The 288,358-nt window shown below is 44.6% G+C and overlaps 1 protein-coding gene across 2 annotated transcripts; it reads right to left on the bottom strand.

The window, feature by feature from the left end:
• Positions 1 to 103,728: 103,728 nt before the first annotated feature.
• On the bottom strand, positions 103,729 to 262,527 carry CACNA1I (calcium voltage-gated channel subunit alpha1 I). 2 transcript variants are annotated; one of them, XM_086469345.1, is made up of 36 exons: positions 262,247 to 262,527; positions 194,027 to 194,138; positions 192,921 to 193,054; positions 175,733 to 175,830; positions 159,492 to 159,651; positions 156,936 to 157,251; positions 156,144 to 156,236; positions 147,536 to 147,842; positions 145,730 to 146,133; positions 137,392 to 137,543; positions 136,574 to 136,759; positions 135,778 to 135,895; positions 135,131 to 135,286; positions 134,581 to 134,671; positions 132,475 to 132,677; positions 130,889 to 131,305; positions 129,821 to 129,921; positions 128,629 to 128,752; positions 127,731 to 127,799; positions 126,608 to 126,792; positions 126,144 to 126,270; positions 124,932 to 125,057; positions 124,355 to 124,444; positions 123,200 to 123,419; positions 121,976 to 122,127; positions 120,194 to 120,303; positions 119,457 to 119,590; positions 118,638 to 118,708; positions 114,871 to 114,949; positions 114,176 to 114,297; positions 113,091 to 113,429; positions 112,304 to 112,450; positions 107,955 to 108,071; positions 107,401 to 107,569; positions 106,313 to 106,509; positions 103,729 to 104,430 (listed from the first exon to the last, which is right to left on the bottom strand). In XM_086469345.1, the coding sequence occupies exons 1-36, from the start codon at positions 262,525 to 262,527 to the stop codon at positions 103,729 to 103,731; spliced, it is 6,609 nt and encodes a 2,202-aa protein (XP_086325471.1). The 2 variants fall into 2 exon arrangements, with proteins under 2 accessions (XP_086325471.1, XP_086325477.1); XM_086469351.1 differs by having other exon boundaries at positions 123,227 to 123,419.
• Positions 262,528 to 288,358: the final 25,831 nt, after the last annotated feature.

Genomic DNA, 288,358 nt, shown 5'->3' with positions numbered 1-288,358 from the left:
TCAAGCCTGACCTGAGAACTGTCATCTGTTCTTGAACCGACATTTTTGGAGCTTCAGTCTATAACCTCCCACAGCCAGTGTGAGCCCCTTGCGTGCTAACAGAGCATATAGATATTAAATTAGAAGAGAATTAACCATTGAAGGAACTAGTTAAACAATGATACTCTTTCATGGAAAAGAACTGAAGAAAAAGAGTAAAGGAGTATTATTTTAATAAGGGGTGTTTTTTTGTGTTTTATCTTGCAGTGGTGGGCTGCTGCAGAGAGATCAGAGCCAACAGTGCAGATGAATCCTGGAACTCCTAAGTGCAGAGCATTAATCCTAGCTTGAGAAAAAAACCACACACTTAAAAACAATAAACAGTTTAAATACAAATCCTGTCTTTGATTTTTGCCCCTTAGTCACAGAAGAGACCGTGGGAGTTCTCTCTGCAGTGGGCAAGAGGGGAGAGAGCCTTTCATTTTTCAATATCCCAGACGTTAAAGATGCTATTGGAGATGTGACCCGCTCAAAAGGAGAAGGGTTTGTGAAAGAGTTAAAATCTCCTCTCTCACCTCCTTTTCAATTTCAGAAATCCCAACCTTGGGGAGAGACAAGGAGACAGATACCTCTTCAAACAATCTAACACATGGATTAAATGTGCTTTTCATTGCCAGCGGCTGGATTTAGAAGTGACTCAAATACCATACACAGTGTTGGCTGTGTTGATAAATCAGCAATGCAGTAATTCTGTGGCCTTAAGCTCTTCCTCCACCAACTACTAAAGCAACAGTAGCCAATAATCCTGTCTTTGAACTCCAGCCTACCACTTTTCATCACCTGAACTTCAAACCAGTTCTGTTTTTCTGATCCTGTTCCTTCCTCCATCTGTAACTCGAGAATCCTGACCCCGCATGGGTCAGTGCTGGGCCCTCATGAAAACTCCCCTACCAGGGGCCCATTCTTTCCCTCTCTGCATGCGCGTGACTTCGAGCACCACCCCATGACACAGAAAGATAGGAATTTTTTAGTTATTGTCGTAACTTACATTTCTCAGGCACCTTTAATCCCAAAGGACAGCACTGCAGTTTGCAGACGGAGAGCCAGATTCTGCTTTTAACTGCCTGGTGCAACTCCTTTAAGCTTTCGAGTAACCAAGGACAATTTTAGACTGTGCCGTAATGTTCTGTGTGAAAATCACCTTTGTACAGAGTTCAGCATGAAATCTATGCAAAGTTCAAAGGAGGATTTTTCAGTTCTGAGTGTGAGTTGACCAGTACCCTCCATTTTGTGCTGGCTCTCTGCATGGAGGTGAATTTTCTCTGTGGTTCCCCATTGTAATGAGGTGAATCCAAAGGGCATAAGGCTACTGCAATTCTGTGGGACTAGTGCAGCAGAAGATTCATAGAAGGACAAGTGAAAAGTAACGTGGCTTTGAGAGCAGTAGGTGGGTATTTTAGTTGGGCAGAATGCCATTCCCTGAGCAAGAACATCAGCATCTCTGTGTTGATGAAAAAACCCAAGGCCTAAATCATGTCAGCAAGCAACATAGCCTGACAGCAGCATCCCAAAGAATTCAACACTGTTAGCTGGGTCAAAATTCAATAATAACAATGCCAGGGAAGGTCACCACCTATGAAGAGTTTACTATTCAGGGACTGCCCAGGCTCAGCCCTGCTCAGTCTCACATATTAACATCACAGAAGGAGGGCATAGTTGCAACAATATGCCTGCTTAAAAGAGCCATAAGAACAAAAGTTTTTATTTTTATGCCTGCGGCACGCACGTCTCCAGCCTGCAGCTCCATTCAGTGAGCTTTTGCACTGAGATACACAGCGCGAGCTACTGTGTCTTTGTTCGGATCTGCAAGAACAACCTATCGAACTGATGAGTAACCAGGGACAGAATTTATCCCTGAACATCTGTACAGAAACTACAGATAACATTTCAGCAGAAACAATGGAGAAGGGACCCGTTATCTAGAAGAGCTGTGATAGATAAAAGCTTTGTTTTCACCAGCTAAGCCACATATAAGTGGCATGGGAATATTTCGTTCCAAAACCACAAACCTCTTGCTATGGAGTTAACGGTGCAGCTCCACTGACTGTCAGCGATAAGAGGGTAAAATTTATAAGGGAGAACAAGTCACTAAAACACTCAGCACTGTTGCATTTAGGTCTTCACTATCCTGCCATCCAGAGCAATGCATAGCACTTGGGCTGACCCTCTGCAAGCAAACAAAATAAGTCTCCTAGGAACCGGATTCACAGAACAAACAAACTTTCAGGACTCTGTAACCAACACCAAGAAACACCCCAGATGAGGTTGGTGCTTAATCTCCCTAGGGAACCTGGGCCTTCTGTGCTACTTCCAGTCATGCAAAATGGAGCTGTGCAGCACCATGGGAACCCTGTGCAAAAAGCAGCCCCAAAGAGCGTAGCACAAATACCGCACAATATTATGAGAGTTTAGAATCATGAATCTTTGCTGTGCTGGAAGGGTTGATGTGGAGGACTAGGGTGTGAGGAAGCACCTGCTTCTGTTTGCCCACCTCCTCCCTCAGTTTCCACTAGTCAGATTTGGCTGAGGCGCAGGGATTTGACCTGCAAAAGCACTGCCCTGTTGTGGAAGCTGGTAAACAAGATGGCACTGGGATCCCATGCTCTTCCCCTACCACGCAGTACTTGACCTCTCCTTCCAAAACCCCCCTTTCCTCCTTGGTACCTTTCCCGCACAGCTCCCCCCACTCAAGTCTCAGAACCACACTTGCCCCATACCTTGTAGCAGCTCTCCTCTCCTCTGGCGCTTTGCTAGAAAGCAGGAGGTGTGTCACAATCTAAGGGAAGGAAGAGAAGGAGAGCTCAGCCTGTATCAGGCTCCTCCCTGCAGCGACAGCGTGCCACATCAGTAACGGGTCCACGTGTGTGGACGAGGACAGTCAGGAGTGGGCATGGGGGAAAGAATCAGAGGCACAGGATAGTGTCTGTCACAGGACAGACCGGAGCACATATGTTTATCAGTCTCTAATGTTGGAAACATTTGGTACACTGCATATTTAAAATGATGTCAAAAGTTCAAAAGGACCTGCCCTTTGCTGCTGCCTCAGCCCAGGCTGGTTTAACAGCTGAATAGAGGAGGGTTACTGTCCCTCAAAAAGTGTAAGTTCTACCCAAATAAGGAAAATAGAAAAGAGCACAGATCTGGTAAGCTAAATGAGAAACCATAATAAGTCCGTTGAAAAGCATATCCTGAGGAACAAGTAGCTGAAGATATAAAAACATGTAATAAAATTATTTCAAAGACAACAGAAGCCAGAAGCCTGCCAGCATGTCTGTAGGGCTGACAGATGATTGAGATGTAAAAAGAGTGCTCAAAGAAGATAAGGATGAAGCATAAAAGCTAAATGAATTCTCCGTATCCATGTGTCTTCCGTAGGGATGTAAGGAGGTCCCCACGCTGGGGTTTTCTTTGCAGAGAAGAGCCAGGGAACTGTCTCAAGCTGAAGAATTGGAAGAAATGGTTATAGGACAGATCAGTAAATGAACAAGAGTAAAACCAAGGATTTGATATGTTAGAAATCTTGACTGACATCTAAACTGAATGTGAAATAATAAAGGCTGAATACAATGTAAGACCTAACCCAGCCTTAGTAGTAGGAGAAAAAGAAGCAAACACAATGCCAATGTTTGAAAAGTGTTTTGAGGGGATGCAAGGGGCAGGACGTCTAACTTCTGTATGCCTGAAATTGGTAGAAATAATAAGGAAGAAATGAACTACTGGGCATAAGAGAGAAATTATATGGGAATCGCCTTTCACAGAGCTTTTGTAGAAGGAAGTCATACTGCACAAATCTGATTGAGTTCTTTGAAGGAGCTGATGAACGTGTGAATATGGGTGATCATTTGATATAAAACTTGCATTTCTAAATCCTTTTTGATGAAGTTTCTCACTGAAGACTCTTAAAAAACATCCTAAACTCTCAAGGAATAAGAGGGAAGGTCCTATACAGGATTAACAACTGATTAAAAGCTAGGAAACAACTTGAATGAGGCGTTCAACATATTCAATCTGATCTGGAAAAAGTGAAGTGAAAAAGCTTACTGATGAGAAAAAAAATATCAGGGTAATACAAATTAAATCTGATCACAAAGACTTGCAGATGGTTTTCAAAATACTGTTGAAATGCAAGATGAATCTCAGTGCTGATGACTGCAAGGTAGTGCACAAGAGAACAAACAACTGTAACTATGAAGACAGCAATGAACTTAAAATTAGAATTACCACTCAAGAAAGATATGTTTGAGTTGCTGTGAGTAGTTTATCAAAGTGTCAGCTCAGTGGAAGTCAAAAGGCAGGTTAGGAAATGTCAGGAAAACGACAGAGAACAAAACAGAAAGCAATATCATGTCACTGTACAAATCCCTGGGTCACCTGTTTGAATATTTGTAAATTGAATATGGCAGCTAGTTCTCATCCCTCCACCTCAAAAACGGAGATGGTAGCATTAGAAATAGTAGAGAGAAAATAAATAAGGATGACCAAAAGAATGGAAAGTTTCTTAACAAGGAAGGACCAACTTAAGCAGACCAGTATCCTTCACCCTAGAAAAAATGTTGACAGAGGAATAAATGCAGAAGAAATGTAGAAAATAATCAGGATCATGAAAAAAGGCAAACAGGAAATTTTTACCTATCATTTCTCATAACATAAGCTCTAGGAGCTCATTCTCAAGAGTGTCGGGACCTGGGAGGCCCTAATGAAAGAAGCTTCATTGTGTACTTGCCCCGTTCTTACCCTCCTTCCCTGAACTGCTGTTGCTGGGCACAGCATCATGGGCTGTGTGGAACTGTAACCTGACCTGATTCATCCTTTCTTATGAGCCACGGTACTTCACAAAAAACCACCACATATGCTAGTCTAAGACAACCGGTCCAGCAGCAGGCAATGGCAGTCCCCCCACACACCACCCTTTGGAGAGGCAATAATCTCCCTGGAATATCTGTTAGATAAAACAGAGGTAGGCTGTAAATTATGAAATACTCAAATCAGTGAGGGGCAGAAACAATGAGAATTCCTTCTGAAGATAATAAGCCCCAATATACTTTGCTGAAAAAATATACAGGTGCAGAAAGCAGGGGGCCATAAGAAGCGTACAGCAGCCAGCTCTTGTCATGTCGTGAAAAGGTTTACATGTGACTATCGCTGTACACATCAGGAATATAAACTCCTGTAGAGGCAGGTGGGGCACCAATCCTCACAGTCTTCTTGGTTTTAAGCTATGTTCATTCTCATGCCTGACAGATTACATTACATTACACATTAGAACGACCTATTTTCTCTGTTTCTACAATGATGTGATCTAATGGGCCCCCCAGCAACAGCGCTGCTGTCAGCTGTCAGTCATGCTTGCTGCCTGTCAATGTCACAAAACACTGTCTGGATTCCTGTTAGGTGTCCAGAATTATTCCATGATAACACTAAATCTATTTAATGTCAAACCATAAAAGACATGGCGTTCTGTACCATAAACAAAATACTCAGTAGTGGCAAGCCTCCAACAATGAGGAAGTATAGGAAATAGGACAGGATAGGAAATAACTCTCTTTTCTTTCTTCTCCATTTCTATATACTCCTCCTCTGTCACAGTTATGGTAGCATGTTAACCTCTTCACCATGTGGAATACATACATCACAGCTGTGCTGAAAAATATGAAGAAACATCCAGATATTTCAGCCACGATTAATGGAAACAAACCTTATGGGAAGGGCGTTAGACTCCATGCTTCCATATTTTAGCCAGTCTCTATTAGACAACTGGGTAAAGCCCAACCCAGGCAGACAGGTTATTCCACAACTACCTGCCGCAGACTTCTTATGTCATCATCTACCACAGGCACAATCCAGATGGGATAGCTGAACCATGGCTATGATACAGTCTGGGAAGACCTGGATTTAAAAAGCTTGGTGCAGATAAAATAAACACCTGCTTTTACACTTAGGTGAATGACGCAAAAAAAGATGTGTCTGCAACCATGTCAGAAAACTACCTAAGAACATTGTTCCATAAAAATTTAAGTAACTTCTTGCTGGGCTGGAATTTTCAAGAGAAAAAAACTTTTTCCAAGGCATTTTATTCACTTTAGTTTCTATCTGGGAAGCACAGGAGCAGCCAGAAAGAAAAGAAAACAAAAGGGAAAAGAAAAAAAAAGGAATAAAAGAAATGGAAGAAAAGGTTATTTCCAATAAAACACGTAAATAAAAGATTTTGCCTACTCTGAATTGTTTGGGTTGATAATATATGAAAGATTAAGTGGCTACTTTTGTTTGTCCTCAATGTAAACTACTTCCCCATGTTCTTAAATAGTTTGCCTCCAGAAAGTAACATTGCCAACAAGGGAAACAGAAGTCAAAGTGTAAAAACAAGGGAGATTTCAATTGCTATATTTTGTTGTAAGTAATAACTCAACATCTGTGGATTCAGGAGCATCAGGGCTGTACATAGACATAAAGCTGAATGGTACGAATGGAAGCTGTCTGATCTTTCCCTGTCTCCCATCTGTTCCTGTCCCCACATTCAGATAGGCTCCACACAGAGCAATTCATCCTCTTTCGCCGCTTTGCTTTCTGCGAACAGCTGCTCAGGCTGTCCACAGTGACAGGTCATTAGTGGGCAGTTATTTTTTTCAGGACTGGGTGCACAGGAGTGGCAGTGCTATAAAAGCTTCTCTGCAGAGTTCCATGAACTGATCTGGGCAGAGCTCTGTCCCTATTTGCTATGCTTCCTGTTAGCAAAGATTGTCTTGAAAACTCTGCACCTTGTTGCTCACCTGCAGTGACCCTTTTGACCATGTCCTAGGATTTTCAAACAGCTCAGCCAACTGCAGCATCAGCTGCATAGCTATTGCTATTCTAGTGCTGGTCTTGTCACCCCACCCTCATAAACTACATTCAGTTTAGCTGGTATCACTCCAGCCTACTGTGCTTGCACATGTGGTAAAACTATTTCAGTTAAAGGTGTGAAGCCCTTTCTTTTACAAGAATAAGCTTTAGCTGTAGGAGAGTTGGTCTAATTCTGCAGTTGTGCATGCACTAGAAGAGTGTACATCTTTAACAGTCTGGTACCATCAGTGTAGCATCATTTACTGCAAGGAGATGTGGTTTTAATCCCAAACAACAGTGTTAATTTGCTATTCGATTCATGCAATCCTTCCCTTCATTTTGCTAATTCATCTCCAAAGATCACAGGATCACAGAATGGCAGGAGTTGGAAGGGACCTCTGCAGACCACCTAGTCCAACCCCCCTGCTAAAAGCAGGATCACCCAGAGCAGGTTACTCAGGACGGCATCCAGATGGGTTTTGAATATCTCCAGAGCAGGAGACTCCACAGCCTCCCTGGGCAGCCTGTTCCAGTGCTCTGCCACCCTCAGAGTAAAGAAATTTTTCCTCACGTTCAGGTGGAACTTCCTGTGCTCCAGTTTGTGCCCGTTGCCCCTTGTCCTGTTGCTGAGCACCACTGAAAAGAGCCTGGCCCCATCCTCTTGACACTCGCCCTTTAAATACTTGTAAGTGTTGATAAGGTCCCCTCTCCAAAGATACCCCCTACTGTTCCAGCTGACGAGCATCTCTGCACTTCTGAGAGATTTTTCTGTGGGAACATATTGCTGTGATCCTCTAGGTTCCTATTCTAAAGAAGTACTGGCAAACTTGATGATATTAAACATTTTCTTCAAATCCCTCCAAACCTGCCAACTTTCTCTTCTGCATTCTCCACCCGTAACTCCGATTACTGAATCGTTAGTGTCTCACTAGCAGCTTTTTGTATCTAATCAGTCAGGTTCTCTACCTTCTGCATTTGTAGGGTGATTACACTGAGCCATGCCTGTGACATCCCAGATTATCGTCTTGACAGCAATTACAAGATCACAAGAACTGAACTGTCACAGAACTGACTGGATTAGCAGAGGCGGAAGGAGCAAATTACAGCAGAGAAAGGAATGTTTTGACTTATTTTTCTTTACTACCAAACATTTCTTCTGGATTTCCATAATTTCCTTTAACTGCTGCATTGCTGCCCAAGAGTCCAGACAGACCAACTGCCTTACAGCTTCTGTGTTGCCAGCTGCTCTCAGTACATGTAGCCAAAGCATGCCTGTTGTGTTGTACAGTGTTCTGCATCAGAGATTTTCACCTTGGGCCCATGAACTACTTTTTAAGGACTGGGAAATGAGACCAAAGAAGATCCATCTCACCATTGAGGAAGCCTCTGTCCACCACAAAGCAATTTGTGCCTTCACTGGGAAATCTGGGTGAATCCGCAAGCCCAAAGAAGGTTGGAGACCACAGGAAAAGATGAACAGAATATGCTTGTCATAACAGCACTTTTTCCAAACCTGTCCTACATTTATCTCACCTAAGAGCTAAAGAGGAGAGTTACTCAGGGCAAGAAACCACAGATCCTTCAGCCTGACCTCTGCCCTGGAGCCTTCCCACAGCAGGACTAGTTTCTGATCACCCTCAGCACTGAGATAGACAGATGTAAGAAACCCTCCTCCTCTTGGGAGCCAACACCACCTCTTTCAGAGACTCTTATGTGTTAATCAGTTGATTTCCACCATCATCTGTGAACTATACCAAGTTACACCAGCAGCAAATTTGACACATCTGACTTCATAATACATCTGGCTAATGCTTCTTTACAGTGTTCATATCCAAAAAACCAGCCAGATGAAGACAGGGAGAGAAGTGCTGCTACTAATAGAAAAAGGAGGCTCTTCCCAGTCTTTACAATTTGTTTATTACCATCCCTTCTGAACACTAACAAGTAGCAAAATAAGTCCAAGAGGCTGTTGCAATGGTACCTTGTGCATCCCTGAAAGATAAACATGACAAAAACACAGAAGTCAGACATCTAGGCCATTATGACGATACTAATTTTGTCATCACGTTATTAGGGTTTGAACTACAGATAAGCTAAGCAGGGGCTGCATGCCTATCAAGCCAAAATCAACATGGGTTACATGAGCTGCTGATTTTCTTCTTTGCTGTATGCAAGCGGTAGAGAGAGAAATGAAACGAGAGAAAGAAAAAGATACTCTTATTCAGTGATTTGAATCCAGTGCTGGAGCATTCAACAAAACATTCCTTTCCAGGATCTAAATTCTCCCTTTGATGAACACCTAGTGACTCAGTGGGATTTGCTAAGCTTCCATTTGAAGCTAGAAAAATGTAATCTCTCTTTATTTCTTCCCCCTCCCTGTGCTATACTCCTCTAATCATGATAAATATATCTAAACATGCCTGATTAAGCCAGACAGACAATGCACCACTCATCTGAACTGATCAGGGCTCTGGAGCTGCCAAAGTGAACCTGCTGTCTCGCTATCAGACAGAGCAATAAGGGGTCGGTAATGCAGCTCCATTAACTGCTTCCCACAGAATGAATTTTCCTTGACTGCTCCTAAAGAGCAGACACTTGAGGAATGCCACCTGATGGGAAGTTGCTTCAAACGGTGTCTTTTGGCACAATTGTCGAGCAGCTCCTTCTCAAGCCCTCCAGACAAACAACTAAAGTACGAAAAATGTAGCTACTTTCTTCTATGCTACTTTTTAAAAATCTCCTTATCTAGCTAACTGCCTCTCAATTTTTCTCATCTTTTCTTGGTAAGCTTCAGCACTGGCTGATATGTTTTGTACTGCAAGTGTGTGGTTATCAGAATAATGTGTGATTATCAGAATAACAATCCTGTTCCCTCTGCGCATGTGCACACGGTTGCAAGGGATCTGCTTTTGTGGACAGCTGGAGCTTACACTTTGTGAATTCACAGAATTTAGGGCCATGACAGACCACTGTGTCACTATACCATACCAATATATCAACATACCATGTGCATTTAGCATATTTGCACTAATGTTGAAGGTTCTTTGGTGGATAAATGGATATAGATCAGAACAAGTGGAAGAACGTACACCTCTGAATTTGTTCCGGAAGCCACGCAGATGTATATACACCTGCTTTTGCGCAGATGCAATCCTTTATGATCTTTACCCTCTGAGAAGTTCTACTCCCAGTAAAAGGCTGCAGCTGAGAGGATCAAGGGGGTGTCAGACCATGTTTGGGCTCTGTGAAATCCTAGGACTACTTATCCTAAAACTGGTCTTTGGTATAATTACAAGTACCTTCAAAGCCTCTCTCAATCACACCAGCTGTGAACAGCTCCAGGGAACCATTCTGCTAGCAGCAAGGTGGATGGAGGATTATACTTCTCAAATTGATCATACAAGAGACTGGAATGAGGAGTGGTGTTATATTTCAGACATGTTTCGTATCAGGAAGGACTTTCTAAAAGTCACTTCCAAAGTAAAGGAGTCAGAGTCAAAAAAATCAAGAATCTGGTACTACGAGACTTCATTACGAACAACCAACCAACAACCACAGACAATAAAATACACCTGCAATTACATCTAGATACTCCAAGGTATCTAGATTTGAGTATCTAAATATAGGAAAGAATATTCAAATTCATTATCTCCCGCTTTGACCATCAGAGAGAGATTTCCAAAAAACGTACAGTATCCAACACGCTGTTCTGTAAATCTGAGCTCTTGTACTGTATCTAAGAGCAGAGCAATTCTGGTGCTCATGCAGGTCTGCATATCAAGACACACTGGATGTGCACATGAACGGCAAATTCCCTTTGTCTGTGCGTGGTCATGCTTTTTGCAATGTGAAATGGAAATCTAGAAAAAAAAATCTGTAAATATTTGTGCTAAAGTAGGAGTAAGTTCACCTTACGTCTTTGGTTCATTTCCACTGCAGTTAAGAAACTCTTCTTCTTTTCTTATATAAAAGATGAAGGATGCAACAGAAAGCTACAATTTCTTTATTTCTGGGCATAGCACAACCTAGAGAATTCATTACATTAAGGCATTAATCCAATCTGTTAAAAATAGTTTTTAATTTTATATTGGACTCTACTATACAGCAGAAAAGGTAATGGTTCTTTGTCCTTTTAACCATAAATCCATTTTCGTACAAAATCACATCTGACTGCATAAGTTGTGATTTTTATTGAAAAGTTGGCCTCACCTCTTTTCCCTTATATATTTTTCCTCTCCCCTTGTGCTGTTATGAAAGAATGAAATATAAAAGTCTAGTTCAATGTATGTTTAGGTATGATAATCTGAACACAAACATAGGAAATCTGATAATTAGGTTCTCGGAGCCCTCTTATCTTGGACATGTTATAAATAATTTCAGCTCACAGCCGTCTCTTTTTCTGAGAAGAAGATCTGATAGGCTTCGTATACAAATCTTCACATTTAAGTGAAATTGAAATGCTACTAATGGTATCTGCCATGTGGTATAATGAGCACTACTGTGGTACCTTCATTGTGTAATGTCATCACTTGCACGTCTTCCTTCTGAGACCATGGGTTGTATTAACTATGTTTTTTCTGCTTAATGGATCTTCACAGCTCAAGTTCCATTTAAACACAGAACCCCTTTTACAAGGCCTAAGTGCTGATAAACCAGCCTTTCTATAAATTAAAGTCAGCCCATGTGCGTCTGCGTTTGAGAATGCTTCTTAAAGGCTTTAAAGTAATCAGTTACAATAATTCATACATTTAAAGATGCCACTCCAACAGTCAATCCAAGTTTTCTTCTCATTATAAGGTAAATGTGAATGCCAGCTTGTTACTATTCCTGGGGTTTGTCTCTGCACAGCAATCATACCATTTTGAGTAGAAGCGTGGAACATATTTCATGTTTGTCTATGCATTTTTTAGTTCACTTGGATTACGATACCTTTGAAATTAAAGTGCAGCAGCAGTTCCTGAATGATTTAACATGTAGACATTTTTACTCTGCAGTAGGAACAACTTGTTCTTGTTTGTCTTAATCCAAAATTGAGTTATATTGAATTGGAGTAGGTTCTCATCATCTGGAATAAAAATACCCAGGTCATACCCTGATGTAGGAGTATCAGTTACTGAACTAATGTTCAGACTAAGACTTAATTAAACACATAAATTTCTTTATAGGTAGATCAGACCTGACATCCTACATTTCCCGTTCCTACAGCACAGGCACCTTCATGGCAGTGAGCTTAACTGGAACCTCACTGTATAACCCCTGTACACCCTGCAAAAATAATCATGGTTCCACTCCTTGAGTGAGCAAGTGATCGATTTCTGCTCTGCAGCAGGGAACCGCACAACCTTCAGACTATTCAATAGATTGCATGTGGCAAAAAGGGAAGGCTGCGCAAAGGGTGTGAATGAGTCATTCGACATTTCAGGTTGACTGAAGTCATTCTGCTACATTTATTTCTAATCTTGATGTGCTATCCACATTTGCATGTTAAGCAGGATGGGAAGAAAGAGATTTAAATTCTTTGGTACAATACACACGTGGAAAGCAGTGGCTTCTGCATGTGTGTGAGAATGTGGGATTACATGCATGACTGGGTGAACACAGCATCATGTGACACACCTGTCAGGTGCAGGCATTCTATATGCAAGCCTGAACACATCTAAGCAAAAGTATGTTTGAACGTGTGTATCTCTAGGGGTCTAGACAGATGTTCATTCGTAGTATGCCTGAACGGAGGAACAGAGGTCCCATGAGCATACTTCAGGTGAAGTATGTGCGTTGTGTTTTCTTTGGCAAATTTAAATCTGTGTATAAATATAATATACAATATATAAAATATAAATTCATATATTTTAAATACAAATATATACATAAATAAAACTGTGAATGAACTGGTCTGTGTACACTTAGAGGGCAGGTACAAGTGTTGTGTGCATGTGGGTGACAAGGAGTACCCATGAGCAGGTGTCAGCTGAAGCTGGAATTCAAACATTAGTCAGACATCACCAGCAGTGAACCACCTGCTTAAAGATTTCAATGGAAAGAATACACAGCAACCTCTCAAAGTGTGATCCGGCCTAACACTATGCTTCTTCACTCCTGATCATACTTCCAGTGTAAAGCACAAGTTTGCAGAGAGTCTGACTTCTTACAGCTCACCCTGAAGTCTGTTTGATTCACACATATTTAGCAGCTTCAAGCATCAAGCCATTTCAAAGTACACACTCCCTTAGGAGCCTCGGTTCAAGCACTTGGGTTTGAATCTCTGGACAAAGACACTGACTTAGCTCTCATTTAAGAAAGAAGATAGCTATCAGCATGGAGACAAAGATCCTGGTGAAATGCCTCAAGGGAAATATTTTCTGAGGATGAAGAGGCGAACATAAGATACTTCACGAGATACTCAAGGCTATGTCACAAGGACTCAGTGCTTTAAACTGAAGATGGTGAACCTCACTGTGAATATGGAATCAGTGGGCCACCCACAAACTGATTCTTGAGGAGCTGAAATATCAGCTGGGTGGGGCAAGCAGAGCACTGGTATCTCGCCTCAAGCTAAAACCGGTCAGGTTTGGTTTTGCACAGAGCTAACAACGCATTTGCATCCAAAGCAAAGAGACTCGCAGGATGTCGCGTAAGTAAGGGCACTGACAATATCTACATTATTATTTTTATTTTTTTAGTAATGTTCAAATCATTGTGTCCTTTAAATTATTAAGATCTGCTTACTACACAAAGCACTGCAGATCCTCCCCCGACCTCTATTCTGCAAGTTATTGATACCACACTCCGTTAACCTTGGTGAGTGAATATAGGATGGACATTGTCTGTCTCAGTTTCAGTCATTTTTGCTCAGTGCCACAGTTTGCATACAAACCACTGAGTGGCGGTTTAAAATCTCCAAGTAAAATTGCTTTAATGGGAACAAAAGTGCACATTCATGACGTCTGTATTCATATTAAGTCTCTCCATGCTTCATTATCTGAAAGCCTAAACACTGGGCCTAGTCTGCGGACATTCTGTCCTATTAAAGAACTGAGTGCAATTCTGGTTCAAAAAAGTTTAGAGAAAATGTATTCTTACATTTGTTTGGGTGGCAACTGCAGGCATATTATTGCAATTCCAACTTACTCACTGTGCTTGTATAGGCTTTGTACAGAAGATAGAAAGGAATGAGACAGAAATCCAATTTTTATTAGTAAGTCCACGCCAAGGCACGCTTATTGAGGTACATAAATCAGCCACTAGAATTGGTGATGAAATGAGGGGAGACTCCACACAAAGCAACGCTGTATATCCCAAGAGAGTTTTGAGTAGCAGTGGGAGCTCTGGGTGTGCTAAGGATACCGTAGCACAGGTAATCAGGGCAGAGGCACAACATGATCTACAACAGCTAGAAACCAGTTCACAGGTCCCCTGAGAATTGGCTTTGATCCCTGCAGCTCACTTAACCGTGAGAGCACCATCGTTTTACCTCGACGTTGTTCCCAGGCTGAGAAATGGGTGTGCACATATTTAAAGAAGCCAGCTGTTGCATTCAACACTACATTATGGTTTGTGAGAGCAGGACAACATGCTGTTTTTTCCGCAACACAATAAAACATCATGCATGTTGTTCATAGAGTTATGCTCCAGTTGTTCATACAGTTATGCTGACAACAGTGTTGCAATCTAAGAATCACCTCATGAAAGAGGGTTGAAAGCAAAAAAAAAAAAAAAAAAAAAAATCAATCAGGAGATTGATATCATATTGACAGCCTGTTAGATCAGTTATTGTGTTTCTATGTCACATCTCTTTCCCTTACCCTTTCACTCTCTTTCCTATTCATAAAGCAAACTACTAGAAGCAAGTGGTATTCTTCCATATGGTGCAACTTAACAAAAACCAATAGGTCTGAGCTGTTTATAGAATCATAGCATAATTAGATTAAAAGGGATCTGTGGAGATCATCCAGTTCAAGCTCCTGCTCACAGCAGGGTGAACTTTGAAATTAAACAAGATGAGAATGTTACCTGACTTTTCTACAGTGACTACTCTAATGGAACACCAGTCTCATTCAGGCAATGATATTTAGGAAGCAAGGAAATTATGTGCATGTCTAGATCAAAGACATATGGAAAAATGGAACATCATTTAGGTAGAAGATCTGCACGAAATGATTTGAGATTTCCTTTTAATATGCATTCATAAGATGTATTGACTTCAGTGCTAGACTCCAATTATACAGCTGCATATTATCAAAACACAGACTAAAATGAGGCTAGCATTACAATCATTATTTCCTGACTTTTTTGTGCTTAACACCCTCATTATGCAACTTTAAAAAATGATTATTTGTAGGTAAAATTCAGAGAATAAGACAAAAGAGGAAAGAAGGAGAAAATTCAAGAATGGAAAAAAAATTACTTGGCTAGGCAACAAACGCTGTATGTTACGCACCTCATACAGCCTTCAAGAAGGTGCTCCTCTTCTACATAGCTTAGAAACTCTGCAGAAGAAAGTTTTGAGAGCTGCAAACTGTAGGAACTGTGCAGCTCTCACCCTTCAAGATGTGTCGTGAATGTGGTAAATGCTCTGCAGTGAGAAACCTCCCAGTAGCAAGAACTACTTGCCACAAGACTTAAAACAAGGCCTGTGTGCTGCTACAAGGAGATTTAACCCCTCAAAATAGGGATTAGTGTGATTACCTCTATGATGAATGGGGTAAATTTTATCCAAATTTAATACATCTAAAAACATTATCAACGCTGCAATTTTGCTTCCATATGAAAACCTCAAAACCCTAGGATGCTCACTGCACTTCCATTTTCTATTCTGTTCTTTATCAGTTTCTTCTACTCGTGTCTACTTTACTTGCTATCAGATTTAGGGAACTGCAATGTTCTGATTCATTGCTATTGCATATCTTACTATATTTGATTGCGGTAGGCTGTCTTTGCTGTCTTGAAGATGAGCCTTGCTTTTTAGTTCAGCTTTACAAAAATAGTTGCATTTAATAAAGTGATCATCTTTGTAAAAGAAGCGAATCCCCAAATATGCCCAAAGCGTTCACTGATTCTTGGGATACTGTTTTCTTGATTGCTCTGTCTGAAAGTGGTTGGACTTTGCTCATCCCTGTAGCTGGTCAAGGGAAGCGGTAGATGCTCAGCCTTTCCAAAGCTAAAATCAATTCGGCATCTGAGATTGCATAGCAGAATTTGATGCATTCAAAACCACCCCCTTAAAAATGTCGTGCCAGGATCATTTAGAGTGAGCAGGAGAACAACATTTCAAAAGAACATCCTGCTCAAAAGCTAAAAACCATTTCAAACAGAAAAGTAAAACTAAACATACCGAACAGAAGCTGTTCAAAACAGCAGTAATTCATTAAGAAAACAGTTACTGATCACCCCAAGAGACGTCCAATGCATTTCACAAATCAGGAATTAAATCCAGACTCACTTTGTATTTTTGGTGTCCTGATAGGCTTCATCGGAGGGGGATGCAGCAGTGCTGGGCAGGGGCCACTCACTGCTGTAGTTTCTCCCTGGTGTGTTTTAAAGGATTTCAGCTGCTCCTTTGGCTTCTCTTGCTAAAACTACCCAGCACTTTAATTAAGAAGCCCTATTATGAGCTCTTTTTTTGCCGCAGCCTCACTGAGCATAATACTTCTCTGGACACCTCTGGTATGGGTTAGCTGAGCTGGTAAGCCTGAATGTTAAAATATGATGACTGTGTCCTTTGACCCCAGCTTTACCCTGGAGAGTACCTTGTTTGGCTGCTGCTTTCCCTGACTCTGTATCTATCCCTTCACCTAACAATGAAATCCATCCTCCAGTGCTTTTCAGCGGTCCACAGCAGGTTAGGAGCATAAGCAATAACTGCCCAATTAAAATCAAAATGTCAGATGTGCAGAAGGCAAACTGAAATCTGCTTCAGCTATCAGGGCAAACACCTTCAGACTTATGCAATTAGCTGAAGGATAATTGATGACCACAGGCCATCAACCTACAGTTGCGGGTCTCAAGTGCAAGAAATGTGCTAGGGCTTATCATTCAGTATTGACTTAGAGGAAAGAGCTTGAATTTCTGTGAGCCACTAACACCATCTCCTGAAGTGCTGAGGGTTTCCTCAGAAATCTTCCCTAAATTACCGCATGAAGTCACAAAGTGCTTAGAAGACTCAAAGCAGTGGCTAGAAGTATGCTACCATTCCTAGTGTCTCTGTAAGTTACAGTGATGATTTATTACAGCAAGACAGTAATAATACAGGCAAAAGCAGGTGTGGGAAGCTTTGAGTCACTACCAAAGAAATACAAATCAAGCCAGAAAAAAGGAACTCTATTCTAAAGTACCAATGGCTACCCAAAGAGCTGCCCTGAGACAACTGTCCGGGTACAACAACACTGGGGGAGCTCCTCATTCAAACAAGCCCTTCATCTTTCCTCTCTTCCACTCTTCATTTACCTTTCTCTTTAGAATGAGAGCTTGCTGAGGCCTGGGTTTTATTCTGCTATAACTTTGCCTGCACCTCAAGAATGGATGTGTTTAGTTGTTTTTGTTTTTAATCAAGACAGCTACTGCACAGTAAATTCCCAATGGAATTATTACATTGGTGTAGCTGTTTGAGGTTCTTTCCAGGCAGATGTATTTTATTGACCACATTCAGCCACGTTGCCATAGAATCATCCATGCTTTGTCTCCCCTGGGATTCCACACCGGGGAATATACCTGGAGTACTTGAATATTAAAGTACTGCTTGTTTTTGGCAATGAAGACATAACCTCTGTCACTGCAGACCATCCAGTGTCAACAGTGTCTGAAAGTCAGTTGAAGAGTTTCTGTAAAAGAACTAATTAATAATAAAGCTCAGGATGCTTAAAGAGCTGACCCTCAGAAGCCCTGGAGGTGTAAGAAAATATTTCTAAACCCATTCTGCAGTTGCAATTATTAATGAATTATTAATTTCTACAAACATCATCTTGTGGTTGCTTCAACCCCATTTCCCACAGTGACCTCAACAGTCAAGGGGAGCAAATCAGAGCAGTGTGAAAAGACAGTTAAGAAAATAAAAATGAAATTAATTAGTATGTACTATAGAGGTACTTGTCATGTCTGTGTACTTGCAGATGACCTGAGTTTTGCATTTAAAATAAGGATTTGGTGGTTTTGCTATGTATGAGAAGCATGGCATACATTAAGAATTACAGCACTAACTGTAACAGCATATAATGAGTTTCCTGAGAAGTTACAAGTAAACCTGTTAACTAATTTATTAAGTAAAATAATTCTTAAATATGGGTTCTTTAAGAAACTTGACACTTTGGGTTTGATCTTTTGTTTTATTCTATAGCCTCAATAATTGATTGATTAATCCAGATTCTTATTCTACTTAAAGATCACAAAAACCTTGCGTTGAAAGCATATGAAGATTTTTCCAAGATTTTTTTTTACCTCTACGATACCTCTTATAAAAAATTTTCCCTTTAAAAAAAGCCCAGTGTTTTTTCCTTCAGATGATGCTACAAATGGAACTTTCAAGATACCTGAGCTGCCTACGGCAAGAATGGCCCTTTCAAGATGTTCATCACTTCACACCGGGATACTCAGCAGACAACAGAGCCTCCAGCATCTTTCAACAGGGACACTTGGCTTCACTTCTTTGGAAACAGAGGGAAGCAGCTGCTGCTCTGAATGATGAAACTCTAACTGTGAGCAGCGGTATCAGCCCCACAGAGAACTGCCTTGTTGTGATGTTGTGGGAAAGGAAAAATATTTTCCTGAACATTTAAAGCTAATCTGACAACACAAACATTCAGAGGCTTTGATTATTGAATGGGCTCATTACAGCAAAAGGAGAAGATAGCAGTAAACCATTTAGGCATGTAGTACAGGTGTAATTACTTGGGATACAGGAGATATCAATATACATTATATCAAATCAGTAGGCAAAGGAGACAAGTGTCGTACGTGGCCTCTGCTGAAGGTAAGGACGTGATTATGACAGTGCCTATGTAACTTTCAGCAATGTAATACTGCGTGTCTATTCATCCCCTTCTACGAAGAATGTCAAAGTACTTGATGACTTCAATGAATTAAGTTTCACCTTCTGTTCAAGATTGGAAAGTGTTTTCAACTAGATTCAGTTCTCTTTGACAGTAAATTGAGAGAAATTTTGTTTGCTTTGATGGATTTAATCTGAGATCTGTTGCACTATTAGGATTAAGAGAAAGGAGAATCCAAGCACATAATGGTTCAACGATGGCATTATTTCTGTCGGTGTAATGATAATATAGCTTGAAACTAGATAATACAACTTGAAACTGAGAACTAATCCCCCTGTTAGAATTAGAAAGTGTTTGTTCATCCCTGTGAAGACCTCCACACACTTGATTGATAGAGGGTTTGATCACCTTTCTCAGAACCACTATGTTTTGTCCACTATTTGGGTAGCATACTGGATGTGACAGATGAATAGTCTGATCTGGTACAGAAAATGCCATGTACAAGCCGTCAGACAGAATGCTTCCAGTCTCCCATCTTTATACTTTGTATGCTTCTGCATGAAAAACAATTAACAGGGCACATTCACGCACAGAGACAGTTTTAGAAGCTTGTCTACTTCCTAAGATAATCCCTGCTTAGATTTCAGGGTTATGGAGTGTTTCTCTTGTGCCAGAATGCAGCTGTAGCTTGGAGTGTCTACAACCTGGAAACACGATGTTATTTATGTAACTAGTTTTTCAAAAATAAAAAAGGAATGTCAGAGCCCTGAGGGTTAAAGTTTGTACTCTAAGGGGTACTGGTGGATTTGTCATGATGAGATAATAACAAAATAATTGGGGAACTAGAAAGGAAAGTCTAGAGAACGTAAGGTATACAGTGCCTTAGGGAAAAAAATGGCATGTAATTAGTACAGTACACTGCTCTGAAAAGATAAAGCCATATGTAAAAAAGGTTATAGAGTCAGGGAGAGGGAGGAAGGATGGATCTTGGAGCTCAAAGAGAGGAGAAAAAAAGAGTTTCATCATGTATTGGCGCATACTGTTCATTTAGACATTCAAGTAATTTTCTTTCATCTCATAATATTTTGCAGTACAGACCTGTGATCTTAGTGCCAGGATAATGTGTCCATTCTTAGCAAGCTTGTTCCTCAAAGGTTAGTCTCCCCTGCTTAGATGTTATTTAAATTGTACTTTAGCACAGTTCCTTAATCGGCGGAACAGTTAAAAAACTTTAAGGCTACAGGAAGAACTCAGACCCTTCCAAGATCACCTTTTTTCATTCTCATCTATTTGAAATCCTTGTAGAAACAGTATTGACAGCAACTAAGCTTTAGAGATAACATTCTGGTTAAAGCCAAAAGAAAAGAAAGATGCCTTTCCTCTCGCCCAGATTACCCAGCTGGGTGAGTCTGACATCCATGGGACAGTAGTGACCAAACATCAGAAGCATTTGAATAAAGCATCAACCCGCTAGAATGGCTATATCACGGGAATCAGCTTGTACCTTGAAGCATGAAGACTACAGTACATACGCTTGTTAGCCTAGCTAATATCACTACCAATTCTGCTCACGTTTGTGCAAGTCTCTTTCTCCCCTCTCTCTCTTTTAAAAAAGTGCTTATTTGAAATAGTATTTAAAATTAAACTGTCACTGTAAAATGCAGAAACAAACCAGCCTTGTCTAGTAATGAAGAAAGAAGATCAAGAATCCGTTTTCCAAGCCCATCTCAGCTAAAACTTTGCTGTGCATCCCTGTGTAAGTCACTCCTCTCTGTACTGTAGGACACTTATAAAAAGTACAGTGTAGCCATACATGGAGATATTTAAATGGAATGGGGTGCCGAAAGCCATAAAGCTGCCTTCTCAGGAGGCCAGTTCGTTTTCGCAGGTTGTCAAGTTAGTTAAGCTAGTACAGCTTTAGTGCTCCTGTCATCTCAATGTCATTACATTAATGTACGTGGGCCTGATTATAGTTATAAAGCCAGAGCATTCATACTCACTTGTCTTAAGGGCAAATGGGCAAAATGCCCAACAGTAGACAAAAACATGTGTAGACATTAAGATAAAAGGTTTGTACAGGAAAGGCAAAGTTACTGCCATATAACCCCTGATGGTAATATATTTCTTTTGCTGCTGCCCAAACATGCAGAGAATGGTGGAAAACTAAGCTGAAAAGACTAAGAGGTCTCCTTCAAGGGAGCTGCAAATAAAGAATTTTGAAACATACTGAAGGATTTATGGATACCATTTGCGCTGACTGGAATATGGCTTGCAGCCAGCCCTGAGCTTCCGATCAAGTGTGTGACAATCATTATATTGTGTCTAACAATTTGAGGAACTGAAAGAAGACTGAATAGCTACATTCCTCTTAAACCAAAACCTGACTGGAGAGAAGGGGGAAAGGTAGGGGAAGATGGGGCCTTATTACATTGTGAAAACTAAAGAAGCTAAAGTGAGCCCCAAAGACATAGGCATATCAACTGTTGGTATCAATACTTCATTATTGGTAAAATGTATGGCATTTTCTCAGTCAGTGGGTAGGCCCTTCTGACTAATATCAGAGGCTGAACTTGCCAGTGAGTATATTTTATGGTATATGTCTTACAGCTCCATTAAGAGGAGAATTTCAAGTGAAAATACTGTCGAGGGAAGAAACATAGTCAAAGGAATGAAGACCATTTTCGTTATGTCAGGCAGTAAAAATAAACGAAAAAAGGCTGCCTACAGCAGTAGTTCCAGACCTGTGGCTTAATAGCAACCTCTTGCCTGCCAAACTTTTAGATATTGCTTGTGGCCATGGAGAGCTGCTGTCAAGCTTCAAATTGATGGGGAGGGCAAAGTATGACTTTGTATAGAGGACATTACATCCTCACTGCTGTTGCCGTTGAAACAGCAAAAATGGAGGGCACCGGCATACGGTTGCAAGGGTAGAAGGTAAGTGTGGGGGAAAAAAATAAATTCTGTATGGTTAGGTAAAAGAAGACAAAGTGTGAAGAGAAAAGTGACGTCTTTTATTAGAGTAATGGCTACAACTTATAAAAAGCAGACAAGCTTGCAGACACGCTACACTTTCTGCAAACTAATGTAAGAAGGTGTAAGAGATCAGGATAGACAGCTAACTTGAGCTGCAGAGCCCTGGTTCTCTGAGGGTTGTACAAAATTATATCTTGTGAAAGACTAATTTTTGTTTTGCCCAGATAGATCCCTCAGTCTTAACAATTTTAGGAGATGTGTGTGGAAGGGAGTGGTAGAGATGAAAACAACTTCAAAAATCCAGACAACAAAACTAAGTTAAGTTTAATCGTGTATGTTTCATATTGCCTGTCCATTCATCTCCAGGTTATTCTGCTTTCTTGATAAAAATGGGAATGACATGCAGCAGAATTTTGTGTTTAATCTCTTATCTATGAGATTGTCAAGTTTGGATGCAAGAAAGAAACAGAAGTAAATATCAGTAGATAGGAAAGTAAGGAATCGCTTCACTGGGACACCAATAGTGTTTTTTCACCAAGCCACCGCTAAGGGAACATGTTTTCTCCATACTTTTCCACAACTCGTTTCACCATCACGTCATAGCCAGGGTTTATGTCCTATCCAGAAACCTGGGAGCAGAGGCTAAAGCACGGGCCTCTCTCTCCTTCCATTTACAAGTGGATGACTGGCATTGCTAGCTGCATCAGCTACAGTCTTCCATGCCAAAACATGGTGGTGGACAACTCTTTCTCATCCCAAACCCCTTCTCCTCCTGCCATGCCTGTTTGCTAAAAACTCAGTCATTATAAAACCTTTCTTCTCCAGACAAATATAAACGTGACAGCTTTTCCTGCTGCTGCTGCTGCTGAAGAGAGTTTAGAGTATTTTTTTTTTCTAAAAAAATTTTGTGCTGATGGGGTGCTACTAAGTCATGTCTTGGAGATTGATACCCTTTTGCTCACAGATTAACTACAACATAAGTCAAGTATTATGAACTTTCTCTATGCACACAAACACACAGGAAACACACACAAACATTGCCATACAGCTCTGTGGCACTCCGTTCTAAAGAAATGTCCTGTAAAAATACTGCGTATTATTCTTACAATGCAAAAAGCTTTACGAGAGCATTAAAAAGCAATTGAGGAGAAATTGCATTCATGACTGGCCCTTCGAGACCCCACCACATTCCACAGGAGATGCCACAAGGAGAGTCAATGATGCCAGATCTACAGTTGCCAGAAGCATTTTTCTTTCTAGGCATCTTGCCCCAGTCGGTATGATCACGCTGGGTGTCTGAGAGACACAATAGTCTGATCTCTGTCAGAGCAACCTCAAAGTTTCTGGGAAATCTGGGTATCTCTTTTCTTTGTGCTTCTGACTGGGGAAAAAAAAAAGAAATTCTCCATGTATTATTTTCTTTGTTCTGTTCCAATAAATACCCTCCTTCTGAGCATAGTCCTGATCCCCCACTGACAAGGAGAAAAACTTGATGCACCTGCAGTGGAAATGAAAACACACTAAATCTTGAGCCTTGCAGCTAAGACGTTGCTTGTTTAACTCTGCAGAAAATGTGATGGTAATTTAGCGAATGCATCTACCCTTGAAACTTCAGAGTGAAAGAAGCAAGCAGCCGAGCAGATCTGTACCTTTGAGGCAAGTGGTTGCACTTCGCTGTTTCAGGATCTGCATTGAGACAAAGAAGTGGGGAATGGCACGAGTCTTGTAACAAGATAACTAACTCACCTCCTGTCTTCAGCACAAGTGCTTAGCAAGGACTGAAGTCTGTGTGTGGAGCCGTGTGGGACACACAAGTCTTCACCATGGCATCTTCACCTCTCCCTCATGAAGCTCAGCCAATCAAGCTGTCAGGATGCAAACCACAAACCACGCAGGAACTCGCAGGCACAGTAGCTTACCGAGCTGGGTGTGGGACTCAGCTTAGTGTGGTTTTATTCTCTTACTGCAAGGGTTACAGCTGCTCTAGAGCAGTTTCTCTGAATGCCACGGCTCCAGCTGCATGTCATGTGTTTGGCACCCCATAACTTGCCCAATGCCTGGTTATTTAATGCATCTGTCTGGAAGGCACCGGTGCCTTTGGATGCAAGTAGTGATCCCTAGGAGCAAGCCATCAGAGATCTCCTAAAATGTGCCCTCTTCTCTAATGTGGGGTGACAGTGGTGGCCATAAACTATCGGCATTTGAACTTGTGGAACACCTCTCTTGCCACTTATCCCATTTGACATGACAGAGTCCACGGGTGCATACACACTGTGCACCCACACGTGAAGATGTGCTTCTATCTCTGTAAGCAAACACAGGGAAATACAAAGGCCATCTTGTGCCTATGTAGGCACAGGCCAAGAGGGAGTTGATATAAGAGAGAGTCCAGGATTTCATCAGATTCTGTGATCAGTGCAAACCGGGGGGGGGCTGTCTTCAAGCTGTGAGAAAAGAGGTATGAAGATCTGATCCTTATAAGAACACAGAAAAGGCACATTTTCCTATTTAGTTGTTGCATTGGTTTAGTCACTAGCAGGGAGGCTGGTGGCCTGGACAGAGTCACTGTGAGGTACCCAAAGCAGTGATGATTTGTCTGGCCAACACCTGTACTATGGCTCTTTCACAAGGCAAAATATGTATGGACCACATAAATGCCATAAAAATAAAAATAAGGCTTTTTCTCAGGTGAGCAAAGGCTGAAAAGACCTTGCTGGATTACTGCACCCCTCACAGCTCTGTCAGTTCCTCTTCCCGCCACCCCTTACAGAAAATGTCAGGGGTCTCCTGTCCCTCACAGCAGGGGCTGGCAGCCAGGGAGGGGTGGGGCTTGAGGAGTGATTGACAGCCCCTCTGAATGCAAGGACCCTATGGGGTACCTGCCCTCAGAGCTCGAGTCACTCCTCCTGCCTGAGGGCTGCCAGGGGCCAGCAGGGCCCCTGTGAGAGAAGGGACATGGGTGACTTGGAAAACTGGGTGCTGCTGGAGAGCGGAAAGGCCCCTTAGGAAATGCAGCCCTTGCCCTGGCCCATGGGCTGCCTGGTACTGTGCCTGCAGCCATTAGCACCAGGCATTTCAGAGGAAAGTAAAAAGGAATTGACGTCAAGTGAAATTTCTCCCTGCAGCCATCACTCTAAGACTGCTTAAAATCATAGCCTAAAAGCTTAATCTAAATTCTATCTGGTAGACTGGAAAAGGCCATTTGCTGCAGCTGAAATGGATTCATGAATTACTGAGTTCTTGAGTCAGTGAGATCCACAAGCCCTGATTTCTTGAAGCCACTTTTCTTGACTTTGTACCTGCTCGAGGATCTGGATGGGATTCCACTTCCTTGAGTATGGTTCAGAGCCTGCCAAATGGTCTGTGCTTCTTCCAGCCTGCTGCTCAAAAGCAGCAGAAAAGAATGTTTTAACTCCTAATTATTGCTGACTTTGAAGAAGTAGCAACCAGATTGCTCACGTTCCATCTGTGTCCCTCAAGAAAGCACAGGTGTGACAAACAGAAATGAGCAAAATTTTATTTAATTTTAATATTGAAATATCTAATATTGAAAAAAGTATTCTTAACAGTATCTTTCATCCAAAAAGTTACAGAGAAGGTTTAACCTGTTTTGTGAATTTCTATTAAATTACTCTTTTGCTATTTCTAATGGTTTAAGTACTCCCAATATGAAATGTTCTGATTTTACAGCTTAAAAACACCTCTTTATCCCAAAATTTACTTTGATTTGAATAAAGAGGTAAACCTACATTTAAGACAATAATAAATATTTTCGGGCAAAACACAACTTTCCATTTGACCTATGATAAAACATTCTGAACTATTCAGCCAAAAATATTTTGTTTTGTATTAAAGACATCAATCTTGCAAGCAAACTAAAAATCAGTTATATATGCAGCATTGTAGCACTAATCACATAGAGCTGGCTCAAGAACAGAGGTACAGAATGCATAATCAAATGTTGATGTCTTGTCTACTAACACTAAGACCCAAACAGTGTTCAGCTTTATTTATATGACATGATTTGTCTGACATTAACTGGCAAACAAAAGCAAAAATGGGAAATTAATGCATGGTTGTATCTACGCTTCAGGCCTCTATAGTCTCAGTGGCTCAGTTTTGACATTATTTTAATATGAACATCTACCGAATTTTGTATTTCAGGGTTTGTTTTTTTTTTTTTTTTTTTTTTTGTCAGAGGAAGATCTTTTAGGCTAATACCTTGGTTTAGTTATGATTCAACTATTTTCACATATTTTTATCCCTAGCACATCCTACCCATTTAAGCGTCTTAGAGTACTGGATAAATAACTACATCTGAGCATTAAGAGTGTATGATTTGTCGATGTAGAAGTCCTGTGTGGTATTGCCCTCAAAATACTTGTAATGTAATGCCATGCCACCGTAGTACATTCTTTTTACACCTCTGAAACATTTCTGAGCCCCTGAAGCGATGGGAAGTATATTCTGGCATTGTTCATGTTGCGCATTTTGTATGTGTATAGAACTTCCAGCTGTCACTTTTTAACTTTTCACCATTTACTAGAAACAAAGAAACAGAAGAAAGCATAGCATACCCATCAAAATCCTCAATCTACAAAAATCAAACCGAGTAGGGAAAACATGGGTACTAAATTTTCTGTTAAAGCAAGTTATGATTGCAGGAGGATTATCTAATCGACTTGTAAAACAAAGCAAATCAATGTATGCTGCCATATAACCAATGTCACAGTGCAACTTGGAGAGAGAGAGAGAGAGAAACATACAAAGGCAAAAGAGGAATCTCATGATTGAAGTTTTCAATAGCTTCATTGAAACACATGATGAAATCAGTTTCTCTCAGCAGGAGAGAGACAGATAAAAATGGACTCCATTTGAAGCGCAAACAACAAAGAGACACAGGGAGTTGTAAAACATACAGCACCTTCCTCATAAAGATCCCACTTTCTCTCAGTTCCAAGTGTTTGCAACTGTCTCTCCCTGTGAAATCTTAATTAAACCAATATATTTCCCATCTAAGTAAGTTGAAGATGTGCGTAGTTTGATAAAAAGGTTAATTAGCTGTATTCTTTAAAAAATTAAAGAGGTACCATTTTGATCTTTTGCTTGAAATTCATGCCTATCCTTGCATTAAAAATATCCCTCAATCTGGACTGTGGTAGCCAGCAGACAGGAGAAGCATACTTATAAGTGGGGCTGTGGGCAGTGGACTCAGATGGAAAACAAACATTTACTATGAATTTTAATATTTTTACCTTTTGTTTTCATAAACTGTATTACAGATTGTTTCCCTTCTTGAGGCTGGGTGTGTGTCAGGGCTTGAAATTAAATTGATACATGACAAAGATGATGGACCCTTCTCTGGTAACTCAGCTGGGAGTTGCACAAAAATATGCCCGGCCTGACACTAACTAATAAAAGGAAGGAATGGGGACAGGAACAGCTCATAAAGCTATGAAATGACAATACCATTCACAAGCATCATTTAAATATTTTCTATGATTCTATTTGGGGGCTGCATTCCCTTTTCATGCTATTACTGCATTGACTAAAATGTACCTCCTATTGTGTATACCAGCTGTGAAAGCTGACAGATCCAAGACGATCGGTCTAGAAACACTGTTGTTACAGCCTAGCAGAGCAATTTACAGACAAATGGAAGCTCTTGTTTTAATTCCTTCACCTCTCTGCTCTTGGTTGGAGCCCTTCAGCAATCCTGTAGACAGAAGGGTTGCAACAGATTGGCATGAGACATTTCCTTCCCTTTTCTCTAGTTGCAGATATTGTCCTTTTGCCGTAATGTAACTTTCACTGGATCTGACATTTGCATTTGGATCTTGTTATAGCTGTGATCAAAATGCTAGCTACGGTAGCACCATAAGTCAACTGAAGCTATGGTTTAATAGTTGAAGGTGTTAGGCTACATTTAAACAAGCCTACTGGAAAATAAAATTATCCATTCCTTCTTTTGCTTGCTAGTGCTCTCCATGTTCTTTGTAGACTTTTCATTGTGAAACGTCTGAATATGGTGTTTTCAACCTATAAATGTCAAAGCACTTAATTATTATGGTGTATGATATTGAGTAGAACTAAGCCACTTTCCTTCTAGTTTGGTGTCAAACTGTAGTCTCGCCAAAAGGGGAGACTAGGTATATTCTCTCTATTTTCTATTTGGGTCTGTCATGGTTCCTGTATTTGCTGGTTAAGGACAGTTGAATGGGACCAAAAGGTTATTGCAGAAAGCAGTCTCTTCTGTCTTCCTGTTCATTAATTTTGCTCCCGTGGAATCCCAATGTTGGCTGTCTTACTCTGATCAGAGAAATGGAGAATGAAATTATTTCTGTCTCTGCTTCTTTCTCCAGAATTTTAAGTGAATGATACCATGTTTGAGCTGTTACATTTGCAGAACCATGTTGAGTTTTCTGATTTAGAGAATAGAATAAGCACCACGAGAAATGTCTGGCATCACTTACTGACTCTAGATGCAAAATAAGTTTTTACCTATGGCACTCAGGAAGCACATGAAGAACTTTATGAAAAATTATTCTGAAGCCAAAGTAAAAGTCAGAGAACCAACCTCTAATGAACTTCGGAGCACCTCATGTTCACTAATGTGAGAGATCAGTGAACTAACAGTGCAGTTTCTCTTTCTGAGATTATGGACATGATATGCCACAGGATGAATGACTGCAGAAAAAATTGAAAGTGTGTCTGTAAGTGCCTCACACGGTTGGATTATTTTATAAATAATGGATCAGAGAAAGTCAGACACCGTTGTCAACAGGGCTTCTTCAACACTGAGACACCGAAGAATTTTCATTATACGGATAACACTGGAAAGAATGAAGGATGACTTGAGAAGGCCTGTCAATTAAAATTAGGAAGTTTGGGGGGGATTATTTAAGCTAATTGCTCAAATAATTACAGCTGCAAAAAGAAATGAGAAAAAGGGCAAGGAAAACCAACTTTCCGTGTTATTTTCAGAAAAAAATACTTAAAAATAGCAAGGCCTATACAAGTAACAACTTAGGAAAAATGACATCACTGCTGACTTTAGCCTTACGTATCAGTGGAATATAAAGTTGAATGTAAAGACAGATGACCTGAAATGCTGAAAACTGAAAAGAAATTAGCATTCATTTGGCATTTCTGAAAATTAGTGGCTTGAAAATAAGTAAGGCAAAGTAATATTTCCTGGCTCTAAAACATATATTAAAATAGATTGGAGTTTATATTGCTCTCTCATAGCTATATTTTCCTAGATTAATGAAGGGAATTGCACTGGAGAAGACAGGTAGACAGAATCTGTGTATACAAATTCCTAGTTATAAGAGTAGTAATATGACAATAGGGTAATTAACGTGGTTGCTCGGTGCGATGATTGCCCAGACAACTTAAGGTACTAAGCAGCACCCCAGCTGCATGTTAGTTAAGAAGCAACTGCTGAAGCAGTTTCAGCCAGCAGGTTTGCTCATTCTGCAGTTCTGGCAGGTACTACTGGTAAAAACAAGTTGATTTTGAAGCAAATGTAATTTTGCCAAGAAATCATACTAAAGATGTTGTCGTGCATATAAGAGCACTACAGTTATGTACAGGGTCAGGCAAAAGGCACCTCTGGCCCAGTGTCCTCTAGCTGACAGTGCCAATAAGATCTAGTTAGAGAAAATGGGCAGGAAGAAAAGAAACAAAGTCAGCCTTCTCTTGACATTCCTTCCAGGAGTTGATCCCTGCAACAATCTAAGGACTTGTTGAGCCAGAGACCATATTTGAACAGCTATATTTAGGAGCCACTTGTTTTTTCTAAATTTGTCTCTTTATGTTTTTGCCCTTCACTACACTCTGTGGCAATAAATGCCACAATTTACTTAATGTACAGTATGGAAGAATACTTCCTTCTTTTTGTTCAAAACTACTACCTGGTAATTTCAGTAATGTAGGTTTGTTCCTCCTGGAGAAATCAGGCCACGCTAACTTGATGGAGTTCAAGTCAGTAGTCCAATGAAGTTTATATTTAAAGGCAAGATGCAGCATTTACCACTCAAACATCTTTACCATTGACATTTAAGTAACTTTTTCTAGTTCATAATTAATTAAATTGGCCAAGAAGCTTTGTAGTTTAGGAAATCCGTAAGAGCTTATAAAAACTGTTATCTTTATTTTCTATATCATCTCTAGGCATTGTTTTTAGCTCTGAACCTGCAAGAAGTTCTTGATAATTACTGTTTAACATCTTTACAGTGAAAAGAAATGGAAATGCCCATCACTTCATAGTAGAAACGACGTACTACTCAGACACACACTACAAAGACGATTATCCAGTTCATACAAATTATTCTACCTGCTGGCAATCGCAGCGGAAAATCTGAACATAAGGGGGACCATGGAAAGTGAAATTCCTGTTGTTCATCCTATTGTAGAGTGTTTCTTCTTGCACATTACCGACACACTGATGGAGGATCAAGAGTCATGTTCTATTCTTGCCTATACGATAACTGGTATCAACTAGATAGAGGAATTGTGTATTTTATATATTGTTATCCAGCATATTCCATGAGAATCCAAATTTTGAAACCTACTTTTTCTAAGGAAAAGAAAGAATGCAGCACAAACAGAGCACCAGAGTTTTCATTCAAAAAGAAATCAAGGCAGCTGTTGCCTATATTTTCTGTATGATAGGCTTTTTAAAATTTAAATGAAATATTCTGGAACAATTATCAGAAAGTCAAAGCCAGAGAAACAATCTTCTATTCTCCCCCCTCCAACCTCTTCACTGAAAATACAGCACTCTCAATTAGAACTAGGGTTATTTACATAGGACGCAGAATTGCTCATCAAGTCAATTTGTATTCTGGGGAACAAATAGATGGATTACAGTATTACGTATAAAACTTATTCCTGCTGTAGTGATCCATGAAATTGCAGTTAATTTTGCTGAAATGGACCATTATATTTTTAAGTAGAAGTGAAAGAAAATGAGAAAGAGGAGGTGAACTGCTAGGAACTGAACTTCAAATACAAGATTAAATTATTAGTGGGAAGGTAGCACTGCTGGGAACAGCATGAGCTGCTAGATGAAGCCACTGACCTGTTGACTTTCAGACACAACCGAGTATCCGCTTTGCCATAGTAAATTAGATGAATTATTGGTAGTGATAGGCCTGTCACATTGCACATTCATGTCCCCAAGTGATGTATGTGAAAGTGAATTCCCACTGATATAATCTTCATGCAGCTCCTGCTGGCTCTGAGGTGCCAACAGCATGCATCTGTTCTCTGTGATGAAATAATTGCATTGTGATGCTTCTATAGTACAGCTGTGCATAATGATTTTGCTTGATTTTATACTGACAGATGAGATTAATTCAAGACTGTTTAATGATTGTACAAAAATCTGAGACCTATGAGATTAGACTGAGGAAAACTCTAACTGTACTATGAGAATTTGTATTTCAATACCTTTTTTTCCTCTCTCAGCAAAAGAGATGGCATGTGCTTCCACCTCATCACTGCTTAACTTGAAAGTAGTATGTGGTTTAATGTGGTTTCAGAACAAGTCAGAAAAACCAAATAACATTTGGTCACTCAGTTCTAAAAGGTGTGTCACTGTTTTAACTAGCTGTTGCCCAGTCTTGCTTCATCCCATTTGTGAAGTAAAACATCCCAACTTCAAAAACCCTCTGAAAAGCAATTTGAAAGCCCTGTACCCATCAATGATGAGAAGTAACCATCTGAACTACCAGTTGCAACTCCAATTAATCTGTCCATCCAAGGTCAGTCTATTTAGGACACCCCAGACCAGAATTCATCAGTGTGACACTACAAGGAGACTCAGGGCATTATCAGATTCACTGCTTGAAAAATGTATCAACAATAGAAACAAGGAATGAAAGAAAAAAAGTAATACACAGAGAAGGAGAACTTAGTACTGAATTTTCAGGTTTATAATTCTAAGAGAGGAGGAAGCCAGAGGTCTTTCAGTGTCTGCAACCTGTCTCTTAAGGCATTCTGTAACATATGTTAATGTTTCTGCTCAGCATGCCAAAACCATGAAAAATCTGCCTTGTCTTCTCTTTCCTATAGTTCCTGACAGCATCAGAAGAAGTAATATGACAAACATGCATCAAGATAACTAAAACATAACTAGATGTTGTATCTCTTATTTATGCTGCCCCCTAAGAGGGCTACTATCAAAGGCTGTTCACCAACATTGTATTTCTCTCAGTGCCTACCAGAATTTCTTGGTTCAGACAACTTCAACCTAAACAGTTCAAGCTTAAATTTTAAGAATATATCTGCTAAAACTTTAGTGGATTAAAAAAGATAATGTTCTCCATGCTAAAAAAAGTTCTATCTGTTAAAAAAATGTTGAAAATCCATACAATGCAAAAAGTAAAAACTATAGGTCAATGGTTTTAGAAAAAGGGTGAAATGGAAGCATTCGGGAATGAAGTAATGGGTCTGTTATAGTACTCACTTGTGCAGTCACTAAAAGAGTTGTGTTGTGGGTGTTTAAGTCTAGCAAACATTTCTCTGTCTCAGTCTGTTTGTCTATTGTCTTAGCCACTATTTGGTACAGCTTGGTTTGACCAAAAGATTTAATTCAAAAGTGTAATAGCAGGGTCTATTGATAGTTAATCTTAAAATAGCTTGACAGAAAGTGCATTGGGATCCCACAACCAGAAAAACAAAGAATTGCTTTGAGTCAAGACTGAGGTGCCTGTGTAGAACTAGGAAGAGAACATCAGTAGGGGAACAAAAAGTAACCATTTTAATGGACTGTTGTTCAAACCATGCGATAGCATTGGGACTGAAAAGTACGGAGACCAATACCAGAAGAACAGGCTGTAGAAACTGTAGATTAAATGCTCTGAAAAGGCAGGTAGAGATCAATAGAGTAGTTACAGTAGATTTGTAACACAGCTTGCTTTATGCTTCATCCCAGCTACAGATGTCTTGAATAATTTAGAAACTACTGGTATTCACGCAAACTATATAGGATATATAGGTAAAAGGAGAAATTAAGTCTTTGGGTTTTAGGCAGGATTCAAAGAAGCCCTTCACTTTCCAGGGGGATCACTACTTTCAGAATAAAATGTCAGATGATATTCACTCTGGAAATAACATGGGAATAAGATGACTGTATGCTAGTGTTAACTAAACCAGGATGGCTCTGTGCCACATAACAAAGAGAGATTGCCCACTGGTAGCATATTTTCAGTTATTTTTGTACAGCTTTTACGTATATCAGATATAACAGAGGTCTAAAAACATCAAGGCTGTTTATTCATGAGTAAATAATTCTACATAATATTTAAACTATAAAATGAACAGAGGGGAAACTTGTGAATAATTAATATTGCCAGGAGTTAATTTTTTTCAGATAATCTTCTAAAATGCTGTAAATTTCATGTGAGCTGAAGTTGCAGTAGGAAACTTCACTAAAGAAGCCAGTGTTTAATATCAGAAAAAATCTAGTCAGATTTCTTGGCTTGTTTTTCTAAGACTCAAATGCCAGATATTGAATACAAAGTTACAGGACATGACTATTCAAGTTGACATACCGTCCAAACCAACCAAAGTCACTGTGTACAGCATTTAGTCTGTTGCTGCACCTTCCACCCTGACCCATCAGTCCTGTTTCTGCGTTTTAGATGCAGTCAGTATAACATAAAGGATATAATGTTGTCTAGTTTCACCAAGAGAAAAATGGAAGTGCTGCAATTTTTGGACAGGGTGACAACAGATGTTGTGTGATGTGACAAACTCATTTCAAACAGACAGAAGATTACATCTGCTTTTATTGGTGGGGATGTATGGTCTACTTGCTGCAGCTATTGTGGAGAGAAAGTATTTGAAGTCCTTGCTAGGCCTTCCTCTGCAGTAACATCTAAAATTTATCTGTGTAGCAAATCCAGGTGCGGGATAGCAGGAGGCAACTCTGTGTTTATGTCAGCTATAGCGTATGGTCAACAGTTGCCAGGCATGCTGTGTTTAGGTGTTGTGAGGTCTCAAACATGGCTTAATGTTTCCATACCATATGTACTGTAATATCTAATCACCATGGGAGTGGAGTCTAATGTTTCAGCACAATTTATTTGTTAGCTGATAAAAAAATCAGCTGAGACTTGAAACACTATACTAGTTGTTTGTTTGTTTGTTTGTTTGTTTTTAACTAAGACAGAGAAAACCACTATAATCTGCAGCTTTTCTGCTTTCCACCTCCCAAGCTTACTTTCTCCTTCTCAGCAGACAAGAGCCATAGCCTTCTCCCTCTTCCAGAAAAATCAAGCATTTTCAGACAAATATTTTTGCCTGGTCTATTTGCAACACTGTGTAGCTCCTAAGAGAAGAAACTTCAAAAATAATTTTCTGTGAGAGATTAAATCACCCTGATATAAAAGAAATTCCTAACAACTCGTGTTCTTTTTTTTTTTTTCCACGTTTCAATAGTTCCATATTACAATGTTAGCTTCAAAGGGACTTGCATAGGAATCACCAGAATCTTTGATATGATTAGATTTTTTTACATGCTAAATTCTGTTTACAGCTAACTGGGGAAAAAAAGTAATCATACCAAAACTAAGAAACTGAAGAATCAAGGTGCCTCCAGTGTGCTCCACAATGCCTTAAAGAATATATATCTCTCACTCATAGCCCCGTAACTTTTTCTTTTCAAAGCAAATTGATGCTGAAAAATACGCCTATGTAAGCTCTTCACAACACAGCAAAGGAAGTTACTCTTTTTTCATTATGATTCCTATGACTATATGCAATAATCCGAATACATTCACATTTCCAAAGGGAATTATCCCATTCCTTCCTCCCAGCTCGAGCTATGCACTTGTGCAGGAAGTTGTACTCATGTAACCCCAGTGGAGAATCTAATAATTTTTAGAAAGATGAATTGTTTTTTTCCAGTGTAGCTCCCTTAATCTCATGGTTGAAGCTCTAGGGAAAAGTGGGCAGGAATCCATGCTGAGGAAGAGGAGAGGAGAAGGAAAGTTGTGAGATTGCTCACTACAACAACTGCCAACCATTGGATGCATTTTGCTGTAGTACAGAATCACACCCTTTACACAACTCTGACAATGATGAAACACTTTAAAGCGTGTGTAAATAGCACTGCATTTGCATCCATTCTTAAGAACACCTTACATTGCCAGGACTATGTGAAAAACCATAGTGCAAATAAAAAGTAAACCGAATACATGCACTGTTGAGTTCAGTTACCTGTAGCTTCCTTTGATCAACTGTATCTATGGAAAATGTGCTGGATAAGGGCAATTTTATTCTATTTACTAGGAAGTCCTAGAAGGCAGTGAATTTTAACCTTTTTGATCAGTGGAGCCCTAAAGATTGTACAGCTAAGTTGCAGTTTTCTGCACAGAAAAAGTAAGCATAATGATAGTAGTCTCACTTTTCTGAGCTCTCAGATCCCTTAGGAGCAGATGATGCAATTGTTATATGTCCCTTAAAAATTTGGATGAAAGCCTAAGAACTCTTTATGGCAAATAAGTTAATATAGCTAATAAAAGTTGCATCAGCTTTCTTCAATGTTCCACAGCAGTTACAATATGGATGTGCAAGTCCTAGCTCAAAAATCCCACTTAACCAGATTGAATGTGGTTACAAAGACGTTCTCACTGGCAGTAACATAAATAATGAAATATGCTCAGATAATAGTGCATGACAACTGTCCCCTTAGGAGTCAGGCAAAAAATGTGATCAGCTCACCCAGCAATCCCAATGAGTAAAAGTTTTAACATAGATAACACTTTTAGTTACACAATCTTAACAATGTATGCATAAAAGCTGAAGGAAAACAAAAAGTGTGAAAACTTTGTTTAAGTAACATGGTTTTTGTTGTTCTTCATTTTTAAATATTAGAAATTCCACTTTAAACTTGCCTTGGAGCAATAAAGAGGACATTTTTTCCTTTTGTATGTCAGCTATACTTCTATTTTATCAATATAAAAGGCTTTAACTTCCTGTAACATAGGCGTTACCATCTTAACCAGCATACAAGTCTTCTAACTTTTCATCAAATGACCACGTGTGAACAAAGCTCAAAACACAGTCTCAGATTCTATTACAAGTAAGGGTCCTGACGTTTTCAGACTGACTCACCATCAGAGATGTCCAAGCAAGGCTTAGCTGAAAATACATTTATAGCATTCCATATGCCTTTAGCCAAATCCCAAGAATAAAGGTAGATTTTTCTCCACCGTAATCAGAACGATATAGCCCTCTCCATCTGTTCGGGGGGGGGTCTCTCATCAGCTTCTCTCCTTTGGCCGTACCAACAGCCCTCCCTTATTGCCTTCTTACTCTGATAGAAGATTGGATGGTTTCATGGTTGAGTCACTGCTCTTGGTACAGGCCTACATTATTTGTCACACATTTCTTGTGTAGTCTTGGACAAATAATCTCTTTATTCCTGCGCTGGTAAAATGAGGCTGAAACATCTCAAACTCATAAGGATATTCTGAAAATCAGTTGATTAGTCTTTGTGAGATACTCTGATATTAGAGAACAGATGCTTCAAAAAAGCCAGTAAATATGCAGCGATCTTTGATTTCTGGTCTTCCACAGCTTTTTTAAAAAAAAGCTTTCCACTTAATAAATCCCAGCTGGATGACTGTTCTTTTTTACTCAGCAGCTCTCACATTAGTTTTTTTAAGGTGGACCCAATTTTCTCCCCTTCTCCTTTTTGGAGCTCTTTACCCTTTGCTGATTTAGTGCAACATATTCTTTCCAAACATATTTATTTGCTGCTTTTTATCTTCACATTCCCAAGTGCCTTATAAATGCATGTGTATAAAAAACTTCAAACAAAGAAATAAGACTGCTGCAGGGATACCACATAGCAGACAGATAAACAAGATATTAAATATTTAGCTATATGGTCCCTTCATGATCATATTGGAACACTCACCATGGGAGGTATGGGGGAAATACCATATATTCTATAGAAACTGCAGGGAGGAGCTTTTAATTGTGCATAATGTAATATGATCAGGACATTAAAATTAACCTCCTATTCTTTTGAGTGTAATTTGTGAAAATTAACCATTCCAAGTAATAAGGATTTTGGGGTTTATGTCTCATCCATAGCTGGTTGCAAGGTCAGCATCTTCTATGGATGTTGATGTAATAGAAACTCAAGAGTATTCTGTGTACTAAATTGTCATGATCCATTTCAACAAAGTTCTTCCTGGAGACTCCTGACTGAGAACTGACAAGGCGTGGTCCTAACAGTCTAAGTGAGATATGCAGGTAAGAATCCAAAGTGGGTGCACGTATAACCTATGCCAATTTAAGGAATGCTCTACACTGCTTATACACCCCTCTGCTGAACTGGGTTCTGCAATGAAGAGGTCTACGAGGGCTTGCTACCCACTCTAGGAAAGACGTTACGATTCAGGACACTGTCTATATGGAAAAACCTGTTAAAATCTTTCACACAGTGTAATTTGAAGTAGCTAATGAAAGAAGACACATGCGCTAAATGACAGCAACACCTTTTAATTTTCCTTCTATATTTTTTCACATTTGTCTCAGGAACAAAGATTTCTCAGGAAATTGCAATCTTAAAATTAGTTTTTCCACTGCTCCCTACTCTACTGTTTTGCTTCATGTGTTATGGGGCACGTGTCTGACATAACGCCGCAATAATGTTCCTTTTAAAGTAGTAACTAGGATTGGGGGCGGGGATGCTGATCCTGTTTTGCCGGGTGTTCACTCATCTGTATAATTTTTGCATAAATGAGCAAAACAACCCAGCTTCTTATATTCATGTCTCCCCTGTTAAAAAAGGGAACGTGTTTCAGACACAGGATATAAACACAGAAGGCAGCAGGTAAGAACAGGAGGGCCATGGTGAACTCTGAATCTGTCTGGCTTTGTCAATTATCATAAAGAGTTATAAAATCTGTTAGTATTCAACTCCAGCCATTGGCAGTTGGCATTGCAGTTAATGGACCGAATGATGCCTCAGAGGCATTTTTCTACCCGATTAACTCCAGGAAATTTAACACCTGTGTAAAAAGTATCACCCCTTCCCCCTACCCAATAATTTAAAAAAAATTTCTCAGCAGAACATTTTTCCAAGGCAGCATCCGTGTCACATCAAAACCAGCTTTCTCCAGCACCCAGGCAAGCAGCAGTGGCCCAAGAAAGACAAGTTCTTTTAAAATGTGAAATCACCAGAGGCCTATTTTATAGGTAACAGTGATGTATTTAGAAGTGTAGAGTTGATGGGTATCTAACAGATTTATTTTTAATCATAGTTCCATTCCCCCACCTTCAAAGTAACTAACAAATAGCAAACAGATGGTGTTAGCAGTCAAATACTCCAAATGAGGATGTTACCTCAGGGGCAGAGTTGTGGGACCCAGTCAACTGAAATGAAGGTAGTGATTTTATCTATCATCTTTTCCCTCTGGTATAAATGCAGTAAGAACTTGGACTTAACCATATCATGCCGAGCACCTACCATATTCCCAAATGCAAGGGGCCATGGTAGTTTCTTGCCTGGCTTCCACAGACAGGAATCAAACATCTATTGCAATAAATGTACAAGCTGGCATTTTAAAATCACATTAGGTATAAAAATCCACAGTTTGAGCATCAAAGCTTTCTCTGGGTCCTCTGTTGCTCTGTTGGATCTGGAATGATGGGCAGCTTGGAAAACTTCAGGATAGTTTTTACTGGGACATTGTGCTATCTTGGGGTAGAGGTAATTTTATTTCAGGTTGTGAAACTGCACTCTGAGATCCCAGTGAGACACACAGTTTGAATTGTACCATGTACTCACTTACTGTCTTACATCATGGGTAATCCTGTTAAATCTGTCAGGTGCTGCCTAACATGAATAAAAATATCACAATTTGACTCAGCAACATAGACAGGGGATTAGGCTAGTTGACTAAATGGGTCTGGCACTGGCCTACCAGTCAGCAGAAATGAAGCCCCCTAGAATGTAAAATACTGTGTAATTTGTAGGACTACATTTATTAATAGAGAATAAATGTATAATAATGTATATCTATAAAACTGTGTGGGTATTCCAGGGCAAAACTCTTTACCCCTTAATGTTGTATTGGATGCCTGGCTGCTAGTTTCTGCACAAAAGGACTATTTTTAAACTAGTTAATTAGTATCTGGTTGTCTTACATCTGCCAAGTGTAAGAAATAGTTCACCTAGGTAGTTAAAATGTTCAATTTGGAAGCTGCTTTATATGTAAATATACCATCCATATTACTCAAGGAATGTGTATAATGACAGAGTGCTGAAAGATTTCAAAGCATTGAAAAACCAATGATCTTCAAGGTAAGGCAAATATGCCTGCACTCTTCTCTTAATATCAGAAATAGGGAAGAGCACTCGTATGAACTATATTGAAACTTGAAAACTGAACCCCCTCCCCAACTATGAAATTATCAAGCAGCTCCTCATTCCTTAGAGTTTACAGTAGAGAATACAGACCATGGCTGGATCTGAATTCAGCTGCTGGGTAAATGAGATTTTCAGCAATCGAATTGCAGAGCAGCAGGAGAAAAGAGGAATAAAAAATGGAAGAAAATTCAAACCCAAAAGATTTTATCTGTCCTCAGCGAAGCACTTTTTAAACAAATTGTAACCAGTTATAACTCTATACTGTATGACTCTGAGGACATATTCTCCAGCCAAGGCAACTAATTCTTTGTGCACTCAGGCAGAGAAGAATATGCCCCAAATACTTTATGACATCTTATGAGGAAATGGAGGGGAGCCGATCTCTGTCTTATTCCTACCTGCCTATGATGATTATTTCAGTGGGCTCTGTGAAGATCTGCTGTAACTGGTTTGCCACCTTCTTGAATACAAGTAATTTCCTATAAATTGTCTTCCCTGCTTTTAAAAGAGGTTTGAAAATTTTTGTTTTAAAAACATTATTATATTATGGCGATATTCCACCATATTCTTGCCAAGTTTCTTATAAGTATCAGCAGCATCCACCACAATCCAACTCTTCCCTCTGCTCAGCAAGCTGCCTTCTCAGAGGATGATGAAACTTGGCATGGATAAACAGTAAATCTTATTAGCGGTGCCCACACGTGCTGTGCAAGGGCTTGTACGTGATCTACAGTGCTGAAGGAAGACATGCAGTCTGATTACAAAAGGGGATTTTGTAAAGGATTCATCTCTATGGTTGCTCAGTCAGCACAGGCAAAGCCTGCACATGTCTTTTTTTAAATGGTTTGAGATAAAATCTGCTTCAGTCCATTCTGATTTCCATGCATAGCCCACAGGAATTTAGGAAAGTAGGGCTTTCCTTTTCCTACTTTTTCATGCTTTGTAATACTAATATTTAGCATTTAGAAAGCACTTTACTGTTTCAACTCACTGTCTAATTAAATATCACTGTAAGATACTAGCTGCCCTAAAAAGGTGACAGTTATTCAGGTGTAGTACTGCACAATGACATCTGATATTTTGCATTTCTGTTCTAAAAATAAGGAACTGCTCTCGTTTCTAACAATATGATAGCAGCAGGGAAACACTGACTTTTTAACAGTAATGACATTAGGAGGTACTCTTCCTGACATTAGGGGCCTAATTCTTATTGATGGGAGCACTACTGTAAGGCAGTGTAAAGAAGTTTTTAGGTGTTTGAATACTACCAGGTAGTTTCATTCCCAGTTTTGCATCCTGTGCCATGTTCTCCAGTTGCCTAACCTGCATGCTAGAATGCTCCCGAACTCCAGCTGGAACCAAATCCAGAAGTTCTCTGTGTAAGAAAGTCTGAGCACGCTTCAGATGTGATTGTGGATCATGCTTAGAGCAGCCTTTTCTAATGCGTCCAGACAGGCCATCCTGGCTCAGAGTATGTGTGAAATACTGTCAGCAATGGACTATAAAAACACAATACTGGCAAACTAAATATCAGCCTTAATGTTGTATGGTCATCAATCACAGTCTCACAAAACTGTTGAGATTGGAAGGGACCTCTGGGTACCATCTGGTTCAAACCTATGCTCAGGCAGGGCCACTTAGAGCTGATTGCCCAGGATCACGTCCAGATGGCTTTTGATTATCTCCAAGGTGGAGACTGCACAACCTCTCTGGGCAACCTGTGCCAGTGCTTGGTCATCCTCACAGTAAAGAAGTGTTCTCTGATGTTCAGATGGAGCCTCCTGTGTTTCAGTTTGTGCCCATTGCCTCTAGTCCTGTCAGTTAAAGGGAATGGAATAGCCTGCAGTGAGCCAAGCAGATGGAAGCTAATCCACGTATTTCATTCCTGTTTCCAACTAAAGTGTGTAGCATAGGACTATTCCTCACAAAATCGTAGAATCACAGAATGGTTTGGGTTGGAAGGGACCTTAAAGATCATCTAGTTCCACCCCTCTGCCATGGGCAGGGACACCTCCCACTAGACCAGGTTGCTCAAAACCCCATCCAGCCTGGCCTTGGACACTGACAGGGAGGGGGCAGCCACAGCTTCTCTAGGAAACCTCTGCCAGTGCCTCACCACTCTCATAGTAAAGAATTTCTTCCTAATAGCTAATCTAAATCCACCCTCTTTCAGTTTGATATTTAGTTCATTTCAGGGTAAAAAAGATGCAAGTCTTGTGGCTCACACTGAAATGTCAAAGGCATTGAACACGTGTCTTATTCCAAAGGTCTAAAGTATTACCTTTGGTCAACTTGACAGGCATTTTTCTTCCAAAATTTAGCCTTCAAACCCACAAATCTCATCAGCAAGTATCACACAAATCTTTAAAACTAGGCAGTAGCTAGGACCTGCTGGTTTTAACTCTCTTTTAACTTTTGGTGAGCTGCTGTTCTTTAAATGGCTGCTACAGCTAATTTATTGCCCTTCCTTTATTTTTATTATTATTTTTAAATTATTTTTTTAAATATAATTATTTGCTCTTTCTTGAATGGTGGAAGTTAATAGTCATGTCATGGTGATGCAGCACTAACTCTGGGAACCAGCCCTGGTGGTGTCATGACTGTGTCACGGCTGACAGAATGTTAGCAGTGGCCATGGAACAGAGTTGTCATTGATGCAGCAGCCCAGGATGGGTTTAAAAAGGCCTGCACCAGGCCAGTTGGGTTGGTGAGGAGGCAGAGGATAGCAAAGGCTGAGATGGGACGTCAGAGATGGAAGGGCAGGGACAACAGTGGCTACCTGTGGTGGTAGTGGGGTGGGGAATTAACTTTTCTTGCTTCTCCAGACACCATAAAGGCATGTGACCAAATCATAGCATACTGCTGTCCTCTCTCTCCCTGGCCACTAAGTTGGAGAGCCTGTCAATGTGCTGCAGGATAGATAGAATAGCCCCTACTTATACTCCATCGTGGTCTTACGGGGAGCTGGAAGGTCCCCACAGCCCTGGGCAAAGGGGACATATTTTCTGCCTGGTTTGCTGAGGGCTGGGTCCCATGCAAGATCCTGGCCCAAATCACTGTGGGGCTGGTGACAAGGTGGGCGTAGGACAGGTGCCTCCTGGCTGTCAGGGAGAAGTGGGATTGACAGCCTTGGTGTGAGACTGTGAAAGCCCTGGGCAGGGAGGCAGGGGCTGTCCCTGGTGACAAAGGGTTTGTTGATTCTCCTGTCTACTACAACATCAGCCTTGGTCAGGGTTACAATAAGATCATGGTATGCTCCTGTCATCTCCCTCCCCTTCCCGCAAGCTGGAGAGTGTCGTGGCTTCCTACAAGGACATCTACCTAAGGGCTATGGAAACACATATAGCCTCTGTCTCTACCCTGTCATCATCCCACAAGCAGCTGGATGGTGCCTGCAGTCATTGAGAAAAGGAGCTCCGCACCACCCACCTTCTCTGTCTTAAACTTACCCCAAAATAAATTCTCTGATTCATGTACCCATTGGCTGTTTTTTGCTGTCTTTTTTTGGAAACCCTTTGGGGCTTTTCCTTTTGCATAAGGATTGCACAAGCCTCAATTTCTTAGGAAGCTGGGCTAAAAAAAATTCAGAGCGTATTAAGTGTCACATCTAAGATTAGAGTCTGCAAGCATGGATATGTAAACCAGCTTGCTGCCTTTTTTGAGCAATGTAGCAAACGTGTACCATAAAGGAAAGATCAGGTCCTTCAGCAGTGTAACTGAACCCAACTGGCTCCTTGAGAGCTTGTGAGAATCCCTTTCACATCTAGACTTCAAACCTCTGATGGGCTTTCTAGGATGCAGGAATGAACAAATCTTAGGTTTAGCATCAGAAGAGACAGACCCTCAGCACAGCAGAAAAGATGAAGGACTCAGTTTGATTTACAGGTGCCAACCGTTACACCCTATAATAATTAGGTAGGTTTTATTGGTAGGGCTAGGATCAGTTTCTCCTTACAAAAAAGTGGAAGGAAAAGCTTCAAGTGAAACAGCAGAAAATGCTCTCATTATGAGCCTACAACACCTGAAAGACTGAAAAAGTTTTCCCTACAATCCTGGTAGGACTGCTACTGTCACAAGAGCAGCTGAACCACTGTACTCTAGCAAAATAAGCTTTCTTACAAGATTCACAAGTACAATATACTGTGAAGTCGCATGTGAGGACCTGTGGTTTTAAGGACAGGGAACTTACTGCATGGCAGCCACCTGACCTATGTTTATGGCTGAAGATGTAAAGCTGACCCACAGCTAACCTATAACACAGGAGTGCTAGTTAAGCAGACTGTGTCTTTTAAATTTATACACTGAGCAGGAGCAGCAGCATGGGGACAGGTTTGTTCCGCTGCCATATGTAAGAAGCAAACCTGTTTGATACAGCATGATGAGCCACTGCTGGCAGGGAAACACAACTCAGAGTAACTCCTACCTCCTCAATATGCTGTGCTGTGGGGACGAAAGCACACTCTTGGTATGTGGAGGCAAACCCAGGCTTGGGAGTGCTCCCAGCAGCAAACGAGATGGCAGCGTGGGCTGAGCTGGGGAAACCAGGCGAGTGCTGGGGCCCTGATGCAGACAGTAAGGCTGCAGCAAAACCAGTGCTGCTGTGCTTTCACTGCCGCCAAGCCCACGGCATCAAAGCTCACACAAGGAGCGACACCCCAGCTTCAAACACAGCTTGCCACGTGAGCATGGATAACCTTCAAAAAAAGAAAGGGGATGAACAGTGCATTTGTAGGGTTGCTAGGCCATAAAGAGAGGAGAGGAAGAGACAGAAGCAAAACCTTCCTCGGGTGCAGTGGTGATAGTTGCATCAGCATAAGGAGAGAATTTTGCACACATGGGACCAGAGTTTTAACCCCCACCAGACAAAGCAGCTCTGTTGAGATCAGCACAGTGCTGCTTCACACTGCATGAGGATCTCCCTGTTGCCATAAATCAGCCTTTAGAAAAATAGGCTCCCATTTAGTTTGCTGAGTCCTGCCCCAAATTCACTGACTTTTTTTAGCAGAGGCTTCTCTGTCCCTCTGTGGAGCTGCATGGTCATATGACCACTAAAGAGCACATGAGCAATTACTGCTACAGTGGAAAAGGAAAGATATAAAAGAAAAATTGAAAGTTGTTACAAAACAAAAATGCATATCCTAAACCTGCCTACTAAAGACAAACTATAACTGTTAATTAAGCCACCTTGCCTATAGTTAAAAAATATCACACAAACGTTTCATCCCTGGCAAGCATGAGTGACAGTTCTACACTTTGGAGTTTTATAAGACAAAACCAGAGCAAGGAAAATAGCTCTGTTGTGCTCAATAAATGTATGCAAATAACAACAGCAGGAAACTATCATTAATAAAATCCAGTTAGAAAGACATCTCCCAGACCTTGCTGAAGACTGATGTGTCTGGTCTGGTGAGACCAAATAGTGTCAAGGAAGATGAAGTCCAAATCTCCATGAGATAAATCGTTTACTACACTTCGACATAGGAGCAGGTGTCTGACTTTACTGTCAAAATGACATCATTCAGAGAGTTTAAGAATAATTGTACAAAATCAGACCAAGGGTTCCCCTAGTTCAGTATCCTCTGTTCAGCAATAGGAGAACGTAAGTACTATCTTGGGGAGGACTACATGAAGCAGGATAAATTCTGGATGATCTCTTCCTGAAACCACCTTCTAGCTTCAAGTCATGTAATAGCTTGAAGAAACTGACATTAAGGGCATATGTAAAGCATCATGTTCAGTAGCCACAAATGTATCTGTCCTTTGAATTTGTTCAGTCTGGTTTTGAACCCATTTCTGCTCTTGGCCTCCTCAAAACCCTGTGGTGCTGAGTTTCACTATTACATGCTGTGGGGAAAGGTGTTGCTTTCAGTTTGTATTAAAGCTAAGTTATTATAGCTTAAAAATTCACTGGGTGCCCCTTAGTTCTTGTGTTGCGAGAAACAAGTACTCATTTCCCACTCACTTTCTCTGCTCCGCATGTCTTCTATAGATCTGCATATCTCCTGCTTTTTTTTCCAAACTAATGAAACCATTTACTACTTCCTCCTGTATAAACCACTTTATACCTTAAATCACACTTGCTGTCTTTCTCTGTAATCTTTCTAGTTCTTTGCAATAGTCAAGGTTGAAAATGCACCAGGAATTTATACAGTAGTACAATGGTGCTTTCTGTCTTATTCTATTCTTTTCTCAGTAACTCTTAACATTCCCTTTGCCTTTTTCACCTCTGTGCAACACTGAGCTGATGCTTTCATAGATCTATACAAGACAATTGTAAGATGTCTTTTGCAAGCACTAATAACTAATTTAGAACCTGTCACAGAATTGCGAAGATAAAGATACTTAGGGTCTGAAAAGAGGACGATTGCGACAATTCTAGCAGATTCAGTGAAAAGTAGCAATGTGGTAATTGTGCAGTAAGCTGGACTGATTTCTTGTGAGTCACTTTCCTACGTAGTCTTAAGTGCTATAGTGTAACAGGAGATTTCCCCTGTTGTGGCACAATGGTAAGGGGAAGGGTGAGCACAGGATCTGAATTGGGTGGATCAGTCAAACATTGATTCAACTAAGTGGTTTTGAGTATGTGTTTAAGACCGCAGGGCCTAGAAGTAGAGATGGAAACCACATCCTCATCAGTTTTAAAGGGTTGGACTTGGGAATCTGGGGGCATATGACCATTTTTACAGTAGGTATACAGTTTTGTATTGTAAGATGGGCCACTGGAGACTAATGTTCCAGACTATCTATGATTGGACTAAAAATTATGAACAAAGGAAGAGGTGGAAAATTAGAGAAGAAAAAGAAATCACGGTGGGAAAGGTTTCAAGAGAAGAGATTATTACAAGAAAAAACACAGAGGACATTTTGGATAAATTGTTTGCAAGACATTGTATCTTTAAATATATGCACCAGGTAGGGTGCCTAATTAACTGTTCTTACTTCCTTAACACAATTTAAATTTTTCTTCATGCTTAACGCATGAAAAGAAGTCCAAAGCATATATTACTGGAAAAGTGATATGCAGGTGATGCAGAGTGTAAGTGAACGAAATCATAATGTGGCCTAAACTACCAACACCAAGCCATGAATTACACATTTTCTAATATCTTGGAGATGCTCATTGATTTAGCATAAAATCCTCCACTTCACCCCACACAATGGAGATCTCAGAAGACAAGTTGGGAGAGAAAGGAAAATAAAAAGCACATGCAAAACAAATCAATCAGCCTAACCATTAAGTTTTGAAGCACACATTTCATCCACACAGTGCCAGATCTCCAACACCACCCATGCAGATGCTGAATTTTGAAGCAGGTCAGGCCTTTTCCTTACTCTGTTGAAAATGCCTTTGCTTTCTTGCTGGAACATTCAGAAGTAAATGGCTTGGGAATCTCTCTGTTGATCAGGACCAGCACTCACATTTTTCTCATGTGAATCTAGTACTCTCATTCACCTTTGTGTTTTGTATAAATTCTAATACATCTCCTTAGTAACTCTGACTGAAGATGGCCTTCACGCTGAACGGGAACACTAGACCAGAAGAGAAGGTTATTTTGACATATATGCTGAAATAACATTTACAGGCTCATAGTTATTTTAGTGGTAGTGGACAATCCAACAGACATGTGTGTGCCACCTAGATTTAGAGGGAACACAGATATGTGCAGAAACATGAGTATGGTCTTTGTCTTCTCAAGGCCGAAGGGTATGAGATAAGCCATAGTGGACAAATAGAAAGACTTCAGGCAGAAGAACAGAAAGAATGCAAGGGAAGTTTTGGAATAAGAAAGAAATGCAAACAGTGACCAGGCAGCTCCAAAACCAGACTTTCAGACACATACAAGTTTAACCAAAACAAACTACAGTGTTGAAGTCAAACAGTTCAATTGCTGCCAAATGCATTCGTCTGAATGAAGGCAATGCTACTTAATGGACAACAGTGCATTCCACACCTCTTGACAACCATTTCACGCCTTGACAAGATCTTGGAAAGGAGAACTGAAATTGCAGGAAGATGCCCTTCTGAACATGGGAGATAGCATTGCTATTGATCTTCAGTGTTTACTTTTGTAGCTGGCTCTGCAGGTTCTGCATACTTAAAAAGCTCTAAGGATCCCTTTGCTGGCTTCTGAGAATTCATCAGGCCAGAGGGAAGAGTCGGAAGTACGGATTTAAGATCTAGAGAATTAAGCAACTCATACATGCCACAAATGAAAAATTAAGACATTGGGCAAAATATCAGTTTAAAATGTCTATTATCCATCACTTCATTATTACATCAGTTCTTTTGATCAGTTTAACTACAACTGCTCTGCACTAAGACCCTAAAATGCAATGCTATTTAGATCCCAAACTGTTAATTTACCTTCTTTAGCCTTTCATAAAAGTTGCAGTCTCCTCTGGCTTTTTTTCTTCCAGCTAGTCCTGACATGATCAGGCATGGTTATTGGAATAATATGTCTATCAAATGGAGATTGATTCTCATCTAGAAACAAAACAAAACAGCAAGCCATTGTCTTAATTTGGAATTGAACCTAAACAAATAGTTTTAGTGACTCAAGAATGGTCTGTCAGTTTTTCCAGTCATTTTTCTTTTCAAAGTTCTCTATTTTCTTTTCAACGTGAAATAAAACACAGAAATGCTGAAAGGATTCCCTCTGCCCTCCCCTGATGCCCAAAAATTCTGGTCTAGTTTTTCCACGTCTAAGAGGAGGGGAGAAAACAAATTGGATTCTTACATGAATTAAACTACCGAGACTTTAAAGTTGTACCAGCTCTAAGCAGTGTAAAAGGATTTGGACTTCTCTGATATGCTTTTTCTTTGTTATGAGAAATAGGAGCAAACATGGATGTGGGCTATACTTTTTTTTTTGTCTACTTTTCTTATTGTTGTTATAATTGTCTTGAGAAAGATAAACAAAGACAAGAGAAGTACAAATTTCAGGGTGCCTTCTGAAAAGCTTTGTGTTCAAACTTTCATCCTGTGCATCATCAAGCAACTGTTTTCCACTTCTACATGTCTGCGTCTGTTAACCCACCCACACTGCAATCCTATAAGATGATACACATTTATGTCACCCACAGTTACTGCTTCCAGTCATATGTCAATCACAGTTACTCCCTGTCTACCCTGAGTGGCTGTCAATCTGTTATCAGGGCAAAATCACTTTAACCTTCTCTAAGAATTTATGCCTTTCATTATGAGTGTAGTACAGAAATATCCTCTGCTAATAACAGGTGTTAGCAGTATAGAATCATAGAATGGTTTGGGTTGGAAGGAACCTTGTCCTGACATACTTGGATATTATTCAGCATTGTTGCAACTGTATTTCTTCTCATCATCCTCCTTTAAGCAAGTTACTTTTATTCTAGTATAGAAAAAAGTCTTATTTACCTGTTCAGCTGCTTTCAGCAGTGCACTGACCCAACCTATTTAAACAAGTGTTCTGCTGTAGTTTTAAAGCCTTTTCTGTAAAGAGAGATAAACATCTCAAATATTACATGCTTGGATACTAGTTTTGAGTGTTATCACTCACCCAGTATGCCTGTTAATAATTTCTGATTTCTGCTTAAAAAAATCAAACCAACTTCAAGGGGAAGTCAACTAGAATTTCACCTTATGAAAACAGACATGAATTGATTGACTTCACTGGGGCAACACCCACTCATTTCACACGAAGTCCTGGCCTACTACTTGGACAGAGTTAAGAGATGTAAGACCTCTCTCCACATGACCTCAGATGTATTTCACCAGTGCCAATGTTTCTGTAATTAGGAAGACATATCAGGTATGAATTTCCTAGTGAGGGCTGTGTCCAAACAGGTTGTATTCCTTTTTTTGGGTACTTGGGATGCTCTGGGTATGGTTGCACAGTGCCTTCTCCTGTTCCAGATGTTTTTAGCCCTTTTATAGCCTATTGCACAATAGTGCCATGCAGCTCATTAATTTAATCCTCAGGTGCTTTAACACAAAGGATATGATAAAATATAAAGTATTAGAAGCACTATCAACAGAAGTAAAACTGTCAACCGGATAAAAGAGAGCCCTTCTTAAAACATACCTTTTCAATAACAGCTATGGAAATGCAGTACAAAGATTTTAATTTATTTTTTAAAGCAAAGTTTGGTCTAAGCATGAAAGTTGCCCTTTAGTAGATCAAGTCTACTAAATAGGTCCTCTGCTGTTTTAAAGGCGATCGGAGAAGCCTGTGAGTGCTCACTGAAGGGTGCTGTCTTCTTGCTGTGACAACACAAAGGAGGAGCACCTCTAGTTGCAGTAGAGGCACTGGGGGTATTACTACCTGCAGCAGGGGAAATATTCTACTCTCCCCTAGCCCCTGTTGCAAAGGAGAGAAACAGACATGCAATTATTTTTGGTGTTAAATATCTGGTTCTAATAATCTGAATTTCTGATGTTACATGTGCAATTATCTGCTGTCTTAAGCATTTTAAAAATACTGGCACTCAAGCCAACAGGTTCATTACACACCAGTACCAGTCAAATAGGTTGCGATTTGTAACCACTTTGCCCTTCTACCTCCTCCTCCATCTTCAAATGAGCAGAAAAAAAATCATCCTTGGAACGATCAGAGTCTATGTGAACATTCACTCTTTCATTTATCATTTCTGTATTTCTTTTTCATTGTGACTTGATTGTGTTCAGTGAAGATGAGCTGATCCCCTCCACTGCCACTTTATCATCATCCTGTTTTGCCAGAAGCTCTGCAGATGAATGGCCACCAGTGGTTAACAATGCTGTCAGTGATGCCTAGAGCAAAAGTATGATGTTTAAAATGTGCACAGCTTGAACAGTGCGTATATCCTGGTTAACACAGGATCTTCAGCTTCCTGAAGTTTATCAAAATAAGTATGTTTTGAAAGTTATTGCTTAATGAAGTTTCAGTACAGATAGCAACACTGGTCCTACCCCGTATATTATGATATCTATTTAAAAGTAAATCCAGTCCACAGGGATTTCAGATGTTTGGTTTGATTCAGGCAACAAGTGCAGATGCTTCTTGCATCTGCCCACGTTAACTCCTTGTTCTTGAAATATCTGCCCTGTGGTGTTAAAGTCCTACATCAGCCCTGTTGCATACAGATTATTAGCCTCCAAGATCCTCATGTTCAGAAGCATATCATGACATTACATATTACAAAATAGAGAACAATGCGGTAGAGTACCAAGCTCAGCCTCTAGAGACACTCAGTACACCAAGAAGGGCATTTTCAAAAGATACTGAAGAGTGGTTTGGGAAGGGTACGTAGCAGGGGAACTTTTTCAGAAGCAGACAGTCATAGGGAAAGAGGAAGACAGGGCAGATGAATAGAAACAAGGGTCAGAGCCAACTGACGTAAAAGCCTGAAATGAAAATTCTTAGGTTTATTGAGAAAAAGTTTTTAATATTCTTAAGATCCATTTTGCATAGTGCTAGTGTAATGGAAGCAGTCCCTGAAATGGAGTTTTCTGTATATGGATTTCTAACAGCTGACATGAGCTTAAAATATCTTTTTATGTAGGAGAATTTCAACTTCCCCCCAATATGTTCTGTGCTTTCCTTCCTTCTATTTCACTGGGACTAAAATCAGCTTCTTTGAGGACAGTCCACCTCTTCCCTCCTGCACCTCCAATGAGAGTCCTCTATAACGTCACCATTGATGTCACTAGCAGAGGGCTAAGATGGTAAATATAAGGCATGGGGTAAAAGAAGAATCAGTAGTGGGAACAAGCGAACTATCAAGAAACGAAGAGACTATTTTCATGGCAATGCTCGTCTCCTTAGAGATAAAAACTGAGGAGGAGTCAGATGAAGAAAAACTCAGTGATTAGAAAGTGAGTTGGGTTTAGATATTTCATGTATTCAGTGAGATTCCAGTAACTCTTTACATTCATAATGAAGACATGAAACTGAAGACAGCCTAGCTGTAAAATTGTATTTAGGTATGCATATAGGAAATGCATATAGAAGAAAAAATCCTATTGAATTTTATTCCTTGCCTTTGACTATAAAAACGTTGGAGAATTTGTTACTATTAATTGTGCATATAAAACAGGCCATAAATTTATTTCTAAAAGACCTGTGAAAAAGACTGGGGGTGGTGATGATGGTAATGCAATGACAAGAAGGTTCATTTTTACGCCTGTTAATGCAATAGGTCACCACAAAAACTGCTGCAGTAAAAACCAATTAAAGAGCCAAAAGAATGGAAAAAGCTTAACTATACCTAGGCAGTCTCCTTGCATTTATCCTGAAGAGAAAAATAATAATTGTATCGTATTAGAAAGCCTCAAATAAATTTGAGAGTCTTGTCCTACGAATATAGGCTCTGTCCCACAAACCTTGGAGTAATGGACACAAACATTGTAACATGGTCTTTGCAAACACTTATCTTAAAATGCAGTAATTTAATGCAGGAAATTTCCACTCTGTTTTCTGTATTGTTGCTTATCTCAGTTATTGTTGATTTGACTGTATCATATACACATTCTCGCTCTCACCACACATGTGAAAAGCACAGAATAGAATCTAGCCGGAGGAAGGAATTCAACATAAATAATCTAACCAAATAATAAAAAGCAAAGCAGTAATAGAGCATCTGCATTAATTATACTTTTCCTCATACCTCTCATACATCCCAAATTCTACATGTTGCCACCATTTGGTATTAATTGAACAACATATGATCAATCTCATATACTATCAGTTAGATTATCAGCATCTAGAAAACAAACAGCTCTGTACCTAACTGCTAGGTACATATTCACTTGGCAATAATCTTGATTACACCAAGACATTATCTTCTCTAAACGGGTTGTTACTGGTTTTTTTTGGTGGAGATTGTGATGTGTACATTGGAACCTTGTAAAACAAAATATATCAATACTTTTCATGTGCTTCAGCGGAGCCAGCTCTTTAGCTTAAGTAGATGATGGTGTTTTGAGGCAACTTATCTGGCTTTTGAACATCCACACTTGGCCTGTGAAAAGGTATTTTTGTGTTCCTGGCAATAGGGAGGTTTCAAGGTTGTTTTTGGTTTTGTTTTTGTTTGTTTGTTTTGTTTTGTTTGTTGTTTTGTGTTTTTTTTTTTTTAATGTAAAATCTTGTATTTTAGCAGGTTATTATAAATTAGGCTGTTGGTCTTGGCTTTCTATCCTGATCTTCAGTAAACCTTTTTTCTATACATTTGGTTGATGATTACCGTTACAGTAGGAGAAAACCAACTGTAGGAAAAAGGCCAGTGATGAGAAAATGCATTTATTTAAATAATTACCTGTACCATGGTAGCACCTAGAGACTCCTATGAGTTCTTCGTTTTGCTTCGTTCTGTGATTTAAAAAACAGTCTTTGAAGAGCTTAATTTTGTTTTGTGAGAAGGCAACAGGCAAATCATGAGTGGGGGAAGGGAGCAAGTGACACAATTTTTATTAGCTTAATAAGCAGAAGAATTGTGTCTGGCTGCCTGAACTGTACTTGCCTGAGTTGCAGCTTACCGTACTTAATTTCATTTCTAGGAACGAGAACAATACAAACAAGAATACTTTTTTTTCAGTCAGGCTTTTCCTGCTGTCAAAAAGGTGGAAAACTACCAGTGCTCTCTGTTAAAGTCATTCTAGCTTTGCAAAAGCAGCCCCCCTGACGCTAGTCTTACTTGTGCAGTCTAGTAATTGCCATGTGTATTTCCTACTTACAAACTCAATTTCAGGGCTGCTCAGAACCTCAGCTATATCCCTAAAGAACAGAGAAAAGGTATAGTTCAATTTTTAATAAGCAGCAGCAACCTGAAATTGGTGCAAGCTGCTTAGCTCTAGATAAAGCTACGGCAGTTAAACCACAGTTCAAACCCCAAAGAAAGAATGACGGAGAATCAGGAACGCATCCAAAAAACCTACAGCATTTAATTGACTCTCGTGACACACTGTAAGCAAGGTATGACTACAGTCACATGAAACTTAAGAAATCTTCATTTAGTTTTCTCAATCTCCCTTTTCTGCGAAAACAAAACTAATTTTGTTGTTCACATTTCCTATGCTGGAGGCTTGGCTACCTGCAGTGCATTGCAGTAAAATTGGAGGCTAAGCTCTTTAATGAAACAGAAGACGGGTTATACCTGAGACCATCCTATTTCCCTGTGGTAAATTTTGAAATGGATCTAGCATCTCACCCTTGCCTTTCTCTGGCACCAGCTGCAGCCAAAAAGTGCTCCAGAGCTCAGGTTCTCCTGCCTTAATACTAAAAGAGCCACAGCAAAGCACTTGAATTTTACTTTTTTTTTAAACTGCCCTGCCCCGCAAAAAAAGACCATGGGCACCAGAGTCAGCACACAGGCATGGTACAGAGATGGCACTTTTTGACTGGTAATGTCTAAAGAGGAGACCTCTCTGCCTCTAATTTTTTTTTTCAGCGTCTTCAGTGATTGCTTTGTGAAAATATCCCCAAGTTTGTCAGTAGGCATCTCTTTGAAAGGAGGAATAGACTTGAAGCATGGGCCTTGGAATAGAGTTGCAGTGCAAAGTCATTTTCTCAGTTGCATTTATAGATGCAGTTTTTTCACTTACCAGTTCACTAAAGAAGCAATTCTATGTTTGAGTATCAGATTTCTACCCACTGCAAGTGGGAGCCAGTCAGATCCACAGCCTTTCCTGTAACATTCTGCTCAGATTTAGCACAGATGAATTATGGTAGTCAGACCACTGGCCTGATCTTCCAAGCTTTCTCCAAGAGTAGGCAAGTTTGATGCTTAAGTGCTGTTCTCTTCAAGGTAGGCAGTGACAGTAAGATTTTGTTCATCTCTGAGATGTCTAGAGAAACTTGACTTCTCTCTGGTTTACACGAGATTTGGCTGCTGAAATTTGTAGTCTAAAAAAATAAACCTGCTGTTCTACCATTCTCCTTGACCTGGTTATGCTCTGGTTTACTGTTCTTTTAAACGTTGTTGGGGATTTGTTAAACATTTTGGCTTTATTGTGACAATCTGTGAGACAGGAGTACAAAATTTTTTCTTAATTAATTTTCCCAGCTCATGAGACATTAAGGATGCTGAGGTCTCTTATGATGATGAGTATCAAGTTCATTGTCCCTTGTCTAAGATGTACCAAAGCTGATCATGGATTTAGGAGCAAGAAAAAAAACAGTTTGAGACACTCAGGCCCTAACTAGCAGGCTTTACTGCAGTAGTGCAGCAATAAGAGAAGTGCATAAAGCTAAATTATATTGCTTTTAGCTTCCCTATGTTCCCTTGCTGGCATCGAGTCTGTTTCTAAGCTATGTCAGAACAATTTCTATGGGTTAGTTTTCCTTGATGTCAGAGTAGCAGCTGAGCAATTAATTATTTTTTATTTCATTTTGAAAATGAAAAAAGGCAAGTAAGAATCCTTTCGACTACATTGACGGCAGTTTTTGCAAGTGAAGTAGTCAGATCTATTTCTGTTTAGATAAAACAGAGTATATTTCTTCTGAGGTATAACAATGAAAGCAGAAAATAAGTGATTTTAAAACATTAACTGCCTGAAGTGTAAGCGCAATGAGCTGCTCTGCAACTTGCACTATGAAGCTTTTAGAATAATTTCCAGGTAACTTTGAGAGACAGAACTGAGAACAACTTGTCTAAACAGCCAAACGTTTCCGTCCTCAGTGTTGGGGCCAATTTTCAGATCACATCCACAGCACTGTGCTTCTCTGAGAAACATTCTCCTCAGATAACCTTTTTGGTAACCCATTTGTCTTTTTTTTTTTTTTAAAAAAAAAAAAAAGTCTAAAATGACTGTTAGGAAACACTTCATAGCCAAAGACTGAGCCAAGTCTTCTTTTAGTGTTAACAGATCTGTTAAATGCACAGATCTGGTCCGCTGAAAGCATTTATTTGGCCTGCTAACTTCCTGTGTGTATCTGCATCAGTGTGTGATGCAGAGAGCCCTGAACTGCTGCCAAGGAAGGGCAAGTTTGCTGAGCCCAATATTGCACTGCGCAGATGAGCTAGTTAGGATCCAGAAGCAGCACCACCACAGCCACAGCAAGCTGTCCCAGGGCTAAAGAGCCCAACTTTTTCATTTCAATCTCCTATGCGCAGCTCTGCCTCTTCTGGTTGTGATGTGGCTCACGCAGCATGGGGTGTGAGGAAGCTATTAGAACAGTAAATAAAATCCAAATGTAAGTACCAGTGAGATTTGTCTCTATAATCTCTGTCCCTGCTTTAATGAATTTTTGCTAGACAAATGGAAAGCCATCGGAACAGGCCTGACTCCTGAAATATTATTTGACACCATGGATTGTGCCAAGTCACCACTAAGAAGCTAAGGATCTTACAGTCACAGGGGCTTTAGATCATTGAACATGGATAAATCCTATTCTCCTCTTTTTTTTTTTCCCCCTAGTGGGCTGGCATTAGGGTTGTATGAAAAATTCCCCCCAGCTGTGTTTCAGCATACAGAACAAAAGTACTTTTCTTTCTCTGATCCAAACCAAGCTTTTTCAATTAAAAAAAATGTTCAATCCAAACCAAAATATTTTCCCCTTGTTTCAGGCATCTTTAACCAAAAATAAAGCTAAGGAAGTGAATGACTATGGACCTTACCAAACACATATAAAGCAGCAACTTGCCAAAAAAATGTGAGATGCAGTAGTTTTAAATCTATTGTCAAAAAGTACCTATTTTTTTAAAAGAACGCTTTAATTATTCATTTAGAGAACATAACTCTTTTATCACTGTTAACTCTGATCACTTGGAATTAAACACTTAAATGTTCACAACTACAACACAGGTATCCCACTTCCCAGATGAATGCCTAGCAATTTGTCCCCAGTCTTCGGCTCAATGAATATTTCAATTGTCCCACGCAAAGCAGAAAATCTAGAACAGGTAATTTCTGAGAGGTATTTGTGTGCCAGTTTCATAGACCCTCTCCCTTGCATCTAGGATTTCCTTGTGGGTCTGGTAGATAGGAAAGTAGGTTTAGGTCTTCTCAGGTGGAAAAGGAATTTTTAATTTCTTCAGTGATTCTGGGTGAAAATGGAAGAAACTAATTCCTTCAAATTCCCTCCCCAGCAAATTCAATATTAATTCTTGAGTTATTTTGAAAAGACTAAATAAATTACTGAACAGGAAGCCACCAAACCTTTATCCCCATACTAACTAGACAGCAAGAAAAGTTACCAAAGAGTAAAAATATCCAGGAGACAACATCGGTAGTGTATAATGTTGGTAAGAGTAATTTCACTACCTGTGTGAAAAATAGCAATTTATGCCAGCAGACATCCAGCTTTGTGTTCAAACCATACGAGTATTGTAAAAAGTATCTTTTATTCCTGGTCATGGATAGGTAGGTCGTGGCAGGCTTCCCTTGCCCATCACAATACCAGCCACACTTTGTGGTTGGTTTCAGTTAGTGCTCATCTCTCAGACAAAAATGACCTTTTCTTACTCCTGTGGATTATGGTCAATGACTTCTGCTTTATTTGAACACATGGCCACTCAGGGTTTTTTAGTGTCTGTGATGTGGACCACCTGTCTCCAACATTAACCACACTGTTACAAAGACTATGCTTCTGTTTAGCAGAGAGGTGTGAACAAACTGATTTTTCACTTATTACCTCAGAACTGGAGCCTCCTTATCATGGTTTCTAACCCTCTGCCCATTAGACAGCTTTGCACAGTCAGGTTGCTGATTTGAGCAGGTAATTTAAGCAGAAAGCTACTTAGTTCAACAGTCCAGGGAGCCTTGCCTTCCCTCCTTGTTTGTAAGTAAAGACAAATTGACAATGACTTTGATTTTTTTGTTACCGCAAAGCGTATTGCTGAAGAACTTCAGCTATACTGCAATGCGGACAGCTTATGTCCTCATTTGTTGAGACCAAGGCAGGTGACTCTGAGCAATTCAGAGGTTGCCAGGAGTCTCTACTGAAGACCCACTAGCGTTTGTACCTGTAACAACTACAAGGGGCGTTTGAGTGCGGTGCCTGCTTTCAGGGCCTACGTGGGGAGCGGCGCTAAAGCACTAGGTAATGGCAATATAGCAGTTAGAGGGAAGGAGGCAACACTGGAGAGGTCCTTGCCCAGAGAAGGGGGGGCCCCTGTGTGGGCAAGATGGTAGAGTGCTATTTACAAGCACTTTCACACTACCAGCTTGTGATAAACAAATGAACCTGTATTTCTTACAAGCAGGGAGCATGTGAATGTACTTGAAAATAGCATCAGGAGGCTGACAGTGATTGCCCCAAAGCCTTACACAAGCACTCAGTAAGGCTCTGATAACCACTGTTCTGTTCGCACTCCTGTTTGCTGCACAGCTCACAGAGTAGCAGGTCTACCCAGGTCCTCCTGAAGCCTCCTGCTTAGGAGACCTTTTCTAAGGAAATGGGCAAAAGATGTTTCTTCAGAGGGAGCTCTTGCATTCCTTTGAAACAACTTCATATTCTCCCTCAGTTATTTGCTTCTTGTTCCCAGAAAAGGATATTGCTTGCAGGACCAATGCCTGAATATCTTCAGATCATTAGATATTTTTTCCTGATACTACAAAATACACCTCTCTCCCACTTCGTTATATACCCCACATTCTGTTAAAAAGGACATGCTCACTGTTACAAACACAATTTTCTTTTGTTTTCTCTGCCTATGGTTGTTTTCAAATGCCCCATTTTGCTGGCTTATGTGCCTGCCTTTAACTGAAAACAAACAAACTTCAATCTGATAGCCCAGTAATCTTCCACTGCAGCACTGTCCACTGAGTCCTAGAGAGATAACAGTACTTCTCGCATTTTTTGTTTATGCTGAGTACACTTTGCCAAAATTAAACTCCTGCCAAACCGTGGAATTTGTAAGAACCATGGCTGTTCTTGTAAATGGAAGCAATTGTCTTGGCTTATTTTGTTTTTCACAACATAAATAGCTTTGCATGTGGAGTTTTTTTGGTGTAGACTTTGCCTTTTACATTCTCTCTGATTCTTTCTTACAGCATTTTGAATTTTCTAGAAGAGGAATGCCCAACCTTTTTTCAGTAATGAGACATTAATTTTGTGACTACCTATTGCACACATAAAGAGAGTAACAGAGCAGTTTCTGCTACAGTGCTCCATAGATGTATGCTTGAACCTGTCTAGGTCCCTCTCAAACCACATGAAATCAGTATCTCAGGTGTATTGTCCACAAGCTGCTGTATGGACTGCCAAACCTTTATTTGGCAAATTCTTCTGTTTCTAACCATTAGTTTTGGTTCTCTAGTGGCATTCTTCTTCTTGGCCTTGAAACTTTGTTACTGCCTGATTTTTCATGAAGGACATCAGGAGACAGCAAGAAGTGGGTGAAAGCGTGGTTTGCCTCTTCAAACCATTTGTAACCTATCCTAGGATCTCCCAGACTATCCACGTATAAATAAATGTAATACCTTTCAAATTTGTTAAATGGTTTCACAACTGAGTTTTACTATTTGAGTTAACAAAACTACTTAATACACCTAGTGCTTCAAACCCAGTTATTGTCAGAAAATAAAGGTTTGTTCTGATTGCCTTCCTTTTTCTGGCACCCATTCCTTGCAGCAACAAAGTTCTGTTTAAATCCTTTCCAAGTGTCTTCCATAATTCCAGAAAAAAAAAAAAATCATCTCAGATGAGGGTTTTAACTGTACTATTTTTCCATTTGGGATATTTTTAAATTTCACTTAACTCCCAGAACTATTGTTGCTCAGCTATCATTTGAAGTCTAATACAGGTCTGCTTCATTGAGTCTCTGATTAGAATTGCATACTCTGGGCTGCCGCACAAGAAAAGCGACCTAATTGTTTCAGGTGGCTGAGCCAGAGCTTCTTAACTCACTACAAAATCAGGGTTAGAGGGCATCAGAAAGAATTGCAGAATAGCCTGCCATTCCTCTACCTACTATCTAAATTTTGAATCACCCAAGTCAAATGCACCAAGCCGTAATACTTCCAGCTTTTCGCACTGGTTAAAACACACCTTTTATTCTTTTTGAGAAGATCTGCAGGAAAACAAACTGAGCAGTAGTTAAACTCGAAGTGCCCCCCGCCCCCAAAACCCCAGACCTGGGAGTCCAAAACTAGAGGCCTAAGTGTTTATATAAAACCAGGAATAAAAGGCCCCTGACTTTGAGAGCAGTCTGCAACGAGCTGCTCACCCTGGCGCAGTGTGGGTGCCGCGGTCATTTCTTCAGTGCAGGTCTCAGGCTGTCTCCCAGTGGTGAGGATGGTGCAACCTGTAGTGTCCTGCACAAACTGGTCCCTCAGATGTCAAGATCAGAGCACACCCTGGCTCCCTCCCTGCTCATACAAAAGAACTGTGCACACTAGTTCTCATCCAAACACATAGCTGGGGCGCTGGTCTGGCCACACAAAGCAGGCTTACAAACTATGCTGTGGAGCCCACTTGCTTCAGCTTTGACAAAAATGCGGAATTTGAGCACTACCAGCACTCTTGAAAACCACATAGTCTCTTGAAAATCCACGTAAGAATTTAGCACCCCAACTTTAAAACATTTAATTTTTTAAAATCTTTGTATTTTCAGATCAGTCCTGCTCTCCTGCTTGTAGAAGGTGACAGCTGCCACCTTCTTTTGAGGACAAAGTTCAGGAGGGCCCTGCACAGAAGCTGTAACCAGCCCTTCACACACAATTTGGTTTTCTTTCAGGGGGTTTATAGAGCTTCTTGGAATGGTAGAAGCTTGGCTGATGGCATATTTGCCTGCTTAACTGTCTCTGCTGTTCTCTGATATCAAAGGAAATGAGTGTTTGGGGGGTGAGAGAGGAAGGAGATGAGTTAAGTGAAAGTGAGTGATAAAAGCAGCATTTCCTGGTATCAGATCTTCTGTGGGAGAGTTTTGGGTGGGTAGGCCAGCATGTACATTACAGTGATAAAGTACTAGCATAAGAATTAGAGTCCAGTGAAGAATGAGAGCCACCCAAACCATACAAGAGGAAAAGGATCTGCACCCATGACATTTCTCAGATGGAGCTCTGCTTTACAGAGGTTAGACTCATCAGCTTCACAACGGGTTCCAATGTGAGAAAGACAGAAGGCATCAGCTAGCGTATACGTATTGTTACCTAGCTGGAAGACTTGTGGATGTGTATTCTGCTGAAGCTGTAGCATGAGGGTCCTGATCAAAAATGCCTACCCAAATTTAAGATGCTTAAAGCTTTTTCAAAATGCATAGGTTTGTACAGACATTTTATATCTTTCCATTACTGGAAGGATATTATTGCCTCATCTTTGTATAAATGGTGGAGGAAAGAGGAGAAGAGAGAATTAAAAACCTATCTCAGATGGGGTGTCTGGTAGAACATACACAGTCACTGTCAAAGGACACAACATTATCCACCTTTGAGTCTGTTCATTAAGTGATTCAAATTCCCCACTGTATCAACTGTTTAGTACTACGAGCAATTACTACACTGGCCTTTCTATTATCTCTGAGCTCTATTTCTTTCAGCAACATAATTACTGAAGGCAAAATTTTTTTTTCACTTGCACATTCTCAAATCAAGAGATAAATTTAAACTTTTTTTTTTTTAAATCCCTTGTCGTGCTTGCGGACTCTGCCTTGTAATCTCTAATGGGATACGACATATCAGGCTACTGGAGAAATTACTTATAGAGACAATCTCTGAAAATAATCTAGCTTTCTCAAAGAAAGCTCCAGTTAGCAGTGCATGAAGAACAGCACAGTATATGCCTACAATGAGAAGCTGAAGTAAATCCACAGTCAAGAAGGAAATGGTAGTATAAAGATCTGTCTAAACCGCAGGCACAGGGACTCACATGATACCACCTTGTGCAGCCCAGAACCACATTGAAGCTATTAGAAGAAGCTGCACTCTATCACCTGGAGGAGTCTCTCACATGACAGGAAAAGCTATCTCCCGATATGGACTTCTTTCTTGTACTACTAAAGTGGCCTTAATTTGAAGTCACATGCAAATCTGCATTTTGTACTTCAGTAGCCAGAGTACCTCATGAACCCAACCAAATTGCACTACAGAAGATGCAGTTTTGCTATTGTAGTTGTGCATACACTGAAAGGGAACGGCCCAGGTTCAGAGCTGCCAATGGAAGGTCTGAGAAACTCCTTAAACTGGAGTCTTCTGCACCTCAGTCATGATAAGTAACTTGTATTTCTTAGGATAGCTTTGTGTCAGAAATCCACCACGAAAAAGTGACCAGGAGAAACTAGTAAGGGAGAAGAGCCATGTTAACAGACTGTTCTTACCATTTAAAGAAAAGAAGGAAAAAATATTACCATATGCTATATGGCTCTTGGATTTCTGCAGATGGTACCTTCTGTTGCACAGTTGAGAGAAAAATGGATTTTACTCAATTTTTACACTGGTCCTATGAAATTTGTGCACATCTCCTGTATGCCAAGTAGGTATGCCTACTCCTCTTTTTAATTTACCATGCTTTCTCTGCATACCTACCAGCTGTGCATTGTGTTTTATACTCTAGCACAGTGAGACAGCATGATGCTGTGGGGCAGCCTCTGGATAGATGTATGGCTCCTTAGTGTTTTTATGCAAGCAGCTTCCAATAGCTCTTGCTTTGGGAGAGCTTTCCATGCAGGCTGGAAATCTCTACCTTTCCTTCTCTACATGGCTCTGAGTTTGCTAATGATCACATTTAAGACCATTTGGTGCCAGCAGCTAACTTTTAGGGCTGCTCAGTGAATATGCTAAACCAATGTGGGATGAGTGGGTGGAATGTTTTCCACTGTTTTACTTTTATGGGAAAATAGAACCAAACTGGTGGTTTTAACAGTTGTGCTGTCACTGGTATGGCCACAGTCATAAAGAATAAATTGTTCAATCTTGACAAGATCTTCATCAGCAACAGCAAGATTGCTTGTTAGATTACACAGCATACACACTTCAACTATATTCTGTGCATCTGTGGTACTGTCAACAGTTTAGGTTATTTTATACATATATACATACACACATTTTCTTTGACTTTAAGCTTTGATGCTTGTGGCTTAGTTTATAAACAAATAAGATCCTGAATCTTGACATTTTACTTCATTGCTAATGCATAATCCTCAGTACTCTGACTGGGACCTAGTGCGCTGATGAAAGTCACTCCATTAAGAACCACAGTATCATCATCAGAATGACTTCTTTGCAAGAGTCTGCGTAAAATCAATTTTGCTGGTTGATTTTAGCTCATTATTTTCAGACTAAAATGGGCATTTGTTTTCATGCCAAATGTTTCTGTAAATCACCTGTATTATGATGTATTAAAGCATTTATAATTTGATAGTCAGCATTGAGAGCAGCCAGATAACCAATAAAATGTTTCCATGTCAGTTCACAGTGCATTATATTAATTAGCAAGAAAATGTATTTTGCATTTTTCAGTAGCAACGGGTCGATTAAGCCTACGAGAAAGTTTCCATATTAATTCTGGGTGTTCTGCCTCCAGACTTTTCTCAAGCCACATGTGCAATTGCAGCCAATGTTCACAGCTAACTGTGAATGCACAAATAAATATGTCGTTTTACAAATGCTTTCAGTGAGGCCCTTGGAATTACCTTCTCAAAGGACAGAACAAACATGAGAGGCATGATATCTTCCTCTCGTGTAATGAGTCAGAACTTAACATTGAAATATTTTCTCAAAAAAGCTTTCAAGGCTATTGCCTAGAGGAGCAGCAGAAAATTTTTTCTTCAGGAAATAATATAAAGCATATTCTGTGATCCCATGGATGCATACAAATCTTATCATGAGTGTTTTCAGGGGAAAAAAACAGCTTTCAATGACTTTCACCTTCTCCTGGGATTCAGTTGTTCTATTCTCTTTAAGCCAGTTACAAACACGTGACATAAGTGCCACTAAACTTTACAAGAGAGTTATTTTTCCTAAAGTTTCTGGACAGGTTCATCTCTTTCTGATATAAAAAAAGATTTGAAACAGCTGTCATCCCTGTCTAACTAAGACTAACTCATTTGTTTGTTTCACAAGATCACAGGTTGATGAATCATGAAGAGATGCGAGGCCTGTGTTTAGAAGCTGCAGATTAATTTGCAATAATTTGATAATTTCAGCTCACTTCCTACAGCATTGATCATAAAATCCCAAAGAACTGATGTCATGCAAGTACTTATTCTTATTTTTCTCATACTGAGGTCTTTGCTGATTTAGATCTTCTTTGGAGTTACAAGAGGAAATCCTTTTTTCAGCAAATCAGGCCCTATTTTAAAACACCATAATGGAAATACTGGTTTGACAGCTAATGAAAAACAAGGCAACATGATTTTATGGTATGGATACTAGCTTGTCAGCCCTATGGAAAGCACCTATTCTATTGCTGAATTTGGGTTAAAATTTCATTTTTTTGCCAGATGCCATTGCAAGTAAACTTCTTCATAGTTTTGTTGGTCAGGAACTTTTACTGTCAAACCATCTGCTGACGCTATCAAAAAGATTGTCTAAGAACATCTTAATCCATCATGAATGGATAAAGAGTTTTCCTTATCTTGACAGTGGCATACTGATCATATAAAATTATAAGATCAACTTCAACAGTTATAGGGTATTAAAAAAAAAAGCAATCAAAATATAAACCAAACATGTTTTCAGAAGTGTTCTACCACTCATGATTTGTACTTGTGTTTGCTTTATTTATTACCGTTTTTACTGAGCTACTGAGAGTTAGGTAAAATTGGTAAGAATTTCCTATCTTCTCAACTATATTTACAATTTTCTTGTGACAAAGAGACCTTCATTGTCCTCCTGGACAAAAGCTTTGCACAGTGTTATCCTGTCTCAAAAGAATGAAGCCACCAGGATCCTCCTGACTGTAAGTTGCAAGAGAGAAGTCTTCATTCTCTGTAAACAGTTCATTTAGCAGTAGAATAAGACATCCTAATCAATGAGAATTTAGTTATCTTAAATACAGCTGGTTTATCATATTTTTTTTATTCAGTAATAAAAGAAAATCTCAGGAGTGCTAAGTCATTCTCAGCTTCATCAGAATTCACTGAAAATAGCCTTTTGCTGTAGTGCCTTGTTTCAGAATGAATCAAGAATGCTGGTGTGATATACTGCTCCTATTGCCTTCGTGTCACCAGCACTTAATTTTGCCAAATTGATTTATCTTGAGAAACTGTAACAATTACCTGAACACAATGTTTCCCATATTGTTACGGATCGCCACGGCAGGTTGGAAAGTGATGTGTCCCAGCGCTGCGCTATTTTTAATTTATTTATTTTTTTAGTTTACTCTTTCATCAATATTACTCCTTCAGGTAACTTTTTGACCACAGGGCTCTTCTTTAGATCTTACAGCAGTCTGAATACATTTCAAGCCTTTTTAACTTTGCTGAATCGTACTGTAACTGACAAGACTGACATGATTTCCCTTTATTGGGCAAGGAGATGGCTTTCAAGTAACTGCTCTAGTCAAGCCAAAAGTTCAGTGTCCTAAATTATTGAACATGTGGAGGTTTACTGCAACATCTCGTTCTGATGTCAGACAACAATACTCATGTACCTGCTTATTTTCACAAAATTGCATAAGATTCTCTGTTGATACTACTGGGATTAGAACAAGACAGTAATAATTATTAAATTTCATAATTTAACATATTTTACTTTTCCCCCATGGGGTCAGTGTCTCTAGCTGACAGTCTTGCAGTTTTATTCCAGTCACACATTTCACACCACATAAACATCTAAGTGATTTTAACAGGCATCAGCAAAGACCAAGGAGGAGACTTGGGTCACTCACAATGCCACCTGGGTTTCCTTAGTACTAAGAAATGAATGCTTAACAAACACTGTGTGTATAGGGGGGAATGACATCATTATAACATAATACAATACCATATGGCTTATCAGCAGGTCAAACTTTATCCTCTGATCATCCCATTCACGGTTCAACAACATATTTTTTTTATCACAGTGATCATATTAGTGAGGAAATGAGACTCCTCCAAGTTTAAGATCCTAGAATGCAGAGCCATTCTGAATGCACGCAGTAAGCACAAAGTTAAGACTATAGCTGTGTAAACTCCATATTCACCATCAGTTAAAGTAGTTCAGCAGTTAGTATTTACAGATAAGCCACCGCCTCTCCCCATGTAAGTAATGAGAAGGACTGTCCTACAAATTCTAATACAGAATCTCATTTTCCTTGGCCAGCACTACAGTAACAAGACTGAAACTTCCTTTTTGATTGTTGTTCTATTGACAGAAAATAAATTTACATTTAGCAACTTACACTTATGTGTAATTTGCTATAGTGATTGCAATTTGATATTGATCACAGTTTCCCTTAAATTATTCTAAAGAACTGCTTGATAGCAGTCAGTTCTTCCCCAGTTATTGCATGGCACAGCTGGAGCAGTCACTCTCTGTGGGAATCTCAAGCCTTCCTTCTCTATAAATACAAAGGTATTCAACAAGATCTTCAGCTAAGATTCTTAAAGAAACTAACCTGCCATGGGATAATGGTCCTCAAATGATCATGTAACAGGTAAACGGTAAGAAAAAAAACAGGAGTTTGTAGTAGGAGGTGGTCACCAAAAACATCCCTTAGGAATGTGCACTGGGATGTGTCCCGTTCAACGTGCTCAGAAACGATCTAGAAGAACACACCATGTGTCAACTTTGGTGAGAAGCCTAAATTGATCAGAATATTAAAGACAAAGATCAAGCATAAATAGTTGCCAAAATACTGGACAGAAGTGTTATAAAAACGCAGAAAAGCATTACAAAAAGGCAGAGGGGGTACAGTGCAGGTAAAGCACCACCCATAGGGAAAACCAGCAACTTTACATACACTGTGATTAGTTTTGAAATGACAATCACCACTTTGAAGCAAGATTTTAGCATTGTAAAATAACCATGAAAATGTTGGTTCATGGCTCATCAGTGGCCAAAAAGCAAGTGGAATGGTATGATCAAATAGGAAAGGAATAGAGACCGAAGTGGATCATAATTATGCCACTGTACACATTTATGGCGTGCCCATATTTTGCATGTTGCATTGTGTTCTGGTCCCTGTCCCCCCCCAACCTATCCCCAGAACGATATAACAGATCTGTGAAAGTTAGAGACGGGCATCAGATCCCTAAAAATCCCAGATAAAATAGAGAGTGAATAGGGAAGGATTTGAATACAAAAGCAAAGAAACAAAGGTGACAGATAAAAAAATAAACGAAACAGAAGCCCTTTAAGTAAGGCATAATTGAACCATGGAACTCCTTGCCAAGGGATGTTATGAACATGAGAAGTTTACCTAGATGCAAAAAGTGACTGAATACATTCATGTGAAAGAATCTATTCAGTATCACCATATCTGAAAGCACCACCTCTAGCTGAGGAAGTCCCTGAGCACTGATCAGACTGGCTGGCCTGTCTGGTTTGTCAGTTCAGATGTTCTTGTAGCACATACCCATTTATAGAGTACATTGAAAAGCATGATCATATTTATGCTGAACCATTTACACTCCAACCAACATGATTACAACATCCTCCCCTCCCATCTGTGATACATTTCTTTCCTGTGACATTATTTTCATCTGCTGCCTTGCAGGTGTTGCTTCCTGCCTTTCAGAGACAAACCAAGCTACTTCACAAACAGGGGGCTTAAACAGGAAAGGAGATAACATTGCCTCAAACCCTGCTTCCTGTGTCACCCTGAAACCTCCTTCCAAGAAACAGTTAGGTGCGAGCGCTCTGAAAGACACAAACCCCATCTTGATTGATCCTTGATTGCCTGTCCCAAAAAATGTCACAAGACACCATCAAAATCCAAAGTCAGATCTTCTTCCATCCAGTAGCAAAGCTTCTGTGAAGATGATCTACCTTACTTCTACATTCAATGCCTTTGGGAAACGCTACAGGGAGCAACACAATGCTGAAGCCAACACCTTCCTCTCAGGATAGCTTGCAGGCAGCTGGCAAGTCTATCCTTCTCCAAGACAGGTGAATTTACACCGTCCATGCTACATGTGTTCAGATTTCTTCATTCTCTCCACTCCCAGTCTGCTTCCTAGTGCTTGCTGGATGAGAATTCCCTGGTAGCTCAGCTAAGCATGTCAGCCCCTCACAGTTTAGAGCATGTTATCAGTATCACCTTTTGTGTTGGAGGCAATTCTTACCATTACCCCAGATGAGTACAATTTTGAATATGCCAAACTGCTTCAACAGAGTTCAAGTTGTCCATTATAATTTAATCATCATTATTCAACAGTAGATCTTCTTAGTAAAGGCTGAAATCTAATAATGAAACCCAGTAACAATCATTTTTAACAGAGCATTTCAAAATCAGGCAACACATTTATGCGTATTCACTTAAACGGTTTTAAGTCCAGGCGGAGGCTCTGGCTTACTAATCACAAACCCAAAACTCTTTAGTTACTCATACAGCACAGCAGCTTCATCAGGGATACAGCAAGCTTTTCCCTGACCCAGTCCCCTCTCTCTGTCCCTTGACCTTGAGAGAATTCATACCTTATGGTTATTAATAGGTAGATTTAGATTGGATATCAGGAAGAAGTTCTTTACCATAAGGGTGGTAAAGCACTGGAACAGTTTGCCCAGAGAGGTGTTGGAGGCCCCATCCCTGGAGACATACAAGATCAGGCTTGATGGGGCTCTGTGCAACCTGATCCAGCTAAAGATGTCCCTGCTCACTGCAGGGGGGGTTGGACTAGATGACCTTTGGGGGTCCCTTCCAGCCCAATGCATTCTATGATTCTATGATTTCTGGACATTAAACAATTGCTAAGTTAAAAACCATAATTTTTAACATATTCTAGGCAGGTCCATGATCAGAGAGATGTCCTTAGATCCACATGAATACAAAAATGTGTGTGTTTTGTAGCTGAGCTGAAGAAGCAACTCTTGCTTTTGCCTTGCCACACCATAGCATCATTCACTACTGGGGAATGGCAGTGGCATTCAGAGCACCCATGCTGCTGGAGATGTCACTCTGCCAGCTAAACTTTTGCATCCTGCACATAGCTGTTCTTTAGCATGTAGAAATTGGTTTCAGAGCGTCCTAGGACAAGTGACCACTGAAGAAGCTGGAAGATGCACTTTATTCCAATAGAAGGACATTAATGCCAACAAGAAAATACTAAGCATTTCCAGAATAAAAGAGAAGCCACTACCACAGAAGTGCAGAGAAGATTTTGTCTCAAACAGACTATTTAAAAAAAAAAATGCATCCTGCATGGTTACTGGTGCTTGGAAGTATACAGTCAGAAAGCTGATATCGCTTGCTGCAAAAAGCTGATATACAACAGTTCAAATCTCCATAGCTCTAAAATATTTTTGAAATTAATAAATTGATTTCTATTTAGTTAAAATATTAATGTTATTCTCATAAACATAATATAATTTAAAAATACTTAATATAACGCAACAAATGATTGCATCTTATCTGCGTTGTCATGTGACTTGGACCAGTGCCCAGTTATGCACCAGTATCTCACATCAGCATGTTACCATCTGACAAGTAAACAGCAGATCATTGCCCACAAAGACTCTTTGCCATGTCTCCTAGCAAAAAGAAACCATAAAACTTTTCTAAAAGAGACATCATTACATTCCTTCACAGATGGGGAATTATGCCAGTTCCAGACACACTCCTGCATCCCAAAGAAGGAATACACCAAACAGTAACAAATGGCTGCAGGGTTATTTCAAACCAGCCTAATTAATTAGCTCAGAGGCTGAACACATCCCCAGCTGGCCCTAGGAAGCAGAGGAAGGATATAAAGGTGGCATTCCCACTTGCGTAGTTAGTCCTCAGTGTAATCTTATTGTTGGGCTGCAAGGCGGTGCTCACGGGAACGGTGTAGAAGATAAAACTCACAGGTGGAGAGGGAGAGAAAAGCGTACATGAATCTTTAAACCGGCAGCTGCTCTGCCTGTAAATCTACACCTAGATATGCTACTATTTTGTATGCTGTGGCTGGGTAAGTGCTTTCTGGTGTGTAGATCAGGCCAACATCAAGCCTGGGGCTGTGCCAAGGACAGTGTGGCACTCTGTGTGACAGGTAAGACTGCCTTGCACTTAGACTTTCTGAGGATGCTTTTTTCTGTAGGTGAATGGCTGTTCTGAGAAAAAGAAACCAAATACGCATTAAATCTGTAGGCACTTGCACTGACAGCATCTCTCATTTAACTCTCATCCCTCTTTCCCTACTCTGATACCCGCAGGGTCTCCTTCTTAAGATCTGCAGGTTTCATTGCTCTCCAGTGGCAGTCCCTCAATCCCACAGATGTCACTGGTCAGCAGAGCAGCTCCACCTCTCTCAAATTGCTTACTCCACCCTGCAGGTTACAAAAATTGGTGTAAAGGAGCCTGTGAAGTGCAGAACTAGTTCAAGCTTCATTTTTCCAGAAGAGGTGTTATACAGTTGGCTGCTGTTTACTGCAGACTATCATTTTCCTCCTTCCCTTTCCTTAGCTGAGGCCTGAAAAGTGCAGTAGTGGCAACTGCTGTTACTAGTTTTTGCAGAATGAAGTGATTGCTTCCGAAAAAAAGGCAGACTCCATAAATTTATTCTTCATGTCAAAACCTAAACTTTGGTTTAGACAAGTTTCTAGTCAATAATTTAAACACATTTTCCCCTTGGACAGGGGAAAACAGCTTACAAACTGTCATTACAGAAGGAACACATGGAGTGAATTAAACAAATATCTTTTCTTATTTGTAAAGCTTCAATTGAAACTTCAATTCTATTTTTAAATATTCTTGTGAAGCAGTGTTTCTCAGTATTTTCTCTTGGAGAACTAAATATGATTTTCCTACTGTCCCTTTTGACTTCTCATTTGGTGGTCTGGGCCTTGCCACAGCTTCCCACTGTACGCTTTGAGAAAGCTGCATGACAAAATGTGTGGAATATTTTCTGTCTCCATCTGTAGACTTGACTGATCCTACAACAATGTTACAGATAAATGAGCAGCACTTGTGGGGAAAGTTTATGGCTTTTAAAAGATCTTCTTAGTCTAAAATAAATACAGCAGTGGTCAATCTCATACTGGCCAGAGAACATGACAGCCTTACACAATAGCAGTACCTGGAGATTTGAGGTTTGGTACCCAGCCCAGTGGGGTATGATTCCTTGTTAATTTTAAATTAAGCTTTTACACTTCTGCTGCAGTATGCAAAGACCTCTCATAAAAGCATCAAGCAGCCTCATTATTTCCTTATTTTTGTTCCCACATCTCCTGTCCCTGCTGTTGTCTGTTTAAACTGGTCAAACTTTTAAAATTCACTCATTTCAGTAGGAATCAGGTCAACAAGTTTTTGCATCAGATACATGTTAGCATACCCATTAGCAAATACCCAATGCAAATAACCGCATTCTCATTTCAGAATGACTGTTTCTAGCAGAGTTTTTGACGGTTAAGACATGCAGAGTTTTAGATGAAGAGTTGTTTACCTTTGTGCAGTTTTCTACCAGCTCTGTCGATTCTTAAATCAGGCCCAAACTGAAAGGGTTCAGGACAATTTTCTAACTGCCTGGTCTTCTGCAAAATACAACTGCATTTAAACTGGGGCCTTGAGGAGCTATTTTAATGTGGCTAATTTATTCTATCCTCACTGCTAATGAGGACTCACAGATTAAACTCTCATTTTATGAAAATCTGGTATAATGTTGATTTCTATTTCTCTCTCATGTGTATTTTAGATTCAATCATCCCCATAGTATCAACTTGTTTTTACATCTTTGTCTCATCTCCCAATTCAGTTTGTTCCAGAAGGCAAATCATCCTTCCCTTACTCATCCCACAAGGTCTTTGTGTTTGCCTTCATCTCAGGGGTTCTACTCTTCCATTTCATTCAAAGAGCTCAAGGACAAGGTCATAACCTCCAGTTCTTAGCAGAACTTTTCACGTTTCCAGTGGCAGTTGGAGGAAACTTCCTCTGCAGAACAGTACTCGTGCGCCCTGTGCAGCCTTCTGCTGGGGACCCATTCTTTATGGATACTACGCTGAACACCGTGGTCTTGGAGATGAAAAATGCAGTTCTGAGGCTTCAAGACAATATAGATATTATTGTCCAGGAGCTACAAGTTATTAAGAGGCAGGTGGCGATCATGGTTAATGCCATTCAGCATTTGATCAGATGCTGCACAATGTCCTCCAAGCATTAAGGATGCCTCACTTCTGGTTCTCAGGATGACTACACCAGCTCCCTTTCCTGCTTTGTGCCATCATTCTCTCGCAATACGTGTCACACAGGCCGTCAGATTTCATAAATAGTGTTCAAGTAATTACGATCAGAAACACAGAGCTGTTCAGTTCTCTTCTTGAAAATAAACTTCTTGCATCTTGTCCTTTGTGCTTCGTTGCTACCAAAACTAATATTATGTCCCTGTTGTTCAAGAGTTTGACCCTCAAGAACTCGCTGTGTGTACAAGACAAATATTTGTGCAGTCATATCCACCTGGGCGTTACTTAGCTATCTGCACATTCCTATGTATTTGCATCTGTGGGTTGTCCCTGCATTTCCCAATAATCTAATCTTCACACAAACAGAAAAATAAAGATGTTTTATCAGCTAAGCTTCGGGATAGTGGTGGGGAAATACATAAAGGGATAGTGTGAAGGATGCCCATAGGCAGTTATAGGAAATAGCAGGCAAGAGGTGCAAGATTTAGGATCACAAGCTAAAAAGGATGCAAGTGAAATATCTACGAAAATGTTTATTGCATCAAGAGGGAAACCGCTACCCTAAACTTGGAAATATTCTATGCAATACAAAACCTGATTTATAACAACTCTAAACAAGTCTCTACTTTTCTAAGTGATGGACTTCTTAAAGCATTATTTTACAATTTGTTTTTCATACAACAGACTAAATAGATTCTGAAGCACTGTGTTTTACAATCTGCAGCCTCACTGTCCTTCTACAGCAACCAGAATTTTTCCTCCTGGCAGCTTTCCAGTGTATGTTTTGCATACCTTTAGGAAACAGCTGGCAGCTTCTTCCCTGGCTACAAAACCAAAACAGAATAGATGAATTTTCCATTATCCTCAGAGTAAACCTGTTGCAAGGGCAAAAGACTGATGCAGGAGTCAGTCTAGGAATTGCACAGTACCCAATGAACCATGCAACTGACCCAAACAGATTTTGCTACCCTATCTATCACAGAAATGATGAACTAAACTAACTCAATAATAATTAAACTAGACAGTTTAGTTTAACCCTGCCAGCACAGTTCAGATACATTCATGTATTTTTAACAATCCTGCGAACTGCAGAAACAACTCTGCCTTAAATTTCTGGAGATGTTCTCACTCTTAGAATACCTCCCAAGCAGACACTTATGACATGGTCTCTGTAGAGTCTTACCCAGAACTTAAGACATTCTCAGGCAGGTCCCTAAACACATACAAGCAATCTGACCTTCAGTAAAACATGCATCCATTGGCACAATGGTGTGCCAAACCACCTAAACCCTTCTTTCTGAAACAGGGAGTCTGCAGCAGAGAAGGAATTGAATCCTTCCAGCAAAGGGTGCCACCAATATGATTCATTCAGGCTGGACTCAAAGACCTCTGAAAATACCCGTGCACTGAAGAAAACAGAGGTTGTAATTCATACATGACATCCTTCCTTTTAAGCTAATATTTAGCTGATCAACAAGATGTAGAGGAAACAAGGGCTTCTGTACACTGCAGCGGAGGTGGCACAGGACAGAAATTCTGAATGCTTGATTCTTTTTTTTTTTCAGTAACCTTGTCTGTGGCAAATCTTCACAAGTAAAAAGCCCTCCCTGCATTTCAACCACAACTCCAGCATATTTCACTTAACCTAAAAGTCCTCCTTGCGATTCTGCTGAAAATATATTTCATTCCCTGTTGTGAGCTGTCATATAATATTGCTGAGAGTCAACTGAATTTAACCTCAGAAGTAGCAAAGTTTCAGCTATGGCTCAAGCACATTTGTATAGCTGTAAGCACTTTAGCATCTGTTAGGAGAAGGAGTATCGATGTGTAACAAAGAACATTACAGAAACACATGACCTTTATAGAGAAGATCCTGTCTCCCACCCTCTCAAAATTTTGTACTAATTTCAACCTCAGAGTGTCCTTTCAGATAAATAACTTTTGTATTACATAAAGGTGCCAGCTATGCTTAATACAAAACATAATTTGTCAGTGTTTTATATTATCAGTGGACCAATTACACGTTATTCTGTACCGAATGAATGACCTTCTTTGCTAAAGCATGTCCAATATGCCAAGGCAGACAACTGCTTTTGCTGTGCCCCTTCCAAAACAGCCTTGGAGGCAGAGCGTGGTGCTTCACCTGTGCACATGGTGCTGTGGGGTCTGCAGTCATTTACCTGCAGCAGCTCTGAGATGAAGACAAGCCTGGACAACTCAGACTCTGTGGCTTATGTTGTCTGCCCCACAGCACTGCCTGCTCCCTTGAAAGGCAAAATGGAGCCTTGAGCAGAAGGGGAGAGAGAGAACAAGGGGTTAATAGTTTCATGTGCCAATACAAAGAGAATCAGCTGATGGTGTTGAGGGTGCTGAAGGATACACATGATGATAGCAGAAGTTCATCAATTGTAGAAGCTGAGAACTGGAAATAGGAGTGGGTACGCCAATAATAGACTCAACGTGGCTGATTTCAAGTGGCAGTTTAAACACCGTCTGGTAAAGGACTAATGGGACAATAAGTGACTGGTGAGGTTTGTTTGGAAGGCAGCAGGCAATGAGAGAGAGAGGATGGATGGGCCCTGATCGTCATGCTTCGGTGAAAGAGAAAACTGCTGTTAATCAGAATCTGTCTGGCACTGATGAATATATTAAAATCCACTATGGGCACATTGCCTTCCTCCCTTCTTCCACCCAGAGGAGCAGCTAGAAGGTTTGTGCTGTGGCTGCTGCTAGCGAGCTGTCTAAAGCTTTTTGCATTTATAAGATATGACCCCTATGGAAGGTTTATCTGACAAGAACTTGGCCTTGCCTCCTCCTAACCATAAAGATGCCAAAAATAAGTAAGTAACCCCCATCAAAAGGGCATGACATAGGGATCTGATGACGTATAAAAGATGAAGAACAAATGAGCACAAAGAAAATTACCCTGATGCTAGCCCCCTCTTTTCATTCTCTGTTAAAGTAATGAGCCAGTCATGGCTCTGCAATAAAAATCAGACAGCCTGTTCTGCAGCACACAGTTTTCCCTTTCTCATCTTAAATCACTGGCAAATATTTTTGTTCAACGTTAATCTTCTCCATGACCCAATTTCCACTTCCTCCACAATTTAGGATATTTTGGCAGATGCCTCTAATTTTTATGAATTAAAGTAAATGTCAGAAAGAAAGCTGCTCCTCCCATCATTCCTGAAGAGCTGGAAATAAAACCTCACGTGTAAGGTTATAAAGCTCAATGCTCCATTTTGGAAAATCGCTAAAACAAGTTCACTTAGCAGCTCCACATTAAAAAAATGTTTCCAGAAGAGCTTCTGAATTCCCTTAAACCAAATCAAAGAACAACACAAGCTATATCCCAATATCATTTTTACAAATGCTTTTCCCATAACAGCTTCAGTCTGTGCACTCATTTTAGACCAATCCCTTAATGTTTTATACTTTTTCATATAGATTTGTAACTGTAGAAGTCTTGAAACAGAATTTTTAAAGTCAAGCTGGTTGCAAGCTGAACCAACTGTAAGGAACTGATCCCAAACCCCAAGACTGGGTGAGAAAAGAAAAATATTTCATGATTGGAGGTACAAATCTACAGAAACAGGTGCAACTTCATACCCGTACTTAGGAGTCTGATAGGGTAGAGATGAACTTTTTCTCGTTAGTCCCACTTTTTTCTTTTTCTAGATGGTCCTCCAAGCCAGTTACTGCTCCACAAAATGCAAGGAAAATGGCTTTCTCCAACTGGGCAAGAACCTTGTAATCCTTAACTACTTGTCCTCTTAAGGCAGCAGTTTTCTCATAATGAATACTTTCTGAGATCAATAGCAGCGATGCCTGAAAATGACTCAGGCTTGAGTTCAGGTCCTTTTCGATATGAGGGAGGAGAAAAGACGTGGCAACAGGGAAAACAGGAAAAGCTAGAAGACAGAAGTGTTCCCCCAGATAGTGCAATGGGACAGAAGAGTGCACACACACAAGCAAGGATTCCAGCTCTGACTTATTTGGGGCTTTCCTTCCCTTCTGCCCCTTAGCATAGTAAACCTTATATGCAGCCCTTGATTTGAAGCTCACATAGGAACAGACCACTTTAGGATCCTTCAAGACACTATAGAGGAACAAATTATTACAGCAATGAGATATTACCTTTCTTCTACGTATCTATTGCTTCTATATGCTTTCAAAGAACAGATATTGCATTTTTAAAGAAAACATGTATTTTGAAACTCTCATTTAATAGTGTTTGACTACAATTTCTGAAAAACTCCAGTGGGTCTGCAATACTGAATGAACATTTCTAGTCTCAAGATTAATTATGTTAATGGTCTAAGCAAAACTAATCTCCTCTAACTCAGACAAATTAGTGTTTCCATGTGGCTCATTAATCCTTGCCTCTTCATCTGAAGAGGCCATACTTCATAGGACCAATGTATGCAAAAGAGTAGCATGGCAGGATATTTCAGACTGGAAGTGCTGAGAACAGAAAAAGCACTGCCTGATTTTATCTAGACATTTAAGGCAGCGTTTCGTGCTCTGTCCACCTTTTGTTTACCTTCCCCACTTTAAAGAAGCCCAAGGTATACCACCAAATGCCATGACCTGCTGCAATCCCATTAAGACTAGAATTTGAAATTTAAGGAACAACAATGTATTGTCACACAGTTTGTCAGAGAAAGCTTCTGCCACCTGGACAAAGGAGGAAGGAACTAAAGAGTCTGCAAGTGTAACAACCTTGCCACTGATATCCATTCATTCATTAATAATAGTTGAAAATCATCTTGCTGACAGAGCTTCACATACGGTTTCAGTAAAATGGGACAACTGAAGAAATTTTTTCCCAGCCCTTCCAGTCTTTCTTCAGAGGTTGGTCTGTCCCCTCCCTGTCAGCTCACCCAAGTACAGCTCCCTGAGAAATGAGCAGCCCAGCACCAAGCTCAGGTCCACCTCCAAACAACCACTGCCTATGTTTTACCTTTTTACACTAAGGATGTGCCTTGGTTATAATCCTCAGCTGTCAGTACCAATGCAAGCAATAAGCACAGACCAGTCACAGTGCTGGTTTGGATAGCGCAAAATTTACAGTACAGTTAAGTTACACTTGTGATAACATATATGACTATACACAAAATTTATGACAAAGCAAGGAATTGATTTGTTCATTGTATTAGGCTTCAGGATCTAACTTGGATATCATCTCCCTTTCTCTCATAATCCCTCCTGATTTAAAATGACTTTACCTCTCTCAAGGTGTTTGATCCCTGAGGTCTGAAATCCTCAGTGTGGGTGCCACTGCTCACAAATCAATTGCTACTGTCACATATGATATTGATTCCTGCAGTGCAGTGCCTAGGAGCAGCAGATGCAAAAATGCCAATTGCAATTACTAAGCAAAACAGAAAATTTATTTGTGATTAGATGGCAAGAGGAAGACCCTCACTAGCTACATTCTGGGGAAAAAAAATAAATCAAATGTCCTCACTTTGCAAAAGATACAGAAAACTATATAGGTACTAGATATATTCAGCTACATTATTTCTTTTTCCATGCTGTTAAAGTAATTGATATATATACATATAGATAGATAAAAATACACACACAGTTGTGCCACAACAATATACTCCTCTGAATGCAATTTAGAGTAATGAGTGAGAAGTGGGACAAGGCGATTTTCACATGCATTCCCTTGAACTCCCCTGTGCTACGCAAATTTTGGTGAATTTTAAACCAGATCCTTTAATGCCCTCCATCATTGCTGTTTCTGGGCACCTCATTGGCATCAACGAATTTAGCCTGAGAAAACACTCCCATGTGGGAAGTATATCTCATAATAAACACAGGGAGATGACTGGAGCTGAAAGAATAGGTCCAAGAACTATGGCAGGGGGTGTCCCTTGGCAAATTGAAGAACCTTGTCTAGAAATCCAGGCCCCTGGCACCACCCTCTCCTGAAGGGCAACTCACACACGAAGGACCACATCTTCACCTGGCAAAGAAGTGAAGAGCAATTTCTTTTCTTTTCCATGTTTTGGCCACTGTCCCACTGGCATTTTTTTCAGCCCTAGGTCTGCCAGAAACAATGACCTTCCCTTTGGAGCCTTGTTTCCTGATGCTATCCTTTGATCCGGGGGCTCGAAGAACCATCTTATGCCGTGCATCACATTCACTGCTGCAATGAGAAATCAGTGATCAGCCGACCTGCGGTGACAATGCCTCTCCAGAGAGGGTGACAGCAGCAGCACAGAGGAGAATGAAGCCTCTCTGCCTTTGGTCCAGCCAACACTATTTTCATTAACATCTGCAGATGTAGCACAGGGCTGTTCACCTTCCTATTCCTCCCAATCTGCCAGACCTGCAGCAGGAGATGTGACTGCAGCCCACGCAGGCTAGCTTCAACAGAGGTAACATTTGCAGGCAGGCAGGGTGTGCAGACATCGGATTGTGTGGCCAGCTAATGGTCTGACACCTGCAGAGACGGCTGCGCCTCCGTATTCTCAGTATAGATATTTCCTATCTGTGGTTCAATCTACCTGTGGTATGTCTGTATGGGCTGCAGCTTGGCTTCCTCATATTGTGTAGAGAAATCTCAGTTATGTTGCAGTGAGCAAATTGACACAGCATGAGATGACAATGCTAGAGACACCAGTGACTTCCTGACATCAGTGCACCAACCACTTCCACCAGCAGCAATGCGTGGGCAAGAAGCACTAAGAACTGGCCAGCACAGACACTGCCTGCTAGGATGACCTCTTGGTTCTTAAGCCAGTGACATCTGCAGTGCCCATCTTTGGCTCACATGTCATACTGAAAGCTTTTTTCTATGATCTCCTATTTCTTGGGGGGAGGGGAAACTGTTCTTGCATCTGAACTGCAGTACTGGGATGTGGGTGAAACAGTTCAATCCATGGAGGCTGCAGGGCAGTGCAGACCCACTCAGTTTCATTTTTCCTCTCTTCTGCTGGAAGGGGTGGTAGGGAAAGCAAGAGAAAAGCATGCTATATATGCTTCAGTAAGAGAAAGTGTACTCCAGACAGCTTTCACATAGCTTCTGATCCAGCTCAGGGCACAACTGCAGGGGATGCAATGCAATGCTGTGAAGGGCAACACCTGAGGCACAAGAGATATAGAATATAATCTGCACACCCTTATACTTTCCCTTCCTCTACACTTCCCTAACCCTCTGTCTCTTCATGTTAACCAATATATTTCTGGCTAGAAGCTGATACATGAGAGGAAAAGGAGACTGATTTCCTGCAGTATAGCTTCTTTTTTAAAAATAACATTGCTTTTTTGGACTAACATCAACAAGGTACACCTGTCAATCACACTTAGGAAAGGACACTATTTTCATGTCATTGCAGATCCTTTTGCTGGCCCTTGAACTGCAACATGAGTTGAAGTTATTTCTTAGACTTTTAAGGTACAAGGAACATTTTCCTGAATCCATTTTGCCGGAAAATTATGTGCACGACATTACTTTAGAGATCTAGAGAAGTCTGCATTTAGACTTCCATTTTTTCCTTTTAAGATATCACTGATATTAATTAAGACTGAATCTTATGTGCAGAAAGGATGTGATTTACAATTGGAATAGGCCAGATGCTGCTCCCAGTGACACCATCAAAAATATTCCCACTACAGCCTTGGTGCAAAGGACAGATCAAACCCTTGACTTGAGTCACTACCCCAGGTCAAGCTCTGCAAGGGGTAACTGATCTTGCTTTTAGAAGGATAATTCCCACCTTTCTGTAGCTTGAAGTGACTTCAGTAAAAAAAGCTAAATTGCATCTTCTTACGTATGTGTTTTGTTGGGGTTTATTCTACCGTATAAGAGTGTCAGGTTCCCACGTCAGCTGGTGACATTGCAAAGATGCAGAGAGCAGGTTAAGAAGGGGTGCAGTCTTGCCACAGGGGGTCTGGATCCATGGTTCATGGAGTGTGACAGATGGGCTCTCATAGATGGCTTTGACTCAGACCTTCTGCATTAAGTATGCCACAGGCCCAAGGCAGTTCCATCAAGCTCTGGGTCAGTTTTCAGCAATTTAAGATTCCTGATGGAACTCCATATCATCCCTTAATACTCTTCCTCTGTATGCCTTTACTTCAAAACTAAAGCTTGTAACTAGTTTTAATTGGCAGAAAGGGCAAGTTGAGTTTGCCTTTCTGGAATTAATCACACCTCAGGTCACAAAGAACACTTGAAAACACCCTCATGGACTTCAGATCAGAATATCCAAGGCAAGCAGGCTAGAAGAGAAGAGAGAAGGCTCCTTGATTTTGCAGGAATCAGCATAAGAAATCCCAGCTGTTGACTGACTGAGCACTTCTATCCTTAAGCTAATGTGAATCCTAAGAAGTGCATAAAATACGCACCAAAAGTTAAAGAAATTCCACAGTAAAAGCTTCTTAAATAAGTACGTCATCTTGCCAGGACTGTTTTGGCACGGTGCAATCAACAGGAGCACAGGCTGGGTCAGAAGGCAATTTCTTGAATGTAAAATTGAACAGCTTGGCTAAGAGAATTTACAAACTCCACTGGCTTCTTGGGCAGAGCTGATCAGTCCCCTCTCAAGGGAGAAGGGCTCAGCCAGAGCTTACCAAATTCACAGGCAGTGCTAGCAGAGTACATAACCAGTTTGGAACAGAGTGGTTCAGCTAGTGGAATTTAACATTAACTATCTGCAAGAGTGCAGTCCAAACAACTGCCAGCTCTCTCAACCAAAGCAGTGGGGCCTATGCAGTTTGGGAACCTTAGTCCTTCTTCCACAGCCCAGCACCACCAGCCTCTGGTGCACTTTTTGGGTAGGATCTTCAAGTGGGCTTTGCTGTTGTCCAGCCTTTGCTCTGCAGGAGTCCAGCAGGCATGGATCAGAAAAGTTAGATAAGTGCTGGATGCTCTGGAAAATTCTACCTTTACAATCTGCAGCCAGTGAGTATTGCAAAAATTCAGAAAGGCCTTGCCAAATACTTAAAAAAATTTCCTGATTTGATCCATTGCCACACTTTATGTCATCATATCATCGAAGATTCTTGCAAAATGTTTCTAGGCCAAGTCACTTTTGAGATAGAGCCTGAGAAAGAAGCATTTACAAAAAGCGAACAGCACAGTTGATATTAGCATTTCATTCCATCAAAACAGCTTTAAATCACCAGAAATATGGTTTATTGGCCACACATCACACAAAAACAATCAAGAGAACGGACTTTGTTACTGAAGGGATTTAGAAGGCTTCAAAATTGGATGTAAAGCTAGTTAAAATCGTTACCATGCAGACATTGCCAATTCTCCATGCCGTATGCACACGTACTCAAATTGTGTAGTCACAGGGGCTAACTTGCTGAGCAGAAGTATAAGAAAATATTCCACTTCTGCAGAAATGTTTACTTCAGAGGCACAATATGTTCTTCTGACAAGGAGGGGTTATACTATACATGATTAGGAATCTCTTATTATACCAAAATTCAGATATTGCAGCTCTTAAAAATTGGTTTCTGACAACAACCATTATTTAATAGCACTTAGCATATTAGTATTAGCGAGAGTGTGACAGTCATTGCTAAATAATCTGTGTAGCTTTATCAACAAGCAAACATTGCAGATGCACGGCAGCAAAATCTTTATACAACATGCTTCACATATGTGAGTGTGAATAATATTATTTTCAAATCCTCCTTCTCTCAGCTGTGTTATCTCCTTATGAGATGGACCTGCCTAATATTGGTGGAAAATGCTTTTGCTAAAGGAAAAGGCTCCTTTTCTGATAAGCTTTATTTTAACAGGGTGAGCAATCCTCATTCATAACACAGTCTGCAGTTGTCCCCATCTATACAAATTCAACCATTAGACAGAAATTAAACAGAATGTTTTAAGGAACTCCCACTTTCAAGGTCATACGGCTTCAAGCAAAGTCCATTAGGGAGACATTTGCAAGGCTGAGTGAAGCAGGATTCTTGCCTAAAGACCTGCACATTATCTGTTTGACATACATGCATTGGTAGGTTCAAGACACACATGATATAGAGGCAATGTAGTCCACTCTTTGCTTTCCCAATGTCATGGGGAAATGCTCCATTTAGCAAGACTTGAATCTATTTCCTTTAGCCTAAGGACAGCCTGAAGCCTGTGTCTACCCTAGAATATCTCAGTGGCTGTTTTGTAGCACAAGCTATCTGATGGTGAGCTGCCCTTGGATCATCACAGGACATGTACTGGCCCATCATTGGCTTAGTGACACCTTAGGTTACACCAGAGCTTTATACCTGATCTACCTGGGCAAGTCAGTCAATGCCCTTATACAGAAGATCAACGGCCCTTTGAAGAATTACTTTGCACACTGGAAGACACACTGATACTACCATGTGCAGTTGGCTGAGCTTATGCAAGGCTGGAATAAGGCAAGAAAAACTCCACCGCGATGGTTGGATGTGTGTCTGAGCCTGCTCCTAGCGAGCCAGGCTGGAAGTCCCAGCACTGCACTCCATGGTGCTACCAGTGTGGGGAAGCCCTTCCATCTCAGACCCCCAAGCCACAAGAAAAGAGAGTGCTGGAGTCCGGAGAGTGAAACGCTTCTGTATTTGTGAGAAGCATTACCCACAGGGAGCACAATCTGCCCACCAGGTGACAGAGCACTGCCTGTGCAGTGTCACAGAAGCAAGGGCAATGGCATGTTCCCCTCTGTGTCCACCAGCTAAGCAGCACTGTGGCCCTCATTCAGGAGCTCCAGTCCATTTGGTGTACTGAATGCCAGCCTGCAGACAGTGAAATGAAATATTCAGCTTCTCTTTAGCCTTGCCCTGCTGGCCTCCTTGCCCCCTCCCACAGTAATGCAGCAAGACACTCTCTGAAAGCCAGTGATGTGATTTACATTTCCATGGCACATTTCACATTAATAGATGCCAAAGGACACTTCAAACCATCTTTTGTAGAGAAAGTCTTAGGTCTGAGTTATGATAAAACACTGCAGCACCTAAGTATCACACAGTAGCCTTATGACAAGCTGCAAAGATAAGTATCAAAGGTAGCTACAAAGGGAATTTTGGTGGGGTGAATGTAGTTTCTCACATTGGTTCTGGCCAGAAGATCAGAACCAATATTATTCCAGTTCTTACAAAGGATGGCAGAGAGGTCTTAGTAGCTACAAGTTTTTCTGTCTCAGAAGATAATGTGTCCTGGAGCCAAAGTCATACAGAGAAACTGGAATTAGTAATAAATCAAAAATAAATGAATTCCACTTACTGGGTCAGTCCTCACTATAACCTATCATAACCTATGTCTTCCCTTCAGCACTCTGTCATCAGGCTTGTAATGATTTATGATGAGATCCCAACCCAGCTCAAGGCAACATGTCTGGATGCAGAAGACTAATCCTCTGCTGATGTACACTGACAAGATGCAGCTGAATTTGATGAAGTGGTATCAATTTACAACAGCTGAGGATATGTCACATAAGGTAATCAGACTTCAAAAGAAATGTGATGGCAAGAGTCCTAAACATTTTCAAAACACTGTTGTCAGGACAAATCTCAGAGTACAAAATGCTTCTTTGAGAAGTTGTCAGAGACCCATATGGGTTTTTGGTTTATTTTATCCTGCCTGGAACAGCGTGCACCCATCTCTCCCCCTTTCCAGTGATTGTTACTGCTGTACCCTAAAACCTTACAGGCAGGAGTCTCTGGTATCACATCAGCCCCAAAGGTTGGCTTAAAATTGACCAAACATTTTGCTGAGCTTTCTCCTCGCCCCCCCTTAGGCTGCTAAAACTTTAGCTAAAATATTTATTTTTCGTTATGTCTGTGAAATGGGGAGTTTCAAAAGAGGCAGAAAAACAACCTGTAAAAAGCAATTAATAAAATAAGCCAGCACTCCCAAAACTGTTCAGAACACCTCATTCAACAAGGCGTTGAGACAGAACAACAGCAAAGTTGCTAAATAAATTGCGACAAAACAAAATCCAGGGAAAGGGAAAATAATAGCCTGCATTTCCTAGCATCTTTTATCCGAAGTGCTTTGCAAACATATATGCATATTATTTAGGGATCATTCATCTAACTCTAAAATATAGCTGGTTTCACATCGGAACTAAGTTACATAACAGCACATAATAAAACTATATAGCAGACTCAGAATAAGGGAAATGAAGAGTAACTGTTCCAGTTGAATTACAGAACAAATGCCAAGTCAGCAGAACACTACTTTCTCTAGGTGAAATGTAGTGGAACATTGAGGATTGCATTCAAGCTTGTGTTATGGCATCACTAACGACTAAGCCTTCGGGTTTATCTCTAGATGAAAATATAGTACCTCTGGCAGCAGAATGCCTCTATCAGAGTCCTAGAGAGGGCCCAGGTGTTACCTAGTAAGTCATCAACATCCGTTTCTGAATCACTTGCATTTCCTCAAAGGTCTCCCCGCTGACCTCCCATCAGTCGGTGAAGTCCATCGAAGATGAATATTTCTTAAGAGCCAGTATGATCACAGCCCAGGCACAAAACTGCTTCTAACACATTTGTTAGCCCAGGAGCACTAGTACGATTTCTGGGAGAGGTCAGACAGGTCACAGGATGCACTTGCTTACTCTAAAGGCTCTGGTTAACAGCGTGATGGAAATTAAGTCGTTCATATGCCAGTGTGATTGCATGTAATGGGGAGGGATTGTATTTCTGGCTGTGGACCACACTACCTAATTAAGGTGCATGATCTCCCCTAGCTACTGGAGATTGAAGATGTGCATGGGGGTTGCTGGCAGGCCACCACGCTCATCCAGGAACTACAATTTTAATTGTTATTATTCATATAGAAGCTCATTGTTGCATTCTACATCACAAAAGGCATGTTACAAGCAGGAGCCTTGCTGTTAGGTGGCTCTTCTTTTTCCTCACTGCCCAGCTCTCACTTGTTTGCATCATAACAAATTTCACATGTTCAAATGATCAGCATGAAACTTATTCACAAGTTACCAGTGACAGATGCCTGGGGGAGTCAGCTCTGCTCGAAAGCCTCAATTCTTGTATTTTCTGTTTCAAGCGTCAAAGGGCATGAAGTTGTGATTGGTTCATACATGGAAGTTTTCCTTTACAAATAAAGGCTAGAAACATTAGTGTAACACCATCTTTAGTACTGTAGAGCCTAAACCTATTCCACAGACCAAGGGGAATACCCCTGCAACAGGGATTTCCTTTCTTTATCTTACAATACACAGCACTTAATGGTCCATCCCAGCACTTGAACCAGAACTTAACTTGTAGGTAGCCCCTTTACAGTTCCAGCAGGCTCAGAAGGTGGCAGAAACATAGGACAGTAGAAATGCAAAGTGTAATTCACTCTTCTTCACAACTAAAGGATGACCAGGCAAACCAGTTTGTGTGTCCTTTTCCCAGAGAAAGCTGCACAAAAATCTTTAGTGGTGAGAAGCGAATGGGATACCTGGGCTGGTGGTTCATCCAAAACCTGGGATCACCACACTCATGGCTGATGAGGAACTGCTGCTGTCTCAAAGCAAGGTGCATCACCTGCTGAAGCAATATCACTTTCTGCCCCCTTTGTCTCTGTCCTTGCCTCCTCTAACCTCATAGCAAAACTAAATGAAGGCTGCAGGCCTACTTGCCCTCTTTTCTTTTCACAATCTGTTTTTCTTCCTCATTCAAACACATATATATGAATAAAATGACTGTTTTATATGGTTAAAATTATATCCCCAGACATTTTAGACCTGTAGCCAAAACAGATTTGACTAGTCTGAATTCACTTTTGAAGAATAAATAGGAACATGGAAAGGTGTTGGAATCAAAGCTATCACAATCAAAGGCTGGAAACCTCCAGCTATGTCTTGAGAGACTTGATCTGGAGATAAGAGAGCCCTTCCAATTTAAGGAAGAAAAAGGAGAGTATTGAGCAACTAATGTGTGACTCTTTCACCACGAAGTCCTCCTACAGTTTCTCATCTCCATGTGGCTTTTTTGTTCCTAAAAGCCATCTCTTTCCAAGCTATTTGCTGTGGCATACCTGCCTGAACACAGAAAATACCCTCCCAAACCAGGGAGCTTACTGGGACAGACCAAGTCAGTCAGCACCAGCTGATAAGAAATAATTCAATACAGCCTATTCTGCAGTCTCTGGCCCTGGGACACTAATCCAGGAGCTAATAAAGCAGTAATCCCTCGCTAATCCACAGGCTCTGTTTCCCCTGCTCAGCCCCACATCATTACTCTGGGTTATATCTGCTTTTGCCACCTTCAATCTCCCCTCTCTCCCTGCTCCCCCACCTTGCACCGTCCTCACCAGTGCAAGACCATTACAGCCACCTTTCAGGACTCACATAACAGAGCCATTAATATTTAGTTATTTCAGCCTTGCCTCCTGAATTATTGCTATCCCTCTTGATTTTCTGAGTCACTTCTTACGTCTAGCCCAAATGAATCTTGCAGAGATGCTGCTTTTGGGACGGAGTCAGTTTTACGGAGTGCTTTCATTTAACAACGATCTGGAGCTTAGTTGCAAACTTGCCATCTTTGAATTCAATCAGACGTCCCTTGAATAAGGTGCTGTATTTTAGGCAACCCAAAGAAGCTGATATAGGGAGAGCTGAAGTGCTGTTTCTTCCCCACCTTTGAAAAAGAACACCTGTGGCCTACTGCTGGAGTTTGGCCCAAGACACAAAAGCCAAACAGAAAAGGGAAAGGGAGCCTTAAGAGGATATGAGAAAATATACCAAATGCTCCCAACACCCATCAATTTGTAAGCACAAATTATTTACTTTCAGCAGATGTCTCAGGATGTCAAACACTTTTACTACTAATGAGTATAAGGGTTGAAGGGTACTATACCGGGTAGGCTGTCAAAGTCATGAGCTCTCTCCCTTGATTTATGAAACAAGAAAGGCTCCTCATCATCCACATCGATTTAACTTCACCCAGTTTTTAAAAACAAAGCAGCACTTGGATCTGTGTGCTTCAAATCACAAACAGATTCATGAAACATAGTAGAGCCACAGTGGTCACCCCACCTGGTAAAGTGCTATTTAAAGAGGACTAAGAAGCTGACTACAGTCCTCATTTTCTATCTGTCCCTCCTACATTCCTTTCATCTTCCCCATTCTCCAGATGACAAGGAAAATGGACGCACTATAAAGATCAACAAGTTGGGGTGTTTCAGCTGCTTCTTTCGTGCTGGCTAAGAAGGAACAGAAATGAAAAGCAAGTATACAAGTCACAAGCAACAGGACTGCCTTAAAGATGTGCGAGACCTCTCTAATGCCACATCCACAGCAGCTATGTCGAAAAATGACTGTAACAATAAAACCTCATGTCAAAAAGGCCTCCATCCCTCGGTAAGGCTTTTCAGAGCTGTCCATTAGAGCTCACTAGCAGTCAACCACAGCAGGAGCCTGGCTCCTGCAGATGAAATCCCAGGCTCCAGACCTCCAGTCAAAAAACTTCACCCTCAGCCAAAGAGAAGAACCTAACAAAAACCACACCATTCTTCACCCTATTGAACATGAGAAGAAAACCCTAGTGGGGAAAATGGAGCTTATAAAAATAGGTGCCTATGCCTTTGCCACAGGTTTGTAGGAGGAAACCGGGGGGGACCACCAGTTGCAGGGCAAGCAAACATTCCCTTGTAGTGACCAGAGCAGCCTCATCGAGGACTCTCAGCAGCCAGCTCAGAGAATTCATGACTTAGACAAAGGCAAAGATTTAGACAGGCAAGCTATGCCCTAGGTATTAAAAACTGCCAGGCCATTTGGGGTTTGATTTCAGCTGCCAACAGACAAACTGCAGAAGAGAAGCAGACTGCCAGCCAGGGCATGTGATCTGGACACTGCCTCTGCTCCCCTCAGAGATCCACGTATCTGCTGCGCCCACACATCTGCCCTCCACTCCCCTCCTGCAGGAGAGAGCGCTCCCACCGCAGCCTGTGTCTGACACCAGGAGACAATAACCATGCTGTGACACTGCAATACAATGCAGCAGTGTCCACCCATCATCACCAAAGACCCACTGCAGCTCTCAAGCAAAGCCCATTCCCCCACCATCCCATGAGGTTGAGGACACAACACATCCCTGCTGGCCCAGAGTTGAGTCTAGGAGGAAACTTCGTGACCTGGATCAACCTGGGAGCACAGGCACCTGATGTAAAAGGACATCACATCTCATGGCTCTTGAGAAAAACAAAACAAAACTGCCAAAATTCCCCCACCCCACAAGTTCCTGCCTATTTGCTGTGCTCCATGGCCAATAATGTGCCCATAAACACTGCAATTACATTGGCTATCAAAGCAGGTGGGCAATTCATCAGCCAGCTGCATCCCTCCTACGCACCGCCATTTCCTTCTGTCCTGAAACAAGGAGAATTTGTCACCTCTCTTATTTCCCTGCCAAGCACCCAGGACCTTCACGGCTACCTGTTGGCCCACTAGATGACATGCCTGTAATTTGATGGCACTCTTGTGGACAGGACACAAGGGCTGCAATGGAGCCACACTGCTGCATCAATGTCTGAAGATGCTGTGACCTCTTCTGACCCCATTGCCCACTCTCCCTCTGAGACACCAAATCATAGCAAACAGCCCCTGCACATGGCCATCTTGCATCTGTCCAACTGCTCCTATCCTGGTAGTAGCTTCTGTCCTTAAGTACCTGACTAGTTCATTTGAGATTATGGTCACGGGCACAGCATGTGTTTGCTGCATCCCTGTCTATATGCTCTTTATGAACCCCTGGCAGCATGAAGATGCAGTGCACAGAGGCGACAGGGGGCCAGAGAGAGGGGAAGGATATTTGAGTGCTGACTGGGCTGTCCTCCTGATGAAGGAAAATGACAAGCCAGGATTCATCATCCACAGCTGCTCCCTTTTAACTGCTTATGATTAATATTTACAGAAGGGGAATGAGGAAATCAAGACATGTTATTTTTTTTTGCAGCAGGTTTTCTTCCAGAGAAGAGGCCAGTCTAACAGCCACCCAGGCTGCTTCCAGCCTCTGTTTATCCCCAGCTGGCAGAGGCGCTGTGAGTTTGTATGTACACACGCACACATTATCTCTCTCACCTCCCCAACTTCTGAGCTAGAAAAGCCTTAGCCCCAGGAATGTTTTCTCTCCCATGAGAGGGCAGCAACAACTCTTCAACAGGCTGAAATACTGCTCCTTCAAGCTCCCACCCTTACCTTAAGACTGACAAGCAACTACCCCTGCTCTCTGGTCACCACTAGGCATCGCCCATCAGCTTTTTCCACCTTCTCCCCCAGATATAGAGTCCTCTATGAACAAAGACATTTTGTGCACCCATTGATGGATTCTGAAGGTTGCAGGTGGGAAGGTGGCTGAACATGAAGAGGACCCCTTCTCAGAGGCTCAGTGGCTTGGAAGAGTTTTCCTTAAGGGCAGAGAGCACTATAAGCACAGGATTGTCCCTGTCAGCCAGCTCATTTGCCTTACCCGTGTGCAAGTGAGTGGGAGAGGACTGTCTACTTGCATTAAAGCAGTTACACTCTTAATAAGCTGCAAGCAGACAATGAGTTGACTTGGGGAAAACCACAAAGCATGGCAGGGCAGGAGTGGAGAGACTCTACTAAAACACTTTTGGTTTTGACAATCACAGTAACAAGACCTCTGGTCTATACCTAAAAAGATAGTTTAACAAGTCCGAGGAGGTATTCAAGGCTACTAAGACCAATTGGCAGGAGCCTGAGACTAACTCACTGGCCCTCAATATGTTAATTCACAATATACCTGAGAGAAGAACACGACCCAGAGCTCCATAGAGTTACGAGAGCATTGCTGCTGGGAGGATCAAGCGAAAATTTTTTATGCTGGTGGTGGTAGCAGCCATTGTTCTTTCAGGACTGTCTACATTTAGCCTGTACCCAGGGCTAAACTATAACAGTCGCTCTATCACCTGACAACCCCTCACCAGCCAGGAAGGGGAATCAGGAAAAAAGGAGAGCAGACCTGTGAGTGGAAGTGAGAACAGATTTTAATGAAATAACACCAATACCAACTGAGACATACAGAGTTATGCTCAGCCAAATGAATATCCAGTTGTCACAATCAACCAGAGAGAAGTCCTCAGGATCAGGGAGAAGCCAGAGGAGCAGGAGGAACCCCAGGATGAACCCCACAGGACCTCCCCTTCCTCAGCTAACCTTCCCCCTTTACAATGACCATGACATTATGGTATGGGCTACACCTGTGGCTAACTCAGGTCAGCTGCCCTGGCTGACTCGAAACTGCTAATGGCCTGCCTAACATGGCTGGGCTGTGATTCCAACCCAGCCAAACCAGGACACAGAAAGAAAGAGAGAGAAGCTGTTCAGCTACTTTGGAATAGGCAATTGCAAAAAAATCTGCTTGAATCAGTCTTGCAATCACCAAGGCCGGTCAGTCTGAGTTTCCCTAGTAAATGCTTCCACCAGGAGCTTAAGACAAATGGCGAGGACAGTTATGGTGGAGGGGTGCAGAGAAAGACAGGGACAGCAGCATGGTAGAGGCAAACAGGAAACCAGGGAAGCAGCTCCTGCACAACACAGAGCAAGCTAAGGGAGAGCTTTGGCTGCAGAGCATTGGGCAGCTGTGTTCAGGGAAACAGGACCTTGGATATGTTCCTTGTCAATAAGGCAAGCTGCATCAAAGACAGACCTTCCTCCACTATCAATTACTTACCAAACAACCCCTGCACTCCTGAACTAGTTGCTCAGGTCTGGAGGTAGCACTGGCTGCCTCTCCTGCAGCAAGAACCATGGAGCAAACCCCAGCAGAAGGTCTGGTAATGTAACTCAGGGTACAGGGGAGATGGAGCTGCCACTTGTGCTCAGCATCTCCAGCTCTGAATCCAAGGCACACAGGTCAACAAACACATAAGAGTAGTCAGAAGGTTTTACTCTGGGCCCCACTAGCTCAGGCATCCCCACCTCTAAACTCCTCTAAGGCCATTGGCATAGAGAGGCAAGCAGGGGATCAATCTCCCACCCCACTGAAAAAAAGTCCCAGAACAGCAATCCCATGGCCTGGTCACACACACATACCGCTAGGGGAAAAAAACAAACAAACAAACAAACCAAAAAACCCATCCCCGAGCTACTTCAAAAATACCATAGCCTGTGCACTAGTGCTTTTCAGTCCCAGCAATAGCAGGAGGCAGATGCAGCACAGGGCAAGGAGACTGCCAGTCCCCCCGCCACCCCCACCACACAGGCAAATATACAAACTTACCTTTCACTCCTTCTTTCACTAACTGTCTTATCGCCATAGCAACTGTAATCCTAGGTCATACAACTAGGAAAAAAAAAATACAGCACAAATGAAGACATACAGTATCGCCAAACACAGACTCAGTGGTAGAATCTAATTTTGATTAGAATCATAACAGTGGTTTTGCATAATTATACATATATTAATGCCCAACATGCCCATCTTCAGTTAAAATTCATGAATTAATTTCTAAATAAAAAGCATTGCTCATTGCACATTAACTTTAATTATTTTTTTTTAAAAGAGAAAATATTTCTAAAAGCTCAAGTCATACTTGCAGAGCTTTTTCTTAATCCTGAGATTAACAGGGAGAGGAAAATGCAAAGATTAAGTCAGCTCTGAAGTAGAAACATGGCACAAAACATAACAGGAAACTTTGCTACTTCTCCAATATGAGGAGAGTAAGTAATAAAAAATATTTGCCATATACTAGAGCGTACCTGGAATTGAGACCCAAAGGAAAGCATCTCGTAGCCTTTCCCTTTGGTGCTTAGCAGTGGAAGCAATACAGCAGCATCATACTGAGAAGCAACGTACAGCTGTGAGTGACTGAGCACAGGTTTGTCTGGCACCAGAATTTACTACATAGCTTGAGGTCAGCATTTACAAGCGGACGTTTATTTACTCTGATGGCACAGATATGAGATAGCAGCATCAAGGGACAGCCCCAGCCAAGAAAGCCCTGTAAAGTAAAGGAACCTTTCCTTTGTGTCCTTCCTTTTTTTATTTGCTCCTACTACCTTCAGGTTCCTTTATTAACCACTAAATGCAAATGCCATGAAAGTGGTACCCTATACGCCTCTTTATAACTAAGTTTCCAGGTGGGCCTCATGTGAGTGGTGGGGAACCCTTGGTGCTGATCAGACCCCACCTTCCCTGGTACTGCGTGTGGGGTAGTGCCTGGAGGATGGTTATTGCTACTTCAGGCAGCAGGGACCTGGGTATGTAGGGGCTTCGCAGTGAGCTCTTGCATTTCAAGCATTCATACAGCTCTAAGGATGCTTGCAAAACCCTGACCTGGTGTATGCTGGACTTGATGTTAAAATAAATGCAGCATTCTTAGGAGGTGCCTCTTCTTTAATTGTAATCATATCATAGCCAAGGAATAAAGGGAGAAGCTACTACCTGGGTTTGTCTCCACAGAGGCTTATTTAATTCCTCACTTACAGAAAAGGCAAGGATGACTAGGACAAAAGAGAGAGGAGGGCTGAGCTTGAGGGAAGCCTTTGGAGCTGGAGAATGGATGGAAGAAGGGAAAAGAGGGAGATGGCAAAATAAATGGAAAGACAGAAGAAGAGATGGAGAGAGGTCTGTCCTAAACAGCAATGGAAATCCCTCACAGCTGTCAATCTCCAGCTCCTCTCCTCTTTGCACTGCCGTTAGTGCATAGTGGAGGGAAGAGAGGCTGAGCACAAAGCACAGCCAGCATGGGGAAGAAAGCTCCCTTCTCACCCATGTTTCTGAAGGAGGGAAAGGAAATTCACTGCCTCTATGTCCAAGCCTGTGTCCATGCTGACCAGTGTCTCCCTTGACCTCCCCTCCACAGCAGGGAGCTCTGGCTGACAAGGACCTTTGGAATGCGCAGCAGGACCAAATGTGCCCCCTTCACTCCACCTTGCAAGAATCTCCTGCCCCTGCCCACATACCTGAGCCCTGGAAGCCCACCTATTCATGACAAAAAGAGAAATAACAGGTGCTGCTGGTCACAAACAGATTAAAAAATGAACATACAGCTCTGGCTCACTTGTGCTTACTCTGTCTGTCCTCCCTTCTCAAATGCTGGCTCAGACAGAAAAGATGCTTTTTAGAGAGGTCAGATGGGGTCAGAGGGTCCTGCTGGGCAGGAGCTGTGAGCTCAATGGAAGGAAGAACTCACCTCCTTTCCAACTCATTCCTCCTCCAGCTTGTCCTTCAGGTTGGTCCCTGGCTGGGAAGCAGAAGTTCAAAAAGATGTATATATGTATCTTGTAGCCCATGCTGGGCAAAGCCAGCTGTTCTGTAACCGCGCTGAATAGCTGACCTGCGTACTCAAAGCAACTCTGACCTGCCCAGACCACGTGTGCCGGGGAGGCGCAGTGTGTTGCCAAGCTGTGCTGTAGGTATGTGTGGGCTCTTTGCCCAGGATTGCCCACTGCCTACTAAGGCTACCCAGCCTCCTGCCTGAACAGAGAGCCGTCGCATTGCTAAAACCTCTAGAAAAACAGGAAAAGTGTTCAAATGTCTCTGCAGTAAAATTTACGGATGGGAACAGGACAGGCATCGAGAAGATTCAAAATATTCTCTGAACTGGTGAAGAAAATATAACCAGCTGCTCCTCTGATTTTTGTGTTGTCTGCAATTACCACCTTTGCCATGAAAAGTGGGTGGGCCACAAAAGAGGGAAATGAGACAGGGACTTCAGATGGAGGAACGGAGAGTCAAGGTGTAAGACAGGTAAGAGACATGTCTCTCTGGCCATCAGTGGTAAAATTGCAGCAGGTGAAATCGTCACAGGCTGCTTTCATTTCCTGCCTGCCTGGGTGCAGGGAGCAGTGAAACTACCCTGGCACAGACCTGTGTGATCCCATGTCCTATGTGCACCTGGAGACCTTCTGCTAAAGCCTTCTCCTCCCATCCCTTCACAAATAAGTGCCTGGCATACATATATTGAAGAAAGCATGGGTTTGTCTCCACAGCCCCCTGTGGTCCACAGCCCTATGGGCTGAGTGCACCCCTGTACTGCCTCCTCACCCTGTGCCTAGCACTCTGGATGCTGGCGTGCCCTGAGTCTTGTTGCTGGGCACAGACTACATACAGCCAGCATTGGCCAGCTAACACCTCCTTCTCCCTTCCCAGTTTCCAGAGGCAGCATGGACAGAGGGTTTCCTTCTCAGGACATTTGCAGGGAATGCTCAGACCTACTGGAAGTAGTTGGAAAAGGAGTGTGCATTTTCCCACACCCCTTCCTGCCTTCTAGCACCCTCGATGTGGGATGGGCTGTGAGGGGACAAGGGGCCCTTCCTGCGGGTAGGACAGGGATGGGACCCTGAAGCAACTGGGGAGGTCTCTGAAGGGGGCATGAACTTGAAAGGGTCTTAAAAAACCTGAGTCCTCATGCTGAGGGACCCAAATGGCTCAAGGTGTGTAAGGAGACCTGCACAAGCAGCCCCCCATGTCAGAACAAGGGGACTCGTCACTGACCTATTCCCCTGTGTCCCCCATAGAGCCAAATACATGAGCTCAGGAGAGAAAGGGATGAAAAGAGGAGAGGGGTGTGTAGGAAGTAATTGAGATAAATTCAAGGAGGAGCTGAAATTATGACCTAGGAAGTTTGTCTCTGTCCCAGATATATTGTTACCCCCACTTTGCCTCCCAGTGGCTCCTGCAGTGTTGATATAGGCTTGGTGCATCCCTTGGTGCTCCTTTCCTGCAGATGTCCCTGCACATAGAAATCCCTTGACATGAGGTGCAAAGCGAGGGGGAACCCCGTGCCTCCTCCCCATTCCATCTCTCAGGGTTTCTTTTGCCCAAGTCACCTGCTGTGGCTCCCATGGTGCTGCGTCAGCAGCAGGGAGAGTTATGGCTCTGCTGGGGACCCCAGCAGGATGGTCCCCTCCCTGCAAACACAGGCATTGAGCCACACTGAGGGAAAGCAAAGCAGCAAGGATTGAAGTGACATAGGCCCTGTTCCCCTTCAGGGGGACATTTAAGCCTGTGGAGAGGCAGAGGGGATCTGTGAGCATATCCAGCAGCACAAGATTTATGATTTAGGCAAACAGTGTAAATGCTGAAGTACTTACATGCTAATGTCTTTCCTAGCACTTTCACAAATGGACTCTCATGCCCATCTGTGCTGAGCAACCTCAGCTGCTGTCTCATAGTAGAGACCTATGTAATTGCCTCCTGCCTACAGGCACACCTGGAAATCTTATGTGTGCAGTGCAGCCCTCTCCCTCTGCCCTGCCTCCCCATCGGAGGTGACAGGCCAGTGGTGCTCAGCTTGTCCTGCAATGTACTGGGGACCTCTGTGTGGTGCACGGCACCTTGGAGGGTGGTATCACAGGGTAGGAACATGAGGCAGGGGAACAGATGATTTGTTTCAATGTTTTGCTGAAGTTGTACAGCAGTTCCTGACCAGATGGAGAAGCGGAAGATGCAGCAAGCCTGCACTCCCCAGTCCGGTGCTGGGCTGGAGCCAATGCATGTGCGTACTGAGATAGGGGCTCTCCTACCTCTCATGGGCCCAGATTTGCTCTCACATGTTCCCACAGCAACAGCAAGGCAACCATATTCCTCCTTCTCTTCTGTGCACACTGATTAAAATCACCTCATCGCAAGTGCCTCAGCTCGAGCACTCAGCCCTTTAATTGCTGCAATGAAGGATACGAATGTAGGCGATTCTGAGGCCAGTAAAGCAGAAAATTAGCATTTAGCGTGAAAATGATACCACTGCATCATCACCAGTGCAAAGCAAACAACACAACCAGCCAGACTGCCTCTTTCCCTCCTTACCTGCACGCTTGGACAAGTTGGGTGCTGCAACAGCCCCATAGCTTCCCACACCCATGGGTCCTGCCCCTCTGAGGCTGCCATCAGGAGACCCTGGGCAGGCAGTGGGCTGCAAGTCAGCATCTGCTTTCTGCTTTTGGACTTTTGATGAAGCAGATTTGTACACTTGCTTCTGAGATAATCCTTCCTCAAATGTCACAAGGGCCACATTAGCCGCCGCATTGATTCCTGCAGTATTTACAGAGCAGAAAAATGCAGCAGGCAGTGAGCATGAGGCTGGAGGGAAGAAACTCGCACCCTTGGGGTGTCCCTTAGGGTGAATCATCATGTCTCAAGCCGGGAGTCAGATCTTCACCTCCTCCAGACCCTTAACTATCTTTCTCCATCGTTAGTGCAAATTCCCCTCAGGCCTTTTCACCTCTTCACTACCTAGGCTGTACTTTTGCCTGGTTGGACGCAAATAAACATTAAAGTGCTGTGTCCATCCAAGCACAAAAGGAAAGGCTGTTTACCAGTCAGGCTGAGATGAAGCCAGCACCCATTCCCAGGGTTTAACCTGCCAGTGGGTCCCACCAGATCAGGGTGTTGGAGTTAGCTGGGACGGAGTTGATGGCTCTGCCTCTGTGGTAGTCACCAAGAAGGAGTATGGATGAGGCCCAGAGGGACGACTCTGGAGCAGGGTCCAGAGCCCTGGGCTTGACACCTGTCAGATAACTGGCAGCAGCATGGGCACCCTTGCTTTGCTGTGAGATTTTGGCCTGTTCAGCCGTGCCCACATCAGAAGTGCCTGGGATTCAAAGCAAAACCCCGAGCTATGGGTCAGAACTTCAAACAGGCTCCAGGATATTGGGGCTGGGGGCAGGAGCTCCTGGTTCCTTCTGGTTGCCAACATGATCTCCATTTCATGTGCAACCCCAAGTAGGAGCATTGTTCGGGTAAATGATAACCAACCTTCCAAACTCGTGAGCAATGCAGGGGTGCCCACCATGTTTGCCCTCCCCAGCCAGGGCTCTGCACATTGGTGGTTTCTACTGTAGAGATAGCTGGCCTCACTTGTGTGGGTGCTTGCACATCCTTGCCAAAAGAGTGTTTCAACATGTTTTGACGTGGACCTGTGACCTCTTCAGGTTCTGAGGAGGTAAGCATTGATGTTAAAGTGCCACAGCTCAAGTCCTCAATTGCAGACAGGCTACCTATTTACGTGGTGGAAGGAGGGTCCTGGTGGTCCCCCACAGTGCAAATACACACACATATGCACACACACACATACACATGTAGTAGCACCAGTGGCCCCAAGTCCCTGCACACCCGACCACACAGTCTGCTGCAGCTCCCCACTAGCCCTGCTGTCCCTATTTCCCCTCCTCAAGGACACCGGTCCCCCAAGCAGCAGCCAGGGGCATGCCACAGTGACTAGTGTTGGTTGCAGCCGAGCTTTGCCTGGCTCCTCAGGCTGTGACATTTTGAGGTTGCCCCTTGCTCCAGGCCCATGGTTCATGGCTGGAGAGGGGCTTGCTGCCCTCGGGCGAGCAGAGACTTCTCCAACTCATTGCAGACAGTGATGCAATTGCTGCCCAGGCATTGCCTGTATCAGTGCTGTGGGGACTATTGGTGAGCAGTGTCCTGTGTCAAGAGTTTGGGCTGTTTATTGCTTTAGTGTACACTCAAAAAAAAAAAAAAAAAAAAAGACCAGTGTGAGATCTGGTTATAAACCACAGACACCCTGAAAAAGGTACACGCCTACACCCAAATACACACACATGCACACAAAACAGCAGTGACTATGGAAGCATAAGAACGAATATTGAGCAGTCACAGAGGGATTTTCAGAATAGTCTGACTGGTTTTTTATTCAATGCCATGTTGTTTGTTGCCGGTTTCTTTTTTTCTTTTTTTCCCCCTGATTTATTTCCTGTGCCTGGGCTTACTATAACAGCAGAAACTAATCAGTGGCCAATGATGATTAATAGACTCTCACACGTTATTAACTCTACATTCAATGGAAGATAATTTTTAAAGATAATGGCAAGAAATGTAAGTGTATGGTGTGGGGGAGAATTGTATGAATGTAGAGGGAATATACACACAAAAGCATGCCACCCCATTTACATTGCACTCGAATTTTTTTTAGAAATATTTGTTATTATCTAGAATGTGTGTGGTATTTCTGCATGTAGATCATATCTTGAAACAAACCCTTCATATGGCTCAGATAAGGAGTTGGGAGAAGAAGTGCATAAATGGGAACATAAATTAATGATGCTTGTGAAGTTGTAATTGAAAGGAGAAATGGGGTCATCTGCTTTCAATATTACTATCCAGTGATTATTAGATGCAGTTAAAGGTGGTGGTACTAGTTTTAGAGGAAAGCCCACCTGCAACTTCATATCCAAAGCTGTGATAGCTCCAAAGGCTTATACAAGGTCTTACAGGGTGATAAAAATGCCTGTCTCTGCATGGACCACGTACCTTGGGTTCTTGCATGGTGCTTCTCCTGCTTGTGTGGGGGCAGGTAGCTCTCTCCTAAGAAGGCACTTTGCAATTTAAGAGCAAAACCTTGAATTAAAGATGTTTCACTGAAAAACATTTTCTCTTCAGATTGCCATCCGCACAGCCCATGGTATCGCTTATGGTTTGTTTTGAAGCAGCATCTTAGCCCCTATAGGTATTTCAGACTGAAAGAGGGGCAGCTGCCCCACCTGCTTGTGCTGGGTGGTTGCCAGCCCTCTTTTTGGAGATGCTCTGTGAAGGAACAGTACTATTCCCTTAGCAGCAGTCACAAGAAAGATAAGAAGAGAAAGTAAGTTGTGGCAGCAGGGCAAGGACAGGCAGCAAATCCCACTGCACCGCAGTCAGCACAAACAGGTAACTTATAGTGCAAGAATTTCATCGAGGGTGAATAAGCTGGAGGAAAGGGAGTGGAAGAGCCACAGGAGGAGCTGCTGCTGTTTTGCACAGTGCCCTGCCCCAGCAACCAGAAACAAAAAAATACCCAAGCCACAGCAACTTTCAAAGTATTCAGAAACAACACAGATAACTAAATCAGTGTTAGCCAAAGGGGTTAAAGTGCTCTAATCTCCAGGAAAATGTCCTCAGAAAAACAGTGCCTCTCCCACTCTATCACTCTGCTCTGTGGACCATGAGACAAAGAGAGAGCCGTACTGCTGGCTTCAGCGACTACAGACAAAACTGCTAAGGAAAAAGATTTGTATTCCTCTGTGCCCACAGCACTGCGCAGCAAAGGGAGAGTGTGAGATGGAGCCTGCTGCGGCTTACATGGCAACAGCCCAGCTGCTAATGGGATCAACTTCGTGAGGTGCTGAGTCCTCCCTGCTCCTACTGATGCCACAAGCATGAAAGATGCTCAGCAGCTCTGCTGACATGCAAAGTGACACTGAGGACATACCCAGCCATAAGGTCCATCTGTGCAACCCCATTGCTAACATAAGGGAAAGAGCAGAGCCCTTATTACTGTGACTGCTGTTGGGGGAAAAACAGAGGCACACTGCAAACTGGAGGCTGGGATGCCGGTTTTAGTGAGGGTGAGCGCTCTTTACTTGTAAATTGAGCACATCTGCTTTGGAAGTGGCCGAGAGGCATAAATATCGAGTATCACGTTGCCAGCTCCTGCTCAAAGTGTGACAGGATCTTAGTGGAAATAAACAGGGGGCTTGGAAATACACAGAAGGAAAAAGTGCTAGAGAAGAAACATATACATCTAAATGAGACGGAAGAAATGAATGATAATTCAAAGATACTGAGCTCCTACTAGAAGCCAGTCCCTACCAAGAAACAAAAATAATATGGAAAAAACTGAGAAGGCAGATTTCATAAAATAAAGTATCCACGAAGACCAGGGAAGGGAATATTTGGAAAATCAGATCACATGCAGATAAACTGAACAGGGTAGCATACATCCAGGGGCCTGACTTTGCAAAGTACCAAGCACTTCCTACAAGGTGCACTCTGTGTTTTATATCACAGCTAGTCAGAAAATCAGGAGGATTTAATTTTTCTCTTTGCTGTGAAACTCTTGTGATGAGAACAAGCAAACCAAAGCTGCTTACCTCCACATCTTCCGTAACAAATTTTGAGTTAAGTACATCGACTAAAATAAAATCTCTGCTACTGAGCCGCTGCTACAATGCCTTTTGCTCCTCTTGCATGGTGGGTGTGCAGGGCACATCTCCTGCAGCACCTTGCAGGCACCTTGCTGCCTGGAGACCCATCTTCAGTGCCCCGTGGGGTGGACGAGTGGCCTGGTGTCTTGAGGAGACAGTCACCAGGGGCCACCCAGGACACAACACCTCTGTGATGCCCTGTGGGAGCATTTCAGACATGGGAGCCATTTTGGCAGCAATAATTTCATTCTCAGCAAAAATAAGTAGAAAATTCCTTGAAGACATCTAAGTTTTGTGCTTTATGTTTCTTTTGTCTGAAAAAATATTTTCCTTCTCAATGACACTTTCAATTTTTCCCCCCCAGGCCTGCTCAACTCATATTAATTTCACAGAAAGCCGGTGGTGTTCAGTCCTTCGCAGGACCTGACCTTGCAAAAAAACCCCAAATCAACAACCAAAACCCACCAAATGCATCACACTGCCAGCTTCCCATGAAAGAAAACAGTGGTCACACTGGCAATTGCTTCCCATATATCTAATTTCATAAGGAAACTTTTGGTGGTTGTAAGGAAGATAGATGAAGATGGAGAAGCATGGGAAGAAGTATACCTAGTCATACGCTTCATTCATTTGGCAGTGCTGAATCAGGGTCTCTGGGCACAGAAGAAATACTAAATATGGGTGTGTTTTCTATGCGCAACTCGAAGCAGTTGAGAATTTCATGTGCAAGAGAAGGTGGAAAGCACTAGGGATGGGCTCTGCTCTGCAGCTGAAATAAACCACACTGATGGGCCCAGAGGCCGTGGCGAGAGGGGAAAACGTACGGGAAGGGCTTAGAAAAAAAAGACTCAGAAAAATGTTGAAAAGAGGTGGAGGAACCAGCTGGCAAGCCAAGATGAAAAGTGCTAAATACACCTAGCTTGGTGGAGCAGCAGCTGGAGCAGCAGCCGGAGCAGGACAAGGTAACGGTGTACAAGCACGTGGAGGAGCTCAGCATCGAGCAAGGAGAGGAACTGCTTTCAGTGGCAGACGCGGGGGAGAGCTGGGCATGAGGGTAATGTGGCAGCGGGACAAAACAAAGCAATCTCAGGCTGACGATGCCAAAGAGCCTCCTGGCAGGAGCTGCCTGTGATATAGTACCCCGTGGGAAGTGGGGAGCACAGGAGGCTGAAAAGACGCCTGGGCAAATCCTGAGCTGCCCTCAGGTGTTGTCTGGGAGGTGGGTGGGTGATGACAGAGGTTTTTCCTGGTGGCAACAGCCAGGCATAGCTGGGAAAGGCAGCTTCTACCAGGAGAAACCGCACAACCTGCCCCGACAGAGAAATCCCCAGCAAAAAACACAAGGCAGTTGCTGGGTTTTAGTTTTCTGCTTCCTTTTCGGGAAGGATGGATGTTTCCTCCTTCTTCTTCAAACAGTTAGTAAATAATTAAAAGAGAGAGACAAAATATTCTCTAAAGATAACCTAGTCTTCTGTTTCCATGGCAACCTCCTTCCTAAGCCAGAAGCCTTTTGCTAGAGTCATATGGCAGAGGGTGAAAGCCCTTTTGCAGGGAGGCAGGAGCAGTGGCATGACCCTGCTGGGAGACGAAGGGAAGACATTGTGCAGTGCCAAAGGACCGTCACAAACCCCAAACTGTGAGAGAAACAACGAAGTTTTTCCTTGCAAGTCATTTCCAGGGACAACTGAGGATAAGCTGAGAGCATCCATTCTAAGGGCTGTAAGTCGCTCCATGAGGTCACCACCACCATCTTTTGATCCTTCTCCACTCTCAACTACCCCAAGTGCAGGCCGTGCTTCTATCAGGAATATCAGAGTACCTTCTAGCACTGCACCAATCTCTGACCTTTTTCCCATTCCTCATGTAAAATTTTTCGCAGCCCACATGACTGCCAGGACAACTTCAAGTTCCACCTCCAAGTCCCTTTATGGGACTTTCCTGGAAAATCTCTGTATATTGAGTTGCCTAGGGTTTGAATGGGTTTTAACTGTTTGGGGTCTTTGGTAAGCCCTACCTCTGGCTTCAAAGCAGCTTTGGGTTTGAGTCTAAGCCTTGTGCAGCCCAAGTTCATTGTTCTGTCATTTGGGGACTGACTAACCTCCTTCCCTGAGAATGTGAAACCACGTGTCTTGTCTCTCCTCTCTGCCCACAGGACAGCAGGCAGGGGCAACTCCCCCAAAGAACAACTAGTGCAAAAAAACCATTTAAAAACCCTTATTATTGCTTTAATAAGTCTGGATCAGCATCCTTTATGCAAGGACCAGGACCTGGGCTCTCCTGTCCTCTCCCCACAAGCCTGACCTCTCTGCAGTCAGTGTGCACGCTTGCAACACAACAAGCACTCCTTCCAGCAAATAAATCAAGTCCACAGAGTAATTATCCTTTTTCTGGCTGTTGGTTCCATTTGACGCACTTGCTGTTTACAGCCTCAGTTTGTAAGATGCAGCAGCTGCTTAAAAATCAGACAGGTCACAATAAAACCAGAACGTCTGTTTTGTACTGCCCACTTCACAATATTTCATATGCCAGCTGGGAGAGCTCTGGGAAGGCTGCAGGGGGAAAAAATGGGACAGGAATCCCCAAGGGATCTCTACTCCTTCTTTGAGCGGCACACCAGCCTCCAAACTTCCCCACCTCCATTGGGCTGCTATCCTCTCCCCACTGCCCTTCTCACTTGGTCTTCTCTGACACACCTTAGTGGAGCTTCCCTGGATAGCAGATGGCATCCAAAATTCTTTGTGGCCCCCAGGTGGCTGGCTTTCCTACCCACCTGCAAACCTGGGAAGGGTACAAAACCTTGGAGTTGCTGCAGGAGGAGATCCAGGCTGGGCCCCTGGCTGGGCAGTCATACCACTGGAAAGGCAAGCCTCCGGAGGTCTTGCTGCAACCATGCCAGGAGAGGATCATGTCTGCCAGGTCAAATCATGGATCCTGAGGCAGGTCATAGTTTGAGGAGTCATTCTGCCGTTGCCCTTTGCACCACAGCCCTCCCCACTCACACTCCCCTGCAAGGCAGAGGCAAGGAGAGCTGCAGTTCTCCTTCTCCCTCTCCCCCGTCTCTCCAGCCTAGTGAGCCAGTTAGCCTGGACACAACACACATAAACATCCTTACATTTGCGTGCACACACACACACACACGTGCGCACATGCCAGTATTCCCTGCTCTCCATGTCTGTGGTTGGCACTGAGCAGGACTCTGGTCCCAGCTACACGGATGCAAATCAGGAAAACGCCAGAGGATGAAGGTGATGCTGGAGAGGAGGCAGAGCCGCCACCGAGCTGAGGATGTTCTTGTAGGGTCTTCCTGCTGGGACCTGGAACAGGGTTAGCCCTCGGCCAGGGGACTGACTACGTTTTGTGTTGTTGAAGCTCCCTTTGCTTTTATTTGTCTTTTTTAAAATTCTAGGTTTTCTCTTTTTTAATATATATAGCTATAGATACAAAAATAACAGATAGGTTTCTCTAGAGACGATTTTTGCACCTTTGGGCTTCTAAAATAAAATATCACAATTACTGCAAATGAAAGGGGGAAAAGTTCAACTTTCTCTCCCTTTTTTCACCTCCCCCTCCCCTTCTACCCTAACCTCTCCCACTCCAAATTTTCCCACGTATCTTGTAATTTTTTTCCTTTAGTAGTTTTCTTTCTTTGGAAAATTAAAAAAAAAAAACAACCCCAAATCAACAAAAACCCAACAAAAATATGCCATGTAGCCCCCATCCCCTCCTCCCATGAGCATGCCTGCTGTGTTCACACACTCCCTTCAAAGCAAGGCTTTTCACCTCAAAACGTTTCCCATATTCCATGCCTGTTTGCTTTTCCCTGCTGCTGGGGTCAGATTTTCACATGGTGTAAGTCAGCGTGAACACACCTCAAGCCAGAGCTCTGCTGCTTTACACCGACAGAAGCGCACAATCGCGTTTTTCCAATTTACACTCGACCTGAAGACCTGGCCCACAATTTTTAATGTTTGAAATGGAAGCATGGACGATAAGGAAGTTCCCAGAAACAGGCAAGGCAAACCCCAGACACTCTTCCCTTGCTGCTCACCCTGCTTCCCTTCCCTTTGCCCCCACCCTCCTTGTTTGGCATAGCACCTCCTTCAGCCCCCGTTTGCTTGTTCCTCCTTAGCACTTTCTGAAATTCATAATCTCTCGGTAAAAAAAATAAATAAATCAATCTCTCTGTATATGTATATAACTAAACAGCTGCCACGCTGCAGTCACCTGGCTGGAGGGTCATGCCCCTCCCAGCCCCATGGCCTTTTCTCGTCACTATAGTCTCTGTGGTGATGGTCCAAGTCTTGCCCTCAGGCAGGACTGTTCCCGTATTGCTTGCACTCTCCCATGCCTCTGAGGTACGGTACCAGAGTATTTATTATATATATATATATATATATATATTTATGTATATATATATATTTATAAATTTTTGTTTGCCTGGTTCTTTTTCTTGCAAATCCTTTGGAACTGCTGCTGGGGAGAAACTAGTGAAACATGCTCCCCATGCCGGCGGCCGAACGCTCCCTCCCTGTACTCCAGGGACCCTCATCTGTTCCTCTTGCTGACTCCATCGCCAAGCTCCAGCTCAGATGGGAGTGGGGAGCTGTGGTCCCCTGTCCCCAGTCTGCTGGGGCCATCTGGCTCTTCTCCTTCCCTGGGTGTGGGGGTGTCCTTGCAGAAGTCTGTCACCCAGGAGGGCATTGAGAGGAAGCCCCGGGGGTCAACGGTGTAGAAGGGCTTGGTGTGGTGGGCAGCAGGGCGGCGGGGCAAGGGGCTGGCATGGAGGCTGCTGGTGCTGCTACACTTCTTCACCAGTGTCAGCCCTGGTGGCGGGGGTGAGAAGAGGGAGGTCAGTGAGAGGCTACTGAGGGTCTCCGAGGGCTCACTGTTGTTGCCTCCCCCCCGCAGGCTGCTGCCCGCCCCCTCCTCATCCGAGGGGTCCATGGAGTCATGGTGGGTGCAGCCGGGGCTGGTGCTCCCACCGCTGCTGTGGCTGCGCTGGTGACGACCGATACTTCGCAGGCTGAAGAGCCCTCGGCCCCGCAGGCTCCGGCGGCGGGAGGCAGGAGAGAGAGGGGCTGCCAGGGGTCTTTGGCTGCCAGCAGCTGGCATGGGGCACAGAGCCACCGGGAGGTCCAGGGTGCACTGGGGAGAGTCACTGAGGTTGAGGCTGTCCTCCAGCGTGGTCTGCAGGCTGCCCACCGAGCTGCTACTCCGGCTGTCCAGCGAGGTATCGCTCTCAGGGGCCTGCGGACCAGGAGTGTGAAAACACAGTTCTCAGGAAAGAGACAGACAAGGGGCAAGAGACTTTGCCCCTACCTTTTTTTTCCTTTCCTTTTTTTTTTTTTTTTTTCTCCCCTTGAGTACCTTGGTGTGTGAAAATAAACCACAATTACAGAAAAAGGGGAAAAACTCCAATTCCTCTCTCACTTTCCTCTTCTGGAGAGGGCAGCTACCTGAGCAATTCTACAAAGCACCAGCCATGCAACTTGCCCAGGGTGTTCCCTTCTGGAGGAGGAGGAAAGGTTTCAATATTTTGATCTCTGATTTCATTTTGCTCTAGGATGAATCTTCCCCTCCCATGTGAAATGGTCCAACCAAAGGGAAGGGGTGCTGGGTCTGTGAGTCTGCAGCCCCTGTTGCTGGGTTGTCCCTAGCCACTGGTGGTTCACATGGCAGCGAAGCTGAGGCTCCCTGCGGGTCCTCGCTCTCAGATTCCCTGTGAACCTACCATGCAGGCTGCAGACACATCAAAACCACCAGCTGGCCAGAAATCATAGGACTTCTGTACATAGACATGAGGCTCTGTACATAGAGCTTATTAAAAAATCAGCAATGTTTGGGGACAGAAAAGAGGCCTCATGGTTCTTCTGACCAGCACTAGTGGCAATGATGGTATTTAGGGCAGAAAGGTAAGGTCCCCTTCCAGCAGGAAGGGGAAAGAGTCTTAATTTCCTTGTATCGGGGCTCAGTTAATTAATCTGCATTTCATTTGTTTCTAGGAAATTGGTCTGTTCTATGAGATCGTCACTGGGACACAGCACTGGGAATGATGCATATAGGACTGGAAGCGGTCGGTTGAACCATAGCTATTTAATACAGCCTGCGCATCACCCAATCAACCAGTTGTTTACCAATTTCTCCTTTACAACAGTTCAGTACTTTTGCCCCAGTGGTATGCCAGCTCCAGAGCTCTCTCTTCATGTCTAAACTAACACCAGAAGTTTCAACACTGCAACAACTCAGCGGTCTCAGCATGAGGCTAAATTTATCCTTGGTGGATTTATACACATTTGTATTGTGCCAACAGTGTCTGTCACACAGAACCGAATAACATATGATTTTTTTTTTTTTTTTTTTTTTTTTTTTAGTTTGTCTGGAATAGAGTGTCCCTCTCCTCCTCAAACAGGAATTGTTCATGGAGTATCTTCCAAGAACAATGAGAGGGATCTCTATTGGACTTTCATGTCTGCCTCCTCTGCTCTTCAGAGACACTTGATCTTCCCTCAACACTTTTATTCTTCTCTTTCATTAGTGAGAAATAGCTGCCTTTTCAGAAATACTTTTCTGGGATGTAAGAGCTAATTAGGCAGGGGAAAACAGCGAGCTCAGGGATGCGGTGTGTGGATGTGGCACGAAGGGCTTTGGAGAAGGCAGGTGGGGAGAAGCCTGTTCCAACCAAGAAGGTGCATGATCTAGAGTCATGGTGCTATGAGGAGCCGAGAAGGCTGTGTGGCTGCCATCTCCCTGGCTCACACTCCGGTTGCTGTGCATGCAGGCGTCTGCTATGCACTTGGTGCAGAAGAACCAGGGGTGAGCTAAAAGGTGATGTGATTTTATCTTCATGTGGGGCTAGCTGTAGCTGTCAAACTATTTTTTGATCCAAAGCAGAACATACGATTTCAGGGGGCGAGAGCTATACAACATCCCTTTGCTATACAACCCTCTCTCCTCCTTCCTGCACTCTGCAGTCCACTGTGCTCCTCCAACAGGCTAGATCCAGAGGTCATCCAGCCCATGACAACAGCTGCCTCTCTCCTTCCTCTGCCCTCCTCCCCATTCAGCCCCCTCTGTTTTGGTGTGATGTGAAGATCAAGCTTTCCCAGTATAAGGAAGCGGAGGTCCTCACCTGGTGGAGAAGTGAACAGTTCACACTCGGAGATCTCAGTGATGCCCATGAGCCTTGCAGAGAGATCTTAGGAAGGCTGCGTGGACATGAGGCTTTCTCAGGCCCTGTCTGGGTGGCAGAGATGGCTGGGTGGAAAAACTCTGTTGTTACAGGTAACAGAGGGCAAGACGGACCTGGAGAGAAGGGGCTGGAAGGGACTGACAAAGCACCAAAATAAATGGAGAGGAAAACAGAAACAGGGAAAAAAAAAAAAAAGAAGTTGAAGAGTCTTCCAATTTGTTTTGGTGCCTTTGCTGCTGTTACACCAAGGTTCCTGCAAGTCCAGTATACGGAGGATATTTAGTAACACATGTTCCTGGCCAAGAAGCCTCAGTCTGGTGTTCACACCATGGGTCCTGCTTTCTACACAAGGACCAAAATCTGTGCCAGACCTGGAAGATCTAACACAGCTCAGAGCCATAAAGCAACAGCCCAGCTTGCCTTTTCTGTTGCTGCTCTCACAGAAAAATGCTGAGCTGTAAGGCCTTGATTCAACTATATATCATTGCCAGAGAACTTTCATCCCAGATCCTGCAAGGCAAGGGATGAAGTGAGATAAATAAACTGGTGATTTGGGAAACCTGAGGACCACAGGAGGCCAGAGAATGATCAAGAGTAGAACTGGAGCACTTCCACCGAGAGCAGACACGTATTACATTCCCTGAACCTGTACCTGAGAAGCCTGGTCTCAGGGGGCAGCAATGTTTTACCATGCCAAGTGAGCACAGTTCATCCAGCTGGCTGGTCAGGGCTGTCTGTCCCCACTCTTCTCTGACCATGCATGGGTGCACTACTGTGAATGGGAATCGGCTCTTTTATGATACTTCACACAGGCAAGTCTGAGGGAGGATATAAGATCTAGCAGCAAAAGAAGGAACTGCTCCTCACCCTATTCCCGAAGACTGGCATACTGAAAGCTAATTCTTGGTTAGTGCATCCCCATGTCACATTAATTCTATTCCTGGCAGGGGGAAGGCAGGAGAAAGGCAGATGAGCTGAACCAACCCACACTTTCAGCAGACCTAGAAAATTATGAGAGCCATGCTCACCTTTGGTGCTTTCATGCTTTAACCAAGACTCGACTGAGTTGAAAGGAGTTTTCTCCATTTCACACAGGTAACTGTCTGGGTTTGTAGAGCCATCTGCACTGGATATTGGGAGTAGGCATTCCCCCAGATCACCTACCCCATTGGAGTCAGGGCTGCCCTGGCCATCCTGCTGGAAAAAAAATAAGTGAGGACAAAGACTTGTGAAATTTAATGGCAAATGACAGAGCAGACTTGTAAAAGCCTCAGGAAGGGCTGATTCTGAAGATGCCTTCAAGCTAGGGAAGACATGCTCAGGTTTCCAGCCCGAATCCCCTAAATTTAGGTTCATTCAGAGAAAGTTACTGACAGGAGCGAAAAGAACTTTCAAAAACTTACATCTCTCTTTTTCTCCTCAAATCCTTCTCCACGATATGTTTCTATAGAGAAGCTCTTGAAAACTGACCAGAATTAATATACCTCAGCAGGGACATTTGGATAAACACAGAGCACTTCAAATGAGCAGGGGCAGAAATACAGAGCACGGTGCAACATGCCCACGACTGGCTGGGGCTAACCTTGATCTCCTTAGGACTCAGCTGAGAAGTGCTGCGATTGTCTGACTCATCTCCTAGAAGGATGGAAGAGGACTTGTCTGAGTTGAGAGATAAGGCTTCCATTTCAGCCAGCTGGACCTGCAGGAAGGGAAAGGAGCTGTCACAGGTCATGCCTGGCATCCACATTTCAAGCAGTCGCTGTTTATGGTGGATAAGTGAAGGCCTGTAGACCTGAGATCAATTTTAGGTTATATTCCTTGGATACATCAGGTACTGCCTAACCCAGACCTGGGCTAGGCAGGAGAATCCACTTTTTAAGGAAGGTTGAACATATGATTTGCAAGCAGTGCACCACCAGTCCATGCTCCTTTCGTGTCAGAATTGGAAGAAGGAGTCCTGAATCTGTCCCAGCGATATGGCTGGCACAAGGCCTTGCAAGTAAAGCCGGGGGGGAGAGCGCTCCCTCAGACCGGTGACAAGGCAGTCTGCTCTGCTGGGGGATGAGGAGTGGACCCCTCTCTGAAGGCGCCACAGACAGCCTTGTTTAAACATGAAAGTGCTTTCATTCCAGGGATATTCATGCCTCTTGCAGTCCATGCCAGTATCATGCTTTTCATATTCTCTTACCTTCATCACTGAAACCCTGTTTCCCTCCAGCTTCCCTGTGTCTTCCCTCTCTCCTCACCTCTAACCTACCCAAGACCTCAGCTAACACCATCTCCCATCCTGCTCTACATCCCTAAACTCACCCCTCCCACCCACTTGTGCTCTCTTCCTTTCTGAAACCAAGTCTGACCACTGCATCTTTCTCATCCTTGTGCCTCAGCTCCACTCCAGTCCCATGCCTGACCTTGCTTCATCTTTTGGCCCGTTTCATACTGCATGTGCCCTTCTCCCATCCTCTTTACTCCAAGCTTTCAATTCCCCTCTGCCTGACATCTCTTTCCCACTATGCCTGAAAAACATCTCCTTTTTCTAGTAGCCTAAGCAGCTGCCCTGTCACCCCTCTGCTTGGCTTTCCATCACTGGTCTCTAGAGTCCCACCAGTTCCCACCACTAGCATTTGACTCTTGAGAGCTATATTCTGAGTTGTCTCAGTCAGGACAGCTTGCTTCCTGGCCATTTATCTTGTCCTCCCCTGTGCTTGAGTTTGTAAGAGGCGGGTACAGCTTTTGTGCTATAAGAGCAGATGGAACATTTGGAGAGATGATTCCTTCGAGCTGGGAGTTTAGTGGCTTGTACCAATGCCAGAGACTGGAAGAGGTCTCAATCCAAGGGATAATGCACTTTGAATAAACAGGATGGAAAACTAGAGATGGATTTAAATAAAGGGCAGAAATGACATCCTTATTTGGGATATTATTCTGACACAGGAACATGGTGCCATTCAACCATGAAGAGAGTCCAAAACCGACAACTGCTGCTCAGAGTGTGAATGCACCGGAGAGGCCACAATGAAGTTATGTCAAGCACGCTACACAGCCACCAGTCAGCAACTACTTGTGCAGAGAAACACAGTCTTCATTCAGTCCCACTTAACGTGCGTACTCATCCTTTACTCGCCTAAGTGCTTGTTACACCAGAACAGCCTTACAGCTGTGCTTGTAGAGATGCGAGCGTGAAATGTAATAACATCTGTGACTACCTTCTCTGTCCATAAAAAAGGGTTTCAACAAAAGCCAGAATAGTCTGTTCTTCACTGAACCACTTGCTCACAAATACTGTCCACCCTGGGATCTACACAAAAAACATAATCAACAAAGTCACGAATAGATAAACTTCATGTGTGGGAACACAGTTCACTGCTGCTCACTGGCAAACTCCTGCCACTGGCTAAACACACTATCAGCCACCTATACACAGGTGTCTAACTGTCAACCAGCCCAAAAGTGAAAGGAAAGCAATGACAAGAGAAGAGGTTAGCCACATGAAAAAAAGATGTTTTGTTCTTATAGCTTCCTTTAGTGCAGAATATTTAAACATCTTCTGGATACAGATGAGGAACAAAACTTTTAGAAACTGCAGTGGGGGGAGAAGGGGCTGTTCACTAGGAACACAATCCATGAAAACTGCCAGGGATATCAGCCTGAGACACTGAACCACACACACATATCCCTTAGAAAATAACTGGCTGCAGATACAACATACCTTTAAAAACAGAGCCATGATTACAAAAATCCTTAATTGTACAAACAATTGGTTTGACAATGAGATGCCAGCAGCGCAACTGGGAAAGATGCTGAGCGCTTCTACTCAATATAACAAAAAGCTTAGCACATATTGATAACTTTGAGCATACATTAAGTGTTGTGTCCATCCACTGTGCTCAGCATCTTGACGGGTTAAACTACAAATGAAATGGGAGTGAACATTTTTGGCTAATATGCAAATTTTGTCAAAAGGGCAGAGTTAAGGTGATTTGGTGGGCAGCAAGCATACTATTTTATTCGAACCACATGTATCAAATAGGATCAGATAAAAACTGTTTTGCCTATATAACTTGCTGTCGATTGCTTCTGAGATAGTACAATTCTCTCTATGTGTACAATGCACATTTGGATATGTTGATGTACCAGAGTACACTCTAATTTAATGACTATGTGCATTGCTGGTATTAGTGCTGGGACAAGCCTAGTTGTGACTCCACGTAGTGATTTCCTGTTGGAATTTCCTCAATGGTTTTCATACTATGCAATATGAAGAGAAGGTCATGATAAACCGTGACTTAAAATCCTGAGCTGTAGTTTTGATTCATATGATCAGAAATAAAATATCTACATTTTACTACTGAAGTTTTTCCTGCAGATACAGATAATTTCTTTTTGATTCCACATTTTAGATATATTGAAATAACAATTTTGAAAAATAATTTATGGCTCTATAACAGCCATTAGAAAATATGATCTAAGAATAGTTCTTTGGTTGTGATTATTCTGTTAAACTCTTCACTGTGGCGGTGGGTTGCACTTGAAGATTTTTCCTTGCTGGAAAGGTAAGAAAATCTGTTGTTGTCTTCACTCCTAGGCAGGATACTGAAGACTGTCTGGAAGGTTTTCAAACGCAAATTACCTAATTTCTGGGTAATCACTCTGAAATGCCTTAGAAGACCTAATTTTTCTGAGAAGGCTGAGCACCAACTGCTGAATATAAGGACATACATAAAGCAGTGGAAATTGCAGTTAACTGAAAACTAGTTATTTGGCTACATGAATGCAGTATCCATTTGTGAAGTGTTGCAGTACTGATAAACTACAGCAACGTTCGCATTTTGATACTTTCAAAAGGAAGCTAGGGGACAAGCAGGGGAAAAGCTGAAAAAAATTAGAGCATCAGAATTAGGCATCTGAAGCCCAACAAAATGTTGTTTTCTTCAAACATGGACAGAGCAATCAGTGAATGAGAGCTCTCTTCCCAAGTTTTCTGGTTTCTTTATAAGGAATAGCAACATATCAAATTAGTTACGGGGAAGGAGATGATGAAGGTTGCCAGTGATGTACTTATTTACTGTCAGATGAGCCACGCTACTGTTACAAGCCTGACCATAATCATAGCACATAAATACAATAAAATTATTTCAGAAACAAAATTAATTCTTCTACTCATCTAACTTCTTCCAGTCTACTTTGCTCCTGAAGTTTCACAACCTGAAAAGACTAATTGCTTAGGAAGTAGTTTTCCCAAGCATCTACTAACTTTAGAAGCACACGTCTAAGCCATTTGGTGTCCTGCTCTTAGGAACAGCCCATTTGTCAACTAACAGGTTCTAAATCAGGAGACTCTCAAACTTTCTCAGTGGACCCATTTTTATTTAGTTTTTGCTGAAACTAATTAACTGGTTTTCACCACAAACCAATCCTTGCTCACAGATGGTGACTATTCAACAAGACATTTGAGCACGTGCTTAATTCATCAACCTCAACAAGGAATAGGCAAGCACATGCTTAAAATTAGGACAAAACACATGCTTAAATTTCCCACTGAATCACTCCTGAGTGCTGTCATTGGGATAAGGTCCTTTGAGTCTTCCATACAACATGAGCTTGAACCTCTGCTTTTCTTGCAGAACTGAACACAACAAGAGCTGCCAGGACACCTTCAGAGTCATTTCTCTACAGCTCATTCAGTCCTCCTGACCTGTGTCCTGGCACATCTCACCTTTCCACCACCTCAAACATCCCCCCATGACTAAGGAGGGCAGGCCTGTACTGTAGACATAGCGATTCATGACAGATGACAAACACAAGTCAACAAGCTCTCTGTCTACACAATCTACAGCCAGGAGCACACATCGGACGACCTGCGGGCATGTGGGTGTAGGTGTGCAGGTCTTGGGGGGAAAGTCCCCTCACACATCCTCGTACGCAGGTTACCTCTTGCTTGTCATGGTTACACTTCTCGCACATGGCCGGCGAGGAGTAATGATGGAAGACGGAGCCCGATAGGTTATCGATGATCATTAACTCCCCGTCGAAGGAGTCCTTAATAATTAAAGAGACACTGTCCAGCCATAAGTTCTCCTAGGGGACAAGAAAGGGGGGAGGATGGGAGAGATCATTTTAAGAATGCCGAGGTTTTTTGCTTCAAGGTTTCACGTGAATTTGGGTCTGGGTTCTCCACCCTGACTTGTCTGGAGCAGCACCTTATTCTGCAGGTACCTGCACAGGGTCACTGGGGGACCATTTGCTCCTTGGGATGTGTAAAGGTGCCGGAGTTCAATGCAAAAAAAAAAAAAAAAAAAAAAAAAGAGAAAAAGGAGGGACTGTCTTCACTCACTGTCAGTGCACCATGGCACTGCTCATGCCTCCCTTCCAGTTCTGCTGGAGTGCCTCACTCTTGATCCGTCATTTCCCCTGCGCTCTCCTCCTGAGCTCCCCTGTCAAATTTGCTCCTAACGCACCTTTAGTAGATCTGCTCCATCCCTCCTCTGCTGGCCCTCAGGTTCCTACACCATGATGACAATGAACAGGACCTGCTGCTGTCACAACCTTGTCCCCACACAATACTACCAACTCAAAAGTCCATTGCTGAAAGCAAACCTTTCACCCTGAGGTGGAAGAGTCTATCTGCTACTGCTAAGGCCACAGTCATCTAGGCTGCCCAGCTTCTCCCCACAGCTACTTGCTGCAGTCTGTTTGGTAAGCTCAAAGGTGTACTTACCTGTGCTGGAGAGTAACATCTCGTGCATAGACGTCCTTCAGGATCTGTTCTCCCACTGCTTCCCCCTGTTCCTGCTCCTTTTCTTTGTCTTGACTTCAGGGAGCCTGACTTGCGTGAGCACAGCCCATGCGCAATTTCCAGCTCAATCTCAGCATCCATCTCTGCATCCTCCTGGGCCTCCTTGTTGCTGTCGTCAAGATGTTTCATGAGCACAGCTACCACCACATTGATGAGGACAAACTGGGCTGTGAGCACAAAGCTGACAAAGTACAGTGGGGAGATGAACTGCAGGTTGCTGAGGCAGCTCCGGTCATCATGGCTGCAGTCACGCAAGGTATCCTTGAGGGGAAGTTGGGTTTGAGACAAAATGATGGAAGGAAGGAAGGAAGGAAGGAAGGACTAAAGTAAGAATACAAGCTTGGTTGCTCTTTCTGTCAAAAAACACTGATGCAAATGGAAAGAACAAGGCAAACATTTCTATCACTGGGATCATGAGGTCCTCAAAAATCCTTGACACTATCTAATCATGTGCTCTTTGCTTCAAAGAAAATATGTCCAAAGGTATACAGAGCAAACTACTTCCAGACGATCACATGTTGCTGCCACTGTAGCCCCACACATGTGAGCAAGAACAAAAATGAGCAGTCTGGTACTGCCTTCTCCTACTCAGACTCAAAAGCACCATATGTGCTCAAAGAACGTTCCTCTCTCCATGTCCTTTAATGGAAGGAAGTATTTAGTTCAGATTGCCCTGGTAGCTCTGCAGATGGGTGCCATGTCCAATGCACCCACATTCAGCTTTGATAACAGGCCTTATGGGATATTCTCTCTTAGCCTGGACATTCTTCTTGTTCCTCCCAAAGAGAATTTGCACTTTTCTCAGCCAGGTGTCTGTAGGACTAGATGAGCCCAAGGTGTGAGTTACCATGGTGGGGAAGGACATTCTGGCCCAAGCAGGGACCTTATCTAGTAGCCCAGCTGCTACATTCCTTCCCTTTTCTAGCCCAAGCAATGCTGAACAGAGCACACATCAGAATTTCTCCTCCCCCACAATAAGAACATCCACACCCCTGAGTCCCAGTTACCTTCATGATCCCGTTCCAGTTGTCACCTGTGGACACCTGGAAGAGTGTGAGGAAGGCCATCCCAAAGTTCTCAAAGGTGGCGTGGCGGCTCATGCCCTCGCAGGGGTTCTCATCATTGCATACTGAAAGGAAGGGGATCGCAGCTATCAGTGGAGGACACACTGCCAGCTCTGAGATCAACAGCAGGAACTGGGGAACGGGACTTCAGGCTTCTCACAGTCTGGACACCTCAGGTAATGGCATCAGCACCCTGCCCAACATTTGGATGTTGCCCAGCAATACAGAAAAATCCCTGATGGCCCAGCCCCGGGATATCAGGCAGTGTAACTTAGTTGCTCAGGGGTATCCTCCCAATTGCCATTGTGCTGCCTTTCTTCTTGATCAATATTCCATGGCAAGAGATGTAAACTTTCCCTGAGTTTTTCTTGTAATCTTGAAGGGAATATCAATGTAGGCAGTGCAGAAAAAGCAAAAGTTCAAGAATGAAAGACAAACCAGACACTACTATTACTTTGTTAGGCTATTAGGACAATAACAATTTAAAGGGAAATTCCTCTTACATCAATTACACACAAGGGAGAATAAAGGCCATCAAGTAATTCAGTCCCTTTATTCAATAAGTACTGATTTTGAGAAACCTCAGCTTCCCAGTAGGACTGTAGCTCAGACTGGAGTGTGGTTTGTCTGAGACTTACCCAGTTTTCCAAAGAGCTCCACTCCTAAAGCAGCGTAGATGAAAAAGAGGAGCATGAAAAGGAGTCCGAGGTTTCCCACCTGAAAGCAAACAGCATGGTCAGCCTGCCCCAAAGACCATTTCATCTGTATAGGCAAGTGTTTCTGTCTTTCAAAGCCTGAAGAGAACATCAGCAAATTCCCGGTGTACAAATGCAACCAAACAATTGCTCAACACTTGGGAAATCACAATGATGGAACTGGTTGCAACTGGACTTGAAGGATACTCTTTTCCCAGTTGCCTCCACTTCAGCACAAGCTATAGCCAGGGCTGACTAAAATGTGCAGTGTCTGGGCCAGGTGAAGACAAGCACATTGGAGCAGGGGCACAGAGGGTGAAGCCAGTTTGGCTGGATCAAGGAGAAGATATGGATTACAGCATACAGACATGTCCTGCAGTGCTACATGCCCCACCAACTTCAAGTCCCTTGAAGTTATATGCTCACACGACAAGCACAGCAGCAGTGCTCCACAGGCACACCAATGCCCGCTATGAACCAGGCAGAGCATGGTGGGGCAAAGCACCAGGTACACGTAGATGTTAAAGCAGGGCTTGTGGAAGCAGTAGGCAGGTGGGAAGAAAGAAGGGTAAAGGGTAACTTTTGAAATTTATGGAGAGGAGGAGGAGAAGAGAGAAGACAAGCCTACGAAGGAATCAAGAGAGGAAGCAGAGCCTCCTTTGCATCTCAGGAATAATAGGTCAAAGCCTTATTTCTGGGCCTCCAGCAGCTGCTGTTTGGAAACCCCTCAAGGCGAGCATAGCTGCTTTGTGGTGCACAAAGGCAGCAGTGCCACCAGCGATATCGACACTTCCCCTAAGTCCTCCCTCTCCCAAATCACTGCTTGCCTCTGAGTCTCCTGCCTCCCAGCATGTGGGCAGCTGGGCTATACGTGAGGAGCAGGAGGGGGGTTTGGAAGAGCCAAGCTGAACAGTAACAGAAAATGCCAGTAACAGTTAGCACACTGGTGGTGGAGCAGTAGAAGTCAGAGAAAAATTAAGAACCTAACTGGTGCATGTGGTCACTGGGCCTTTGTTAGGATCATCCAATTCAGGAGTCTAATTTAGCCATTGCAACTGCTGTGCCATCCAAATTCGGGAGAGAAATAAATGATTCAGCCCACCCACTTCCCTGGGCTGCCAGATCCTGGCTCGCTACATACTCAGTAGAAGGAATTATTTCTGATGACTAAATTGGACATCATAGTAAATGCTGTGAACACACACCTCTGGGTCTGTGTCTACAGAGCATTAAGAAAAATAATTTAATAAAATTTAGCTAAGGGCTACATTTCCAAAAGGCTCTTTAAAATTAAAGCTCTATTCACTATTAAGAACTGTTGCAGTATAACAAAGACAGGAAGGGAAGCGGAACAGGACAACTGGAGACGCCTTATATGCCATTAGTAAGCCAAAATCCCTGATGTGAGTCTGTGCTCTAGGAACATAAAGAGAAAGGTCAAGAGGAGGAAAAAGTGCAAGGGAAAGGACAGCTTATTTTAAACTGCTTCTTTTGGCAAAGCCAATAAATCTTGGAGAATAATACTACAGATAATTCAATTGTCCCCTGAAGACTCAGTGTGTAAAATATGGAGACTAAATTAGATCTTTTAACACTGAAACTGGGGGATTTTAGCCCTGCTTTAAGTGCAGATTTTTACATAACTTTAACTATGGAGTGATTTTGGATCCCTCTGTTATATAACATTATTAAACAAAGCAAACCTGTTACAGAAGGAAGCAAAACCCAGTCAATAGGAAGCAGATAGATCACAGGCTTTGATGCTGTAAGGATTAAGCACTGTTTGTATTCCAGGGAATACCTAGAGGCCAGACCTTTAGACATCTGCTTGTGAGTGTTTTGTGGAAGATATTAATGACTTCCAAAAGACCTGACCTACCATCTTGGTTAGCAAAGGAGCTGCAGGTGAATGGGAGACAGAAAAGACAGAATTGATAAAGTATAGAAGAACGCACTTGTGGTTGGCGGCTAGGACCAAAGCAGGGCTCGGAGGCTTGAACTGAGGTCCCAGCTTTGTGTTTTGCCATCCTGAGCAAAATACTTGACTGCCTGATGACTCAGTTTCTCCATCTGCATGACAAGGATATGAACACTTCCTCCTCTCTTATTTGTTCTCTATACTTTGGGTGTAGATGTTGAGTCTCACCATTTAAGTGCAAATATAGTGCAGAGTCCTCTTACCAAGGGCTTCTGGATACTACTTCAGCCAGCTCTTAATACCTGTGGGCATTTATCTGGGATGCAGAATAAATATGCTACAGACATGCAGATACTGGATCTGGAGACCTGCTCCATTCCAGATCCTTGCCTGAGAAAAATCGGCTGTTGTGGCTCATGGAACAGAAAAGAGCAAGGTGCAAATAAACTGCACTAAGCCAGCCTGGGGCAGCAGAGCCAGAACTAATAAATGTTACTGTCCCAAAGCTGCCTGCTATAACACCACCCGTAATCTCCTGTTTCTTCCATTGTCCAGTGTATCTCAGCCCCCAACTATCCTGGTTGACAATATTATTATATATCCTACATATTAATTACGTAATTATTATTATTAGACAAAAGCACGAATTACTATTGTTTAACAAATATAAATAACTAAAAAGCACAGGAGATCAGATAAAGCTCAGGATCCATAAAAGATCACAGTGTTTCCCTCTGTGCTTCTGTGCCACAAGATTCTTCTAACTCAGATTGACATTTATTGTCACCAACATCAGAAGTAAACTCCTTGGGTGACTACTCATGCTGTTTTCAGATTGATTCTCAGCTCTGCATCAGTCACTGAGACTGGCACATTAGCTGATAAATCAACTGACAAATGCCTGTGCATTTTGATATCATGCAATATAGCTGCCTGCTCGGAGCCTGCCAGGGTAATAGTCTGATGAATGATCAGTAGAGCCATTTGATGCCATTACTCCTTGCTTAACAATTCTCTCTCAAGGATCCAAAAAGAAGGGGATCGGTCTCCCTAGCTCCTCATCCATCACGGAGGATCCTCACAGTGGGCTTGAAGCCCATGTAAAAGCACCGTGTCAGCATCTCATTCAGGAACAGCTGCTGCTCACAGCTCATGAAATCCTTCTGTCTAGCTGTCTTGCAGTAGACACTTAACTGCCGGCTGCGTGAGCCACAACAAAGTGCGTCACTGCTTCTCATACACGAGAGGCTCAGAAACACAAAGGGATCCAGAAGGAGAAAGGAAGAAAAGACAGTAGGAAGGGGGAGGCACTGGCTAAGAAAAGGAGTTATAGGAGTGCGAATCAAAGGGGGGGGGGGAGGGAGAAAATTTGGGGAAGGGTGAGAGAGGCAGAGATGCAAAGACCTCCTTTCCTCCTGAAATGGCTGCCAGTCACTCTTCCCTTCTTATGGAGAGGGGAGAGAGGAGCTGGGGACTAGTCACAAGCAGGTAGACACTAGCTAGACATGATGGGAGGAAATCTGCCCTCATCCTGGAAATAAGCCTTATTTCATTCACCCACTGGAGAAGAGAGATGTGAGATGAGCTGTACCTCTGTGACTGACATGCTAACCTGGACAACACCTATATGAGGAGAGCTGTACCCCCATGAATGACATGAAAACTTGGACATCACCTTCAGGCAGTTGCCTGCACAACACAGCAGACACCACCTCTGAGACTCCACAAGAATCACCCCTTTTGAAAATGGGCACAGAAAAGGAGAGTCTTTGGGTGAGCTGGTCTGTTTTACCTGTGGGAGGGCTTGAACAACTGTATCCAGCAGTGCTCGCATTCCTGTGGCCATCTTCAGTAGCTTCAGGACTGTCACAAGCACAAGAGAAGTGTCACTCAGATTGAGCTCAGAAGGTCCATCCTTTGTCTCACTTACTAATGGCAGTAGCACAAGACAGATGTCCTGTCTTCCCTTATCCTAGAAAACCTGGATTGTCCTCCTTGGCCCCCTTCTCCCTTTTCCCACTTCTTTTGACTGTACAACCCCAGTGGTTCCTTCTCCTCCAGTCCATCTCCTTCTTACAAAATACTTTCTGCCACCCATGCCTATCAGGCTTCTTCTGCTTCACCGAGACAGTCTGGCCAAGAGCCCTCTTTCTCCCAGCAATGTGTATCACAATTCTCCCTCTGCTTTGATTTTTTGTCCTTTGCTTTCTCTTCCTCCAGCCACCATCTGTTAAGACAGCTTAGCACACCTTGGCCACCTCCAGGAAGTTTCAGTCCTCCCCCATGCAAACTTTAACCTGCTTGGTGGCCCCTTCTCCAACCACCACTACCATACTTGCCCCATAAAAGCAAAAGAGGGAAAGTTTAGCTCTTGCATGGTCTGCTCACCCTCCTAGCCCTTCACCTCCTGTTAAAAGTGCATCTAAATGCCTGACTAAAGGAATCCAGAAAGCCTCAACCTCTAGGCTGTCCTTCGCCACATCTCCTGCCTCCCTCCCAGGGCTCGGCACAGGGCAAACCCGTGACTCTACAGCAACTGCTCAATGAGTCATGGCACCAAGTCCCACCCATGGCCACCCACACCCCTGCCTCTGGCTAGTGTCTCTCTCACCCCGGGCGATACGCAGCACTCTCATGATCCGGATGATGGTGGGGTTAATTGGGAGAGCAGCATTGATTTCAATTTCTTCCAATGTGATGCCCATGACAGAGAGCAGCACAATGGCCAGATCTAGCTGGTTCCACCTTAAGAAGAAAAATCGGAGAGAATAAAGGAAACTGGACTTTTTCTGTTTCTCTGAAAGTCAATTGTCTCCACTTCAACCTAAATATTTCTTTATGTGTGAGTTCAAGGCCCCACTCTGAGTCAGCCTATATGGGCTTTTGCAGACAAACAGAGATTCACTCTGCACACACCCTGAGCAGCCAGAGGCAAGCCAGCCTGATCTGAAAGCATAGAGCTGTGTTACTATGGTGCTATGCTTTGACTAATGGGCTCAAGTTTTTACGGCCTTACTACCGCAAATCAGCTTCATAATATACGTTCTGCTTCAGCATGCTCCCAGTTTGCCTCAAGGGCAGGAAAAAAAATGGCTCTATCTAACCCCACCTCCTTTGCTTTCTAGCCTAACCAGCAGATGCCAACCAAGAGGCAATTTTTGGACAGCTCTTACTATTGCCTAGGCATTGCGGCTCACACAGGCTGAGGCTGGGTCCATGATGTGCAGAACTGGGAGGCAGTCAGGGTGCTCTGCTACCACCTCACACTGCAGATAGGGATCCATCCTCAAAACCTCCACCCCAAAATCACTTGTCTCACAGCCGCAGTTGACATAACCCTCTGCTTACCTGTCTTTGAAGAATCGCCGCAGACCGAAGGCCACCAGCTTGAGGACTGCCTCCAACACAAAGACAGTGGTGAACAGGTAGTTGCAGTACTTGAGGGCGGTCTCCAGGGACTGCCAGCAGAAGGAGAGGGTAAGAAATTGGGGCAAAGACAACATCAAGTAGATAACCTGTGGGGGGACCCTTGCGAGTGCCAGGAATTCATCGGGAGGTGTGGAAGCTGGCCCATGACTTCTGCCTACTACAATGTGGAGGCTGCCTACTAAAGGCAACCATCAGCTGGCTCCTCTGCCACATGTTGTTCTCAGGATCGGTTATTCCTCCTTTCTCCTATACTGCTCAGCATAATGGGGAGGAGGAGGTTATTGCAAGGAGAATCCACCAAGTACCATCAGCCTCCTCTTCTGCCAGTAGCCCATGTCACCTGCATGCCACCATGTTATTGGAGCTGGCATAGCTATCAGCCAGGATTGAGGCACAAAGGTTACTCCAGTTGCAGATACATTTCTGATGGGAAGAAACCACCCCTATGCTTTGGCCTAGGGTAGGCATATGTCATATCTCTTAGTTGTTTGGCTTCTGGTTCTTTTATGTGCTGCACTTTCTCCACTATCAAGGACCAGTGTAAGCAGTGGGCACATCTGGTGGCACTTTGTACTGGAAGGGTTTGAAGCACTTTGGCAAGATTCTTTAGCAGAGCCTGACAGCAGGCTGGCATGGCTGGACCTGTGTTCCAGGAGAAGGAGCTGAGGAGTGAGGGAGTGAATTGTTCAGGCCTGATGTGAGGATGACAACAGATAAAGGTTGAGAGTTCCTGCCTGGGCACCAAGAAGGGCAAGATCAAAGACGGGCAGTTCGGCAAGATGGGCAAGAAACAGAGGAGCCTGGCAGTGGATTTGAATGAGGAGAGACAGATTCAATTCCTGATCAAAGCCTGAGCTACCTTGGACAGCATCTGCTCAGACACCAGAGCTGTCACCTAAACCAAGGGTCTCCTGAAGAGAAAACTCAAATGCCACCAGGCAGATGTCATGATGAATACTTTGTCTGCATATGGAGGCAGAAATCTGCTTTGATATGTGCAGCATACATTTTTTTTTCCACCAAAGGCATCTAGAGCTTTGCCAGGAATACTGAGAGATCTTTCCCAACCAAAGTAGAAAACTTGTTTGGCCTTCAAGACCCTTCACTGGGGATCAACCCCTGCAGCTGAGAGAGGCTCTGCTCAGTGCTTTGGTCCTGCAGCTTCTCTTACGGAAAAACGGTGGCTCAGTAAAGACATCCTATCCCATGACACACAACCAGCCACTCTAGTCCTCTCAGGTCAGGCCACATGGCAGGAGAATTGGACTGACATTGGGAAATCTGATGCAAAGCCTGAAGCTCCCAAGACATTGCTGCTTCCACCACTCCTCCTGTTAGGATCCAGAGCAACACACAAAGCAGACCAGCCAGCTAAATTTGGATGACCCACATACCTACTTAATAATATAAAGCACAGAGACTTTATTGCATCATGCTTTCTAGGGGCCCAAATCTTGCTTAGATGTCTCCTCCCTATTGATTTTAATGGATAACAAGTGTTTGAGTCAAGGCTACCTTTCTAGATATGTACAAAACTCTTCACATAACTTTGCCTACTACATTAACTCTTGCAATGTTTTAGCACTACCTTTTAGAGACACTCAAGTGCCCTACCTATGCTGGTGGGCAGTGGCCATCAGAGAGCTGTAGCAAAATAACATAATGACTAGAAGCAGGAGTTATCTCCATGATCTCACTCACCACAGGTTGGTTGTAGTGCTCCAAGGACATAGTGACCACGTTGAGGCAGATGATGAAAGTGATGAAGATGTCCAGATAGTGGCTGGTGCAGACCGAATGAATAAGGAGGCGTATGGGGCAATAGGTAGCATAGTACGGCAGACGCTGTGCCTCTTCAGTGGAAAGAGGGAGATGGGCAGAGTTAGGGAGAAATTGGAAGAAAGAGAGAAATGGTTAAGAAACACTGAGGAGGGGGCAGGCATAAGAGTGGTGATAGGTGTCAAAAGAAAAGGCAATGAAGGTGGGAGAGAAAAAGAACAGAAAAGTATTAAGTAAAAGATATGGGACATAGGAAGGAGGAAAAAAATGCAAAATAGAGAAAAGTAGAAGTGAGGAAAAAATAAGTAGAAAAAAGACAAGGAGAGGAACGCTAGAAAGAAAATCTGTTAGTCTTATGTTTGTGGGAATGGTGCTAAATCAGCATTTCATGCCTTGACAAATTAAGACCACAAATGATAAAAGGGAGCAGATGGTTCCAGGAGAGGCCCTGGAGTGTCACAGAAGAGAGGGGGAAAACTGGAGCAAAGAAAGGGAAAGCATGCCCACAGGCTATGAACAGAAGAAAACAATCAGTCTGGGGTAGCAGGGAAGATTTCCAGGGGCAAGTATGCTTTTGCAATTTTTGTCTAAAGGTAATACAGAAGAGGACGGAAACGCCAGGAAAAGGGCTTGCTTCATCACAGAGGGTCTGGGACCCCAAGGAGTAACACTGCAACATTGAAGGAAAGAGTCAAGAACAAAACACAGCGGTCTTCCTCTTTTTTTCCCCTCCCTCTTCTTTACATTTGGGTTTAAACACAAAGGATGGTCTGTCCAGGTCTTCCCTCAAACGCCATCTGGGTTGCAGAAAGCCCAAGTGGGACTGTCCCAAGCCCAGGAGATGCACTGACATATGTACATCTTGTGTCGAAAGTGCATACCAGCATGTGCACAAGGGTATTCTTGGTACAAGTTATCTCCTGAGGGGCAGGGTGCTAAAATCCCAGTGGCTTCCCCAGAGTCTCAGCAGGCCTTGTCAGCCACCCCTCTCCCCCAGACCGCCCCAGTGAGGTGCATAGCGACACGGCAGTGGTGCGAGGAGGAAGGCTGAGAGCACGGCCACAAGCGATGCATTTTGGAGACCGGTCCATTGGGAAAGAAAAAGAAGAGGAGAAGGTTTTTCTCAGAAAACCTTGGCCTACGAACCAACCAAACACTTAGGCTGTGCCTTACTCCTTCGCTTCTTCTCCAGGCGGCGCAACCGCTTCTCCTCCCGCCGGCGTGCCTCCTCAGCCTCCTGGTGCTGCCGGCACTTGTGGAAGTTCTCCACCACCACCCCCACGAACATGTTGAGCACAAAGAAGCTGACAATAAGGAGGAAGGAGATGAAGTAGAGGAGCATCCAGGGGTTGTTGTTGGTCACCGGCTGGAGGAAGGGGGAAGAACAGAGGCAGTCAATCAGTTGGATGCTAGGTGGTATGTAAATGATGGAGGTTATGGAGGGGTTATGGAAATCAGGGGAGTGGACTGGGAAGAGCTGGGGGTACAGGCAAGGCAGCTTGTGGTTGGCTGACTCGATTTTGGCATCAGCTGGCAATTGATGGAGTGGGTGGGAGTCAAGGGCAAGGGCCCATCTGCGCAGAATCACCCACAATTCAGGCATAACCCCAGCCACAGGCTGAATACAACACCAGTATTGGTGTCCAGGCACCAGGAACACCTTTGGCTCAAGGGCAAGTAGAGACCGCATCCATATGTGGCCAAAACAGCAACGAGACCAGAACAGAAATGTCATTCAGGCTCAGAGAGAAAGGAAGCCTTGACTCTGACTGGGTCTCCTGACAAAAAGCCTACAAAGCCAACAGTGATGCACTTTGTGCAGAGGTTCAGGGGTAAATGGAGCATCATCCCTGAGGTTCAAGCCTGTGGGACTACATCCCATGGCAGGTGCCTACACTGGACACTATCAACGTGACTGCCTTAGTAGTAGAGGAATAAGGATGCAGTGGGCAGCAGCCCGACAGTCTCTGCTTTGCAAGGTATTAAAATAACCACCTACGGGTCAGGAGGGAGCCAGCATGCCCAGAAAGCCACATGGCTTTGTTGCTCTGTCATTACAAATGGATAAACACCCGCTGTGAGATCCAAACCGAGCAGAGGGTGACTGCACAGCCCACAGCTGCACCTCCCTGCATGGACCAGGCATGACCCTGACCCCTTGCAAATAGGTGAGCAAAGGATTCAGAAGGGCCCTGAAAGGGACACTTGGTTTGAAAGAGGTGTCTGAAGCAGGATGTGAAAGCAGCTTTCCACTAGTCTGAGGAAAGTGGAAAAGGTCCTTTCACAAGGAAATCTTCTTACCTGCTGGTCAACAGCCACAGCATCTAGTCCATTATACATAATATTGACCCAGCCATCCTTGGAAGCCAGAACAAAGAGGGACATCAGAGCCTGCAACATATAAAGCAAAGCAGATGTGGAGCAGGGGCATCTGGCAATCTGGGAAAAAAAATCATGGGTTTACGCTCTAACACACACAACATTGAAATGCTCTTTCTGCCTGTTGTCTCTGCACACATCAAAACCTGCTACTTCCTCTGTGGAGGAGAGGTGGGGGGGACAGGAAGCCACGTGCAGCCAAACCCACCAGAGGAGAGAGGTTGTGAAGAACATCTGCTTCATGGCAGGAGGAAAAAGAAAATAAAGCTCTCTGCTGCAACCACTTTTCTTTCCCCCCACAATATGTAAGCATCATCCTGATACCGACCTACTAGTGACGTAGCTTCTGCATGAATATCCATGCCAAATAACCGCCCCTCCTGGCCCAGGGATCAGGCTTTCCAGGCACTACATCTGTGCCCCAGGGACGGGTACGTATATGAAGAGACAAACCCTGTGCTGGGTTCCCATCTGAGACAGGGCCTGTGGGCACACTTACCTGTCCCAGGTTGTCGAAGTTATACTTGTGGTGCACCCACTTGTAGTTGGCAGCCACACAGTCGGACCGATTGGTGATGTTCCTGATGTCGACTCCCAGGCAGTGGTAAAACTTGCCTTTGAAAAGCTGCAGGAGGGGAGTGACCCCATCAGCCCATTTCCCCACAGGGTTCCCCATGCTCCCTGGGATGTGCAGAAGCTCCCGAGATGGTGGGTGTGCTGCAGGGCTGCAAGCCAGGTGGAGCATGACAGGTAGGGAGGACCACAAATGTGACATAAAGCACAGGCTCAAACATTGTTAAGGAGCCAGGGCCACCCTTGTAAACCCACACTGGCTTTTCAGCCTCCTCTGTTGCCCCAGACCAGCAGTGACTGTAAGCCCTTACCATCTGACAGCCTTTAGGGCAGCCTTTCTGGGTGCAATTAGAGCCTCCAGTCCCCAAGAGAATCTCCCCTCCCTGCTTCCCAGTTACTGAGAGAGCTGATGGGAAAAGAAGATCTCATCTGAGGGTAAAGAACCAGAAAAAGCATCCCCTGCTTCTCAGATACTTTTTTTTTTTTTCACAAAGCTGCACCGCACTGCTGTGGCTCTTCTGCCCAGGGCTCCTTTCCCCATATGGAAGGTACTGGATTGTGCATTTGTACAGATGCATCAGAGCAGACTAAGTATAGCGCATTCCCTGAGATGGAAGTAACACCCACGCCCTTGCTCCTCTGCAATGCAACAGCCAAAAATAAAGAGGATTAAATAAAAAAAATTTATTTAAGGTTGTGGGTGGATTTAGGGCTCAGAGCAAGGGGGAGAAACAGAGCTGACTGGAGGCAGGGTTTGTGCACCCAGGCACTGAGTTGCTTGCCCTCGTGGTGCGACATGGATGTGCCCGGTGAGCCCTGTTCTGTGCCAGCCCTGGGCCCTCCCTATAATGCTGACCCAAACCCTGATCTAACTCCTGCCAGGTGTGAGCATTAACTCCTGTCTTGCATATGCAACAACACTTGCACTGGCTGAGCACCTGGCTGTCCTTGCCAAAGGCTGCAGGGACAATATGGTGGGAGACAGCTCATGGAGAAGGGCAGGTGCAGAAAACTTCCTGGCTTGCTGGTCCCTTCTGCTCTGCTTGGTTCCCTACGACTGTTGTAACGCCTGTGGGTACAGGTGCCCATGATAGGGGTGGAGGAATGGGGGCATGTCTGATGGGCAGTAACAACCTACCTGCACACCCAGGATGCCAAAGATGATGAAGAAAGCACAGCAGATGAGGACAATGTTTCCTATGGGCTTAAGGGAAGAAATGAGTGTCTCCACCACCAGCTTCAGGCCAGGGGCTCGGCTGATGACTCTGGAAGGGAAGGAACGGGAGGGGTGACAAGGGGATAGGGCAGGGATGTTTGGCCTAAGCTAAGCATTTTCAGCAGCAGCGGACCCCTGCTCTCCCTGCGCAGTGACCCATCAGTGGGGATCACTCCCCTGCAACCAAAAAGCCTCTTCTGTCCTATGGGTTGGCTGTTTCATTAGGTACCTCCAAGGCCAGAGCCGTATGGCTAAGGGAAACCTCCCTGTGGCTTATGGCTTGTCAAAGACCACATTTTGCCTGGCGCAGCAGGATCTGACTCTGGGACCTTTCCTGGGGGCCCGGTAGGAAGAGGGGGCCGAGCAGGGCTCGGTGGGGCTCTGACCGAAGTGGACGTAAGGTGCGCAGCAGCCGGAGGACTCGCAGCACCCCCAGGATTTTGGCGCCACCAGCAGAGGCCACCGAGACCACAATGTCAATGAGAGACACGAAGACCAAGAAGCCATCCAAGATGTTCCAGCTGCTGCGGAGATAAGCCTGATCCCCAAAATACAGGCCTAGAGAGACCACCTACAAGAGAGGGGAGAGGAGAGGGGGTTAAATGGGGGTTAAATGCCCTTGTAGAGGGCAGCTATGGAGAGAAAGGGAGGATGGGGAACGGTTATCAACTTCACATGACACTGAAGTGTCATCTCATGATTTTTTCCTTTCACCTGGAAGGCTATGAAGGAAAACATCTTTGGGAAAAGTGGCGTCACATAACTCCAAAATTAACAGGGCCATGATGTCTTCTCACCTTTCCTCTGCCTCCCTGAGCAACAGGACACTGTAGGGAACACACAGGAAACCTCTCCCTGCCATACCACAGACCCAGGGCAAATCTCCCAGTTCAGAGATCATCTGGGAGGCAAAATCGGGCACCAAAACCCATACTTTGGTCTTCAAGGGGGTGGTTTGATTTTCAGCAATTCTCAATACCAGTAGGTGCTACAGAAATCGCTGGCCTTGGGGAGAGCTAAACAACCTGCAAATCATGGCTGTAAATCAGGTATGAATTTCAGCTGTTTAACTTCAGGCATCCCATTTTAGGACTCTCTCGCAATCACAAGAGGGGAATAATAAGATTTCCCTATTGCTGAAAAGTACTTAGACACCTATTGAATAATTATCTCAACTAAGATCATGTTATTAATATTGTTGCTATTTCCCCCATTCTTGCTCCAGGAGAAATGGAATGGACATTTGACATCATTACAAAATTCATACCTGAAGGCCAGCTATTCTTCCTAGATACTAAGATCCTTTTGGATTTAAAGCCTAGGATAAGCATAGCCTCTATGCCTGACAAGAGGGGACAACCCCAGGCAGTATCTGCCTTTACTGAGGTAGAGAGAAGGACTGGCATACTGAAAAGAATGAGAGATTTTAGAAGGGTGCTGAGTAAACTTGAACCTTGTTGCTCCTGACACTAGGAAAAGGCTCTGAGCTGTTCACCTCCAGCAACTTACCTTCAGTGTCATCTCAGCTACAAAAATTGCTGTGAAAATGTAGTTGGACACAGTGAGAAAGATTCTCTCCTAGAAAAAACAGAGAAAGGCCTTAAATGTATCTTGACTTCTTCTTGTTACTCTGTCAGGCCCCTCTGATGAATTTGAAATCTTTTGCTTTCCTGTGAAGGGTCTGAAAGTTGGGGAAATAGGAGAGGTGCCCTTGGCAAAGGTCAGTGCTCGGCAGCTTTTGGCTCATATACCTTGGCTTGGCCACATCCCACAGCTGGGACAGAATCCTATGCAACTTTGCAATAGCACAGTGGATGGCACTCGCAATGCATCCTGCAAATCTGGTTTCAAGGCACTCTCTGCCCCGTTCTGCCAGTGCTGCTCAGTCCTGACCTGGTGCATTGACCTGGGACTTCTTCCTGAAGGGCTGCTGAGCACTGACCACTGGATTGTGTGTAAGTGCAGTAGTCTGGGGGTCAGCTAAGGCAGACAGGCAGAAAAAGCCATTTCACTTGCCAGCTTGAGCCACCTCCAAGATAGCTCAAAAGCAGCATACATGAATGGTGACATGCCATTGCTATAGAACGGAAGTTACTTCTATCTTTTAGTTCCCAGTCACTGTCCCTTTTGCCAGTCATCGTATAACTGCAAGTGCCTGGGGGACTCTCTTACTTTCCAAGAGGGAGAGAACTAGGATTACTGTATTATAAAGCCGGTTGCCCTATTATAAGACCTTGCAGGGGAAGCACACACTATGTGAATTACTAATACTTGGGCATTTGAATGGATGAGTGGGAGCTGGTGTTTAACTTTGACGACCTTACAGAGGTCATACCAGTGACAGGAACACTTACAAACCTCTGTCAGAGGTCATGCTAAAAAGCAAGTGGGAGGAAATGGAACTCACCGTGCTTCTGTGTTCAATCTGTGGTCTCTCCAGGGCAATGGTGATGCAGTTCAGGAAGATGAAGGCCAGCACAACATAGTCAAAGAGCTTGTGAGCAATGATGGTTTGGCAGAGGAGGCGAAACCTGCAAGAGAGTTCCAGTAGGCACCTGTGCCATGGGCAGAGCAAGGTTAGGAGCTACGAGGACATAGAATTGAAAGGTCTGGCCAAAACTGAGCTCTGACATAGCAGCTTTCCTATCACTAATACTGATGTCCCTTGCCATGGCAATGTCCCAGGGTGGCCCACAGTCATGCAGCAAGCTTGAGGCAGAACAAAAGCAGAGAAAGGAGCTGAACCTTCATCCACTGCCCCAGTGCCAGAGTGGTTTCATAACCACTACAGCTCTTGCTCCTCTCTTGCCCTGTAGAGAAGAGGCTGAGTTTCAGTTTTCCCCCCAAACTCACACTTTGTACCAGCCCAGGGCAAAGAAGCCACATGCCAAAAGCTGAGGAGAGGCAGATAGGTTGGCAGTCATGGGGACCAACTTCTGTCTGCTCTAAAAGACACCACTAGCACAGGTGTCACACAGAGCAAAGAGCTGTCCCTCATGACCTGTAATGAAACCTCCTTCTTTTCAAGGGGCAATGCACATGGGTGAGAATACTGTTGGCTGGGATACATGGACATTTTCTCCTTGTGGGAAGACCCCCTCAGCTGGAAGAATTTATCCCAAATTTCTTTTTTTCATGCAAGAAGAATTCTAACTTTGCCATAAAAGGTGTGATGTGACTGATGATAAGTTGGTACCGGGACTGAAAATGAAATGGAGAGACTGTTCTGGTACCAGGGGAGGAAATATCGGTATTATGAAGTCATTAATAATACATTGCTTCTCCTTTTTTGGGTTAATGTTAGTATTCCCTGCCTTGCTTTGTTATAAATATTTATGATTACACAAAAGAAAAATGGGATGTTCCAAAGGGAGGGGAAATCACAATAGCTGCTTAGGTTTCTCATCCTTCCTTTCATCTCCAGAACCAAGGAAGAGAAATGTTGTTTGGCTGTAGAAGGGGAGGTGGAGGAGACAAAACACATTCCCAGCTGGTAAGTTTAACATTGCAACCTAACATGCAGCTCAGGGGATATGGCCAGCACGGCAACAAAATCTGCCCCATCTTCTCAACCCTCTCATGGCAAAAACTGCACAAACCTGTTTTGTGGAGAGAAGAGATATATCGACCAGTCTTCCCGTAACTCACACCAGTCTGGCTTGTAGACTTCCATCATCTTCCGGATGCGAAAGCACAGGCTCTGGAGGGACGCAGCAGAAGCAAGTGCCACCAGTTACCTTCCCACTTGACTGAGAAAGGCACTCTTCCTTTCACATCTGACCCCAAAACACCCCTACCTGCTGTTCACTAGGTGTACTACCAGCCTTTCTTTAAGCCCCTGAATAAGGAAATGGACTCAAAGAGCAACAAGCTACTGAAAAGGAGGTAGGAGTTGCTTTGCCAGGAGCTGTTTACCTCTTAGCACCTGGTTTCCTCCCCAGGTCACTACAAATAAAACTGCTGGTGTCCTTTCTAGAGCCGGGTGCTGTCCATGATGCCTTTTCAGAGCTGTTGGAGTGGCTCTGTTACATGACGACAGTGTTTCCTTGCTATCTCAGCTAAACAAGAGGCCAGGACAGGAAGGCCTTCTGTTGGCACTTGGGCTTGGAAGTGACTTAATTTCATACAGCATTTCTACTGACCCTCCCTCCACTTTTTCCACCCTTTGATCTGCTCACAGATTGGTCATTGCTGTCTCCCAGGTCAGCACTGCAAAACTCACTTGCCTTGTCTCTTACGCCTGTGCTTTTTGCTTTGATCTGTTGATGTTCCCCACGCAAAGCTCTCAATGCTCACAGCTCTGATCTCTTGGTACTCCCTCTGCAAAGCTCTCAGGCTGCTCACACAGCCTGACCTTTCCTAGTCTGTAGAAATCACTGGCTGCACTACTCTGAAATAACAACCCCCAAATGACCATGCACGTGCCTCAACATCTGCCTTCCTCCCACCATCCACCTGTACGACTGCCTTGCAGGCAGCCTGATGTAGTTTGAGCTTGTCTGGGCCCAGAAGGTCCCACCTGTGTTCATTGTTGTCCTCCAGCTGTACTTAAAGCACCTTTGCAAGCTCTACCATCCATATGGCAGGGAGACTGAAACTTGAGGATGGATTTGGGGTTTCCCACAGCACTGTAGCATAACCCTAGATTTCCTCCATCAAGTACTCACATAATCTATCTCTTCATCATCCTCTCCCCGTTCCTTGCGGTTGTTCATCTTTGGGAAGATCTCCTTGGCAATACTGGGCATTTTGCCATTGCAGTCTTGATGCTCGCTGGCCCCGGACACTGCTCCCAGCTTACAGGTCACTCTGTGGCCAGGTGGGACCGAGGCCAACTCCAGCAGGTCACAGGAGCCTTTATTGTCCAGGGAGAGCGTCCGGCGGTGGTGAAACACCCTTCCTGTCCCGTCTGGCTCCCCATCTGCCACCCTGTGCCTCTCCCCAGACAGGAGGGATTCATGCTCGGCAGAGGGAGGTTTGTTCTTCAGGCTGTGTCCTCGGGCCAGGCTGTTCCAGCTGGAGCGACGGCTTCCCCAGGCTCCGCTGCGGCCCCAGGCACCATAGTGGGAACTGCGGGAGCTGGACTGTAAGAGAGCAGAGCGGGGACTCAGCGACTCCAGGCACAAGGAGGGAGCATGCGATCCTATTTCAGATCACAGGCTTCTCCCTGGGCCCCTAAAGCCAGGAGGCTGCAATTTTTCAGCTGTTGAGGAAGTTGCATGGTGGGAATTTAGCAGCAATCTCTGTAAATCTGACAATAAATTGATAATGAGTTAGCAATGGTGTTGGCTGTGGTTACTTTATAGCACCATCTGTGTGCAAAGCACTTACGGGGAAGGTAAATAACAAAGCCAAAGGCCAGGTGCCTAATGATGTTACTTACACCAGAACAGAGCAAGAATAAAACTCTCAAAAAATCTAACTGGCAGCTTTTTACTCTACCCTAGGGTAAAGGATAACACAAGGTACACAGTGATGGATAATCTGACACACAATCTTTGAGTACAGTCTAAGAAAAAGGAAAAAAAATGAGAGAAACAGGCTTGCTGGTTTCAGTCTAGTCCAACCACACCAGCAACTTATCATGTAGTACATAGCTGCCAGCTCTCACTGTTTAGAAATAGCAGGGGCATGAACCCTTTGAGCACTGATGCACGCCTCCAAAGCCATGTGTGTCGGTGGGTAGAAAACCCAGAAGCTGATGTTACAAGGTGGACAGGTCTGAGATGCATTGGCTGGGCAGCCAGCAGTGCTTGGGGAAATGCTAAGGAGCAGCAGGACCTGCTATGGGGAACTGCAAGTCAAGATTTCTTTCTTCATTGTCACAAAAGCTTCCAGAAAACCCATCTGTTATGGGACTTGTCAGTTCTGGCATCACCCAGATATTCCCATGCTCTTAACTCAGCGCATCATTTTGTGTCCTGTGCCCTAGGAAAACAAGGAAAGGGCAAGGTGACAAAACGTATTTCAATCTAAGAGGGAGACTGTCCCCTTGGTGTTCCCCCTCTCCCACCAGAAGAATATAAAGGAGACGAATCCCGCACTCAATGGGATATAGAGCAATAACCTATGAATAGATTTCAATAATCTGGAAATTTAGATAAATAATGTGAACTGACCTGGCTACCTAAAGACAGGCAAAATGCTTGTGTTAACAATCCTCCACAGCAAGCCCCAGATCATGGCAGAAAGACAACAGAGTACTTGGACTTCAAAACAAGGGTATGACACACCTTTCTACTCACTCACTCACCAAGGACCGCTGGTCATAGGTCATTCTCCCCAGGGACATCACACTGCTCTTCCGGGAACCAACAGCAACACGGATCTGGTCAGGCTGCAGGGAGTTGCGTGACGAGTTGGTGACCCCCCCAGCAGCCACTGGTGGGTTGGAAGAGGGCAACGATGGGTCCAGGTGTCCATTAGGTGTCACAGAAATTGCACAGATCTTGTGATCTGGGTGGAAAGATGCAGAAAGAAGAAGAAGAAAAAAAAAAAAAAAAAAAGAAGGTGGGTTCCTCACAATCCAGTGACTGTTTTGATGTCTAAGCTGTTAAGCATGCTAGCAGCAGCTAACAGAATATTAGCTGTTTAACATCAGTCAACATTGATTCCTTCTGATTTAGGATGTTGTGGCAAAAGCAGTGTAAGCTGGGAAGACTTTGAAGTATTCTCCTCAGTCCCCAAAACTGATGGCAGCTCTCCTTGGGGCCAGACAGATGAGAAGAGTACTGGTCAGGCAGACTCAGGCTGAGCGAGAAGCCAAATCCTGGAAGCAAGGGGAGGAGAGTACGCTTCTGCATGCCAAGAACTTACACCTGCATCTTCAGGTCTGAACAAATACCACCAACTGTCAGACCAGCTATTTAAAGCAGTTAAGCTGAGCCACTGAGGAAGAGACTAAGACATGGGGAGACCCACAACCATCCATGTATTGGGGTCACCTTTAAATCCTACTCTTCACCCCAGCCTATCCTACTACACGGGGCCTCTTCAAATGACTGATCGTTGAACTTGAAGATCCAGGACACCTTTAAGGGGTATGTTAGGTGCTGTGGATGACCACCAGCATTTCTCAAGATGGATGGAGAGGATGGGGTACTAGATTTTAACGTCTGAAAGGATTGCAACAATAACTCGTTTGACCTGTTGCATAATGAAGGTCAGAGATCCTCGCCTGCATGCAGCGTCATAGCCCAGAGTGCACCAACAGGCTCCGTAATGCTTTCCCCATCTGCCCTCCTAGGGGTTTGGCTGCCTACATTCAAGGTAAGCTCTGATACAGTGCAGCCAGTAACCCAGGATCAGACTGCTGTGAAAACAGCTAAGTTGCAGAAAAAGAGCTGTAACAAGCCAATACTAGAGCCGCTGCTCCTTGCTGTGGGAGCTGCGCTTAAGCTCCGACCTGTGCCTGTGTCCTTGTCTGGGTTATGCTGTGAGTATGTTTGTGCCTGTCCTTTCACCTTGTTTATCCTGATCTTGTCTTGCTGACTGGACTTCTTGGCTTGACCACAGATCTGCCTCATCACTGTGGACTTGCCTGGCAAACACTGAACCATTGGCTGACCCTGGCTAATATCAGTGGACCTGCTCTGTTCACCTTGTGCATGCACTGTGCCTTTTTCAGTGTGGTCCCTTCCTCTCAGCTCCTGGCTTACCATCTATTGTGGAGCAAGCTACTTTTGCTGCTCCCTTCTACCAAATTCTGTCTGAAGTATACTAGCTCTTGTAGAAAGACTTGCAGTCTTCAAGGAAAGACTTCGAGGGGTGGAGACCTTACCTGGCAGTTTGTAGCCAGACTCTTCCAACAGTTAATTATCTTTCCTTAAAAATACATGGATTTTTTTCAGTCTGAATTTGTCTGACTTCAGCTTCCAACCTTTACAATCTCATTATGCTTTTTTTCTGCTCAATTAAAGAGCCGTCTACCATCAGAAGTCTCTCCTTACGGTTGGCACTTACAGTGTGTCATCAAGTCACTTCTCTGGTTTCTCTAAGCTTCATTAGCCTCTTGCTATGAGGAAAGACTTCCAGATTTGTCCAAGTCCTTTTCAATGTCTTGGTATCCCCTATCCAAATGTGGGTCTCAGATTTGTGTGTCCTGAAGCTAAGCAGTGACAGTCTCACTTTTCACTCCTATTTGCTTTTCTGTAGGTCATTCAAGAACTGCTCCCCTTAGCTATCACATTTCTCAGGATGCAAACAGGGTTCTGTTTTTCTGCAGATAACATGACAAACTAGCATAAAGTTCAAAATAAGTTCTTGGAGATGGGAATGAATTTTCTGCAGAATCTCCTTTCAGATTTCTCGCTAAACAGCCATTTGAGATAAGCAAATTAAGTTATTTGAGCTGTTGTACCTGAGCCTTCTGGGACTTCTTGGAACTGATCTAACTCCTCCATGTTTGATGAACTCTGATCTTCATCTGAGTATGAGCGGTTGGCATCACCCTGGAACACACAAATTTAGAAGTTGGGAACTCATAAATAGAGAAGGCCATTTGTTCTTGTCTTTCATTGCTGGAACAACTGTAAAATCCTCCTTGGCAGCCAGGCATCAGTGTGATCACTGAAAGAGTCTTGTGTGATCTGGGAAGGGTGATGTACTGCTTTCTTGCTTTTGGAGGGGCAAAGGACTTCACCCTAGCAGGGTGAGTAGGGTAGGGTCTATTGCACAGGATGGAGATTGAGAACTGCCTTCCAGAGAGCTTGTCTCTTTCCCTGCGGGGATTAACATTGTCTTTTTTTTTTTTTTTTTTTTTTTTTTTTTTTTTTTTTTAAATGAAGCCCATCCTGAACTTAACAAGGGAAATTACAAGAGGTGTGATACTTTGGGAGTCCTCCACCCCAGTAGCCTCAAAGGTCCCCTTTTTCCTTCCTCCTCCTGATGAGGCCTCTATGGCAACTCACCTCAGCCTGGAACCCTTCCACAAGAATGGCCACCAGCAGATTGAAGAGCACATAATTGCCAAACGTCATGAGAGCCACAAAGTAGAGGGATGCCCATGGCGAGGTAGAGGCCATGCCATTATAGAGCACAACATTCCAGTCCTCCTGAGTTAGGATCTGCAATCAGAGCAGAAGCCACATAAACATGAAGGAAGAACACAAAAGGGATTCTCAGAAAAGGACAGTGAAAGGATACAGATCAGAACAACTCCAGGCCTCTTAACTTCCTCATAACCACACACTCACTGCCCTCTGTCACTGTCCAGCTGTGGTACTGCCCTGATAATGTTAGCTGAGCAAGAAGAAACAAGAGCAAACACGAGGGCAGTCATGTGCTGAGGTGATGGTGTTAAACATGGGAGTTGTCACAACAGGACAGACCTTTGCAAACTGTCTCCTAGGAAGGAAGGATCTCCCCTGTCTGAGAGACACACCGGTTGTTTGGTTACAACATGCAATTGTTTTTCCTCCAAACATCACATGCCAGAGCCTCTTGCACAGCCTTTTGTGCTGTCAGGAGCGAGTGCAATGCTCCACAATGAAAAAAAGCACGACCTGACCCTCTTCATTTTGCCCTAGCTCACTCGTAGAGAGCAAAGTGGGCTTACCTGGAAGACGGTGACGATGGCCCACAGCAGAGAGTCAAAATTTTTCCGGTCAGGAACTGTGTCTCCTGTGTCTGTCCTGAGGCTGAACTTGCAACCGAATATGTGCATTCCCAGGATGCTGTTGGGACAAGAAGTGATATATAAAATAATAATATAAATATCTCTGCCACCACAATGAGCTCATCAGAGTAATTCTCTTTTCCTCCTGAAAATCTAACGTAACACCACAGGAGCGAGGGGTAGAACAACAGCCAGACCACTGAGACCTATCCATGAAGAAGGAGCTGTGTATTGCACCCCTATAGATCACCAAAACCCCTTGCTTTCCATCTGTACTGCCTCAGAGCTCACGTATTCCCTCCAACCTGTCCTTCAGATCTGCTCTCTCCATCACTCTTGTTTCCTTTCATTTTTTTCCATCTTCCTACCACTGCATCCAAGGGATGCACTGACAAACTTTCTTGGTTGCTTCCTGCCTCCCTTCTCCCAGAGTCAGCCTCCAGACTGAACTGTTCCTGCTGTTACTGTAGATTACCAAGAGACTTCACCTATCCTGTGATGGGACATTATGCTCAACGTGCGCATTTGGTGGCAGTATTTCTCCACCCTGTCCAGGCCAAAACTTCAGCTGCTGAACCCAATTTAGGGCAGCAATAACCTCAGCTCTTATGAACAAATAAATGTTTGTCAGAGCTGCCTAAGCTTAGAGCAATGGGCAAGACGAGTCATGCAATCATGCTCTGAGGCCATGCAGTGCCTCTCCAAAACACTGTGAGGCAACTAACTGCCTCCTCACCTGAATATAAAGATGAAAAGCATGAGGAGCATGCAGAAGGTGGCTACGTTGTCCATAGTCTTCATCAGCACCACAAGCTGGCGGCGCAGCGCGGGCATGAAACGCACCAGCTTCAGCACCCGCAGGAGGCGGAAAGTCCTCAGCACAGAGAGGCCCCCATCCGACTGGCCGATGATCTCCCAGATGCTATGGCCCAGGGAGGCACAGAGAGTATGAGGGACAAAATGAAAGACAAGTGAACGAACAGAAGAGAGAGGAATAATGCTAATCCAAGTTTTCACCTCTGCATTGGCAGCAAGTATAAAGTGGTCAGAGAGAAAACCTGCTTAAGCAAGACATAATTACAAGTGTATACTATAGGCTTATACTTATGTGTAGAAAGATGCATTTCTCTCATAAGAACATGAACATGGCACTGCATGTTGCAAGAATGAGGGAAGGATTGCAGCATTAAATTCCAGCAATACAAGTTCTTCTATCACACATTAAACCTTTGTAGCACGCTTAATTTGTGCATTTTAAAAATATTACAATATTTAAAAATAAACAGTTAACATTTGTTGTGGACTTACAAGGCAATTGCAATTGCCTCCATTCTACAGAGGAGAGAACTGAGGGGCAGAAATGCTGTGCAGCTTGCCTAGGGTCACCAAGTGTTGGGAAAAGACATCTTGGTCTCCCAACCCTTGGCCTCATGCATCAGCTCAGTTCCTCCTAGTATAGTGCTAAATCCTTTTTGAAAAGGCACATGAAAATGTGCAAACTCTGTGGTACTCTTTTCTATGTGCATTTCAGTTGATTCCCAAGGCCTTTTTCACCTGATGATGACGATGATACTGTCAAAGATGTTGTAGGGGTTGCGGAGGTAATCAAAGAGACCAAAAGCAGCAAGTTTCAGGATCATCTCCAGGGCAAACATGCTTGTAAACACAACGTTGCTGATCTCCAAGATGTTGGTCAATTCCTCTGGCTAAAGAGAAGGGAAAGTCAGAACTGAAAGACCCCTGAAATTATGTGAAATAAAGTGCCACCATTCCCAGGAGACAGGCTTTGTAGGGAGCTGCGAAGCTCCCATGGGTGAGATTAGAGTGGAGCTGGATAGAGCCATTTGCATTCCAATTCCTTCGCACATTTACTACCTTCATCATAGATTATGTCCCTAACAAATGCTTTTACTAGAGGTAGTCAGGAGCCCCACACAGGGAGGGGCCATTCACACAGCCAAGGCTGACCAAGTGTCTCTCACATCCCACTCCATAACCTGGTCCCTCAGCTAAAGGCTGCTTTACTTTGTGCAAAGAATTTTAGTATTTTTTGAAGCAGGGCAAAAGTGGTTGATCTGTGGTCAACCTCTTTCTTCAACGATTTCTCCTTCTGAGGTTTCCACAGGTAGCGAGCACAATTTTTTGCTGAAATTCTGAAAACACCTGAATGGTAGGAGAACAGTTCCCCATCTTCCTCTAAACCTCACTGCACTTCTCTGCCCCTGTCCCCTCCTTTTTTTTTTTTTTCCCTTCCTCAGTTTTTCTCTCCTCTGCTCCTCACCAAAACTTTGGTATGCATTAGTTCTACAGTCTTGTTCCAGCAGTCTTTTCTCATGCCTCTGTCCTCAGAGTGGTCTCAATAATTACCCAAGTGGATATCAGACTGGATGAATAAGATGGTGAGGAGGGGCACACTGCTAACAGCTACCTGGAAAGGACAGGAAGAGCAGGACAGGGTGAGGAAAAGAGAAAAATGGACAGCAAGAGGAGAAAGGCAGATGCACAAGGTTAAAACCTCCAGGTATGACACAAGATGACAGTGTTGAGAGGAGAAAAAAAGAGAGAAAAAAAGAAAAAAGGTAATCTGACCCTGCCTCAGGCATTTTTCTGTTGAATCTCTGACACATCTTTCAGCCCCTGCAATACAGCCTACTCCAGCAGAGACCAATGTGTTTGTGCATACGAGAGAAAGCGTTTTAATGACTCCATCGGTGGAACAAGTCAGAGCAAATTAAATTACTCCTCCTTTTGTTTTCAGAATTAATTACTTTTTCTTCAGTGTGTGCAGCCTTGGAAACTTCTCTGACAAGGTCAGGAGAGGGTCTAGATCATTTCCTCAGAAATGATGAAATATTGCTTCAGAGGGAGACAGAGGCTGTGCTGATGTCATTGATGAGGGATGCCAGGATCTTGCCACCCAGTGTGAAATTGAGGCATTCCCTGCACTGAATTTGTGATGGATTCATCTGCTCAAAGCACCTCTCACCCAGAGACTAGGACTGCGCCAGGCCAAACAGCAAGGGCTAAGGTCTTCAACGGTCAGATGCATGAGAGGCAACACGTGCGCAAGACTGCCCATGTTTGCACATACTCAGGCACACTCGTACATAGCCTAGGGAGACTCTCATGGCAATGGTAAAGTACAAAATGTTCCAAAAGTGAGGGAAAAACTTCCTCCCAGTATAATAGGTTGCATCTTGGGGCCAGGCTAGATAACTTATAGCCTTCAGACCGCATGAGACAACTAGGGCAATTCACCTGGCTGTAGCATGCTGGCCACCACCTTCCCAAGCAGCAGCTGGCAGGGACCTGCTCCAGATGAAGGTGTGCCACCTTCCCAAGCAGAGGTACAAGGCATGGTAGCTCCAAGGCACTTCTTCAGGGCTTCTCTGCCCCAAATTTCCATGTTTACCTTGGGGCAGGTATGTCACACCTCAGACAAGGTTACATATTTGACGTTTAACCTACTGCACCACTAAGCCCCAGCTCCAAGTCTTCAAGGTGTATCTGATCCAGGCTCTGTGGCAGCAGGCAGTAGTGCTCTCACTGTTTGGATACCCGTGCTGAAAAGTTGGCTGAAAACTCCCCTCTTCCTTCACATTGGTCTGAACTATGCCTGGCCACCAGGCCACTCTTTTAAGCATCACATAAAATGTATGGGAACAAGAAAACTGCAAAAGCTTATTGTTTGGGGCAAGACAGGACAGATGATCCTGGCACTGTGGAAACAAAAAAGTGAATCCCTGCAGGTCAGAGCAAATATTTTTACCATGAACTCAGTATTAGTGTCCACTAAGAAGGGTACTCATGGTCTCTCCCTGAGGACTTCAAAAATGGTATTTTTCTGAAGGGCAGCTTTTGTGTTGGCTGTTACTTATTCAGCTGGTGGAAGGGGAAGTGATGGAGGAATGCACTTCTGGGTCTGACCCTCCCCCTGAAGCTCAGGGCTGCTTTAACTCGTGCTCTGGGACCCCCAGGGGCCCAGAACCTCTCAGGTGACAAAATGGACTGGAAACTGCTCCTCACATCTGTGGCTTTCCATGTCCTTTGCTAATTTCTTGCACTCTTTGTTGCAGATTTTTATTGAAACAGTCTATTTCTTTAAAATCAAAAAAAGGGAAGATGGCTCAATTTCCATCCATAATTACATTTGAATAACAAAACCATCCTGAGAATGAGGAGGAGAGGAAGGGAGATAAGAGCAAAGAGAGAGAAAGAACAAGGGCACATGGGAAGGGAGAGATGAAGATCACGTCATGGAGAGCTAGGCAGTAATGACACTCGCCAGGAACATGAGGTCCATATGCTAAACAGAGATGCCAATTTCAGCCTGAATCAAATGATTATGTCAGTGAGAATGAGCAATGTAAAAAAGCAACAGGCTATGATGGTGGATTATACTCCTTTCTGCTGTCCACATGTTCTCTCTTGTGCTGTCATAGGGAGCAACTGACGTTTGAAAAGCCATGCTTGCATCTCACTTGTGGAAAAGGTCACCTGTTCCCCTGTCTCTCCTTCCCTCCCTGACATCTGTTTCTCTAGTCAAGCTTCCACCTGTTAATCTTTTTCTAATGGGCCATCAATCAGCTGCAGCAAAGCATCCTTCCTAGAGAGAGGGGCAGGAAGGACTGGGCAGGGAAAGGAAGGAGTGATGGACAGAGAGAAAGGCATCAAAAGAGGAATCAAAACACAAAGCTGGGAAAAAAAAAAAAAGGCAAAATAAACTCACTGGCACCCACAAGAAGTAGAAAAGGAAAGATTTTTAAAAATGGAATAGGAAAGAAATAAAGGCTGGGGAAGGAAAAGCAACACAAAGGGAATGAACTCAGGAAAAAACGAGAAAAAGAGAGAGGAGCCAGCTGGAAAGGCACACTCACAGATCCTGCACTGCAGTTATTTCTAGAGATACAGGTAATTTGGCAGAGTGCAAAAAGCCATCATCTGGGAGCCGGGGCTGCAGGGTGGTGGCCACCAGGAGCTGTGTCCTGTGGGGGGATGCCCTCACACCTGCGGCAGTGTAGCCACGAATGACAGTGGACAGGGCTGGTGGCTGGGACATGGTTGGTGCTGGGGACTCTTTCTGGCCAGGAAAGGGTGAACTTGATAAACAGGGCAAGCAAACAGAGAAAAAGTAGTTCTCTCTTTTTCTTCCTATCAACACACAGGATCCCCAACACAATAGATGTGTCACCTCACAGCTGTGAGAACTCCCCAGGCTCCCACAGACAGCACTCAGGCATTTCTCATCAAAATGGTTAGTAAGGCTTCCTCCTCCCAGGCCACCCAGGTTTACCTAGAAATTGTAAATTGAAGTGTCCACAAGGAAATGCCTGAACTCAAGGCTATTTTCAGTCCAATCAAAACCAGGGAACACTAGAAATCTCCCCACAAGAAAAGCCTGTTCATATTGCGAAACCGGGATAGACCCATTTACCCATCATGCCAGGAGAGAAACTTGAACAAAAATGTGGGAGCTGAGTATCGGGGTGAGGAGGGTGGCTTGAAGGGGAGAGAGATCCCAGGGGGCAGACCATGCCCAGAGCCAATGTTTTAATCAGACTGGTTCACCTATTCTGAATATAGATCTCTTTCCAAATCCATGAAACTCCCTAAATCACATCTTCATGGCACTAAGACCTTCATGCCTACCAGTGTAGATCTCATATTGAGAGTGAAGTGTACAAATCAGGTCTACTTCAGGGCTCTGGCCCAGCAATCAGAAACTAGACCTGAGGCAACAGATGGCAGCTACTCAGCATTTTTCTCCTTTTCGGTTTCTTACTAACTAACATTGAAATTCTTATCTCAGATAAGACCGAAAATGTAATTAGTCCATTATCTGACAGCAGCCAGAAACTCCTGCACTGTGGGAAAGGTTAAGAATATGCAGACCACCATGAAGCTCCCACAGGAGGAGTTTCTCCTTACCAGAAGTAAATTGGCAACTGCCTAGAAACTGAAGAGTTATTGATGTGATCTATGCAGACCAGCCCTATCAAATCGTACCTGCACATCACTGCCTCTAAGAACATGAGAGAGAAATATTCCATACAGAGGTCTCTCCAGCCTGTCCATTTTTACTCACCATTTCAAAGTCATTTGACCATAATCAGAAGAGTCATAGAGATCAGCCACAGAACACACGAACTAGCTTTTACTTACTTTAATCACCACCCCACAACCAATGCAGGATTTCATGATGTTTTGTTAGATCCTAGTTTTACAAGACTGGAGTAATATGGTTTCATCTACCACCCCAGGGAGACTGTTCCATCATTTACTAAATGTCAGTATGATGTGCTGGCTTGGACATTCGCTAAATGTTTCTGACAAGCAGCAAATAGTAAAAAGAGAAGCAATAACTGTAAAATATGAACTTGTGGATGCAATAAATGCTGGTATAAAGGGAAATCACACAGGCTAAAGGTTATGAAGGTACTGATCCACAGGACTGATCTAGTTAGGAAACAAGGGATTGTCTCCTGATTCACAAAAGACAGACCTCATAAAGTATTGATCTAATGTAGGAAGGAATACTGTAAGTAGACACTGGAGAAGATAAACAAAGTTACTCGGCAATTGTCTCATTGGCTACTAATGACAAAGAAGCTCAAGTCCAACAGGCCAATCAAGAAATATATGAGAAAGGCAGCCTGAGACATTCAGCTGGGACCAGCCTTTCATCCTCATGCTGAATAAGGGAGAAAAGCATGCAGCACCACATCCTCTGAGAATATATTAAAAAAGTAAGCCTCTTTAAAGGATCCTTCTGGACAGGCACAAATCATATCTTGTTTTTCTACACTGGACTTCAAAAGTAGGCACTTCCAAGTAGAAGCAGATCTGAAGAACTGCAAAAACTATTTCAAGCAGGACAAAGCTTGAAATGATGGATTTTGGCTTGTGCAATGTCCCAGCAATATCTGAAGGCTTAATACTGAGATTACATGGCATAATGCACACTGATAGATTTGAATAATCTTATCTATTTACAAGAGATAACTTTGATAAGATTAAGGATTAAAAATGACTCATAGCAGTGCAGTTTGTCCCAAAATGAGTTAAATACCCTTACAAGGACATGGGAAGTTGCCTTGGCCACACAAACAGGACAGGACAAGGGACTAGATGGATAAGCTAAACAAAGCCAAATTCCAAGGTGATTTCGATCCGACTACAGTTGTTTGACTTGCTGAGGTTAAGTCTCCTGGCAGAAAAACATTGTGAATATTAAACTCCTAAATTGTAACAAAGAGATTATTTTAATCCATGTTTTTCTTTCTGTTGGTTAAGGCTCAGGAATCGAAGGTGAGACTCACACATGGGCTCTGTCCCCCATGTTCCTACATTTCTGAGCCTGATATTTGTGCCTGGCTCCTACAGTCTCTCTCACCCCTTAACCTGATGGTTGGCAGGTGCTTTGGTCAGTGGGCCAGCTCACATGGGTATAGTCCGTGAGCAAGTGGAGCAGCAAGGGGCTGACAGACGTGCCATAAGGTGCTGCCAGGACTGCTCAAACCTGTGACACCTTCGCATGTCCTCTTGCCCAGCCAGATACGTTCCCAGAGAGTGGCTGGGGTTGTGATCTCCCATGCACTAGAAAACAGAAAGCATCTCTATCCGCATTAGCTCTGGGTCAGGAGAAATTCACATGATGAACTAGCTGAAGCAACAGAAGCTACTTCAGTCATTGGATGGCGTCACCCTGCAAATCACAGATCTCTGTGGGCAGAGGGGTTTTGCTGGATATCATTCTGTGAAAATTTGTGTTTCTGGGAGGAACACAACAACAGGAAAAAGAGAAAGGAAGGAGAGAAAAGGAGGCGATGAAGCATCAGTCTTGAGATGTACTGATAGCATGGCTTGAGGAAAACTGAAAGAGAGCAAGGGGAAGGGTAATTGCCCATGTGCTTTTGTGTTAACTGCTGGCTGAAAAATACCTGGAATTCATGATATGGTCTGAATATTTTTTTTTTTTTTTAATCTTCCTGTTCCAGGGAAACAGGGTTCAGTATACACATTTTAAATAAACAGGCTGCACCACATTTTTCAGTTACGATCAATTTGGCTGACATCTCTTTCTAGTAGAAACAGCATGCAGGGTCATAAGCTTTTCCTAGCTACTTATGGATAAAAAGTGATGGCATAACTTCAAGGATGTGTCATTAATAACCTGCTACTAGAAACCCCAAGGCTGTTGGCAGCTCCCACTCTGCTGCGGGCCATACAAACACAGCAGAGGTGGCCTAGAAGGGCTTAAATCACACACAATAGCCAGACCATGAAAGTGGATTCTCTACCTCCAGCTCAAATATTCTTCTGCTAAACTCTTAATTCATGCTGTCTCCAATAAACCAAAATGAACAATGGCTCTCCCTGCTTGGTACTCACATCTTTAAAACATCAGTGGGCAGTTTTCATATTGTCCTGGGCTTCAACCCTTAGTCATCTCTCTGCTACGTGATAAATACATCGCTCTTTTTTATCTATTTTCATGAGTCAACCTCTCCAGCCTTTTCTTCATTCTCCTCTCTTCTGAGCTCCTGCCAGTATTTTTCTGGTACTGAAGCATCCAGTGCAGTTTTGCATTCTGGGATCAAATTAAGGTTTCCCATCCTTGTATCAGAGACTAGCTGGGCTTTGAAAAATGGTCTAATGCTTGGTATGTGCGTGGGATCCAGACATCTGGGGCTTCAAATACTGGCTCAGACACTGTGTTGCCTCAAACAGGGAATTCTTAAATATCTCAAGATATATCCACCCTGATACAGCACAGGACAAATCTGAGTGCCTTGTTTGAACCAGACTCACTGCTCACTCTTTGCTGCCTGGGACTGTGTTCAGGACTAGACTTCACCTTGGCTCCAAAGCTTCAATGCAGTCAGCATCTCAGTAGTGGAGCGATCTTTTATTTTTGTAATCTAGGCAGACACATGGAGCGAATCATGGTCACATTCAGATTGGCAGCATAGATCTGTGACATGGATGTACTGCATGGACTCCTTCAATGCAAAGTGCAGCAGAGCTAGCAGCCAGCACTGTGGGTGCAAGGTCATGGGTGTGCTTAACACCCTCTGAAGCTGGCTCTGTACATCACAAAATAGACACAGCCTCTGTTTCCCAGCTATAAAACGAGAGCACACAATCCTTCTCCATCTCAGAAGTCTGTCATTAGAATAAAGTGCACTGCTGACTCAGAGCCGCCTGCAAACTATTGGCGTGAAAGTCAAACGTGTGCCCACATCTGCTGTCTGTGACTGACCTATCTATCACTTCTTGCTGTCAGGGCAAAGGAAAGGCTCAAGTCATCTGAGCCCCCAAAACGACTGGAGGTGGGAGGTGGTCCCTTTCCGAGACTTCTTGTACAGATAGACTGTGCTCAGGCATCTCTTAATTAAGCTGGAAAGGCTAGCAAACTGATGGATTTGAATTGAGATGATGGTGAAGTGCCTGTGACATTCCCAGAAGGCACATTAAATTAACCAAATAGACTAAGGATTCAGTAAGCTAATGAAGAGAGAAATGAGGGATAGACATGAGGAAGATGGAAGACACGAGAGTGAATGAGAGAGAAGCAGACGGAAAGAGAAGACAGGGTAAAAAAGAAACACAGAGGAATAAAAGTGAGCAGGGAGGAGGAAAAGAGAGGGACTGAAAGGAGGTGAGAGGAAAATACATGGACACAGTGAAAGTGATTAAGCGCAGGGATAAGGAAGAAAAGACCCTGCAAGATCCTGAGGCTTTCTCCAAAGCTGTGCTGGGACCATCTGTGCTGTGGCCTGGAATCCAAATTGCTCAGCCTCTGCCTCCACTAAGTTGCATCAACTGCTTAGCAAGGTTGTAACCCTGAGCAGGACTCACTGGTCCTCGCTGCCCACCCTGTGCGCCTTACCTGCTCATGGTGCTCAATGCCCATGCTGATTGTGTTCACTAGGATTGCAATCATGATCCCACGGTTGAAGTACTTGCTGTCCACAATCCCTCGAAGCTTGACCCTCACTTCTCGCCACATGTCACTGCAAAGCTTCAGCCGTCTGCCTTCTTCCACCTCCTCCTCTTCCTTCTCCTGTGTAGAGGCACCCTGGTCCTCTCTGCTGCCGCCTTCTTCCTTTTCGCTGGCTCCTCCATCCTCCTGGTCTGAGTCAGTGCTACCCAGGACAGAGAGCCTTCGGGATGCTTCTTGCTCCCCCCTATGGCATCGGGGGCAGTTGGTGGGATCAGAGGTTGCTGTCACAGCAATGGGCTGGACCAAGCCCTGAGGAGGGCAGTCAAGAGAGTTGTGCTGCTGGCAAAGCCCTGGGGAGAGAAATGATCATGTTTAATGGAGAAGCTATGAAAAAGACATCCAACCTGGGCACCCGTTTGGCTTTTGGGTATTTAGACAGGGTAACTGGGATTTTTAGCTGTAAAGATGATTAAACACTGGCATACCATCTCAAGGGCAGCAATAAAAGCCATTGCTGTCGGGGGCTTTACACTGACTGGCTGTGTCACCAAAAGGCACGGTACTGTTCAGCTGCCAGTGATTAGGCTCAATGGGGGTTCATGTCCATCAGAGGAAGAACTGTTTTGTCTGATGCAGGAATCACAGCTTGATACTCTAGCCTGTGTTAAGTGGGAATTGAGGGAAAAATGATCACAAGGGCTGATTTTGGCCTGAACAGCTACAAGTGGGGTCTGAGAATTCACATGCTGAGCTGAACTCTCTAAATTAGGGGTTACATTAGGAAAGCATCTCAAGAAGCCAGAAAAGGTAGCACAAGAACATTTCCTCCTGATAGTCCGTGAGCTCTGAATCAGAACAGAATTGCTCACTTCAGTGAGAAAACTAAGTTTGTGTTCCTCCATCCTCCATTTGGGCCTGGAAGATCAGATTGACACTGGGGGAATGAATCAATTAATTCATTAACACAGTCCACGAGGCCTGCAGAAACTTTCCTCCCAGCAAGTAAAGAAAATGAAAGACTGAGTATGCAAGGCCAGCTGAAAAATCTGCCTTTTTCCTTGTTAAAGGGAGCATTACTTACGAAAGATATCAGCAAGCGGCTAATACTAACTCTGTAAAACTATTTTTAGTCACTTTTCAGGCCAGGAATCTAATTTAAATGGTATCTCGTGCCTAATTTTACACAACAGTATGTGCTCCCGTCAAGGGAAATTGTCTTTGTTGCCCTTGCATATCAAACTGACTTCTTCAGTATTGCTCCCTTGGTTCAGAAGACACCCTATTGCAGTTCTACTCCCTTTGCCTCTCTCTTGAGGTCCCGCAGCTTCAGTTTGGGAGAAAAGCTCTGGGGGACCTGCTGCGTCACCGAGTCCAATCCTTAGTCCCACTCTGTTACATCCCCCTAATACTTCTCTTCCCAAACTGCTATCATCACCCTGCTATACCAGGCCTGGAGCCTTTTATAAGCCTCGGTCCGTGCCTTTAATGTTATCCCATTATGGTCTCTGGGTTTCAGACCTGGGTTTCCCATGTTCCCTGCTGGTCACCCCAGTTTCTTTCCCATTCTTGCTGGTCATCCCCACCTGGCTGGTCTGGCATGCTGGCCATGGCCCCATGCTCAATGGCCAATGTTAATTCTAATTCTGTGCTTTGTAAACACAGGTCCTTTGGCAAGCTGGCACATTGAGATGCTCCCGGTTACTCTCACACTTCCACTACTAGCATTTCCAGCTTTACCCACACAATCCTTACTGTAGCGCCTCTGGCTTTTCCTGCTCATGCCCAGCTTGGCATCGTTTGGCTCCATGTGGCCCTGGCGTCGGCTCTGTATGCTGTTGTACAGCCCAAGGGTGCGGCGTTTGGCTTTGCGAACAATGTGGCAGACATATTGGAAGATCTCCTCGTAACAGTCTCCCGGCTCCATGTAGCTGGCAACAGTGCTGGAGGAGAGGTACCGGACCCGCTGCTCCTGCATCAGCTGGTGCTCCCGCTGCTTGGTCTCCGAGAACTGCGTGGCGATGACCACCAGGCACAGGTTAATCATGAAGAAGGAGCCCACCTAGTAGTAAAGGAGAACACAGGACAGTCAATGTCAGCACGAGGAAGAATATGCAGGAGGGGGAATGTAAGAGAGAGGAGGGGAAAGTGACTGGAGGCAGTCAGAGGAATGGGAACCAGTCAGCATATGGAGATGGGATTTCAGAGAAAGCCAGCGCTGGCTGAGCTTGTTTTTGAGAACTCAGTGGATGTCATTTCCATGCAGAATTTAGAGCTCTGAACTGAAATTCAGGAAACACAGGCCAAACTTTTAGCTCTTTTGGAAGGCTTTGGGACCTTTAGCAAGTCACTTAGAAGTTACCTGCAACAAGTTTGATGAAAACTGGACTTTTTTTTTCCCTCTCTTTGGTGTTAAAAAGAAGGTGGGAGACAGAGGACCAGTTAGGTAGTTCGGTTGCTTTCTCCTCTGCTTGCTCTTTCACTACCAGAAAAATCATGCACCGTAATTTATGGTCTTCAGCTCTTGGAGAATATGTCAGTATTCTCAGATCATTTTATTTATTTTTACCATTTACACCTTAATTCACCATACAGGGAGATTGCACTTTGCTGAAATGAATGAGCTCTTGAAACCAACGAGGATTTTACAAAAACTAATGGCTTTGAGAAGGACACTAAATATTCTGGCAAAACTTGCTTCCTTGCTTGTTTTCTATTCTTCTGATTCTTCTGATACTACACATATTATATTAGTTCTTACTTTACTTGTCCTCCAGCCTAGGTAGGCTTTCTATGTCAAATACAAAACCAACCATAACCTACTCCCCCGATTTCTTACAAACAACAACAACAACAAAAAAATGCACGAGTTCTTCCCATTCTCCATACAGAAGCCAACAAGTCTACCAGGCTTATTTTCCACGTTTGCATGGCCCCTTTAAGCTTTCTTTGCCTCAGTTTTCCTGTCTGCAAAACGGAGCAAATATTTCTTGGTGCTGAGAGATCTGGAGGTAAAAATCTCGCTCTCAGTGTTACATACTATGAAATTACACATGAATCTCCACCAGGAAGTCTATCCATTACACTTAGGATAAAACCTGGCCTTCAAAATGATGATAATTTCATACATAAAAAGGCTGGTAGCCATGTTCAAAACCATGGTCAAAAGCTATGATGCCTTGATTGTTGTCTACTCCCTGTAGAGCTCTGTGGCAACATGGCATTGAAAAAACACAGAGTCTGATGTCTGAACAATGACCAATGTCTGCACTGCTCTGACACGGACTCTGCGGGGCAGCGCTTGGGAGGAGAGGAAGCATCAGCTCAAGATTTCTGCTTCCACTGGACCAGGGAGCATCCCTGCTAAGGGACATCCTTGCACTGTGTTTCTCCTGTACAAATCCACACAGGACCCAGTCTCGCCTCCCTGTCTCTCCTTTCCAAGCAAATAGCTCTGACAGAGCTGGATCCAGTCCTGCCCTTTTTGTCACACCTGTGTCCTCCTCTATAGAAACCTTCCAGCAAAGGGGACAGGGGCAAGCAAAGGTGGTGATAACCTGACTCCAGTCGTTGTGCATGGAAAAGGGGGAGGTTTTTTCAGCAAGTACTCCAGCTTGTTTTGTCTATCCAAACAGCCTTCCCCTCAGCGCACAGCTCTTGCTACTCCCTCACCAGCTTGCCCCTTGGTTGTCTCTTTCTCTTACACACAGGTGCCCAGCAGCTCTGTCCAGAGGCTCAAGATAGTGGCTCTCAGTTTTGCAAAGGGGAGGTGTCCCTGTTAGTATCTGAATAACCCTTTGAAAGACAAAGCCCTTGTCAACCAGATACCACGTAAGGACAGTAAACCACCTCAAAATAAATGGCTTTTATTCTCCTCCTCTCAGCACCCTTCAAAGCTGTTCTAATTCTGTTTCCCTTCATCACTGAACCCTTCTCTTGCCTCTCCTCCCACCCATATTTCAGCCTATTTTTCCTTTGGCTTCTGTATGTGGCCTTGAAAATTAAAACGATGCCTCATTCAGATTCTTTCACCTTCCCCCAAGATTTCCCGTAGTTCATGATGCCTTGCATGTTTTCACCGATGAGAGTATGACTGGGAATCCAAATTCTTCTCCAGTGCACTCTCCTGCCCTCTTTCCCCTCAGCATCACACGACACTCACACACGGGCTTGCCCATTCAGTTACCTCCCTCAGCTCGCTCAGAGTTAGCATGGTTGGGAGCTAGACATCAGCTGTGCATGCATTTCTGAAACCCTAATTGTGGCACTGTCAGGTACTTTGCAACTTCCAACAACTCCACAAACCACAAGCAATTAAGACTTGCAACACCTTCTCTCTAGGCTACAAGCAGAGGAGCTGAGGGCAACAAGATGCCCTCAGCAGGGTCACACTGTCAGCCTGGGGTTGAATCTGGAAGGGCGTTCAAGTTTCACACCACCAAGCACTGTCCTCACAGGCACCACTTGCTGTGATCTCCCACCAGATGACCAAAAAGGGCAGAAGTGAAAGGACTGGATATTGCAACTAACCCCCAATCCTTAAACCTCTTAGCTAGGAAGATCAAATGCGAAAAAAATTAGCTTGCTCAATCCTTAAGATGACAGACAAGTCCACAAACTCTAAGGCTCTGCTGAGCTTGACACTGTCTCCCAGCTAGCAGAAGGACAGGAAGGGTCCCAGATGGCTCATAATTGAGTGATCCATCTCAGCCAGCTGAGCGGGGAGACCAAACGTGTCTGACGTGGAGTCAGACAAAGCATCTGACAGAGGCAGAAGGAGACGGTTGATTCAGAGCCCCAACACAGGAGTCCCGTTCAGCCCGGAGACTGAGCTGTAGTTTGATTAAGCGGATCCTGGCCTTGTTCAGCCCAAGGTTTGATCCTTGCCTCTGCAATATCTAATGCAATCTGACTAGTGCTAGAGATGTTGACTTGCCCATTATTTTTATTGCTTATGTCTTGGTATCCAGCTTGTCTTTTGAAGCCCATGTGTGTAAGCACAGTGCACTTCAAGAAGGCCACTGAGCACTGCAATGTGGAATCTGAGAGTTCAGAAGAGCTTTCTCTAGTCCAGGAGCCACACCAGTGACCAAGTAGCTGGAGAGGTGACAAAAAGACAGCTGGACTTCAAGCAGAAATACCCAAATGAAACACTGACCCGAGAGGTGAAAGCAGACCTTCCTTCACATCACCTCCCTGATCTCTGGCAGAGGGGGAAGCTATTTACAGTTTGCTGAATATGTAAAATGCTTTTACCAGGTTGTTCTGCAAGGCCACTCTGAGGGCCAGGGTCAGCCACCACTCTTCCCCTCAAGGAAGCACATCTATACAGAAGTCCTAACCGCGCTGGGAATATGTCCAGGTGGTGGAGCCTTCTTCCTGCCAGATGAGCAGTAGCAGGTAATGCCCTTATGTAGGTGTGTGAAGGTGTCTCTGTGAGGGAAGACATAGTCATGGATGAAAGCTCTAAAGAAGAGGCTGTGGAGATCTGGCCCCAGAAGAATAAGTTCAAGCCACGGCTAGGATGTATGTGGAAAAGCAAAGAGTCAGAGCAAACCTGCTTAGAAACCCAGGCCTTTCAACCATGGAGAAAAAGGGAAAGATAAAGGCTGGAAGGACCGTGGTTCATGAGACTCAAAGAGGGATCATCATTTCTATAGGAAGACTCAGATGGAAAATGAAACCAAGTGATAGCAAGTTCACACTATGGTGCTGCTATGTGCTGCAAAAGATGTGTTACACATGCAAAGAAGGCAACAGAAAGGCTAAATACTTTGTTGGTGTAACTCCATGAAAGGCAAAGGAAATATCCCATCTAGCATACGGCTCCTTTGCTCTGAGCAGTCCCCAGAGTAAGCTGAGGTTCATGTGCTCCTGTGTTTGATGGAAATAGACCTACATGGCTTCTGCAAATGAGGAGGGAGTGTCTAGAAATGTCAATGACACTCTGCAGTAAAATCTTAGGTGGAGTGTTTAATTGAGGGTTTTCAGCACCTGCAAATTCAGAGACAAAGTTTGAATCACTGGGAATCCACATGAGGTAAACCAGCACTAGAAGGATGCTCCTGCTTAGAAACCAAAAATGTGCTGACAGAATGTATGTAGTTTGCAGCAGGGGGTGAGGGGCAGCTTTTGGAACTGACACACAGGAGATGGGCATGCCCACCCTAATAGTTAAACACTGATTCTGCACAGTAATTCCTGGCTTTGGGAGAGACTGTCTGAGGCAAGGAGTAAATTCTGTGCCAAACTGCACATTGTGCAAATCTGGGTATCCTGGCCATGCTGCTCAAAGTGAAAATGTGAGTAGGTACTAAATATCTATTGCATGGTGGGAGATCTGAACAAACTTTATTTGAAATCATTGTTTTCTGAACTCACAAAAAGCAGTGGATGTTCAGTTTACCTCTGGGAACAGAGCTGGGGGGAACTCCCCTCCATCCTGTCCGATCATACCTCTACGCTGCCTCTCCTTGGGACACTCCAGCCTCAAAGAAAAAGCAGTATTCCTTAAGGTGTATTTCACCTCTGCTGTCCTGGCTCATGCTTCAGCCCACAGGGAGTAGGTCATCTTTCTGTTTTTCCCTCCTCATCTTTCCCTTGCAATGGTAGGCCAGAAGGCAGGGAGAAATCAAGGATACCATGAAGATTCAGCTTTTTTTGTAAGTTCTCTGACCTGAATGGACCAATAGATCTTTTTTGTGCCACTCCCCATATGTACAGGCTACATAATTTCTACCAGAAACTGGATTAAGGTTTGTTTGTTCTCAGGTCACTGCATGTGAATTTCAATTTAAACTAGGTCCTGTGCCAGGTGAGTCTGCTAATGTTACTGGGAGACTGCTTCTAGAGATCCTATTTCTAGGAGGGCATGGTGATGTAGGACAAGTAGTAGGTGAAGAGCAGAGTCTTAGTCAGGTCCATTCACTAGTCCATCCAAATGCATGTAGGCCTTGGAAATACGTGCTGAGTTCCTTACTGGCTAAGCGATCTGGAACTAAATTGCACCTACTGTGTACAGATTTAATACTTCCCATAATCCATCCTATGTCTTTCCCTTCTACTCTTGACTTTGTTTCCCATGTGGGAAAAATGCAAGACCCTTCATTTAAAAAAAAATCTTCCTTGTTAGAAACAGGATATTCCCTTCAAGAAAATGCATTTACATGCAGGAGGCTTGAGAAATGGAATAGGCAATGGCACCACATTTCTAACCTCTCTTCCCAGGCACTGACAACAAACGTCCTTACAGCAAAATAACCTTCAAACTTCACTTGTATAAATCTATGGGGCTTAGAAACTGCTTATTAAGTTCTCATCACAGATACACTTCTCTCTTTCCATCCCCACCAGCCACAAGTGATCTCATACAGCCAATTTATGTTGGACTGCTGACACTTTCGGAGCAGCAGATCCTTTTCTTTCATAGTGAGGAAGTAATTCAGTGTGACAGACCCTGAATCTGACAAAATCTGAATCTGAGAAATCCAGGTGCAGCCAAAAGCCACAAAACATGGCTCAGGAACAACTCAAGAGCTTAAAATTTATAAAGAGACCAAGTGAGAGGGTAGACACAGAAATGGTTTTCTGTGCTTTTGGGCCTACTAGTTTGGGAAATTTACTCTGAGACAAGATCAGCCCTGGTCCTCATGGGGGACTTCAACCACCTCAGTATCTGCTGGGGGGACCATACAGCAGGGCATAAGCAATCCAAGGGGTTCCTGGAATGTGTTGATGATAACTTCCTTCTCCAAGTGATAGAGTAGCCAACGAGGAGAGGTGCCATGCCAGACCTTGTTCTCACCAACAAGGAGGGGCTGGTGGGAAATGTGAAACTCCAGGGAAGCGTTGGCTGCAGTGACCATGAAATGGTGGAGTTCAAGATCCTCAGGGCAGTGAGGAAGGCACACAGCAGGCTCGCTACCCTAGACTTCAGGAGAGCAGACTTTGATCTTTTCAGGGACCTGCTTGGTAGAGTACCATGGGATACATCCTTGGAGGGAAGATGGGCCCAAGAAAGCTGTTTAATATTCAAGGATCACCTCCTCCAAGCTCAGGACCCATGCATCCCAACAAAGAGGAAGTCAGGCAAAAACGCTAGGAGGCCTGTGTGGATGAACAAGTTGATCCTGGACAAACACAAAAAGGGAGCCTACAGAGGGTGGAAGCAAGGACAGGTACCCTGGGAGGAATATAGAGAAGTTGTCCAAGCAGCCAGGGATCAGGTGGGGAATGCCAAAACCCTGATCGAATTAAATCTGTCCAGGGTCATCAAGGGCAACAAGAAAAACTTCTATAGGTACATTTGTGATAAAAGGGGGACTGGGGAAAATGTGGGCCCTCTCCAGAAGGAAACGGGAGACCTGGTTACCCGGAATATGGAGAAGGCTCAGGTACACAGCGACTTTTTTGCCTCAGGCTTCACTGGCAAGTACTCCAGCCACACCGTCCAAGTTGCAGAAGGCAAAGGCAGGGACTGGGAGAATGAAGAACTGCCCACTGTAGGAGAAGATCAGATTTGAGACCAACTAAGGAACACGAAGGTGTACAAGTCCATGGAACCTGATGAGCTACATCCATGTGTCCTGTGGGAACTGGCAGATGAAGTTGGTAAGCCACTATCTGTCATACTTGAGAAGTCATGGCAGTTCAGTGAAGTTCCCACTGACTGGAAAAAGGGAAACATAATGCCCATTTTTAAAAAGGGAAAAAAGGAAGACCCGGGGAACTACAGACCAGTCAGTCTTACGTCTATACCTGGGAAGATCATGGAGTGGATCCTCCTGTAAACTATGCTAGGGCACATGGAAAATAAGGAGGTGATCGGTAAGAGCCAATAAGGCTTCACCAAGGGCAAACAGTGTCTGAGAAATCTGGTGGCCTTCTATGATGGGGTTGCAGCATTGGTGGACAAGGGAAGGGCAACTGATGTCATCTACCTAGACTTGTGCAAAGCATTCGACACTGTCCTGCATGACATCCTTGTCTCAAAATTGGAGACATGGATTTGATGGATGGACCACTTTGTGGATAAAGAATTGGCTGGGTGGCTGCACTCAAAGAGTTACAGTCAGTGGCTCCATGTCTGAGTGAAGACCAGTGACAAGTGGCATTCTGCAGGGGTTGGTATTGGGATGGATGCTGTTTAACATCTTTGCCAGTGACATGTACAGCGAGATTGAGTGCACCCTCACCAAGTTTGCCAATGACACCAAGCTGTGTGGTGCGGTTGACACGCTGGAGGGAAGGGAGGCCATCCAGAGGGACCAGGACAGCCTGGAGAGATGGCCCCGTGCAAACCTCAAAGTTTAACAAAGCCAAGTGCAAGGTCCTGCACCTGGGTTGGGGCAGTGCCAAGCACAAATACAAGCTGGGCAAGGAGTGGGTTGAGAGCAGCCCTGAGGAGAAGGGCCTGGGGGAGTTGGTGGATGAAAAACTGAATATGACCCAGCAGTGTGCTCTCACGGCCCAGAAAGCCAATTGCATCCTAGGCTGTATCAAAAGAAGTGTGGCCAGCAGGTCGAGGGAGATGATTCTCCCCCTCTACTCTGCTCTAGTGAGACACCTCCTGTAGTGCTGCGTCCAGCTCCGGTGCCCCCAGAACTAGAAAGACATGGACCTGCTCAAATGGGTCCAGAGGAGAGCCATGAAGATGATCATGGGGCTGGAGCAACCCCGCTGTGAGAACAGGCTGAAAGAGTTGGGGTTGTTCAGCCTAGAGAAGAGAAGGCTCCAGGGAGACCTTATAGCGGCCTTCCAGTGCTTAAAGGGGGCCTGCAGGGAAGGTGGGGATGGACTCTTTATCAAGGAGTGCAGTGATAGGATGAGGTGTAACAGTTTCAAACTGAAAGAGGGTAGATTTAGATTAGCTATTAGGAAAAAATACTTTACTGTGAGGGTGGTGAAGCACTGGAACAAGTTGCCCAGAAAAGCTGTGGCTGCCCCCTCCCTGGCAGTGTTCAAGGCCAGGCTGGATGGGGCTTTGAGCAACCTACTCTACAGGAAGGTGTCCTTGACCATGGCAGGGGGTTGGAACTAGATGATCTTTAAGGTGTCTTCCAATCCAAACCATTCTATGATTCTATGACGAAGATCTGCAGATGAGAACATTATCCTACACTGGGTAAGTATATCTCTAGAAATCAATACTGAACATAGTTTTTGAGTGAAAGAGAATAACCTGCCTGACAACTATGTGATCCTGCCACCACCTCTTGCTGAAAATCAACTAGCTGGGTTCCTGAGATTCCTAGAAGAAATCCAGGTAAAGTAGTTTGCTTCCCCAGTATCTGTGTTGACCTAACATCTATTTTTTGTAGGCTCTTAGCTTGCAATGTTGACAGTCATCAAGTCTTGTACTTACGATTATCAGCAAGATAAAGTAGATAAAATTGTAGAAGGAATGGGCATCCATCACGTAGTACATGATCTCCACCCACCCTTCCAGTGTGATCACCTGCAAAGACAAACAACAAAGAGAAACAGGAGGGAAGTGGGCTTCCAGAGTTCACTCCTCAGTTTATATAGGCAGATAGTGGCAGGGCTGTTGCAACCCAAGGAAGGTGAGAAACGACGATTCATTTCAATGAGGCCAAATTTTCAATCCAGGAAATCAGCATGGTACTGCTTTGTGACACTGGCATACTGTCAAAGCCTGTGAGATCATGCTAGCCCACAGCAGGAATATTTCATTAAAATAGTTAATTTCCCTGGATCACAGCAGGGGAAAACCCCCAGCAGGTTTCTGTGCCCCTTGGACTGGACACCATGTACAGCCAGCAGAAAATAAAAAAGCAAAGGCATGGATTTTAGCTTCCATCTGCAACGTGTTCTGGGAATTTAAAAAAAAAAAAAAAAAAAAAAAAAGAAAAGACTCCTTTGCTATAGTGATCTGGATTGAAGCAAAAACTGGTACAAATCAGCCTGAAGGATGCAGCTCATTTCAGCAATGGCCTGTAACAGCTCTATGTCCCTCCTCATCTTCAGGAACACCATTCATGGTGTGAGCTGTATCTCTCTTTCCAGAGTAGTTACAAGGCCCTTTTCTCTCTGCAGGTGTATCACACCCTGCAGAAACCATCACAGGAGCACAGAAACATTGAGTTGGAAAAAGAAAAAGAGCTTGAGCTTTGCTAGAAGGTTAACTCAGTCTTACCTGAAATATCACAATCCAGGCATACCCAATGTTGTCAAAGTTGATGGCACCCTTGTGCGGGTTGGCGTTGCCTGTACGGCACACGTTGTAGTACTGGTTCCAGTTCACACACATGCCACTGATGTTGAACTCTTGCCGGACTGAGTTGTAGTAATAATAATCGTCCTTATCCAAACAACATTCATGGCCCCGCTCCTTCAGTGGGGGTATCTCATGACAGCCCATAATTCCATTATCTCCTGACAGTGAGCAAATAAACGGCATCTCATCATCTTCCTCAGGTTGGTAATAAGGGGGCAGGACAATGTCACCTTGTCTGCAAGAATAAAAAAAACCACAGTCATAAAGTTCCTGTAACAGTTTCCCATCAGCAACACTGGTGAAGCTGAGAGTTCTCATCCTGACATAGGGACTGCACTAGGTAAGGAATTTCCAGGTTTATTGCCTCAAAAGGAGGTAAGACAGGGCTCCTGGAAAACAGGAAATTTCCAGGGTCAGTCCCCAGTTTTCAGAGCTTCACCTGCCATCAGACCACCCCAAGCCAAATTACACAATCTGCTTTCACGGAGATGAAGAAAAACCGGAATGCAAAGATTTGCATTTTGATCACTCTCCCTATTAGCATCAAAGCTAAATCAGATGCAGTGATATTAAAGAAGTTCATCAGGCTTTCCTGTGATGTACTCATGTATGTAACCATTGATGGACATGTTTTATAACATTTGGCAGCGAACCTTCTGTACTTCTAAAAAAAAAAAAAATTCTAATTCATGCATAATTAAGATTGCATAGCTAAGCCTTAAAATCAGGAAATGCAAAGTTAAAATTGACTTAACCTTAACTTTGACTCCTCCTTGACAGTTGGCATTATGGGTGCAATGTTTCATGACAAGTTCGTGTGCTTTTTTCCAAATAATGCAAGCACCTTCCAAATGCATGAATAATTAAAATCATCTATGCTTGCCTAGCTGGAGATGAGCTAATGATCAGGAAAGCGAAAGGCGGAGATTTAAAATTTTCCATTAAACTTTATCTGGTACACTTCTTGCAGTGCTACAGTACACAACTTTCATGTTGCATGAATGCAGACTTTTTCACTAAGTGTCACTGTAAGAGGACAGGTGTCGATGAAAAAGAAAATAAGATCTCTGATTCCAAACTAAGCGGGACTAAACCATGAAGATCTGTTGTGACACATCCACATCATTAGTGAACTGGGTGCCTGCAGAATTAATTTCTCTAGTAATGGTCAGCCAAAGATTTTCTAGTATCTGTCACTTTGCTGTGAGTACTGTGGCCTCAATTCACTTCCCAGTTACGTCAACTCTGCATGGATGTAATTACACTCATTAAAGTAGTACTACCCCTGATTTACATAAAGAACAACCATCCTAAACATTCGTTTTTCCCCAAAGAATATATAAACAAAGTAAACGGCTGCTTTAAGCAGCTCCTACTCTCCAACCCTGCTGCTGTTCTGCAGATTGTATTTTCACACTTTTTTTTTTCCAATTTGAGGTGATCTAAAGCTTCAGAATTGTTTAATCAGTCTAAATTGATCTACAGCTTTAGGGTTTTTTAAGCAGTCTAAAGTGATAGAACGCCTGGGATTAGTATACAGTTTTAAGAAGACGTTTTAAAGCCTGAGATCTGCTAAAGTCAGAAAGTCAACAGGAGGAGCTGCACCCTGGAACTGGTGCTCTGCTCCCCGGAAGAGTAAGCAGAGAATTTGCAGCAGGCAGGACCATTTCTGCCCCACTGCCTCCCGGGAGGAGCAGAGCCATGCTCTGCAGGCTCCTCCCTGACCGCCTGAATAAACCTCAGATAGCTGTAATGGACCGCTGTGTGGCTCCAAGCTCTCTTTGCCAGAGCTATGCCCATGTTTCCCCGTGGTTTTTTTTTTGTCCCATTCAAGCAGCCGTTCTTTGCTTTCAGATGCTCTCACTCTACTAACTCAGCTGTGGGACATCTCTCCCAACAGCTCTCCACCCCCTCCCCATGGCACCTCCCATGTGCAATTCTACTCCTGAAGTTTTCCAATAATTTCCCTGTGTCCTTCTGAAACTTCCAGAGGTAACACACCACTGTCCAAACAGTGACCTCAGCTCCATCTCAGAGGTGCCGAAGATGTCCCTGGAAGCATCAGGCAGCACTATGGCTTTCTGTAAGACTCCTCTGGTTGCTGCTTTTTGAAGAGGGAGCAAGTTCAGGAGAAAGACGGTATGGCTGGTGTTTCAGAGCTTCAACTCTTTCTGGGAGTAGAGGCAACATCTTGAATCCCTGGGCATGGCTGGAGGAGGCAGCTATGCTAATGTGTGCCTTGGACAAATCAAAATAAGCCCAAACATCTATGGACCATGAAGACAGACTGAAAAAGCTGCCTTTGCCCTCTCTCCCTTTCCACTGCAAGATGTGGACAATGTTCTGCATGCCGTCACCCTACAGCCATTTGGAGTAAGCAATACACAGAGAGCCAGGGGGCAGAAGAGAACAGGGAAGGGGAAAGAGAAATGACCCTGGAAGAAAGGAAGGAGACGCTGTCTCCCAGGCACTCACATTGTGAAGTTCTCCTCCATGAAACAGCGGTTGCGGAGCAGCCCAGCCCACAGCTGCACCCCGATGATGCCGAAGATGAAGAAGACAAAGAAGCAGAGAAGAAGGACGTTCCCCAGCATGGGCAAGGTGTCCAGGAGCAAGTTCACAAGGATGCGCATGCCTGCAGGGGGAGAAGAGAACCAGAAGGAGCAAGTGTGGGATGGAGGGTAAGAGAAAGAGAAAGGGAGAAAAGGAAGAGAAGGAAAGGAAAATTTAGGAGACACATACATACAAAAAAAAAAAAAAAAAAGCCACATGAAGGTAAAAGCAGAGCGTCAGAAATTAATTACTGCCCAAACCAGGCTAGATTTATGATTGTTACCCTTTTTTGTCCTAACCTCTACTGACAAGCAGTCAGCAGAGCTGCTGTGATGCCATGATCTCTTAACTCTAGGCCTCCATCTGCAGCAGCAAGAAGAAAAGGAAATGAGACTTTTGGTACCATCAACTATCTGACTGATATCCCTCCCTCCCCCTTCCCTGCAGAAGGGCAATGGAGTGACAACTGTCCCAAAGGTGCATGGCAGCTCAACAGCCCCATCCTGACAGCTTGGACTGAAAGTCAACCCAGTTCAACAACTGCATGCTGCAACCTGTAAGAACTGCTTTGATGGACCAAGGCCAACCTGACTAGTGGGATGGATCCCTCCAGCACATATAAACTGGCATAAATTGTTTTTGTCAGTGACAGTATCAGGGAAGAGCCATGGAGACCACACACTGTCCTCTTTCAGCTAGTCCTCCCTCCCCAACAGGGCTGGAGCATACAAGTGGCAGGCACAGTGTGAAATGCTGTCAGCACAGCACCTCTGGCCAGTGCAAATGTTTTCAAAAACCTTTTTTTTTTTTTTAATTACCTAATTAATTATTTCTCTGTTTTTTTTTCTCCCGTCTCTTCAGCTCACACAGCCACAAGTACGGGTAAGGATAGGCTTGTTTCTCCGTGGACCTAATGACTTTTCCAGTGCTCTCTGGGGATGGCAAAAGTCTAGAAATCCTTCTGAGCATCACCCTATCACCTTTAGCACTCCGCACACCTCATGCGGTTGTCTCTTCTTGCCACCATGGAGGTCCGTCCCCTGAGAGCCCAGGGAGTTCCTTCGCTGAAGATGTTCCATGTAGGCCAGCAAATAATTAGCTAATCAGGTATTTATAACCAGTTCATTACTTCAGATAGCAGCAGAAGGGAAAAGAGGAGGGGGAAGAGAAGATTAGGATTCTTTGACAGCCCGTTGAGGCACAAGTTAATCCCCCTTGTGTGCCCAGCGTCAAGTAATTAGCCACACGATGCTGTGCATTACGCTCTATCTCTATTCCCTGGGCTGCTCACGCTGCAGAAAGGGGAGGGAAGTGGGGGGCATGTAGGTGTGGGTTGCACATCCACAGAAGGGAGAGGGAGAAAGGTGCCTGGCATGGGACATAGGACTGGTTTAGTGAACATTTTGGGGACAGATGGAGGTGGAAGAGACAGGAGTGGTATTTGTGGGTAGGTGATATGTGGGAAGAAGATGCTTAATGATGGCTACATGGGATTGTGAAGGACAAGGAATGATGGCATTAGCTCTAAGGCCAGGCTGTGAAGCAGCAGCTAAGCCCTGCTTGCCTGACTGCCCAGCTGTATCACTAGTCAGCAGTTGAGGCAGTTTCTAGACAGCACATCAGTAACTCAGCAGTGCAGGGGCACAGCTCCAGCCACTCGCTGGGGATTGTGGACATGCCATGAGTCACTGATAGCTTTCTGATCTGTCACTGCACAAAGCCCAAAAGCATAGCCACAGTGACCTGCTGCCTGTCCCTGTGACCTGCCAGGCTCCAGAGCAACACTCTGCACAACACTTCGGCTTTAAGGCCATACACCCTTGCTGCAGTGCAGCGTGTTCCCAACATTAATGCAGCTTCACAGCACGAGCTCAGTAGTTCCCATAAACTGTCCTGGGCAGTACATTAGGGAAAGCCAAGTGACAACAGGAAGATGTGCCAGCAGCACTGCAAGAGGGGGTGATGTTTTTCAGATCAATTGATGCTAGCTCCATTTCAGAACAGAAGTAACGGGAAGAATGAGACTGCCCTTATACTGAAACACAGAACAGATAGAACAGACATACCCACCAGAATTTTACAGACAGCAGGCTTGTTGGGTCAGAATTTGCAAAAATTGATTTTGTCCACGTTCCAAGAGAAGACAAGTGACTTGCAAAACTTGCCTGCCTTTTCTTTGGAAACATCCTGCCTGCTTATACACGTTCTCCATCCTGACCCTCAGAGCAGCTACTGATGATACAGGATTGTACTATCCACAGCTCCAGGATCATAGCAATTGCCCTCATTCTAGGCCTTCTGGGGTGCCTGGGCCCATAACGCAAGAACCGACAAGTGGTCACATGTCAGGCACGTGGCTACCAGGTAGATGGCCCTAGTGCTTGGCATCTTTTCCACATCACAAAGAACTGCAGCATTGGTGGGGTTCCATTTCTAAGTCCAAATGAAACCCAATTTTTATTTTTTTAAAAATCTCCAAGTTGAACAGTCATCCTTCTCTGCCCATTGATGCTGACTGTGGATATGTGATTGGCTATTCCAAATGCAAGAATGCTGAAGCTACGCCCATCCAAACATCAATTGCAATTCTCCCTAGGGGCCAACCAGTTCTGAAACAAATCCACCACTTTGTTCAAAGCCTTTTTTGCTTCCTGCCCTAAATCACAAAGCAATCACTCTGGGAACCCATTTTTCACCAGAGGCATCAGGTTTCCAATAAAATGCACCTTCTCTGCTGAGTTCACTCTGCTAGTGGAGGTACTTCAACTGCTACTTCTATATGGATGAAAGGCACAACGTAAATACAAGCTCGGTACCTTTGTTCTCTCCATTGTTAGCCTCCCCTACTGCCTACAATACTCATGCCAGAGTCCCTAACCCTGTCCTCTGCATTTTGGCAGTGTCCCCCTGCACTTCTGCCAGCCTCTGTGGGCGCTTTGGGCGTAAGCACTCACAGCCTCTCCATCCCCTCCTGAGCCGGCAGCCCTGCGTGGGTCTGTCCACGGCCGGGGCTTTGCAGTCCCCTGGACCCAGGAAGGGACAGGCTGGTCCAGCAGCCATGCTAGGGCATCTGCTGCAGGTCTCCAAGGAAGGACCCTCACTGCCAGGTGTCTGAACACTTTCATGGGTAGGAGGGGACGAGCCTCACTCAGGCAGGACCCAGACAGCAGTGTGTTTTGGGGTCTGCACAGCCTGACTAGGAGCAGGTCACAAACAGTCCCTGGTACCTCAAGCACTCACAAGGTGTGGGGGAAAGAGGGAGAAAGGCTGAAAAGCCTAAGGACAGAGGGTGATGATTTACTGCAGCCCCTGGTGGCTGAGATAACAAGGTCTCTAAAGAAGCTACAGGGCAATGGAAATGGGCAGAAGGCACGACAACTTCTGGAAGGTGCTGGAAAAGCTGTTTCTTTGGCAAAGTCCTGCTGCTGCTTCCTTCCTACCTGCCACCACCTCTGCCTGCTCCTCTGCCCCTTTACTTTTCTCTCACTGTGCCTACATCTCCTCTCTGTTTCTGCACTGCTCTGCAGCATACGTGCGCACGTCTCCCAGCCTCCTTCCCTGCTGCTGCCTTTCCCCACATCCCCGTTTGTCCTTTGCCATTGTCCTGGCTCACAGCAAGGAGGGAATATGAAAGCGACAGTGACCTTTTCTGAAGCAGCCTTTGAAAAAAGAAGATGTTCCCTGAGAAGAGAAAGGAAGAGGGGCTGGGCAATCTGGAGGAAAAACAGGGAGGGAAACATTAATGAAGCAACATTCAGCAACCAAACAGGCTCCCGCGGCATCAAATATGAAAAGGTTTTGCTCTTCAAGGGGAAGGAATGCTAGAAATATGAAATATTCATGAGTGCCAGGTGTGGGCTCTGAAAGGCCTTTTCTCTTCCCCACTCACCTCATGAGGAGGCCAGGGCAAAGGAGGAAATGAAACAGCATCAGCTGTGGGCATCCAAGGAAGGATCCTCATCGAAATGATGCTCAGATAATGCTTCCCTGCTACTCACCCATGGCCTTAGGCAAGGAGTGGGGAAGGGTGCTCAATGGGAGCTCGCCAGTAAGGCTACTCCTGGTAGGATACCCTGCAGGAGCAAAGCCATGAGCACAACAGAGTTGCGCTCACTGCTCCAACACAGCAGTGGGCATCAGAGGTAAAGTACATCTCAGGGATGAGAAGTAGCAGGAGGGTGAGAGGAGTGCTTGGTAGCAAGCTGTCAGAGGGAAGCACAGGGCTGAGCAAAGCCAAAAGATGAAGCAAAGTCACTGAACTCCCTCCTGGGTTCAGGCAAAGCAAATCCTCTTGCCTTGCCTCGGCGGCATCCAGAGGCTGTTCCTGACAAACCCTGCAGATGCTACAGTGACCACAGGTCCCTCCAGACACTTGCCATCAACCCTGATTAGCCTGGCTGTCACAGCTAAGCAGAATTGCCCAGCATGTGCCAGCCCCGGGGAAAGTGTGGCGGTGGCAGTGAGCAGGGCTGGGGAGGAGGTGAGCTCTAGGCAGCTGGAGCCAGCCGTGCAGTGCAGGTGTGCCCAGTGGCTTACCACCACCTCCCTCTGCTCCTGCTTGGCGTCACACTGCGCTTTGCCTTCTCTCTGCCTGCCTCTTTCCAAGAGTGAGGACGAACAGCTGAGCTGATTCACTACCTAGCACTAATCACCCCATGAACTGAAGGGGGGACTGGCTCAGGAGATGGTGAGAAACCCTTTTTTTTCTGGTTTCTTATATCTCACCCACCTCTGAGGCTTTCGAGTCCTCTCCAGCTCTACAGCGAGGGACAAAGCTAATGTATGTGGAGTCAAAAGGAGATAGCAGTTTGAGGCATTATTTCCCTTGCTTAGAGTAAAACAGATGGAAGAGAACATAATTGTCAGCACCCATCTTATCTGCATCATGGGCCAAGCTACCAATTGTCATTTTAACTGGAGCAAAAGCAAATCTCTTCCCCATCAGCACTTGTGACTGTAGCTGGCAGGACATTTTGCAGAACGCAGAGATGGAAGCGTCATTCTGTCTTTCAGCCAGGCCGCTTGTCCAAGCGTGCCTTCTTTCCTTCCTCCCCTGCCCCAGGACACATGGCAGCCCACCCAGCTACCGTGGGGTTGGCAGGATTTTCCTGTGTGTATTCCTTTATGGGAATTTTCAGAACTGAGGAACCATTCCAGCACATAGATTGTATTTGTGCAGAAAGCAGAGAGATGCACCTTTTTTTGCAGTCAACCCCTGTAGTTAAAATAATCTCAGTTTGTGTGCACAGTGCAAGCTGGTGCTCCAACTTGTGCCCTCCTCGCTGATCTCTTGCCGATCCGAGGCTTAGCTGTCATTTCACACATTGCATTTATTTACATCAGCTAAGATGTGGGGCCAAACTACTGCAAAGAGAAAACAATCAGCTGTGTGTGCAACAGCAGATGCACTGCCAAGTTCACCTTTATTATAACCCACAGCTTCCCTCGCCACTCAGATCTTTTTCCCTTTGCTGCATTCCTCTTAACTGAGGCCTCTTCTGCAAACACACATGCAAACAAGAGGAGCTCGGCTGGAACAGCTGGTGTACAGCTCCAGATGCCTTCTCCTCAAGCTGCAAAGCCAGCCTCACTCACATTGCACACCGTCCCCCCCTGCTTTGTACCAATACAAGAGAGAGCATGTCAAGGTGGCTGGGCTGACCCGAACTAAATGAATCCTATGGAAAAACAGGTCCAGTTGACAGTACAAGGTAGTGAGAAATCTTAAGTCAGCTCTGTTGCTAAGGAAAAGCTGTCCCAAACACAAATGTGAAACACAGGCCTCGTTCAGAGGCAAGCAAAGTCTTTCCATTGATCTCTCTGTCAGGTTCCTGGTGCATTTGTAGGATACGTTTAGGGTTGGGGGCTTTGCACTTGCAGGTTGTCAGCATGATCCACAGTTTAGGAGTGCCACTAAGTTCCTCGCCAACACCCCACTCTTGCCTTTCCAACAAGCAAAGCTTTCTAGCATCTCTGACTGGCTCAGACACCTCACCTCACTCAGTCTGTTGATGACCTAACCTCAAATTATCCAAATCTTCACCACTCCTCAGCTTCACCACAGAAACTATCAAAGCAACACATTTCCAGTACATATAAAGCTTCAGCCGGTACAAAAACTTGTTGTGCATTTTCTTAGTAGCATGGGCACGTCAAGCCTCACCTCAGTGCAATGACTTCCCTTAGGATACTGAACCAAATTCAAACATTAAGTGTCCTCAGTCCTTACATTCAAAATACTCCCCAGTTTAAGCCTGAGGCAGCCAAAAGAGAGACTAACACTCCAGGAAAAAACTCTCGGTCAGAGCTTCACCCTGCTGGGACAACAGAGCTCTCCAGAGTAGGCTTAAAGCGTGATGAGGTAAGAGAAAGAGCTCTTTCAAGCTTGCTCCAAGGCTGTTGAAACTATTCCCTTGGCATTCAGGGACCAGCACAGACCTCACTGCTTTTTACTCTGAGAGCAAGACGCCTACCTTAGGTGGATCAGATCAGGGCAACATAAGTATCAAAAAGAAAAGGAAAAAGAGGAAAAAATACACTACTTACAACACACCCCAAAACACACTCAGCTAAAACAACCACCAAAAAAAGACTACAAATGAAACCCAAGACATGCTGTTTTACTTGGGGGAAAGATGAGAAGAGAAACACAGGGCGCTGCATAGCCACAGTGCTCAGCACACCGCTGAAGGAGGCTCAGGTGCCAGAGTCAGAGCTGAACCTCGATATTCTGAATCCCTCAGAGCTTTCCTTCCTACCTGCCCATCAAATGTCATATGCACGTCAAGGAAATAGGCCCCTCCTAGTGAGACTTAGCATACAGAAATGTCGGTACCCTTGAAAATTATAATTCCCTTTAGCATAGTATATAGTAATAAGTCCCATGGATCCCTGGTCTGGCTCACACCACAAGTAGTTATTGCCTTTCTTTGCTGGAGACCTGCAGTAAATCCTACAGAGAAACAGGCTCAGCTTCCAGCACAGGGTAGTGAAGATCTCTTCATAGAAGACTTTTTTTTTTTTTTTTAAGTGAATAACAAGATGTCAAAAGCAGAAAAAAAAAACACTTTGAAGAATGCTATGAGAAATATACACCAGGGTCATGGAAAATTATGTTCTCACCAGATCATGAATAACACCAAAAATGAACTGTGGCTTGAAGCGTCAGACTATAGTTGCACCTTCCAGGTCTTTCACAGAAGATGGGTGGTCTGAACAGCAGTCCTAGGCTCTAATATTTTGCAGCTTTGTCCAAGATGTACAAGACCCAGTGCACAAAATTGTTCCTCCCTGCTGAGCTGGAGCCTCACCAGCCCTACAGAGGGACCAGAAATCAGAGCCACGCCAGGTGGAGCTGCCAGGTACTTTCAAGAAGCAAGCCCACAGGCGAGGCCTCCTAATTGCAGACCTGAGCCCAGGGTTACAGTGGCCTCAAGAATAAGATCAAAATCCAGAGTATTTACCTCGACACCTCTGGAAAAGTGCTGACATCTCTGGAAAAAGAGGGGCCTCATCCAAGCTTTGCTGTGATCCAAAAAGGAGATACCCCAGCTCTGCAGCAGGCTGCGCCCTATTAGGGATGCCGTGAGCTCAGCTAAGGTCCATGGGTAGCAACAGAAAGCTCATCCACCATAGGCACCCACATTCAGTATGTGCCACCGTAGTGTGGTTGGCAGCCACATAATCTGTGACATGAGCAGAAACGGATGGGCAAAGGTCTCAGTCAGGAGGCCCCTTCTTCGCTCTCTCTCCCCATTAACCCCTTGCAAGCTTTGGGCTGTTAAGTAACCTTGTCTTGGAGAGTGACACCAGGTGTCAGATTATTTCTTAGAGAGGTGTCTCTCTGGGGGATTGCTGTCGTTCTGTTCTTTTTTCTAATACTGAACATCTAATAAGCAACACCTACTACCACCTGCTACTGTTGTTCATTCACTGATCATCTCATTTTTTCCCCATTTATCACTGCAATGATGACTGCATTCACTTTCAGTGAAAACTCTATTAAAAACACACAGCACCAGCTTTTCTTTCAGAATTGCAGGGGTCACCCAACACCAGGGACAAAAGGTAACTCCACTGCCGTGGCTGCAAGCCACTTGCCTCTGTTCTATAAATACCCTTAAGTTCTTTACAAATCTCTAGTGCTGTGTAAGTAGGACAGAATAATGCAAAATATTATGTAAAACAGTGTTAATGCAACTTCTGGTTAAGATTTAAGGGAGGTGATTTTCCTCTTGCTGTCACTAGTATGAATCGTGTTTCTTTCTACTGCAGGCAGTGATGTGACGTTAGGTGAAACGTGTGTGAAGAGGAGAATCGGGCCCAAAATACACAAAGATTGAGAAATGTAAGGTTACGATTGCAAATTGCCCAGCCCACGCACACAAAGTGTAATTTGCATTAGTGTAATATGACATTATCTTTCACCCCATAATACACTGTCATTATTGCTCACATTTCCATGGTATCCATTGCTTGATAGGTCCCATGGGACAGATTTTGCAAAACAGCTCAGCTCCCATTTAGGCAGCAAAATACGTGGCTGGGCTTTCGAGAGCACTGTGTACACTGGAGGCTGAGCTTGTTTGAACAGGCAGCAGAATTGTCACAATGGGAGCTGCAAGGCGCTGAGCATTTTTAAAATTCTGGCTGTGCAAGTTCCCCTAGAGGAGAAGTGAAAAATGAAGATTCCAGCGAAGGTCTCTTTACGATTGGGTTTTGGTTTGGTTTTTGTTTTTTCCAGGCTTGCTTTACTTCCAATAACACAAACTCCAAAGTGCTGTTGCTAACTCTGGTGATTTTTATCAGGAGTCTTGGGATGCATGGCATAAACCTTCAGGCGTGAAATCTTGCTATGACCTGACAATCTCGGATCACAGTAAAAAAAAAAAAAAAAAAAAAAAAAAAAAAGATAAGTTTCTATTCCTCGCTGCTATAGGGGGAAAAAGAGGACTACAAGATCTGAATCGCAGGTCTAAAGGTCTGAAAGCCATGGGAAAAATAAAAATAATCTGTGATTTTTTTCCTTTTTCAAATCTCATGGTTTTAAACCCATCTGACAACCTACAAGCATACAATTTGTGACTTTTGAATACTTGTTTATAAAAAAAAGTGAAATCCAGCAGACTGGTTCAGAGAGGGAAAGATGACTTTCTCCCATGATCCGTGACTGCAAAAAAAAGGGATGAAGCAACATATGGTACAAAACAAGGCATTACCAGGTCTACATTTCCTGTACTTCAGTATTTCCCAGCTCCCTACCATGATGCTACACTAACACAGGGATATAATTTTCTTTTTGTTTTGTTTTCTCCCAAATTTACTTTGATTACCCATTTAAACATGTGGCAATATATTGCACACTGTGGAGTGCACATGAAAAACAGCACTGAGATCAGACAACAAGTAAATAAAATTGGAGCCTGTTTTCAGTGACCGAACACTTCCTCTAGCACTACAAGATGTGGGTCTGTTACAGCTTGGTTTGTTAAAAAGCCCCAGAGAAGCATTGATTTGCAAACCCATCCAGCATATTTATCTGAGTCAATAGACTTTCTTTACACTAGTCCTCACCCTTGTTTTGGTTTCCTCCTCTTCTCTTCCTCCCTCCAACCCCACTTTCTCCACATTTTCCTACACACAGAGGTGCATCTTGCATTCAGATTCTGTCCCTGGAAAACCCTGATGCTTGCTTCTTGCTCATTTCTCCTTCGAGACCCACTCCTTCTCTGCTCTCCTCTCTACTGATCCTCACACTGCTCTGCTCCCCCTCACACTGCTTCCCTGTGTCCTGAACACGCCTGTTTGATTCAGGGCTTGACTGACTTGATAAAGAATGGCACATACAGGAAAGCGCAGCTCTGAGTTACATTTCCATCTCCGATCTGCCCCCCTCTCTGATTAAAGGCATCCTTTAACGGTCCTCTCCAGGCATAAATCACATTGCTCTCTTTGCTCCACTTGGCTAGGAGATTGGGTTGGGAAGGGAGGATACAGATGAACTCAACCTTGGTGGACAAGTCCATTCCCTGTTGGCTTTTCTCCATCCTTTCACTGCCCGCCTGCCTGGGAGAGAAAGCCGGCGGCTTTGTCTTCGAATGCATTTGAGCCATGCATAGCCTGACCAGGGAGTGAAAAGGGCTTTTTGACCTCTTAATTTTTGTGTATGGGTGCTGTGAGACTGTGGCTGTGTGTGGATAAATCTGTGCATGTACACATTTGCACATGGCTGCAAGTATGATTTGTGTGTCACAGATGTGATAACAAATATTTACATAGCTGCTTATACAAAGAACTATGGATAGGGTAAGTTTAAATTTTGGAAAATACAATATCAGAGTTTCAGGTATCACTTCACAAATAAAGACATGAGGGGAAAAAATGTACTTCCAAAAGAGTCAAATGGAAGAGTACATTTTTGAAATGGAATAAATGCTGGCAGGGAACAAGCAAGCAACAGTTCTTTTTCAGAAAGACTGAGGCATCTGAAGCAAAGACCCTATGGAGGGGTCTTAGAAGAGGAATCTCATAACCCCTTTGCATTTCCAACTGCTACAGCAGGACAGTGTCTGTCAAATGCACTTGCTTTTTATCTGAACTAGCTGTAAATGAGACTGTTTTACAGCCTGATATATCTCAAGTCAGAAGTTAATTTCACACAGCCTTGTCAGTGAAATTAGTTCTTCAAAAACACGTTTGAAGAAGTGAATGTCATCACTTTTTCCCTGTGCCAAGTGTGGGGTTCATAGCCAGACCACTTTGTCTTAGGCACTGTCACAGAACCCAACACAGGTAGCTCAGTGTGGAATACAGATTTAAGGCAGGCATATAAATGCAAAACATCTGCCTTTCCCAGCTGTGTCAGACTATTTTTATATTCATACTTTGGCCTAGGGAGATGAATGCAGGACTAAGAGTTAGGAGATGTCAGTTGTATTCTTGAGTCTGCTGGTGAAACCCATTAGGTCTCACTCACATGATCTGAAACATGAAAAAGAGTAAACTAACAAACCTTGGTTTATATCTTTGAGATCTGTAGAAGAAAAGTAGAAAAGTCCAGACCAAGACTTTTACCAGCAAAAAAATGCGATTTCATTGAAATGGAACCACTTCAGTGTTGTGAGTTATTGAAACATCATTTAGCAAAAGGAAAAGGAGGACAAGAGGAGTGGAAAGCATTTTCACACTAGAATGGCATGGTTGATGTTGATTTTTAATCTCCTTTGTCATGACAAAGTATAGGGAAAAAAATCAAAAAGCCAAACAAACCACCTAAGATTAGGCAGAATAAAACCACATTAAAACGGATAGGAAATGCCTATTCTTGTTCTGAGAAAAAACACATTTAGAAAGAGCAGAACTTCCCACAAATCCAAAATTCTATTTCCTGCACTGCTAGCAATAAGAATATAACATTATATTTCTAAGGCCTATACCTCCACATCAGTATTACTGCACTTACACACCAAGCATTAGTACATGTATACACTCTCTATTCAATAAAGTTGCTATGCAACACTCTGCAACAGACTCCTTCACTTCCGTACAGTGTGCTCAGCTGAAGTAATCTGCTTCCAAATGATGAATCAGTTACTAAATTGTAAGTGGAAACTGGAAGACATCAAACATAATGCAAGGACTCTTGTTTGCGTAAGACCAATGTGACAAGAAAGAGTAAACTGAAGAAACATTTTCTGCTCCAACGTCAAAAAAACATAACAGAAGCGAAAGAAATTCAAATTATGAGAAATTACCACAGACTCCTTGCTGAAAAGCCGGCAGAAATAAAACAAAACCAGCCTCCCCCCAAAACCTTGTACCTTGCCATGAGAAGTGATAAAAGAGCTAGCAGAAGCAGCAACATTTCACCTAGCAACCTGCCACAGAATCACAAAAGGATGATAATAACAAATGGGTGTGGAATTTCACCCCAAGCCTAGGACACAGACATGCCCAGAGCAGAAAGCAACTACCTCCAAGAGAGACCTGGAGGGTATTTTTTTCCTCTTTACACTTGTTTGGTGACTTGCAGGGCTTGTTGCACCATCTCACTGCCATGGAATTGAATCACATGGTAATAGGACCAGAACAATCTCTAAAATTTTGTTTCATGCATTTTCAAACAAAACCCCAAAAGGCAGTGTTCCCAGGGCTGCAGTCAGGAATGCAAGAGATAAGTAGGAAAGCTAATGAAAGTGTGATATGTATTACAAAACTAGCAAGTCTCATTTTTTCTCTAGTACATGCAAGATGACACGCAAATGGAGGAATGATCAGGCAGGGCAAAGATTTCTTCATCCAGAAGTGAAATCCAAAACAGTCAGTAGCACATCCTGCTGAGAATTGCAAGAAACACAATCAGTTGCTGATAACCGGCAGCTAAAGATCAGCCCTAACCCTGCAGTAAAGAGGTTTGAAACCTAGAAGTGTCTCCATGTGAGATCTCATCCCTTGGACAATCTCATTTTACCTACTTTACTTGCACAGTGCCTCTTACTTGATTTGGGGCTGGAAGGACTTCCTGTGGCAGTGAATTTTACAGCCTAATTACAAACTGGGTGGACAACTTCTTCCTTAATGGACATTTGCCACTTTTTGGTTATACTAGATGTCCTTTTCTTATTCTGTCACGATTCAGGTAGGAAAGCCTATGCATCCTTTACACTATATGTAATGAGTATGGCACACACAAATAGCACTTATCAGCTCCTTGTGGGATATTGTTTCAAAGCTTCACAAGTCTCACTGTAAGGAAGGGCTTTCAGTAACATGTTAGGAATGAACACAGGTAAGCAGAATTTAGATATATCCACTTTCGGCATTTAAACTTCAGCCTTGCCCACCTGCCAAGAATATAAAATAAGTTTATTTAACTTATTTAACAGGTGACACTTTTTCCTCTACCACATTGCTACTGTTCCCTTAGAGTCACTCTGAATTTCCTCCCTTCTGATCTCTGGCATCGCTTCTTCTTTTGCTTCATGTAGTACAAAATTTCTCTCAAATTTCTCCAGAAATTTTTCACTTCAATATGTGGACATCTCAAAAGCTGGCTGATTATTAGAGCATTACTGTTCTTTGGGCACTAAATAATCTACCCAGACAGACCACTTCAGCACTCCTCCGCTCATGCAGTAATCACTCAGGTTCCTAATCACTTCATCCGTGCTCCTGATAATAATCTGCCATTATTCAGTCCACACGGTCAGACTCCTCTCTGAAAATTGGTCCCTACCTGCATGTCCACATGGAAACCTTTGAAACAGCCACCGGTGAACACTGGGCCACATTGTCCCACAGCAGCTTTCTGAACATGGACAAATATCTGCCTTTGGGATTAACTCCCCTGCGCCTCCCCAAATATCTTATGCTCCCACAAAGACCTCAGTCTCCCTCTACCCTTCTGCTGTCTTATTTCCTACTTTCTTTGCTAGCAATTGCAACACCTCCAGCTTAGTATCATCAGTACATCTCACTAATAGACTTTTCTCTTGCTTCAGATCAGTAATGAAGAACTTTAAAAAGACATTAAGAAAAGATTTGTGGCCAAAGGTCCTATTAATTATGTTTGCTTTACCCCACTAGGCACCTTCTTCCAACGCAGCTCATTCCCATTTATCACAAGCCTTTGTTTACAGCCTCTTCACCAGTTTTCAACCCTTAAGACAGTGCTTCCTCTCCCAGGGAATCCAATTTTTTTTTTTTTTTTTAAATTAATGGCAGCATGTTTTTCTTCAAAACATTCTCTGCATATAACCACAGATTCATGTAGCAAGAAAGATACATAAAGATTTAACCATAGAGTAGAAATCAAAACAGCATCAATTTCATACAGGTAGAATTTCATGCTGATAAAAGAAGCAGACAGACAGCATCCCGGCCAGGACAGTCAGGGGAAATTCAACAGCCTGTGCTCTGTAAAGGTCAGGTGAGATGATGGAAAGCATCCCTGGTGCGTCTGCATGGACAGAGTGGGTCCCTGGTGGGCCAGTTCTGATGCCACTCTCACTGCTCCTCCCCAGGGCAGCTCCTGCTGGCAGAGGAGCGACTCCGGCTGTTCTGGGAGATAAATAGGAATAAAACAAGGCCTCGACTTTTTGTCAGTCAAGCTTTGCTCCTGACTGCTGGTGTCCAGCAATTAACATGACAGACATCTGCAGCAGTCAACTGGATATTGTTCAAGGTGTTCTCACTTGCCACCAAGGTTAAGTCTACCTGATAACAGGGATCATCCTTAAAGTGGTCTTCAAGCACAGAGTCACAGGACTCCTTATGAAGCAGGAGGAAAGGGAGCTGCATAACATGAGAATGGTGCTGCCCTCACACAGCGAGCTGTATGCTTCCTGGAAGAGGCAAACCTGCCATGCACGACATCCAGGCCACCTCCTCACCACCACGGTGCATGCCCGCAGCCAGGACTGTGGCTGGCTCCCAGCCCTCTCCTCTCCGGAGAAGGGCCAGAGAGATGGAGACAGGCTGGGGCAGTTCCTCCAAAATGTTCTTAGCTCCCATTTTTATCACCCCATGATGGGCCTGTTACATGCCTAGATGTGCACTCAGTGCCCAAACCTCTGCCATATTCAGCACACAGGACTGTGCCTCAGTGCCTCCATCACAGCTTTCAGCACCCTCCATCCCTAGCTATTGCTCAGATGTAAAAATACACCAGGGAAGAGAGACAAGACCCCTTTCTAGAAGGGCTTTGCATAGGTCCAAAGATCCTGAAATCTGCCTCCATAGCACGTTCAAGCAATAGGTGGCACCATGAAAGTGACTTTGGCACAAGGAAAAAAATGATGCAGACTGGGAAGTCAACTGTGCAAACTTCCTCAGATTTGGAAAAGAAAACTGAGCATCTGAGCTCAAGAGAAGGATTAGGAGAGCTCTGGCAAGATTTTAGCTGCTGCAGATAGCCTGATTAGGGAGATTATAGGGAAAAGCAAAGAGACTTCCTGCCATTCTGCAAGACAGAATGACTTGCGGAAGAAACGCCTGAAGTCTCACAGGCCTGCATGTGGCAGCTGCTGCCTTTGCACAGGGAATAGTCAGAAACATTAGAGTGACACAACGGACTGAGTTCAGTGCTCTTCCAATCCCTTGATCCCAACGGCACATAACCCGCCCACCAGTTCACCTCCATCCACCTAGATACAACCACTGCAAAGCCTGAGCCACCTCTATTGATGTTTCCAGCAGTTAACAACAAGCAGGCAACATCTGCTTACTCGCTCCAGTGTTTCAGGGAGAACACTGACTTGAGGCGAAAAAAAAAAAAAAAAAAAAAAAAGGAGAGGCAAAGGACAGGAAGAAGAGGGAAGAAACAGTTCAGCACCAATAAAAACTGCAAAGTACAGCAAAGAAGCTTGTCTTGTCCCCATCCTCTGAGGAGGAAGGAAGCAAGGGTTATGGAGGGGCCACCTCCACTATGGGAGCAGCATGTGTGTTTGGCATGTGCCCCAGGGCTGCAGCTCACATCCCAGGGCTGCAGCACCAAGCTGGGGACTGCATCTCAGACCTGAACAGCCCCAGTGAGCAGCAGTTCAGCTGCTGACGGATCCAGGATCACACACAGCCCCGGCAGCCCCATGCCCAGCAGCGCTCATACACACACGCCAGCTCATAGGGGCGCAGAAGTCAGCACAGAAGAGGAAGTACAAAGCACAGGGTGAAGAGGAGAGAAAAAATAGCCAGTGCTACACGCCCCTAAGCTGTAAATGCGTGAAAATTTTTCAGATGAGAGGATCTAGAAGACTGTGTGAAAGCCTGAGCAAACCAATTCTCCCTGGTTCTCTCAGCTTGCCCCTCTCCAGACCTCACACACATCCCTTTTTGAGGCTGCAGACGCTATTGAACCTGTGAAGTCCTTCAGTAAGAGCAAGAAAAAACCCTTTCCTGCACATTGTTCAGCTTCAGCTCCTGAGCCATCAGCGTGGCCCTGCGCAAAGGATGACCAGGTCAGGTATATGGGGAGACTGTAGTTTTTCTGCCCATCCAATGACACCTCTTGGACCCATGATGGTGAAAAGCCTGCACACACCGTGCAGCAGCCGCCACTCAGTTTGCACCTGAACCCCACCTGGAGAACATCACCACACAGAGCCTTACTGATCACGCACTCCCCACAATCCAAGCTGAGCAGGTTGTGAGAGGGAAGCATGACTTACTAGGCACACGGTTGATAGCTTTCAGGGGTCTCAGGACACGGACAGTACGGATTGCAGATAAGTTGATGTTTTGGAGATCCAGGGAGTACTCTACCATCCTGCAGAAGAGAAGAGAGAGAGAAAGAAAAAGAAAGTTTAAAAGAATCCAGAATTTTAGTTTGAGCCACAGAGTCGAAATTTCTTCATTGAAGGGTTTCTGGAAGTCATGGGGATGAAGCCTGAGTCTTTGGGAGCAAAGCTGAAGCCTCTGGGAGCCCTCCAGGAGCAGGACCAGACCCTACGGCTCCCTTAGCAGAAAACACAGCTTGCCCACAGCAAGGCAGTGAGTGCTGAGAGCACGCCATGTGGAGCTGCGATAACACTTCGCTGCTGCAGGGGAAGGAGCTGCATGAAGATGCCCTGATAAGGAGCATGCACTCCTGGCGAGAGCACGCACGTGGGGTGGACCTTTCCCACGAGGCCAGGAGGAGTAGGGGGCTCTGTAGCCAGTTTTGCTGAGCATTACCTGCAGTGCAGTGGGATGCTCCCTGTGTTCCCCTCATCTCACAATGCAGGATGAGGTCCCTGGAGGTGGCTTCAGCTAACCTGTTATACCTCATGTAGAAGCAAACTCTGTACTTGAAGTGGTAACTGCTTTGGCTAGGTGGGAAGGCTTCTCCAATAGCTGTGAATCACTCCTCTCTGACAGAAACCAAAAGGGGAAAAACCTAATTTTAGGACGTGTGCTAGACCTTAGCTTTCCTAACCCAACACTACACTCGCTAAATAACATCAAAGTGCAAATAGCTATGACTAATGCATTGGCTTTGCTGCAAAAGCAGCAGGTACAGGTAAAAAAAAAGTGACCTGGCCCAGCATCCCTTAGTCCAGTACTCCTCACCTCACCCAGTATGGCAAATGTCCAGTAACTTGACTGCCTCTTGGAAAGCATGGTGAGAAACTGGGTTATACTAACCATTTACCCTGGCCAGGAATTTCCACCTGAGGATCTCAAATAATTTTGCGTGTTTTAGTGAACACAGGTGCATGAGGCCTCCAGGAAGACATGGGCTGTTGTCACCAGCTTCCCCAGGGTGACCCTGATGTGCAGAAGCATCAAGAGGATGACAAAGTTGGCAGGTGAAACAGCAGCAGAGTCAGGACAGGAACTCCTCCTCCTGAGTCTCTTCTCAGATGTGAATAATAAATCTACAAAAAGCTCCCTTTTTCCTTGGCCTTTCAACATGCTTAAGAGAATGGAGACGGATCAGAGGACACAGCCTTTTGTTCCTGCACCCTTTCTCAAACCAAACCCATTATAATTTATATAGGAAGACACACAAGTCCATAATTCAGCAACCTAAAGTTCACCCAAATCCCTCTGCCCAGGAACCACTGAGGAGTGAATCAGAGAGCCTAAGTGCGACATTGCGAGGCAAATGGGGTACAACCAGTCCATAAGAAACACCAGGGAGAGCGAAACTTGAATGACAACGACTGATCCTCCTACCGATTGCCCTCTTCACTCAAAAGGACCTTGAAGAGCAAATGTCTAGTAATCTGTCTACACCTTTCACAAAGGGGACTTGTCAGAGTGATAGATTTTTAAACGCAATTTGGTAAACCTGTCGAAGTGTTGTGATTATTCTCTCTCATGCTCTCTTTCTTTCTCTCCCTCATTCCTTTCACTCTGTTCTCTCATGCACTTTTAGAGTAATTGCATGAAATAATTCTTCCTCTAAAATGCAGTGGCATTCATTTACCTCCCTGGAGCTGTCAGTTCCACATACACTGAGTGCAGAAAGAGAGAGCAGGGATTTCATATAGATAATCAAAATAGGCACAACTCCAAAAAAATACAACACAAAAAAAAATCCACCCCAAACCAAGCAGCAATACTTAGACACCCTACAGAAAGCATTAGTGATAGACAGAGACTTGGGATCCAGTCAGATTAAATTGAGAAGCGGGTATGAAAGGAGGAAGAACACATGTAGAAATAAATGCACAGACACGACTACAGAGCATCACACAAAGGACGTACCTGCGTGCTGCAAATGAACACAGTGCAAAAGGCCTTGAGTAAGCACTGATAAGCTTTGCTCCAAAAGCAAGATTCCCTCATCAGCATGTTGTCACTCCAGAATTAGACAGACTTGCTGAAACTTTGGAGCTATGGTTATGGGCAAAGCACTGTATGAACATAGCTGTACTGCTCCCAGGATGTGGACCAACATCTCTTCACAGCACAGAGACTTGACATGTAGAAGCAGCTTCACGATTGAAGGAGTCCCTGTGCGTCAGTCTGTTATGGGGGGTAGGTATATACACAGAAACCTAAAGGTCTCCACACTTGGTAAAGTCCTATAGAACTTCCTTTCCTCTCCTAAAAAAATACGCCCCCTAGAGTATTTGGCTGAGGTCAGACCTCTGAAGGCAAAAAACCCCTTATTTTTAAGCAGTAGCAGAACAACCTGAAACACACTACGTCAGATACCAAATAAGCAAATAGCCCAAAAATACATCTAATTTCAAAAAGTGATCTTTTCTGAACTGCAAGTAACCAAATGAGAAGTCCTGAAGAACACCATGAACCTCACAGAAACTGAGCACAGGGTAACAGCACAGGGCTAGGGCTGAGATAAAATCAGTGGACAGAGATGACATCTTTTCTTAGACTTAGCCATACAAAATTAATTTTAAAATAGAACCTCTGTTCGAGTTTTGCCCTCTTATGTCTAGAGCCATGTTGCTGGCATTACAATAGGAGTAACCTTAACCAGGTGCACATCACTGCCCTCTCCTAGCTGGAATGAGCTTGCCACCTACACGGCACAGTCTGTGTGTCACTAGAAAATTAATAATTGTTAAAGTAGCAAGTGCAGGTCCTTTCAGAGCACAACAAATGCTACCCTAGCGGCAACTGTGCAGTTTAGCCAGCCAGTGAGCCAGCCTCCTGCAGCCCTCGGTGGCTGCAGATTTGCTGCGATTATGTTCCAGTTTAGCCAGAAAAAAAACCCACCAAACAGTAAACCGCTCTGCCAATGAAAACAGCAGGCTGTTCCTAGGATGGGTCAGAGAAGGGCAACTGGTAAATTTTTCAGAGAGCAACTTCTAACAAAAACGAGCTCAGCCCTAGCAGGCCCCAGGGCTTCAGCTTGTTTCTCAGACCCCCTTCTGTCTACCGTTATTCCTGAGGCCTTCTGGTCTTAGCTGTAATAACAGAGACATGTCCAGGATGCTTAAATCCTTGCAGATGAGTTATACCTATTGTAGTCACATAAATTATATCCAAAACAACTCCAGCACAATCCAGTGCAATTTTGCATTAGGGCAGCTTGTTCTTGCCTTTTCATTCCTAGTGATGGCTTTAGCATCCTCTTATGTTCATGCTCCTCTTTGCACAAGGGTAGCATGCCCATACCGTGATGGACTGCAGGTGGCTGGGGTGAAATGAAACTCCACTGGTTACCAGATTACCAAAAAAAAAAAAAAAAAACCATTTTCTGTGTAGGTTAAACCAATGAATCCAAATATTGTCTCCTGTCTTTAATGAAATAGGATCTCTAAGCAACTCTGCTAGAGTCTTGGGCATGTGCAGCATTTCAGGGATTGACAGCCCAGCTGGTTTTCTTCTTATGTTTCTCCAGTCAGCCCTGCTGCCCACTGCCTGGAAACCCTGTACATTTAACTCCCTCTAGGGTTTGGGCTGTATTCGATCTCCTGTTGCCACACGTGGAGGTAGTGACAGGTTGACAAAGAGTGAAAAAGGCCCATTGCAAGAAGTGATCAGCCAGAAACTGGCAGCGTATTTGTGCCAGTAGGTTCACATTTTCCTGTGTCTGTGTCTCAAGATCTTGTGATGGTGGATTAGGTGCATGGTGCTTATTTGGGCTCTCAGGCAGGCACTGAGCCTTCAGTGCTTGGATCCTTATTGCACCAGCAACCCTGGGAACCTGTTTGCTGGGTGTTCATAAACCAAGAGCAGGGAAACCTTAAAGCTAGTACAGAACAGTTGCCTCCTTATTAAACTCTAGGAGCTTTCTAGGCTCCTTGTCCTTGCTTTGTGGCAGCTCAGCACCATGAGCAAGAGTAGCCCATCACGACCTGACTGCCCTTCATCTAGTTCTCCCCTCTTTCTTGGCTGCTTTAAGCATGTCTTGTTTGTAAAAGCCTTAGCTTCTTTAAGGTTCAGGGGCAGTCAGACAAAGTCTAGGATGTGGGGGGAAAAAAAAAAAAAGAAAGAAAAAGCCTGTGCTGGTTTGAGCTGTCCTTTCCCCTTATCGTGATGGGGCAAGGGGAAAAGTGTATCTCCCAAGGGAAACAGCAGCTCATTTCTGGCACTGCTAAAGTATTTTGCGGCCTCTGGCGTGGGTGGGTGAGTGCAGGGGCACATTAGGAAGCTGGAACTGTGCTAAATCAGAGAGAAATTCCTGATCTGTGATGGAATTTGAGCACTGAGCTGTCAAGATAATTGAATTTATACAGTAATTCTTCTTCCCTCACTAGAGATTTTCTTCTTCAAAACTTGCTGCATGAAACTTCTGGAAGGAGAGGGGACTGATGCACGCACCATCCCTACACCATACGGCTCAAGGTTGATGTATGGTGGGAATGATGACAGGGTGGAAAACAGAACAGGGCACCAGCTGCATGCATGGGGTTCATCCTGCAGAAGCAGCAGGGATACCTGGCAGGGAATGCCTCTCTACTTGAGCTCTGTCTCCCTCCCCATTCTCAAGGTATCCCACCTCCTCCCTACATCCTTTCTCTCTTTACGTCCCTCTGACTCACGCCCGCCTGCAACATTTCCACCTCTCACTTTAATCTTCCTCCTTCCAGTTTTTCCATTTGCCCCTTTTCTTCATCTTTTTCCACTTTTCCTTGTACCTTTCAATTCCCTTCCCAGTCCTTTCTTCCCTCTTCCATCTTCCTTTATTCCTTTTGCCCCTTTCCCTACTTATCATCTTCCTTCTTCCTCCTCTGACTCAGTCTCTGCCTTGCTGATACACCCAGATAAGCCTGCTCAGCTAAACACACAAGAGACCTTGAGTTTAACAGAGATGAGAGCAAACTAGCGTAGGGAACAAGTGCGCAATTTGTTAGCACACTGACCCTGTCCAGAAAGTACCTGGTCTGGTGTAACTCCATACCATGCCAAGCCACTGGAGCAGACAGTGAGCGCACACAGGGATGAGGGGGCATGCAAACCACCAGCACTGCAAACCTTCACTGCTCGTAAGGGCTGATGATAGCAAAACAGCTTCATCAGCTACAGCTTGGCATTTCTTTTGGTCCTCTGGACCTGTGAGCTCGAGAGAGGGCTTGGATCTGCCTTGGCACTCTCCACTTCTCCAGCAGCAATGAAACAGGAGAGAAGAGTGATGCTTATTGTCCAACAGCAGAAACACACAGCCAGCGTGGCTCTGTGCAAGGCCCAGGAGAGCAGACTGACCAGCAGGATGGAGGAATAAAAACTAAGACTATTTAACCTAGACATAGCAATAATATGAAAACCATGTAAGGAGTCCAGAAAATTCAGACTTTATCTTGCTATATGTGTAACCCAAGATAACACACATAGCAGTGTCTGGCTAGCAGGTTCCTCACAACTACATTTGATGAAATCCATGATTAAAACAGTTCAAACATTACCATTTACCTCTTCGTATTCACATCTCCTTCTACCTTTATTAAATACTTATTAACTTTGCTAATCTTACCTCCTGAACTTCTATTTGCTGAAAATTACCAGCCAAGAAATAATATTTAAAATGCATTCTGGAAACACTTATGAAAAACACCGAGGCAGTATTTTTCTTATGACACAAAGCCAGTATGTTTTTGACAAACTCAAAAGCTGCCTAATTCCTCTTCCCTGATAGGGATTTTCAATTGAAATCTAATTAACTGCAGCCTAATCAATTCATATTTCTTTGTCAAATAAATTTGGGTTTGGCACTGAAGCCAGAAACTTTGCAGCTTTAACTTCCTAGCTGTAATTTCAGGCTTGCTGAGTCTCTGTGCAAAGTGAAGCTTTTCCTGCCTGTGGACTTTTGTTTGGTCCTTGCATCTATGAGCACCTGAGGTGACAAAGAGAGAAGGTTGTTTGGTTGCTCTTCACTCCGAATTCCTTCAGCTTCTCAGCTATGTCAGGGGTCTAAGCCTGATGTGTACCTATACCATGACTAGATGCGATTCAACCAAAGTCTTCTGTATACAAGAATATGCCTTTCTGTTCTCAGCTCCTTGATTTGGCCATCAAATTCCACAAACTGGAATTTCTACCACTTCGAAGATCCAGAACATAGGAGTCACAGGGAAAATAGAAGACTATGTCTGACAGTTTTTGCTGTCTGAATTTTTAATTCAGATATTGGTGCCAAAAGTTGGAGCTGATGTCTCTCCATTTACCAAGATGTCTGTCCCCCTGATCTGTGAGCCATGTGTCCCAGAGCTCAAATCTCCCACCTGCTGTTTGTGGGGTGGTGGTGGGAGACTCATCTACCCCTAAGTCCTCCCATCCCTCTAGTACACACCAGGATGAGAGGAAGGTCTCACTGCCTCTGCTCTGGCTTCAAAGACTGTGGCTACAACACAAAGAAGGAGCAAAGCCTGTCCTTCCACTGGGCAACATACTCCAATGGTCCCGTATCTCCCCTCTTATATTAATGAGCCATTCTGATGAAAAGAAATTAAAAAGCATGTGCATCACTAGATCCACCCAGCCCTGGCCCTCTGCGGCCGGAGACGTATCAGTGGGCAGGGAACGTGGAGAATGGGGCTGGCCAGGCTCCCCCAGGAGCTCTATTACCTGAATCTGTGGAGTGCAAAAAAGGGAGGGCAAGCAGCAAAATCCACTTACTGGTACCCACGACTGTCTAGATAGTGAGGGACCATCAGCATTCAAGCAACAGAAAGGAGGCAGGAGGAAGAACATGAAGCTGAAGAGCTAGAGCATGGGGCATGTGTGGCGTTCAAGACACCTCCTGTCAGCCCTTGCTAAGACTGACATGGCCCAGCTTGTACACAAGGAGAGCTGTAAGCAGGCAGGCACAGGTGATGGATGAATCCAGTCTCTCACAAACCCATCTGGAGATGTCAGAAGCAGAACCAGAAGATTTTGACAAGGCCTGCCCAGATGCTGGGCAAGAGAGGAGGGCCACTGCTCCTACTCTGAGTCTGCAGCTACAGGACGAACATGTACCAGCAGTGACAAAAACCACAAGCTACTTGCTAGCCCCAGGACTGCAGGGCTCCTGGGCAGGACCTATTTTTTAAGATTTCTGTGCTATGCCAGCCCTTCTGCTCTGGAGCTGGAGCCACATCCTTACTTGACCCCAAAGGTTCTGGGGCCTATGGCAGAAACTAAAGACTCTCTCTAGGTGTCCCCTTTTCCCTGCTCAGAGGGTTGTGTTGTGGCCCATTCTCCCAGTTCCTTCGCTTGCTCACAGCTGCAAGAAGGCACAACCTTTACCGGTGCATCAGGAATGGGCAGAGGCTTCAGACAAGCACAGAGCACCAGCCCGCATGGGGTGTGCTAAGCACATGCATCCTCCCAGCCACATCAGGGATGCAGTCACCTATGGACTCCTCCTTAATAATGTTGTCTTCATAGTTGCTCTGGTTCCCAGCTGACTGGTTCTTTGGACCTGATCTTTTGCTATATGGACATAGGTTGCTCCGTGTTGCAGGAGGCATAGGGCTGGCAGGCAGCCCCCAGCACTGAACCTGCTACCAGCTCGCTTGATATATACTTGAAGAGCAAGCCGTGCAGGCATTTGCACACATTTTGCAGTTTGGTGCCTTCGGGGCCAGGCTTCAAAATGTACCCTAAATAAATGAGCTGAACTCCTTTCAACACCTACTGCAGAAAGGATGGAATAACATCATATGGGATGTGGCCAGACATTACACAGTAGGCCTCTAAATTGCTCTGCAAACCACAGTGTACTCAGTTAAGTAGTCCTGCTTATTTCTGAAAGTTAGAGCCCATCACGCTGCAAAAAGACAACTCTCCATGGACGTAAAAGCTGAAAGACAGAGGAAAAAAATAATCCGTGCTAGTAAAACAAGGACTGCAAAAATGACATAATTTTCCCCCTTTATTAAAAAAATAATAATTACAGAGGCTACAATTCTGATAGTAAAAAGGCATTTCTTCAAGGAGTGACAGATCAATTACTAATTACACAGTCAGCTCCAAAGCTATGATGCTTAGTATTCTTAAAAAAAATATCCTGCAACTGTTCCCCTCTCCAGTACAAAACTTTTTTTTTCCTACCTTTTTCTTTTAATTGCTCTGCAAGCAAAAGCTGCTGAAAGCTTCCAGAGGCAGTGAGACTGGTCCCTTGCTGCCTGGAATGTGATTATTTCACACCCCTGAACACTCAGATTTCTCTCCAAACAGTGTACTAGGAAAAAACGTCAGAGTTTCTTAATAGTTTCAGAGACATGATATGAAAAGACATAAGCAGGTTTTCACACTGTGATAAAAAAGCCAGAGGGACTCACCAATATCAGATGACTGAAAACAAGTGACGGGGCCTCACTTTTGAAAACCAGGAGTCTAAACACAGGCTCTGAGCTCTGTAAGGGGGGGCGGGGGGGGGAAGGGTCCAGAGAGCCTGCTGGTGTTGCTTTCTTTTTAATACTTTTTTTAAATAAAGCTAAGGATTCACATGGTAGGCAATTAGCTTTTAGGGAGGCAAAAAATCAGAGGCAATAATTGAGAACTATACACAACACAGGCAGGGTACCACTGCCTCCTTGTTTTGATTCTTCTCTGGTGTGATTCATTTCGTTTTGATGACTGCTTTTATTTCAATATGTTGCACATCTATGGCTAGTTTTACTAAGAGAAAGCAAATGAAATAATTAGTATCATTAAGGAGGAAAAAGTGAGTGTGTGTTGGGGGGAAGGGCTGTGCTTCTGATATTTCTGCCTTTGGTTAAGATGCTATTTAGCCAGCTACTTGCTGGTTTCCATCTTTATCTTATCCCTGCTCAAAACACCTAATTGCTGTATTTATTACAGTTTTATTTAACTTGCCATGTTTTTATAGAAACTTTCATTTGTCATTGAAGATTAGCTAACCAGGATTTTCTGAGCATTCTGCTGTTTACATTGCTGCTAATAAGTCTTTAATGGTCCGAGATTTTAAAGTCATAACTATGCAAATTCTGGCCAGGTCCCTGAAGGACCATAGTTAATTAAAAGCAAAGAGAAAGCAGAAGATCAGCAACACACTTCCCCATCTTGTGAGACTGAGGCCAACCAGTGTTTCAAGCTAAGCAGCATCTTCCCAGTGTGGAAGGGCACTACACAGTGCCAATTTTGTTTCCTTGGAATGGGTGGACATTTGAGGCTGGGGGGCTGGTACCTCTCATCATTCAGAGACCTGTCAGCCCCCTTTCCTGGGCTGAAATGCAGGGGGATGAATTTGGGGCCATAAGCATAAACTGGTGGCTTCCCCGTAAGCAGAAAGTCAGTGTTCAGAGGTACACACTGATGCTGCACAGCTTTAAAAAGAGCCTGGACAGATGGATTTAGGAAGCAGCGTCACTGCAGGTTTATGGAAGAAAGGACGCAATATCTAAGGAATTAGGGGAAAGCAGAAATCAAGGATAGTAGATAACTATCTATGGAAGCTGCATGAAGCACTCCTGAAGAAGCAACTAGTCAAAGGGCACAGGGAGCAAGCAGAAATATTCTGCTCAATCTAAGGGGCTATCAGGCGTGCCTGAGAAGGAGTCTCCAGCTGTACAAAGATGCCAGAAAACCCTCTCCAAAGGCTGCATAACTACCCAGAAAGGAAAGGATGCTTTGGAAAAGAAATTAAGATATCAGGATAGCTGTGCTGCCATACTGTAAGTGAGATGACATTAAAAAAAGCAAACTTAGGAAGGTTTTCAAACTTCCAGGACAATATTTACCCATAATTATGTGTTTTGAAATTAGTTGGTTTTCTTATGATATGCCACAGATTATAGACAATTTCTGAAGAAGATGGACAAGAAATATTCAGCTGAGCTCCTCGGTGGCCCATCCTGGCCAACAGGCAAAGGAGATGATGGAGCAATCTGGTAATGAACTGCTGATTTGGCCAGCCACATAGGGCAGAAGACTTGTAGAGCGCTCAGCTACCTCTGGAGAAGCAGAAATATTAACCAGCATTTCATTAGACGAAGAATTAGGAAATTGAGAGATAGACCAGTCAAGAGATTGTAAAATGAAAGACCAAAGGCGAAAGTGATGGAATTATGAAAAAAGTTAATTCTTACAGAGCCTCCATGTCAAGAACAAAACTAAATCAATGCACTAAAAGATGTAATGGGAAGAAAAACAGCATCATCTATACACCAGTGCCAGGGGCCTGAGTAATAAAGAAAATAGAAATTGTTCATTTTATGAGCATAAACAGCCTCAATGGCATTAAGAAAGCCTGGTGGGAAGATCTGCCGGAAAGGCATATTAAAATCAAAGATTTTAACCTAGCTAGAGAGGCTCAAGTGGACAGAAAGGGAAGGGGAGTAGTACACTGTCAAATATGGCATTTTCTAGTATGGATCAGTGACAATTTGGAAATGAATACTTACGGATTAATTTTCTGCCATATAGAGAATTCCTCATGGCCAGAGAAATGGGCTGACAGGAGCCTCATGAAATTCAACAGATAAATGCAAGGTCCTGCAGCTGTGCTGGACTGGCCTGCTGCCTAAGGACTGATGGGTAGCGGCTCTGCTGAAGAGGACCTGTGGGTCCTGGGGGACAGCAGGCAACACACAGTCCATGCGAATAAGGCTGATGGCATACCAAGCTGCACCAACAGAGCCAGTAGATGAAGGAAGGGATTATCCCCTTTACTTTGCACTTGGTAGACCACATCTACAATACAACATTCAGGTTTGGGCCCCCCAATACAAGAAAGATGTTGATAAACTGGAGCAAGTTGAGTGGAGGGTCACCAAGATACTATAGGGCTGGGGCACTTGGCTGGTGAGGAGAGGCTAAGGGATGAGGGCTTGTTCAACCTGGACAGCAGATGATTTTGGATGGACCTAATAGCAGCTCCTTGGTACCTACAAGGAGGTCAGTAAGGAGATGAAGTCAGGTTCTTCACAGTGGTGCATGGCAGGAGAACAAGATATAAATATGAGCAGTGAAGGGAGGTTTAGACTCATTATAGATATAAATCAGCAGTGGGGCTGGGCACAGAGAGGTGCTGGTTTTCAAGACTTGACTGAGCAACTCTGAGCAACATAATTTGAGTTTGTTGTTGACCTTCCTTTGAACAAGCAGATTGGACTAGAGACTTCACAAGGTCCTTTCCAACCCAAATTATCATATTAACCCAATGATCATATGAACGTGATTTGGTACGTCATCCAGATCACACTAGAAAACAGACTTACTAGCTCTCTTGGTATTGGTCTGTAACTCATGGAAGAAAATCCCTCCCCCCTTGTCCATCTGCAAGAGTTGAATTTGGGCAACATGTGCTGGGGACGCCTAAATCTCCTTGCAGTTTTCCAGCATTTACAGTGATGTGCCTTACAACTCAAAGAAAATTGCATTTAAGGATGGAAGATACAGAGATGGTCTATTGAGTGCTGTTTCTTTTTATCATAGAACTTAAAGCTAGGACTATTTGATTACATGTGTTATGTACAAATCAATTAAGATCACCAATAGTACCAGATATACTTGATGGATTAAGGAGGCCATATTCACGTAATTGAAAACACACAGAACCAGCCATGCATCAAACTGGTCAGTATAAAGACTTTAATTCATGAACTGTGGATGACAATCAAGTGGTGTTTAGGAATATTTATCAGGTATCCAAGAAGCTTCAATGGAGGCAAGAAAGCTGAATGGGCTAAAAAGATAGTACATCAGTGAAAGCAAAAGCAGCAATGTAATAGCAGGAAAAGGGAAGCTGATAGCAATGAATATAAATTAGGAGATGGAAATTGTAGAAAATTCGTAAGAGAATTGAACGAGCACATAAAATGGTAAAAGTTAATCACTAGAACAAAAAAACAGAATTGTCACGAACAGTGTAAAAAGTCAGAAAACTTCAATTAAAAAAAAGTTCTATGAGGAAGGTCAGATGATGTATGTGTACCATAGATGATAAGCTAATTTTAACTCCAGCTGTGATCAAGTATTTTTGGCTGTGCATACCAAAATAGCGATATTCTAAGATAAGCAGGCCTGTACGATTTATATCCAAAAGTTTCAAGAGAGATGGACAGAAAAGATCTGGACCAGTACTGATGGTTTTTGATTAGTCTCAGAAAACTGGGAAAGCATCCAAGGGTCAAAGAAAGTCTGATGTTGTGCCAGTACTTTAGAAACACAGTGATAGCAATAGGCTGACTGGACTGATGCTGATCACAGTACAGTAATGAAATCGCCAATATGCATCTTTGATAGATTACAGATTAAAGGTGGGTAATAAAATTAATGGCAATCAACACAGGTTTAAGGAAAAATAGACATCAAACTAATGTGCTATAATTTCTTATGAGATTACAAGTCCAGTTCAGACAAGTAATTATGTTGATATGGCTGGAATGACATGAAATCATCATGACATACATTAACATTAGCTGGAGAAAAACTGGCTAAGTAATAAACCTCACATGCAACAGTAAATGGGGACTCATTCATGAGCAGATGCACTTCTGTAATGCACAATTCTTGCTGCTCTATTCTTTATTTATTTATCACAACCTGGCAGAAAATTTAAAAAAAAAAAAAAATCACTGATGGATTTTGCAGTTGAAGCATATTTTTGGGAGAACAGAGAAGAAATGAAGAGGACAAGTCAGCAACATAGAACAGTATGAACTGCTTTGGAAATGCAAATAATATGTATTCCAGTGTGAACAAATGGAACAGCATACATCTAGGAACAGTTTGCTGTTTCTACTAAGAGAAAGGGATTTTCTCTCTTCAGAAGAGGAGACCGAGGGGGAAAAAATCCCCAATCAAACAAGCTTGGAGCCAATGGAGAAAGCAGCTGAATGAATTGATAGGGAGATGCTGTGATTGATTAGATGGGCTACTGCAATGCTGGGCTGTAGGAACTAGTCAGGCTGAAATAGAGAGACAGCATTACCACTGAAGGCACTGAAACAGCTATATGGAGTACTGTGTCTTGTTCTGATGTCCACCACTTTTAAAAGCTGTTAAAAAACATTGCAAGTATATTTCAAAATGCCAAAATATATAAGTCATACCATTCCTCCCATCAAAGGCAAGGGGGGGGGGGGGGATTTGATCATGTCTTACAAGATCTATGTGTCAAGCTCCAGCGTGACAATGAAGAAAGACAAAGATGGGGCATTCTCTGAAAGACAGACCAGCCTCTCCTCAGCCATTGGACTCCAAGCAGCAAGTAGTTAAGGAAAGATTTTGGACATACTTTGGGCACATACTTGTAATCACAATCATCCCCCCAGCCACATAGTGAAGTACTCTCTCCCTTAACCTACTTCCCTATTTACACAAGTAAACTGCTTATCAGAACATGTTGTAGGGATGACACAGAAGAGGGCAGAGACAGACATCATTCCCACCACAGATAGTTAATTACAGCACTTGGCTCAAGAGAGGCACAACAACCACTCCCCCAGTGGAATTAATGCCCCCAAGGCCAGGCAGGCTGCAAGAATTCACTCCTTGCATGGGAACCCTCAGGACAGAATCACGTAAAGGGACATCTCCCTTCCCAGAGGGACAGTGTCATTGTCTCCAATCAAAGGTGAACACAACTACCTCACAGAGTACAGCAAGCAGGAGAAATTGCTCACTTTTTTGCTAGAGAACTGCCTGGCTTAAAAAGTGATAAATGCTAGCCCAGAAATAAGTGACTGTTCTAATTCATGCGTGTATAGATGCTGGCTGACATTTCCAATATGATTGGTGTTTGCATTACCCCAACTTCCAAAATATAGTAGGCTCTTAACTTTAGGAAGCTACCCTCTGAAGTTGCCTCAAGTCAAGCTCTCCAAAGACACCCATCACTGTGGGAAATAAATGATGACAGACAAGACCTAATCACAAAAGTAGGGGAAGAGGGACTCTCACCAGGACAGACAGTGATGAGCACAATCTGCTTGAAACGTCTGAGAACCTTCAACCTCCTGTTGCCAGTGAACAGTTGGGAACTAGAGCACCAGCAAGCTGAATCTGCAGCCCTGGTTGCTTGTGCGCACTAGGGTATTTGCATTCTTCAACCCAAATTACCTTGCTCAGTTTTAGGAGCTCCAAGGGGAACAATGAAGGAGAGTGTTGACTTAGGACTGTTGTTTTGGGATTTTTATAATATTTTCTAAAAAAACAGTGTTGAAGATGATTGGGGGAGGGAGTGTGCGAGAGTGGAGAAAGTTCTGGTGATGTCAGCTCCTATCGCCATGGAAACTGAACATTTTTAGTGACAATGGAGTCTTCCTCCTTGAGCTGCTGGGTTGCGTGGGGAGCAGGGGCAAGCAGGGCATGGGCACACGAGGGAATTCAGCTAACTAAAACTATAGCTTCTGGCTTTCCAAGGAAGTGAGGAAAAAGCTACAAATGAATGCTTGAACACATGGTTTACATAACCAAATAGCAGCAAATAGTCATTACGCTCTTTGATAAAACGTGCTGTCATGCAGCTAGCCAGATGGAGGTGTCTCAGCTGCCCAGGAATGCCTGACAGAACAGTCCCTTGCCTGCACTTTGCTTTTCCATGCTACAGTTCATTCTTCCAACCTTTACTGCCTCGTTGGTACTTATTTGGAAAGGGACAAGGGAAGAGGAGGGGCTTAGAAGTACATTTCTTATTCTTGAAATTGAAAGAAGCTGCACGTCTTCTAGGCAGTGCATTACTTCCCAACTTCATGGACATTTTCTTGAGAGCCAAATTGATGACCTCCCTTGCAGGCAGTGAGAGTCCAGGGCCACGAAAAGACAAAGGCCCTTAGAGAAAACTGATTAGCTTCTGATCAGGATCTAACCCACTGGCATGGAGAAAACATGCAAGACCTAATGCAGGATGTCTTCTCTTAGTCGGAACGCTAAGATAGCATCTGGACCCAGAGTAAGCTGAAGCCATGATCCAATCAGGATAAAGCTTGGGGCTTAAATTTGAGGTTAAATAAAAGCCTGCAGTCTGTATGTAAGGGCAAGTTTGAACCTTGGATTTGATTTAAACAGTGCAGACAATTTTAATGAATTTCAAAGAATAATGAATTAATAACCACAAGCTTTTATAACTCGAAATACATTATATAGTCATTAGTTCTATATAACTAAATGGAAAAATCTTTCTTTAGCAGAAGTCTTTTGAGATCAGATATTCTAATGAGATTACTATCATTTCAGGCTGACACCTCATGAGGACAATTGCATAGAAATCAGGAAACAAATTTCTTTCAGTTTTGGACCTGAAATGAAAAATCCTCCACACTGATTATTTTATATCTAAGGAGTCAATTCCAAGTCTCCTTGACATTGAAAGGAGTTCAGATATGAGCTTTTTTCCTAGTACTGCTATCAGATACACAAAAGACTCTCTCTCCTCAAATTTCTGCCAGCAACGGCAACAGAGAGAAACATACAAATGGGGTTTACTCCCTTCTCAAATAGGTAGCATGGATTTCACTTGTTTCCTGCATGGAGTAAGCACTTGAGCTCACCCTCTTTCATTTAGCAGTGTCCCACTGATTTCACTATCTCGCCAAACAGCACCACCCACATACCATGCTTGCAGGGACACCAGGCAGAGCAAGACCCATAGTTCCCAAGCCTCTTACCCCGTATGCCAATGATCCCGTGCCCACCAGAGAGCCTTCCTCCCAGCACACCACAGCACATCACCCACATGCAGGAGCACCATGGGCTCCAAGATCCCCCTTTCAAACACACTTGTTCTTTCTTCCTCAAAGGCTGCTGTGCTAAAGTCTCACTTTCTCTGCATCATGTCACCAGCAATTTTGCCACCAGGAGCTCAGGCTAGAACATACAATGATCTGGCTTTTCTCACCACCATGTGTCAGGTGCTTTAACTTAGCCTTTCCTAATGAACTCACAGTCCCATGCGGGGCCATTTTAAAACAGATGCTAATCACAGCAGGCTCAGACACAAGAAAGGTCTTCCCATCTCACACATGTTGCAATAATTCAGAAACAACTTTTATCTGCCTGTTCTGTTTTCATGTACAAACTGGCCAAGAATCAGGCTTCAAACTTTTACAACTGAACTGAATTTGAAAAATCTTTGCTCCCTCCAAGAAGCAAACAATTATATGCCCCTCCAGGGAGAATGACTTTCAAGTCTTGCTGTAGAACAACTGTGTCAAAAGCAAATATAAAGACAGTGCTGCTCTGCACTGCAGGGGAAAACTCTGCAAAGTGAGCTTGAACTCACTGCTGGCTCAGTCAGTAACACACATACTTCCAGGTGACAGCAAATGAGAGTAATTCCTTGCTGGGAGAAAAAGGAAAGTGGGGGTTTCTCTCTGAAAAGATGTTCATTTTTTTTGCTGTGAGAACAGCAATATTACATATTTATTTCTGACTTTTTTTTTTTACTATACCACAAGGCAATCTAATTGAAAATAAACAAATTCCAAAAAAGCACATGCACTGGCATCAGAGACGGACACTTTGCTGTGATTCAACAGGCAAATCCTGATAGGCTTTCCACTTCATACATGCAGAGGGGAAATCACAGCTTCACCATAGCAACTTTGTTGTGAAAAACACTCAAATGTCAACTTGTCCCAATAGTACCGTGGGCAAGGACAGTGCAATACAAAGACAAAAAGCCCAGAGTAACAAAAATTACATTCCTGCCTTTGAAACAGTGCTGCTGGAAACACAGAAGCTAGCTCAGGTCTGGTAAGGGTTACACCTCTTCCACTCAGATATTTTAAAAACAAAACAAAACAAAAGTTTCTGGACTAGCTCTTCAGCTGGTACAAATTAACACCATCTACTGAAGTTGGGCGGGATCTGCACATCAGCTGGGGAGTTAAGCTACCTTGTCTGCTGTTTCTTCCATAAACTGCTAACCCCAGCAGTTATTACAGTGATTCCAGTTCAGCAGATGTGCTGCAGTAGCACCAGAGTGGAAACTTTCCCCTCAGTTACATCATTCTGTTCCATGCAAGATTCCAGCAAACACAGAGCAAAACCCAGAAACTATTGACCTACCCTGCCATGACAATGAAGAAATCCAGGCGGTTCCAGGTATCTCCAAGGTAACACTTCTTGCCAAAGATCCCCAGGGCCACCATCTTTAGGACCATTTCCATGGCAAAGAAGATGAAGATGAAATCATCAAATACCTGCCAAACAGAAACCAAATGTTTGATAAGCATTCTCAGCCTTGGAGTTTAAAATGCAGAATGTGAGACAACTACAATTTTCAGTACTTCTGAAAATGAGTTCAAGCCAGGACTGGAAAAAGCTTCTTTTGTGCAGCCCTGGCATCACATCTTCCTGCTGCTCAAGTAATCAAGGGGCTTTTATAGTGTTTTTTTATTTTTCCCCATGGGTGAAACAATTGATGTAGACCCAGAGACTCCTTGCATGGACTGGAAAGGAGATGTTGGCTCAACACCAGCAGGTACAAACCCAGCTAGGGAAACACCTTCCTTCCAAGGTCTCCCAGGAGGGATTCCCCATCACCCCACTGAAAATGGCTCAGATAAGGACATGGTGTAGCTTCATGCACAGCTTAGATAGCACATACCAATTAAGGATGGAGGCTTCAGATATCTGAATGTCACAGCCTCAGCAATATTATAGATGACAACCTTCATGTCACCTTCTCTTTGGGGAAGCAGCAAGCACAGCTAGTACATAGGCTAGATATACCCATGGCCCTTCTTGGCATACCGTGGCATATCTTCTCCCTTTGGGCATTCTGAAGACCACGGTACCCATGGACTCAGCAGTACCCTTGGAGGCTGCTATTCTTTCCTGCCTGGATGCTGTAACCTTAGTTATTTCTCCCTGGCTTACCTCTGAGCTGTGTATCTTGCAGCTGTCTATGTCAGGAAACCCCTGCTTATGCACAGGATCAGGAAGGTTAGCAACTGTTCTGTAATGCAAGTAGACTTCATTCATTATCTCTCTCTCACCCCATTCCCCTCCTCAAAGCAAGCTCTTGCCATTTTACAACAGGATAGTTTACTGCCAGGAACATTCTTGCCAACCTGTCTGGGAAGGTGTTGCTCACACATTGAAGGAAAGCACGCATGAAAATTTGTGACTTGGACTGACTCACCATTAAAACAAGAAGGAAGGTTGCTTACCTGTAAGATTTTGCACCTGTCAGAAAGGCAGTCCATATCCTCACACGGCTGGTACATCCCCAGGGTAACACAGTTTAACAAAATCACCATCATGCTGACACACTCAAACCAGGTGGAAAAGAGTCAAGGAAAACTTCTGTAAAAGCATTATGGCTGAAATAAGCTGATTTATAATATTCTTATGTTTTTCTCCCCCTCAGTTGCTCATTACTCCACTCCTCGATCAATCCACAACTCCTTTGAAAAGGGGAAGGTGGACGTAGTACAAAGACCTAAGTTATTTCTGTAAATCAAATCATTGCCATAGTTAAACACATACTCACTCCTCTCCTGTTTCCTTGCCAAGTCCCTTCCCTCATTGTTTACTGAATCTTTCAAATACATGGAAGAGACTTTCCATGGTGGCTTATACTGAAATGTAGCAGAGATCTCTGTGATCTAGGGACCTAAATCAAAATGGACAGCTGGATCTCTATGTCACCCTAGTGATTACTGCCCTTCTCAGAAAAGGATACAGCACAAGTCTCCCTCTTCCCTTCTGAGAGGAACTTGGAGATAAGGAGTTGCCATATTGAAACAGGTCAATGGTCCATCTAATCTGTTATTCTGCTTCCAGCAGTGACCCACGCTGGATAAAACTCCGCAATGTGCCTAATTAAGTTATTCAGTAACCATGGGGGAAATTGTGTTTCTGACCCCAGCTGGTGATCTGTTTATGCCCTAAAGCATGAGGATTGATAGACCTTATAATTGTTTTCTCAGCTACACTGGTGTCCCTGCAGATGCTTCGCTTATTCTTTTGAATCTTTTGTTGATAATTTTACTAAAATATCTGCTTCGATAACAGTTGGCAGCCGTGAGCTACACTGCCTAATTACACTTTACATTAAAAATTGTTTTCTCCTATTTATTTTTAATTTGTTACCTTTTAATTTCACCAAACACCACTTCATTTATATATTACAAAAGAGGATTAAAATGGTGTATTTGCGTGACCTTCTCTGTGCTCTCCACATAGTCTACCTGCTTCCTGTTCACCATCCCCCTCCTCCTGAAGAAATCTTGAGACCCGGTACACACATATCCAAGAAGTCATTTACAGTATTTTAGCCCTAGAAGTGGGCACATCTCTGTGATATCTTTCCAGCATTTTCACTGCAAAGCAGCGATGTAGATCTAATGAGACTGGACCTCCAAACTCTGGCAGAATCATCCTTCTTGGGTATTTTTAAGACACTTCACATAAACATATCTGCTCAGTTTCCATTTTCAGTTTTTTAATTTATCATTTTAAAATAACAGACCCAAGAAATCATCCATTTAAAATATAAGCCATTGATCGCATCCATTTTCAGTTCTTGCAGAACTGAATCCAAAACAGTGCTCTGTATCTCTGGTCACTTCTGAAAGACACTCAACATCTATGGTTCATTTTGAGCAACTCTTCTGTGCTCATTCTCTGACAGTGATTCATGACTAACCTGCACAATCTGATTTAGAAGATTATTAATTCTTTCTCTTCTCCCCCACCTGGTTTTCAGTGAGCTACCTTCAGTTGCAAAATCAGACAAGAGCAGGGCGCTAGCTCTACTGTGCCAATCATGCTATGATGTGATTTCAAGAACATGTTAGCTCTGTCCCTCACCAAGATAATCCCAAGTGCTGTACAAAGTAATGCACATAGAGCCCACCCTCAATGTGGGCTTCAAAACCAGAGGCCTTTTCCGAGAGGAACACACCAAAAAGACACGAATAAAATGTTTGCCCTCAGAGGTCTACGTGACAGAACTTCAACTTTCCACCTTTCTCTCTCTTACACATTTCTTTAATGATCTGATCCAAAGCCCAAGAAAGCAATCAGAGATGTTTCCATTAGCTCCCACAGGCTCTTTGGGTAAGACTGCAATTCTCTTTTGGACTTTTCAAAATCTGTTCAGTATCATCTTTGACAGAACTAAAGAACCACAGAGTGGTTGAGGTTGGAAGAGGCGTCTGGAGGTCATCTTGTCCAACCCCTCTGCTCAAAATAGCATCAACTACAGCAGCTTACTCAGGGTCACATCCAGTTGGGTTTTGAGTATCTCCAAGGATGGAGGCAGCAGAACCTCTCTGGGCAACCTGCTCCAGTGTTTGACTATCTACACAGTGAAAAAGTGTTTTGTTACATTTAAATGTGATATCCCATGTTTCAGGCTGTGCCCATTTCCTCTTGCCCTGTCACTGAGCACCACTGCGCAGTTTTGTCTCCTTTAGTCTTCCCATCAGGTATTTATACACATGGATAAGATTGCCCTGAGCATTCTCTTCTCCAGGCTGAGCAATCCCAGTTCTCTCAGCCTTCCCATGTTGCAGCAGGTGCTTTGACAGCTACTGGAAAGGCAGCACCAGTGAAGCCCTGATGGAGGGATCAGTGCTGAATGACACTCTTCAAGGGGCTAGAAAAGTTTCAGCATGGGCTGAGCCAATGCCTGCAAAAGTCCCTCTCCCTGGGCATAAGGCAGTCAGAAGAGGTATGGACAGAGCCGGTGCTTAGAGCAGCCCTGGATGAAATTAATACTTTAAAAATGAAAAGCAGAAATTGTTTTAAAAGCCAGGTTTGTTTTTTTTTTTCCTTCAGCAAACATCCAGAAAACATGACAAGAGACCAGGAGGCAGTGAATACTACTCTCTAACTGCAGCCAAACTCAGGGAATTCAGGCAAAGGTGCTCAAAGTCAGGGCTTTATTTCATACAGATCTACACTTTTGTGCACATGCTTCAGCAGCAGCAACTCAGAAGTGGTCAGGAGGCTCCCCTGTTCCCCTTGCTCCTCTCGCTCCCGTTGCAGTGCCCCTGCTTAGGCCACATAGACCATGACAGGGTGCCTTTGGGCAGCCAGCAAGACCCCAAAGCACAAGACATGGCCAGCACAGTGAGCACTCCCAAAAATGTTGCAATTCGCACCAGATGCACAAGATCCTCATCCTCTTGCTCAAAAAGCTCTGGCCAGCCGCATTCAGTTTCTCTGCCCCTGCTTTTTGTATACCAGCTCTCTGAAAGTTTGCCAGCGTTGTCCAGGCTTCCCAAGGATGTTGCTGAATCGCTGGCGGCTCCTGGGCTATTAAAGTGACATTAGGAAAAGCTGCCACCCCACAGTTTTCCTTTCAGAGCAGGAGGGAACCCTGAAAAGGCACATCCAACCTGCAGCAGAGAGGAAGAAAGTGTGAGATGAAAACCAGAGCATCTCCTGCCCCAAGTCAGGAGGGGCTGCTGCCTGCTTGGGTCGGTGGAGGGGGTAATTAGAAGTACCTGCTGCCTTCAATGTGTCACTGCTGTCAACCACGGTGACTGCCTCCCGTCACCACAGCAACAGCCTGCAGCCAGGTTTATCATCTTTCTTTCGGTGATGCCTCCCCCTCCCTGCATTCTTCACCCCCTCCTTTTCCCTGTGCCTGAGCCTGTAATTAATTTCAGCTGCTAACAAAGCGGGTCCTCACAATCTGCATCATTCAGTCAGAAGTTTCATTACTAATTAACTTCTTTCAAAGTACAAATCTCCTAATTACAAGCGAACCCGTGCACATGCTATCCCCCTCTACCCCGGCCCTTCCACACAGCTGCTCTCCCACTCCCACCACCTTTCCCAGCAAGGCCTGGGGACTCTGACAAGTTTTGGAAACTAAAAGGAGACCCAGGCATTTCTGCCCAGGGTTCGCTTCTCTCTCTTGGCTACCACAACATGCTTCAGAGGAAGGTACCAGAAAACCCGCAGCAATCCATTATGTAATAACTTGCCCTTAAAGGGAGGTTTTTCCCTAGTGGTGACAGTTCATAGTTGACTCAAGCCCTCAGGGATAAAGGGGTCACGGCACTCATTTGAAAAAGGAAAAATAGTAAGGGAGAAAGGGTTCTCGACTCATTTAACCACGGGCTATTCTCATTATCCACATAACTGTCTCCTCCTTGTAAAAGTCCTGTCAAGATCTTGGCTTCAGCACTGTCTTGTGGCATCAAGATCCATATCTAGGTTAATTATATTTTGCCTAAAACACATTTCCTTGTACTGGTTCTACAGCTGGTGCCTGCCTGTGGCAGAGACACTTTGCTTTGCTGATGGGTGCCATGCTTGCCCCTCCACACTATGAGGGGGGCATGGCCAGCTGCTAGCCAGAGGCAGCCGCTGTGTGTATCTATTGACACTCTATCATGTTTTACAATGGACAGGGCAAGTCTGGGATGGGGAGAGACTCAAGGGGGATGTGCATTACCAGCATACACTAAGAAAGAGCCACGAATCACCCCAAACCATCTAGGATGGAGTCAGTGCCGAAAGTCACAAGTTACAGGACAGTTGAAGAGGTCTACAGGCGTTTCTGGGAGCTGGACATGTTGTGGTAGTGCTTGATAACGTGACTATGCATAATGTGAGATTGTTAGAAAGGAGCTATGGGATACAGGCAAAGCTTTTGGGCTCAATTCCTGAACGACAAATAGCAGAAACAAGGTATGCTTGCACCTAGAGAACTGGGTACCGCTTAATGTTCTCGGGATCAGCCTCAATCACTAACAAAAATATAACAGAGCAAAACAAAACAATGCTTTGGTGTCCTCTCTCCTCTTCCTCTTTCATCAACATCTGAAGGGTAAGAGTACACCAGGCACAAAGAGCTCCCCAGTGGCTAGCACTCCTAACAGCACAGAAAATACATAATGTTTACAAGCGTGACAAGCCCTCAGTCTTTCCTGTTGCTATCTCCTTCTATCTCCACACCACTCCTAGGGTATGCCTTGTGCCAATTCAGGTCTTGAACATCTCAGATCTCCTTAAGCAGCTGTAGAAACGCCTTGGCTACAAAGCACTTACAGCAAGGCGGAAAAGCCAGCCCAATGGTACAGCTGGTCACAGCAGCACCCGTTCCTGCCCCAAAACAGAGAGAAGAGCCTGCTGTGGTAGAGCAGTTCAGTGACTGAACTGGAAACATGGAGCCCCATGCAATGCATCACAAACACCAGCCACCCATGCACACAACTCCTTGTGGCCCCCCACCTGTGAGCTGGTGCCAGGCAGGCACAGCTGTGATCACCATGCAGGTGAGACATCACATTTGCATGATCACTCCTCTCTGCTTCCCCTTTGGGCTCCTCTCCACCTCTCTCTCATCCCACCATGCTTCCCACCAGCTGAATGGCTGCACCCTGTGATTCCAGTTTGCAGCAATGGTATTTTCTTTCCCTGCTTTTGAAGTGAGCTAAGGACAGTGCTGTGTTCCTTCCCTACTTTCCTCCCCTATTTTGTGACCCTCCTGCAAGAAGCCAGTAGGATGCTGTAACTGCAGCAGGACAGTTAATATTTCACTTATAATGGAAGGAGTGATTTGTGTTGTGAAGGTCAGAGAAACAAGCAGCTCCAGGGAAAAGAAGTGCTTATTTTCTCTCCCTCATTGCTGTTGGCTTTTGCAGATGCCCTCACAGATGAGTTTCATCTTCCCCCCCCCCTTTTTTCTTATCACCACTCACCTTTTTTTTTTTTTTCCTTCTATGCTGATACATAGGAGTCTCATGGTCTTTTTCTACAAAACAAGCTGACAGAAGCAACAGGGTTCTTTCTCTTCAGCCTCAATCTGCTAAGCTAGCCCACTAGAAAAAGTTGAATGTAATACCTGATGTTCACTCAAAGGAAAATACATCTCAAAATGCGTTTGTGTTCAAATAGATCAAAACAATCAAAACATTTCTCAGAACAAAAAGCTTTAAAAATCCTGGTTTTGAAAAGCTGAAACATTTCTTCTTTGTCTTTTTTAGTGCAAGGAAATGTTTCAACATTACAGAAAAAAAGGTTGTGGTTTTTTGACCTGACTTAGAACTCTCTTTTTGAGTTCTAAGTCAATTGGAAATTAAATGCCAATATCCAGCACTGCAATGCTGGGATTTCATGGTGGCCAAGCCATATAACGGCTTTTTGCAAGCCCTCAAGGTTGACATGCTCTAGGTGTTCCCATGTCACGTAATCTCCTGTACATGTTTGCTTTCATCACATCATCATTTATACACTCTTCTCACGAAAGAGGAGCACCTGAACTTTAGACAGCTGACATAAGCATTGCTAAGGTCTTCAAGTCTTTCACAGTATTGATGTGAAGGAAAGGATTGCAGTACTGCCAAAACGTGGCAGGACTGTTACATTGATTTGAGAAGCACTAGGGAAGACTTACACAACTTGTGATGGTGTTACTGGAAGGCAGGGCAAGAAATTACAGAAGAGGGAGGCAGTAGAGAGATTTTAAATGTCTGGCAATATTTCCATGTTTCTGCCCTTTGGAAGGGACTTTAAATCAAGAACAGACTCATTAAAAAAGAAAAAAAAAAAGACTCAGTTCTACCCATATGAAATCAGATAAATACCAACAAAACAAAGCACCATAGGCTGGCCTCTCCAATCAGTCTAACTTCCCTGGACTGCTCAGAAAGTGGGTCCTGTACCAGGCCACACAGTGTTTTGACTACATAGCTCAAATTCAGATTTATCTTCGACACCAGTGAGAACTAAGTCAGTTGTATCTCATACACCACACCATCTTCCCCTGTGGAGTTAGGTGAGCACACAAGTTTCATTTTGGTTGGGTTTTTTTGTTGTTTTGGTTTTTGGGGGTTTTGTTTGTTTGTTTGTTTGGTTTTTTAATAATTACAGAAACAAAATGAAGCAAATCTCTCATTTCTTAAAACTCTTTCCATAATGATTTATTTTTATTCAGACCTGCTAATTGCATCCATTAAACTCAAGTCCAGCAAAACCAAAACTAATAGAAAGAAATTTAACCTCTGGCAGGAAAAATGTACAATGGAGATTAAGAGGCTAAAAAGGAATCTCAAGAGCAAATAGACAGAGGTATTAACACAATGAACAAATCCTCAGATATTCTAGAAATAGGAAGCCAACAGAGAGTTCTGACCTAGTATAGGGCCACAAGAGGTCACAGAGGACCCCTAATCAAACAGGAGGCTACAGAGAGAAAGCAAGGCTTCTTTACAATGGTTTTCACCGCAGCAACCACAGGAGAGCCCATTAGTCCTAAAGCCAGTGCAAGTTATGCCAAGAATTCTGGCTGACTGTCACACCACCTGGATGGATACACATCGGTCTTTTAAAGCAACCTGGTGTTTTCTTCAGAAGAGGTATGTAGATCCCACCACTAAATATTCCAGTATCTCACAAACACCACACATCTTCATCCATACTGCTACACAGCCCTACTATTAATGATTACCTTCTGCCTCTAGCAGCTGGGCCCCAGAGCTTCTCTACTGATAATGACCCACCTCCAAATTGCATCTAGTTTTCAGGGTGCAACAGAGCATCTGTTTAACAGCATGTAACATTCCTACAAAGCTGTTTACTATAGGAAGCATGAAGAAAATTTAGTATCTAGAAAAAAACCACCCGAGAATCTTTTTTAGGTCAGAAGAAAGTAATTAACCAAATTTAAACTTGAGCAGGGCATTAGAGGTAATGACTGTTCCTGGAGAAAGAGCTTTTTAATATCCTCAGATGGCTGGGACTGTGGCTGCATGTCTTACTTGCCAGCAAAGCAATCCTCCTCCATGCTGTGGGATCAGTTCAGGACTGACTTGAGGAATCGCACCTCCTGCCGCCTCCCAAATGGTGCCTCCTGCAGCATTCTGGCTCTGCCTTGGAGATCGCCATCCAGAACCTTACTTGGCTTCACATTAGGAGCTTCGACAAGGTCACAGCATGAGGCAATAGGACTGCAGCTTGGAACATTATTATGCTATATGATAGTTGAAAGAAATTTGCTCCAAAATCTCCTAGTCAAAGTAGCAGGTTCAGCAGCTGCTTCATGCTCGCAGATGGAGCTGTAGGGGTAACAGACACCAGGGAAGGACCACCAATGGAAACCCCCAGTTCTGAACCACAGAACTAGGATCCAAACAGTAAAGCTCTTACTGATATTCTACTTTGTGGAGGCAATTCCCTACTGACATCAGTGACAAAGTGGGGATCTTAGAAGAGTTACATCTTTGTTTTTTGCACTCAGTTGGACCTCTGCTCTAGAGAAGACTGAACCTGGCAGGCCAAGGCAGGAAGGCATTCGCAATCCAAGAGGATTGATTTGAATTAACAATGTGCTTCAGAGTAACAAAACCTGAATTTGAATGGGGCAGTCGAATGCTCTGATACAGGGCCCCCACTAGGCATGAACCTGGGGAAGTGAGAAGTCCAGTCAGAGAGGCTGGTGGAGCCACCATTCTCAAACCACAGCCTGAGTAACAGTGGGTTGTGGTTTTTTGTTGTCTTTTTATCTGATTTAGTCTGGATGTGGTCAAGCTTACTTGTTGGAAACTTCCTTCCAAAGTGTAAAAACATAAAGTGCTTCACAAGAAAAATCAAAATCTCTCCAAATCCTCCCTTTTTTATTCTGCGCTTCATTGCCCTGCCTCCCAGAAACACCATCCAAAGTTGTGTAAGTCTTCCTCAGCATCTGTCAAACTATCTAACAGCCCTGCCATGGCAGTACTGCGGCCCCTTCTTTAGCCTTCACGTCATGATAGGTTTGAATAGGGTCCTTATCTTGTGTGGGTCCGTTAGACATATCCACCAAATAAATATAGCACTACAACAGCAGTGTCTGTGTGACTCAACTTCAACAAAAGGAGAAGGAAAGAACTAATGATGATGGACTTTGGAGGGCAGGGAAAGCAAGAGAATTTTAAAAATGGAAGTCATTGCTTTTTCCCCTCTCTACTGCTCCTAATGTTTTCTGGTTTGTTTTGTGGGTTTTCTTTTCTTCTGCCTTGGTGTCTCTTTTTTGCTTACCAGAGATCTCCTTCCCCCACTATAGTGGAAAGAAATGCCTAAATGTTTCATTCCAAACTGCATAAAGAAGGGAATAAATGTTTCTTCAGGAATCCGGAACAAAGGGCCAGGTTTTGGAAGACATGCAGGCTCTTAAGGTGTTGCTTTTGAGGGATGTTTTTCTCCCCTACTACTTCATGGCAAATATAAAGCGATGGTGGAAACATCTGTCTTTGAATAAGAAGCTGTTTCCCTGGAGAGGAAAACAGATAGAAGAAATCTTGCCAGCACTGAAAGTCTAAAGCCCACCAAACACTCACTGTCTTCCTGTTCCTGCTCCTTTTTCTTGCACTAGTCTCTCTATTTATCACCGTTGCCTTTCTAGTCCATCCCAGTTTTCAGATGTTAGACTGCTTTTTTCCACTCTTTGCAGCTTCCCACCTATCTCTGGCAGAGGTCACAGGAGTCCAAGCTGAGCTCACAGGGACACATGACTCAAATACCTCTGAAGGGAGGGCAGGGCACCTTTGATAAAAGGCCGTCTGGACTTGCAGGAATGTGAAGGTGACAATGAAAGCACAAAGGACAGATTAAGGATCTTCTCACAATTTAAAAGGTGTCCTTCTGCACAGGGGCTCTGCTCTCTGCAGATGCCAGGGCAGTATCCTGTACCCCAGTACATCACTTGGTGAAGGATGTGGAATTGAGCACCTTGCTCCTCCAGGCAGCTGATTTCCAAGACTAACTGATCTTAGAGAGTACTCTGACTCCTGTAGCAGTTCTGAATTAGAAAGGCAGAAAGATGGGACAAAGCCACTCAGCCTTTCTCACTTCTCCCAGCTAGGTGTGCTTTCGGTGGATACAGCATCACTAAATTATGTGCTTGGTTCTTAGCTTAGCAGGCTTTTCTGACGAGTGCTTCAATACAGAAAAGAAAGTCATGTGATGACAAAGTTTTGCAGCAAAGAAAATAGATTAATTCAGAAGTATAGGGAGTGCTTGGTAAGGTCACACAAAAGAAGTTGCATACAGTCTAAGCAAAAGGCAGGGCAATAACAGCGCTGGGTATGAGCTCCTGTTGTTTGTTTCATTATTGGCCGTAACTAAATAAAACTCAATTTTTCAGAGTTTCAAGATACCACACCACCCCCTACTTTGAATGCACATTCTTCCCTCACTGTTTTTCATATTCCCAGAGGGTAGGCTGGAAGAACTGTCACCAATGGCCTGCAGGACACATGCCTGGAGGATGGACTGATTGCAAATGACTGAGCCAATCTGTCTCAGCAGATAACTGGAGGCTAGGAGCTCCAGCCAGTACACAGGCTCAAAGCAGCTGCTCAAGCCTCCTTGAGGACACAAATGGGTGATAGATGGCCTCCTGAAAAGGAAGCTCCTGACATGTATGTGTGACAGAGGTACTTGAGAGGGGCAGGAGAGATACTCATTATTTAAGCTTCTCATTTGAGAAGGGACCCTGTGGTGGATGAGCAGATGTGCCAGTACTGTCCTTGTACATCTGCTTTCTTTCTCTTCCTTCCCTCCTCTTACATGCTGCAAAGAACACTCAATGAAAATTAGATTTAAACCATCTAGTACTTCCTGCAAATCACTACGTAAACTTTTACTAATTTCCACAACTACCTCCTAAGGTACATAAATATTTCCTCTTTGTTACTGATAAGAAAGCAAGCAGAAGAGGAGTGAGTTTTTCCAAAGTGGTCACTAATTTGGGTTCTCCAATGCATGAGCTTCTTAGAGCCTGGTTTTCAGGAGTGCGCAATACCTCAGTCAACAAGAATTATGAAGCTCCAAGCCTCCGAGCACCTGGCTCCCACTGCCTCAAGTTGGATGGCCAAAGATCAGAGTCCCCTGTAGAAAAAAAATTACCCAGAGATCACACAGTAAGTCACTGCCTGGGACTACATTAAAATTCAGGTGTTCTTGACACCCAGTACATATTCACTAAACCCTTCAGCTTTCTGGATAGCTGACAGATTGCACCATGCCAGGGAAAGAAGCCAACATGACTCATGCTCAATCACCATGATGCTGACAGTATTGAGTGCTGTTTTAGGGGGCTTAAATGCTGTGAATGTGCTAAGCATTATCAATATTAAAATATTATTAGTATTATTTATGAGGTATCTCCATGTGTCCTAGATGACACTAGCCAAGATCAAATTCAAATTATGCAAAATGTTACATAAACAAGCAGTAAAACATGCTGCCTGCTCCAAAGAGTTTTTAACCTAACTGAACAGGACAGGCTAACGAGGCATTACGATCTCTGCTTTGCACACAAGAAGCCAGAGCACAGAGAAATGAATGGATTTACCCAAGGGCAGAGAGGAGACATGGGGCACAGCTGGGAATTGAGCAAGAGTCCCTCAATTTGCTCTCCAGCATCTTTGACCTAAGATCATTCTCCACCTCAAGTACAACTGCATTTGATGAGGACAGTGCCCACAGGGGGAATGATTCTCCCATAAATCTTCCCTGAGAACAATGGAAAAAGCAACCAAATTCCGCTTTATAGATGTAAGTAATGTACTGCATATAATTACTGTAAATGTAGGGCTCCCTGCACCCATTCAGAGAGGTCTCTGGCTGTTCAGGTGTGCAGTGCACAGACAGGCAGGAGCCAGAAGACCTATGCTCTCTACTTCCATCTTCCACTGGCACCTTCATTGGGATCTCAAGATAAAATTCAGCCCATAGTTATAATAGCGTAACACTAAATCCAGTCTAATACCCATGCATCTTTTATCAAATCTTCTAATTCCAAGAATTTGCTGCCTTCCAAGGGTGCTCCAGGTTCCTTCAATAAAAGCATGCTATGTAAGCACAAATTATCGACACATTTGACTGCAGAACGACCAGCTCCAATAAAAAGGTGGCTCTTACACATCAAGTTGCTAATAGCACAGGGTAGCTAAAGCCTCCATCATCAGCACAGCATAGTTCTGCTGCCTCTTTGATGTCTTTCTGCCTGTTGTATTTGTCACCTCTCTTCAGATTTAGGACTAGTACTACATTGCCATTACCACATTCATATTCCTGTGACCTATTTGCTTTCAACTTCACACTCTATTTATTCTGGAGTTTTTGACAGCCTCTGGAAAGCTATGCCTCTTCCTCATATTTAAAGCCTAACTTATTTTTCCCTGTACAGTTTCCAGTCAGAAACTCTGGACGTGCATTAATCTCATTTCATTTTGAACATACCAGTTACAGCCTAGCTTATTGCCCCATCCTTTCCAGGCATGCCAAGAATCTCCCTTTCTCTTTTCAGAGTCTTTCTTATGAGCCTACTGGTTTTGTTTTGTTTTAAATTTAACAACCATCCCCAATTCTGCGTGACTCTGTAGGAGCTGCTCCTTTATTGGATTACTCTTCACTGTCTCACAGTCATCCATCTTCCATCACAGTAATTACTGAGCACCAAAGGATTACTTGCATTTCCATTGTGCCATGCAGGTTTCATTGTCTTCTCCACTAGTCAGCTACCCTCAGATTCCTCCCGCCTCTCCACAGTATGTGCACTGTTTAAATACTGCCCACTTAACTATCTCATTCCCAGCAGCCTACTTGCCTTTTGCTTATAGCAATAAAGTGACCTTACGATAAAGATGGAACAAAGTTGATTGTTTAGCTGGGACATAGCTAGTACAAAATGATGAGCAGAGTAGAAAACCCAGCCATCTTCCCCTGCCCCAGAGGACAGGGCTCAGATGGGGTCATGGCAGACTACAAAGGTCCACCACAGGGACGGCTGTGTTGTGTGTGATGTAGACATTTCACCTCTGAAACTTCCTGGATCAGTAGATTACCAAGCCAGAGAGATACACCAAGTTACTGATAACCTGCCTAGCTCAGCAAGACAAGACATTGGCAATAGTGGGTACCAGTGACCAGATACATGCGATAAATTCGGTTTTCATGGATTAAGACAGCTGCTTCACACCCAGTGCAGCTCTGCCAAGGGCCCATCAGGAGCACATGCTGTTCTTTGAGATAACATACCAGCTACTACTAGACTCAGGACACCTGCAGTTGGCAGACCCATCGCCTTCTCCAAATTTATTCTCCTACCCCTTACATGCGATGTATCCCTTTCCAAATAGATTTAGTAGTGACTTAAAGCTCACATCTTCTCTACACAATCATTTCTTTCATCTGAAAATGGTTCTTCATGTTCACATACAATCAGACAGAGCCAGCAGTGTACTAGAAAAGACTACTGTAGAAACTTTAGCTTTAGGCTTTATTGCTAATAACCCACCCTTATATTTCAAGTCTTCTTTCCTACAGATTCTTATATCACTGATACAAAGATGTACCATGACCACCTGCTCCTTCACAGCTGTCTCTAACGTACTCACACACCTTGTGGGATTTGACACTACTGTATCTAGTAGGCAAATTATCTTACAGGTCTCAACCATCACACATACAGCTGTCTACATGGCAGACAACAGAATTATCTGCTTCCCCATAACCTGTTTGCACATCACATCCACTCAGCTTATGCAGCCAACGTAGTGACTATCAAATGCAAACAAGCAGCTGTCTGTGCTCCTTCATAAGCTGTCAAACCTATAATGCCCCCTGTCTGGGAAAGCAATGCAGATACAAACTGACAGTATCAAGTGCATCCTCATCATCACCATCAGCAAGGTGCTACTGAGCTTGATGAGAGCTCTGGAGAAGAAAGTTCGGAGTTGGAGAGAAAGAGTCCCTTCCTCCAGTCATGTGTCTGATACTCTGCTCACTACATACGTGTGCTTCTCCAAGCAGAAGTAGACCACAGCCCTTAGCCTGTCCCACTTCAGCTTACCTGTGGCAACTCAGCAATGACAGGACTTGACAAGGAATGTGAGAAAAATGCAGAAAAGAACAGTTTTCCTGGAGAGTCAGGAGGCAGAGAGAGGCCTGAGGGATGAGAAGTCATTGCTGTGACCCATGCCTCAAGCATCCACCCATTTTGCTGCCAAGACACACACTGCTTCACATGTCTGTTCCCATAGGACATTGAGCTGTGCAGGAACAATTTCTATTTTGGTCTGAGTCAGGTAAGGGACAAAACGTTTTCCCTCATGTAGCTGCAGCCACCACTTATCAGGGAGGAAAAGAAGGGACGGTCCTGCCATAGCACCTCTTCAGAAGATGAGAAAATCCCTCTGCACCACCAGTTTTCTGGAAAAGAAATTACCATACCTGTTCTTACAGCAAGAGGCTGAAGCAGGAGGTGTCTGCACCTTCACAGCATATGAAGCACAGCCTCGTCTTGGGCACACTTTGAGCACCCACTTAGTTTCACTGCATTTAAAGAGCTTTCACTTTATTTATGACAGCAAGCGGAAAGAAAAGAAAAACCAGAGCATAGGTCAGGATAGCAAAGACAGACTTGGCATGCCTAGAGGAGCCAGCCACTGAGGACTCGCAGTAAATATCAAAAAACAAGCGCAAAAGAGCTCCCATCACTTTCCCGGAAAGAACAGCCTGTCCCTGTCCCTCTGCTTCCAGCCCCTCTGCCATCAGGAAGGGTGACAAATCACCAGCCAACAGCCAAGTGGCCAAAGTCCTGCAGACCCATGGGGCAAGGGATCCTTGCCAGGCAGCGGCCAGGGGCCAGGGCAGCCACAGTGTGCCAGGTCTGGAGCCAGCCACATGCTCGAAACCCCTGCATGCTGCGCCGGGCTGATAAGGCTTTCCCCCCTTCCTTTGCTCTGCACCCTTCCCACCCACCTGCCACTAAGACTGGGGAGAAGGGTACAAAGGAAAAATCACAAATTTGCACCAATATTTTGTGTGTGGTGACCCCTATTATAATTTTTTTGTTTAAGTCCAGCTTCAATTCTCCAGGGTAATTAGTTCTAGCAACCCTTCAAATACACTTTTCAGCCTCACAGAGCCATAGATTCCAAGTGACAATCATCACGCCAGGCTGCAATGTCGTGAACAAAGCTCTTTGCTGGTCCTGTCTATCTCTCCATGCTTTAAGACAATTTCCTTGAAGACACACACACACACAGACACACACACGCCTGATCCTTTCCTCCTCCATTAGCAGTCACACTTCTCTCTCACATTCCTCCTTTCAGATTCTCAGATGCTGCCTTACAGGGTTTTGTCTGAAGGTTTACAAAAAAGAAACGATAGACTTACTTACATTTGCCCTGTTACAGGCTGCTGGATGACAGCTTTTCAGAGGAAGTATGCCTATGCATGTGTAACATATACAAGGATATAGGCCACATACACAGGGAAAGTCATCTGATACAGAACTTTCATTGGGAAGGCACATACATTCAGGCATTTTGATCATTTATTTAGTGGTTTTTTTCTTCACCTAGCATACCCAGGCTTTCTGATGACACATTTGGTGCACATGTTATTTTTAAAGGGTCAAAAGTCCTCTATTTTAAGCCAGTCTTACCTGTTTGGAAACTTAATCTTTCTCTTGAGAAGGCCTTTTCTTCCCATGTTTGAGAATTCCCCTACTTTTTTTTCAATTAACCCTAATTTAAAAGAAACAGAGCAATAAAAGAGATCGTTATTCCCTGTCCTCATTGCATTGAAACCCTGTGCTGCACAAGGAACTGCTGTAATCCTTTAGCATCTTCCCCTGTAACTACCACCACCAAACTCAAAAACAAAGCCACTGAAGGCAGCAAACCCCAAAATGCTGCACAGACAAGGTCCTGAGTAAAGCAACCATCTTTCAACCCACAGCACAGTGACAGTGAACTTGTCCAAACACAGAGACGATTTGATGTGGGGCTAGACAACCTTTCCAGACTCCATCAAGCCTCGGCCACCCCACCTTTAATCTCAATAGCACATATATTTTGAGATCCATACATAAAGAGAGCGCAGTGTGAACATGGACGTACATGTTTGCTTGTTTGGGGAAGAGTGGAACTAAACCATTCCCTTTTCACCCAGTCATTGTGACCACTCTGGGTCAGATTTCTGCTTCTTATTTCTCATCCCAGACCACTGTGTCCACTGACGGTTCCACCAGCAGCAGGCTGGTGAGACACAGCATGAGACTGGGATAAAGCAGCCAGGGCAGACGGGAGCAGGAATTCATGAAATGCATGTTATTCCCAGGAAAACACAGCCAGTTTTGTACCTGACCCAGCAAGCCTTCCACTTTCTAGTAATGCTCCTACTTCTTTTCTAGTTGTGAAATGGCAAAAAAAAAAAAAAAAAAAAGTTTAGCATTGGAGAAGGTACTATGAGTCAACTTTTAGAAACAGAGATGGTTCTTTCCAGCCCCAGTAGAATGACGCTGATGGCACATTACGCACCTCACCCTGTCAGGGACAGAAAAACAAATGATGCAGGAAAACAAATCTGAATTCCCCAAGCCCTTCATAATGCAGCCGCTTTCTATTGTGCTTTAGAGCATATGGTGGTGTGATGGAAAGGTTTTATTAACACAGAACCTGCATAACTCAATTGTAAGTTTTAATCCATTCCAAATCACGTCAATAAAGCCTGTCTGCCTAATCCCCATTCTACAGCTGGAATAGCAGAAGATTGTGGCTCAGCTTGAGGAAATATAAACTGGGACAACCCCAGTGCTTACTAAAAGGGTTCTATATTTGCATGTGAGCAGCAATAGCCTATAACTCCATCATCAATTGAGCTCTCCACCAGTTTATATATCTCAATGCATAGTCCTGCAAAGTGCTGCAGCACAGGGCAGACACATCCCTTCAGCCCTTCTTGCTGGGGGGAACCTCTAGCAGGGGAATAGGGTGGAGAACAGAAGATGACAACTGCTTTAGCATTATCAGTGTAACCCAAGACTATCTATGGGGGCAAGACTATCTATGGGGGCAAGACTACACAGCTGCAGTCAAAAGCAGAGCTCAGATTTGTTGTGGTCAATTTATTAGACCACTTGCACACACATAATCACATTTTCTGCAATGCAGAGATAGCATTGAACATCCTGGGTTTGATACACACACTGAAAACTGCACAAAAAACTACCTCATAGCAGGTCTGCGATAAAGATCTTGCACCCACAGGAGCTGGGCTCCTTAGGAATGTTTAAATGGAAGCAGAGAAACACCCAGTAACCACCATCTAGTAGGGAAGCCAGTTAGGAAAACTGAAAGACCTTTCTCAGCTTTAAGATGGAAAATTGCAAGACACAGGGTTTCTATCCGTTACCACAGAAAAAGCCGGAGAGATTTGGTACTTGTGACAGCATGATGAACAGGGAAACTAAAATCCAGGGCACGGCTTGTAAGACAAAATTCAATCACTCAGCTCTGTTACTTCTGATTTCAGATTTAAACTCCCACCTCTTACTATGGCAGCACCTCCAGCTTGCCCAGCCCTACCTACAGGATGGTGAAACGTTTAGTCGTGGTTATAGGTTCAAGCCTAGAAAAAAGATCTCTATGCTGTCAGGCTCCTTTTGCTGGTGGCATGTGGACAGGATCTCTGTTCAAGCATTTCTGCTCTTTTTCTTTGCCATGAGGTTACTCTGTTTCTAGACTACACAATTATATTATGACAGATCACTTATGAAGGTTCTCAGCAGCAGTATAATTTATTAGAAGATGATCAAATCTAGATAAAAAAACCCAAAAATGTAGATGCCTGTCATGTTGCTGGATGTGTAGGAAGGGAGGAATTGTTTGTTTTTCAGTGACCCTTTAAAACAAATGTTTTCCTGTCTGGATTAGAAAACATGCCACATCTGAGTAAAATTTAACACAAATCTCCTTTCTGTTGCTTTTCAAACAGGGAATTTTAGAGACTGCTTCACTGATGAGAAAAAAAATGGATTTGGTTTATTTTAGGAACGGAGGTTGTGCCTTGGTTCTCTCTGATATATGAAACATCCCTTGATTGTGCAAATGCATCCTGATAGTGTCTTTGTGTTCCTGTCACTCCTGATTTATGGGGGCCTTTTCTCTACTCAGAAGAAGAATTTGCATTTCAATTTCCATTACTTGTACATCCCCCTGCAGTACTCCAGCCCTGGAAGGGAACTAGTACTTGGCTTCTCCCCAGCTGCCCCACATTGCACCGGCATCAGGGAGGATACTGGAGTAGGGGAGGTACAGGCACTGCTCTATGGGAACAAGCTCACACTGCTGAGAACTCTGGTGAGATATACGTTTGCTTATGCCCAGCGAGGACCCTTAACATATTTGGTCCTGTTTCTCACCCCTTCCTCCACACTGTGATGGAGGGGGAAGGCAGAAGCTTTGTGTCCTGCCTGGTTCCCAACACAGGCCCTCACTTGCTCACCTGTTCTCTGAGAAACTGCAGCCAACAGAAGAGCAAGAAGGACTTGGACATGCTCAGGCTTGTCCCTGCAGGTGACTCACACCCCTGCCCTCTCCATCCTTGCAGCAGGGGCAGGAGGACAAGCAGGAAGCCCTCCTCTGGGGGGGACTCATCCCTGCCTTGTTTGCTACGGGGTTGCTCCTGTTCTGACAACATGAGCTTGTGTCCTGGTTTCAGCTAGGATAGAGTTAATTTTTTTCCTAGTAGCTGGTATCGTGTAGTGTTTTGGATTTAGGATTAGAATAATGCTGCTAGCACACCGATGTTTTTTGTTGTTGCTAACTAGTGTTTACACTAAGTCAAGGATTTTTCAGCTTTTCATGTTCTGCCACCGAGAAGGCTGGAGGGGCACAAGAAGCCGGGAGGGGACACAGGCAGGACAGCTGACCCAAACCAGCCAAAGGAATATTACATACCATATGACATCACGCCCAGTATATAAACTGTGGGGGGAGTTGGCCGTGAGGGGCAGATCACTGCTCAGGCATCAGTCAGCAGGTGGTGAGCAACTGCATCACCTGTCTTGGGTTTTATTTCACTCTTTTTTTGTTATCTTCCTTTTCATTATTGTTATTATATTTTTATTTCAATTATTAAAGTGTTCTTACCTCAATCCAAGAGTTTTACCTGGTTTTGATTCTCCTTCCCATCCCACTGCAGGGAGGGGAGGTGGCAGCAGCCAAGTAAGCAAGTAGCTGGGGTTAAACCACAACAGCTTGCAAGCAGACTCCTATCCAAAATCAACTGAAAGCATAGCAAATTTCTTGGACAGGTGGGTTGAACAGGGATCCAAAAGGTGCTCTCCCTCCTAGGTTTCAGCCTTACCTCTCCTGCAAACCCCAGTGGCCATGATAAGTTCCTGTGTCAGCCCAGGCTCCACACTCCCGGCCACGCACTGCCTCTTCACATTTGCGCAGTCTGGATGGGCTGTCACAGGCAGCCCAAGCACAGTATAAACCCACCGAGCCTGCACGAGGGGTGTGCTCGGAGCCAGCAACATGTGGGAAAGCACATGGGCTGCATTGCAGACCCCACTGTCCACCTTGCAGCTAAACTTGTGCTTTGATGGATGTAGTTCATGTCTATCTATGAACCATTACAAGCTTTGAAAGAAAAAGAGAAAAAGATAGCTTCAGAAACAGAGGAGTTGCCAGGACACATCAAGCTTTAAAGATGTGAGTCGCAGAAATGCATTAAGGCTCATTCTTCAGAGCTGTCAGCCCTGCAGCCGTTATCAAAACTAAACTCTGTTAAAAAAAGACAAATAAACTGAACCTTACCAAGTGTTTGTTTGGACATTAAGGCCATTGATTCCTAAAAGGCTGTTGGAAGTCAAATGTCATGCCATGTGCCATAAGCCTGCATCTTCCTAATTTGTAATGGCCCGAAACAATACATTCAAAAATACATTTTGCTTTGACTTGTTTGAAGTACATTGTTTTGACCTAAGGGTTTTGACTATCTCCTATTACCATGTTGACTTTTGCATTATCATACAAAGCCAAAAGGAAACTTGCTGAGTTGATTAAAACATGCACATCATTTCCAGGGGGTGGAGGGGTATAAATGAATTTACATTGATTTCACTGAATCAGCAATTTCCAGCTGAAACCAGTTCTAGGGCAAAATTCTCCAGAAGCACCAGCAGGAACTCACCTCCTGTCCCCGGTGTACACCTGAGACACTATGCACGAATGACCAGATTAAAACACACAACTTTGGTCCCATTTTCTCCACTGAGCTCTTTTTTTTTTTTTTTTTGGCTTTCAGAGGTTTGCACAGTGTTGAAAGCCATTACGTGAGGCAGTATCTGCTCTATTTATCCAGCTCCCAGCTGGCTGCAGAGGAGCTTTCGTCAGTGGTCTGAACTCACGAATGCTGACATGGAGATTATCTGCCCTGTGAAGAACGGTTTAATCAGATTAATCTGTGGGACACCCCACCAGCCTCTTCCCTACAGAGCCCTACAGTGAAGGACTGGCATAATCTTACAGCCTATGGCGTGTGGCCCCCTCAGGAGGAAGCTGTCCCGTTCCCCAGGACACCTAATCCTGATTTCCTCCTTTCCAGTGCCCACCAGCCTTTTCAGGGAAGGACTAACCTGAAGGACACAAGGGGCAGCAGTGGGATGAGGCAGGAGACTGCACCCTCATTTTCCACACCCTGGAGTTGGCAGCCCTGCCCCCCAGCACAGCATACCACACAAAGCCCCACAGCTCTCAACCCCAGGTTTACACAGCAGGGTGGAGTAAGGGGAATTTCTGAAGGTCCTCTCTCACCTGCCTGACTCCAACTTGCTTGCTTTCATTACAGCAGATAAAAACGTAAACCACTTAGTTAGCAAATCCAAGCCCAGAAATCACATTCCCTTAGCAACTCTCGCAGTTTCAGACAGGAGCAGGAAAGACTGATCAAGTCACATCTTACACAGACTCTTAAATAAGGGAGAAGGGTTTGACATTAGCATTTCTACTACTGGCTCTTTTTTCTTTTACACACCGCCCCCCTCCCCCCCCCTTTAAGCCTAGCATTAAACATCTCAAAATGGGCTGATTTTAAGGTGAACTAGGAATCCTGGCAATGGATGATGATGACTAATACACTATGAATGACAGAAACTTGGTGGAACACTAAAAAGCAAATGGGATATTATAATACCTGGCTGCAAGTCATATAGAAAAGTGGGTTCAAGCCAAAGGGTTGGAAGAATAATGCAGTCTTTTAAATACCTCTGTGGAGTCAACTTGGAAACCTTAAAACTCTTAAGGAAGAAAATTCTAAGTGCAGAAGATCGTACCAACTCTGCATGAATTCACATCCCCAGAAGTTGTAATACATTTATAATTCCATGCTGCACATTTATCATTAGGGCTCTAGATAAAGACAACTGGGTGTGCAGTTTTGAAAGAAACAGTGGCACAGTTTAAAGAAAATGAAGGTGGGGGAATTCACCTGTACGCTGGCACAAAGAACACAACAGCTCATCAGTGCTTTAAACAATCGCTTCTTGGAACAGCTAATTCGAGCACCCACAAGCAAAAGCAGCTATTCCTGACTTCGTTTTCAGTAACACACAGGAACTAATTCAAGAAGTGACAATATCCGAGCCCTTAAGTAATAGGGTTCACAATATAATTAAGTGCAGTGTCCTAGGAGGAGGCAGTGAATGAAGAGATACATGAGTGACACTAGATTTTAGGAAAGTGTTTAGAGTGTGAGAGTCATTCAGAAGGACACTAGTTCAGAGTAAAGGAAGGGAGTGCTGTACAGATAGTTTGAATAATATATAAGTGATGTGGGAAAGGAGCTTTTTGCTGGGGCCATAGAATTTGCAGCGGATATAGGTTATTCTGAGTAAGTCAAAACAGCCTCTCAAGACCAGAGAGGACTCTTGGGTACAGGAGTGAAACTCAACGAAGTGAGGCAGATGGCCACCACAATAAGTGACACTGTGTCAATGAAAGAAAGTCAGTATCTTAGAAAACCCACATTAAAGCTGCACCAAGTCATCTTGCAAGATTTTGAGCATCAACAGCCTGTGCAAGGGAGCTGGGGTCCCTACACCCAGCTCAGTGCTCCTTGGCCAAGTACACTGCCATCAGGCAAGGTGTCCAGCTACAGAAGGACTGGGAGAAGGAACGTCACAGATACCAGGCAGGACTAGTCATCTCAGGTTGCAATGGATTTTGCAGAACCTGAGGAGGTTCACAGAAAGCCAACAGAAGCAATGGATGGCCTGGGAATGATGTCCTCTGCAATGACAGGGGAAACCTTGAGCCAGTTTCTGGTCCCTTTTACCAAGGAAATCCTCTTCCCCGCTACAAGCATCAATTACATTAGCAATAACCTTGATTCCTCCCAGATTATCACCACAGTATATTACAGTTTGAGATTTTTGATGTGCTATTGCATAGGTCCTACACCTGCTGTATAGCACACAGAAATATTTCACAGCCTCTGACGTGTGAAAGTACATTTTTGGCAGCTCATGCTGGACTTAACAGCACAGTGGCTCAGGATTACAGGGTGGTGGATGAGGCAACTCCAGCCATCCCTTTTGGTCCCATTCTCCTCTGAAGAGGAAAAATAATAGAAGTGTATAAAATAACAAGAATGGTAACTGGGGGACTTCTGTGCTCCCAGCATAGAGCCAAAAGGATACACAGTGACAACAGAAGATGGCAAGTTCAAACCTGGCAGATGGGAAATACTGACTCCCCACCCCGCATTTCAATAGATGATTAAACAGCAGAACTCATTGCCACAGGACGGTAGCAAGATCAGGATCCCCACACCATTCAGTACAGGACCAAGCAGTCCATAGGAAAATAAAACCATACCCAGAGTTACCATCACTAGAGAGACTTGAAGTCCCAGCACTTACACCAATCTCTAACCCATAACACATGGGATTAGTCCACATCTGTCTGCAGCAAGATCTGGACACCTTCTTCTGAGGTGCTCCCTGCTGTGATTTATCAGTTATGTATTGGACCAGCCCCAGCTCAGCCATTCCTCTTTCATCTGAGCTAGATGACATTTGTGAATCAAGGCAATAACATTTACCGCTTGATTTTTTTTAAGTGCCTAAGCATATAGGGGTCATATGACAGCAGACAAGCAACAGGTCTCTGAGCTGGAGCATGGAGCAAGTAAGGCATCATGTGAGGCAGCTGGGAGTTGCAGCAGATGAAGTGGGCATTAGCATTAACTTTTCTGATGCTCATTTGATGAGGTTTTCCCCCACACACACTTCCAAGATCAGTTTGCTCTCATCATTTTGAGTCAGACTTTCACAGATCAGGCCAAGCAAACCCTGCTTAACGGCACAGTTTCATTTTATAAAAATGATGGTTTGTATTATTACAGCTGCTATGATTCATTCTAGTCAATACACCAGATGGTAGAGTCACCTTTCAGGCAGCTGCCACCTTCCACACCAGTCAGTGTCAGAGAGGCCAGACCACCAATTGAGACTTAGCCCAGCACTAGAAGTGCCCAACACCTTATCCTCTTCACATCAGCTTCTTCTGTAAGACAAGCAGGCAGAAAAATGTTTGCTTAGCTCAGTGTCCAGGAAAAATGCAGCTACAAGATTGTATTGCACTGGGATGCTGCAGTGACACAAGCCAGTTTCAGGATAAGTAGATTGCTTTGCCAGCCAAATTTTTTGTAATGTTTTATCTAGCTCAGCTACCCTGAGTGCCAAATGCCCAAGCATTTTCTGAGCCCCAAGCTCCTTTTCAGTCACGGCACTTGACCATCTTTTCTTTATGGATTGCCAGCCAATCTGAACAGTGCTCCCAATTCCTGATTAATTTTCTACTCATTTCCTTATCATTGAAAAAGCGTACGCATGCAGGACTGCAGCTTACACACGTGTATTATGAGCAGCTAGAGCACATGTCGCTTCCTTTCAATGTAAGATTGGTCTAAATCTCAGTAATGTCACTCCCTGCCTGCTGCTGCTTTTCACTGCTCCCAGGATGTTTATTCCTTCTCACATCCCTCAGGGTATTCCTCATCTCTTGTTTCTTTGGCACCACTGCCAAATCCTTCCATCCCCCTCCCAGCTCCCCTGCCCCACTGTCGCAATTCCCAATTTCTTCTCTTCCATTACTCTCCTGCCACCTTGCTAGATGTCACTACTTATACCCCCCCTGCACATTCACCCCTTTGCCCTGACATTCTCACTGTGCAGCCCTCCCTCATAGGAAGGCAGGGAGGGGGTGAAATGCCACCACTCATTTTCATATACAGCATAAACTCAGCCTGGTTTTAGATCAGGCTCTGGCACAGCCAGAGCACTGGAGCTGCCTGGGAGAGCTAATGATCTCATCTTCTGCAAACCACGAGCCTTTCTCTTGGCTCGTTCTCTTTGACCTTAGCACAGCCTTAAATATTGAGCTGCTGCATCCTCCTGGAATTCAGCATTGACATCTCTTGCTCCTGCCTGGCTTGTCCTTCTGATACAGCTGTTCTCCATCCTTCTGTAGGTAACTCCTTTTCTATCTCTATGGAGTGCTATCTCCATACATGCTCTTGCCTGCTGTGGCCTTCTGATCCCCTTTTTTAAAATGAAACTATAAGTGGTCCCTCCTGGACTGCAGCAATACCTGAAAACCGCTGCCATCATAGATGGGGATGCTCCCAGCCTTTACCACTCCTCATGACAATAACCAGTAAAGTCTACGACACTCTTAAGACTTGCGGGTTTTGGCTACAGCCAAGAAAACAGTGATAGGGCTTCCAGTCTGGCTGACAGGTAATTGCCATATTCCTTCTTAATTTTGTGCTTGAGCTGATGCTTCTCTTCCTAAAAATACACAAGTCAGCAGTGACAGAGGCACACACAGCAGCCAGGCCTTTTCTCTAGGCTCTGACTAGGAGGATCCTAGCAACTCAGTTTCTAGTGCATTTTGAGCTGGGTTGCAAGTGTCATAAGCCATGGGACATTCATCAGCTTAACTTCACAGGCACAGGCTCTTTGGAATATTCAAAATATTTTGTCCCTTTCCTCAGAAAATCACAGAGCAGTAGGGGTTGGAAGGGACCTCTGGAGATCATCTAGTCCAACCCCACTGCTAAAGCAGGTTCACCTAGAGCAGGTGAACCTCCTCCATAAGCCTCCAGTATTTCTACAGTCTGAAAGTAAATCCTCTCTATCCATGGGACAGAAACATTTCCTACTGCCATAAATTCCTTCCAGGCTCCCCCTTGACTTGTTGCTAAGTCAAACAATCCATGATCAGCACTTTTAATCTTTCCTGCTGAAAAAAATTCTCAGTCCTTCCAGATCCTTTGGCATTTCCTTTGTTTTCTTTCACTGCTTTTCTCATTTCACTCTTCCCAGAATACCCCCAAAGCTCAGAGTACTCAATGTGCAATGACCCCAATCCCTTAGGAAAAAAAAGGAGTACTACATGCCAGGTCTACAGTATGATGTCTTGCTCTACACCTAAACAACAAACTCTTTAAAGCAGGGGCCATCTTCTCTTCTCATGTTTATACAGGGTCTACCACAAACAGTTCCTGATCCTTCTACATAATAGTGAAAGCAAGGTGCTCTGAACTGCATAGTTTATGAAGCTTTTATGATTTGTGTCCTATTCCTCCAAAAGTCCCTTTTTCAGGAACAGGTCCCTGTCCCAGTGCTCCTGAGGATCCCCCTTCCCACTTCAGAGAGAGAGGGTTGCAGGGGATGAGACATAAGCATAAGACATCGTTATTGCTGCTGCTCACTGTCTTGGTTTGAAAGACAGGTGTCTGCTGAGGAAGGCAGGAGCCTCCCTTGAAATGGAAAAATGCAACCCCCTTCCCTCCAAATTATTATAGTTTTGAAATTAACGGGCCTTCAGGCAAAGATATGGGGAATAGGAATAACAGTTCTTTACTAATATATATATATATATAAACACAAGGCAGGGAAAAACAAACAACCCACTGGTTTACACTAACAGAGTCAGAAATACAACCTGCCACCCTGTTAGGGTGGCAGTAGCAGTCCGATAAGATGGTGGCTGCAGTCCTCCTGAAGTGATGGATGTAGTTCTGCTGAAGCAGCGATCTTGTAAAAGGGTCTGGTCTTCCTCCGAAGATCCAGTGGTAGGTAGGTAGCTCTTGTCCTCTCTGGAACTCCGGGGGGGGGGGGGGAAACTCCTCTCGGAATCCAGTGGAAGAAGGCTGCTAGGGTGTTTGAGATCTCAGTTTTTATTTAGCATGCAATGCTTGGCTCCTTCCCCCCGGGCGGAGCATCTCACAATGGGATGGGGAGTCGTGAGGCAGTTCCTTGATGGGCCATTAACAGGAGATAGTCCAGGAGCGAGTTATCGATGGGTCATGCGATAAGGCATTGTTGTGCCCAGTAACAGAAGATAGTCCAGAGGAGGGAGGCAGGGAGCATCGCCCCACCTGGTCTCAACAGCTCCTGAAGATGGTAACAGAATACTTTTCTTGGGCACATTTTACACTGTAACCTAGGACACTCACAAAACTACTCTCTTCATTCTTTCTGGATTTGCCCCATCTTCCTTACACCTTGCAACACATCTCAAGTCAACTTCTCCTGCAACTCAACGTACTCTGCATCACACCACAATGTTTTATTTCTTCTCTATGTTCCTGACATCTTCTCAACAGTTTGCCAGCTCTCTGGCCCAGATCCATTCCTTGTTCCCACTAGTGCACCCTACCAGCTTGGCAAGCAGCAGCAGCCACCATGGCTGCTCCTGCACTGCACAAGTGCTGGTTGGCCATCTGCCATGGTAAGCTGACTGGCCAGGTGGTCACTGCCTTCCAGTGGCTGGTGGACCAAGCAGAATAGATGAGGACTCTGCTCTGCCCATCCTTCCTTTAGTGAGGGCACCAGTAGGACCGCTCTCCTCCATTCACCTACCTCAGGTTATGAGATTATAATTGGCCAACAGGTTCTTACAGGGGGCATCGATCACCTCCACTTCATTTCCTTAGGAAACAGAGCTAAAAATAACAGTAGTAATAGCATTAACAGTACAGCCCAAGACTGCACTGAACTTTTCTGATTCATTGACTTGTAACTTCATATCTAATTTACTTACCTTTATTACCTGTAGGACTCTAAACGTGTGCTGCGCATCTGAACAGCTTTCAGATGTACAGATGGGAAATGTTACTTAGAGGAGCCTTATTAATTATCGTTATAATTTCCGAGTCTCCCTTCCACTGCAACCTTCATCCATGCTTTTGTTTCCTCTTATCCTGACCCATTTCCCTACTTTGTCTCAAGTCCCACTTCACTCAAACATGACCCCAATATCACTCACCTACTGTTCACATTGTACAAGGAAAAGCTATCAGCTTTCTTGCACTCGAATAGCTTCATTAATCTCCAATTCATTTAAAAGAAACTAGTTTAACATTTCCCCTTTTTAAAATTTCTGCTCTGGCCTCTTTTCCATCCTTTTCTGCAGTAAAAGCAAAATGCTGCTGAGGATTGAGGGGCCAGGAGTAGAACCAGCTCAGGAACAAACTAATATGGCAAAACCCAAGAACCTGCTGCTCCCAAATATTACACCAATCAATGATCTCTAAATGACTTCCAACACGGGGCAGCTCCATCACTTCAACATTCAGTAACATCAACCAAATCGGGGAATTAACAAGCCACATACTGCATTTGGAAAGCATCTCAATAGCCAAACCAGAGACCCATAGACAAGGGATTTTTCACTTTAGGCCCAGCAAATGGGATGAAATAACCTTTAAAAGCAGAGTATCTAAACATCCAGAAAAATGTGCTGTGACAAACTCCATGCCTTTTTTTTTTTAATATATACTAAAGAAAATCATGTCTTACCAACCCCAAATGTCCAATGTTTATATCCCAGCAGGATTAAAATCCTTACTATGGCAGTGAATTAGTTGTGACAGACAAAGATTCATTTCTAGGCTGTGTCACATGTTAAACACTTACCTAGAAATGAGAACACCCAGTAGGTAACAAAACTGCAGACAACATCAAGTTTTAAGGTAGCCAAAACTAGAATGAACAGGGAAGAACTTGAGTGAGACCTAAGCAAATAGACAATGTGATAATAAGTTATATTCAATGTTAGTAAATTCAAATAATACCTCTAAAGAGGGGGAAACCATACATTATCCATACATCTTTCAGATTTATGAAATAACTCTCTTACCAAAGAAAGGAATCGAGATGGCAATAGGAACAGCTGAATGCTGAGCTCAGCTTACTGTGCAGCTGCGGCAAAAACCTCAGCCATAATGTCAGAACGCAGGAGGAACAGGATAAAGCAATACAAAGACTGTGCTGAGCCCTCTATAATTCAGGGGTGGGATCACACACAGATTATTAGACGCAGCGCTGGTCACCAACTCAAAGGAAAAAAAAAAAATCCACACAGAAATGGGGAGGGTAGGTAAAACAGCCATGACCATGATAACACTACACAATTTAGGAGAAAATACCCTGACAGCTCTTGTAGATGGAGTACCAATCTGGCCTAAGGCCATTCCTCATGTCCCTACCTTCTCTGCTGCGTTTCAAGCACAGCAGCCGCCTGAATTTCCCCACATATGACTCCCTACCAAGGTGTTTCAGTTGCTTCAGGACTGGCCCGCAAGAATCAATCTTGCGTTGAAATTAACTCCTATGAATATTAAAGCTCATAGCTGGAAACATCTCTTGTTTTTTCAGTGGTTGATTTCCCCCTTCCCTCCGTTGTTGCTATTATTGAATTCCCTACTTCTGTTATGTAAAGTAATTTGTGCTATTGTGCTCGGAAAATACAGCTAGCACGGCAGATAGCACACAAAATAAGATGATATTGTATCACTTATCTGAAAATCTGTGCTTACAGCAGAGGAGAAAGGAGGAGAGAGGACGCCTGCAGAAACAGCAGGTGGGGGGTCTGCAAAGTTACCTGGACTAGAGCAACAAGGTGGGCACTGCCTGGTGGCACTGCATATGCCACTCGACAGTAAGCAACCCAGTGGAGATGGCACATGTGTATCACAGATCCTCAGACCCCACCATCCCAGGCGATGCTCGCCAAGGAGCAGAGGAGACACACGCAGCAAAAGGGGTCCTCCATCCTGCTCTTCCTATGCCAGGGAAACAGCCTGCAGCAGTGCAGGCTCCTGGCAGCTCTCAGGGTTGACAGCTACTGGATCCTGCTTTGTGTTTCTGAAATAGAAGCTGTGGCAGAAATGATAAAACTCTCCTCCATTTGGAAGAAGGAAAGGATTTTGTAGCACATGGGTTTGCTTTGGCTAATTAAAAGCACGAGGCCATGCAAGGAAAGCAGTGCTTTAATAGCTGAAAATAGCTGGAATTAAAACTAATCACGAGCATTTAGCATGCCACAGATAAAGATGTTTGAAAGTGTTGCTGCCAGGGGCCTGTGGGTTGCCTTTACATAGCTACAGGAAAAAAGGTACAGAGTCCCTCGCTGATGCAGCGTCACACAAACCTGTTTGCCTGCAAGCTCTGCCACCCTCCTTGGGGGCTTAAAAGCCCTACCAGGAGGGGACAGAGAGTACCAGAGCTCCACTCCTCAAGCAGCAGAGTCCAGCTCCCACCTTGACACAGTCACCTCACTCCTGGATCACAGGAATCTCTCCAGACCACATGTCAACAGGACAAAGAACAGGAGACCCCCAAAGGCAGATGGAACAACAGCACTCATGCCCTTCCCTCTTTCTCCTGCTACAGCTCATTACTCCCTGCAGTCATGGCTCTGCCTCCAAGATCTTCCTCTCTTTACACTCAATGATGGTGCACTGGGGCCCTCTGGTCTGGAAGGTAGTACCAAAACAGCTCCAATAACAGCAATCTGTCACCCACTCAGCCAACCTTAAAAGACTCTGTAAAGCAAAGTTCATTACAGCCCTGAAGTATCTGGTGGGTGTTTGCTTTGCAGCGCAGGGATGGACAAACTCCAAGCTCCTAAGCCAACCAACCACAGACAGCTGCCACACAGCCAAGAGCCACCACATACCTCATGTTGCTGAGGGAACGTGGCCAATTTACCCCAATCTACCTCCTACTCCAGCCTGAAGACCCAACTTGCCCAGCAGTTCTCCCATCAACCAAGCCCTGCTCTCCAACACAGACCCAAAACAGGAAATCACTTGAAGTGCATGAACACTCATACAATTCATGGGCCACCTAATTGGTTGGCCTAACTAATTCATTAGTGGGGCCTTTCCTTTTAATCTGTTACAAGTCCTTGGCTCCATTGCAGATTCCCCCAAATGTGGACAGAGCAAAGCTAGCGAGTCCTACCTCTGAGCTTTGAAGCAAGGTTTTTATTCATTTCAGGTTACAACAGCGTAGTGCACTCTTTCCAACTTCCTAGGAATTTCCTACATCTCCATTTTCTAGTATCCTCCTACAGTCCCTAATCATGAATGATTTATAACCAAATTCAAAAGAAAGGGGACTCGGCTTGCAACTCTGAATAGCTTCTCCCTACGAATTGTCTGTTACTCCTCTGGCTGACTTTCTACTGTAGTTCTGAATATTCAAACTCCTTAGGAAATGCCCTGTAATTTATTAAAATCATACTTCAGCTACTTAAACACAGGAAAGATGTACAAGTGAATAATTTTAGCCCATAATCACACAGTCGTATAAAACCAGCTTTGGAAGTAAAACAGCTCTTGAACATCTACAGCACATTATATTTTCATGAACCCATAGCTCAGCAGTCACACCAGGCCATGCAGGTGAGGACATCTGCTTGTGTGAAGACAAGCTTCCATTGTGTGAATGGCAAAGGTCTGACACGCTACACTGGGATTCAAAATTTAAAGTCCACAGGAGAGTCCAAATAGATTGCTTCAGCACCACTTTTGCAGGCATGTTTTCTGCCCTTGACCACACACGGAGAGGCCTAAGACTGCTGGAAGACTGAAATTATTTAAACTGACCTCCTGTGTGACTGACAGACAACATGCTGGTTACCTTCCAGTCTTTTAGCGGTACCTGGTGGCACATGTTCAGCCATATGAGTATCTGGCCATAGAAATTCAAAGTGCTCCATTTCCAATGGTTCTGATTTAATGCTACTAAATGATAGATGCAAAACTTCACTATTTCCAACTGAATGATTACAAGAAGAAGATACTTTTGTTGGCTTTTCTCTAAAAGAGGCAAGCTTGTCCTTAGCCAAGCAGCAGATCCCTTTGCAATACTTCCACTCACTGTCAAATTTTCTTCTTTCGCTGATGACAAGATCAGCACCTCCACCTTGCCTTCAGAGCCCTTACCACCCCCCCAGGTGACTGCCTCTCCTACATCCCAAATTCATAGCAGAGATGCTGAGCCATGCCTTCCATTCAGGACTAAGATGGGGAACAGTCAGCTGCCAACCAAGTGATCCCCACTTAGATACCACAACAGGCCAAATCAGACAGCATGCTTTAAATCAAAGAAGGGTTCAGGAGTCCACACTCTGCCCCAGCAGCATGGGCAGCTATGAGCATATAGGCCTGTATTCACTGACTGTAACCAGTAGGTTAAGGAAAGTGGTTATTCCCCTTCATACAGTAGTTGCTAGGCCATATACGGATACTTGGCTCAGCTTTGGATCTGCCATTACAATAAAGATGTTGATAAACTGGATCAGGTTCAGTGGAGGGCTACCAAGATTCTCAGGGGGCTGAAGCACTTGCCCTACAAGGAGAGGCTGAGGGACTGGGGCTTGTTCAGCCTGAACAGAAGGTTTGAGGTATGTAATAGGTCTCCACCCAGTACATAAAAGGAGATGGAGCCCAGGCTTTTTACTACAGTACACGGCAGGAGAACAAGAAATAATAGCCTTTAAATGAAACGGGAGCAAAAGCATTTTCCCTATATAGCTAGTGAAGACATAGGCGACTTTGCCTAGAGGGGTGGTGCAGACTCCATACTTTGACGTTTTCAAAGCCCAATCGGACAAAGCCCTGAGAAGCCTGGACAGAGTTCAGTGCTGACCTTGCTTTTGAGCAGGAGGTTGGACTCCTGAGGCCCCTTCCAGTCTGAAGACATCAACAATTTTTTTTCCCCTCAAAACTACAGCACCCACTTTCTCAACTTCCATTCCCATCCAGGCATTCAAGTACAGTGGACATCTCAGTAACTGAATAAAATGTGATGGCTTTGAAAAACTAAACCTGTTCCTTAATCACAAAAAAAGTCAATACAGATATCTAAGGGAATCTCCCCTCCCTTCATCCTTCACACGGGCAGTGTCCCTCTACCCTCCACGCAGAGCATCCTTTCCTGAGGACAGATGCTCCATTTGCTCTTTCACTCTTATTTATTAGGTTACAGCTCTACTGCTACCCTTACTTTAGGATTTGGCAGCCTTGTTCTCTTGCCGGAGAAGGAAGAATTTTCCCTGATGTGACATGAAGAGATGTCACTTTTGTATTCCTGTCATTTTCCCCAGATGCACATCACTCTCCCGGTCTCCAAGGGAATGTGCATATTCACACGAAGCTGGAAACGAATACGCCTGGATCAGCCCCCAGACTGGGCATGCATACACAGCCTTGTGCTAACACACCCACCCACTCAAAGATTAACTAAATTGTGACCTGATTGCATCCAATTAACCTGAATTTCCCACTTTCTTGCAAAGCTGTTTCCTTCGCAAGCCCGTTGGCCTTTACCTTGTGGCTACATTGTAAGTATGATGCCCTAGAAAAATTGAACAGGAGAGGAAAGCAAGGGTATGGAAGAAACAAAGTAGTATAAGGCAACAGTATAAGAAAAAGACAGGGGAAAGGAAATTATCAGTGGTATTATTTTCTCACCCAGTATGCTTTTGCTAAAACAGTCATTTACTTGTTCCACGCCTCCCCTCTGCCTGCCTGTAAATTCAGCAATAGGACAAGTATTTCACCTATTGACACACTGAGAAAGCACCTCCTGTTCTCCAGATGCCTGTTGAAGCAAGGTGCTTGGGCACAGGCTTTAGGCTAGCCGCATGCCAGGGGAGACACTGCAATCCCAGAGATGAGATCAATGCAATGAGAGGAAGATAAAGCAGCAGAGAGTATTAATGGGAGGGAAAAGAGAGAAGCAGAAGGAAGATGTGCAAATAGAACAAAAGAGAAAGAGGAGAAAAGAAAACAAAGAAGAGAAATGAAAGCTAAACAAGACACAGAAGCAAAAAGGAGTATATATAAGGCTGGGGGGGGGGGGTGTACAGTGGATGGAAGAAAATTTATGTTGAAATATATTTACATCAAGAGAAAAAGGCTCCAGTCCAGGGAAAAAAAAAAAAACCCAAACAAAAACAACACCCACACGACACACACACCCCCCAAACACCAAAACGGAGCTAATTAGAAGAGATAAAGCTACAGTCAACACAGACTGAGTTCCTGCAGCCCACCACTCTCCAGTGCTCCCCAGGCAGTCACTGGTCTTCACTGCAGGTGCAACCCTAGCACAGCAGATCCAGCCTCAGCTGGGCACATCATGGCCCAGTATACTTCCAATAAATAGTTATGGTGACATTGCAGAGAGAATGGGGGCAGACAGAGATAGAGAGAAAACCAGAAATGGGATTAAATGAGACCAAGCCCATTTGTCAAACAAAGCAGGAGAAAGAAATAGGGACTTATTTTTGGATAGTGCTTCTGAAGTGAGTAAACCTGCCCCCTCCTGCTTGGTCCTGTAGCCCACCTCCCTCCCTCGGTTCATTGCTCTATTTTGGGTTTAATTATACACCATGCACAGGGACTGGAACATGCCATGATCTTCCCTGGTGCAGAATTTAGTCTTCTGTTTTGCCTTTCCCCCTTTTCATTTCACACATAGACTTAGAAGAAAAAAAAAATCATTCTTTTGTTTCTCAGATGAACACGAATACCATTTGATTCCCCCCACCCCCTTCAATCAGGCTCATTCTCTGTGCCCCAGTGCCAAGGCAGCTCGATCAATTATAAGCAAAGTTTTTACAGGGCCATTTTTTTTCCTCCTTTCAAGAGAAGGAGATAGCCTGTAAGTGGAAAAATGTAGACAACTGTGAAGTAAAAAAGATGGGGGGGCAGCAGCAAGAGAGGAAGGGGGAGCGAACATTTTTTTCTGTAAAAAAGCAAATTACCTCACCCAGATATAGGAAACTATTTCTACTGCTCTGTCCCCTCTGGACAGGTTCACCCTAAATACCACTGTATGCCACCTGGCAAGACCAGGTAGTCACACTTGGTGCAACAGCCAGTTGTGCTAGGTCTGGTGCGCATCCTTGGCCACTAAGGTGGGAGGTGACAGCAGGAAGAGACCTGCAGCCAGCGACACAGCAATGTCTGGGCAGAGATGACATGGGATTGGAGGAGCCCCTGTCCCATATTGAGACCATCTGGCATCAACAAACCAACACCCTCCCTGCAGCCCTGGGGCCACCACCCTGCTCTCAATGGAGCCCCTGCAACAGGCACAGACCCTATATTTGGGTACACCCTGACCCAAGGAAGGGAGAACGTCAGCTTTGGGGAGGGCACAAAATGAAGACTATGTGCAGGCTAAAACAAAACAGCTCCTCCTAACCCACAGGTGATAAGTGCCAGGAGCCCACACAAGGTTAAAAGGAAGTTGCCAATGCCACAAAAAGCAGTGCTGATCGTAGCCATGACAGACTTGCTGTTCCTAGACATTTCTCTTCACAAAGCAAAGCCTTCCTCTGCCCAGCCAGTCAGCTATGAAGGGTTCCTCTGCTGCCTGCGAGCATGCAATTAGCACTACTAATTGTTTGCACAATTGGAGTGCTTACACGCCCTGGTCTGGTCAGGACCTGTATGCCAGGAGATGCACAGACAAAGCAAGACAGCAAGATGATTTCTTCCCTCCACCACAGACCACCAAGAGAACCACAGCAGCCACGGCATTTGAGGCAGCAATATGAAATTAGGGTGGAGAGGGGTGGCTCTTCCTCTGCAGCCTCTAAGGGCAGGCAATGCAATTTCTCCTTGCAGCAGGCTCTCAGCAGAGCAGGCACATGGGGCTTTTAGATGAAGGGGAGGATGACAGAAAACAAGGCAAAGGGCACAGACGGATGCCGAGGCAACAAGCCTCTTCCACGCAGAGAGTTACCGTTGTGGGACCTTCCCCCTTTATTCTTCATCAATGGAGAGATGAATCAGTAGATGCATATGACAGTCTTACAGCTCAAATATGTCAGTCTGAGGAAACACAGCTCTTGGTGAAAAGATTAGGCTTGTACATGAAATACAAAAGGACCAAGAAAGTCACAGACTCATGTGGGAAGCTGATTAACCTTAACCCAAGCCAGAGAGATTTTTCAAATTCTGTGAAATGCAAATTTAAGCTTGAGACAGCAGAAGCACCTATTCTATTCCAGGTGACATCATTCAAAAAAAAAAAAAAACCCCACAAAACCAACCAACAACCACAAAAGAAAGAAAACCCCAGAGCTGAAAGATGCAGAAAACTAAAGCAATAATCACGATCTTCAGTCCAGAAGTACAAAGGGTCAACTCCAGACCCTGTCACAACCAAGAAAGATCCTCTGGTGCCTCCACTGCAGCTGTACCAAGCCTTACACAAAGAGGAAAATAAAAGCCAGAAAACACTTAGCATTTGGTCAATTATGCCATCAGTGCTTACACACAAAAAATGCTTTTTCTAAGTTATATCACAGCTATAGCCAAAGCCTCTTGCACGCTTGGGCAGCACTAGGGCAGTGATTCATGTCTTTTGGTAAAGTGCGGTGACCACAGTACAAACTGCTTGAGATTTGCAGCTACAGCTGAATATAGACAGAGCTCTATCTTTTTATGCCAGGCACTGGTGCTCCGGGCAGCATTAATCCTACAAAATAAATAGCATAGCTAAGGAAAATGCACAGAAATCTAAGGCAAGGCATGCTGCTTATTCAGGACTTGAAGTACGAGGGCAAATAACTATTTTCACCCTGCTCAAAAAAGAAAAAAAACTCACAACAGCAGTATTTAATGACAACTTTCCATACAGCGCATGCAGATTAACATATTGTAGCTGAAAGCCTGTCTCACTGCAACGCCAGACACAAGAAGACTGGCTGTAAGTGTCTTCTCATACAGCATGGCTGTCTCCAAGGCCCTGCAGAGAAACACAAGGCTCCTCCGTGAGTCGCCCTCCCATCGTGAGCTGCATTAAGATGGAGGGTAATCACTGCTGAGTCATTCAGATGGGACAGGAAAATAACCTCCAAGCAGGAGGAAGAGGAGGCAGAAGCAACCTTCAGGCTGGAAGTCAGCTTTCGGATGTGTTTCAGCAGTAGAGGACCCAGGAAAAACAGTTTTAAAAAATAAATATTAAAAAAAAAATCTCATCTCCATTGTGGTCAAACATTCATCTTTCCAAGTTGTGCAGGCTGCCAAGGGTGGAGGATTCCCTCTGTTGGTAGGGCTCAACATTAATGCAGACAAGTGGCGGGCTCCCAAGGCACAGGCAGCGGCTCTGCAGGGAACAGGGTCTCCCTTGCACGCATGTGTCCCAAGGCTGAACAGCCACATGGAGTCCCTGATGTCTGATAAAGGGTGAGTGCACACAGCAGGATTTCTGCTGCAGAGGCTTTTGTACGGTCTTTTAAGTATACATGGCCTCCTTGCACCAGCTTTGCTTTGAGACCTCTGCTCCTCTGTCAAAAGGGACTGAAGTAGGACCAAGGGGTTCAAGAGATGGATGGTGCAGACACCTACAGTCTTTCCTTAAGGAAACAGAGCTAATTCAGTTTCTCCCAATATGCAAAAAACATAATAGTATAGAAATTCTGGAGAGTTGTAGGAAAAGTAAAGCTTCCTATAAAGCCAGAGTCTGTGGCTGTTGTTGAAAGGCCATGTGAAGTAAGGCTATCCAGTGATTCATGGGATATACATAAAGCCATAAAGCATAAACATTGCCTGAGAAAATCCACTGCTGAAGAGAAAGCCAAGTTCCCAAGAGACACAGGAGACTATATACGTATGTACATACAAGCATTTTGTCAAAAAGTGAGGGTCAAGCTTAAATTAGTGATGGTGTGCAGGTTGTTCAGATGTCACATAAGCGCTCTCTACCCGGTTTTAAACCTCCTCTTCAGGTCTTGCAAAGACTAACCACTTAGGTCATTACAGAATGACAAAATAGTGCATTTTAATTATTAAATAATGCATTTCTAGTAGGTAATACATTAAAGGAACAATTAGAGAACAGGGCCTAATTCTCCCCCACGTTATCCCACTTTTGCAAGGTTCTGCCATGAATGACACGACACACAGACAAGCTTTGCTGCAAATACACATGCATTAGCTAGTAAATGTACTTAAAGCATGATTATAATAGAGAAAATCATCTGGGCTCTGCAGTTGAGATTCTGAGATGAAATAGCTTTCAGCAAGCCACACAACAGCACAACTCAACACCATAAGATAGATTTCCCAAGACAAGTTTCCTGCTGATTTCTAAGATCACTCAACCCCACCTTTTGAGGTAAGAGTCACAGACTTTAAAGTATTCTGCCACAGTAAGAAATCTCACTGGCTTTGGCTTATCATACTTCACTTACACATTTATCTTCAAACTACAGGGTGGTGAAATTCTCTGGTCCCAAGAAGTGTTGAACCTTCACTTGCTGGGGTGGGGGGAACCAGGGACAGACAACTTTGGGGAAAAACTGGAAACCGGATCAACATTAACATGTCTTGTTAAATGCAAAGAATCTCAGCATGCTTTATGTGCGCACTTTTGTGCTGTAATATTCACATATAGACATTTAAGTCTTGCACCATTTTCAACCCAGGTAACCCACATATAATATCCCTAAGTTATGGGCTGATCACAACTGTGTTCACCCATGCAAAAACAAAGTGAAGAAATGCATCTTCCACGTGATAAATTTGTGTACAGCATATGCATGTATACATGAAAACAATCATATTTCACAGTTGCATGTACACAGAAAACCAATATGAATGGACATACATTTATATGCAAAGCTTTACAGCATATATTTCATATCTGCCAGAATAAAGATCCAGCAGCACCTTGGTTCAGAAAACGCTATGGATGTTTGTTAGTGTTCTTCTCTCCAGGGCAAAGAGTTCATCTCCACACAGAACTCACAATTCATCTTCATTTCAGGAGCCTAGCTAAGGACCACCTCACATGCACGTAAGCTCCTTATGAAATTCAGGCAGATACCGCAGAGGAGGATTCCTCACCCATGTCCACCTAGGAGCCAAGCAACAGCTGAGCTCTGGGTCATCCCTCTTTTATGGGGAATTTGACCTGAAGTCAATGAAGGTGGCTTAAAAAAATGGACAAAATAAAAGCTATGGAGGAAATAGCAACACCAGCACCTAAGATCTACAAGGATTTGTGAGTGTGACCAAGTTTGAACAAAAAAACATTGCAAATCTACTATTAAGCAGTAAAACCACTTTAGAAAAGTGCCGGAACGTGGCTTGCCTCAAGCAGCTGGTTTGAGGGGTCTAGAAAGGTACTGAAAGAGTTAAACACACTGATAAATAGGCTGACTTTATACTGTAATTCAAATAAATCAGATGGAACATCAGCAGTGTTTTCCCCCCAGAAAAATACACAGAAGGTGTTTTGCCCCCTCAAGAGCAGCAGCCAGTTGCATTTGAATTGTAGCCTCTACATAGAACTAACAGAAACCACATCCAGGTGTTTTGTTATCTTGCTTTCAAACACAGTATTATATAGGAGAGAGAAAGATTTAACTGGTTGAAAACCTTTTGAAAGGTTGTATGCCCTTTAGCTTGGTTTATTTTATGTCTACCTTTTAATACAGAATAATAAATTCCCTGATAGAAAATTACAATCTCATAAATATCAAACAGATGGCTGCAGGCTCCTCTTCAGAGTGTGCTTTGGAGCAGCACGTAGACTACAATATATGACACCGAAGCTGAGAAGATAATGGACCTTGTTTCACCTGCAGTTCAATAAATCCACTTTGCACTTCTAAAAATTACTATGTTGTGATGCAAGGAGGGGTAGCAAAAATTGCCTTTTATTTCCAGGTGGAATACAAACTGAGAGAAGAACCAAGGAGCACACCCATAGCCACATCAGCATTGCTTCACAGTGACATTCCTGAATATGCAGGTCACACAGGACCAACTTCTCCCATGGGCAGAGGGAGAACGCAGAGGTTAGCCCGAGCAGCCTCTTCCCACTTTCACAGCCATACTTGGACTTGCAGTTCTCATGTAAGTGTTGCAACTGGTGATCTTGGCTTTCATTCGAAAACTTGCTACCTGAAAGCAAGTTTCTTCTCCATGCAATTTCAGTGAAAAGTCTTGAAAACTAGCGCCCTTGTAGCAAAGGAACAAGAATTGCACCTCCATTCTCACAAGCATAAGGTGGTTTTTAAGGTAGTGTCACCTGTGTGGAGAAATGTGAGCACACTACACTTTTCTCAGAGTGGGCAGCACCTGCATAAGCATGTTTTCAGGGCTTTGGGAAGATTGAAACCTGCCCTGGCCTTGTTCCTGCTCAGCTCTGAGGTGTTTCACACAAAAGTGATGTCCACACAGTACTAGGAAGCAATACACACACCACACGTGCACAGAACCAGTCAGAAGCTGTGACCACATCAGCATAGCACTGAGCCCAGCCTAACACACTATGCCCTCAACACTATTAATTGCTTTATTTCAGTGCCACAAGTAACTACATGGTTCTGACTTTGCTCATACTGGGCTAGTTTGGAGCACAGGCTTTTTTTTGTGCCAACCTCCAAACGATGGCACAGTCATAGCCTTAGCAAAGTAGCTGTCTCTCCACACCCAAATGTGCAGCATTTCCAGTTGAACAACAAAGAGATGCCCAGTTTTGCATAAACTGCAATTAGCAGTCTCACAAAGATGGCTTACAGCAGAAGCAAATTGGGATGGCATCGGCCATGGAGGGAAGAAACCAGTGAGGGGAATGTTTTGTTAAATGGAGCAAGACAGATGGCTCTAGCAGCACCTAGAAAGAAAAGACACTTGCTCAAACGCATAGCAGTCACTATTGTCTTGGAAAAATGTAGGTAACAGTAAGTGATTGAATTCTGCATTGGGAGAAAAGCTCAAACAGCAGACTAGATAGTTTGCTACAAATAGAAACACAGGAGTCCAATTCACAGCTGGGAGATTTTAGGATTTCACTAACACACACTAATTTCATCCTTTTACCTCCTCATCAAGATGCACACAGAGAATCAGACGTCCCATTGGACAGCAAATATGTATGTCTAAAAAGAAGATAAAATTGACAATAAAAAGCTACATCTATCTCTGCTGGATCCTAGAAACACACCAATGGCAGGATTAGACTTCCTATCACAGATGCCAACAAGTAGACAAACAAGGACTTTTTTCCCCACAAGACATCAGTTATCCAAATCCAAGCAAACACCAGACTTGTAAATACAGCTGGGAAAGAGGCAAAATAAACCAAAATTTTACTACGACATATAAAACCATCTTTTAGACAATCAACCAGTATGGCTAAGATCAAACAATTACAGCTGGAAGTCAATAAGTAAAGCTGCTAGCCCTGCAACAGCGATGCTATTACATACCAGAGTACAGAAGATCAGAAAAATGTTTCCTCACCTCCCCAGAGAAAAATATGCACTGTTTGGTGTTAAATCAAAATATTTATTATAGCAAAAATAAGAGGAACTGTTTGGATTCCAAAACGCTGCTCTCTGGGGCTTTTAGCCACTCGCTCAGCATTCAAACTTTCCTCTCTGCATTGGGCTCCCTGTTCATACTTCTTTTGTAAAGCAGGGCAGCTATTTCGGCAACCAGGAGCAACAAATCCCAACAGCCAGGCAGCTATAATACATCGTAAGAAAAGGTGTCTGGCTGATGTCATACCCTGCAGCTGACCTGCTCAGTTATAATGAGCCAGAACATACTGCAGAACCTGGATACTTGGGGCTTAGAGCAAGCATTGCAGGCCCTGTGGTGTTACGCTTACTGCTCCGAATAATCCTTTTCTGTGAAAATGAGACGTTTTCCACAGCAAAGCTTCCATGAAATTGAGAAAATAACATTCTATTGAAAGACAGTTGTGATGAGAAGCTCTCTAGAGGAGATCAAAATACAAAGGTACAAAAGAGTAAATAACTAATATTTACCTGAAATACCCAAGACAAAGCAGACAGAAGTTCAAAAAGGAAAACAGACCAAAATGGAGTTCCCTCAGAGGAACCATATTTCCCATATGGGAATATTCTCATATTTCCCAAACATTCCCCATATAGGAAAAGCAGGGCCCACGTTTCCCTGCTTGCAAAACCGGCAAGAGTTTAACACAGGTGTTTGGCTCCAAAATGAATAATTTATGGATATTCCCACCAGGCACCAAGGCAAGATCTCACTGATCAGCTGTACCTGAGGAGGCTGAAGCTCCCAGCCCCGTTGAAATTCGGCAAGAACTAACTACACAGCCAAGGGTCTCACACCACTGCAAGGTGAGGGAAGAGCCGCCATGGCATCACCTAGAGCAAAGCATCAGCATGATCCCAATGTGATGTGTAGCATCATGACCTGTGTCCCAACCACCACACCACCCTCGGTCCTTCCTCCCCTGGGAACGGCTTTTTACTACCACGAGAAGGGAGTCTTGGGAAGACCTTCTTCCAACTTTGACTGTAGGGTAAGCCATCTACTCCAGAATCCTGAACCAAAGGTATTTGTATTTCCCTGCTCTACTCTGTAATTTTGGTGGAAAAATAAATCCAATTAGGAAGTTTCCCATATGGTCACTCTCCTGTGCCAGCACACACAGACTAGCCCACCCAGCACACCCTATTGTCTCCCGAGAGCATGGTGCAATTGCACCATCTGTCAGCCCATTGCAGTAGTGGCCCACAGGGACTTTCCTCCAGGGGCTGTTGCTGTCACCACGGTGTCAGAAGAGAGCTGAGCACAGAAAGTGTCTGTCTCAAGGCTCTCTATCTCTGGGCAAAATAAGTCACTTTAAACAGGTGGTCACTAATTCTGTTTTCATTATGCAATACAGACCAGAAATCCCAAGTCCAGCTTGAGGGATGACTAATAGCTCTCTTCTGCATCCGAAGGATCCATACTTTGAACATAGAAAGGGCTACACTGCAGGCTCTGAAAAATACTAGTCCCAGGTATCTCTAACTAGGATTTCAAAAACACTGGATGCTTCTGATTTCAATCTGTGGCCACTGCCATCCCCTCTGTATAAGCAGGGAGCCAAGAGCAGCCCTTTCCTCCCAGGAGTGCTGTAAAGATAAATTAATGTTCGTGAAGCACTTGGGCTCTATAACGATGAGCACTCAGATACTACCATGATAAAAAAAGACTACGAGGAAATCAATAATCCCATCTTCAGAGCAGGACTTAAACAGTCTGTTGTCAATAAGGCCTAGAGCCACGCATCAAACAAACACAGGAAAACAAAGTGTAATCTGAGTGCTCATTAAGTGAGCACCATCCTTCAAGCACCTGACAGAGGTAGGAGACCAATGGAAAAAAATATCCTCTGTAAACACATAAGGAAAGGCACTGGCTGACTTAATTCTGCACTTTTGAACAGTGGAACACTTGGTTTTGCAACAGTTCCTTATGTTTCCATCCTCCCCTTTTCCCAGCTTCTTCAGTTACTCAAGGAAGCCGTAATTAGCCATGACAACAGGTGGTGGTGTGCAATTATCCTTATTTTCAGATGAGCAAGTAGTACAGAGGAGTGTAGCAACATGCCTAAGGTTAACCTCAGAAGGAAGTAAGGGGAGAATGTAGATGACTTATTTCAGCCTTAAACTTTCGCTGGGGGACAGCTCATCCACTAGCCAGGCCCTTGACTGAAAGACCATGCTTGTGCATACAAAAACTGTAATGATGATGCTTTGCGCATCCTGATTAAGGCAAAAAGGGAGAAATGCTGAAACATTAATATTGACATAATCCAGTAATATTCTTAAGAGAATGAACAGCTGGCCACTGATAATTGTTTTCTTGCTGGGAAAACCACCCTCACAGTATTTTTGAGCAGCATTTCCAGACAAAACTGAGTCCAGAGGTCCAATATCCAATTCCAGTGGACCCAGAATTTAGCACTGTGGCTCTTGCCTGAGCTGAATGGGCAAACCTGGAAAGTCTTGCTCCCCAGGAAGAGGAGTCCAGGTCTTGCTGGACTGCTGTTGCTTCAGCCAGAGTTATTTTTTATACCATTAACAAAATTAGGTGTCTGGGAGAAAAACAGGAAAGGATGCTTCCCTTGACCCTAGGATCAAGGAGCAAATGCTGTCAATAGGGCTAAAGTAGAGCGAGTCTGTATGTGCTATGAGATAGCTATTCACCAAGGAGAACAGAAAATTAGAAGGAAAGTGCCAAGAACAGCCATCGTGCCTTGGATTAATGACAAGAAACAACATCTTTATGTAATAAGATCCAGTGCGTCTAGCACTGTAAACTGCAAGGAAAAATTGAAACATGTACAAAAAAGCTGAAACATTTCCAATTTTGCTCGCATTTTTTCGAGCCTTGAGCACACTGGGACACCTCTTCCTGCCAAGGCAAAGAATAGGGAGGATCTGGGGAGCGAAGGCAGAGAAAAGGCAGTAGCAGGAACAGCTCAGGAGTCAGAAAGAGTTCCTCACATCCCTACGCCTGAGGAGCAGCTGCATGTTCACACACACACGTTGCTCCACTGACAGCCCTGTCACCTACTGGGAACCAGCACCAGAGGAACAAAGCACCTGACTGCCGGCACTCAAAATGCCAGTCTCATCCCCGATGAGAGCATGCTGTGAGGACAGGGTGCCATTAACAATGTGCACAGAGAGCTGGTGCAATATGGCTATTAGCAGTCCCTAAGAGCAGCGCTGCCTGCTGCGAAGCAGGAGGCTAACCAAATGATACGCGTTCAGCACAGGTAATGGCAGATAACTCACACGCTGATTCAGATTCCCCACATGTCACTGCAGCCAGCAGGCAGGGAGCCCATGGGAAGGCAGGGATGCAGTTTAAGGTAGTAAATCAGACTTCTAGTCATTGACGGGGGACAGGCACCTCCACAGGCCATCCAGCCCACCTGCCTTGGACATCAGCAACTAGACAGCTCACCTAGAGAAGAGGCTTACCTTTTAGACAGCTCGCCTCCGCATCTCACCCCCTGTGACAGACCTGTCTGAATTTGAGAAATCAACTCTCAGCCTTATAAACCCACTCCCAGGGGAGCAGGCTTTCTCTGAAGTGATTTGGGTCTATCAGCACCATGCCCACCTGAGCTCAAGAGCCACTGCAATGTCATGGTGCTGAGGACACCCACACTATCAAGCCTGCGGGTGGTCCACAATGAAGTTGCAGCTGACCACAGCCACTTTTCTATCCAAGCAGGTTTTGTTAGCAGTTCTCCTGATGGTGCCTGTGCAGAGGGCGGTCCCACAGTTCTGCACAGGCAGTAGGCATCTGGGGCTCTCTGACTGCTCTCTGCCTCTCAGGTGAGGCTGGCTGCTCAGACAGGCCAATACTGCCGAAGGTGGACAGAAAACCATCCTGCAGAACAGCACCATCAGCCACCCTCCTGCCAGCTTCACATTCTTCTGGCCAGTTCCCTGTTACTCTGCTTTGGAAATATGGATCTGTCCCCAGACCCTGGCCAGCTTTAACCCCTGCTTATTCCAGGCTGCCTTAACTCCTGCTCTCATCATCAAACCCTCCCTCCATTTGACACATTGTGCTTCCCTGTCCCTTGGCTACAACTCAAACTGTCCTTGTGCACCAGGACCTGGAGGAGAGGAGATGCCTAGGGAGAGCCAGTGCAGGAACAAAAGGCTCCCCACTACAACATCTCTGGCCATCACCTGCCACAGTGAGCAGCTGCTGACTCCCATAAATTCCCTCCTTGGATGAATGTAGATCAGAGGCTTTCACATCTGGTTTGTCTATGCCACCAAAGGTCAGAGCTGACTTAAGTTACATAGGGAGCTTGAAGGGGTCAGTTCCCAACTGAGAGGACACCAGACCTCCAGCTCCCCAGAGTACTGCAGCTGCACTCTATACACTGCATCCCTTCCCCGTACTCACCACACGGTGTTTCCTCACCACTGCTTCAAGGAAAAGCAGAAATGACAAATACAGGTGCAATCCATCAGTGAGGGGTGGGGAAAAAAACACAACAGGTAAAGCAGAACAGTAAGAGACAAAAAAGGGAGCACCCTAGGGAGGTGGTGTGAAGAGATTAGAGAGATAGAAGCAGACATACTTAACAAGGTAAGAGCTATCAAGGTGATAAAACATTAGATAAGGACCAAGATGCCTACAACATAAAACAGATGAAGACAGTGATTGGCAAGAGGGCAAATATGTTTATATACTACTTCAAGGCAACATTGCATGTACATCTGAGTGCTCTGCCTACCAAGCCTCCCTCTGAGGAACACTGTATTAATCCTTCCTCCTTTTCTAATCAGGGCTCTCTCACACTGTCTCATCTTGCCTTCTGCCCAGACAGGGTTAACCCACAAGGGAGAGCTCAGACAGATGCTAAAAGTGTCAACAGTGTCCCTATCCCACTGCACATCAGGCTGCACCACCCACTGACAAGTGAACCATCTCTCTAACTCCCTCTGAGTTCATATCATCCTCTGCCCTACAGAGCACTCATTTTCACCCTCTGAAATTTAGCCCAACACTAGAAAGAATAATTTTTACAAGCTGTCATTTTCTTTAAGCAATCTTTTAATCAAATCAGACACTTCATCCAATTTGAATAAATCTCTCCCTTCAACATCTGTCCTTCCTCTGCCCTGAATTCCCTCCAAAACTGCTAACATCAGCTGTATCCATACATTTTTTCATTTTCCCTTTCTACTTATTTACATGCATAGGCTGCTTCTACTTAGAAGGTGGAGTGGGTTCACTGATGATTCGCCCCTCCAAAGCCTTGAACATCTTTGTCTCTATTAGCATTAGGCTGTGTTACTGTCATTATAATGTCTGTGAACAAGCACAGGCTCCCAGGGTTGAAAGCAGACTTTACCCAGGCAAACAGCAAGCAGCATTCTCTCATCCCTTCTACTAAGAGGTAACCACTCCTGCATGACCCTCAGTCCTTTACAAGGTGGTTTCCTGGACGCCCATCGAAGTCTGTGTTCATTCACCCTTAGCCCTTCCTTCCAGGTCACCATCCCTCAGACAAATTCATTCTTGCAGTGTCTCACTAGGTGTAGTCCTGGAAATTAAACATGGCTGTAGAAAATTGATTAGATCTTAAAACAACATACTGTGCTGAGTCTAAAGAAGAGGGCATGGGAACAGCATGTAAAGCTAACCCCATTATGAAAGAGGAACGTTGAGTTGGAAGGGTAGCAGGAGCAGGTTGTAGAAAATAACACTTTAACTTTGAAAATGATTTGACAAGTCATAAATAAGAAGTGTTTCTCTTGCACAGATGCCCAGCACACAGTGGAAACAAAGGCAGTTCCCTTTGCATCATCTGCATCTCTTGCTGACAAATATTGGTGTTATGACTAAATCAGAACTTCTCAGCCTGTGAGAGCTTGAGCTGTTGCGAGAGTGCAGAAAACACTGCAGATCTGGTGTAAAGCCACAAATGGGACACACAAGAGTAATGCAACAGGTCTGGGCCTGTTTGTAATGAAATAAAAACTTCTGCCCAGCCAGTGCTTTCCTACAGCAGCCTCAGAATGCTGAATTGCCTGTGCACTTGATTGCTGTGCTACAGGTTTGTCCTCAAATGAACTTCAAGATATGGCTGAGCCTCCAACTAGAAAATTGGTTACAAAGAAAGATCTTGACCAGAGACTTATCACAGCCTAGAAGGAAAAGGTCATTGTAATTAAGTTTTTAGACCAAAGGCTCTCATATGCTCAAGGAGGAGAGAGGGAAGATGAACATAAAGCAAACCATGAAGTAGAATCCAGTGTGTCCAGATCAGTCAGAGCCAGGCAGAATTGTCCAACTAAGGGAGAGGTAAGCTCCCTCTTGGGGTGGATACCATCCTCTTAAAGCAAGCAGCTCATCTCCATGTTGCATCTATTTACCCAGCAGAGGAGAGTCAGAGCCCATATTTACCTCTCTCCTCTCAGGGAGCTCTTACTCCTGATCTGTTTTCTGCAGGAGGGATAGAGGATGGGACAGCACAGGGCCTGGGCAGCAACGCTTCCCCAGCCTGCTCCTTCCATGTTCTAGTCCTCAGGTAAACATGGGGTGGGCACCACCAGGTGCTGAGATGGTAGTCTCAGACTCCACCCTCACAGATACTGCTTATGAGCAAAAAATCCCCACAAACAGGTGTTGAGTAGACTAGAGCAGCTCCTGTTCCCTCCAGAGCTGAAGGTCCAGTGTCCCCCTGACTGGGAACACCCATCAAAAGGGCAAGTAACTTGAAAGCAAACAAGGGGCAAAATGGTAGTAAGAATTAAGCAGAAAGAGATGTTGTTAATAAAGCAAGTGATCTGCAGCGTTCTACAGACTCTCAGAAAGCCTACACAAGTCAGGGAGCAGTCAGAGGAATATAATAAAACCAAATAAATCAGCATCTCAAGTTGGACCAAATGTCTGTCCAGACTGGGCTGCAACACAGCTACCCAGGGAAGTGTGTAAAAATGGTATGGGCAGACACAATACTTCCCTTAGGCACTCTTCCAGCTGCCAACTGCTCTCAGCTCATGGGCTTCCGGAGCCAAATCAGGTTTCTGTATTTTTCACTCCTCCTTCATGGATTCCTCCTAATGAGGGAGGAATGGGAACAGCCAAAGAGAGTAACAACATTTGAGGAAAGCTAAGGTAATACTGGATATCAATCTTGATACAGGATAATAGAGAGACAGCATCAACATGTAGGCTTCCTGTACATAATCCACTCAGATGTGAGCTACCACACTACACTTGCAAATGCAGATGCATGTCTCATATCTTTGGAAGAAATTGGATGATATGCTGTCGTCTTGTACTGCGGATGTTTTATCAATAGCCTTAACTAGACATTTCAGTACCTAGAATCCTATTACAGAAACGATGGGGGAAACAACCCAAAAGATTTTCTGAACATTTTCTGTCTGTGATCACCAAGGGGTGGAAAAAAAAACAGCTCAGACTTATTGGAAGCCATCAATCCTAGGGAAGGAACGATAGTTCATTATGAAAGCCTGTTATTTTGTCATCTGAGAACATTTACTTTTTGTTCACCTTCACTTTCATTAACTCATGCTGGTATAGTCCTGTAACACATTTTGCCTTAAATATAGTAATATTTGTCTACTGGACTATGTCTTGTGATGTTTTCTGATGCCAGACAGAGCAATCAAGAAAAGCTGGAGACCAACAACCCAGGCTAACTTGCTTTGTGAACCATATCAAATGTACTTCATATCCTTTCTTCCCACCCCCTCTCCAAAAAAAACACCAACATGCACTTGCTGACCTGTCACGTGCAGACCTTGGTTGAAACAGCAGGAAGAACAGACAATTCTACCCCCTCAGAAAAGATCAAGCATGGTTCGTGTGGAGGGGGAGGCAGCAAACAGTGGGCAGGACACACCGTGCACAGAAAGTTCACAAAAGCAAGATGCAGTACTTTTCACCTCTAAATGAGGTCTCCAGAGCTGAAAGATTCAGAATGAAGTCTGGATTGTTTTCTACATTTAAAAACAATGATTGCTATAGGTGTTGAGATTATTTTTTTGTATTTTTTCTTTTAACCTAACCAAAGTCTGATCTAAATTAGTAAGTTAATTTAACACTGGATTTGACAGTTGGAGTGCAGTCATTTATTGTATTTGTTAGCTTAATGGGCACAGTTCCCCCCTTTCTAGATTTAGCTCTCAAACTAGGTCATGGTGATTACACACATCCAGTCTGAAGGCAACGCCTCTGCTGCTCGCATGGAGGGGAGGGAAGAGGGTGAAGCAAAGGGTGATGGTATCGCACATGAGTGCAGTATCTGTATCTAGGCAGAGTACAGTACGCATTGGTTCAAGACCTCATGAGCAGAGAAAGTTGAGACTTTCTGGTTTCTCCTGGACTCTGCCATTGCCTGCATCCCCAGGCACTCAGTGACATCCACTACTTAAGAGCTTTGCCTCTGGCAGCCAAGGTGGGATAAAGTCAGAAAAATCTTTGTTCATACTTTTAGAACCAGATTCTGCTCCTGTATCACCTCAACAGAGCTGAAGGCTTTACTGTACTGGGCATGGTTCAAGTCATCCCACTCCCAAGAACAGACAAAGAGACCAGGCACCAGGTAGGGGGCAAAGAAGGGGCTTGAGGAGGTGACTCCCCACCTGGTACCCTCTGCTGCAGCAAAGGCAGGGTGAGGGATAAGGCACATTTGTGCTCAAAGTGGACACAGCTATATCCTACCCCAGCAGTAGGAACAGGGGAGCAAGACTCAGCTAGCCTGAAGTTGGTCACTTTCTGACAGATGCTGTAAGTTCAGGGAATGGAGAACAGAGGAAAGTGAGGAAGAGTAAAGCAAAAGCAAACTAAAGCCTCAGGATGAAGAAACCTATCCTTGGGTCCAGCATAATTAGACAGCATGTCACCTCTACAGAAGAGAAACAAGATGAAAGATGTAGAGCTGCATGTTGTCAGAATACATTTTTTTCAAGCTTCTCATTATCAGCCAAATTTTTTGTGTTCCCCCTGCCCAGCATCTTGCCATCACTGAGAAGCTAGTTTGATGGAGCATCTTAAATATTTCATGCAGCCTTCAGACTCACGATCCTTCTCTCCCCATCTGCTTCAGCCTGGCCCTGCCGAAATCGCAGCAGGCCCATGGCCCTTGGCAGGCTGCCTAGGCAATGGGTCCTTTGACCCTCCTTCCTCTCAATCCACCTCTACCTTCTCCTCTCCTGCCCTATTAAATGTCCCATTTTTCCTTCTCTCCACTCCACATTCAGAGAAATCAAGTCCCAAACTTAATTTCTTCCTCCCTGTTTCCATGCTTCTTCCTCACAATTCCCTTTTCTTCAGCATTCAGCCTCTTCATTTCCTCTTCTATTAATTTTCTGTTTTATTTTTGTTCTTAATGAGACATTGCCTGAGGTCAGGATTAATAACCCACACTTCAGACACCCATTAATCCATCAGTGATCAAGCATGGGCATGAGGAGTCTGGCAGTCCAGGGAGGGAGACCCATTGGCGGCAAAGCCGCATGGGGGCCTGGGGACCCTGCAGAGATGGGGGATACAGTGATCAAAGGGGAGGGTAGCCTGGGGCAAGAAGGTAGCAGGGCTCTCTGAGGAGGGCTCCACTGGGACAAGTCACCTGTAGCAAGACTTGAGCCCTGGTTTTCCCAAATGAAGGGTGTTTGCACTGAGCCCTGCAAGCACAAAAGTGAAAGGTTTCTTTTCACTGGAAGTGCCTCTGGTTGAAACAGGAGTATTTCTAGAAAGGGGACCTGGCATGGGACAGGGAACCTCTCCATTGAGAAGCAACAGCTTATTAAGCCAAGGAGAAACTTTGCATGCTGCACTCTGAGAAATAGGGTCCTTTCTTCACCACTTTGGAGCTGCTCCCTCCTGGAGCAGGGGTTTAGCTCATCCAGGAGCCCTTGTGGAAGCTCCATCCCATTGAAGGGACACCACCGCACCTGATCTGCTCATGAACCACAGGATGGTCACCCACATGCAGAGGAACAGCAGCAACTTCTTCTCCCTCTATCTCCACTGCGCCCTTCACTCTTTCCTTTGAGGTTATTCCCCTCCACTAAATGCTGAGGGAATAGTGGATCAACTGCCTCCCTGTCAAACAAGGTAAGTGAAAAAAAGGAATTGATTTTGCAGATGGAGATGGAGGATGATTGTAGGCACAGAGGATTATAGGCCATTCTGGCTGTGCAGGGACTCCTGTACCACAGCAGCTGTGGGGTGAGCAAGATGTTGAGGGGCAAGGGGTGAGTAAGCCAGTGAGATCTGATGGGGCTGGTCCCCAGCACTCTGCAATGAGGGAGACCTTGGCTCACCCAGCTGAGGGGCTGAGTCAGGGCCAAAGACACCAGCACGTAGGAGGTCTGGAGATGGATGGGTCACAAGGCAACATGAGGTGGATGACAGTGAGAAGAGTTTCTAGAAGGGCCACAGAACTAAGCAAGATGAACAGAGTTAAAGTCTCATCTTGTGTCCTTTTCTTGCTACTAATCTTTCTACATTATCTTGTAAGTCAAGGATCTTTTGAAATTTCCATTACAGGACCATTAGTCTCCTCTTCAGTCATTATTGAGTATGTTAAGTAACACCAGACCTCCACCAATCCAGTTCTGCTCCTGTTTACCTTAGTGGAAGTATTGACATTAGTTCTGCTGCCTCCAGGCCTGCACCCACACTCCTGGCTTTGCAGAAAGGTCCCTTCTCCCTCCCTGCTTTGTTGTTCATGTAGAAGCTGTTGCAGGTGTTCTCCCAGGCTCCCACAACATGGGAAAGCAACACATTTGCCTAGGGTGGAATGTACGAGGGAAGCTGCTTTGCCTGGCCCACGTGGGGGAGCAAGTTGTAGATATGCTCAGGCAGTGGAGGATGTGGGGGGCCAAGGAGAGCACACTACAACAGGAGATTAAGTACCTTTGCTCTGCGTTGTTTCTAATCTCCTCACCATTCTTCTTCAACTGAATGGGATTAGAGAAGCAACAAGGGAACTGCATTGCCAGGCACACTGCATGGCAACATATCAGCTTTAAAGACATACCAGCTCCTAGCAGCACTAATGTACTGCCTTATCTTATTCCCCAAGTACTCTTGTCCATGCCTTCTCTGTGCTCCAGCCTGCCCAGCCATCCCAGGAGGCCCTTCCTAGCAGCTCTACCTCAGATGGAGAGATACACAGAGGACCAGCAAAGTACTCAAACTGGAAACCTCCACAATACTTGAGCTTGCTATCACATCTTCTTTTGGACGTTCCCCCTCTTTCACTCCAGCAACACCCACCACATGAGCATCCCCAGAGCAACATCCTATCAATTCACAGGCAGCAGATAGGCACAGGCTCCTCTGGGAGCTCAGCTCCCTGCCTTCAGTCAGAAGAGAAGGTAGAAGATGTTCTCCTTTGTCTCCTCTTCCCACTGGGCCTTCATGAAAGCAGAGAAATGACAACTCAACAGCTGCCTCCCTGTCTGGGGGACAGGGTGGGAGGTACAAGCATTCTAGTGAAAGGAGAATTAAGCTGAACAAAGCACAAACCAAGCGAAGCTGAATCCCAAACCAAACTTGTCAGCTCAGATTCCATTTTGTTTCAATAAGTGCCTAGTTCGAACAGAAGCATGAAAACAGTACAGACACAAAGGCTGTCCTTTATGGTATATTCAGCCTGACCAAAACAAGAAAGGCAGACAAAGTCTTGCAAGAAAGAGTTTGTTCCCTCTTTTAAGATTTATTCACCAGTCTGAGAAACTCAAGAGGCCCTAACTGGGGTTAACAAGCAGAGCTCTCTCAAAGTCAATGGAGCAGTGCCAACTTATTAGCCACAGCAGATACGACACAAACACTTGAGCACGTACCTGCACTGAGCCCAGCATCTTTGGAGGCTCAGCCCACCTTGCATACAGCCAGCAGGCAGGAGCAGCCTCATGCCAACCTCTGCCAAAACGGGGCCTTACCATCACCAGCCCACAGATCATTTACTGGGTATGAACTCCAGTCCCTGCAGCACATCTTATTTTTCAATGAAATCACACCTCTTGCATCCCTCACTGGCTGCCTGGGTATATCAGCCCACAGGATGGTGCCCAGGAAAGGCTGGGAGGGCTCCACTCCCACCATCAACGCACAGTTCCTTGCACTGGTGGTTTATACTGAGATCCCAACACACCTGAGCCACATTTGGGAACCCACTGATTTTAACTGTCTGATGCATCTCAGTCACTACCCTCCCCATCAGTGGCCTCCAGCTAGCCCAAAATACAGCAGCCCACTAAATTTCCTCCAACATGACCTATTCTCTCATCATAGCTTCACAGTCTTCCCCCTAAACCTTGAACAGGTTTAAATCCTCACCTTCTAGTCAGAGGGTTTTAGGTTCCCTCAGGGTTTTAAACACTGGTGGAAGGGCTCCCCTTTTCCTCGTATCCCTCTGGCATCACCAGCCAGATGCACAGAGGAAGGTACAGCAAGTCTCTCCTAGGGATAACTGCAGAGGAACTCACCAGTAGGTCAAATATTTACCTAAGCCTCATCAATGCAAATATCTTCTAATCCTCCTGTATCTTTCAGTGATGGCAAGAAAAGGGTGAGTACACCTCTGATGCATATAAATTAGAGTAATAAAGAACTCATTGAGATGATTTATTACGTAGTAATTATATCACTATTAGTCAAATACATTTATTGTGTATGCATCATCAATATAGAGAGTTAATAATATAAAAGCAATATATACATTGCAGTAACAGTTCCTATACTTTCTTCTGTCCAATTCTCAGTGCATTTTGATGGTCTGACTGCTGCTTGCACACAAGTTTTTGCTGAGAGCCATGCTGGCTCCACAAGAATTATCTCCCAGACTGCATCCCAGTGTGCACATGTTGAGGTGAGGGGACAGGGAAAAAGGAAGACTGAGACATAACTATCTCATGACAGTGTATTTGAGACCTCCATGTGATTTCCAAACACAAGCATGTAGTTAAGTGCCTGAGGGCACCAAGCATAAGCAGCACACTTTGTGGGGAACGGGTGCAGAGATAAGCCTATACATACACGGTGTCACTGCTCTTTGGGAAAAGCAGCAGGGTCTCAGAAGAGGTCATTCACTAGGATGAAATAATCCTAGATGTAATTATTAAGTCCAGAAAGTAAAGACTTCACATCAGATTCTCTATCAGGAATTTCTCTTTGTGTTCCTGAAAAGCTGCCTGAGACCCATGAAAATGTTAATCATCAGAAAAGAATAATCCTGTGTCCAGTGGGGAGAGGCATCACAGCGATGGATGAGGAAATCCTTCATGCACACAAACAAGAATGGGAAATGCCATAGGTACAAGACAAAGTCTCAAATGCATGACACTAATCTGCTTAATTGCACTCAAGAAGTACCCAGAGAAGTCAAGTGGCCAAGGAAGGAAATAATCACTTTGTGCTCTCCTGCTAGAGCTGTCTAACCTGACACCTTTGTTTCCATTGATGGGACCACAGACATCCTCTGTCCTGTGAGGACCATCCCAGGTCATTCAGCCACCTATCCCCTAGGTTCCACACAGGTTTCATCCCTATTTCAAGTGGTACACAGCACCTTCCCTGCAATGCCCTCCTTGACAGCTTCCCCCAGGGCTACACTCTTCCATCCCTTGGAAATTCTGCCCAGAAATGCCTTGACAAGCAGCACACCCGTGCCCACACGTACCAGCAGTAAGGACACACTGGCTACTACCACAGCCAAATAAGCCTTAGGCATTTCTATTGCCCAGAAACTTTGGAAAGTATCTCCCAGGTTGAGCACAAGAGGGGTGGACCAAGTGTCACAGGCAATCTTTTGAAATGTAAAGCTGGAAGAAAGACTCAGTTATCCCAAGACAAAACAGGGACTGTCAGTGCATTTAACTACTCTTCCAGAGACACCTGGTATTTATCTCCACTATGTTTGTCTCAGCAAAGGGGAGATGTTGGCACAGGCACTAGCTTCAGGGGCTTGCAGCAGTTCCTCTGCTCCACCACCTTCCCCTGCCTCTCCCTCTGATGTTGCAGGGAAAAGAACACAGGTATTATTGGCCAACACAGTGATGACAGAATCCCTTCTGTCCCTAAACCACAGCCATGCAACAGTGGCCTGACACATCCAAAATGACTGCAGCCCCGGCTTTTATGACTCCATCTAGGAGTCAAATTCAGCAACACCCAAACCTGAAGTCGTAGCTTAGTTCCCAACTCAGGACACTGGGTCACAAGAGTCAGGAGTTTCCTGAAGGTTTGAGTAACCTCAAAGCTGCCACCTCCCTCCTCCTTCTAGAGGAAGGTCCAAGTACACACTTAATGCTGCTTCTGTATCTCCAGAGCATGCTGAAGAGTCCCATAGAGCAGGACATCCTAGAGCAGACCTCCCCACCATGTTCCTCCCCCTTGCAGTCCTTGGAGGATGTTCTTCCATGGGAAGCTCCCCTTCACCCAGGGAAGGGAGCACATTTTGCCTTCTGCAGTCTACCTATGATCTGGATTCACATCTCACACCCAGCCAGAGAATCCCTGACGTGACGGCTCAGGGAAATGAAATGAAGTGCCAATCCTATTTCATTTTTCAGCAAAATAACCCCCATATGGGAGAAAACACAGTTTCCCCAGACATCTGCCACACATTCCAGAAAAATGCATTACAGGCATGCCACTAAGTGTGAAATAGATTTTTAAAAGTTAAAAAGCTATTGGATATTTAAAGGATGTGTGACACATCACAATATGCTGGAAATGCATTTTAAAGGAGTAACAGCACCTCAAAGATACTGTGGAGGGATGCAATTAATTCTGTGCTTTGAAAAAAAATCCCAGGTTATGAAAGAAGGTTTTTTTAAAGTAGCTACTTTAATAGTTAATTACTGTATCGTAGGGGAAACTTGAGGCTTCAGTGAGAGCTGAACTACATGGTAGAAGGTTGTATGCAGCTACACTGATAACACTAATTTTAATTAATCCTACCCCAAACTCTTTTCCCTTCCAACACTGTCTCATTTGCTTAGAGCTTCATCTAACTGCAGCTTGAGCTGAAACTTCCACAGCAGGTATGACTACAGGTTTCTGTTTTGGTGGAAACTAAGCTGAATTTCAACAGTTACAAAAAAAAAAAAAAAGTTGTTTTGTCTGTGCAGAAGCATTTGAGAGGCTTTTTTGACTAACACTTGTTGCTGGATGCTCTGAAACACTGCTTTCGCATTGGGCAGCAGGATAGCCTGATAGCTCTTTTGCTCATCCTGTAACAACCCATCCAAATGGAGATAAATTAGCAGCTGCCATAGGAAGAAAAAAAAATCATGCTCTGAATATGCTCAGGAGAGACTGTCTTGATATGACTCAATCCAAGAAATTAAGACAGAATTAAGGATGAAAGTGGAACCTCAGCTCCTGCCCCTCCACACTGCCATTGCAATACAGTCTTTCATTGCATGTTTGTGTGTTTTTTCCACAGGATCCCTGCATCCATAGGGAGGGACGGCATTCAGCGAAGACAGTGATGTGATGCCTATTTAGCCAGTGGGCCTTACAGAAGTTGCTGACAGCAGGGAAACAGAAATAAGCAGGAAGGCACTCACTGTAGCCTGGGCCCTCCAGCCCTGCCAGCCTGCCTCCACTTGGGCTCACTGACCCAGCCTTTGCCTTCTCAGCCAGCTTCTTCCCATCCAGACCCTCGCCTCTCCCACCCTGTTTACCTGCCCCTCCATGAGACTTTTCCAGCCCACCCAGTTTCCTTCTCCAGATCACCAGCTGATGCCATTGCTCCTCAGCCTCTCCCCTCTGGTGAGCAGATATCTGGTGGGTAAGATTTCCACCTCAGGTCCCTGCTGGCCGTCTGACTCACTGGATTTATTTTCCTCCTGGGCTTCTGAGTCCCTCATTCCAGTATCTTTCCCAGGCTTTTTGCCCAGCCCCCGTCTCCCAGACCTCATTTCATTAAGGGACAAAAAAAGAGTGTTACAATGGGAAAAGTTGGGCAGTTTTAGAAAAGCAAGTTACCATCTCATGTAACAATGAAAACCAAGTCTTCCAATTCTTTGGTTCTGTTTGTGTACATGGCCCTCATATGACCTGTGTGACTGAACTGGAAATCCCTCTGGGCCAGAAATGAAGGAAAAACATTACTCAGCACCCAGCAAGTAAGAAACCATGTATTATCAGGAGGTTGTCCATGTATGGAAAGACAACAGGGTCAACCTATAAGAAATAGAAACTAGGAGGCTGTAGCATGGGACAAACAAAACGTTACAAGGAAACACCAAGAAGTCTGCAGCCTCCAAAGGCTTTTCGTGTGTAAAACAAGTGGGCTACCATCTAGGGCCCCCTCCAGTCACTAAAATCCCATTTCCAAAGAGGGCTCCAGATGGGAAGACAAGAGCAGTTGCCAGTGCAGAATCTGCTAAACAGTGGGTCAACAAGTATGGAGAGAGAACAGAAGAGCAAACTCCAAAACAGAGAAGGATCCTACTCCATCAACAAAATTGATCAGAAAGGAATGACATGGAAAGAAAAAAAAACAAGTAAAAAATCGTCTCAAGAAAAAACCAGCATCCTTCATTAAGAAATATCACCTTTGGGCAGTGGCACTGCACATCAGGTAGTACCAAAGGCAATATATTATTACTGTTGCACTTCTATGACCATGTCTTTTTTAATATCATTCACTTAGAACAAACACTTTCAAGGCCTGTCCTGAATCTCACATATGGACAAAGAAGAGCCTACCAAATTCACCCACAAAACCAGGAGACTTACTCAAAGCAAAAATTACATCACAAGTTGGTAAATATGTGAATAAAAACAATGACAAAAATTGTAATACATCGCAAAGCATATTTTTCACAAATATGTTTTAGTTTAATTATTGATAACAATGCCTGCTAGCTGGCTGGTAAATGATGTAGTACATTTTGTAGAAAATACGAACACTGTATTCATAGGGAGACTTACAGTCACACTAGAGTACTAAGTTCTTGGCTAAGAAGGAAGAGGCAGGATACAGGTAAATGCAGGAAGCATCTTTTGGGGTGTGTGAATGATGGGGCAAGGCAGATTTGCCAAGTACACCTTCACAGTGTTTTAGTGTGCTCCCAAATAATAAGCAGGGCTTGGAAGGCAAGCAGAGATTTTGGATCTCTGACTTGAGAGACTATCAACCTCTGCATGGAAGAAAATATTTCTCTGCCCTCAAATATTGAGCTCCTGCCTCTTCCATGCCATGAAACTGAACAGCTGCTGTTTGTTACAAACTGCCTGTTTCAATAGGAGGTTAATATTTTACCATGTGTTTTCTTTCCATTCCTTCCCTTCTTGCCTGTTGAGGCAAATCTCATAGCTTGCATTACAAGCACTGGATTCAGCAGCTTTCTCCTGGATGAATTTGTACTGGTGTTAGCCCTTTTCATCCATGACTCTAAGAACTGAAATCCCACAGGAGGTACATTTGGTTCACCCTGCCTCTCAAGACATCCAGTTACTTCAAGCTACAAGCAATCTGAAAGCCCTTGTGGTATTTCAGCATTTATGCTACTCTGGGGAGGCAGCGATAAACAAAACCAAGTTATTAAAGTAAAGATGAAACATCTCTCAAAGGTTTCAGGGCCAGAAACAAGGCTGAGACAGCAGTGATGGTTCAACTTTTGTAAGCAAACCCTTGAGCACCTTGCCCAGCTTCCAAGCTGGGGCACAAGGCCAAGAGATCGCAGGCACACAGCTCCCAGGCAGCATGCTGAGCTCACATCTGTCCGCATCTGCCCATAAGAGCCACCCCTGGTGAGCAGGGATTAGCAGAGAGCCAGTCACCTCCCAGAGAGGACCAGGGCCAGCTGCTCCAGCAGCATGCCTCACCCAAGCTGGCCCAGGGGATGTTCACCTACTAGCACCCTGCCCCTGCTCCCAGGGTGGCTGCAAGCCTTGGACCCTGCCATCCTGCATGGGGATGTCAGATGCCGCTTGCATGTTGAAGGGCACAAGGAGGATAGCTGCTGATCTGGCCTGGAAATAAAATGCTCTAGACAGGGATGGGAGCCGCCTGTAAGGATGAGGAAGCAGCAATCCCACCCCACCATGTAGCAATCCTCTCCAGAGAGGGGAAATCCACTGTTTTCATAGGTAAGCTCTCACATCCCTCTGAGCCCTGGCCCTTTCCCTCCTTCTGACTAAGCCAATAAGTTATGTCCCCTGTTTAAATCCTACCTTCAGGTCTTCCCTTTAGCTCCTGATCATTTTCCCCCAGGAAGCCTGTTTTCTGCGATACTGGCTAAGAAGGGCACTCTACAGAAAGAGCCAGCTCAAGGGCAGCAGCAATCAATGCAGACAGGCTGCTAGCAGCAAAACCCAGGAATGACAGCAAGGGAAATAAAAAAAGGAGAGGGAAAAATGACAGACTACCACAGATGGAGAAAGGAGAAGGGAGAGACAGGGTGGCTAGTCACAGGAGGGGGTTGCTGGAGGAGTTGCGGGGACTCAGTGGCTCCGAATTACACTCAAGGAGGGGGAGCAACAGCAGCTTTTATAGACTCGAGCACAGTAGGCGATGATGAGGGGAGACCGGGGGAGAGAAAACTAAAGGAAGAAAGGAAAAGCAAAGAGTGTGGTTTCATATCATTAGCGAGGATGGATTTCTCTTCCCTCCTGGATGAGTTGCAGTAAGTAAGTATAAATGGCACCATTGTCTAGAGGGACAGATGGTCACCCACACAGCTCTGTGCATCCCCCGTCCCATCCAAGGGAGTTGCTCTCCTCCCCTGATCTGCACTGATGCAATGAGCAGGGAGAAAGCTGGAAAAAGGGGAGGCAGAGATGGGCATCCTTCAGGCTGAAAGGCTCCATCTCCATACCCACCAGCTGACCTTCCAGTCAGGGCTGAGCCCGTGAAAGCTGTTCCAGCCACAGCACTGCACTCAAATTCCAGCCCCTAGACCAGTCAATCCATCCAAATGCCTATGCAGGTCTTCTAGCAGGAGGGTTACACCACCATCACACCACCTCCTTACTCACTTCACCTGTCCTTGATGACAGTCAATAAAGATCAAGCACTCATGCTGATTCTCTCAGATCTATCATCCACCTTTGATACCATTGATTACAAGGATTTGTTGAGATGCCTGCCAAGCTCAGCAGGGATTTTCAGCCTGTTGCCAGAGTAGCTGTTCCCAACCTAGATAACCTCCACTTATCACTCTCCATCAGTTTGTCTTACATCTTCATAATCACACTTCATCTCTTCTTTTACAAGTCCGGCTGCATTTCTATCCTCCTGCCTTGCTCACCTCAGCCTCTTTCCCTAGCTGCTGGTCACAACCCTGCTGTCCTCTCCAGCCAGAATAAAACATATCCCCTTTGGCTAGCCTCTCTCCTCATCCAAAGCTTCTCCTGAAATGAACCCTGCTCATTTCCACAATGGAGTCCAGAGCACCCCTCCAGGGAGGGGAGGCAGGTAGGGCAGCAGAGCCAGCTGCATCCCCTCCCTAATGGAGAAGTCCAGCTGACACGAGGCAGCACAGTGCAAATCCATTGCCCAAGAAGCAGCACCAACCGAGAGCAGGCCAAGCCCAACTCACCAACCGGATCTGTCCCTTTTAATAGCCTGGTGGCAATTCCCACCACTGCTCAGCCTTCCTACCACTGCCCCCATCAGCAAAAGGCTGCAAACACCACTTCAGAGAAGCACACTTCAAACACTCCCCATGGCAGGCAGTGAAGCACAGGAGAGGCAGTGGCATGAAGATGTGCAAGGGACTCAGGGAAGGAGCCGGCCAAGGTGTGCTGGGCCAACCAGCACCTATGGTCAAAGTGAGTACAGGACAGAAGTGAGTGCAAGCTTGAGTTTGGTCCACATTACACCAGGCTGCAACCTTCCTACACCTTCACCTTCCAAAGACAGTGTCTCTCTAGGACTATAAAGATCTTCCCAGCTTAGAGGCTGACAGCTTGGCAGACTCTTTGCTCCTGTTCTCTCTGTAGGTCTGAAATGGGCCAAGTTTTTCATGCAGTTTTTCCTCTTAACCACCTTGGGACCAGATGCAGGCCATTTGCTGTAAAAGAGCCGCAACTCTTAACTGTTTCTCACCTGAAGCAGCTCCTGTCAAATATTACACACACGACACACAGCATATTCAGCCGGCTGCAGGCCCTTCCCCATGGTCTGGGGTGGGAAGAGTGTCAACTCCTCAAATAGGCAGCTGGTCAATTTGTTAGTGGTTAATTGCATTACCTAATTCACATTGTTATGACAGAACATGCAATTAGAGGTCTGGTCAGAGTATTTTATAGGTCTTAAACTCAAAATGAGTATTTTTATTGCCCTTTCTATTTCTCCAAGAGCCCCCTCCGGCTCCCTCACACACCCTGCTCCAGCGTTCACAAAGGCTGAAAAAGGCAAACTGACCATTTTTCAGACAGTAAATGGTTCTCATCTCCAAGGCAAAATATATTCCAGTGAATAAACACAATATGCTCCAGAAGGGTTTTTCAGCATTTGTTTCGGTTCAGCAACACACTTTGCAGAGGGGTGGGGAGGTCCCCCAAAGCAGGCACTACTACCATCCCTGCGTTCAGCTGGGCACATCACTCTCCTCTGGCCTGGCACTTCCAGGTACCCCCCAGGCTGGCATGAACAACACTGTCTGCACTGTACTATATGACAAGACAAGATCAATCTTCCCAACCCAGCCCGAAGAGCAACAGCTGATGCAAATAGGTCTGTTTTTACTAGATGTAGCAGAACAACACTGATTTACACCGGACAAGGATGTGACTTTCATCCTCTACACTCACCCACCTGCTTCCCCACATCTTCCACATTCATTGACCAGAAATCCATGGACCATATTGAGATACCTCCTAAAAAGCTGTCGCAGGAAGAATCCTAGCCCCACTTTCCTGAAGCATCAAGGCATAAAGCATTAGCAGGTCCTTCATGGCTTTTGGCACATATTGTGGAAACAAGGCAGTACAGCATACACACAGCAAAAAAAAAAAAAAAGAAAAGAGTAAAATATTCCTCTCCTAAACTACAGTCTCCTCAGTATTTTGCAGTTAACCCTTCCTCCAACAGTAGGAATCTGTCCTTCAGTAACAGGGAAAATGCTCAAAGCTTCGCATGAAGACATATGCAAGGTACGTACTAAGAACTTTTTCAGCGTTATTTCTGATTTTGTTAGACCCTATGGACATTAAAGCTTCAGACACTCAGAGCTCTGGTTTTGTCTGTGCTGTTGTCCTGCTTCATTTCCAAATCTTGATCTTTGACTTCTCACTATAAAAACCTCCAGAAAATAAGCTAAAGGGATGGGAGGCAGCGAGATATCCTGTCTCAGCATTTCTGCTCAGATACACAGGGCCAGCTTGCAAGCCAGCCAAATTTAGACCTCATCCCTTTATATCTGCCCACTTGCCTGGAATTGCGTACATCTCACATATACACAACCCAGCCAATTTCTTACAGATCACAAGTGTGCAAATCCCCTTCAAATATATCCAGCCTTTGTGTGCTACTAATGACAATGCTTGAGTTTAAATCTCATTTACTCCATGTCTGACTGTGCAAGTGATCCCTCTAAACTTCCCATCACAAACTTGCACATCAAACAACCCACACTAATGACACTGCCTTGTCACCAGTTTTGCAGAGAGCGCTTCCTTCCCAACTACTTGTGCAGGTCCTGAGCCCTATCATGCTCCCCCTGCCTCTGCCTACCAACCACAACCAGGAAACAGGGTTTCTATTCCAGGAAAGAAGCTGGAATTTACAGAATTACTTTTTCCCAACCCAGACTCCAGGCAGATGATGTGCCTTCCCCTCCTCCCACAAAACTAAGATTGCCCAATTATTTCATTATTGAAACATAAAATATTCAGACTGTACCATTTCCAAAACTAAACCTGCTCCCTGCCTTTCCCTTTGTCTCCCTCCATAGCATCTGGGGAACCAAACAGAATAACAATCCTAAAGGCAGCCCAGGATGCTAGCTAGCAATCCTTGCAGCCTGTTATCCAGAAACTCCCTCTTTAGTAAAGAAGAAAAAATAGGCACCTCCAGAAAGCAAGTTTGCCCTCTGAAGGGAGGGATTAAGTTAAGCATTCTGAATTTCCTCCTACAGATGGCAGTCTGTCAAATATCTACGGCAAGAGCCTGGATGCCTCGTTTTCAGACCGGTAGAGTTAGGTGGGGTGAAGTCCAGACAGCTTCCCAAGAGGACAATTAACAGGGAAATTAAGGGTCAATTCGCAAGCTAGGAAGTGTCTGCTTGAAAGCACTTTGTTAACACAAAAGGGGAGGAGAATAGTTGAGGATAGATTGGTCCTAGGGATCCGGCCATGTTGGCCCAGCGCATGCATTGCCTTCAAACATTAATTAAGTCTATGGACAATCGGCTTATTAAAAGTCATCCTTATTTGCTAATAGCAAATTTCATTCCACCAGTAGGGAGCTTGGCAGTGTAGCAGAAAACCCAACAGGATTTAAAGTAGGCTTGCCCCCTTTTAAAGCTTGAAAAGCATTTGGCACATGCTCAGAGGAACACCAATGCCACTGACACCACATGTCCACTGGAGAGTTCTGGATCAGCTCAGTTTCTCCATGCAACAGGAACGACTACAAAGTTGATTTAGCATGTTGTGGAGTGCAGAGAGGTTAGATAACCTCTTATAGAAAAAAAAAAGTCATCTTGCACTTGTTGGATCTCGGGTATACAGGTATATCTGTTGGCTGGAAGGAGGTCTACAGAGCTGTGTAATCAACAGAAATCAGTCCACTCCTAAGGGCACAGCAGCAACATCTGGCCAATTACCAAGACAATACAAAGCTACCACAAGTCCTCAAATAAGTGCCAGACTCTGCAAATCTAGCTCAGAAGACAGGTGAAAAGACAGATCTGTCTTTAAAACGGAGAAGCAGGAATAACATATGCATTTTAGCGTTTTCCAGGTATGCACAAAAAAAGCTGATACTGCTGACCCCAAGAGTGGAAAGCCATGATCCCTAGGTCCTCAAGAATGATCGATGCCGCTTAAAATTCATAAGCCACTCAATTTTTGATGTATTATTATACCTTCTGGTCACATTTCCAAGCTTTTGTCTACCTACTAGAGAGGGAGGAACCTTTCTTTTATTTATAGATATATACACATACAAATAAATGTATACACATAAAAAAAAGTAAACCTCATCAGAGGATTACAGGAGCTCAGGCCTTAAGACTGACATCAACTATTACAAGATTTGCAATAAATTTGCACCTGGTGTTTGCTTATTAATTAACTACATCTGGTTGTTATGAAGACTGCATCCAGGGTTTAACAGTACACAAGGCAACAGCTTAAGGCAGAAACAAGTACAACATACTACAGAATCTGCACATAACATTTCACTTGCACAAAAACAAATTGCCCAAACTGGTATTTGACCAGGGTGTAACATATAACACACCTGTTCACCCAAAGTTTATCAATGAGCAAAAGATTTGTCAGCCCCTCAGCCACATGTGTCACCTGAAAAGCAGTGGGTTTGGCAGCACAGGGTCCCCAAGAACCGCAGCATCACCTGCTCAACATCACCAAGTATCAACTACCAATACACACACATCAATTTCTTTGCTCCTTTAGTATTTGATTCTCTACTCCAGTCCCACAGGGCAGTGCCAGCATGGAACACCACTATTGCCATTGACAGCCATCCTATACTCAGCTGGCTTGTACAGAAGTGATATACATGGCACCAGCCAAGGAGAAGGTGGGGAATAAATCTGTAGGTTTTCTCAGTTCCCCATCAAGATGACCAAGGCCAGCCCCGTTTCCTTAAGCACCAAGCACACAGCTCAAGCCGATACAGCTGCCAGTACAAGTTACTGGAAAAGTACCCCCGGAAGCGTGGTAGGGCTTGCAGGGACAGGTACAATGGCACAGCCCCTACTTGGAGGATCTTTAAAACTAATGAGCTACAAGACAGCTCCTCAGTACTAGTTGTACTAGTTTTGAGAAGCCACCCTGCTCTATACCCTATAAAACACAGCTCCCAGTACTAAAAATTAAGTGCATATATAAGCTTTTGCACAACTGAGACCTGACCCGCAGCTCCTACATCACTGAAATCAACTGGAAATGCAACAGTTTACTGCCTGAGAGCAAAACAGAAGCCCAAATGGCCAACATACTCCACAAATGAAAGGGGCTGGTACATAATAAAAAGCAAGAAAATGACAGTGGTGAACTACAGAGCCTATCTCATTACTGCTACAGTTTTAGCATTGATTTTTTTTAATGGCGCACCTCATTCTTGCTCTCGCTGTCATGTCAATATTATAGATAAGACAGCAAAGGGATGTCTGGGCCTCCTGGAAAGAGTTTCTTTTAAGAAAGGCTCAAAGGACCAACCAAATCTATTGTGTTTGACCCTAGGGATGGATGAAGTGTAGTCTTTATGGAGTCCCAAGGAATCAAACAGCAATGCAGACATCCAGGCATCTCTCTCAATCTTCTCACAACTTGTAAAGTGCATCAGGGTCCATTTGTAAGGTGCCATGTGGCATGGCCTTTATTTAGTCCCAAACACTTTATAAATTCATAAGATAAATGCTATGCAGTTGTTTCAGAAACATGTTTTCATACTTTTCACCCTATTTCCCGTCCGAGATTGACTTGAAATCCTATTTGACATGGAGTTAAGGTTTTCTAAAAGGAAAAAAAAAATCTTACAGTCTCTTTCATAACCGTATCTCAAATATTGACTGTATTAACATTGTAGCTGCAACGGCCCCATGGTCTGCAACTCAGAGCAGCCAGCATTCTGCCTGTTCATCAAAACAGAAACCAACCTAAACAAACTGTTTGGCGGGTTGCTCACATGCTGCATCACACTGGACTCCTTTTCAACAGGCATACATACCAGGAGCCAAGCCAGGCTCCAGGTGTGCATTGCATTGCATACCCAGCTGATTACACAGCAGTTACATGTATCTAACATGGTTAATCAGCATTACAAAAAAAGTCCGCTCAGAAATAAACTAGGGCAATTCAAGTATTCATTCACACTGTATGTAAACCCACCCCAGAAACATGGAATCGCCTAACATCAAAACATCAGGCCACACTCCACCACACAGCACAGCATCAAAAAGTACAGTAAATACTCCCTTTGGGAACAAACACCACAAGTTTCACATGGAACATAGCCCCTGTCTTAAAAGGGAGTTAAGGTGTACAATTTTTGCAACAGCATTACACATTTGTACACTAACAGGCATCCGGAAGCGATTTTAAAGCAGGGATATATGTGGTTCTTTCTCCTCTTACTGCACTGCAGCAAAGGAATATGGCAGTTGTTTAATAGCACATAACAAAATTGCAGGACTGCTCATGTAAGGAAAAATAATCTTCAGGGGAGGGGGATTTAAGTAGGTAGAATGCAATTATCTAAATTGAAATTCAGTGGTTAATGACCTTGTGCTTACAAAAATTGCTACACAGTCCTGAACAATCACAGCTTCCATTTTAAGTCTCATTGACAGTACTTCCATAACAATGATCATGAAGCTCTGGCCTAGTAGAAAGTCAATTATAAGATTAATAGGCTTTTAATTAATGCCCCATCTTTTTTGCTGAATCTTCAGGAAAGGCCAGGTATTGCCCTGTGACAGTGACTCAGCCTGCCCCTGGCTTGGCACTGGAGACCCAATAGCCCAATATAATAAGGATTAAAAACTTCAGATAGGGAAAAAGCCAACAAGCATATAAAGTCTTAGAAGACATAATTTGACTTTCATAGAAACATCCCTTACAAAGGGGTTCATTCCAAGCCAGGGATAAGACCGCTGTGAGTGATCTGCTGCCAGGCCATGGAACAGTACCATTTTTATGGTGCTATCAAAAAACAAACAAAAAAAATGTGACACAACCAGCTAGAAACCTTCAGGGTGCAGAAAAAAAAAAATCCCTCATTCGAAAAAATCATGGAAACTATTTATTGTATGATCCATTCAAAATGAGGACCACAGGGGTGGGAGGAAAATCAAAGGAGGAGACAAATCCTTTCCCCTCAGTCTCTGATTTTCAAATAACCTCCTAACTCCACACAGCTGAGCTGAAATCAAAGGTCTGAAACAACCTTTCAAAAGGTTTCCAGCAGCCCCACCATTGCCCTTCACTCCATGTTACATGTAGCTAGGTGTAATGTCATCAACAGGTGATTGCATGAGGCTTTCTCCTTCCTTCTATAGCTGCTACTATGAAAAAGTCCTTTTCAGGGTCAAATACCACATATGCCTGAGGGTTAAAACAAAAGTAACATTTGAACACTAAGATGGGCACATAGTGCCAAACTCTTTGAATAACACAGCTCCAGCACCTTAAGAAAAGCTCTTTGCTATGTACCAAAATGGAAGGATGGTTTTGACTGACTTTTTAGGCAGAAATAGGAACAGGTGCTTTTCTTCCCCCACAATCTTCTTCCCCCACAACTTTCTTTCCCCATTCAAGAGCAAATCTCCATCTCAAATGCAGGCTATTACTCTTCTCTCATTTTCTGAATCCAGCCTTTGCATTGAGACACGAATCCTCCATGCGTTACTCTGAGCCCACCGCATGCTGAGACAACATTTCCAGGACATAATAACTACTGCAGACACACAGCAATTGAAAAGCAATGTATAGCTCAATACAAAGTTTTAAAATTTTAAGGAGAAGCCCATAGAAAGCAAAGCAGAAAACCTAAACCTCCAACAAATTCTCAGTTATAACCTGTACTTGAGACTGCAACACCTTTTTAAAAGCTTCTGAACTTTAAGACAAGAGCTCAGAGCTGAAACGCAAACCTTTTCCTACATTTGAAGTTGAAACAAATCTCCAGATTCATCAGCCATTTAAGGTCATCTGTTATTGCTGACAGCACCTCAAGACTTCACCCAGGGTTTCACTCTTAAAGCTGAAAAGGCTCTTGGAAACATTTTGTGAGCCTCTGTTGTGCGCACAGACACTCAGATTTAATCTATAAGCCAATGCATCAAAACCATAACATGCATCCTTATAGATAATACCCACCAAATGAAGAACTAAGAAACTTCCAGGGAGAAAGTGCCACCACTTGAGATTTCCTGCCAGAAAAAGGTTCAAGTAAAACTTTAGACTCTGAAGATTCATCATCTCCTCCACTTCCTCCCCATCTCAAGGGTCCCACAGTCCAAACAGGCACAAATCCCCTCCACCTGATTTTTATATTGCATCAGGCTCAAGCGCCACAGAGGCTGTTGCTTCCTAGCAGCCTCAGTGCTAATGAGTTGTGCAGCTGGTCATCGTTTGCACTGGTGGGTTGCAGGGGCCTCCTTGCAATCAAGGCACTGAGCATGAAGGGTGACACACACATGTGACTGCTGACCTCTCATGCAAAGGAAGGACCCCAGGACATATGGGGCTCAGCATCAAACTCTGAACAGATTCTCCCATTCATTTCTGGACAGATATCACAGCAAGACAACAGCAGGACAGTGACACGTGCTAGACAGAAAGGCAAGGTGTCATCTAGGTATCCTCGCAATTGAGGTCCAGGACTGGTGGTTCATTCACCAAGGGCAAGATGAGCCCTTATTTAAACCTGTGCTCTCAGAGGGAGAAGACACCTCTGCCATTCGTGGCAGCACGCCACAAGCTCCTGGGCTAGCAGCTCCCACTCTGTCCCAGGGCAGAGGCAATAGGGGAAGTACAGGCCTTTCTCTCTCCCCTCACCCAGTCCCCTGTGACTGGGGCTGTCAGCAGCTCTCTCTGAAGTCCCCTCTTTCATAATCAGCTTCTTTTGATCACACACTAAAACAGCTGAGGTTCTGTTTAAATGCAAGTGAGGAACAAAGCAGGTCATTAAATATGTAGGAAATGTCATTCCTTACCTGCCAGGCACCCCAGGAGGGCAGAGAGAAGGAGGGATGGGGCTGAAGGAAGTGAGAGACAGGGAGGGAGAAGGGGCAGTTTGGAAAGGATATGGGTTGCACACCATTTTGATGCACCAGTTCCGCGGGCTGGTGGTCTGCTTCAAGCAGAAGAAGACAACTGGGGCCAAGTCGGGGTAGGGGACATCAGGGTCCGTCGGGGAGGTGACTTCCTCATCCTCACCCAGCTCCGGGGAGGACGGCGGCTGCTCCGGTGGCATTTGCTGCTCCGAGACTCCCAGATCCATGGGCTCCAGCGGGCAGACAGCAGAGTCGTGAGGAGGCTGTGGGCTTGAGGGCCGGGTGGAGGGAGGCTGGGGGATGTACTCTGCCATGCCAGCTGCAAGCGAGAACCCCTGGAGAGGAGGGCAGAAAGAGAAATGAAATCTACATGAGGAATCAGCAACAAGAGCACAGCACGCCCGTGCTCTCCCGGCAAGTTCGGAATGGGGGAGAGCTGCAGGACTGATGGCTCTGACAAGTGATAAACTACAGTCACACATTGTGCTGAAGCAATTTTAAGCAAAACTCTTTTCTGCCAGTCCCTATCTCCACCAAGACACCTCTGGCTAGTCCTCTCCATCACTAACTATTTAAATCATCCCTGTAGCCCCAGAGACACCCTGGCACAGTGCTGCACCATCTCATGTGATAGTGCCAACTATTTTGGAGACAGCCTGAGCACCTTAATGGAGCACTGCACTTTGAAGCATCATGGGCCCATCCTGACACAACACAGCCACCCTGCCCTCGCAGTCCCTCATACGGTCCTGCCAACTCCAGGTTCAACTCTGCTGCCCCAGGCATGCCTTCTCCCGTCCAGGGACATGGGCTTGCCTCGTGCCACACCAATCATCGCACAGGCTCCTTCAGATCTACATGGGCAAACACATGTCAAATCCATACAGAACACTGTCCCCCAAGTACTGCAGAGCACCATGCTTTTGATAAGAACATCACTTTGCTGGCTGGGTGCACTTAATGATGGCCTTGTTCTGGGAAAACGCAAAGCCAAATGTCGTCCATTAAATAGCACAGTGGAAGCACTTGTCAAAGTGAGGGAAATTACATAAACTCCAAGGTCTGGCTTTGAAGAAGTGTTACAGTAACGCTCTTAGGAAAGAGAGCTTGCCCAAGGACTGCGTGGTAGTGGCCTGATGGGCACTTTCTTCCTTTCACCCTGTTGGCATGCTCAAGTGTTTGAAGTGCCCATGCTACCAGTACAGGTTTAAAAGCAATACAAGAGCCCTCAAACACACTGTGATACTAAAAGAGCCTATCAACAGCAGGAAAGGATGTGTCTGTCACCAAGATCAGTGGAACAGACCTCATGTCCTCACATCTTGGCCATAGCTTATCCTTCCAGGCACTCAGCTCAGTCCCTTTTGCTTTAGGATCATGCAGCTCACACGCATCTCTGCTGATGCTGCTCTGCCTTGGCATGCTGCACGCATGATGTTTCAGCCTGAGACCCCTTTGATGCCCACACCACTGGATCCATGATCTCCAGTGCTCTCCTCGACACTCATCTGCCAGGTCCAGCCAACCTTTCTGCATTGGGCTGCAGTCCTCCATCATCCCCAGTTAAGAATCTTCCAGCTCAGCCTACCCACTCTTCTCTCAGGCCCCTGCTTCCAACATGAACTTTGATCCAAAGCTTTGCTTGTTCTTTGAGGCTTGGCATTTGTCAGAACAAAGAGCAGCAGGCAAACAGGTTTAGAAAGCAGACATAGTGTCCCTTAGGGGGTAGCACAGAGACTCTTCAAATTCATTACCCCAACGGCCTGCAGCTATTGGAAAGAAACAGGTATTGTGTCTCCTGACTGGCTTTGGGATGCTGCTCAGAATTTTTTAACCCCTGTGACAAAAAGGTCAGCACATCCTTCCCACCATCCAGCACCTCTGTTTTTACTTTCACAAAGTTTTTAATTCTAAGCACCCATGCAACTCTGTGTACAACCTTTTCTGTTCCATATTCCCACCAGTTCTCCATTGCCTGCTCTGAGCTGGGTCCCTTGCAGGCTATTAACATGCAGTGGCTGAGTACAGCTTCTTTCCCATTAACAACACAGAGGAGAAGGTTAGCAGGGACAGCCAGGAGGAATGAGTTATTATGGTGCTCGGACCATCCACACTGAAGAGGGCATGACAATTCCAAACTCCGATGTACGAAGCGTCATAATTAACAATACAACTGAGCAAAGGAATGGGAGAAACAACCTCATCAGCATTTCCCTGCTTTCCCTCCAACCAAACATTCAGGCTCTCTTCACCTCACCACTGCCAGATGCAGCTGGGACTTTGGGATGCAGCTCTGCCCATGTCAAACACACGTGCACAAATCAGGTAGTGGCTGCATCACAGGCAGTTTGTCACTCCAATTTGTGCAGCCCAAAGTGACTCATTAGAGGTCATATGGACACAGAGCCAGGTGAATCCCTGTGGAAGACCTGAAGTTAAATACAGTCCTTGAATGACAGCTGCCCCACTGGAGATGTGAGTAATATCCTTTTCCTTCCTGAGAGTAAATCCTGCTCTGCCACCCAAACCAGCCCTAAGGCTGTAATCACAGCGTATTTCCTACATTAAGCAGGCTTAATATGCTGTGTCAAAAGAGGGCGAGGGAAAACCCAAGCAGTGGGGCATTTTCGAGCTCTTTACACAGAGTCAGTCCTCCTGTCCCAACTTCAAAGGGGAACGGAGTGCCAGAGACAGATCCAGGGTCCTCACCACTACCAGCTCAGATATGGAGGTTGGAATCAGATATTGCCATTATTTTGGCCAGGCTGCAACTCATGCAATGCTGATCTTTTTCCCTGGGATTGCAATTACTGGCTTTCCCATTGCTGTGTAATTTAGTTGGAGTGAGCCTGCTACAGTATTTTAATCCAGGAGAGGCCCTATTTAAATCAAAATGACCAAGAGGAACGAGTTTGGCACAGGCACACATCTGCACACACAGCAAAATGTGCATCAACAGAGAGCGTTCCTGCCCGGATAAAAGACAGTAATAGCAAGACCAGACAGGATTACAAGGCTCCAGAACTTGCCTTTGGGATGACTCTAACCTCCCCTTTGTGCAAGTGCTGCTTGCTGTGACGAGGGCAATACAAGAGGACAATTAGATGGTTATGCGGTGGCCAGGTGCACGTTCTTCCCACTCAACCTCTTGCTTGGGCAAACTTATCCCCAGCTGGTGGTAGCAGGCCAGACTCATCAGTGACAATCAAATCATCCCCACCCTTGAGTTTTCTTTTCTGGCCAAATGCCCCCCAAATGCCCAAAACCATTCCCCTGTAAAGGTCGCATACTGCTGGAGGAGCAATGCTACACCCGCTGCACCTGCCTCCCAGGGGAAGGGAAGGTATTTGTGGCTGGCAGTTCCTCCTGCTTCTCTCCCTGCACAGCCTGCACGAAAGCTTTTCCCAGAGCCAGGTCTCAAGTCTGCACTCCTCTTCCCACCATCCGTTCCTGAGGGCCATTTAAAACCATCACCATCCCAAGCCGAGCTCCTGCTGATCCTGCATCCGGCACGCACACCTGCCCCGGACACGTGTGCTGGCAGGGAGCTCGTGACTTAGCAGGCATGAGAGAAGCTGCCAGCCTCTGCCTCAGCCCTTCCCCGCTTTGGAGAAAGCACCTGATCCTGCCAGACACCACTGGGAAAGACGGAAGAAGGATGCTCTGAAACAGTAAGGGAAGCAGTGGACTTAACGAGCAGGGGAGATTGCTTGGGAGAAAAAAAAAAAAGAGATGTCACAATTCAGAGGAAGTGCTTCAGATTGAGGGTGTCTGTCCCCAAAGGCTGATGTTACCTCCTGGCGTGCACTGCTCAGAGAGGCCTCTGCTGAGACATGCTCCCCTCCAGGGCTGCAACTGGCATCCTGGGGCTGTTAATGCCACAGCCTGCCAGGCACACCACAGTTGACCAAAGTGCCTTGAGTGAGCCAGCCCAAGGTGTCCTGCAAGCATCACACCCCAGCTGAAGCAATCTCCTGGCTCCTCGCCACCCCTCCTCAGCAGGGATTTGGGCAGAGAGTGAGTGAGGGAGGGCTGATGGGACCTTTGCAATGCTCACCTAGGCCTTTCCTGAAAACCTCTAGGGTGCAGACAGGACAGGGGAGACTAATGCATCTTGTCAGTGAAAAAGTCTTTTGCAGCCAGATAGGAGAGGGAAATACCAGAGAGAGGTCCCCAGACCATCATCCCAGTGCTGGAGGCAATCCACCCAGAGCCCAGCGGGACATCTCCCCTCCCGCACAGGAGCACCTGCAGAGTTCATCTTCCCACCACCATCTGTAACCCTGTATCTGTCACCAGCCCGGGCTGCCCAGGGGCTGCCCCTTCCTCCCTGCACGCTGCTCACACAGGCAACACCGGGGCCTGCAGCCGAGATGAAAGTGCAATGTATTTCCTTTAAGAGCAGCCTTACGATTATACAGCACCCTCCCATCCCGAGGGGACACAAGAGCTTTACAGAAGGTCCATCATGATCATTCACCTGTTACTGAAGCACCAGGAAGCACAGCAGCCGCTCTGTCCTGCTAACACCCTGCAACACTCTTGCAGAAGAGGGACAAAAATTACAACCTCCAGCTGACATCAAGGGGAGGGCAAGACTGCCCCATCAATTGGAGCAGCACCTGCGGTGCACCTATTTATTTATCATCTCCAAAAGTCCGTCCAAAAGTTGACAAGCATCTTGGGGCGGTTCTTGTGGATGGCTTCACACAAACCCAGACTTATTTAAGGATGTCTCCGACTGTGTGGTATATTTATGAATGCGTGTGGGTGACCCCATACGGTAGCTGCATGTGCATGTGTGCCTCCTGGGGTGGTCTGTTGTACACGGTTGTGAGCCCGCATTTGTTTGTTGCTATAAATGGCAAGTGCCAGTTGTGTCTTATCTTTGATGCATGCCTCTGGCTGCGGGGATGTGTTAGTCATACAGGTTTCACATTTTGAGCATTTGCAGTGGTACAATATAATTAGTGGTACATGGCTCCCTCTGTGTTTATGTTCATCTGGCATCAGTGTGTTTCTCTGCCTGTTCATACGAAGCAGCGCCTGTTCACATCTCCCTCTGTGTGAGTGGAAGTGTATCCCTCTATGTGAGTGGAAGTGTATGAGTATCGGTAAGGGACAGGGTCACTTTTATTAGCAGCTAATTTGAAAGAGGAGCTTTTACATCTCCATCATCTCCACACCTCCTAATGCAAGGGGACATGGCAGGACCCAGCAGAAGGCGTTTCAAATGATGCCCAAATCCATCGCTCACAGGTGCCAGTGTGCCTGCATGCCCCTGAAACATGCCATCCGTGCCCTGCACCAAAGCCAGGGTCTCTCAGCTGCCCTGCCTGGTCAAATGCACACAATCTGTTGCCTTTCAGCTGCACACTGGGTGATTGCTGGGCCTTATCTCCGCACATGTTATTACCCTCTGTCAGATTTGTTCAGGAGCTTGACAGCCTCCCCCTTTCCACCCTGGTGATTTTGGATCCCTCCTCCTGCTCAGGACAGGGAGAAGAAGAAATTCCCCCATCCCACTGAGCAGGAGAAGGAGCAGTGTGGTCAGCACATGACAAAGATAAGCAAACTACCTGTCCTGAAGCCTTGGCAATACCCTGCCTTCAACCCATATTGCAGGCCACGCAGCACCCCGCAGCTGCAGGAAGAGCAAGCCCAGATCCCCTAGACTCTCCCACCCTTACTATCACAGCCGATGTCCACTGTATCACTTCCCCCTTGCGTGTCTGGTATAGTCCCATTTTGGCCATGCCTCTGGTCCCCAACCCCAGCACAGCAAAGTAGGGGTCTGCTTACACTAAGAAGCCTTTGGCCAAGCCTGAAGATGTTGTGGACACCAGTAAAGATGTTGCTGGAGAGATGGGGAAAAGGTAAACGATGAGAGAAGAAAAGGCACAGCAGTAACATAGTCAGATTGGGTTGAGAAGGTACAGAGGCAAAGGAAGTTTCCCCAGTGGAAAATCATTACCTGGCCTTAACTATGTGAGGCGTTTGAGACCCAGAGGTTATGGCTACTGAAGACCTCATCCCATTGCTCACCAGAGAATATGCATGCATACTTTCAACACAATATTTTCATTTTTGGTGTCCCAGATAAACAGGCACCCAAAAATCTCCTTTTGGGGATGACTCCCCACTCTAACAGGCCTGCCTATGGGGAGGTTCTGCCTCAGAGCCAGTTTTTTCCCTTTCCAACCTGCCCCCATCGCTCCCTGCAACCCGCTTTGGTCTCCACTGCTCACAGCAATGCCTCCTCCTCAGGCACGCAGGAACCTTTCACATAAGTGGATTCCTGTCATGTCCTCTCGCTTAAACCACCGCTTAGCCAAGCTACACATCTTTAGCACTTAATCCTTGCTCATAAATTAATCTCCCTAGCCCTGTGGTCGTTCCGTGCAGATCCGCACTGAAAGCCGCCTCTCGCCTACCAATGCTCTGCCGACAATGATGTGCCAAGTGCCGCCTTCCCGCAGGGCTGGTGCTTGGGCTGGCCGCAGAGGCGGGCTGCCATTGTGATGTCTCTGTTGCTGGCCCCATCACGCCGCAAGCCCATGGCTAATATGCCATCTACCGTCGCACCTCAGTCTTGTGGCGTGTGCCGTCCTGTCCCCACCCCTCGCCAGGTCCTCAGACTGCGTGTTTCAGATTATATTGCCCCCAGATGCATTAGCTTGCATTTTTCCTAAGATGAATCTCATTACGTTATTTTATGACCTCACTAGTTCCCTTTGTGTTATTTTTCTGTGTCCCCACTGGCAGACAAAACCCTGTTTTATCATCATCCAGGAGAGTCATTAACATGCTGTTTACTCCCTCCTTCAGATCAGCAACAAAGATGTCAACTAAGACAGGTCTGATGATGATGATGAAGAGGAAGATAGTGGTCTCATAGCCTCCCAGCAACGATGGCTTTGGGTTCATCCTCACACCCTCAGTCCTTGAGCCAGAATATGAAGTGCTTGCATGAGAGGCAAAATGTGCAAATATCTCGACTGGAGAAGCCCATGCTGGGGGAATAGAGCTGCCGACCCTGCCCACCATGAGTAAAGACAGTGCCCAGTGCTGCAGCTGCCAGTGTTGCACCTGTGCTGAGAGTGGATGGAAAAGGGCAGCCCGGGACTACGGCCAGGCTGGTCACTCCCACCTGGGCTAAGCCGGCAACAAGAAGTTCTGCCCTTTCACACCATCCTTCCTGGACCAGCCTCTCTGCTCCTTTTGTTCCAGTCCCAGTGCCCAGCCCAATCCAGTGTCCCTTCAGGACACGTTAGAGTGAAAAGGCATAAGAAAACAGCAGCATATAAGGAGCGGAGAGACCTCAGGAGACCCCCTGCTCCGTGTCACAGCACAGCACTGGATGCAACCTCCCTCCCCTGCACAAGCATCCTCATCCCACCTCCAGACTTTGTCCCAGCCCACATCACTGTTCACACCTGGAGAGGAGACTCCCTGGGGTGGAAAGGGAGGCACATCTAAAGGGAACACAATACTAAAGGATTTGGGGAGCACCAAGAGTTATATCTTACACCTCTCCCCTCCCTATAAATTACTACACCCCCCACCCCCCCAATCCCCTGGCTCCAAAGGAGATAACCTGCATAAGCCCAGATGCACATTTGGAGCAAACTAACTCTGGCAAAAAAAAACAAACAGGAAGGGAACTGAAGCTATGTGGAGTGTGATGATGCCCCAGGCTCTGCCTCTAGAAAGGAAAGGGGATATGGGAGACAAATGAAGATGGGAATCATCTAGAAGCAGTGAGAAGAAAACAGGCCTACAGGCTGTCCAATCTCAGGTCAGTGGATAAACCAGGAGCTTGTGATAGCTCCCTGTATCCCACATGATTTGACTACTGACACTGCTACTCCTGAAAGCCTGAAAAGTCCCCTTCTCTCATAGAATTATATAATCATTCAGGTTGGAAAAGACCTTTAAGATCATCAAGTCCAACCATAAACCTAACCCTGCCAAGTCCACCACTAAACCATGTCCCTAAATGCCACATCTACACTTCTTAAATATCTCCAGGGACAGTGACTCAACCACTTCCCTGGGCAGCCTGTTCCAATGTTTGACAACCCTTTTGGTGAAGAAATTGTTCCTAATACCCAATCTAAACCTCTTTTGGTGCAACTTGAGGCCATTTCCTCTCGTCCTATTGCTTGTTACTTGGGAGAAAAGACCAATACCCGTCTCGCTACAACCGCCACTAGGAAAAAAAACCTAAATCAAAGCTTGGATGGTTGCTTGAATAGAAATCACTGAAAAGCAGCAAAGACACCAATGCGAACATACCTGACCACAGACCTGAAATGGACTCCTGTAGTCCAAGTCCAATCCCTCCCTGTAGCAGACAACCTTGCAAGGAAACTCAGTCCAAAAGAGTCCATAAATAGTTACCCTACCCACCATCTCCCAGCACCCCCACTGGCAAACTTAGAGTAAATTAACTCTAAAGGCAGAATAGGAAAAAAAAAAAAGTCCAAGGAAGACGAGTAATTGAGGGTATCACCACCGCCAAAAGTCCCCGCTCTGGGAGATGCGAGATGATGCTGGGCACGTTGCACACATGTACACACTGCACACACCACACACACCGCACACACACACCGCAGAAGCAGAAACAGGATCCCACCCATCCCTGCCAGTCTGACCTGTAGGAAGATCCATTCCTAACCTCTGTCCTGCAAAGAGACTTAATCTAGCCTGCCAGCAAGACACACTAACCCAACACCTGTGAAATGTTAGTGGTATTAACCACTAACCCCACCTGTGTTCTCTTTTGTAGTCACAGCCAAACTCTGACACTTCAGAGAAAGGAAATAAAAACCTTTCTCCCCTCCAACAATCTCACCGTACAAATATTTTCAGCATCCACAACACAGCAGCAAAATCCCTGGCACTCACCTCTTCAACCGCTACCAACAGTGCAGGTCAACACCTCCTCTCCATGCCGTTCAACCACACAGCCATAACCTCAAGCTCCAGTGGTTTCACATGGAAATACCCCTTGCTAGTCCTTCTTAGGACATCCATGTCAAGCCTTACGTTGAGGCACAATGGAGCAGGATGTGGTGCCTGCACTGCAGACGATGGCGATGTCAGAAGCAGAGACCAGCTGCCTTTTCTTTTTTTTAATACACACACACCTTGAAATGAGGGGAACAACCTTTCTTTTCAGAGGCACCCCTCCGATCCTGCCTTGGTCACACAGAGATCGAGCTGCTGTACTGCACTCTGGGAAACACAAGATACTGCAGAAAACACTAACAAGCAGCATTTCACACCAACAGCCCGCAGTATGTCCACTTGCCCGCAGACTGCAAGGACTGGCACTGACCTGCAAAGCCCCTGATGACTGAGCTTGGCTTAGCCAAGAGACCATCTCCCCTATGCACCATCCCAGCAGCATACACCTCCAGTCCAAGGCAAGCGATGAGGCATTTTCTGAGATCATTGCAATTAGTCTCTGATACACCGGGCTGATTGCTCTTCAGGGCACACCGCAGCGCTTCAAATACAGTGGCCTGACGAGTGCCGGGAAAGCAAGGAGTTTATTACCAAGTTAGTGGGTTGATTTATGCAGTCTGAGCTATGATTAGAGGGCTTAAATAAATTTTGTAACAGTATAAGACATTTTTGAAACCACTATGCGATTTCTAAGAGCTTCAAGATATGCATTTCAGACAAACGAATAAAATAAATAAGCTGACTATATTAAGTTATTATAAACAACTATGCACCTCTGCATAACTGGGAAGAAACCTTTACTTTCCAATAACAGGTTGGGGTTTTGTAGATCTTAAACACTCTTAAAATCAGCCCTACATTATCCCATCTTACAGATTTAAAAAAATACAGCTAAGAAATGGTACTACCTGATCTTGCAGATCCACCTGTACCACTTGATTTCTGAGGCCATCCACAGACCCAGCAGTTTTTGCAGGGCTCTATGCAAGTGCAGCTGTTCACCTGCTTGCTTGAATTTGCAGGATTAGGACTTTGATGTAATAAAAGATCAAATTTATTTTAAACCAGTGGCTAGCTCTTTCAAAGACTCCTAACACTGTGTGTGCATTTCATGAGTTTCCAGCTGCAGATACTTGTTCTCTTTGAGAAAAATGAATAAAAATTGGTTTCAACATTTTTCTTCCCCAGGAAAAAAAGCTGATCAAGCATATGCCTTCTTTGCAGCAGAGCCCAGAATTGCAGGCTTTTCCCAAAATCAAAGGTGGCCAGGGCTCAGCCTAAGCCACCCTGGTCTGGGATAGCCTCCTGGTGTACCTTGCTGTGGATGGGACAAGGCAGGGCTGTGACACTAGGTAGGGCTGCAGGTTGGGACCCCATTGCAGTGGGCATGGACGCAGGGGTTCTCCAAATCCAGATCAGGCAGCAGTAACGCAGCCAGGCACGAAGTGGGTTGATGGAAAAAAGGAAGGAAGGAAGGAAGCAAGCAAACAAGCCCAGGTCTAGAGAAGCCAGAGCTGCAGCCTGGGGCACAGGTGCATTACCAGTCTTCAAGGATGCTCAGGGCTGGACCAGCAGGGAAGATGTTGCTCATGGTGGGGACAAGGGTGGGGACACAGGAAAGCTTGCTCAGCATCGCAGGTGCACTCTAGTAAACCCCAAGCAGCCCAGCCAGTCTCCTCATATCCCAGTCGAGGCCAACGTGCCTACCCAGAAACACCCACAGGCAAGCAGTGAGCTCCTCATGAATCAGCATCCCCCTCCTGTGGTGCTTGCCCTCAGTCCCTTGATGGCTATGGCTGTGCTGGCCCTGCTCCAGCCAGGTCCGCTGCCTGGAAACGCTCCTGAGGCAGCAACAAGGGGAGATTTTGTGAGAGAAAACATGAGACAGATTGACATAAACCCCCCCTTTATGACAGGCACTGTCAGATTAATCCAGGCTTCAGAAGGCAAACCCCTTCGACATGGCAGAACAAAGCTCCCTCCTTGTCCCCCTGACTCTCCTCTGAGACATTCACCACCAGATCTCCTGGCAAGGCACATGTGCATCTGCTGGTGCATCGAGGTGGCCAGTGCTTAGACACATGCTTTCCAGTGAGATCTGCAGGAAAACTGCTTTTCCCCACGTTCCTGCTACAGCCAGGGCCAAGGCTTTCCCGGACAGGTACTGCACCCTCTCCCAGTCAGCCCGGTGCAAACACCCCGCCACTGAGCAGGGAATCCAGCACAATGCCCAGATTCGATCCCTGCCTGCACTAGACCTTCACCGACAGGCATGCACTGCTGCCATTCTGAGGAAGCTCACATTTGATGGCAATGCCAGGAAACTATTATGTTATTTAATGGAGAGAGAAATAAATGCTCTCAGTCCAGCAGCATAAGCCCTTGCAGGCAGCGGGCAGCTGCCTCCTGCCTGAGGCTGTGCTCCTGCCCAGACCCGAGGGATGGGGCAGTGCTGGCTGGAGGAGAGATGCTCAGAAGGTGTCCTTAAATTATAAGGGGAAGGGGGTGGAAACAGGGCCGTTGAATTCCCTTTCCAGTGCTTTGAATTAAAAGTTTCTTTGCAGGTACGGTGTTGAGAAGATAATGAGCTTGCGAATTTCCTTCCACCAATAGAGAAGTTTATGTGTTGGAGTGAAAACATCGAGCGGTGAGGGGGGTGGAGGGTCAGCAGACCCTTTCCTTCTTCTGAGATAATAAATCCTCAGTCACCAGCCCAAATTTAAGACCAAGAGCTCTGCAATAGCACACAGAAACAACTGACAATTAACATAGCAGTCTTCTAAGCGACAGAGATACAGAACCACTAGCAACCCCCAGATGAACGAGAAAAACGCTTCCCATTAGCAAAGAGAAAATGCAGAGCAAGTTCTGGTTTTTGATGTTTACCATTTTTCTGTAATCATTTGCAGGGAAATGATGCAGGTAGTTTTTTTTCTTTAAGGTTTGGGGTTTTTTTTTAAAGCCCCTGTTACTTTTCACACAGCTGCTGTTACCAAGAAGAAAAAGGTATCCATCAAGAGTGTTATGAAAACCAGTATTGGCAGAAAATATGCAGGATAATTGCCAGTCAACAATGTCTAATATTACTTCTGGTTCTCTTCTTTTTTAATTCTTTTATTTCTCTCCCCCCGACTCCAGCCAACAGCTTCCAGTGATGTACAGATGATGCATTTGCTATATTAAAATATATCCTATTCCCTGTCCCTTTTCAGACACTTTGGATGTTGCACACGCAATTGAAACGCAATAATAATCGTAAACAAGACAAGAAAAGACAATTTATGAAACCTAAATCCAAAACCAAACTCTTGCTTTGCAAAGAGAAATAATACCCCAAATCCAAGAAGTCCCTAAACAGTGAGATGGTTTTAAGAAAAGTTATATATATACAAGTCTCAGACAGTTATCTCTCCAGGGAGGAGATTTTGTAACCCTTCCTCTTTCCCACCATCCTTCCCCATCATAACAGTACAAAATAACCAGGGCTAAATTTGAAAATCCTGGGATTATTCACACTCTTTGTATCATTTATAGTCATGTAAAAAGAGCTGCTGAATATGTGTGAGAAACACATTCCCTGCTGCAATCGCTCATGGACGTGAACTGCTGGACACACAGTCGTTCCCTTTCCACCACCACCCCTGACCAAAACACACACCAAAATCAATTATTGCTACTTGCTGGGTAAACAGAGGCAGTCTCACATACATGGGCACCGCAGATGGACATACACATACAGCTGGACATGCACAGAGAAAGAACTTTCCTCTCTGGAAAGACAGAATTATTAACATCACAGACATGTCTACCCTCAGCCTTTACTTCTGCCAGGGAGGAAACAGGTATGAAACAAAACAGGAATGATGCAGGTACACGGGTGGGCGCAAGTTTTTCTATTAAAAGGACAGCAAAACCAAGCAAAACGAGACAGACATAAGGTTAGCCAGGTGTGCATGCGTCTCACCTACCTTTGCATGGAAAAGAAATCTCCAAGGGAGAAGTGTCCAAGTCAGAGAAGCAAAATAAAATAATAATGAAGACGCTTTGAAAAAATTCCCCCACCAAGAAAAAAAAAAGCCCCCCCCACCCCACCCCCCCTCGCACACAGGCACACTCACACACAGACACACACACCTCAGCGCCCGGGGGTGGGGGGGGAAATAGGAGAAAAAAGATCAGGATCAGCTGAGTGACGGGGAGCAAAGAACCTGCAGGCGAGAAGCGGGGAGTTGTGTTAGATCCGTGGCTGCAAGGACTGAGCGTGTGCAGGAAGGAGATGGTTTAAAAGGAGAATACATGGTAAAGAAATTGTGGCTGCTCAGGCTGGAGTCTGAAGCTCTGGAGTCAGAGCAAAAGAAAAGAGAGAAAAAAAAAAAAAGGACCTCTTCCTTCGCGGGAGGGTTTGGGGGGCTTTGTCTGTGTGTGTGTGTTTTTCCAGGCGGGCGGTGTTAAGAAGTGACAGAAGCTTCCTTCCAAAAAGACCAGAGGGTCAAAATAATCGCAGGGCGCTGGGAGGTGATGGAGACGTGGGTGGGGGCAAGTTTAGCTATTCCATGGTGGGAAAGCGAGGAGGAAGAGCTGGTGTGTGGTTTCTGTCTGTCTGTCTCTCTCTATCTGTGTCTTACGGTATGTTCACCAACGGCTTACGGAGCGAACTGCACAGTGAGAGAGAGAGAGAATAACTGTACAGGCAGAGAGGGAGAGTGAAACGCCGTCCTTACAGTGACACCAAATGTCTTTAGGGGAAACCTACAATTAGAGGCACATAAGGCAGGAATTCTAGCAACACCAGAGGAAAGAAAGAAATCTTCTTGCACACTTTTGCATACCCACATCCATGGTGGGGTCTCAGTACAGCTGATTTTCCCCTGCCTTCAGCCTGCTCATCCTTCCTTTTCTGAAGGACCAAACTTTGGCATGCTTGCCTTGCCCTGCACTTGTCAGCATGTGTCCCTCCACAGGTCACAGACCAAGCAGGGTAGAGAATTATCCCTTGGGAATAGTTAAAAAAACAACCTAACAACCCCCACAAAAAAAGTCCCTCCCTCAAAACCAGTCCCTCCTCTCCCCCCATCCTACTCCCAAATCTGTTACAGGAACTCAGGGCATGGAACAACTTGCTGCAAATTAGTTTCCTATTGCATTTCGTGAAGCGGGGGGGAAATGAGAGGGATGACTAACACGCAGGGATCCAACTGTCCAGGGGCTAGAACAGAGTATGGCCGCCCCAAGCCCCCTTCAACAGAGGGCCAGCCCAGCCATGTCCCCAAACAGTCCCATCCTGTGGCCAAGCAGCCTGGCCCCATGCCTGCACAGGCCCCTCATCCTTGAAGCATCAACATTCAATTTTCCTGCTGAGGATCCCCAAGTCACCTCTGGGAAAGAGACACTACATGAAGCCAACACAGTCGTCAAGGCTCTTCATGGGTTTTGCCTGTTCAGACCAATACAATCCCAGATGTTATGAGAGATGGAGATATTCTTGCTTCTGCCACGGGCATGTATTGTAAATAAGGAGCTAAAAACCACCCAGCTCCCAGTGTTGGGGTGTAGTACAACATGTGCAGCAGCCCAGAACCTCCTCCACTTCCTCACAGGGTTACACAAAGCCTTCTCCAGCTCTTTCCCACCAAGACAATGCCTGTGCCAGCTGTCACGGACTTTTCGTGCATGGCTAGAATACCTGAGTCAGGGTAATTAACACCTCTGACCTAAAAATGGCTGGGAAACCAAGCACTTTAATCGTACTGTGAAACAGGCTCTCAGACATTAACTCTCCACGGGAAGGAAATAGAGAAAGTCCACCTTCTGGTAAAGCCAGAGCATCTCTGGTTTTACTTCGAGGTAGCTCATGTGCATTCACCATCTAGGGTGAAAAACAGTCAGTACATACCCTTTCCTCTGCTGTCCATCTCTGTGTGGCTTGGCTTTGCTGTGTCAGGGGCACTGGGCAGAAGCCAACGAGGCCCTGGCCATTTGCATCACATATGCCAAGCTCCCTGGAGCCTAAGCAAAGTGGTTGGCATCACCACAGTCTCTCGTGAGGCCCTTAAAAGTCTTTGGAACAAAGATGACGGCCACTGTCCGCTTTTAGCATAACACTTTTGTGTTTTATAAAGTGTCTAATCTTGTTTCCTCTCCTGAAAGGCAAACTTGGTCCTCAGAGGATCCTCAGGGTGCACCAGGAGTGCTGGAAAAAAAAAAAAAGAAAAAGAAAAGGGAGCAGAGCTATAAATGTCAGGAATGTTGTGAGCGTCCAAAGTTACCTGATTAATAACCCTTGTGAAAAACAGCCCTTTTCGGGCAAGTCCAGCCTTTCTTTTTTTCATAGCTTTTGACCAGGTCTGCAGTCAAACAGTGAACTCTTGCATCTTCCACAAGCCAGAAAGAGATTTTATTCCAGGATAATAAATATTTGTGGTGGCCAGACCTCTCCCCACCAGTGGTCAGAGCCTGTTTGTACTGAAGGCGTGCAGGACACTCCTTTGGTACCAAAGTTGGTTGTGGTTACCTTGAGTCCACTTTCCTGCATGAGCTGGAGGGCTCCCATGTAGGAGCAGGGAGACAGCAAGTGCCCATCCACATCAGGAAGCCCTGAAGTGCAGGATGGACATGATTTTGTGACACATTGACCTCAACTTCTTAGTGCGATAGGGATGTGGTGCTGGGCACATCCCCAGACCAACAGCAGAGTTTGGGGTGATACTACAGCCACGTAATTGTCCTGAAAGTTGGCTGAGGTGGATGCCTAGACAGATCTCTAGACAATCACTGAAACCTCGGGTGCTGGGCTGCCGGCAACCCACTGAGATAGCTCCTGCCTCAACCAATTCTTGGAAGCCCCGTAAGAGGTGTTACTCTTTCCTAAGCACACCACAAGCACCACACACAGTAAATATGCAAGCAACCACAGCCACTCACACTCCCAAATACACACACCTACATAAGCCTTCCCCATTCCTACATACACTGGAGAGGCTGGTTGACTTTCTAGACCCCTCATGCCAGCAAGTCCACCCTGGGCTGCCAAGGTTAATCCCCTTGTCTTCCTCCTCACCAGCCACAAGACACTCACCACTCCCTCTCCTCGTAAAAAGTATCTGCTATTCTTTCCTGAGAAGAAGGGCTTCAATTCTGTCCCCGAAATGATGAATCTGAGCATTATATGATTTCAGATGCCTGCAATTCGCCAACAAGCCCCTTCAGGGGGAACAGGGAAAAAATGCAATTGAATTTATTCATGCATGAATATCAAATGAGAAAAAGAGAATGAGGAGGAGGGCAGGAGAAAGAAGGAGCGGGTGAGACAGGAGGGAGAAACAGGGGAGCTAGGAGAAACAAAAGAAACTAAATGGTAAACGAAGGTGAAGGGTACACACACAGGGGCACAGGAGGACAGATGCACATAAATACACATCCAGGATAATCCGTGGGTCATCGATGATGTCCACATCCCAGCATCATGTCTGTTTGACTTCCAGCATACCTGCAGCATGGGGATAAAGAGTGAACTCTCACTCGAACCCTCTAAATTGATAAAAACACACAACAGGCTTGGAAGGAGGGGAGAGGCAAAGTGGCTGGGTGGAGAAACAGAGCCATGCCCTTCATTTCTTCACAGATTAGGAGCTGGTGAAAAGAGCAAGTCCAGGGCAGCTCATGCTCCAGAGCAGAGCCCCCTCGTCCCCACACCCCTCCCCAGACCACACACACTGGGGAGGATTTCCATGGGCTTGCTGGTACGTACACCACAGGCATCCCCCACAGCAGCAATCCCAGTGTTATCACCAAGCCTTGGGCTGGGAAGCTGCTGCCCTCCCTGAGCAGACTCTCCTCTCCAACAGCCCCAAGGGAAGGGTCTGAAGATGAATGGCTCCTTATCTCGCAGCTCACAGTAGTCACAGGGCTCTGACTTCAGCCCCCAAGGTGCTTTCAAAGAGTTTTGTCACCTGCCCTGAGTGATACGTGTGGGCTCTCCCGGTAGCAACCTGGAAGTGGGTCACACCAGAGGTGAGCATAGCACAAGCTGGTCCTACAGATGCATCCAGGGCATTTCCAAGGGTCCCTCCCTGTCCCCTCTGCAATTTTTGAGGGGAACAGGAAAGTCCACATCGTGCCTGTCACCACCTGAGCCAGCAGCACTGGCTGGGGGGGTTAGTGGGGAAAGTATGTGATTCACTGAAACTGCTGCAGAGAGGGGGACGGGCGAGAGGGAACAAGCAGGAAAGCAGGAGCCGTATCAAAGCAGAGAGGCTATAGGGATAGCTCCTGGAGACGCAACCCTCTTCTCTACAGGCTGCAGGTGGCTGTGGGGTGAACCCACTAGGTAGCAGCCTACACTGGATTTAAAGGCATCCTCTAGCCAAGTCTCACGAGCATCATCCTGCCTCCTGCCAGGCTGACCCAGCGCCAGTCCCTCTTGCCAGCCCTGATGGCAGATCCTGCTCTCCTACGCGGCACAGAGGAGCCAAACGCTGACCGTTGCTGCAAATCCTGTTACTGTTGCCCCCACGAACAGCTCTGCAACCCAGTCCACCCTCCGGCTCATCTGCACAGTGCACAGACCCCTCGGAGCTAGGTCCACTGTGTCCCCAGATTAGACATGGCCACATGTAAACGGAGCTCATCCCCAGGTATGCAGCAAGGAAGAGGAACAGCCAGACACAAAGCAGGCTTTTTCACAGTGCTCCCAGGTAGGGCATCAGGTCCAGCATCTGTTGCCACTGTGGGTTTATGTTTGCTGCTTCCAGGAGACGGTGCTCAGCTTTTCCCACACCCTTCAAAATAGAAAGAGAAAAATAAAATGAAAGAGAGAGAGAGTGTAAGCTCTGACGTGAACCTAACTTTAGATCCAAGGGCTGATGACTCACTCCACTGGGGGAGAAGTGGCTGAGCTGGCTGTAGGTTTCTGTTTATATACCTCACTGAGCTAAATATATAGACTGAGAAGTTCTTCTGTTCTAGCCCAACAACTTCAATCTGCATTTTATCCCTCTCGATCTTAATGTTCCCTTCCCTTCTAAATCTCTCCCTCTTTTCCCCCAGCATTGCCTTCCTAATCCCCTTTACGCTTGCTTTGTTGTAGGAAATTGAAGAAACACATGTCTCCCCACCTTCCACTCTCCCCAGTGTTTATGGTTAGACTGACAGGGGATTTCTGGGAAATGATTCAGTGTTGTGGCTCTTAAGCACAGCTCCTCACACGGATCTGCCGATCCATGTCTGAGCTGGCCCGGTGCTTCCAGCCACGGTGCTGGCAATCAGATTCACGCTGCCTCCAGATCCCAGTGGTCACACAGCTCTTGGGATGGACATCAGCTCCCTCCCAGGGTCCCCTTGTCCCATTGCTCCAGTGCAGAGCTCCCCTCTGGCACCCATTTGCACATCCCGGGGTTGGCAGAGTGCATCCCTGCCTTCTCCAGCCCAGCACCCACAGGGCACGATGCCACTCTACCAACATGCCTCTGGCCCCAGCTGTGGCACCTGGGCATCAGGGGCCTCCTGAGGAAGGGCTGCTGGCCACCAGCAGCTATTCTCCACTTCTGTGACCAGAAAAAAAGACTTTGTTTTTGGCAAAAGGCATCTGGATGAGATCTCCACAATTTTTTTCACCTATGATCTGCCAGAGAAGGGTACTCACATGGCTGGCACCCCGCAGCACCCTCCTTCACACCGGCACCTGTACCTTGTATGTTTATGGCATGATGGCATCACAGTTACTCTCCCTTTCATCAACCATCACATTCGAGATGGGGGCTGCAAACTGTCCATCAGCTGCACAGGGGGTCCAAGGGCCCACATAGGGGGGTCCCACACATCCCCTCCTCCTCTCTGCTGGGTGTTGCCATCCCTCCCCACCACCTGGTATATATAGCACCATCTTACACATTGGAAAAGCAGCCCTTCAAGAGTTGTAACATTCGAGAAGGGCTGAGACAGGGAATGCAGCAGTGCACAATGATGCAGGGAAGCAACATCCACATGCACAAGCCTGCCTAGGCTTCTCTTTTTCAGGGCCAGAGTGGCGTACCAGAGCTGAAATAGATGCTTGAACACAACAAGGACCATTTCTGGTTGCACTGAATGCCATCGTGGATCTGTAACATCTGCAAGCTGCAATACCCCCTCACCTGACCCCTTCTCATCCAGAACAGGTCGAGACAAGTGGAGAAGGGAATGGTAAAAGAGAAGAGCTCAGAAAGAGGCAAGAGGGGAAATTATATTAATCCCTTCAGCAGAGGAGAGAAACAAAGAGTGCAAGAGAAAAAAATGAATCTCTGCCCCCAAAGGGCAGCTCTGAGCTATGGTGGCAGACAGGTTTCTAGACGGGAGACAAAGACCATTTATGAAAAGGTGGTTTGTTACGAAAAACAAGAGTGGAGAAGAAAAGCGTAATGAGGGGGTGTGCATTTGAGGGAAAGGTCTCCAAGGGATGAAATTCAATTTAACCTAAAAGCTCAGTCTAGGAAAGGAAGATCACCATCACAGTTTGCTAAGCAGCTGCTGGGAAGAGGAGCACTGTCTTCAAAAGCCCTGGGTGAATCTTCTCTAAATGTAGGTCTGTGGGATCTAATGGTGAAACCTGGATCTGAGCTTCCCCAAGGCATCCCTTGGGTTCAGATCCAGACTGAGTATGCCTGTCTCTAAGGGACTGTCTCATACAGTACCTATTTGTCATCTTGCTCCAAATCTTCTCGTCTCCACTCAAAGTATCAGAGAGCTGGTTTCCCAGCTAATGGGCAAGCACCAAAGCTAAGCCATCCTGACCTGCTTCACCCCACTGATCATCCAAAGGAAAACACAGAGAGCCTGCGTACAGCAGTCTGATCATCCTCTACGCAAGAAGGACCAGCACCTCATTTGGAGAGAGCGTAAGCAAGCTAACCTCACATCTATAAGCATTTGCAAAACGCCTGTTGCAGAAGGACAGGCTCTGTCTAGGCTGAGGTCAACAGCCCCCATGAGATCCACTATGCTCTCGGCACAGCTGCGCTCCCTGGCTCTGTCAAGCAGCCCCTGCCTGCCCTCACACAGCTGGAGGGAGGCCAAAACAGAGGCACAGCAGGCAAGACACATCCTCCGATCAGCAGCTACTCCAGGTAGCAGAGAATAAGGCAGCAAGAGCTAAAGAGCACCCCAGGTTGGACTGGGGTGTCCTCTCAGGCATGTTCACTGCTCCTTAAAAAAGAGAAGAGAGCAAGACTGCAACTCAAATAACAGATAGTCCTCATCACCCATCCATCGCTTAACTCTTTGAGGCTCTGTGCCATGCTCTGCACAGCTGCTTTACCCCAGCTGGTCCTGACCCATGGTCTTTCCTGGCTTTGAACCCAGGGCAGCCTCCAAGGAAAACCAGACAAGTGTCTGCAGTCAGCTGAGTGGCAAAGAGCAGCAATGGGCCAAAAAGCAAGAGGACAGATGGGGCTAGTAGGAATAAGGGAGAGAGGTTTACAAAACCAAAATAACAACAAAGGCAATCTTGTGGTGCCACCTCGTGATGGGTTTGGACAACGTAGCCTGGGACAAGAAGTCCTGGGCTCAAGGGCAGATGCCTTCCAGGGAGCAAGAGAAGAAGTGGAAAAGGACCGAGATGGGAGTCCATATGCTGTAAGATCTACAAAAAGGTGAGACCCATTCACATTTGCTACGGCTCAGGAAAGCCACAACTGCTTTTGCTGAGAGCAGCACAAGCCTGGCAAAGGCAGTAGATAATTCCCATTGCAAATGATAGAGGATGCTTAAAATGCTGATGGATCCAACCCTTTCCCATCACAGTGTGCCCTCTGGCAGAGAAGCTTGTGGATTAAAGGCACAAAACAATACAGGAATGAAATGGAAAATGTGCTTTTTATTGTGGGACTCACCACTGCAGTAGAGGGGTGGCTGAGATGATGCCTTTTCCTGAATTAAAAGCATAAAGTGGTAGAACATGAAGGGTTTGAGATTCACCTGCCTGCTAACATAACTGAAAATTGATTTCATCCAATGATCCTTATTCTGGGCTCCAGAGCAAACTGCAACAAGATCAAATCCCCAGGATATAAGCCGAGAAGAACTTTTTCCATTGGGGTGATTATCTCCCCAACATTATCTCTTTACGGCTCTGTCTGAAGCAGTGCTTACTGATTTCCCTCTCATCAGCGGGAATATGCCCTTCCATGTACTTCATGCTACCAGTGAGGAATTTTCTAGGTCTAGATGCAGCTGATATATTTTCTTTTCTGTTATTGAAGTACAAAACAAGGAATCTCTTCCAGCATTTTTCAGCTGTAGAGATGTTATATAAGCACTTGACGAAGGGAATAGATCTAATTAGCTCTCATCCTAGAACCGAGGAAACTGAGGCCCAGAGAAAGAAGATGATCCATCCAAGATCACCCTGCAGAGCAGGTGCAAAGCCAGGTCTGCCCAGCCCCAGCTCAACATCCAGATAGTGGGTCACCCTGTACCAGCACCCAACTGGGAGATCCCCTCAATACCAAATCTCATCAAATAGAAACCAAATCTGACACATCAAGGTGTGCACTGCCATGGGGAGGATGAGGAAGATGTTTCTCACCAAACTTCCCATCACACAGCTGTATTTTTCACTGGGATAGGTGGTTTAATTTTCCACAGAGATGGAGTATGGGCAGAAAGGAGGATCTTGGATTAGATCAATTGATCCAATGCGGCAGCCCCTGTGCTTCTAACTCTTCCCAAGTCCCACAGTCCTCTTGGGTATATTTTCCAAATAAGAAAGAAAATAGAAGAGACAGAAAGATATAAATATTGGAAACTAAATTTGAGCTACAGCAGCGCCTGAGGGAGAATTAAACAAAAGAGAAGCACACACACACACACAAAAATAATCCGAGAACAGTTTATCAGATGCAAGGTTAGGAAGGGACAGGGGTTATGGTTAATAATAAGCCAGTTTGCCGTTCTGCTCCCAGGCTACAGACCAGCCTCCCGCTCCCCTCCCCCAGCTCCCAGCTCCTCCATCGTTCCCATCCTGCCTCCTACCCTCCCTGTCGCTCACTCTTTCTGCTCCGTCACTTCGCGTCAGGCCGGGAATTTGATGCAAGGTGCCTGCCTCTTCCCACGGCTTCACCCTGCTGACCCGGCCATCAGTGCAGGCTCCTCAGGGGCCACACCCCCCTGCTAGCCCCCTCACTGGGGGGTGGGAAGGGGGTGCTTGGAGCACACCAAACCTGCAGGGGAAGAGTTCTCCATTTGCTGACGATGGAGCAAGGAGAATGGTCTGTCTGAACAGCCAGGGCCACACGGTAAAGCCGAAGCTGAAGGGGATGCATGGAGCCACTACACTCAGCCAAAGCAGTTTGTCCTGCTGATACAGCTACACCATTGCTGGTACCCAGATAGTAACTGCACAGTGCTGCAAGGTGCCTTATGCATCCCCACGGGCTGCTCAGGAAGCCTGGGCAAGGAAAGCAGGGATTATCCCAAGCTTGCAACACAAGCAGGCTCTGTGTCACCCCATCCTACCCCCTTTGTTGTACAGGCTTTGAGGGGAAAAGCCTTATCCTTTTCCTACCCCACATGCAGCCCACTGGGATACGTGAGGCCAGATCCAGCAATGTGCAGAGCAGGCTGGTGCTAGTGGGTTGGGCAGGGAGGAAAGGACTCCAGCATGTACAACTGGGAGATGAAGAGGAGGAAGAGACCCATGTGAAACAGCTGCCCACAACAATACACCAAGAAGAGGCCCACAAAACACTCTGCCTGTGTGAGGGCAGAAAAGACGTGGCTTCTTGTCACCATCAGTACCCCAGAGCCACCATTTCACGGTGAGCAGGGCTCAGGCAAGTTCCCCAGGTTGGCAATGAGCACTTCAGAAGTGCTCCCTTGCATCTGCAAATCAGACCAGCAAGACACCATCCTCCCGGGCAAAAAGGCTGCTTGTCTAAGATGTGTGGTTACTAAGTGGGCTGGCTGCCAAGCAAACCGGGGCACTCCAAGACCAACGTAGAGCTGTCAGGAGCCGGCACTGAGCTGGATAGAGCCATGGTTAGCTGGCGAGCTGCTGTGGCACAGCAGGCACAGCCTCTGTCTCCCACTCCCTCCCAGCCTCCCTGCTGGCCCCGGCCCCTGGCGACCTGCTGCATCCCCCTCCCCTGGCCTCCGTGGGAGTGTGAAAAGTAGCCAGGCAGAAAGCCCAGCCGCTGAGAACACCACCGGGGCCAGGAGACCTGTATGTGCCTACAAATGCCCTCCAGCATTCACACATCTGCCTACATCCATGCACACACATTAACACCCAAAACAAGGACAGCCTGTGCCCACACATCCACATCTTCACACGAACATACATCACCAGCAGTAGGATGTCTCTCAGGCAAACACATCCAGAGACAGGCAAGACTGTCTACCGGAGGAGAAGCATCAGGCAGGGATTAAGCTGCCTGTATTCTCCTCCCAGCTCCGGTGCAGACAGGCAGGGCAGCCTGTGTGAGTCACCTTCCCCCTCCACTCAGAGAGGGTAATATCACCATCTTTTTGCTGAAGTGTGTTGGAGCCCAAGGCTGAAGAGCAGCCTGCAGGAGCCGAGTGCTTATTATATGTCTTAAGCACACGCTTAGTGTTTCTGCATGCGTCATCGCATACGAGTTGAACTTTCGACAGAGAGGAAAGAAGGGAGGGAGGGCATGGGAAGGAGGAGAGAGAGGACAGATGCCATTTCAGCTGTGCTCAGCAGGAGCAGAAGAGGTGAAGAGGTGCGGGCAGGCGGCTCCCAAAATGCGGGTGCCAGTGAGGGCTCTCGCAGCCACTGCAGTGAGATCACAAGGAAGCAAAGCAGCAGAAGGAAAAGCAAGCAGGGAAGGAAATATTTTTAAAGCCAAGAGGGTGAATGGGAGCTACAGCAGTCAGAAGGAGAGGAGACCAAGGCTGAGAAGACTTCAGCCAAGGCACAGATGAGGCAGGGATACACCAAGGCAACTTCTCAGCTGTTGCAAAAGGCAGACAGGCAGAGCCTGCAGCCATAAGTATTCAGCTCTGGGGCCCCCAGCATAAGAAAGACAAGGACCTGCTTGAGTGAGTCCAGAGGAGGGCCACAAAGATGATCAGGGGGCTGGAGCACCTAACCTATGAACACAGGCCGAGCGAATTGTTCAGCCTAGAGAAAAGAAGGCTCTAGGGACGCCTTATAGCAGCCTTCCAGTACAGAAAAGATGGGGAGGGATTCTTTATCAGGGAGTTTAGTGATAGGACGAGGGGTAATGGGTTTAAACTGCAAGAGGGTAGATTTAGATCAGATGTAAGGAAGAAGTTATTCACTGTGAGGGTGGTGAGACACCGGCACAGGTTGCCCAGAGAAGCTGTGGCTGCCCCCTGCATGGAAGTGTTCAAGGCCAGGTTGGAGGGGGCTTGGAGCAACGCGGTCCAGAGAAAGGTGTCCCTGCCCATGGCAGGGGGGTTGGAACTAGATGATCTTTAAGTTCCCTTCCAACCCAAACCATTCTGTGATTCTATAAGTGGGCAGAAAGAGGATTCAAAGGCTAAAGGTGGAGACCAGGTCACAGGTTCTGAAAGCAAATGAGAAATCAGAGCAGAATGAGCTTCTGCTAACCCATATGCCAGACAGACTTCCCGATCTTCTAGCTGCGGGGGATAAAAACTGGGGAAGGGCGAGATTGGCACAATCTTGGTAAATCGTTTTCATGCACTGTTTTGCACCCTCGGATGGAGGGAACAAAATCACAACCCCCCGGGTGTGTTGGCTGAGGGGACCTGAAGGTTGGTTCCAAAGGCAGCTGCCCAGGGAAAGCTCACCTGCTTGCCGACTGCGAAACTCCACAAGCAGTAAAGCTGGTTTCCACTCTCGAGGCAGTTTTCCAAGCAGCACGGGTGCTATGCGGAATGAATTGAAAGGTTCTCCACCCCTTAGATCAACACTACAGAGACTTTCTAAAGGAGACACACACGCACACACACACACAAAATCAGTTTTCCTTTAGACACCTTTTTGGCTCACATCTAAGCCAAGATTCAGCTAGAATTAATTGCCTTAGCGAACAGCAATGCACTCCAGTCCAACTCTTGTGAGGAAAATCTGGTGAATGACTTCAGTTGTCTAGAAAACTGACATGTAGTCAAAGTTGTATTTGAGGAGTGAAGGATGGCATGCTTATCTTATGGTTCCAGGGGTGATGGAGAGGTTTTCTTCCATCAGTCTGAGAGTAATGGGGGAGGAGGGCACAGCACTCCTCCAAATAGTTAGGAGAATCATGCTGCCACAATCAGATGCGGAAAGCATGACCTACCAGGAAGGCACTCAGCAAAATGAAGCTGTTTAGACCACAAAAGATCAAGAAGGGGCACGATAAAAGTCTTAGAATACATACAAGTTTGCTACAAAAGGAGAAAAGTTCTCAATTCTTAGTGCCCACAGCGGACAGAAGAAGCAACAACAGGCTTACATTGTAGTACAGGACATTTATTAATAAAGAGAGCAAGGCATACAATGCACAGGCTGCTTGAGGATGCAGGAGAATGTCCTGCTCTTCAGGCCTTAAAATCAGGCCAGCCAAAACCTCTTGGGAAAAATGCATGCACTGATCATCCTGAGATTAATACGAAGTCAGTGACATCCTGAGGATCCTGCCAGTCTTTTGTGGGTGTCTAATCCCAAACGTCTGTGGCCACCACCACAATCAAGTGTTGCTATTGTGGTGCTTTTTGGGGAGAAACAGCAGCTGTCTCTCCCCTGGCCATTCCTTCCCCAGCAATGCCCATTTATTTTGTCTTCCTGAGAGTCTCACAGAGCCCAGCGTGTGTTTGCAACACTTTCTGAATAATAACACTCATATATCTCCAGCAAAATAAAAAACTGGGTCAGCTAAGGCACACGTGTGTGTACATCAGGAACAGACAATGCATCTGTCAATGAACCCTACAGTGTTGCAAAATCCAACCCACCAGACACACAGGGATTATAAGGCAGTGTATCTCCCATGGGGGGAAGAGGGGAGAGTTCAGATATAACTGGGAAAACAAAACCGTTTTGGTGACATTTCATAGGTGAAACCATGAATAAAACAGGACCTAAGAGACGGTTCTAACAAATTGCTCACACTAATATGCTGGCCACTGGGAGAGAGGGACCGAATGTGCAATTACTCCAGCTCCAGAAGCTGCTTCCAGTGCCTCCGACCTGTGTCCACACATATC

This window comes from Leptosomus discolor, chromosome 1 (genome assembly GCF_034619465.1).
Source record: "Leptosomus discolor isolate bLepDis1 chromosome 1, bLepDis1.hap2, whole genome shotgun sequence".
Taxonomy (NCBI): Eukaryota; Metazoa; Chordata; class Aves; order Leptosomiformes; family Leptosomidae; genus Leptosomus; species Leptosomus discolor.
The sequence above is the reverse complement of the archived record's forward strand: the minus strand, read 5'-3'. Positions and strand labels throughout refer to the sequence as shown.

Coding starts and splice junctions, on each gene's coding strand:
- CACNA1I (XM_086469345.1), bottom strand. CDS start 262,527: ATGGCAGAGTACATCCCCCAGCCTCCCTCCACCCGGCCCTCAAGCCCA. Junction 113,430..114,175: donor ACTGGAACGGGATCATGAAG/GTAACTGGGACT, acceptor CTTCCCCTCAAG/GATACCTTGCGTGACTGCAG. Junction 106,510..107,400: donor AAAGCATGAAAGCACCAAAG/GTGAGCATGGCT, acceptor GTGCTTTGTCAG/TCCCTTCCAGCCCCTTCTCT.